General features: G+C 40.6%; 4 protein-coding genes and 2 long non-coding RNA genes across 16 annotated transcripts; 1 reads left to right on the forward strand and 5 right to left on the reverse strand.

The window, feature by feature from the left end:
* Positions 1-470: 470 nt before the first annotated feature.
* On the reverse strand, positions 471-47,284 carry LOC110145616 (GATA zinc finger domain-containing protein 14-like). 7 transcript variants are annotated; one of them, XM_070465699.1, is made up of 10 exons: positions 47,199-47,284; positions 44,908-44,948; positions 43,376-43,502; positions 39,786-39,822; positions 24,407-24,653; positions 15,286-15,340; positions 10,606-10,938; positions 6,074-8,126; positions 4,938-5,033; positions 471-526 (listed from the first exon to the last, which is right to left on the reverse strand). In XM_070465699.1, the coding sequence occupies exons 1-9, from the start codon at positions 47,206-47,208 to the stop codon at positions 4,979-4,981; spliced, it is 2,958 nt and encodes a 985-aa protein (XP_070321800.1). In that variant the 5' UTR covers positions 47,209-47,284; the 3' UTR covers positions 471-526; positions 4,938-4,978. The 7 variants fall into 7 exon arrangements, with proteins under 7 accessions (XP_070321800.1, XP_070321805.1, XP_070321802.1 ...); XM_070465704.1 differs by lacking the exons at positions 24,407-24,653; positions 44,908-44,948; positions 47,199-47,284 and having other exon boundaries at positions 43,376-43,427; XM_070465701.1 differs by lacking the exons at positions 24,407-24,653; positions 39,786-39,822; positions 43,376-43,502; positions 44,908-44,948; positions 47,199-47,284 and adding exons at positions 18,173-18,290; positions 19,977-24,400.
* MED7 (mediator complex subunit 7) lies at positions 45,081-101,344 on the reverse strand. Of its 5 annotated transcripts, XM_070465709.1 has the most exons (5): positions 83,214-83,308; positions 52,633-52,692; positions 51,336-51,674; positions 50,402-50,485; positions 45,081-48,360 (listed from the first exon to the last, which is right to left on the reverse strand). In XM_070465709.1, the coding sequence occupies exons 2-5, from the start codon at positions 52,685-52,687 to the stop codon at positions 48,299-48,301; spliced, it is 540 nt and encodes a 179-aa protein (XP_070321810.1). In that variant the 5' UTR covers positions 52,688-52,692; positions 83,214-83,308; the 3' UTR covers positions 45,081-48,298. The 5 variants fall into 5 exon arrangements, with proteins under 5 accessions (XP_070321810.1, XP_070321811.1, XP_070321809.1 ...); XM_070465710.1 differs by lacking the exon at positions 45,081-48,360 and having other exon boundaries at positions 50,336-50,520; positions 83,214-83,312; XM_070465708.1 differs by lacking the exons at positions 45,081-48,360; positions 50,402-50,485; positions 51,336-51,674; positions 52,633-52,692; positions 83,214-83,308 and adding exons at positions 70,577-71,662; positions 101,126-101,344.
* A 123-nt stretch (positions 101,345-101,467) lies between these two features.
* GARIN3 (golgi associated RAB2 interactor family member 3) lies at positions 101,468-104,228 on the reverse strand. The gene is made up of 2 exons (XM_020893443.2): positions 103,515-104,228; positions 101,468-102,711 (listed from the first exon to the last, which is right to left on the reverse strand). Exons 1-2 carry the CDS (start codon positions 104,121-104,123, stop codon positions 101,578-101,580), a joined length of 1,743 nt encoding a protein of 580 aa, XP_020749102.2. The 5' UTR covers positions 104,124-104,228; the 3' UTR covers positions 101,468-101,577.
* A 12,052-nt stretch (positions 104,229-116,280) lies between these two features.
* Positions 116,281-118,249, reverse strand: LOC139032448 (uncharacterized). Its single transcript, XR_011484991.1, has 2 exons — positions 118,100-118,249; positions 116,281-117,273 (listed from the first exon to the last, which is right to left on the reverse strand). It is a non-coding gene; the product is annotated as an uncharacterized lncRNA (long non-coding RNA).
* Positions 118,250-123,597: 5,348 nt separating this feature from the next.
* ITK (IL2 inducible T cell kinase) lies at positions 123,598-187,362 on the forward strand. Its single transcript, XM_070465711.1, has 17 exons — positions 123,598-123,880; positions 143,310-143,414; positions 145,045-145,126; positions 147,536-147,664; positions 152,281-152,321; positions 156,839-156,990; positions 160,921-160,986; positions 164,793-164,847; positions 173,540-173,622; positions 175,602-175,735; positions 176,120-176,194; positions 177,805-177,976; positions 178,347-178,563; positions 179,809-179,873; positions 179,964-180,082; positions 183,030-183,187; positions 184,797-187,362. The coding sequence occupies exons 1-17, from the start codon at positions 123,743-123,745 to the stop codon at positions 184,866-184,868; spliced, it is 1,863 nt and encodes a 620-aa protein (XP_070321812.1). The 5' UTR covers positions 123,598-123,742; the 3' UTR covers positions 184,869-187,362.
* Positions 187,363-199,489: 12,127 nt separating this feature from the next.
* LOC139034444 (uncharacterized) lies at positions 199,490-203,346 on the reverse strand. The gene is made up of 2 exons (XR_011486951.1): positions 203,261-203,346; positions 199,490-201,869 (listed from the first exon to the last, which is right to left on the reverse strand). It is a non-coding gene; the product is annotated as an uncharacterized lncRNA (long non-coding RNA).
* Positions 203,347-214,701: the final 11,355 nt, after the last annotated feature.

The following is a 214,701-nucleotide window of genomic DNA, read 5'->3' on the forward strand; positions in this document are numbered from 1 at the left end:
GGATTGGAAAAGGATATTAGGGGGCCTATGTTTAAGGAATTGCACTTTCATTGACATAATATTTTTGGTGGGGATGGCCCCCATTCCACTACATCAATTCAAGGCATGTTATTTCTCTAACAATGATCTAAGTCTTTCTTGGTATGTAATGTTAATTCACTATGCCTGAAATAATTCACACTTTTTTTCTTATTTTCTGGCAGGAGAAATTCTGTCCTAGGTGTGTATAAATGTGTCTAGAGTAAAATATCACTTTTCAGGTATTTCTAACAAACTAGTGCATCTGTATAGACTTTAAAAATTAATGAAAGTATCCCTATTGAAGAGTCAGATTCTTTTCTTCCTTTATTTTCTAAATTAGAAAATCAATCTGTGGACTAGTCTGACAATAATAATCTCTAAATGTAACTTGATTCCAGAAGAGACATATAAGTGAATCAGGCTAATAAAATAGGAAGGAATATGCTTACAGTTTGATTGTTATGCCAGTGGGGATCTGGAGACTGTGTCACAGTGCCATTTCCATCTGCTCAACATGAAAGAAAATTAATAAGAATTACAAAAAGATACTGAACTTTCCTGCAAACACCAAATATATTCACACTGCCTTTGGTAATGAAGGGAAAGTTGAGTAATCATATGGCCTAATTCTGTAGACATCCCAAGAGTAATACCAAGTTACTAACATTTATTAATTTAAGTAGTAAGGTTGTGCTTCTTAACCATTTTGTCATGGAACCTTTGAAAATGAACCCTTTTTTTCCCCTCCCTATTGGAAAAAAAAACAAAAAAAAAGGATTACTGACAATTTTAGACAAGTCAGAGTGACCCATTCTCAGAACTAGGTTAAAAATTACCAATTACAGATAAATAATCAATATTTTCATGGCAGCTCAGAAACTTCCAATGAGTGCTCAGAGGTCATTACACATCCAAAGAGCAGAACCACTCTGTTCAAAATGAACATTACATTGGTTTTACACTCAAAATGTGAGTGAAATGCACTAAGATACCTCAAACAGGTGGCATCCAACTCCTACATTATATGCCTGTGTGCCCAGACACTGATCCAAATGTGCTTTAGAAACCACAGCAGGATCCTATATGACCCATCCCCTAGAATATTGGAAATAAAAGCAAAATAAACAAATGGGACCTAATTAAAATTGAAAGCTTCTGCACAATAAAGGAAACTATAAGCAAGGTGAAAAGACAGCCTTCAGAATGGGAGAAATAATAGCAAACGAAGCAAGGCACAAAGAATTCATCTCTAAAATATACAAGCAACTCCTGCACCTCAATTCTAGAAAAATAAAAGACCCAATCAAAAAGTCTTGGTCCAAAAAGTTGGGCCAAATAACTAAACAGAGTTTCTCCAAAAAAGACATATAGATGGCTAACAAACACATGAAAAGCTGCTCAACATCACTTATTATCAGAGAAATGCAAATCAAAACCACAATGAGGTACCATCTGACGCCAGTCAGAATGGCTGCTATCAAAAAGTCTACAAACAATAAATGCTAGAGAGGGTGCGGAGAAAAGGGAACCCTCTTACACTGTTGGTGGGAATGCAAACTAGTACAGCCGCTATGGAAAACAGTGTGGAGATTCCTTAAAAAACTGGAAATAGAACTGCCATATGACCCAGCAATCTCACTCCTGGGCATACACACCGAGGAAACCAGAACTGAAAGAGACACGTGCACCCCAATGTTCATCGCAGCACTGTTTATAACAGCCAGGACATGGAAGCAACCTAGATGCCCATCAGCAGACGAATGGATGAGAAACCTGTGGTACACATACACAATGGAATATTATTCAGCCACTAAAATGAATACATTTGAATCAGTTCTAATGAGGTGGCTGAAACTGGAGCCTATTATACAAAGTGAAGTAATCCAGAAAGACACCAATATAGTATACTAATGCATATATATGGAATATAGAAAGATGGTCATGATAACCCTGTATGTGAGACAGCAGAAGAGACACAGATGTATAGAACAGTCTTTTGGACTCTGTGGGAGAGGGCGAGGGTGGGATGATTTGGGAGAATGTCATTGAAATATGTAAATTATCATCTGTGAAATGGATCACCAGTCCAGGTTCAATGCATGAGACAGGGTGCTCGGAACTGGTGCACTGGGGTGACCCAGAGGGATGGGATGGGAAGGAAGTTGGGAGGGGGATTCAGGATGGGGAACACATGTACACAGGTGGCAGATTCATGTAAATGTATGGCGAAACCAATACAATGTTGTAAAGTAAAAAAATCAATCAATCAATCAATCAAATCCTTAAAAAAATAGTAAAGAAAAATAAATAAATAAAATAAAATCACTGAGAAATGTCAAAATAAAATAAAATAAATAATTTTTAAAAAAGAAAGAAAATATGTTACATCACTCCCAAGGCCAGTATACTTTATACTACCTAAAATCCCAATATAAAAGGATATTATGCCTTAAAATTTTGAATATCCAAATTTTAATAGTGTTTTGAAATATCTCTTTTGTCACACAGAACATATACTGTTTGTCCTTCTAAGCAACTAAAGGTCAAATACAGGCTTCTCTCTTTACTGAGTATCTATTATATACAAGCATTTTATATCCTTATACCAATTTTCTTAATCTGAAATTTTAGATGAGGTGCTGAAATGGTTAAAGTTTCCAACTCTACTAAAGGCCAAGAGCCTCAGCTCATAACCAACGCACACATTATGTTCCCATTCAATGAAAATACTGCAGGTCTCATAGGTTCGCATACTACTGATAGAGCTATAAGACCATCATTTTCTAATGGTAGTAAAAATGAACTAACCATGTCACCTTAAATTTTCATACTTTACATTTCCGTATCTGCAACTGAAACATTCCGACACTACTTGGTCAAGAGATAAAGACATTATCTACAGTTTAGTCTTTGTGTATGACTTATGTTATAACATTAAATCCTTTGCTATAGAATGAGGTTGTAAAAAAAAATAGCAAGGACTTGAGTCAGATAAAACTTGACTTCAGTGCTGACAAGTCACTTACCAATGTGACCTTGATCAATGTCCTTTACATACACATTATATATATATGCATGTAAATGTATGTATTTATATTTCTAGCTGGAGTAACCTTGAACTACAAGCTGTTGCTAGCACCCGTCTCATAAAGTTGTCACATTAGATGATGCATGTAAGGTGCTTAACACCATATTAAACAAATATCAGGTATCACAATTATGTTGCTATATAACATTAGAAGCAATGGGGAAGGGACACCATGCAATGGATTTTCCAAATATCATGTCCTTCATTCCTTACAAACAGGTAGTGAGGAATGAAACCACTTGCCCATGGGCATGCAGCATGAAACTGCCATGGGCAGGCAGTTGAATTGGAAGCTGTTTGTCTCCGAAGTAGAACTAAATGTCCTCCTCAGTCTGGCAATGGCAAGAAATAAACCTGCTCTGAAAGAATTAAATGAGATAATATACAACAATTTGCTGGCACATGCATCTGAAAAGGTAGGTGCAGGCCATATGAAACCAAAATTCTTTCTGGACTAACATTCTTTGCTTTGTGAGGCTTTAACCCACTGAAGTGTGACTCGGGCACTGTGAGGATTTGGCTGAAGGGCCTCAGAGATGCTGCCAAGACAGCAGCAGTCACAGAAGTCATGGGGACACAGCTGCTCCAATGTCTGTTTCGTGCTGGCAAGTCTACCTTGACCAGGTTTTAGTGACATATTTTAGAGAACAATTTTCCATTTCCTACTTTGTTCTTCCTCGTAGCCTAAAAGTGTGGGGTACTGTTGCTCCAACTGCTCTAACATGTATTTTTATCTGCTTTCTCTTTGTTTTTGGGCCCAGAAACAGTTCACACCAAGGATTCCACTTTCAAAATCAAATGTCACTATTAGCTAATTCCAATTAAATTGGTCCTTCTCTGAGTCCCGCTGCATGTCCATTTTCAATTAAGAGCTTCCTTAACTGATTGGCAAAGTAGCCCACCCTGGGTGTCTGCTACAGATTAGCACCTCCTGAGCATGATGAATCATACACACAAGTCTTACAAAATCTGACCATGTTTGGATGCTTCACAGGCACATGGACAAATAAGCCAGTTATGCATTACAAATGGGTTCACATGTGGTGCTCTCCAAATTTACCACCATGGGTAACAGAGTTAGCTCAGAAGGATGACAATTCAATATCATCTTTCTCCATTATAGGAAAAACAGACTAATCTTACATCTCAAAAGAATATGGACTTTCCAAAACAAGGGAGAACTGGGAGACTTTTGGAGTGGAATAGCACAATCTTAGTGGGACCTGCCTCTTTGGTTCTGGTGTCCATGTCCTCAACCCAACTCAAAGTGTCCATGTGAAATGAACACTCGACAAGGCAGCAGGGGAGCCTCCTGGCTCGGTGTAGTTTCTGGGGCTTAGAGGAAGCATAAACAGGTGACCAGTATGGTCTGGACCAGTTTGGATTTAATTGTTTTAAAGCTCTGTCCAGGGAAGTACACCTAGAAATAAGTTTAAAGACAAGGCTGATTCATTTTATTAGAAAAATGTGGATATGCATGTAGATGGTCTCAAATCACATAAGCTCATGTAACTCAAATGTACATTTCTGGACTTTCTAAGTAACAGTCATAGTTGTCATTCTAACACTTACCTTATAACTGTGTCCCAAAATCTTTATCTCAAATAATGCTTGGAAGAATAAGCAATATTTCACCCATTTTCCAAAGGATAAAAACAGATTCAAAGAGGGTAATAAGACATTTGTTCAAGTTGCATAGCTGAGTGGAATAGCCATTAGGGCATTGAACTCACACTTGTCTTATTTCTGAATATGTGCTCTTAACAATGTGCTAACATTTATCAAAATTTGAAAGCTCCCAGGTGTTCAGGAAAGAAACTGAAGTTACCTGTTGAACAAGAGTGCCATGGTGAGCTGGTTATGTTTGTTTCATACACGGTAGTAGGCTGGGTTTCTGCTCTCTGAGTTGGAGAAGATAAAGAAGCTATAGGAATGACAAGAATGGAAAAATAGTGTTCAATTGGTGGAGGAAAATTTACACCCCCAGCAGAAATGACAAACAAAACTAAATCAGAAATTACCCTTTGACTCTTTCTTAGAAATATATTAATAGATGCCCTTGACGTATTACCCTGCTATGTAGGCATTTCATTATCATGAATAAATCTGATCTAGATAATGATCTGAGAGCTTAACAACAGAATTATTTCACTTTTTATATTTCTTTTGTTGTTCAGTTGCTAAGTCGTGTCCGACTCTTTGCAACCCCATGACTGTAGCATGCCATGCTTCCCTGTCCTTCTCTGTCTCCTGGAGTTTGCTCAAACTCATGTCCATTGAGTCAGCGATACTGTCTAACCATCTCATTCTCTGCCACCCTCTTCTCCTTTTGCCTTCAATCTTTCCCAGCATCAGGGTCTTTTCCAATGAGTCAACTGTTCGCATAAGGTGGCCAAAGTATTGGAGCTTCAGCTTTAGCATCAGTCCTGGGGTTGTCATAAGAATTAAGGGGCTTAATACTTATAAAGCAGTTAGCATGTTACCTGACACAGGAAACAGAGTAAGCATTAACTTCACTGAAATCTTATCCTCAAGTGTTGGGTTAGGCTTCAAAATGGATTAAATGGTCTCTATTCAGAGCTCCTTATAAGACAGAATCTCATTCACTTGGCCCTGTTCTGGCACCCTTATTTTTTCCTCATAATTCTATGTTAAACTGGGCTGAATGCACCATCCTTTGTAGATGTCCACGACCAGTGGTCTGGCTTTTTTTTTTTTTTTTTTGCTATTAATGATTCCTTTGAGAATCTAATAAAAACCACAGATCCCTCTCACTCTGAAAATGCTTAAAGATACAAAAGATGAATATAAGAGGGTACAAGTGGTTCACAGATTCTGTGAAGCCAGGTTTGGAACCTGTTAAGAATCCCTACCCTAGATTGTACATCTGCCTTAACACAGTGCCCTGGATGGTGTATATCCTCTACTTTAAAAACTTCTGCACTTAGAAGTACTTTTGCTTACCTGGCTGGAGGTCCCTTGTGGGTGCTGGCATTGGAAGAGCAGAAGTAGAGGACCTCGCTGTCACTGGAGCAGTGGTGACCATCATGGTTGGAGTTGTGGTGGTGATTGTTGTTGGCACAGCAGTGGTGGTGGTGTTTGGAGCAGTGGTGAACATTGTGGTTGGAGTAGTGGTGGTGGTTGTTGGAGTTGTGGTGGTTCTTGTTTTGGGGGTAGTAGCGGTGGTTGTTGGAATAGTGGTTGTCATTGTTGGAGTAGTAGTAATGGTTGTCTTTCTTGTAGTGGTGGTTGTTCTTGGAGTAGTGGTGGATCTGGTAGTGGTTGTTGGAATCCTGGTGGTTGTTTTGGGGGTAGTAACGGTGGTTGTTGAAATAGTGGTACTCGTTATTGGAGTAGTAGTAATGGTTGTTTTTCTTATAGTGGTATTTGTTCTTGGAGTAGTGGTGGTGGTGTTTGTGGTAGTTGGAGTAGTTTTGGTTGTTTTTGGAGTAGTAGTGGTGGTTGTTGGAATATTCATAATCGTTGGAGTAGCAATAAAGGTTGTCTTTCTTGTAGTGGTGGTGGTTCTTAGAGTACTGGTGTATGTGGTTGATTGAGTCATAGTGATTGTTCTTTTGGGGGTAGTAGTGGTGGTTGTTGAAATAGTGGTAGTCGTTGTTGGAGTAGTAGTAATGGTTGTCTTTCTTGTAGTGGTGGTTTGCCTTGGAGTAGTGGTGGTGGAGATGGTGGTTGTTGGATTCCTGGTGATTGATGTTTTGGGGGTAGTAGTTTTGTTTGCTGGAATAGTTGTAGTCGTTCTTGGAATAGTAGTAAACGTTGTCTTTCTTGTAGTGGAGGTTGTTCTTGGAGTAGATGTCATGGTGGTGGTGGTGGTTGGAGTAGTGGTAGTCATTTTTGGAGTAGTGGTAATGGCTGTCCTTCTTGTAGTTGTGGTTATTCTTGGAGTAGTGGTGGTGGTGGTTGATGGAATCATGGTGGTTGTTTTTTTGGAGATAGTAGTGGTGGTTGTTGGAGTAGTGGTAGTCGTTCTCGGAGTAGTAGTAACGGTTGTCTTTCTTGTAGTGGTGGTTTTTCTTGGAGTAGTGGTGGTGGTGGTGGTTGGAGTCATAGTGTTTGTAGTTTTTCGGGTAGTAGTGGTGGTTGATGGAGTAGTAGTAGTCATTCTCGGAGTAGTAGTAACGGTTGTCTTTCTTGTAGTGGTGGTTGTTCTTGGAGTGGTGGTGGTGGTGGTGGTTGGAGTCATAGTGTTTGTAGTTTTTCGGGTAGTAGTGGTGGTTTTTGGAGTAGTGGTAGTCGTTCTCAGAGCAGTAGTAATGGTTGTCTTTTTTGTAGTGGTGGTTGTTCTTGGAGTAGTGGTGGTGGTGGTTGTTGGAGTCATAGTGGTTATAGTTTTTCGGGTAGTAGTGATGGTTTTTGGAGTAGTGATAGTCGTTCTCGGAGTAGTAGTAATGGTTGCCTTTTTTGTAGTGGTGGTTGTTCTTGGCATAGTAGTGGTGGTGGTTGTTGGAGTCATAGTGGTTGTAGTTTTTCGGGTAGTAGTGGTGGTTTTTGGAGTAGTGGTAGTCGTTCTTGGAGTAGTAGTAATGGTTGTCTTTCTTGTAGTGGTGGTTGTTCTTGGTGTAGTACTCATGATGGTTCTTCGTGTCGTAGTGGTTGTTGTTGTTGGGGGTAGTAGTGGTGGTTTTTGGAATAGTGGTAGTCGTTCTTGTAGTAGTAGTAATGGTTGTCTTTCTTGTAGTGGTGGTTGGTCTTGGAGTAGTGGTGGTGGTGGTTGTTGAAGTCCTTCTAGTTGTTGTCTTTGGGGTAGTAGTGGTCATTCTAATAGTTTGTCGATTAGTTGTTCTTCTTGGGGTAGTAGATATAGGTCTTCGAATAGTGGTAGTCGTTCTTGGAGTAGTAGTAACGGTTGTCTTTCTTGGAGTGGTGGTTGTTCTTGGAGTAGTGGTGGTGGTTGTGGTGGTTCTTGGAGTAGTGGTGGTGGTGGTAGTGGTTCTTGGGGTAGTGGTGGTGGTTGTTCTTGTAGTAGTAGTGGTGGTGGTCGTTGTTGTAGGTGGAGCTAGAAATCAACATGAAAGCAGGGATTCATCAAGCAGCATGAAACAAGAGACTCGTGCTGGGCCTGTGCACCAACACAACCAAGGAGGCTGTCCCCAGGCAGAACTCAGCACTTATCTCCCATGAACTCCAAGTTCTTGTCATTGGTCAACCAGAACCTGTCACTGAGGAGGGAGTGAAGACATGGTCACAACAAGGCAACAGCTGCATTTAAAGGATGATATTTCGGGAGGTGTTGAAATAAAAAAATGACACATGGGATTTGTGTTGAAGCACTTTGTAAGACTAGTCATACGTATCAGATTTACATATCTTCATAAACATCTGTGAGGAAGGGAAAAGTCTCTAGAGCCTGAGCTGTCTTTGTCCCCTCAGCAGTACATGACTGGAACACAGATAGTAGTTCCCAAGAACCAGAATATTGACCAAATAAATAGCATTCACTTCTGTCAGTTCTAAGGGTACCCTCCCAAAATATCTGCATCCTAAATGTGGATTAATTCACATCATTAACATACAATGGATAACACAGATGCCATATGCCACCTGGGAAGCCCTGAAAACAGTCATAGATAGTATATACATGAATGGATGGGGCTGTGTTCTAATAAAACTTTATTATTAAAAAAAAAAACTGTTGGTGACCTTATTTTATAATCTGATCTGGCCCTAAGGCTACTGTTTGCTGACCTGGGTCTAATAGTGTAGTTAAAGATTTTGAAGAACAGTGCAGTCTCAATCCCCTCCCTCCAGTTTGAAATGAAATCTAATAAATAGAGGAAGCAAGAAAAAAACCTGATCAAAGGAGTATAACAAGGAGGAAATTTAATCAGCTTGTTTCACTAATGTGCCTTGCTCAGGAGTAAATATTTCCTAAGGAAGAAGCTAGGAAACTAAGGCTAGGAAAAGCTGCTGTGGAAGAGCCCTAAGAGAGGTTGAAAGTAAGCGCATTCCGTGAAAAGAGCAAGAAAAGTTAAGTAGGCTGGAGGCAGTCATTTTGGCTCAGTTATGAACCTGTTTCCCACTTATCACAGCTGTGATTTTGTAAATATTCATCTATCAAAGAATTTATAAGCACTGTAATTGTCCCCTCTTAATTTCTTTCTTCATCACTTGAAAAAAGTATTCCTCCAGACCAATCATATAATTTCACAACTCCCAAAATAATCTCTTCTCCACACACAGCCTCTTGCCACATATGTATAGCACCAGCATCTTTTGGCTTTCTTAAATTGCCTCCAAGATGTTTCCCCAGAGTCAGCTATTTTCTGCATCAGAATTGACCTTCTTTTACTTGCCTTCATCAAATAACCTAAGTGTCCTTGATGAAGATAGGAAAAATTATGAAACTGAAATATCAAGTTCATTTAAATTAAAAAAGAGACCTAGCTTATAAAGGCTCTGAGTATTGGGTTCTGTTTTCATTAGAAACTTTAGTAGGAGAATACTTACTATGAAAGAGCACCAGAAACCAGGAAATCCTTTAGAACCTGCTCCTTTCACCAGGTGGTAAAAAAAATTAAAAAGTCTACATCAAGATAGAAAACATAAACTTCCCAGACTTTTGGATTTCACAAATTCTTAAAAGCCAAAAGTGAACAGTTATTGAGATGAAAATGTTCTCATATGGCAACAGGGTGATTTTATTTTTTAAACAAGCAATTTAGTGATACAATGTGAGTGAAAGCAAAAGTCACTCAGTTGCATGCAAATCTTTGCAACTCTATGGACTATACAGTTCATGGGATTCTCCAGGCCATAATACTGCAGTGGGTAGCCATTCCCTTCTCTAGGGGATCTTCCCAACTCAGGGATCGAACCCATTGCTTCCGCATTGCAGGCTGATTCTTTACCAGCTTAGCCATGATATAGTGTGAATTGTGCTTCAAAAAAATCCAAGGGCAGAGGAAGGGGATGAAACTATATAGGCTCTTTCAATGTATATGCAACAAAATCGCATTGACAATTGTCAAAACCAAATGATACATCTATTTGACAGGACCTTATATTACCTGTATTGTATGTGTGAAACTCTCTATGAGTCTTAACATGTTAAGAAAGAACATTTGAAAATTCTCTGAAGAAATGACCTCAGAGAAAAGGTCAGATTTTCAAGAAGAAGAAATTCAGCTCCATAAAAATACTCACTATATCTCAGTGTGGAACAGTGAATGCTTTTTCATGAACCAACTACTATTCCTGAAACACTGCTTCAAGAACAGTTTTCTGACTGGGAAGATCCTCTAGCCTATGGTCTTGAATCAAGGTTACTCTTAACACTTCACTCTATACAAATACAAGATAGTCTTAACACTTCACTCTACACAAATACAAGATATTCAGTTGAAGAGTTATTAGAAAACAACATCACAGGGAAATTTTCTATCCCTACTAAAGGAAAAGAAAGTTAATATCAGACAGAAAATCTTATCTCTGGGAACCCACAGGAAGTGATCAAAGAAGTAGGAAGATAAGCTCACCTGGATTTACCCTCAACTCTAGGGTGGTTTTTATGTCATTGAACCACCCTCTCTTCTCAATTCGGCAACAATACAAGCCACTGTCAGACAGGGCGGCATTGTTTATGGTCAAAGACACATCCCTTCCACCAATATGTCCATTTAGCTGGTAACGTCCATCCCTCCGATAGGTGACTCTGTAGCCATCAGTCCAGATGATGTTAGTTCCGCAATTAAGCCAAGGACATGCCCCTCGGCCCCAGCACATGCTTGTGACTTCACCATTATAGTGGCAGGGCAGCCTGACAGACTGACCCGCCACTCCAGTCACTCGGTGGTAAGAGGTTACAGCATCTGTAAATAAAGAGACACCAGAGCATGCATCTCAAAATTTTAACTTTAGTTTTATTTTCAGTTTGTTCTTTATACAGCTTATGTGGTTTGAAATTATCTAACCATATTTTGAGTTTTTGAATTTAATATATGCATTTTTCTTGTAAACATTTTCTTTAGCAGTATTATTATTAACCAGATATATTTGAGGATGAAACATCTTATAAACATTTTTCTGTGTTCAGGATTACTTACTAATAGGACAGACTTATGAGAGAAAGTATCAGGATAAAGGGCAGAAATATGTACAATCTTTTGGTGAATATGATTCCAATTCCTCTCCAAAAGGTGTGAAACAAATGACACTCCAGTAATGCATCAGTGTGTGTGCATTCCATCCTGTGTTTGACAGGTTACTAAATGTTAATACATACAGGTGGCTTTTCCTCTCCTCTAGATTCAATCACTGTCTCAGTTGAAATCTGATTTAAAAACTGTATTGCATTTAAATTTTGACTTTCAATTTTATTGCAATTATTTAAATGGCTATGCAAAAAATTTCACCTCACAAATCTTCTCTAAGTTAAAGAAAAAACAGTGAATATTCTACTTACAGCATCATTGGCTAGAAGGCAGAAGCCGAGTAAATTCTTTAGAAATCAGTTTTTAGAAAAAGGGTTTATAATACTCTCAGAAGGAATGGAGGCTTATAATGGGCTTTGTTGGTTTTGTTTAGTTGCTAAGTTGTATTGGACTCTTTGCCACCCCATGGACTGTAGCCTGCCAGCCTGCTCTGTTCATGGAATTTCCCAGGCAAGAATACTGGAGTGGGATGCCATTTCCTTCTCCAGGGGATCTTCCCAACTCTGGGATCAAGCCCATGTCTCCTGCATTGGTAGGTGGATTCTTTACCACTGAGCCACCTGGGAAGCCCAGCATGGGATTTAGGATCAATTAAAAAACATTCAAGCAGGGATCCTTTCTCATGAGTTGATGACTGTCCTGCAATGGAGCACTGTCCAGTTAGCCAGGGGAAACCAAACAATTGGACAATATTCATTCAAACAGTAAACTTTACCTCTTAAACACAAACAGGCAGGAAAACTCTCTCCTGCAGCAGTGGTTTAAAAAACTGTATTGCCAAATGAAGTCTGAGTGGTCCTTAAAAGAAATCTGAGATTCAACAACCAGTCATAGTTAGAACTGGGCTGTAAGTCTGGGAAATGCTCTGGGAATAAAACACTCATTTTTATGGCTATACTACCCAAAGCAATCTATAGATTCAATGCAATCCCTATCAAGCTACCAACGGTATTTTTCACAAAACTAGAACAAATAATTTCACAATTTGTATGGAAATACAAAAAACCTTGAATAGCCAAAGTAATCTTGAGAAAGAAAAATGGAACTGGAGGAATCAACCTGCCTGACTTCAGACTATACTACAAAGCCACAGTGATCAAGACAGTATGGTATTGGCACAAAGACAGAAATATAGATCAATGGAACAGAATAGAAAGCCCAGAGATAAATCCACGAACCTATGGTCACCTTATCTTCGACAAAGGAGGCAAGGATATACAATGGAAAAAAGACAACCTCTTTAACAAGTGGTGCTAGGAAAACTGGTCAACCACTTGTAAAAGAATGAAACTAGAACACTTTCTAACACCATACACAAAAATAAACCCAAAATGGATTAAAGATCTAAATGTAAGACTAGAAACTATAAAACTCCTAGAGGAGAACATAGGCAAAACACTCTCCGACATAAATCACAGCAGGATCCTCTATGACCCACATCCCAGAATATTAGAAACAAAAGCAAAAATAAACAAATGGGACCTAATGAAACTTAAAAGCTTTTGCACAACAAAGGCAACTATAAGCAAGGTGAAAAGACAGCCCTCAGATTGGGAGAAAATAATAGCAAACAAAGCAACAGACAAAGGATTAATCTCAAAAATATACAAGCAACCCCTTCAGCTCAACTCCAGAAAAAGAAATGACCCAATCAAAAAATGGGCCAAAGGACTAAACAGACATTTCTCCAAGGAAGACATACAGATGGCTAAAAAACACATGAAAAGATGCTCAACATCACTCATTATCAGAGAAATGCAAATCAAAACCACAATGAGGTACCATTACACGCCAGTCAGGATGGCTGCTATCCAAAAGTCTACAAGCAATAAATGCTGGAGAGGGTGTGCAGAAAAGGGAACCCTCTTACACTGTTGGTGGGAATGCAAACTAGTACAGCCGCTATGGAAAACAGTGTGGAGATTTCCTAAAAAATGGGAAATAGAACTGCCATATGACCCAGCAATCCCACTTCTGGGCATACACACCGAGGAAACCAGATCTGAAAGAGACACGTGCACCCCTGATGTTCATCACAGCACTGTTTATAATAGCCAGGACATGGAAGCAACCTAGATGCCCATCAGCAGATGAATGGATAAGGAAGCTGTGGTACATATACACCATGGAATATTACTCAGCCATTAAAAAGAATTCATTTGAATCAGTTCTAATGAGATGGATGAAAGCCCATTACACAGAGTGAAGTAAGCCAGAAAGATAAAGACCATTACAGTATACTAACACATATATATGGAATTTAGAAAGATGGTAACGATAACCCTATATGCAAAACAGAAAAAGAGACTCAGATGTATAGAACAGACTTGTGGACTCTGTGGGAGAAGGCGAGGGTGGGATGTTTCAAGAGAACAGCATTGAAACATGTATATTATCTAGGGTGAAACAGATCACCAGCCCAGGCTGGATGCATGAGACAAGTGCTCAGACCTCGTGCACTGGGAAGACCTAGAGAGATCGGGCGGAGAGGGGGGTGGGAGGGGGGATCAGGATGAGGAACACATGTAAATCCATGGCTGATTCATGTCAATGTATGACAAAACTCACTACAATATTGTAAAGCAATTAGCCTCCAACTAAAAAAAACACTCATTTTTATATAAAATAAGTCAATTTTTTAACTGGAATTTTGATTATATTTAATTTTGCTTAATATCATTTTTGAATTATAAAGGTAATTTATGCTGATTACAGAAATTTGTTGCAGAATATAATTTAAAAATGTACTTTTCCTCATATTCTTACCTCTAGAGATTTTTTTTTTCATTTAGGATTATGTCTATTCCTAAAAATTTCCCCTATATCATAGAATGTTAAAATATGAGATAAATAATTTTATTAAAAATTAATTTTTTCCTAGATGCCCATCAGCAGATGAATGGATAAGGAAGCTGTGGTACATATACACCATGGAATATTACTCAGCAGTTAAAAAGCATTCATTTGAATCAGTTCTAATGAGATGGATGAAACTGGAGCCCATTATTCAGAGTGAAGTAAGCCAGAAAGATAAAGACCATTACAGCATACTAACACATATATATGGAATTTAGAAAGATGGTAATGATAACCCTATATGCAAAACAGAAAAAGAGACACAAATGTGCAGAACAGACTTTTGGACTGTGGGGGAAGGTGAGGGTGGGACGTTTCGAAAGAACAACATTTATATTATCTATAGTGAAACAGATCACCAGCCCAGGTGGGATGCATGAGACAAGTGCTCGGGCCTGGTGCACTGGGAAGACCCAGAGGAATCGGGTGGAGAGGGAGGTGGGAGGGGGGATCGGGATGGGGAATACATGTAACTCCATGGCTGATTCATGTCAATGTATGACAAAACCCACTGAAATGTTGTGAAGTAATTAGCCTCCAACTAATAAAAATAAATGAAAAGAAAAAAAATTAATTTTTTGTTTATTGATTAAAAACAAAATTTTTGGCCACACGGCACCACATGTGGGATCTTAGTTCCCCACCAGGGATAGAACTCGTGCTTCCTGCATTGGAAACACAAAGTTTTAACCACTGGAAATCCAGGGAAGTTCAAATATTTTCTTTTTAAAAGAAACAGTTACACATGGTTAAAAAAATCAAAAGGTACAAAACGGTACAATAGAAGACTTGTCTCCTTCCCACCCATCCCCATTTCTAAGCTGCACTTTCATACATACACTTGAGTACTTCATGCATACACAACCATCTACCTACTCTTTTTTTTTTAATTTAAACACAAATGGCAACATAAGCTATACGGTAATGCAGCATGCCTTATTCACCTACCCATAGATTTTTAAATTCTTAGCATTTAAGCAATTTCTTTGGCTTAAGTTTTCAGCTTGGTTCTTTGCTCACTAGTGGATCCCATTACCTTTGACAAAGCCCTAGGTGTTAATGTCTACCTTCCTCCACCACACCCACACACCCCCTACGCCTCCCCCTACATCCTTGGGGTTCCAGAGCACAATCCACTTATTCACTTACCTGGCAGGAGTAGGAGGCCCAGGATGGCTACCCAAGGACGCATGATGCTATTGGCCTGAAGGAAAGAGAAAGCAGACTGCTTGGTGTGGCCCTCAATCAGATGGGATCAGAACAAGTCTTCATTCTCAGATGGCAGCTTCTCCTTTCACCCTTACAGGGTGAATCCCATAAGCCTGCCTGCTGGAAGCAAGACCACACTTGCAAATGCTTCCGCTCTCTGTCTGCTCCAGGTGACTGAGAGCTCTGCCCCTTCCAACAGACAGGCACAGCTGTCCTCGGAAACATCCCGACTTACACAGCTCCTTTCCTGCACTTGGAGCCCACGCTGACTCTAGGTGCTGACAGAGGAGACAAGGGAGCAAACGCAAAGGAAAGGAGAGGAAGGCTCAGCAGGGACACCAGAGCAAGCCCAGATTTCCCATGGCAAAGCTGCACTTATCCTTAGCCTTGAAGATGAGTCACCTGGCTTTCTGGCGAGAGGAGGGTACTTCTTCCTTTGTGGTCACAATGGCTAGTCCCCAGCCTTAGTCAAATGACCAAACGTCCACTGAGCTAAGAACTCAGAGTTGTGAGTTTCACTTATGGCTCAGGAGACTGCCTCTCAGATCGCTCTGAGGAGCCACGCCCAAGAGGGGTGGAGAGATCAGCTTATATGTGATTTTGGAGGAGAACAATCAAACATCTCAGTAGAAGGTTGCCACTAGGTACAAGAAACAAATATCTCAATTAATGCCTTTAGCATTTTTCTAAGTAACAGGAAGATGAAACTTGGATTCATAAAAGTTTCTCCTGCAAACATCTAACTATCTGAAGGCCTGTTTTACCAGTTTTCCCAGAGCACAGAGGACTTCATTTTGGATCATTGCACTGAATTCCTTTCAGGGTATATGGAGTATCAGTGACTACAGGGGCTAGTGACTTAATTCTTACAGAACCAGATGGCTAGGGACACTCCTTAGCTGCCAGTGCCCCCTCATGGTCATAAATTCAACCATGATTTAGGAGGCAGTTCATAGCCACTCTATCCCATAGTGCAGAGAATACCTTTTCTCAGTCAGGCCAGTATTCTGATGATCTTCAGTGTGGTATTACTGGACTAGGCACTACTAAGAGTAGACAAAAGACTTTGGACCACATGTCTTTCAAATCTGTTTCAGTCCAAGCAGATTCCCGTGTTGCTTCTTCCCATATGTAGAGCTACACTATTACAATCTTGAGTTCATAAATAAATATACACATGTATAGCTCTTAAATAAATATATATATCCAAGTTGCCTAGTCATCATTTTATCAGAGGCTTAGTCACACATTTAGTAATGCAAGAAATCACAATCTTGTAAAATAGGCCAAATGCAAGTAACATAGCTAGTAGCATTAATAGGGTCATAGGTAAATATTTAGGCCAAGAGTTTCAATTAGGTGTGATCCAGTATATTACCAGCTCATCTGACTCAATCTGTCCTGTACAAATCACTATCTTAAAGGTAATGAAATACTTGTATTGTTCACAAGGCATCCAGCCTAATTCCCTAGTGTTATTAGGCTGATTATCCTTAGTTTAACTGTTCCCAATGTAAGGGAGCTTTTAAACTTAAATGATTTAAATAATCTGGTGGGAGTCATATAAATCCACCCTGTAACTGAAGGAGGGTCCCTCCTAATAATCAGGAAGTTATATTTGCTGACTGAAATTTAGTTTGTTATTATTCAGCTTGAGTAACTTTAAAAGAAAATTCATATTATAGCCATGGTCAGAGAAAGCACCATTGATTGGCCAAGTGAGGGAGTCCTATCTAGGAATATCAATAGTTGCCCAAACAGAACTATAGCTTTCTTCTGGAATAAACTTCCTAAGGGGCATCCAATTAGACCTGTGGAGAGGAGAAATCCACCAAGGTAACCCAGAAGTACTAGATTAGGTAACTGATCATAAGCCTAACAATTGGATTAATTTTTAAACTCTGTGTAAGACTTACACCATGATAAAAAAAAAAAAAACATGCATTTATGAAAAAGTACAAGAAATTATCAAAAATAATTATAATATATAATTATATCCATATTTCTATAATTATATAATATGACATTATTATCTAATGTAACTATTATGCTGAAAACACTGTAACTAATCATACAGGTCAGATTGGGAATCTAGGGATAGCTGTCCACTTCTGATGTTGTCTTCTCTTTGTCTTGGTGTGAGTGTAGTTTCTCCTCTGTTTCAACTTTGTTTTAAGGTGAGTCTAAGGCCTCCAGGGCAAGAACTCTTTAAGTGGAAAATACTTTTGGATTTGTATTTCGCTTGCTCTGTGCACGAGTTCAATTTCTTTCATTTGTTCTGTGCACGAGTTAGTCAAGAATATCTGACAAGTGTCCTTTGATTGAGGTTGGAAACAGTCCTTTAAATGATGCCTTTCCAAAATGCATAATTTTCTGGTTACAGCTCATGGGGCATCTGATATTCATCCAAAGATAGATTCCAGTGATAAGTTTCAGAAACAAATGACGAGTGTCCTTTTAATAATTCAATTAAACTTTATAATAATGTAACCTAGCAACAGGGGTCTATCTTGGAAGTGAGTCTTGAGCAGTAAATACAGACCTAAATTAACAATACTAGAATTTAATATCCATATATGTAATTTTTCTCTCTAAAATTATGCTGACATCTATCAAATATAGTCAAATTTAAGAGTAATTTGTTTGCAAAAATAAGTCTGCTTTCAGTAAACTTGGCCTGATTACTTATATAAGTGTAATTGATCATACAATCCTTTTAAAATTGGTTTAGGTGGAACTTTTTATTAAGAATCTCAGATTGAATTTTTAAAAGGCTTCTTTCTCAAGGCAAGAAAAGTCATCCCAAGGGCATGCCATCAGATCCCACCTGTGATACCTATAAATCTGGATTAATTTCTCTCTTCTCAGTGTTCCAGAGTGTCTTCAGATTCCTACAACTCTCAGGAGGTGGGCTTTCTTACTTACTTGATAAGTCTGCTAGCAACCTAAGGGTTTACAATTTTGGAGGGATCAGGTAGAAAGAAAAGATAAATGTTTCAATTTTGCTTACAAAGGTATCACTAACCAAACTGCTGTAAGTCATAATTAGTTTAAGGGGAAAGGTTTCCTTATATCTGGAAAACAAAGTAACAAGCAGTAATATCTCAGACCAGAAAAACCATAACATCTATAACCATGTTCTTCAGTTCACTCAGTCCTACATAACTAATTCTTGATTTTTGTTAACAGTTTTATAAAGCTTTTAAAAGCTTGCTCTTGTCAAAAATCCCTTCTGTGAATTTTCTTGAAAATGAAGCAAAATGAAATGAAACAAAAATCAATGAAAATGATGCAAAGGCATGAGAATCAAACAATAACTGTCTGTGAACAACAAAGATTTTTAAAGACATGGTTAAAGATCCGATTGTGATGCAATTGACAAACTTTTATACTCCTGTGACAGAACATTTTAAGATAATAATCAGAATTAAGACTGATAACATTTTACTATGACATACCAGATTCTTAGGAATTCCAATAATTTCTAGAGTATCTAAAACATGTCCCCATACAATATAGCCTAAGGATGTTTATCACCATCCATTTGAAATGCTTCGCATGCAATTTAACATACCATATAAGCCTAGTTAGTTTAATATTTTAATCTTTGATAAAGAGAGAAAACAATTCCCTTAGGTGTTTCAGGACCTTCTGGAAAATCTCAAAGTAAGCTAAAGGTCAAATGAACTTCAAGTAGAATTTGATCTCTGGCAAGTTTGCCAAAAATATCAAAAGGCTTTAAAAAAACACTTGGTCAGGTGGCATCAGAGATCACTGTGAAACAATACTTATTCACTTAACCAAGAAACAATAAAATATTTCAAAGGCAAATACAGAAAGTTATAAAAAAAATTACTTAAAATACAAAGAAAATTAACAATCTGTTACAAAAAGCAGATCAATATTCTTAAGAAAACTCTCCCCTCTTAATAGAGAGAAACCAAATTCAGGTTTTGTACCACTTTACCTTTAATACTGAAATTCATTTGCCCAATTAAATTAATTCTAACCTTAGTTCTGCCCAAACATAAAATCCTTTCTAAAGTTTCTTTTTTCCTCAAACCGACACTTTTCTATACTTATAATAATCTGTCTCACCTTGCTTATTTAGAAATAACTAGCATTTGAACAAAATTATTTTCTTTTTTCTTAATAAAATGCATTTTTATTTCATATATCTTCTTACTTGCATACAAAGATGCTTTCCATATTAACTTTATAGTCTAATTAGTTAGAATTATCAAACTTTTTAAAATATTTATTTATTTGACTGTATTGGGTCTTCATTGGGGCATGCAGGATCTTTAGTTGCAGCATGCACGCTCTTAGTTGGGGCACATGGGGTCTAGTTCCCTGACCAGGGATCAAACCCAGGCCCCTGCATTGAAAGCACAGAGTCTTAATCACTGAACTGCCAGAGAAGTCCTGAATTTATCCACTTTCAAAAACCTTAATTTCTAGTGAAAACTGAGAAGCAAGAAATTACATACTGTCTTTTACTTTAGCATCCCATAGATTGGCAAACTTGAAATACTATATATAAAAACTCAACATGAAAAAACTAAGATTGTTCAAAATTGGGAAAGGAGTACATCAAGGGTGTATATTGTCACCCTGCTTATTTAACTTACATGAAGAGTACATCATGTGAAATGATGGGCTTGATGAAGCACAAGCTGGAATCAAGATTGCCAGGAGAAATATCAATAACCTCAGATATGCAGATGACATCACTCTCATGGCAGAAAGCAAAGAGAAACTGAAGAGCCTCTTGATCAAAGTGAAAGAGAGTGAAAAAGCCAGCTTAAAACTCAGTGTTCGAAAAATGAAGATCATGGCGTCTGATCCAATCACTTCATGGCAAATAGTTGGTGAAACAATGGAAACAGTGACAGACTTTATTTTCTTAGGCTCCAAAATCACTGCAGATGGTGACTACAGCCATGAAATTATAAGACACTTGTTCCTTGGAAGAAAAGCTATAATCAACCTAGACAGCATATTAAAGAACAGAGACATTACTTTACCAAAATAGGTCCATCTAGTCAAAACTATGGTTTTTCCAGTAGTCATGTATAGATGTGAGAGTTGGACCATAAAGAAAGTTGACCACCAAAGAATTGATGCTTTTGAACTGTAGTGTTGGAGAAGACTCTCGAGAGTCCTTTGAACTCCAAGGAGATCCAACCAGTCAATCCTAAAGGAAATCAGTCCTGAATATTCAATCGAAGGACTCATGCTGAAGCTGAAGCTCCAATACTGTGGCCACCTGATGTGAAGAACTGACTCATTAGAAAAGGCTCTGATGCTGGGAAAGACTGAGGTCTGGAGGAGAAGGGGACAACAAGGGATGAGATGGTTGGATGGCATCACAGACTTGATGGACATGCGTTTGAGCAAGCTTTGGGAGTTGGTGATGGACAGGGAAGTCTGGTATGCTGCAGAACATGGGGTTGCAAAGAGTCAGGCAGAACTGAGAGACTGAACTGAAGATCCTGGCATCCAGTCCCTCACTTTATGGCAAATAGAAGGGGGCAAAGTAGAAGCAGTGACAGATTTTCTTTTCTTACTACCAAAATCATTGTGGATGGTGACTGCAGCCATGAAATTAAAAGACACTTGCTCTTTGGAAGAAAAGCTATGACCAGTCTAGACAGTGTACTAAAAAGCAGAGACATCCCTTTGCTGTCAAAGGTCCATATAGTGAAAGCTGTGGTTTTTCCAGTAGTCATGTGAGAGTTGGACCATAAAGAAGGCTGAACACTGAAGAACTGATGCTTTCAAATGTGGTGCTGGAAAAGACTCTGGAGAGTCCCCTGGACTGCAGGAAGATCATACCAGTCAAACCTAAAGGAAATCAACCCTGAATATTCATTGAAGGACTGACGCTGAAGCTGAAACTCCAATACTTTGGCCACCTGATGCAAAGAGCTGACTCATTGGAAAGATCCTGATGCTGGGAAAGATTGAAGACAAAAGGAGAAGAAGGCAGCAGAGGATGAGATGGTTAGATAGCATCACCAACTCAATGGACATGAATTTTAGCAAACTCCGGGAGATAGTGAAGGACAGGGAAGCATGGTGTCCTGATGTCATGGGGTCACAAAGAGTTGGACTAGATTTAGTGACTAAATAACATAATTTCTAAAATATGTGTGCTTTCTTAGAGAGAATGTCGCAACATGGCACCAAATGTATTTATTAATAGTCCTGAATCTTTAGTTTCTCTGCAAAATGATGTCTACATTCACTAATTAATGTGGACAAGGCTCTGTCATGTGCAGTAAGTGTACAATTCCATAGGCCTGAGTTTTCTGACAAGCTGTCTACCACAGGAGCCCCCACTATGTCCTCAAGGCTCCCAAACAGCACAATGGAGTTTTTCAAGTTGAGCTATTCAACAGTTGCTACTCTAGAATCAACTTTGTGACCCCTTGAAGATACATGACCAGTTGAGGGATAAGGCTCAGGCAGCAAACATGAATTTCCAGCTGCTTACTCCACAGGAAATGAAGCCCCAGTGCAGGCACAGAGAATGAGAGGATCAGACTCACCTTTGAGAAGGAATGCAGCGGCCACTATGGTGAGAAGCATGAGGACCTGTCTGGAAGCTACTGCAATATTTCTGTCTTGGGGTGCTTCAGTCTGAAGAAGGCCTTGGTTGGAGGAGGCCCAAGTCTTAGAGCTTCCTTGACCTACTTGAACACAATCTCCCTCCTGTTGCTGGGCCTTCACACATGCTGTGCCCTGAACTACTTGCTAAAAATCAACCCTTCCACAAAACCAAGATGTATGATCATATGTCTTTAACAGAAGACAGGAGGGAGAGCAACTCAGACCCTGGTTGTTTCAACACAGGACCAGCAGGGCTTCCTGCAGAGTGTGGAGTAACAGCCTAAAGATGACTCCAAGCGATGTGGCCTGAGCAACAGGAAAGACTGGAGGTACCACCAACTGAGATGGGGTAGCTGTGTGTTACCTTTTGGGAGGGAATATTGTGGACTTCAGACATGCTGTGTTTGAGATTTCTCAGACCAAGTGAAAACTGTTCAGGAGAGACGATTTGGGCTGAAAATACTTATTTGAGAGACATCAGCATAGAAATGGGATTTTAAAGCCATGAACCAGAGTTGATGCTCAGGGAATGTCCTCGGCTTAGAGACTAGGCCCTGGGGCCTTGTGCAAAAGGTGGAGGTGGAAGAGGCACCATCACACACATAGAATAGCTGAATGACTGTTCACTTTCACAATCTATGTTACATCTCAAGAAAAGTGTTTACGAGGAAAGGGAAAATCAAAAGAGAATTAAAAATTGAAGCCAGGGAACTCTTTCAAGGAATTTTGTGACAAAAAATAAAAGGAAGGGGGAGTTTGGAAGTAGGGTTAAGAGAAAGATGATAAAAATAACAGCATGTTTGTATGATCTGGAGATGAATGAGTGGAAGAATTGATTTGGGCAAGGAAAAAATGCATGGAGCAATAGAGGGACAGAATTCACTGTCCAACTAGGGGATTCTACTTAGACATGACTGGGGATAGCACATCTTCAAGAGCAAATGGACGAGGGACTCAAACATGACCATTTGGAAGTGCTGAGGTGCCACTAGAAACCAAGGGGTCATGAAAGCAAGACCAGCCCAGGAGGCCAATGCTCTCCAGCTATCTGCAATTGCCAACTATGAGGAAGAACCCACATCAGAGGATAGCTATTTTTTCAATCTTCTCCAGTATTTAAATAATCCCATCATTTATCTTCCCCATCTTAAAGCATTCAGGGGTTTCCTAACCAAAGTTGAAACTCTAAAAGCTGCCCAAAAAAAGACCTCCCAAGCTAGCCACATCCTTCCTTCTATCCCAATCCTAACAAAACTCCAAGCCAAAACTTGTCCTTGCTAATCTTTGTAAGATCAAGTTTCTAACCCATACAAAAATACTGTCAAACCTGCAAAAGTCAGAGCAAATATTAGACTCCTTTACATTTTACAAATATTTTAACTTTAAAAACCACAGACATTGATGAACAAAATTATTCACAGAGATACACATACCCCTATTCCCATTTCCTTGATATTATGTAACACCCATCTAACAGATAAGGCAATCCCAAAGAATACTTAAACTACCGCACAATTGAACTCATCTCACAGGCTAGAAAAGTAATGCTCAAAATTCTCCAAGCCAGGCTTTAGCAATATATGAACTGTGAACTTTCAGATGTTCAACCTGGTTTTAGAAAAGGCAGAGAAAGCAGAGATCAAATTGCCAACATCCACTGGATCATTGAAAAAGTAAGAGAATTCCAGAAAAACATCTATTTCTGCCTTATTGACTATGCCAGGGTCTTTGATTTTGTGGATCACAATAAACTGTGGAAAATTCTGAAAGAGATGGGAATACCAGACCACCTGACCTGCCTCTTGAGAAACCTGTATGCAGGTCAGGAAGCAACAGTAGAACTGGACATGGAACAACAGACTGGTTCCAATAAGAAAAGGAGTATGTCAAGGCTGCATATTGTCACCCTGCTTATTTAACTTATATGCAGAGTACATCATGAGAAACACTGGGCTGGATGAAGCACAGCCTGGAATCAAGATTGCTGGGAGAAATATCAATAACCTCAGATATGCAGATGACACCACCCTTATGGCAGAAAGTGAAGAGGAACAAAAAAGCCTCTTTATGAAAGCAAAAGAGGAGAGTGAAAAAGTTGGCTTAAAGCTCAATATTCAGAAAACGAAGATCATGACATCTGGTCCCATCACTTCATGGAAAATAGATGCAGAAACAGTGGAAACAGTGGCTGACTTTATTTTTGGGGGGCTCCAAAATCACTTCAGATGATGACTGCGGCCATGAGATTAAAAGATGCTTATTCCTTGGAAGGAAAGTTATGACCAACCTAGATAGCATATTAAAAAGCAGGGTACTCTTTCTACCCTCTTCTAATGTCTATGTCAGAAGCTTTCTCTATCTCCTTTATACTTTAATAAAACTTTATTGCACACACACACACACACACAAATTTAAAAAATAAATAAATAAGAAGCAGAGACATTACCTTGTCAACAAAGGTCCATCTAGTCAAGGGTATGGTTTTTCCAGTGGTAATGTATGGATGTGAGCATTGGATGGTGAAGAAAGCTGAGCACGGAAGAATTGATGCTTTTAAACTGTGGTGTTGGAGAAGACTCTTGAGAGTCCCTTGGACTGCAAGGATATCCAACCAGTCCATCCTAAAGGAGATCCGTCCTGGGTGTTCATTGGAAGGACTGATGTTGAAGCTGAAACTCCAATACTTTGACCACCTGATAAGAGTTAACTCATTAGAAAAGACCCTGATGCTAGGAGGGACAGGGGGCAGAAGGAGAAGGGGACGTCAGAGGATGAGATGGCTGGATGGCATCACTGACTGATGGACATGAGTTTGAATAAACTCCAGGAGTTGGTGATAGACTTGGAGGCCTGGCCTGCTGCGATTCATCAGGTCACAAAAAGTCAGACAGGACTGAGTGACCGAACTGAACAGATAAGGAGAGACTCAGCATAGAGATGTATTGACTCTAAGTCACACAGCTTCTGTTGGTTTGTTTATTTGTTTGTTCCCCTTGCCTGCCTCCTGGGATTTTAGTTTCCCAATCACAGATTGAATCCACACCCCCTGCAGTGGAAGCTCTGAGTCCTGCCACTGAACACTCATGGAATTTCCCACACAGCTTTCAAGTGAGCCTCAATGAGTATTCCTTCCTCCAAAGGTACCACACATTTCTGCTCAGGTTTCTTTTCCTCTCTCTTTCCCTCACTGATGTTGCCCAGGAAAAGCTTAAACAATTCCAATGTGTAAGTCCATGATTCTATTTAAATGAGGATTCCTCTCTCAAGAGATACAAATCCATTTTATTTGAACTACCCAATTTCTATTGGTTCATTCATCATTGTATTAAGATTCCATATTTTACTGAGAAAGTTCAAGCAACAAAGTTTCAGTTTTCTCTTCAGCATAAGACAGGATTGTACTTACAGGTGGATGTAAGTACATCCATCGATGAACTTGGATTCGATCTGTGATTGGGAAATCCCACAAGCCATGCAGGGGGACCAAAAAAACAAACAAAAGCTGTGTGACTCAGTCAATACACCCCTTTGCTGAGTGAAGAGAAGTACAGTACTTTCCAGAGGATTGTGCTTACAGGTGAGTTAGGAGGTAGCTTTCCAGCTTCTCTGGTGGTCTGTCAATGATTCTGTCTCTCTTCTCTTTATGGATAAAGACGGAATTCTAGTTAGTCCTTATCTCCTTGCCACACCTTTCCAGAGAATGTTGGGAAGTATCTTTAGAAGTTGAACTTCTCTAGTCTGCCAGTCTTTTGGCTGGATTTGATCCAGTCACTAAATAGATTAATAGGAGATGTTAGTGATCTGGAATAGAATTTACTCTCTGCTAGGCTGCTTTTCTTTTTTAATTGAAGTAGAGTGGATGTACAATATTATATAAGTTACAGGTGTATAACGTAGTGATTCACAATTTTTAAAGGTTATGCTCCATTTACAGCTATTATAAAGCATTGGCTGTTGTACAATATGTGTTGTACAATATGTCCTTGGAGCTTATTTCATACCTAGTGGTTAATATCTTTTAACCCCCTACCGTTGTTTCCTCTCCCCCATTCCCTCTCCCACTGGTAATCACTAGTTTGTTCTCTATATTTGTGAGTCTGTTTCCTCTTCAGTTATATTGACTAGTCTGTTTATCTTTTAGATTCCACATGTAAGTTATTTCAGTAATACAGTATTTGTCTTTCTCTGACTTGTTTCACTAAGCATACCCTCCAAATCCACCCAAGCTGTTGCAAATGGCAACATTGTGTGGGTAGATATACACACTGTAACTTCTTTATCCATTCATGTTTATGGACAATTACGTTGCTTTCATATCTTGGCAACTGTAAATAAGGTTTCTATGAATATTGGGGTGCATATATTTTTTTGAATTATTGCTTTTTGGTGGGGGGATATATAACCAGGAGTGGAATTGCTGGATCATACCATAGTCCCTTTTTTAGTTTTCTTATAAACCTCAATACTGTTTTCCACTAAGGATGTACTAATTTACATTCCCACCAACAGTATACAAGGGTTCTTTTTTCTCCATATCCTTGCCAACATTTGTTTTTGTGTTCTTTTTTATGAAAGCCATTCTGACAGGTGTGCGGTGATACCTCATTGTGGTTTTGACATTTTGATTTACATTTCCCTGAAGAATAATAATGTCAAACATGTGCCTCTTGGCCATCTGCATGACCCCTTTGGAAAAATGCCTACTCAGGTCTTCTGTCCATCTTTTAACATGGCTGTTTTTTTGACGTTGACTTGTATGAACTGATTATATATGTTGGATATTAGCCCTTTATTTGTCATATCATTTGCAAGTATTTTCTACCTTTCATTATGTAGCCTTTTGGTTTTGTGATGGTTTCCTTTGCTGTGCAAAACCTCTTAAGTTTAATTAGTCCCTGTTTATTTTTATTTTTGTTTCTCTTGCTTTAAAAGAAGATGAAAGAAAACATAGATTTTTTTTTTTTTAATGCACAGGTTTTCTAATTCAACATGTATTCTCTTGCTTGCTGAATGCAACATGGGAAGACCCAAACTCCAGACACTCTGGTCACAGCATCCTGCTGCCAACCAGGCCACTGGGTGTGACCTGAGACCTCAACACTCCCAGCTGCCTGAGCAACATTAGCAGGAGTCCACTGTTCCCCTAAAACATGAGCAATGGCGCCCAGATGGCCCCTTGCTCCAAGGGGTCAGCATGCTGTTGGGAGCCAGACTGAAGCCTCTGAAAGGTTGGTGGCGGGTCAGGGAGTGGGGAAGAGGGTGGCCATGACTGCTCCTGGGACCTCTACAGCTAAGAGCTCAGCCTGAGGCAGGGTGTGGGGGATGCAGGGCATGGTGAGGGGGAATAAATGAGAAAAACTTACACTCATGACCAGGAGCGCCAGGCCCCAATAGCTCCCAGAGGCACAGCCCTGAGGACAGAACAGGAAGTCACTTGGGTCCTGGGTGGAGCCATCCTGCAACCCCTCCATAGGATGGACCCAGGGCCTCACTCTGGGTGAGGTCGATGTGTCACTCCAACCTCAGCTATGGACAGCATGTGGTGAATCAAGAATTTGGGGGTTCTGGGTGTGTAGCGGTGAGCATAGGGGTGCTGAGACATAGCAGGTGGGTGGTTATAGCCTAGACAGACTGTAGCTCATCATGACTGAGCCCTGGACATTCAGTTTCCCCACCTGGGCCACCAGTCAGGCCCGTCCTTAGACTCTGCCCAGGAATCCAGGCTCAGCTGAACCCTCCCAGCCCCTGGGCATAGTCCTGGCCTTGGCAACCTGGTCTCTCCCTCCCAAAGGGTCCAGCCTCACCTCCAGGGCCTTAGCAGTCAGCTTATTGGCCCAAGAAGGCCCCTGGTTGCACCTGGGTTTCCCAACCCCATGGCAAGCAGTTCTGACCATGGAGGGTGCTTCAGGCATCGTCTCATCCACACCAATTAGGAACTGGGACCCTGGCAGGCTCCAAGGGGGGGCTAGTGCCAAGAGGACCAGGACTGGACTCATGGCCCCCAGCACAGGGCACCTGGCACAGTTGGGACCAGGCCTCTTCTACACATCTCCCAGCTCTGGCTGCTTGATAGGGGCCAGCCCCAAATTCACTCAAGTCCCCCTGGTCAGATGGTCAAAGGCCCCTGACTCAGCTACTGAGGGTACAGTGTCTACTACTTGCTCCAGCTTGCTCCAAAGCAGCTGCCACCAGGTCTGCTTATCTTTCTCCAGGGCTGTGTCAGGGTCTCATCCTCGCACTTGGTGATGTAAGAGTAGATCTCATGCAGGACACTCATGCTATTGAATTGACTCTGGTCCAACGTGAGATATGCACCGTTATCCAGGTAGCTGATGGCAGGCCATCCTGGTGATCTTGGCATAGTGAATCTCCACCTAGCTCTTGTAGCTAAGGATGTCCTTGGTGTAGAGCAGCTTCTGGGAGGGCTAGTCCTTGCCCAGCTTGTGTTCAGATGTGGAGCAGGAGTCCATGAAGGCCTAGGCCACCACTGACAGGCAGGCGTCAGTGCTGCTGCTCTTGTAGATGTTGAATAGCACCTGTCGGTTCTTGATCATGTTCAACCAGAAGCACAGGTGCAGGCAGTTTTTCTTCCAGGTGTGATGCATATCTGCATCAGGTATCTGGTGCCGATCGGCTCTGCTCGTCCAGTAAATCAAGCATATACTTGATGGCCAGCAGCAGGTCTGAGCCCCAGTGCATGATAAAGATGGTTGGGAAGAGGGCATCCATGCACTTCTGTAGCATGCCCTTGACGGCCAGAAGCTGCATCAGGAAGACCTCGAAGACCGTCTTGCTACCTCAGTTGCCACTGAACTATTCCAGGTGATCATGGTTCTTGACAAGGAACGCTGCTACTTTTTATACCAAAGAGTGCTCTGCCCATGTTTTACTCTGGGAGTTCAATGGTTTCTGGTCTGTTTATGTCTTTAACCCATTTTAATTTTTATGTGCTATTAAAGATGTTCTAATTTCATTCTCCTACCTGTACCTGTCCAGTTTTCCCAGCACCACTTTTTGAAGGCTGTCTTTTCTCCATTGTCTATTCTTGCCTCTTTTCTCATTGACTAATTGACCAAAAGTATATGATTCTGAATTCTCCATCCTCTTCCACTGATCTGTGTGTCTATTGAGCCAATAGCATGTTTTGATCACCATAGCTTTGTAATATAGTATGAAGTTGGGGAGTGTGATTCCTCCAACTCTGTTCTCTTTCTGAATAGTGTTTTGGCTTTGTGGGTTCTTTTGTATTTCCACATAAATTTTTAAATTGTTCCTAGTACTTTGAAAGACACCACTGGTATTTTGGTAGGGATTGTATTGAACCTATAAATTGCCTTGGGTAATTTTAAAATATTAATTATTGTTAAATATTAAAACTATTATTATTATTGATAATTTATTAAACTAAATTTTATGATATATTTATATAATAAATAACATATTATATAATGTGTAAATATTTATATATTTATGTGAATTTTATATATGTATTAAATATTATAATTACTATGTAACAGTATTAATTATTTTAACAATCATTTTAACAATATTAAATTAATTAAGTTAAATTAATCCAAGAACAGGTTATAACTTTCCATCTGTATTATCTTCAGTAGTTTTTCAAGTACAGGTCTTTCACCTCCTTAGGCAGTTTTATTCTAGGAATTTTATTCTTTTTGAGGTAAGCTGTTTTTAAAAGATTCAGTACAGGTCTTGATTTAGGGTCAGACTTTAGGCCTGAGAAGTCATATGAACTTTGAGACTGTTTATACAAGAAAGGACTTTAACTACGTGGGGCCAAACCTCTGATTCGTATATGAATAAACTGAGGACAAGAGAGAAATAGAGGAGAGCACCCACAGAAGTCACTCGGGACCAATGCAGAAGTGAAAGCCAGGTTCACCCACGCCTACTCCACTGCTCCTCTTCCTCAACAAACATTATTTCACCTGTGTTTTTGTTGTTGTTTGTACCACTCAGCTTGTGGGATCTTAGTTCCCCAACCAGGGATATAAAGCCACAGCCTCTGCAATCAAAGTTCAGAGTCCTAACCAGTGAACTGCCAGGGAATTCCCATTTATTTCACCAAATATTCATCAAGCATCCCATACTAACCAATGGAACATTTTAAGTAGATAAAGCAAACCCACAATCTCCACCCTTCAAAGTTTAGGAAAACAAGCCACCACTTTCAGTATGAATGAAGTCATCATAGGAAACAAGCTTATGGTTCAAGGGCAAGGTGGAGTTACAGTAGGAGTATACAGTTAACAGATACACACTACTATACATAAAATAAACAAGCAACAAAGATTTACAGTATAGCATAGGAAACTGGTGACTCAGATGGTAAAGAATTCGCCTGCAAGCAAGAGAATGAGGTTAGATCCCTGGGTTGGGAAGATTCCCTGGAGAAGGGAATGGCTACCCACTCCCAGTATTCTTCCCATGGACAGAAGAGCCTGGCAGGCCACAGTCCATGGAGCTGCAAAGAGTCAGACATGACTGAGTGACTTACATTTCACACTATAGGGAAATATATTCATTGTCTTTCAATAAACTATAATGGAAAATAATCTGAAATACATCCACAAACACACACGTGAATCTCGTTGCTATAAACCTGAAACTAACATAATACTGTAAATCAACTGTACTTCAATTTAAAATAAAGGAATTGAGTTACACTGTGCCCCAGTACAATTTATATACCTCTCTCACATATTAATACCATGTCCATTGATGTTCCAGGTTTTGAAGTTGTGAGTGAGAGGATGTCAGAAAATGGAATGTGAGCTAAGTGAGCTCCTGCTCACATAGCTAGAGGGCGCTGCCTAGTGTCAAACAGAACATCTCCCCAAATTATGAGATGATGGGTCCTTTTTCTTCCTCCCCAAAACCCAAACAACCTTTTCTACTTAAAAACACTGACATCAGTGATTTGTTTGGGGATGAAAACTTTCACTTTTAGCTATGTGCCTTCCTGCATTATCACATGATTGTAAGTCATTTCCTCTGCATCCATTAGGGAAGATGGGTGGGTAAAAAAAAAACAAAAAACATATGATAGCACTGGGCTGTCATCAGATAAGGTTAAGGGAATTTTCTGAAGGACTCAGTACTCTTCCAAACCAAGCCCAGTGCAAGACTTGGAAACCAGTTGAACTCCTGTGCTAGTAGAAGTTATTCAAAATGTATGCTGAGCTTTGTCAAGTTTTGTCAAGACACTGCATTTGTAGTGAACATTGGGACTTACCACACTGACAACAGAACCCTCTGTTAACTAACTATGTTCAAAAGAATGTCAACATTTTAAAATTTCAAAACTTCAAAAGTCAAAAATCAAAAATGAATTACTTCGAGTGAAAGGAACTACTGAAATAAATTGCTTTCAAAAATGACTGCCTTCAGAAAAAACATACATTTAGTCATATACTGAATGGTATATTTCTTTAAAAATATGCTATTGTTCTACTGTCATGATTCTTCAAATACAATCACATCCTTCGACACAACAATTCCATGTCCAGAATCATAAATATTGGAAGTGTACAAATGCACATAGGTTTTCATATATTTGAAATGGGGGGGAAAAAACTAAACATCTATGTGTGGGGAAGTGATTTAATAGATTAAGCACATTTGTCCTACTTAATACCACATAGCTGTCTAAGTAAACACTGTTGTCCCATTCTCACAGGGAATGATGAGCTTCTGTAAGTAGTGGAAAAAATTAGTTTACCGTGTGTGTGTATGAATGAAAGAGAGAGAGAGAAAATAAGAGAATAGCCCAGAACTTTCCTAAATCTAGAGCCACTAGCCACATGTGCCTATCGAGCACTTAAAAAGTGACTAGTCAGAATGGAGATGTCCTCTAAATGGAAAATACTCACTGAACTGTGAAGACTTAAAATGAAGAAAAAAAACAACAATAATAAGAAAGAAAACAAAAACACTGCATTTCAACTGGACAGTGCTGACCTAGGACTGTTCCTGGGAGTGGGACTGGGGAAAAACTTTGATGGAGAGGACAGGAAATAGGGATTTCCACCTTTAATTATTTTTCAGAAAGCACTTAATTTAAAATTGTAAAAATCAGAGTAGGAATCCAAGCAAAATTTATACTTTAGTTAATATTTTGTGTCAGTCTTAATTTCTTAGTTTTGACAAATGGTACCACGGTTATCTAAGCTGTTAACTAAAAAAAAAAAAAAAACCTGCTGAAAACAGGAACTCTATATTATCATTGCAATTTTTCTGCAAATCTCAAATTATTTCAAAATAAAAATAAAAAAACAACGAGGGATATAAGCACTCTAACAAGATGAATCTTCTCCTTAGAGATTCTTACTTGGAGTCTCAAAGTACTTACTGTAAAGTAACTCACCTACCCACAGTTTCTTGTAAACACATTTCCTTGAAACAAGGCAGCTAGGATTACAAAATATCATATTTCTCAGCTCCCACCTGGAATTCCATCAATTCAGAAAACTCCTTTCTCCCTTGGTGATTAGAAGCTGTCTGGCTGCTGCTTAGGTACCAGGAATTGTTGCTGCAGTAGGAGGCTTGCTCAGAGAACAGGAACGGTGCCACCTCTCCAAGGACTTCACCGAGGCCTGGGCAGCTAGAAGTTTTCAAAGCCCCTTCACTTGCTCCTTGCTGCCTCATCAGCTCCTTGCTTCAGCCCTCGGACTAAACCTACACTAAGGTCAAGAGACTTTTGCGAAGATCTCATCGTGAACTTTGAGATAAAAAGAAATGAATCAAAAATCAATATTATTAGCATAACAACCATCACCTATATTTACACAGGTCTTACCTTTTACTTAAAAGGTTTCCAGAACAAGAACTAAACTCAGCATTCAAATGAGTAGGAATGGCAGGTAAAACTGGATAACAAAATTTAAAACAGATTTGATATAGTTTTCATTCCAATCCCAAAGAAAGGCAATGCCAAAGAATGCTCAAACTACCACACAATTGCACTTATCTCACATGCTAGTAAAGTCATAACTCAAAATTCTTCAAGCCAGGCTTCAGCAATATGTGAACTGTGAAGTTCCAGACATTCAAGCTGGTTTTAGAAAAGGCAGAGGAACCAGAGATCAAATTGCCAACATCTGCTGGATCATCGAAAAAGCAAGAGAGTTCCAGAAAAACATCTATTTCTGCCTTATTGACTATGCCAAAGCCTTTGACTCTGTGGATGACAATAAACTGTGGAAAATTCTGAAAGAGATGGGAATACCAGACCACCTGACCTACCTCTTGAGAAACCTATAAGCAGGTCAGGAAGCAACAGTTAGAACTGGACATGGAACAACAGACTGGTTCCAATAAGAAAAGGAGTATGTCAAGGCTGTATATTGTCACCCTGCTTACTTAACTTATATGCAGAGTACATCATGAAAAACGCTGGGTTGGAAGAAGCACAAGCTGGAATCAAGATTGCTGGGAAAAATATCAATAACCTCAGATATGCAGATGACACCACCCTTATGGAAGAAAGTGAAGAGGAACTAAAAAGCCTCTTGATGAAAGTGAAAGAGGAGAGTGAAAAAGTTGGCTTAAAGCTCAACATTCAGAAAACGAAGATCATGGCATCTGGTCCCACCACTTCATGGGAAATAGATGCAGAAACAGTGGAAACAGTGGCTGACTTTTACTTTTTGGAGCTCCAAAATCACTGCAGATGGTGATTGCAGCCATGAAATTAAAAGATGCTTACTCCTTGGAAGGAAAGTTATGACCAAACTAGAGAGCATATTAAAAAGCAGAGACATTACTTTGCCAACAAAGGTCCATCTAGTCAAGGCTATGGTTTCTCCAGTGGTCATGTACAGATGTGAGAGCTGGACTGTGAAGAAAGCTGAGCACCGAAGAATTGGTGCTTTTGAACTGTCTTGTTGGAGAAGACTCTTGAGAGTCCCTTGGACTGCAAGGATATCCAACCAGTCCATCCTAAAGATCAGTCCTGGGTGTTCATTGGAAGGACTTATGCTGAAGCTGAAACTCCAATACTTTGGCCATCTCATGCAAAGACTTGACTCATTGGAAAAGACCCTGATGCTAGGACCGATTGGGGGCAGGAGGAGCGGGGACGACAGAAGATGAGATGGTTGGATGGCATCACCAACTCGACGGACATGGGTTTGAGTAAACTCTGGGAGTGGATGATGGACAGGGAGGCCTGGTGTGCTGTGATTCATGGGGTCGCAAAGAGTCGGACACGACTGAGCGACTGAACTGAACTGATAGATATATGGTTATTTCAGAACAGGCCAAATGAAGATAAATTTAAACACTGCATTGCAGTGTAAAATACTTTTATTTTACATGAAGTAGGTTTAAAAGTCATGAAATGTAGAAATTACAAAGGACAACATGTCAGATTATCATGAGGCATGTTGTTAAGTATAGACTATAAAGCTCTAACAAAATATTTTCCAAAGGTGACCCACCCACAAAACAATTATATTAAAAATAATGTGGGTATTTAAACAGACATTCTACCACCACAACCACACCTGCATAGCTTAAATAATTTTTTTAAACATCACTACTTTCTCTGGAAAAAAGTCACACCATAAGCAGAAGGAGCTTGACTAAGAATTTACGAAAGAAAACTGCTACTATGTAAATGAGTGACCTTTATAATTACAGGCAATACAACTGAAAAAAAGATGTAGAGGATCTAGAATCTTGAAAGTCACATTTCTGACTCATTCTCTACTGCACAGCTTTTCCACTGAAAACTGGTTAAAATCTGAGCTCCCCTTAAGCTTGAGAACACTCCAAAAAAGTGTCCCAGCTCCCTCTCCCCTTTTCCCCTATTTCCAGCTGAGTTCCAGAAAAGAATGACAAAAATCTTTAAATTACAGATCTAGGGCATTTCTACTTACCTCTGGAAAGACTTTCTCAGTAGAAATCTGGAGACAAAATTAATTTGTATTCAGTTAAAAAAAATTCAAACTTAAGTGAAAATTAAATTTAAATGGAAATAAGCATAAGGGGATGTTCCCAAATAAATGAATGACAAGTCAAACCACTTGGAATTTCTGCCTTGGGAATTCTAACACTAAAAGTGATAGGCAGATAAAGCATGGCAATATCTTAATTTTCAGTCTGAAAAGATCAGGGAACCTCTTTATGCCCTGTGGGTGTCTATGGCAGAGATCTGGGAGAAAAATTTCTAAGGCACTTCTAAGAGAAAAACCACACATTCAATCTTTTTATGTTGTTTTTAATTAAGTTACCACTTGTCATCACCCAGACCCTTTGGGGGTTCCATGATAGCTTGTTATCTTTCTGCCATCTTCCTCATTACAAATGACTGATACAGAGTTGATCCTACCCTGAAAACCAGGGTCCCAATCCCTGCTGGAACCACTCTTGACACATCTAGAGTGATGCTACACACTACTGCTGGCTGTGACCCTGAACTTATCCAAAGTCTTCATTTCTTTCTATGAGGAGGAGGGTGGACAGGAAAACACTGTGATCATACTTAAATCAAATTTTTTATTACAAAAAAATGGAGAAAATTATTCAAACAGTTATAGAAGCACATAAAAGGAAAAAGTGAAACTCTTGACTATTTGCCCCTGTGGGATAACCATATTAACTTTGGAATATGCTTCTGGAATATTTTACAGTAAAGGAAAAAAATAGAATTAACTATTCTAGAACCTTTTTCTTTTTATTAGCAACATATATTTCTCCTTTGACAAGTAACACAAGCTCTGTGAAACTAGGGATTTTGTCTATTTCCTTCACTGCTATATTTCTAGGAACTAAAACACTGTCTGGCACAAAGTAGGTGCCAAAACATGTTCACTAAATGAATGAATAAGATCCTCCTTCCTATCAGATCAGTCAGAAGTTCCATGGGGTCAGGGATGTGTTTATTTGGTCTCTGTGATCCCAGCACCAGAGAACCTGGCACAAGGTAAGCACTTAGTATCTGTTGAACTAGCAAGACAACTCAATGATGAAACCACCTAATTTTTTTTTAACTGTTCCAGTGTGTTTACAATACCACAATAATCAGCTATTCCCCAATTCATGGAAAAAGTCTCTCACAAACACTGTTGCAATAGTTGTTCTTATATATATATCCTTGTTTAAAGACTTTTTTAGGATAAGAATTACTTTTGAAAAAAAAAAAACCTTTTGTGGGGCAATCACTGACCTGATTTAAATGTGTTCTGAAACCTCTTGCCTCTAGAATTTCATGAATTAAAAACACTTAAGATTAATTTTCCAGCTTGTTTAAAAGCCACTGCCTGGAATTCTGCAAAATGATCTCCCTTTCAAATCTCCAGTAGAAAAGGAATGCTTCCCAATCCTGTCTAGATGCAGCCTGAACACTGTAACAAACAGGCTGCCTGCATCCTTGGTGACCAACATCTCTCGGATGCAACACAGTAGCAGTTTAGTCATCACCTGGAGAAGGCCATTTTCAGGCAGGTCTCTATTGTTGATTCATCCAGCAGAAAGGAGAAAGGAGACAGGAGAGTAACAGACTTCCAGGGCCTGAGCTGGAAGATGCTAAGAAACTAAGAGCTGGACAAGACTAGGAACAGGAGCTTAAGAGTATTTTTGAATTCCCCAACAAGTGAAGGTACAGAGCTCTATCTGAACTCTCCAATGGAAAAGTTTTTCCAGAAATTTACCTTTCTGCTTATTTAATTTTTTCACTCCAAAGATATTAAGTAAATCTCTATTATGTGTCAAAGTTGTGCCGTAACCGGGAAGGAAAAAAACAGGCAAGATGGGCCTACTCTCCCCCATCCTGGCACTGAAGCTTAAGGACCATTGTCAAAGCACGAAGAGATCTAACTGACAAATAAAGACGGCTAGAGACCTTTACCTACTTTCCACCAGGGAACAGAATTTCTGTCCCAGTCACTGCTTCTTCTTTTATGAAAAACACTGCTCCATTTCTCTCCATGAATGGAGAAGTCGGTCAGAGATCTTTCCCTTTGAGTACACCCCAAACAAAACTGGCCAACACACACTGAGTGTACTTCCCTTTTCTCCCGGAGCATCTGCCACACCGCAGGCCTTGCTGGGCCATCTTCTAACTGAGGCCAAGGAGGACTGTGCATTGGCACTTACTGTTGCAGACTCAACATTCAAGAAGTATAAAACGTGAGGCTTTTAGGGAATCAAGACGATCTAGTCCTACTCCAGTAGTTTCCTAACCCGTTCTGTGGATCACAGAGCTCTTTGAGAATCAGTGACCCCTTTAGACTTCCTGTACGGAAAAAGACACACATATATCTCAGCACGTAATTTCCCCTGTATTTTCAGGAGTTTCATGGTCACACAATGTAATCGAATATCTAGAATTCCAGAGATCCCATATTAAGAATTCTTACTCTCTGTAAAAGCCCACTTGAGCGCTAATGTCCCAGTTAGCAGTCTCTGACTTGGGGGATGGAACACAGAGGCAATGTAGTGCCTGTGCATTACCACACAGATCCCAGCTCAATCCTCCAGTGAGCTAGTTATCTTTAAAATATGAAAAAACTCTGCTTGGTGGCCAAGGACAGAATTTCTAAAACCAGTCAGCTGAGCCATCTCATGTTTTCAAAGAAGACAACACCAAGCCCCAAAATGAAGTGGCTGAATCTGGTGGCATTGAAAGGTGACAGCAGCCCAGAGGCCGTTAGGATTGCTGCCCACTGTTGACGGAGCAGTAATACTCGTATGGATCCTCCACTTCATATACATTTTCCTCAATGATATAGATGTTTTCCTCTGGGTGCCTCCTCTCTGCTGCTGCATTTGCCAACCCTGAAGGAGAAAGGTTGGCCAAAGTGATGAGGCTGTGGAAATAAAGTACTGTAGTTGAGTTAAGCGTTTTCTGGACAACATGTAATAGAATTGAGAGAATGGGCTTTGCTGAAGAGTTAGCAACCAAGGCAGTATACGATCCTTGATCAAGTCCTGACTAGGAAGGGAAAACATAAAATAGCAATGAAATAGTCTGGGGAATATTCTGTACAAATTCAAATTAATCTGAAATTTCTTAGGTATAAAAGTGGAATTGTGTTACCTTAGAGAATATACTTATTCTGAGGAGTACAGACTAAAGTGTTGCTATGAAGTGTCAAGATGTCTGAAACACCTGGCTCAGAAAAAAACATAATTGTATAAGTAAAGACAGAAACAAAGTTAATGTGACAAAATGTCAAATAACATGCTCAAATTGCTTTGTTATTTCAATTATTATGTGGGTTTAAACAATTCCAAAAAGTAAAAGGAACGTGTTATGGATCCAGTGAGAATTGAGTTTGAATTCTACCTCTGTTGCTTACCATCCATATGATCTAGGCTAAGTCGGATTTGCCTTTGCCATTTATTCATTCAAAAACTATTTAGTCTGTTACACACTGAGCCCATGCATCAAGAGACACAACAGTGAACAAAACACAAAAAGCTCCTGGAGGCTGTATATTAGTAAACTGAGGTGTTAGGGTCCTCATCTATACAATGGGAAGAAGTAATTTTCTCTCACAGGGCTGCTGTAAGGAACATTTATCCATTCAATCCTCAAATATTTATGAAGTGTGTACTAAGAACCAGGTGTGCACTAGGGGATACAGTTGTTAATGTGGCTGATAAGTTCCTAATTTTCTATGGAGTTTACATTTATAGGTAGAAATAAAACACTAACCCAATAATTTCATAAAGAATGAACTAGTAGTACAAGTAAATGTAAATATTACCTATGATATACCATTTCAGGTTTCAGCTCTAATAAATACTGGTTAGAGATCATATAAAGACATGATGATTAAATGTTCTCTTTGGTCTTATTTGACTTTTTTACTGCAGTCTATTTTGTCCTCCTAACTATACCATCTAGTGTGTGTGAATGCTAAGTCACTTCAGTTGTGTCCAACTCTTTATGATCCTAGGGACTGTAGCCTTCCAGGCTCCTCTGTCCATGGGATTCTCCAGGCAAGAGTGGGTTGCCATGCCCTCTTCCAGGGGATCATCCTGAAGTGATGATCTGGAGTGAACCTGGAGTGAACCTGCATCTCTTATTTCTCCTGCACTAGCAGGCAGGTTCTTCACCACTAGCACCACTAGACTTAGTCTAAAATTACTAGTGGTTCAGATAGTATTCAGTGGACAGAATCTTTTTTTTCTTAAAATATATTTCATTCTGCCCATGTACCAAATGTCACAGAAACCCAGTAAAAGTTATATAAGCTTTGTGTGTGTGTAGTGTACTATAATTAGGAATGGAGACTAATTCTGCAATATGATAGACAAGCAGTTTCCAACTCTGTTTGTACATTACAATTACCTAGAAAGTTTTTAGAACACTAAGTGTTCCCTGGTGGCTCAGATAGTAAAGAATCTGCCTGCAATGCAAGAGACCCGAGTTTGATCCCTGAGTCAGGAAGATCCCTGGAGAAGGGAATGGCCACCCACTCCAGTATTCATTCCTGGAGAATTCCATGGACAGAGGAGCCTGGTGGGCTACAGTTCATGGGGTCACAAAGAGTCGGACACAACAGAGCAACTAACTCTTTCACTTTTTCACTATGATGAGACCTCATCCCCAAAGATTCTGATTCATTTGCTCTGGGGTAGACAAATATGTTTAAGTGCGCTAGGTGATTCTAATAGGCAATCAGAGTTAAGAAGAACCTGGCTGGGTTATAAAAAGCTCTGAGAGTAGATTCTGAGCTTCTTGTTCACTTCTGGAAACAATGGCCACCTAGAACCTGGGTGTAGTAGGTGCTCAATCAGCTGAAGGGTCATCCAAGATTCCCACCTTCTCCTCCCCTACACATTATTCTTACCTTGAATTTTGTATCTTCTCTTTTCTATCAGAACACCCTAAGCAGAAAGGCAAAGAAAAGTTAACTTAAAATGCTTTAATAAAATAAATGAGATAAAAAACAAAATGGGCTAACTGGAGGCAGATTGTTTAGGGAAATCTGGTCTACCGGTTAAGATTGAATTACATCAAACCACTGATATGTGTCTTGGTTTATTACATAAACTGTGGTAGAAAGTAATAAAGATGTGTTTTCATATTTAACAAATATAGGGAGTGCCTACTACATATCTGGTAGTATGCTAAGCACCAGGGACACAAAAAATGAATTATGAGCCCTGACATCATTAAGCTTGTCTTCCAGTGGGGGTGGGGAGGCATTTCAGAAAAAAAAGTAAATAGAAAAAATAATTTCAAACTGTGATGTGACAGAAAGAAAAGTCCTGCAGCAAAATGTATTAACCTAGAGATTATCATACTGAGTGAAATAAGACAGAGAAAGGCAAATATTGTGTCATTTATATGTGAAAACTAAAAACATTGCAAATAGGTTTATTTACAAAACAGAAACAGACTCACAGACACAGAAGACAAACTTATGGTTGCCAAAGGGAAAAGGGGAGGAGAGATAAATTAGGAGTATGGAATGAACAGATACATACCACTAAGATGACCTTTAAGCTCACTTCTGAAAGAAGAGAATGAGTCAGCCAAATGAAGAACCAGGGTGAGCATCTGGATTGAGTAAAGCCCTGGTAAAGATGGTGATAAGTGGCTGAAACTGAAAGCATGACTGGAATAAAAGAGTGGCACAAGATGAGGTCTGAAATGGAGGCTGGGCTAGATACTACAGGGCCCTAGAAGTCATAATCAGGAGCTTGGGTTTTATCCTAAGACATAAGAAATAACTGAAGGCCAGAAATGTGATATAACTGGGTTTCAAGAAAATCACTTTGGTTGCTATGTGGAGAATGAACTAAAAGGAGGTGTGATAAAAAGAGCAGTCAGTCATAGTCATGAACTGCCTCAGAGTAAGGCAGTGATAGAGAGGCACAGAATCATGAATGGATTTCAGATATGTTTTGGGAAAAGTGCAGGATGTGAATGTGGATTGTGTGTAGTTGGGACTGTGTGTTAGGAGTGAAGAAGGAGAGAATTCAAGGATGGTTTCTATCTAGCTCAGGCAACCAGTTGGATGCTAGTGAAACACTATGATGAAGACCCAGCGAGGGGGGGTAGGGTTTTAAAAAGGTGGAATATAGACTCCAGAGCTCCTTTTTGGACACATTAAGGTGGGAGACAAATAAGTGGAGATGACACCTGAACAGCTGGACAATCAGTACCAACACCCTTGAGTGCTGAAGACAGAAACTAAGCATGACATTTAAGTCTATGGAAATATAGGTTATCATCATCCAGAGGGTATGGAGAGAGGAAAAACACCAGCTCTGGGGAATCTCAACACCTAAAGATCATGTTGAATAAGAGAAAATAATAAAAATGACTGAAAAGGAGTGGCCAAAATGAGAGTGGTGCTTCAGCAAGTCAAGAGAAGGAAGACTTCTTTGGAATGAGTGAGGGTCAACTGAGTTGAATATTACTGAAAGCTGGATGTACTGCATTGAAGACAGAGGTATCTACTGGGTTTATCAAAATGAAGATCACTGAGCTTGAAATAAAACTACTTCCATGGCAATTCAGGTGTAGAAGCTAAATGGCGGTGGGGATGTTTGAAGAGTACAGAGGAATGAAATGTAGGAATAACTCATCTGAGAAATATGCCTGTGAAGGAGAGGAGGGAAACGGGAGTAGCTGGAGAGAAATGTGTGAACTAGATCTTATTTTTACACTAATAAAAAAAGCATAAATAGGAATGGAGAGAGAGATGATTCCAGAGAAAGTGATCAAAGGGAGAAGGAAGTGATGGCTATGGCAAAGTAGTTGAAACAGGCTTTTAACACTTCATCAGCGCAGTGAGAAGGCAGGGAGGTTTGAGCAGCAGTGAATATGTGATGCTCATCTCAGACACTGCACTAAGAAGATACAAGATTGCTGCACATTTCTTAGTGCCAATTTATGGCTTTAATGTCATGATTAAAAACATGTCACCCCGGTTGTGTGATTTTCTCTAGCAGCTTCTAGGGAAAAGACTGCAAATTGTACACAACTTTCCCATCTATTCTTCTAAGTAGTCATGTTTTGAGTTTTGGCAGTAATCACATGTGTGTACAAAACATGACTTCTCCTACTCCTCATCAGCCTCTTTCTACACCCTTTTACACAAACCATAACAGTCCCAACATCCAGGCCTTAGCAGAACTGAAAAAGTGGGTGTTATCAATGCTCCTTATCAACCTGTAGACTCCATATTCATGTGGTCAATGCCCAAACTCCACTGCTACCTCTCCATAAACTCAGGTAAGTGGGAGTGAGTAGCTTCTTCCTCTGACCAATTCATTTACCATTAACGGCAGAATAACAAAAAGGTAAGCAGGATAGCCCTGGTTTCAAATCCTTTATCAATTAACAGTGTCACGTTGGACTAAATGTTACTTAACCTTTCAACACAATGGCTCTCCAACTGGTAAATGAGAATATTAGTACCTTTTTCAACAGGGTAATTATGAGGATTTCATGCACATAAAGCATTTGGAAGCTTTAAGCCACACAGGATGAGGAGCTCATCCCTGTTTTCCCTGGACTGTCCCAGTTTTAGCACTGAAAACCCACATATTCGGACCCCCTCTTCAGTCCTGGGAAGTTTCGGAATCATTTGTAATCCTACACACAGTTGATGTTTACGGATGAGTAAGAAAGGCTACTAAAATAATAGAGGTATAAGGCCTTGGCCTCTGCCCCAAAGAGAAGAGAATATATCACAATTATTAAAGTCCGTGAGGCTTTCGGATTGATGGAAGTGTTTGCTCATTGATTGTGATGATGGTATCCTGAGTGAAATCATCTACAAAAGTTCATTAAGTTGGACACATTTTAAATATACAGTTTATCTCATATAAATTATAATTATTTTTTTAAAATAAACATAAGTAACTGAGAAGTAAAATGTTTGCTGAGTGCCACAATGGAGGAAAATAACAAATGCTGCAACCTTGACCATGACCCAGTGTTAAAGGAACCTGCTGCCCCTCTTTAAAGAACCACAATTAAGAAATAAATAAGATAGAAAGTGCATAGAAGGAAGTGATTGCTGATTCATGAATTTAAAAGATTTATGTTCTTTACAAAATAAGAAAACAGGTGCTAGAATCAACCTGCCTGAATCTGAATTCCAGCTTTGCCACTTACTGATTCTGAAACCTTGAGAAAACCTTGAAAGTTTACCGTCTCTAAGTGTTACTCTCCTCTGCTGTAACAAATGGGGATAACAGTACCACCTACCTTATAAGATGGTGACCATGATAAATAAAAACATGCTTGTGACATGGTAAGCACCGATTAAAAACGAGCTATTATTAATCCTGTGGTTTGAAAGGACTAAAGAGTATTCATTCTAATCAATACAATCTAATAATTATAATATCTAGTTTGAGGTTGGTTCCCATATTAACAGTTCCTCATCATAGGGAGAGAGACACACCATCAAATACTTACATTTGAGAATTAAACCACCAGAGATAAGAATCAGAGCCAGCCCAGCAGAGACTCCTGCTCCTATGTAGAGGCCTGTTGTGGTGGTGGCACTCATATCTTGTAACTCAGTAGCCAGTGTGGATATTTCCTATGGAAACGCAAACAGAATTACAGCAAATGGCCAGAAACCCATTGTCTGCCCAGGTAATCTCACAATTTATGCATCAGACCAGCCCTTTCACAGAGTCCCAAGAATGCAGGGACCTTGAAATGACTCACGATCTGTCCCCTTTTAGACAAGCTTCAAACCACCCAAAGAGATTAGCTGATGTTTTAGAATTAGCAAGAGAATAAGATATGCTTGTCTGTGCTATGGGTGGAGAAGTAGCCTTAGTAAATAGACTCCCAATATCCCCAACAAAAATGAACATTAAAGTGGAACACTATTTATGTAAGATTCCCTCATGTTTCCAGGGAGTTTCAGAGAGGTCTAAATTTGATGTTGTGCCATGAAGCCCCAATTTCCACAGAAAGATAGTGATTTAAAAAGCTAGGAATTTGCAGCCTGACAGTCTTGGGTTCAAATCCCAGTTCCGTCACCAAAGAGCAGAGCCATCTTGTAAAGTTATCAGGAAAATTAAGTGACAAGAAACAGAAAACGCTTGGCGCAGAGCCTGGTACAGGATAAATGTTCAGTCAATGGTAGCTTTTATTGCTATTGCTCTACATCCTGCTTCTAAAAGCTCAGTTCATGTTCCCCCTTTAAAAAGAGTAACAGCAAACACTTTTAAAACAACATCAAGCAATTAAGTCCTCCATTTATTCAACACACATATACTGCAAGTGCACTGTGCAAATGTGCCCTAAGCAGTGAGGCACAAAGAGGTATTTAAAAGGCAGTCCTGGATTGCAAAGACTGCAGGACAAACACAAAATACTTGAGAGTGAGTCAGATTGAGACAAATGAATGCAGACTCCCGGGTGTATCCTCAAACAATTTCCCAGTCACTGCTATCAGATTGTTTTCTAGTGGTTTTCCCTTTCACTCTGAGAAGGTGGGAGACATTAAAATGGTGGTTGACTGAAATACTGCTTTGTTTTTAGTTAGATATGTAAGTTCTTACCGTAGAATATTCCTGACTGGTGCCTTGTCATAAATAACTAAATTTAAACAAACAAACAATCTTTCTCATTAGGGTAGAAATGTTAACAAGGAAAAACACTACTCTCAGGAGATGCAGGGTGTCTGAACCCTCCACAGTAATATACAGTTGTGAAATTTCAGGATAAGAACAAAATGCTAGTGCTTCTTCCTTTTGGTTTTCCAGCATCTACTATGTGCCAGGCACTTTTATATGCATCATTTCATTCCATCCTTACAACAGGCCTCTGCAGTTACAATTGTCATCAGCAACATGTTATAGTCAAGGAACCCAAAGCCAAGGGAGATTAGGCATTTTTCCCCAAGAAAAGAGTGGACAGGAAGGAAGTCTAAAGTCATACTTTTTTTTCTTTGAGTTGAGCATGAGCTCAGCTCACACACAGTTACTTACTGTCTGATTTTTATTATGGAGGGTCTCCAGTGTCTGTGTCTCTACCACAAAGAAGAAAAATAGCCAAAACAGTTAGAAACACTCTTTTATATGCAGTTTGTTGGTTTTTTTTTTAAGCTGCCTATAATTCTATTTGAAATTAATTCTACTTCATACTCTTCACAATAATTAACTGAGAAACCAACAGAATTTATTGAACACTTACAAATCAACTCTAGGATGACCACATTTTTTCACCCAGATAACAAACCAAACTACCTATGTTCTATGAAATGGAGACTTCTTCTGGGAAGACATATTTTGAATATGTGGTTTGTTGTGTCCATAGGACCTAAAAGGGTCTGCAAAATTCTAACAACATTGACAATACACAAGCAGGCATTATAATTAGACTTCTTTTTTAGATCAAATGACTGCTCTTTAATATTTATTTTGTTCATTTTTTAATTGACGTACTGTTGATTTACAATGTCGTGTTAGTTTCAGGTATACAGTAAAGTGGTTCAGAATATACATATTCTTTTTCAGATTCTTTTCCCTTACGGCTATTACAACTTACTGAGTATAGTTCCCTGTGCTATACAGCAGATCTTTGGTGGTTATCTATTTCATATATCTGTGTGCTCATTCACTCAGTCATGTTCAACTCTTCGAGACCTCATGGACTGTAGCCTTCCAGGCTTCTCTGTTCATGGAACTTTTCCAGGCAAGAATACCAGAGTGGGTTGTCATTTCTTACTCCAGGGGATCTTCCAGATCCAGGGATTGAACCCCATCTCTTGCACCTCATGCATTAGCAGGTGGATTCTTTACCACTAGGGCCAACTGATATGCCTCTTATACGTTAATCCTGAATTGCTAATTTATCCCTCCTTCACCCTTTTCCCTTTTGGTAGCTATCAGTTCGTTTCCTATGTCTATGAGTCTATTTCTGTTTTGTAAGTAAGTTCAGATGTAGAATCTTTTTTAGATTCCATATATAAGCAATATGATATGACATCTGCCTTTCTCTGGCTTACTTCACTTAGTATGAATATCTCAAAGTCCACCGATGTTGCTGCAAATGGCATTATTTCGTTTTTATAACTAAGTAATATTCCATTGTATAGATGTCCATCAACAAATGAATGGATAAAGCTGTGGTATGATTAGACTCTGAAAGGTAAGGAAAGTTAATTTTCTCAAAACCATTTAACATCTACTCATTAGGAGAGAGGGTATTTTGTTCTCTAAAAAATGAAAATAATAATAACTGTAACTATAATTTACTATGAATAGGCATTGTGTTAAATTCTTCAAGTGAAGTATCTCATTTAGCACTCAAAACAACTATCTTAAAGTAGGGACTATCTGTCCCATTATCCAGAGGAAGAAGCTGAGAATTAGGAAGCTAAATGACTTACCCAAGGTCATACACCTTAGCGAATAACAGAAATGGCCTTCCAATTTAGGTCTGCATGGTCTTCAGTACACACTCTTAACTACGCTGCCTCCAACAATGCTCACCTCGGCACTGTGATTACTAAGCTCATCATGTTGCCCAGATCCCAGCTCACTTTCTTTCCTTTTTAGGCATTTATTTATTTATCTGCCTATCCATTCAATGACCATATATTACATCCCCACTGTATGCCAGGCACAGAGGACAGAACAGTGAACAAGATGGGCACAGGCCCTTATCTCATAAACAATGCATTTTAAAAACCAATAAATCATCAGCCTTGGGAAGATTAAGCATGCAAACTCATTTTTCTGGTTGAGCCAGAGGCTCTGAAACTGCCTAAATGTCATGGTCACTTGCTGGAGGCTTCAAAGTCTAAGCCTTTTAATGCAAAACTCCTGGAATACAGGCTCTGATTTTAATATTATAAAAGCATATTCTCAGCCTAAAGTTTTGTTTGTTTATTTTTTAAGAAAAGGAAAGATGTTATCTGCCATTTACTTTTGCTCCTATTACAAAAAGGAATTTAAGAACCACACTTGTAGAACTACTAAGTAAACTACACATACAATATTTTCTAGTGTAAATCTAGTTTCTGCTTCCCTACAATTACTTTTCTTGGCTTAAATGGTAAGACTGTCTGGCTTCTAGCTTTTTTTTTAACTTCATTTTACAGTGAAAATGATCTATAAACTAGAGCACTATTGGGTTATCACAGCTTATTTTCACATAGATTGTTATCAACCAAGATGGGTGGGACAGATGAAGGAAGTTACAGTGTGTTTCCTAGAGGACCCAAGACTGGGGGAGCAGGTTGATGATCTTAAAAGTACACAAGCTTAATATTTACCATCTAGCATGTTTTAGGTGCCTGACACAGTGCTTAGTACTTGACATGCACAATATCTTTTCATCTTCACCACAACGTTGTTCTTGTTCAATCACAATCACTAAGTCATGTCCGACTCTGCAACCCCATGAACTGCAGCACATCAGGCTTCCCTGTCCTTTACTATCTCCATGAGATTGCTCAGATTCATGTCCATTGAGTAAGTGATGCCATCCAACCATCTCATCCTCTGTAACCCCTCCTCTTGTCCTCAGTATTTTCCAAAATCAGGGTCTTTCCAATGAGTCAGCTCTTCACTTCAGGTGACCAAAGTATTGGAGCTTCAGCACCAGTCTTTCCAATGAATATGCAGGGTTGATTTCCTTTAGGACTGACTGGTTTGATTTCCTTGCTGCCCAAGGGACTCTCAAGAGTCTTCTCCAACACTACATTTCAAAAGCATCAGTTCTTTGGCGCTCAGCCTTCTGCATGGCCCAACTCTCACATCCATACATGACTACTGGAAAAACCATTTTGACTATACAGTCCTTTGTCAGCAAAGTCATGTCTCTGCTTTTTAAAACACTGTCTAGAGCTGTCATTGCTTTTCTTCAAAGAAGCAAGCATCTTTTAATTCCATGGCTGCAGTCACTGTGAGCAAAGTACTATTACTTTCCCATTTTTCAAACGAAGAAGTCTCAGAGAGGTATTTTGTCCAAGATCGCATAGCTATTAACTGAAGAACCCGAGATTCAAATCAAGTCTACTTCCAGAGCTAAGGATTCATCTGTGATCCAGTCCTGCCTTCTTCAGGTGGAAGAGAGATTTCATTTGTCCAATGTTCAAAGTTGGTTTAGGAACTTCAAAGACCCTTGGAACCCTTACTTTGTAAAGGATCCTCTCCACTTTATAGCAAGTATATTATATGTACCCACATTCCATATTAAAGAAACGGTGTGTACAACTACACACAAGTTGACTTGCAGGTAATTAACTGGTATAATGTTACATATTATAGTCATACCATTAGATACTAATTAATTTCAACTTTTCATTTTATTTCCGAAGTTTGGAGCCATTGCCTTTTTGTGTTTAAGTATTTTCTCAGGCCTTTAAAAAGCTCAGAGATTGTAGGAACTCTGCCTATATTCCCAGGTGCAAAAGATGGACCCATTCTGTTGCCCTAAAGGGAAGGAACAAACAAGTAAAACCTGAAGTGAAGGCCACTTCTGGTTATGGTACAGACACCTCAAAAAATGTGCACTGCCTTGTGAGAAAGCTACTTCTCTATCTGGGAAGGTGTGTGGTCACACAACAAATGTCCACTTGGGCGTGACGTTCTAAAGAGCACTGAAACCCATGATGGGTAAGTGGGATTCCCACCATCCCCTTCAAGGTCTACAGTCGTGGAATTCTTTAAAATATAACAATGACATATGATAAACACTTGGTATGATTCGATTAGCTCACTATTTGGGTGATCATCTGTTTCTACCATATTTAATTTCCTTACTAATTGCATGAGAGATGTTGGTATCCAGTGACTAAAGAACCAACAAAAAGATTCAACCTCTAGAGAACTGACATTAATATTTAAAATAACTAATATTTGAGTGCTTTCTCTGGGCAGGGCATTATGCATTATGCTTAGTGCTTTTCATATGTCATCACATCAATCTTTACAATAGTCTTATGACTTAGGCACTGGAAATTAACCTTATTATAGAGGTAAGGAAATTGAGCCTCACAGAGTTTGAGCAACAAAACTGAGTTTATAAAACTTACACAAAAAGCTGAGATTAGAACCCATTCTCCCTATCACTGAAGTGCCGTGCTGTGCTGTGTTGTTTCAGTCGTGTCCAACTCTGTGCAGCCATATGGACCTTAGACTGCCAGGCTCCTATGTCCATGGGATTCTCCAGGCAAAAATACTGAAGTGGGTTGCCATGTCCTTCTCCAGGGAATCTTCCTGACCCAGGGATTGAACCTTTCTCTTGTGTCTCCTGCATTTCAGGCACGTTCTTTACCCACTGAGTCACCTGGGAAGCCCATCACTGAAGTAGTACTTAACTGCAATCTCATTCTGCCTCTAGATCTTACTGAAAATGACAATAACTAATATGTACTGAGTATGTACCATGATCAGACTCTGAGCTAAGCACTTTAGACACACTTCCTTATTTAAATCCTAGAGATTTAACAGATTAGGATTTGGAATTTACCTATTATTAAATTTTAGGGCTTTCCTGGTTGCTCAGCATAAAGAATCCACCTGCCAATTCAGAATACATGAGTTCAATTCCTGGGTCTGGAAGATCCCCTGGAGAAGGAAACAGCAACCCACTCTAGTATTCTTGCTTGGGAAATTTCATGGACAGGAGCTTGATGGGCTACAGTCCATGTCGTCACAGAAGAGTTAAATGTGACTTAGCAACTAAACAACAACAACAACCACCTCATTTTACAGAATCAAAGACTATGCTTCGGAGAGTTTAGAGAGACCAGGACTCCTCCCTGATCAATGTGACTTGAGGTCTGCTCTGTCAACCCTATCTTCTTTCTAGGGCACTGTGGAAAATACTTGTTGAAATACTTGAAGGATTTAGCTGCTCCTTCTGAGGTCAGAATCTGAGGAAGATGATAGACTTTATTCCAGTTAGAAGTAACTCTTGGAACAGCCTAATCCAAATTATCCCAAACATGAACTGGGGCTAATACATGACAAAATATCATCCGTACAGGAGTAAATCAGAAAACAATAAGGAAACATAATGAGTTTTTCATTAAACTTATATAAGAGTATCCTCTTTTTTTTTTTAAACAGGGGGATGTCAATAGTAGAAAGTAGAAATCTTTTCTTCCCTTGTTTGGCAAAATACGAAGCTCATCAAAAATCTTTTTCAGGAGTCAGGTGAATTACTAGGTGGTGAAATCCAAGTCTCTGAACTCATTCCTCAGACAGAAGAGGAAGCTGCTATCCAGAGAAGTGAAAGGCTTTGGCTCAGGTAGAGGGCTGTTCATGACTAATTCAGAATTCCAGCCTGGGGCTCTTTCTTCCCAGCATAAATTTACCTTCACCCCTTCCTTACCTATGTCACTATCTTGGATGCACAGAAATATTCGTGCCTCCACTCAAACTATTTTCTCATATTTTCCCCGTATTCTAAATCCTCTGAACTCAGAAACCAACTAAAGGTTTCCTCCTAAACACCATGTGTAATTACCTGAGACAGGTCCCTTTGTGGTGAGCATCCTTGGAAAGGCTGTAGTGATGTCCCTCCATGGAGTCCAAGCTGGAGTGACCTTGGCTAAAGTCAGAAATCAACGTAAGGATGAGGCTTCTCTGAGAGCAGAAAAGCGGCAACAGAAAAAAATTGTAAACACAACAATAGAAGAGATACACATGCTAAACTTCCAAACCTACCTGAATACCTTCGTTGAGAGTATATGACACTCAGAGTGTCTGACAGAGATGTGTTACATCATTATTATCACAGTCTAATTGTTAATAATAAAACTTACAGCCATAGTAAATGCTTTCCACAAAACATGTCATAAAATCCTCCCAGTGGTCTCTAGGGTGATAGTATTATATTTTAGAGAGGAAGAGGTCACAGAGTTTAAATAACTTGACCAAGATTACACAGCTGGAAGGAAGCAGTATTAAATTTGAACTTAGCTCCATCAACCACTAAGTACATGTTCTATAAGCATTAAAACATGAAAGCATACGTGCCCCCTCTCCCCCACACATGCAGAGTCCAGTGGTTCTCAATCCTGGCTGCACATGAGAGAGAATCACTGGGGGTAGACTTCGTAAAACTCCCATGTTCAGGCTCCATCCACCTCCAGAAATGCTGATTTCCCTGGTTTAGGGGTGGCGCCCAAGCATCTGTGGGAGTCAAAAGGCTCCCCAGGTGATTCCAATGACCAGTCAGGTACTCAGACCACTAATCTAGCACTTTCCTTCATTCTATGGCCATGAGGTTCAAAACAGATGGAGGGAATTAAACACGGTTGGATCCGTTAAAGTTTAGGTCTTAGGGACCCAACTGGAGGGCTGTAATTGGGAAGACCAAAGGTGAGATCAGTCAGCATATTTAATATGATCCATAGGCAAATCTCACTCAGAAAGAAGGTATGCAAAAGTCTACTCACCTGGTTTGATGATCAACTCCAGGTTTGATTTTCGATCATTCATTAGCCCTGGGAATTGGATCCGGCAGCAATAGGTCCCACTGTCAGCTAAAGTCACATTCTTTATGGTTAAGGTCACGTCTCCTTTGTGCAAATCCCTCTTTAGTAGGTATCTGCTGGACGTCTGAAAGGTCACATTCCTTCCATCAGTCCTGAGCACCAAACTGTAACATTCAAACACAGGGCAGGGTCCCCTGCCCCAGCACACAGGCACGAGATTCTCAGTGGTAGCTGGAGAGTAGGTGCAGGGCAGATCAGCATTCTGACCCACCTGAGACACATATGCCCCTTTCAAAGAACCTGCATAAAGAGGGAAAGAGAGCAGTGAGAGAGGTTGGTCCATTTCAAGAAAACTGCAAGCAATGCTTTGCAGAATAAAGAGGAAACCACTGCTGCTATCCTGCTTGGAGAAGACTTCACTATAGCAATATTCTCAGACTCAAGGGGCAGCAGAATCACCAGAGAGCCTTGTTCAAACAGATAGCTGGGCTCAACTGCTAGAGTTCCCCATTCAATAGCTCTCAGGTGGGGCCCAAGAATTGTATTTCTAACAAGTTCCCAGGACACGCTCAGGATATGGTTCATCTTAGAACCTCACTTTGAGAACCAGTGCCCCAGGAGAGAATCATGGCCTGGTCCTGTGAACATCGAAGGGCACTGCTGATGGAAACAGATAATCAGCAGTGGGTCACTGTCAGACAGGAAAAGAGCTCACCCATTTAGGTCAGTCGTCTATTCACAAACTCGGCAGTTATCGTAACACAAAACTCTCTCTTCTTTTTTTTTTTTTTAATCAAGCACCAGTCACATAACGAATAAAAACCCTTGGCTAAATAAGAAGTTAATGTATGGCTGTTCTGAGGTTTAAAATTTATATAAACTACACATTAATATACACACATATTCAAGCAGTATAAAAAGTATATGAAAACTCTCCCATACCCTGCTGTTTTCCAGTTCCCAGCTCCCTTTCCCAGAGAAGCATTCATGTATTCCCACTCCCCTGTGACATACACAAAAACAAGTCCAATATATCCATTTTTCTGTTCCTTGCTTTCTTCAATTAACATTATGATTTAAAGACATCTCATATCATTACGTTTCATCAGCTTTGCTATTTGTATCATGGATATATCACAATTTCTTTACCCACTACTCTGCTGGTGGACATTTAGGTTGCTTCCAAACTTTTGCTTATCACAATGACCATCCTTGCATCTTTATCTTGCACTATCCAACTGCAAAAATCCAGACTTACTTGTAAGCAGTAGCAGCATGAGGAGGACACAGTCAAAAAACAGATGTAAAAACATGGGTTCTGAAGAAGAAAGTCAAACAAAGGCTCTGTTTAGGTGCCGTTTTAATTCTCCTATCGAACTGAGTATTTCCTGAAACTGTCTCTCCTCCCAAGTCACAGGAACAGTGGCCACTCTCCAGACTGCTGGCCCAGCACAGCAGGCATTTGACCACCAATCACTTCTCTCTTAACACCGTCATCTACAATGACAGCAAAGGAAATGCTAGTTCTCCCTCATGCTAGACCACACACATCCTGTGAAGACTGACATTTACCCTGTCCTCATCAACGAAGAGGAAGCAATACTCAGAGGAAGAAAAGTGTTACTCTGTCAAGTGTCTCTTGGCAAGTGGAGTGAGCCCTCTACTATCTCCAGCGAAATAACAGTCCTCTGTCTGAAATGGACAGTGTTCACTGGGAACACAGGTAGAAATATATCACTCATACATTCATCAATCAAGTCAGTCAGCTGGTGAGTCCTGTGACCAATGTTTATGAAGCATCTACTATTTGTCAGGAACTGGACTAGGAGCTGGGAAATACCACCATGAATGAATGGCCAGATTCTTTCTTTATTTTTTTTGGCCATGCCATGTGACTTGTAGGATCTTAGTTCCCCAACCAGGGATCGAACCCATGCCCCCTGCATTGGAAGTGTGCATTCTTAACCACTGAACTGCCAGGGAAATCCCTGGCCTGTTCCTTATCCTCACACTTAGGTGCCCTTTCTACTCCAATCATGAAACTAATTCTTAGCCTTGCTCTAATACAAACTGAGCTATGTCATATAAGCTTACTAGGTTGGCCTCCCCATTTATAAAATTTATAACATGAGGAAATTGTGTTAGGTGATATATGCATAGCTGCTCTAATATTCTGACTTTGACCTGAACTTTCAAAACTCTTCGACCAAGGAAAAATGCATTCTTTCCTGCAATGATTCTTTCCCCCTCCTGTTGGGGGAACTGAGGGCACCTCAATATTCTATTTCCTCTCATATACACTAGATGTCCCCTCTCCTTCCATCCCAGGGGCTTTGGGCATCGTCAGAAAGTGTTGAACCACACTCTCCATTACTGAGGTTAACATCACAGACTCAAACAGTCTCAACTCTGGGAGAGTGATTTTTGTCTGGAAATCTTAAAAGCAAACATCTACTTATAAAAGGGAAGTGAGCTCTCAGATGGAATAGTTTCTGAAAACCCTGTGGTCTTCCTCTGTCTTCTGTGCCTGAATTTCCTTGTCACTCACTTTAAACGTTACTAACTGCATTTACTATAAATATCCAGCTTATTCTGTGTGTGTACCTTTATAGTGCCACAAAGTTAGTGGTGACTCAAGAGATCATGTTCAATTTTTTCATGGTATAGACAAGGAAACTGAGACCTGAAAAGACCAATTTGCCCAAAGGTGTATGACTGTTCATTTCAAGCAAGAACACGAGTTTCCCTAAGAACCAGATTGTTTTCCCGCTGTAAACTATGTTTCACAAATTTCATATTTGCCCTTACTATGTCTGCCCACATACTTACTTACTTAATACTTACTCACATACTTAATAACAACAAGCAAATGTATATATTCAAGTGTAAGGTAGATTTGATTAAACATGGGGTCAGAGGTTAGATTTACTAACAGCATGCATGAGTCCAAGCAAAACTCTTAAAAGGCCTCACATTTTGTGTTCTGATTTTGGTTTGTTTTGTTTATTATTATTATTACTGTGTCCTCTATCCATCTCTAGAATTACTACTGGATCCAACTTAATAAAAGTTTAACAACTGAAACTTTCCTGGGAACCCACCTGCCAATGAAGGAAACACAGGTTCAATCCCCATAGTCTAGGAAGATCTCACATGCTGTGGAACAACTAAGCCCACATATAGCAGCAAAGACCCAGGACTGGCTAAATAAATAAATAAAATTATTTTTAAAATGAAATTACTTACTAGTCAGGCTTTAGAAAAAAATTAACAATGTATTAATTCATTGAAGTCTAGACATGAAGGCGCCTAGAAATCTACTCTAACCCCTTTCTTTTTCTCTGTGTATGCAGGACTTTTTCTGACTATTGTCATTTTCACTTAACTTTTATTTCTTGATTTTTTTTAACTGTTTAGGCAACATGTTCAAATGGCTAAAGTTTAAAGCAATATGAAAAACTTATATTGAGAAGCTTCATTCTCACCCTTTCAAGTTCACCAGTTTCCCCCACCCACCCTATAGGTTTCTATTTTCATAAATCTTTTGTGTATCCTCCCAATGCAAACAAAAGCAAATAGAGTGTATATTCTTATTTCTCCCTTTTTCAGACAAAAAAAGCATATCATAACACATTTTACAATTTGCATTTTCCATTTACTATTTTATATAAATTTTCTGACATATCAAAAGCAGAGAGAATAGTACACACTCTCAACACACAAAGTCAAAATTATCAAACTTTTCTTTTAAAACAAATCCCATATGTCATGTTATTTCACCCTTACAGACGTCAATGTGCATCTTGTTTTTTAAAAATTGACACTCTGCTAATTACTATTATCACATAATACAAAATTAATAATGACGTCTTCAGTTCAGTTCAGTTGAGTCGCTCAGTCATGTCCGACTTTTTGTGACCCCATGAATCACAGCACGCCAGGCCTCCCTGTCCATCACCAACTCCCGAAGCTCACTCAAACTCATGTCCATCAAGTCGGTGATGCCATCCAGCCATCTCATCCTCTGTCAGCCCCTTCTCCTCCTGCCCCCAATCCCTCCCAGCATCAGGGTTTTTTCCAGTGAGTCAACTCTTCGCATGAGGTGGCCAAAGTACTGGAGTTTCAGCTTCAGCATCAAGTCCTTCCAATGAACACCCAGGACTGATCTCCTTTAGGATGGACTGATCAGATATTCTTGCAGTCCAAGGGACTCTCAAGAGTCTTCTCCAACACCATAGTTCAAAAGCATCAATTTTTTGGCACTCAGCTTTCTTCACCGTCCAACTCTCACATCCATACCTGACCACTGGAAAAACCATAGCCTTGACCAGATGGACCTTTGTTGACAAAGTAATGTCTCTGCTTTTTAATATGCTATCTAGGTTGGTCATAACTTTCCTTCCAAGGAGTAAGCGTCTTTTAATTTCATGGCTGCAGTCACCATCTGCAGTGATTTTGGAGCCCCCAAAAATAAAGTCTGTCACTGTTTCCCCACCTATTTGCCATGAAACCATGGGACCAGATCGCCATGATCTTAGTTTTCTGAATGTTGAGCTTTAAGCCAACTTTTTCACTCTCCTCTTTCACTTTCATCAAGAGGCTCTTTAGTTCTTCTTCACTTTCTGCCATAAGGGTGGTGTCATCTGCATATCTGAGGTAATTGATATTTCTCCTGGCAATCTTGATTCCAGTTTGTGCTTCCTCCAGCCCAGCATTTCTCATGATGTACTCTGCATATAAGTTAAATAAGCAGGGTGACAATATATAGCCTTGACGTACTCCTTTCTCTATTTGGAACCAGTCTGTTGTTCCATGTCCAGTTCTAACTGTTGCTTCCTGACCTGCATACAGATTTCTCAAGAGGCAGGTCAGGTGGTCTGGTAATTCCACCTCTTCAAGAATTTTCCAGAGGTTGTTGCAGTCCACACAGTTGTGAAGATGAATAAAATTGCTTCCAAGCTCTATGTGAGATGTAGAACAAGCAAGACCAGATGGGACCAGAGGGGTAAGTGAAAGGGAGGACTAGATAATGACATTCAAGTTTTGGGCTTCAGTAACAATGTGAATGAGGGTGTCATTCACCAAGATAAAAATAACTCAGCAATGGTACATACTAGCCCCAAAATATGCTTAAATAAATCCTGAGAACCTTCAAAAAAAAAAAAAAAAAATACCGGAGTAGGTTGCCATTTCCTCCTCCACAGGTTATAACCCTTAAGTGTCTTTTAATCAAGGCCAGTCTTCCCTCCTTTCACCCTGTCATTGACAAGTTGTACAAAACAATGTGCTATTCCACATTCTGGGTTTGTTTCCTTGTGTCTTTTCATATAAAGTATTCCTCTTTTCTTTGTATTTCCTATAAATGTAACTTAGCTCTAGAGATTTGGTTAGATTCAGGCTTAATTCTTTGGCAAGAACACTCAGCTGGTGCTAACTCCATCACAATTGTCTGGTTGTGCCACATCTAGAGATGCTAAGACCTATCAGCTTGCATTTTTCTTTTTCAACTTCATATTCTATTCTGAGCATTTCTCCATTTCAGTTCATATAGAATGTTCTTGTTCTTTATTATGGCTACATAGATCTTACTGGGTGAAAACAGTGGGTGGAAATAATGATTATTCTTTTGAAAGGAATATATCACATCTCAATTTATTTATAAAGATGACCATAAAAGACCCATGAAGGCCTGTGATTCTTTAATAATGTACAAGAAAAGCTTGCTTTTTAAAAGGAGTCATTGAATGTATTTTTGGTAAAGAAGTTTTCTGTATTGTAATATTTTCTATATTGTTTATTAACAGAAACTCATAACATGAATTTTTTTAAGGGCTTGTTGAAAGTTGTCTATAATTACATGGAGGGATAACTACAAAATAAAACTACTACATATGATACTACTGTATAAGTTAAATGTTCTGTTTTCTCCCTCTGTCAGCAGGAAAAGTGGCAGAAAACCTCAGACTCCTTAAAGATAGCCTCCAAACACTAAATGGAAACACTAGAATTATGTGTAATTAGACTTCACATTTGTAGATAACTAAGGGGCCACTTGATGGGCTTCCCAGATGGCTCGGTGGTAAAGAATCCACCTGTCAAAGCAGAAGACATGGATTTGATCCCTGAATCAGGAAGATCCCTTAGAGAAGGAAATGGCAACCCACTCCAGTATTCTTGCCTGGGAGATCCCATGAACAGAGAAGCCTGGTGGGCTACAATTCATGGAGTTGCAAGAGAGTCAGACATATGACAAGAGACAAGGGGCCACTTGACAAAATTTATAAAACAGAAGTGAGAGAATTTTACTCAGATCAGAAGATAGGAAAACATGGGTGAGACAGATAAGATCACCTGGAAAACTCAGTTCACTTAGAATCTACCCTATACAAAGGGAGAACTGCAATTGACTAGATAATGGGGAGATAGTAATGCCCTCTAGAGCTGGAATCCTATACATACTTAATTTGAATCAAAAATCCTCTCATTTAAATCACAGCATTTCAGTTAGGTTCCATGTACCATTAGCACCAAAATTTTGCAAAGGCAGACACTGAGATTGGATATAAAGGGTAAGAAGTTAAGCAACTCTGAGCCTGATCTTGACCTAAGATTACAGCTAGCCATGTGACTTCCCTTTAAAGGGACTGTAACGTTATGTATCTGTACAATACTTAAAAAACTTTTATTATGTAAGTCATAGTCACTGTAAAAAACTGTGAAAAATAAGAATAAATAAATAAAATAAATGCCAGACCCCGGTACCTTGAAATACCCACTATCACCAAAACAGTAATATTTTTCTCCTTTCAGATATTTTTTATGAATTTCTTTCTATATGTGTTAACGCCATACCTCTGGTAGGTCTATCACCACTCAGAAAGTCTTACTCATGGACAATTGTGAATATCCTGAATTCACTGGGACCCAAGAAAAGGTACAAAACATTTCTTTACACTCCCCATTAAATCACCTATCAGTTTGTAGACTGCATCTCAGAGGATGCAGTCTACAAACTGCATCGATGCAAGCCTTTTTATTTTACTTTTATTTGTGTGGTCTTAGTGCTTTCATTGGAGAAGGCAATGGCAGCCCACTCCAGTACACTTGCCTGGAAAATCCCATGGACGGAGGAGCCTGGTAGGCTGCAGTCTACGGGGTCGCAAAGAGTTGGACACGACTGAGCGACTTCACTTTCACTTTTCACTTGCCTTCATTGGAGAAGGAAATGGCAACCCACTCCAGTGTTCTTGCCTGGAGAATTCCAGGGACAGCAGAGCCTGGTGGGCTGCCATCTATGGGGTCACAAAGAGTCAGAAGCAACTTAGCAGCGGCAGCGGCAGCAGTGCTTTCATTTGCATCAAAGTGCTTTCAATATTGCCTTCTGCACCTGATCCCAGCACTGACAGAGCTGCTTCATCTCTCTCATCCAGGTCTCTTAGGGTTAGCTACAAGACAAATAAATTTCTTCCTTGCTACTGCCCACTTCTCAAAGCATGACTTGGTGTTCTTTTGCCAACAAAGACTTCTTTCACCAAAGACCCTATACTTTACTTACGTTGCAGATGCCTGAAAATGCAACTCAAATTAGCTTAAACTATGGATTTATTGACTGATGTTATTTAAAAGTGTAGCTTCAAGCAAAGCTTGGCTCAATGGCCCCAGTGAAAACATCAGGGACCTGATTTCTAGCTGTCCTGGCATTGGTGCCTTCAGCAGATCCTACAGTGTCCCTCTCCCATCCCTTCAGAGCACATATCTGCATACCAAGAACATCTCTTGGCCACTCTCCCACAAGCCCATGGATGCACATTCCCTGAAACACCTAAACTGGGTTACAGACTCATTCTTGAACAATCTGTGTCCATAGTGTCAAAAAGAACTAATTAGGTAAGGCCTGGGTCACCAAATCTCATGCTCTGAAAGTGAGAGAAGGGGGTTACCCTAAAGAAAAAAGTGTGGTGCATTTTAACAGGAGAAATGGATGCTGGGCAGCAGAAGCAAATATCCACTACAGAAGAAGCAAATGCCTCCCAGAAAAGGATGGGGTAGTGGGGAGATGGGGAAAGAAATCTTGATCCTCCAAATGTGGATGGCTCTTTTTCTTACAAAAAGGGTATTTTACTAACATAGTGCTTTTTTAAGGATTTCCCTGGTGGCTCAGGCGGTAAAGCATCTGCCTACAATGCAGGAGACCTGGGTTTGATCCTTGGGTTGGGAAGATCCCCTGGAGAAGGAAATGGCAACCCACTCCAGTACTCTTGCCTGGAAAATCCCATGGACTGAGGAGCGTGGTAGGCTACAGTCCACGGGGTTGCAAAGAGTTGGACATGACTGAGCGACTTCACTTTCTAGTGCTTTTTAACTTAAAAAGGACACATTCTTCACAACCCCAGGGAGATGCTAAAGAGCTCTCTTGTCTCTAGAGTTTTTATATTTAGTAACTATGGATGAGTGTCAGAGAGATTTTGTGGTCACACTCAAACCAACGTCAGAGTCAGCTCAGCGCTGCTCCTGCTCAGGTAATCAAACCTCTTCAGAGGGGAGGAAATGGGAGGGGTGTGAAATAATTAACCCTTGATAACTCATCGAGGCTCCCAGTAACGAACTGAAAAGCATGAAAACCATCAAGAAAATTCTATTGCACTATGTGTGAGTCACTGTGGGAACTCCTATCTGAGGTTTCAACTTGAAATGCCAGTCCCAGTCTCCTCCAGCGTGATGCTGGTGCGGGAGTGGTGAGTGGTTACTCACCACAAGCATGTTCTCCAATACAGCAATTCTTTGTGTTCATTATTTTTTTGCTCCAGGTTCAGATAGTAAAGCTAATCATCCTTCTCAGTTTAACAGACATACTCTTCATCAGTCCCAGTGAGGATTCTCTCTTATTTTATTTCATTTTACTATTTTCCCACTTTGTCTCTGACTCACAGTCTCATTTCTTTCATCTCATGGGCATCCACTTCACACAAGAATGTTGAACAGTTTTCTAAAGTGTTTATTCCAGCTTACACTCTTACTGGCAGTGAGAACTCTTAATGCCCTACATCTTTGACAGTATCAGGACTGTCACACTTTTTAATTTTTTTCCTATGAGTGTATGATGATGTCACAGTATGGCTTTAAGGTTAAACTACTCTGTTTAACGGGAAATGGTAAAGATGTACAGAACACTGCATAAACTTAAATTTATAGTTTACCAATACTTAGAAAGCAAACAAACAAGTAACCAGACCCAAAACAAAAAATAAAACATAGCCGATCTCCTAAAGTCCCTCTGACCTCTACTCCTTTCCCAAACACAAAACCTTCCTCCTGTCCTATAGGCAATTGCTACTCGAAATTTTTCAGTAATTGCTTGTTTTTAATAGCTTTACCATTTAGGTAATGCATCCTAAAGTTATATGCATAATTTTGCTTGTTTTTGAACATCATATAGTGAAATCAAATTGTCTATAGGCTTTTGCATCTTGCTTCTTTAACAGTGTACTTGTGAGATCCATTCATGGTGCTTTGTATCTCTGTGGGGTGTTTTTATTACTGAATAGTTTTCCTGGGACTGGATATGTCTCAAATTGTTTATTACTTTCAAAATGAATATTTCATCTTGTTTCAGTTTTCAGAAACAATGTCACCCTTGGTATTCTCATTTATGAATTCATGGTAGACACATAGGAGCTTCTCTGGAGCATACTTCTGACAGTGGAATTAGTAGGTCAGAGGGTATATATGTTTTGAGCCTTATTAGATAAGGCCTGTTTCCAAGACATCTACCAGTAGGGTATGAGTTTCTTTTATTCCACATCCTTCTCAACAGTTGGTATTGCGAGATTTTTTTTTTAGCCAGACTGGTAAAGGATATGATGAGGGCTTCTCACTATAGCTTTACTCTGCATTATACTCATTACTAACAAGGTTGTGAGTAAAAAGTGAAGTCGCTTAGTTGGGTCCATCTCTTTGCGACCCCATGGACTATAATCTATCAGGCTCCTCCAACCACGGGATTTTCCAGGCAAGAACACTGCAGTGGGTTGCCATTTCCTTCTCCAGGGGATCTTCCAGACCCAGGGATCAAACCTGGGTATCCTGCATTGCAGGCAGACGCTTTACCATCTGAGCCACCAGGGAAATAGTCACTAACAAGGTTAATGAGCATCTTTTCTTTGGTTTATGAACCACATGGATCTAGAGAGTGGAGGGGCACAAATGCTTATATGAGTCTTTTGCCTATTTTTTCTGTTGGGTTTCTCAGCTTTTTATTGATGCATATGAGTAATTTATATACTCAGGATACCAGTCCTCTGCTGGTTTAATGTTATTAATATGTTCTCCCACTTTGTGGCTTTTCACTTATTAATTGTATGCTTTTTTAATACAATTTCTTAATTCAAATGTAGTAAAATTTACTACCTTTTTCTTTGGTGGGTTATATTTCCTGTATTTTATTTAAGAAGACTTCTCTTATCCAGAGATGATGAAAATGTTCACCTAACATTACTTTATAATTTTGTTTTTTACTGTCAGGCCTTTAATTTTGCCAGTATTGATTTATATATATTTTTGTCCCAGCCCCATTTATTGAAAATTCCAGCATTTTCCCACTACTTTGCATGCCATCTCTGTTATATTTGAAAAATCATACAGGGATGAATCTGGTTTTTGGTTTTCAAGTCTGCTCCAACAGTATATCTGTCTTTCCTTCTGTCAGTATAAAACATTATTTTAACTATTGCAGCCTTATGGGACATGTTGATGTCCCAGAAGGCAAATCCTCCATTTAGTTCTTTTATCAAGAGTATCTTGGCTATCTGGGTCTCTTGTACTTCCCTCCTACACATTTTAGAACCATCGCATCAAATTAAAACAAAACCAAAAAAAAAAAGATAGTAAATATTTGACTAGCTTGCATTGAATCTGCAGATCAATGTGGAGGAAATTTGATCTCTTTACATTGAGTGTTCCATTCCATAAACACGCTTTATCTCTGCTTACATTTAGATTTTCTTTAATGCCTCAATAAAAATTTAAAATATTCTCCCTAGTGGTCTTCAGCTTATTTCTTAATGTTTTTTCCTGGGCATTTCTTATCAATAGATGCTATTTTTCATAGTATCTTCTTTTTTTCTATGTTAATTTTTTAATTTTATTGACACATAGTGAACTTACAATGTTGTGTTAATTTAAAACTTTTGTTGTTGCTGGTATTCTGAAATGCACTTTATTTTTGAACGATGATTTTTTTCCTCCAACCAATGAACTTTTTTTATTAATAACTAGTTCAGTTCAGTCACCCAGTCGTGTCCAACTCTTTGTGACCCCATGGACTGCAGCATGCTAGGCTTTCCTGTCCACCAACTCTCAAGTTTGAGCTTACTCAAACTCATGTCCATTGAGTCGGTGATGCCATCCAACCATCTCATCTCTGTCATCCCATTCTCCGCATGCCTTCAATCTTTCCCAGCATCAGGGTCTTTTCCAATGAGTCAGTTCTTTGCATCAGGTGGCCAAAATATCAGAGTTTGAGCTTCAACATCAGTCCTTCCAATGAATATTCAGGATTGATTTTCTTTAGGATTGACTGGTTTGATCTCCTTGCAGGCCAAGGAACTCTCAAGAGTCTTCTCCACACCACAGTTCAAAAGCATCAATTCTTCAGCACTCAGCTTTCTTTATAGTCCAACTCTCACATCCATACATGACTACTGGAAAAACCATAGCTTTGACTAGACGGACCTTTGTTGGCAATTAATAATTTACATGTAGATAATTTATTAATAAAACCATAGTCAAAGTTATGTGAGATGGACCACACAGAAGGCTGAGTGCCAAAGAACTGATGCTTTCGATCTGTGGTTCTGGAGAATACTCTTGAGAATCCCTTGGACTACAAGGAGATCAAACCAGTCAATCCTAAAGGAAATCAGTCCTGAATATTCATTGGAGGACTGATGCTGAAGCTGAAGCTCCAATACTTTGGCCACCTGATGCAAAGAACTGACTCACTGGAAAAGACGCTGATGATGGGAAAGACTCAAGGCAGGAGGAGAAGGGAACAACAGAGGATGAGATGGTTGGATAGCATCACCGACTCAATGGACATGAGTTTGAGCAAGCTCCAGAAGATGGTGAAGGACAGAGAAGCCTGGTGTGCTGTAGTCCATGGGGTCACAAAAAGTCAGACACGACTGAGTGACTGAACAACTATCTGTAGATTACACTGAATTCTCTATGTAGTCAACCATATTTTCTGCAAATAATGACAGTTCAGTTTTTTCTTCTTCTTCAACCCTACATTTTTCTTACCAAATGTTAGGCCATGTGTACATATTTAATGGAAGTTTTGATAGCAAACATCCTTGTTTCATTACAGCTCTTATAGAAAAGGTTTCACCTTTCACCTTGGGTATGATACACGCTGTAGATTTTATACAGCTACTATTTATTACATTAAAAAAGTTCTCTTCTATTCCTAAACATTCTAAATTTTTTCTTTTTCATGAATGGATACTAAATTTTATATATGTTTTCCTACAGACTACATCTTCTATTCTACATTTTTAAAATAAACACAGATTGACCATAAAGATCACATTTTATCTTTACTTGTTTATTATGGTCTCATAAAAACAACTGGGGAATCTTCCGTTTCCCCTTTTTCTATTCCGAGTCTGTACTTTTTTTTTCTAAGCGTTTGATAGGACTTGTCAGCAAAACTATTTGAACTTAAAAGTTTTCTAAGATTTTGAAAACTTTCTTCATAATCATTAGAAAGCTATCAAAGTTTCCTACTCTTAAGCCTGTATAGTTTTATAAAAATTTATCCATTTTACCCAAATTATCAAATTTGTTGGTATAAAGTTATCCATATTTTATTACCTTATTGTCTATCAAATCTATAGTGATGTCCCTTTTTCATTTCTGCTGATTATTTATGGCTTCCTCTTTTTTTTTTTAACCACTCTTCCCTTTAGGTAGTAATGAGTCAGAGCCCCAGGCTCATGCACCACTGAAGCCTTTCAGATACCTACTCAGCCCTTCCAGATCAGATGCTTCTTCACAGATGATTAGCAAGCCTAAAACCTGAGTATGTTGCTTGGGGACAAATAAGTTTCAGAAAGAATTAGCATGGGCCTTCATTTTTGACATTAGATGGTAAATACCCTGTGTGCTGTATTGTGCTGTCATGTTCAACTCTTTACAACCCTACAGACTGTAGCCCATCAGGCTCCTCTGTCCATGGAATTTTCCAGGCAGGAATACTGGAGTGGGTTGCCATCTTCTACTCCAAGGCATCTTCCCAACCCAAGGGTCGAACCCACGTCTCTTGTGTCTCCTGCGTTGGCAGGCAGATTCTTTACCACTGTACCACCTGGGCTTCCCAACTACTCTATGAGATGGGTCTATAATTATCATAGCTAAGGAAACTGAATGTCATGGTGGTTAGTATTTCAAACCAAGGTTACAGTGCTAGTACATACAAGAGCTCAAATTCTACCATGTCTTATTCTTTTTCTCTTCTCTTTTAAACCTTATTTTTAACTCAGCCATTTACTAGCAAAGTGTCTTCAATGTGTAGCAAGTTACATCTTCACCCATAAAATTGTTTTTAACATTTTTCCAATCTGAGTATGGAGAGACAGACAGACAAACACATATACCAACTCAGACTATACTCAGCAACTTGCTGTTACTATTTATGGAATATACTTTCACAACAGTACTCCCATTCTTAACAGCTCTTAACGAGTGCATGGTATTCATAGTATACCTTCATGCTTGTTGAATGACTGAAAAATTGTGAAAATAAAGACCCAAAGGCACCTTTCCTTGTAGTTATGATACAGTGTATTCCAAACCAGCCATGTCTCCCCCTCCCAATCCCCAACTCCCGTCCTTTCAATGTCCTCCCTTATTCCCAACCTACAGAACGGCAGGGAACCAGCAGCTTCACAGATGGTGCTTCACAGCTTGATGCTAAGCAGATGTGAGAAGCATCTTTCTGTCATCATCTACTCAGAACTAACCAACAGTGTCTGAGGTCTTCCTCAGGTCTTGTACAGGCAGCCCTGAGAGAAAAGCTCTAATCAAAAAAAAAAAAAAAACTCTTATTCACAACATAGTACTGATTATTTTGAAACACCTATACCCTTTTCTCTCCATGAGAAAAAAATTTGTAGGCCACAGCAGATACAGCATCTCACTCATTAAATACAAAGTTCAGTATTACAATCAGCATCTATGAGTTTCTCCATCTGAGTCCCCTCTTCTGCCACCTAGCTGCAGCTCCTTAACAAGAGGTAACAGTGCCACTTACTGTTGGACTCATCACATTACAGTTTGAAACCAGTTCCTCAATTTTGGATTCTAAATGCTAAATGCAATTAGCAGGAAAAGTAACAGTTGACCTTTGAGAGCTTACTAAGTACCAGAAATTATGCTGAGTGCTCTGTAGCCATAATCTCACTTCAGCCCTAGAACAAACCTATAATTTTTATTTTGCAGTTATTAAATGGTTTTATGAAAACATCCCAGGGTTAAGAATCCAATCACCTAGATCAGACCCTCTGGCCAAATTCATTCGGCTGCCTGTTTTGTACATTCCACAAGATAGGAATTATTTTTAACATGTTTAAATGGTTTGGAAAAAAATCAAAAGAATATTTCATAACATGTAAAAATTATTTAAACTCAAGTTTCAATCTCCATATCTAAAGTTGGAACACAGCATTCTCATTTGTCTACATATTTTCTATGGCTGCATTTGTACCGCAAATTAGAGGAGTAGTTACAATGGCTAAAAACTGTTAACTCCGGACCTAGATTCTAATCTGGACACACCACCTGAGCAAACCACAAAACTGATCCCCACTTTCATAAAGTGGGGGTTATACCTACTTAGAGGGAGTTTTAGGAAGGTTAGTGCTTAAGCGCACAGTATCTCAAGACAGCAGCAGAATTTGACATAAATGCTTTAAAATGTTCAAAAGGAGCTCATAATTTCCATCTGCAAACTTCCTTCCTCAATCTAATACCATGTGATGTATAAAATAAGAATTTTGGGGTTAAAATATCAGATTCCACTCTTGACTCTGTTACTTACTGCCTAGGATTTATTAAATACATGATGCCACAGCAGCAGCAGCAGAGAGGTAATAAAGTATGAAGGCAGGCTTTGAAAGTAGAACATTTCAATCCTGGCTTTGCCACTCACTAGCTTGGTGACCTTGGATAAATGACACCCCTCCACTCCTTCATCTGAAATATGGTGTAAAAATCATGATTTTAATGGGTTGTCTTAAGGATAAACAGCTTTTTGTATATTAAGTGATTAGAATAGTGCCAACTAAGTGCTTTATATGCATGTTATTGATATATGTTACAACTTAGGGCAGGGTGCCCCAAAATATTTCCAGTGGCATACTGAACTAAGAAATGGCCAATACAAGAGCAACACTCTGACCCTCTCCCAACCCCAATTTCCCCCACCCCACCCCACCCCCCAACCCCGCACCGTTTCCCCTGAAGCAAAAAACAAACCTCTCCCATGAAAGGTGCACTCACCACAGTGAAGGGAAAAGGACACCCTTATCACCAGAGATAAGGAATTTGAGCTGAAAAGCCTCTATAAATAAACCTTGTTACCTCTTTATTACTCCAAGCCCAAATTGTTTAGATTCTTCATTGAGCACATGCCAATTCCTCACAAATTCCGTGTTTGTCTAAAGAATATAAATGCTCCGGCTACTTCTTAGGTCCCATTGCTGAGACCTCTGTGTACAGGAATTAAAATTTTCTCCTATTAATTTGTCTTGTGTCAGTTTTATTATTAGTCCAATCACAAGAACTCAAGAGGGGTAAAGGGGGAAATTCCCCTCTCTCCCCAACACTTCCCGTCAGATTTAGGATAGAACAAACTCCTTTCCTTGGCCTTCTAAGTCCTGTAACCTGCCACCATCTTCTTCTCTAGCTCCAACCTCCTCCCTCCCTATGGTGTGGCCCTAACAGCCTTTTCCCTCAAAATTATGCCAACTTTTGTCTCAAGAGACACTTGTACTTCCTGTTTCCTGTGACTTCAGGACAGGTCTTTTCTCTCAAATACAACACAGCACAGTTGAAATAGTCTTCCACAACCCTTAACAATTTCAAACACAGAAACAACTTGAGAAAATAATGTGGACAAGGCATTTTGAGTAGGAAATAGAAATATATTGGAAGCAAGATTCTTGTTATAATGGCTGAATGGTTAATGCAAGAATTTATGCCTTCAAAAATTAACCTATTTGTGTTCCTGTTTCTTTCATTTTCCTTCCCACTCTTCTTATCCCCAGGAACTAAACCAATGTCAGGAATAAAGAGGACCACAATATCCACTAAATGAATAGAGCAAATAAATGGCTTAAACAGAGGGGTGGACCACCTTCTTCCATACATTAACATGTTGGGATCTATCATATTCTTACAGAATTTTCTCCCCGCCCCCCACCTGCTGAATGGCCCAGATGAAATCAAGAATGCCACCCTAACTTCTCCCTCCCAGCTGGTCAATTACCTATTTGTTTTTTTTTTGGAGACAACTCCCAGACACTAGTATAGAAAGACTTAACACTCAGTAAACTGTTAGCACACATGTTCTCCATTCATACCATCAAAGAAGCTGGTTCATATAGAATGACATTAACAGAAAAGTCAAAGGAGGGACAAAGGGTTCTGGACCAGGTTTGAGTCCCAGTTGCTCTAAAGAACCTCCAAGTCCTCTTCATGGTTTGGATGTTTAACTTACCCCTCAATCATGTAACACATGATTTCAATAATCATGTGTTAGGGATCTCATAAATCCTTAAATTTCATAAATTTAAAAGGATTTCATAATCCTTTCAATAAATTCATCTTTTGCTTAAACTGCTAGTAGAGAGTACTGAGTAATGCAATCCTTTATCCTATGGCACAGCAATCACCTACAAACTTCTTAAAACCAATTTCAGGGCCCCACTCTAGAACAAGGAAACCAGAATCCTTATAGTCTGGGTCCCAGCACTGGTAATACCCTGGTTATACCTTCAGATATTCCACTGCAAGGTATCAATCTAAGGACTATTCATTATGATCAGGTGTGCAAAGATGTATTTTAATCTTCACAGAGTCTTTACATACACTTTGAAATTTGTAACAACTATCAGACCACTGGTGTTCTTTCATCCCATTATAACAGCAGGAGTTCACATCAGAATTCTTTAGTTTATGTCAAGTTCCACCCTGACAGATCTACAAGATCATATCCCCTCAAAGTCAGAATTTAAGATTTCACATGAAATTTTAATCTCTTACTCTTTCTCAACAAACATACATTACACACAAATAATGTTGTGACTCTCTTAAGGATGTGATAGTGATAATGTGATTCAGTTAGTTTTTTCCATGCAAGGACTTGCAAAATTGGTTTTGTACCTCAGTGTTATAAGACAGTTGTGGTCAAAGGAGATTCCTTTGGAGAGTTGCTGAAGTGTTATGTTATGTCTACCTTATTCTGCCACAGGGAGATGAGGGCGTTTCCTTCCCCCTTCAATTTAAACTTAATAGAGCCCAGACTGTGTCTCCTGGAGTCTATGGAGCCCAAAAATCAATACCAAACACATATCAGGAAAAAACAAATGAGACTTGCCAACTATCTGCCTAACAGAAAGGTTGTCTACTTGAAAGTTACACAGTCATGTCTGACTCTTTGTGATCCCATGGACTGTAGCCTGCCTGACTCCTCTGTCCATGGAATTCTCCAGGCAAGAGTACTAGAGTGGGTTGCCTTTTCCTTTTCCAGAGGATCCTCCTGACCCAAGGATCAAATCCAGCACTACAGGCAGATTCTTTAGCAACTGAGCCACTAGGGAAGCCAAATATTTTTTAAGACAGGCAAGAGGCCCATGGACAGAAAGAGAAGAGTTGCCCCACTTGCCACGAACGTCTGTCCCTCGTCTGGCACAGCTTAGGCCCAGTCCAGGAGAGTGTGCAGAACAGGCTATCTACTTGGGAACAGCCTAAACACCCCAAAATTTTAAAGAAAAGGATAAATGAGTGTCTCACACACAGAACTGACCCATGGCCACTTTAAACCGGACTTTGCCAGTTTATTTGGGAAAAGGCCTTACCATTATTAGGGATTCTTAAGCTTGAGCCTGCATGGGAATCACCTGAGAGCTCTTTAACACAGTTTGTTGAGCCCCACTTCTAGAATTCACTTTAGCATGGCTGGGGTGGACCTGAGAATTTGCATAAGCAGTCCCCAAGTGATGCCAATGCTGCCGGTCTAGCACTATGCTTTGAGAATCACTCAAAGCATATTTCTAAATATGCTTTATTAAGAGGAAGGCTGGTAGAAACCCTGAGATACAAGGCAGACTCTCCATCAAGATTTCAGTGGAAGAGGGGTTGGAGAACAGAAAAGAGAAGTGCAGAAATGAAATCTCAGTGCTCAAAACAACAATACAACAAAATAACAACAGTAAGTTGACTTCTTATTCACATGGTGAAGTTAAATCAGCAGGGGTGAGGAGAGGGGTGGGACGGGGGGCGGGGGGGAGGGTGGAGTTAAAATGAAAGGAGGTCCTAGTCTTCAGGCATTCAAGGACCCAAAATGACCAAACTTCTGCCATCTTCAAGGGGTTTCCAAAGTTTTCCTGGGTGTGACCATCAAACCAGCAGATAAGAAGAGAACGGTGGGTGATATAAGAAACTTTTATGGGGCAGGCCTGGATTTTTATATCATATTCCACTGCTAAGAACTCAGTTGCGTGGCCTCACAGAGATGCACAGGGAATGGAGAACCGTAGTTTCTGGCAAGGCATGTCTCAGGGGAGTAAGAATCTCTGGTGGAGATCCAGCGATCTCTACCACCAAACCCCCTTTCCATTGCAGGCTTCCAGCCTAAAGCAAGTCTGAAATCTAGGAAATGTAGTACAGATAATTTATATGGACATTTTAATGATTAAAATGAATGTTTACAACTAAAAGTAATCAAAGGACTTCTTAGGGACTGGATAAAAGTTCCAGGATCCATCCAGGATAGGGGTAAGAGGCTTAGACAGTGTTTGCAAGAACAGCCAACAGAAAAAAATGAAACTGTTATATAACTCTGGGGTTCCTCTCTTTAAACATGTTACACTATTCTTTTTTAGAGATTAAGCAAGTTTTTAAGTGAAACAAAGATTTCATAATTTCACATTTATAAAGTCTGATATCCTTTATTATCTACCACTCTTAAAGCAAATGACAAATCTACTTTCCAGGGTTGAAAACCTGCTATCACTGAAGATATCTTCAAAATTTCACTCTGGAAACAAGGGTATTCCACAAATACCTGCACTCTGCTTTTTAAGGTGATCACTCTTAATTAATGTAGGCACACTCATTTACTTATGCTTGCCATAAGGTGAAATTACTGCTGTGATTTCTCACAATTGAGAAAGTTGGAGAATCAAGCTGCTTGCAAGACTTCTAGTTATATCTCTTTTGAGACTCTCTAAAAGTGAATTAACTAATGTGTATACCATTCACTAAAGGGGAAAGGAAAAGAAACATCCTTCATGGCCTTTCATTCATTTCATCAATCAGGACACACAAGGCAGCATCTTTCTCTATAATCTGATCTCTCCTATGACCTGAATTTTCTCTTTGTTGTTCATTCTGTCCAGTACAATTGTTGCTGTCATCAGCGTCCATTGGTTCAGTTTTTACTCTCATCCCTGCTTCCGAATGAGGCAAATCATCAGGCAGAGAAGCCAAGCAATTCTGAATCATCTCAATGACTCGTTCGAGATGCTTTTGAAACCTCTCGGCTGTCTCAAGACGTTGACGTTTCTGCACCTCCATCATGACTCTCAAGGTCTCTCTTGCTTGGTGGGGTCGGTATTCATTTATGAGATGATGTACATGTACAAAAAGCAGCTTAAGATCCTCTAGCTTCTCTTCTCGTTTTATACTCCCAGGGCTCCTTATCAAGATATCTAAGAGGTCTAAGAAATTAATAAGGATAGACATATTGAGTTTTCTCAGTTCTTTCTTGTGATCAAACTGCATAGGATGAAGTCGTTCAATACCCTGACTTTCTAAAGGGCGGATGATAAGATCATCACACTGGAACTGGTTGCCAAACATCATGTAACTGTCCTTTATTGGAGGTGGAGGCTTGGGAGCGAGGCCTTCCTGAATATTTTCATCTGTATACTCCTTGATGTACTGCATCGGAGGGGGTGGGAGGGCACTCACTTGCTGTGGCTCACCCATTGTGGAAGATCAAGAACCTACAGAAATAAACCATCAAACAAAAAATAAGAGGAAAACAAAACATAACAAACACACACACACTAAGAGACCAAAGATTGAGAGTGGAGCTACAAAACAAACCTGTCACATTCAGGGATTAATGACAGAATATTTTCCTTTTTCTCCGTTTGGTGGCCAGGACAAAATGATCTCCCTTGTCTCTAAAACTAACATTTACAACAGGGAAAAGCTGCTATCCTTTTCTAATTTGCATTATATACTCAATCATTCAAGTATTTTTCCAGCTCTACTTAACATTTTCATCAGCACAAAAAACTACTGTAGTATACAGCTGACCTTCAAAGCTATGGCTTTTCCAGTAGTCATGTATGGATGTGAGAGTTGGACTATAAAGAAAGCTTAGCACCGAAGAATTGATGCTTTTGAACTGTGGTGCTGGAGAAGACTCTTGAGAGTCCCTTGGACTGCAAGGAGATCCAACCAGATCCAATCCTAAAGGAAATTAGTCCTGAATATTCATTGGAAGGACTGGTGCTGAAGCTGAAAGTCCAATACTTTGGCCACCTGATGTGAAGAACTGACTCACTGGAAAAGACCCTGATGCTGGGAAAGATTGAAGGTGGGAGGAGAAGGGGACGACAGAGGATGAAATGGTTGGATGGCATCACCAACTTGATGGACATGAGTTTGAGTAAACTTCGGGAGTTGGTGATGGACCGGGAAGCCTGGCGTGCTGCAGTCCATGGGGTCGCAAAGAGCCAGACACAACTGAGAGACTGAACTGAACTGATAAAGTGGATCACTGGACAACACAGGTTTGAACTTGCAAAGGTCCACTTATATGTGGATTTTTTTCAATAGTAAATACTAGAGTACTACAAGATTTATGGGGCTTCCCTGGTGACTCAGTGATAAAGAATCCACCTGCCAATGCAGGAAATGTGGATTTGATCCCTGGGTCAGGAAAATCTCCTGGGGAGGGAAATGGCAACCCACTCCAGTATTCTTGCCTGGGAAATCCCAGAGGAGCATGGCGGGCTAGTCCATGGAGTTGCAAGAGTCAGACATGACTTAGTAAATAACTAAAAACAAGATCCACGTGTGGTTAAATCCTCAGATGCAGAACCACAAATATGAAGGAACGGCAGATACAAATGATCAATTCTAAGTTATACTCAGATTTTCAACTGTGAAGAGGCTGGGCATCCCTAACCTCCCAGTTGTTCATGGGTCAACTATATTTTCATCTATAAGTGAAATAGTCTGGATTCCACACCCCTCACCAGTTATGCCTCATTTCTCTATCCCCTCTGCAGCCAAACTATACATGTTGTCTCCCCATCTCATGTTATAATCACTTTTGTTTTATATTACAGATTGATTTCCAAAAGTAAACACCTGTAACTCTAGGGAACACGGACAAAATTAACACTGCTCTAGTCTAAACAAACTCACATCATCTGAGCTTCTGCAATCCAATTCCACTTCCTTTTTTTCTACAATACACTTTACAATTGTTTATAGATTCACTAACTTTTCTACATCCACTACAGAAGTTTCAAACTCAAATACATCTTCAATAGCCACGAATACCTCTATCTATTCCATTTTAAGCTTAGGTATATCATAAAATGAGAAGACCCTGAGTGCTCATTTAGACTGATCTTACCAGATTTTCAAGATATAATTATGCAATCCAACATCAGAGATAGCCAAGTAATATACTGGAGGCAGATTCATACTTGGAATTTCTGAGGTACTAAGGGCAGCTGAGGGGCAGTTCTGAGTTTCCACCTACCTACAGTGGTGAACTGGATACTACTGAGAGTCAATAAGGCAGTGGCCATGGGCATGATGAGTTACTCTAACTATATCAAACTACACTTCATTGCTCTACTAGCTTTCTGCTTATCCATTTTTATCACTATCCAATCTGGAATCAACCTCCTTCCTCCACAAATACTCATCAAAGTAATCAACAATCACCACATGACCAAATTCAATGGACATTTTTCCAAAGTGATCTTAATCTCTCAGCAGCATTTTCTTCCTTTTCAACCCAGTCCCCTTCTCCCTCAGCTCCTGTGATCTTACATTAATGTTTTCCTCCTACCTTACTGGAGGCTCCCTCTCAGTCTCCTTTACTGCCCCTCCTTCTCTATCCAAATTTTACTGTTGGCATGCATCAGAGGAGTGCCCTATAGAGTCACAAACTCAAAGGTCAAAGGGAAAAGGCAGGGAACATAAAGAATTACATGTGCAGGGGCAGGGATTAGAGAGAACAGAGCATCTCCTAGCCAGACCTCAAAGCCTCCAGCCTCTAGCATTCACTCATGAATGAAGATTCACTGCACCTTAGTCTTGATTTTTCAAGAAAGGAAGGGAAAATTCAGATTTTTATGGGGAATTTCTCAGTTTTTAAAAATACTAGCAATTAATTCTGGAAACTGTCAAGAACTGTGAGCCAAAAAGAATTTATCTCTAACAACCTCTGTGGTCTGTGTGCCACTAGTTTTAGGCCTCTGTTTTATGCCCTCCCTGGGATGACCTCAGTCAACTGCATAGCTTTTATTAGCATTTCTATCAGTGGTTCTCAACAAGATGTGATTTTTGCCAGTTCAGTTCAGTCACTCATCCGTGTCCGACTCTTTGAGACCCCATGAACCACAGCATGCCAGGCCTCCCTGTCCATCACCAGCTCCAGGAGTCCACCCAAACCAGTGTCCATTGAGTCAGTGATGCCATCCAACCATCTCATCCTCTGCATCCCCTTTCTGCTCCTGCCCTCAATCTTTCCCAGCATCAGGGTCTTTTCCAATGAGTCAGCTTTTCGCACCAGGTGGCTAAAGTACTGTAGTTTCAGCTTCAACATCAGTCCTTCCCAAGAACACCCAGGACTGATCTCCTTTAGGATGGACTGGTTGGATCTCCTTGCTGTCCAAGGGGCTCTCAAGAGTCTTCTCCAACACTACAGTTCAAAAGCATCAATTCTTTGGCGCTCAGATTTCTTTATAGTCCAACTCTCACATCCATACCTGACCAGTGGAAAAACCATAGCCTTGACTAGATGGACCTTTGTTGGCAAAGTAATGTCTCTGCTTTTTAATATGCTGTCTAGGTTGGTCATAACTTTCCTTCCAAGGAGTAAGCGTCTTTTAATTTCATGGCTGCAATAACCATCTGCAGTGATTTTGAAGCCCAGAAAAATAAAGTCAGCCACTCTTTCCAATGTTTCTCCATCTATTTCCCATGAAGTGATGGGACCAGATGCCATGATGTTAGCTTTCTGAATGTTAAGCTTTAAGCCAACTTTTTCACTCTCCTCTTTCACTTTCATCAGAGGCTCTTTAGTTCTTCTTCACTTTCTGCCATAAGGGTGGTGTCATCTGCATATCTGAGCTTATTGATAGTTCTCCCAGCAATCTTGATTCCAGCTTGTGCTTCTTCCAGCCCAGCGTTTCTCATGATATACTCTGCATATAAGTTAATAAGCAGGGTGACAATATACAGCCTTGATGTACTCCTTTTCCTATTTGGAACCAGTCTGTTGTTCCATGTCCAGTTCTAACTGCTGCTTCCTGACCTGCACACAGGTTTCTCAAGAGGCAGGTCAGGTGGTCTGGTATTCCCATCTCTTTAAGAATTTTCCACAGTTTTTGTGATCCACAGAGTCAAAGGCTTTGGCATAGCCAATAAAGCAGAAATAGATGTTTTTCTGGAACTCTCTTGCTTTTGCAATGATCCAGCGGATGTTGGCAATTTGATCTCTGGTCCCTCTGCCTTTTCTAAAGCCAGCTTGAACATCTGGAAGTTCACGGTTCACGTATTGCTGAAGCCTGGCTTAGAGAGTTTTGAGCATTACTTTACTAGTGTGTGAGATGAGCATAATTGTGTGGTATTTTGAGCATGCTTTTTGGCATTGCCTTTCTTTGGGAATGGAATGAAAACTGACGTTTTCCAGTCTTGTGGCCACTGCTGAGTTTTCCAAATTTGCTGGCATGTTGAGTGCAGCACTTTCACAGCATCATCTTCCAGGATTTGAAAGCGCTCAACTGGAATTCCATCACCTCCACCAGCTTTGTTCATAGTGATGCTTCCTAAGGCCCATTTGGCTTCACATTCCAGGATGTCTGGCTCTAGGTGAGGGATCACACCATCGTGATTACCTGGGTCATGAAGATCTTTTTGTACAGTTCTTCTGTGTATTCTTGCCACCTCTTCTTAATATCTTCTGCTTCTGTTAGGTCCATACCATTTCTGTCCTTTATGGAGCCCATCTCTACATGAAATGTTCCCTTGGTATCTCTAATTTTCTTGAAGAGATCTCTAGTCTTCCCCATTCTATTGTTTTCCTCTATTTCTTTGCCTTGATGACTGAGGAAGGCTTTCTTATCTCTCCTTGCTATTCTTTGGAACTCTGCATTCAAATGGGAACATCTTTCCTTTTCTCCTTTGCTTTTCACTTCTCTTCTTTTCACAGCTATTTGTAAGGCCTCCTCAGACAGCCATTTTGCTTTTTTGCATTTCTTTTTCTTGGGGATGGTCTTGATTCCTGTCTCTTGTATAATGTCACGAACCTCCGTCCATGGTTTATCAGGCATTCTGGCTATCAGATCTAGTCCCTTAAAACTATTTCTCACTTCTACTTATAATCATAAGGGATTGATTTAGGTCATACCTGAATGGTCTAGTGGTTTTCCCCACTTTCTTCAATTTCAACCTAAATTTAACAATAAGGAGTTCATGATCTGAGCCACAGTCAGCTCCAACCAGAAGGCGTACAGCAAGGTCTGGAGACACTTAGTTGTCACAACTTGGAAAAGTGGTGTTACTGGCTTCTAATGGGTAGAGGCTGGGAATGCTGTAAACACATGATGCACCAGCCAGTCCCCCACCACAAACAATTATCCTGTCCAAAGTATCAATATATTTTGCCAAAGTGGAGAAATCTTGTTCTGTATTTGAGTCTTGGGTTTATTTTTTTTTTAAACTGAAGTATAGTTGAGTTATAATATTGTGTTAGTTTCCCGTATACAGCAAAGTTATTCCTTTTTTTTTTTCAGATTATATCCCATTATATGTTATTACAAGATGATGAATATAATTTGCTGTGCTTTACACCAAATCCTTGCCGCTTATTTATTGTATGTATAAGACTTTGTTAATCTCATACTCCTAATTTACCCCTCTTTCTCCCTCTCCCCTTTGGCAACCAAAAGTTTGTTTTCTATGTCTGTGAGTCTATTTCTTTTTTTTATATATATTCATTTGTATTATTTTTAATTTCACATATAAGTCATATCATATAATATTTGTCTTTCTCTTGATTCATGAGTTTCTATCTCCAGTCCAGACTGCCTCTGGGCTCTCTTTGGATACTTCATAGGGCATTCAAACCAAAAAAAAAAAATATTTTGATTTCATCTACAACACATACCCTCTAAATCTGCTCCTCTCATAGCTTCTAAAGCTTCTAATCTTTCCTATCTCAGTAAAATGTCCCCATTTTCCACCTAGTATTCCAAGCCAGAAACCTAAAGTTTATCTTAATGCTCCTTTTTTAACAACCTCCTCTCCTCACCATCACTGCCAAGTCCTGAGATCCCCCGGAGAAGGAAATGGCAACCTACTCCACTATTCTTGCCTGGAAAATTCATGGACAGAGGAACCTGGCAGGCTGCAGTTCATGGGGTTTCAAAAGAGCTGGACTCAACCGAGCATGCACACAGGCACCCTGATTCCAAACCCTTGCTATCTCAAATTCATCAGTTCTGACCAAGACACCACTGCCTCTTATCTGGAACACAATGGCTTTGCAGGGATCTTTTTGTTTCCACTACAGTTCATCTATATAATAGCCAGCCTAATTCTCACACCACATTCCCTTTTACTTATATCCTAGCAATACTGTCTTCAAGTATTCTCATACAATTCTTTATACCAACCTCTTCTGCCTCTGGGTCTTTTCATGTGATTTTCTTCCTGCTTCAGGCACTAGCTTAAAAATGTCACTTCTGAAGATACAACTTATCTGATTATTCATCAAAAGCAGACCCTGTCTTCCCCCTTTTATTCTCTTCATCAGTATCTGATTTGTGTCCCCAACCAGACTATAAACTCTATGAAGGGAAGGACTATGACTATCACAGTTCTGACTGGGTTCAAAACCATGCACATAAGCTTCATAAGTATTTGTTGGTAGCTCCATTCATTTCACAAGAGCTTCAAATCAAAGGGAATTTGAAAGCAGGTACCAACATCTTTAATGTGTATTTACTCCTTCAAGTATTTAGTGTTTGTCTAAAATATGACAATAATGATTATGATGACAGGTAATACTTGAGTGCATACTACGTGCCAGGGGCTGTTCTAAACTCTCACGGTTGTGAGAAATCTGAGAAAAGAAAGGTGAGCTTTCCATTTCAGGGATGAGATCACTGTGGCTCAGAAAGGTTGATCCACTTGTGTAAAGGAAGTAGCCAGAGGCAAAAAATCTTAAAACACTACACCATACTATCTTTCCAAGATAAATAAAAAACACTGCCTCCATCCTAGTGTTCCTTACAATCTATCAAGGAAAACAAACAAAAAATAACTAACTGTACATTTTAAAGGTACTACAAAAGACCAACAGATCTGACTACCAAAAATAAATCTAAAAATTCCATATGGGAAAATACATCAGAAGCAAAATTAAAAGATAATCCTATTTTTCTAGAAAAAGAATGCTTGCAAGCTAACAGAGGTAAATACTAGAAATTTAATTATGATTTTTTAAAAACATATTTTCTGATTCCATCCCTATAAGAAGGAAAGCACTATGACTTCATATTGCCTTTTATTCACAACTCTACCTCTAGAACCTTAAGCAATGGCTAGAAGGTGCTAAATCCTCAATAAGCATCCACTGAGGTGTTTTTTTCAAACCTGTATCTTAAAAAAAAATAATAGAAAAATAGGCAAAAGATGAAGAAAATGCAAATGCTGAATAAAACCAGGAAAATAATCAGAATAATACACTGCTGAAAGCAAATTTTTAAAAGAATCCTTTTTGAAACAATCCCATTCACCATTGCAACAAAAAGAGGAAAATACCTAGGAATAAACTTACCTAAGGAGACTAAAAGACCTGTATACAGAAAACTATAAGACAATGATGAAAGAAATTAAAGATGACATAAATAGATCAAGAGATATATCATGTTCTTTGATTGAAACAATCAATATTGTGAACATGACTATATTACCCAAAGCAATCTACAGAGTCAACACAATCCCTATCAAATTACCAACATTTTTCACAGAACCAGAACAAAAAATTTTACAGTTTGTGTATAGAAACACAGAAGACCCTGACTAGTCAGAGCAATCTTGAGGGGAAAAAAAATGGAGGAATCAACCCTCCTGAATTCAGACTATACCACAAAGCTATAGTATTCAACAGTATGGTACTGGCACAAAAACAGAAATACAGATCAAAGAAACAAGAAAAAAAGCTCAGAGATAAACCCTCGCACCTTATTTGGTGCCTTATCTTTGATAAAGGAGACAAGAATACGTAAGAGAAAAGACAGCCTCTTCCATAGGTGGTGCTGGGGAAACCGGACAGTTAGCTACATGTAAAAGAATGAAGTTAGAACACTTCCTAACATCAGACACAAAAATAAACTCAAAATGAATTAAAGACCTACACATAAAGTCCGAAACTGTAAAACTATTAGAGTAAAACATAGGCAAAACACTCACTGACTTGAATTACAGCAAGATCCTCTTTGACCCACCTCCCAGAGTAATGAAAATTTAAAAAAAAAAAAAAAGTAAACAAATGGGATCTAATTAAACTTAAAAGCTTTTGCATAGCAAAGGAAACTATATACAAGGTGAAAAGACAACCCTCAGAATGGGAGAAAATAATTCAAATGAAACTGACAAAGGATTAATTTCCAAAATATACAGGCAGCTCATGCAGCTCAACACCAGAAAAACAAACAACCCAAAGAGTGGGCAGAAGACCTAAACAGACATTTCTCCAAAGAAGACATACAGATGGCCAACACATAAAAAGATGCTCAACATCACTCATTATTAGAAATGCAAATCAAAACTATAATGAGGTATCACCTCATACCAATTAGAATGGCCATCATTTAAAAATCAACTAACAATAAATGCTGGAAAGCCTGGGAAGAAAAGGGAACCCTCCTGCACTGCTGGTGGGAATACAAACTGATACAGACACTACACAGAACAGTATGATTCCTTAAAAAAATTCCTTAAAAAAACTAGGAACAGAACTGCCATATAACCCAACAATCCCACTACTGGGCAAATATCCTGAGAAAACCATAACTGAAAGAGACACAAGTACCCCAATGTTCATTGCAGCACTTTTTACAATAGCTAGGACATTGAAACAACCTAGATGTCCACTGGACAGATGACTGGATAAGGAAGGTGTGGTACATATACATAATGAAATATTACTCAGCTATAAAAAGGAACACATATGAGCCAGTTCTAATGAGATGGATAAACCTAAAGCCTATTATTGGAGAAGGAAATGGCAACCCATTCCAGTACTCTTGCCTGGAAAATCCCATGGACAGAAAAGCCTGGTAGGGTACAGTCCATGGGGTTGCAGAGTCGGACACGACTATATTTATAGCAGCAGGAAAGCCTATTATACAGTGAAGTCATAAAGTCAAATATTGTATATTAATGCATGTGTATAGACTATAGAAAGATGGTACTGATGAACCTATTTGCAGGGCAGCAATGGAGACAAAGGCATAGAGATCAGATTTGTGGACACAGTGGGGGAAGGAAAGGGAGGGACAAACTGAGATAACAGCATGGAAACATGTACATTACAGTATGTAAATGCACCATATAGATAGCAAGTGGGAATCTGCTGTGTGACACAGGGAGCTCAACCTAGTGACAACCTACAGGGGCGGGATGGGGTGGAAGATGGGAGGGGACTTCCGGAGGGAAGGGACTTATGTATACCTGTGGCTGATTCATGTTGATATATGGCAGAGGTCAACACAATATTGTAAAGCAATTATCTTCCAATTAAAAAAAGAAAAAAAAAGGCAAAAAATCCCCACATATATGTAAAATAGCTAATGAGAAGTTGCTGTATAACACAGGGAGCTCAAATCTGGTACTCTGTGACAACCTAGAAGTGTGAGATGGGGTGGGGGTGGGGTGGGGGGTTCAAGGGAAAGGGGACATATGTATACTTACGGCTGATTCACAGTTGCCAATAAAGCAATTATCCTTCAATTAAAAATAAATTTTAAAAGAGGATCCTATCCATCTAAGACTATCAAGATTTCAAATACTCCATCACTTAACAAATAGAACACTTTCTATGTAGCAGGTGCTGGATTCCAGCACAGGTCACACTCTATCTTTCAGCTTCTTCAGAGTGGTTATGCCAATTTTACAAGCAAGCTCTTAGCTACTCTGGCCCTGCAGGGAAGTCTTCTGTGGTGGAAAACATCCATTCCCCTGAGGTCCCACAAAACACCATCACAGCCACCATAATAACACTCTAAGGTGGCAAGCCAGTATCACCAAGAGAATATAGAGAATTCTCATACACAACTGATAGGAAACAAATATGCTTACTTGGAATTTAATGTGACAGTATCAAACACTGCAATGCTGATATTCTTTGACCCAACAATCCTTTCATTATTTTATTTTATATTGGAGTATAGCTGATTAACAACACTGTTGCTGTTGTTCAGTCGCTAAGCTGTGTGCAGCTCTTTCGACCCCATGAACTGCAGCACCTCAGGCCTCCCTGTCCTTCACTATCTCCCGGAGTTGGCTCAAATTCATTTCCATTGAATCAGTGATGCTATTTAATCATCTCATCTTCTGCCACCCTCTTTCTCCTCTTGCCCTCAATCTTTCCCAGCATCAGGGTCTTTTCCAATAAGTCAGCTCTTTGCATCAGGTAGCCAAAGTATTGGAGCTTCAGCGTCAGTCCTTCCAATGAATATTTAGTGTTGATTTCCTTCAGGACTGACTGGTGACCCAACAATTCTATTTCTACAAATTTATCCTACAAAAATATTGGTACAAGTACACAAATCTGTGTTTCAGGATATTTAATGCAGCACTGTTTGAAAAGAGCACGAAAAGCTGGAAATAGTCCATACCTTCATCCATACCTTCACTCATATGAGGGCTGGGATAAAATATCTATATATACACAATATGGCCACTAAGAAAAAAGGGGTGAAAGTACATGGAATGGAGGGTTATAAATACTGTGTACTGTTTCATTTATTTACAACACACTTATGATAGTTGCAAATAGTTATAACCAATGTTTTAAAATTTTCAAAAGTTCACACTTTTCAGCTTATGAATAATATTCCATATTCAGATTCTCCAAATGTTAATATTTTCCCTCATTTGCCTTATTGGTCTCTCATCTCTATCTAAAATACTTCAGTGGGTATCTCCCAAAAAAGGATGTGTCCTCTTATAACCACATGATTACCAAAATCGGAGAATTAGCAATCATCTGGTACTTCAAAATAAATTTCATACAGCCTAGGTTTCACCTCTTCAAGCCTTTTCAGATGGGAATTCCTGTTTTGTGCTTCCCAGCACCTTGTGTAATCCTCTACTTAAACTGCTAATCCCCAAAGGGCAACTAAATGACAGGTATCATTGTTTTATACCCTCTTTTACTTAGGCTTCAAACTAATTCTATGAGTTAAATACTACTATCAATTTCATTTTAGAGATTCCCAAGTCTGTCTCACCAAGAAGTGTCTGCAACCAGATCAAAGAGCCAGGAAATGGCACAGCAGGAATTCTCAACCTTGGTTGCTATGGTTGCACAGCAAAAGCTCCTTTAAATCAGTAAACAATGAAGCATCTGACAGAACAAAAGGAAACGGATATACAACAGAAATCATGTTTATTTATACCACTTCTCCAGACTAAACTTGTCAAAGGCAACGGAGGTTTTTCACAAGACACGCGCCAGGCATCATAGCTGATTATCAGACTCAAGATCCACCTTCTAATGTTTGTTCCGTTCTGACGGATTTAACCAAAAAAAGAAAGGTATTCTAGGGTTTTATCTCCAGACGTTCGACTCGTTTGTCAACTGTGAATGGAGCTGCTGGAATGTTGTTTTTAAAACCTCCCCAGAAGATCTAATGAATGACGCGTGGGACAAGGCCGGAGAGAGGCCAGAAGAGGTGGCGAGGCCACACAGCTCCGCAAACCAGCGGTGCGGGCCTAGAACTCAGGTGTGCCAACCTCCGGACGGGCGCGGCCTCCCCACCGAAGGAAGCCTAGAGCCCGCCGCGCAAAGGTACCTTCCCACGGGAGGCCAACCACCCCACCCACCCCTGACCCCGGCTCCGCGAGCTGCGGGGAAGGTCGCGCTCTCTGAGGGACTCCGGAGAGGAAGGCAGGCGAACGTACTCGGCACCAGGCCTCCCCGGGCTCCTAGCCCTCCCAACGGAAGCCGTGGGTCCGGAAAAAGAAATGTACGAGAAACTGAGGCCCAAGCCGTCGCCGCCCACTTACTTCAGCTCTGGGTTTACACCAGCAGACGCCTTCTCCACCTCAAGCCGAAATCCAACTTCCGGCCTCCACTTCCAGGAAGAAGCCACTGATGCTGTCCTTTGATTGGCTGGAAAGAGCTGTCCTTTAACTGAGGCTCTAGTCCCGCCTCTGTGACGGTTGGCTCACCATTTCGCCGGCGCATACTCCCTTTCCACAGCCACCCGTCTACCTCTACCTTCCCTCTGCCACCTCCCACCCTTCCGTGATTCGGCAGCAGCCACAGGGTTTGGGGTCGCGGAAGATGTGTGTTATCAATAAAAGCAGCTACTCTTTGATTTCTTTTTCTGTTTTCCTGAATATTCACTGGAAGGACCAGTGCTGAAGCTGGAGCTCCAATACTTTGGCCACCTGATGTGAAGAACTGACTCATTGGAAAAGAGCCTGATGCTGGGAAAGATTGAATGCAGGAGGAGAAGGGGGTAACAGAGGAGGAGATGGTTGGATGACATCACCGACTCAAAGGACATGAGTTTAAGCAAGCTCCTGGAGTTGGTGAAGGACAGGAAGGCCTGGCTTGTTGCAACCTATGGGGTCGCAAAGAGACACAACTGAGCGACTAAACAACAACTATTTAATGTCAAAATCGTCAGTATTTGGATACCAATTATCTGAGGATCCAGTAAAGTCCACCCCTTTGTGACTGGCTGTATCAGTCAGTCTGATATTGGATGTTTCTATTAATCATCTTTTAATCTATAGTTTCCTTCCTCTACCTCAATCTCCCCCACCCACAATAAATTTATTTATTGAAGAAGTCTGTTCACTTTTGAGCATACCCCAGTCGGGCTTTTCTCCTTTCATTGAGACCAATGTGACATAAACTGTGACCTCCAGTGGGCATTCTTAGTCCTCATCTTAGACTACTCTCAGCAGCATTTGGCACACTTGATCATTTGAATTGCCCCAGGACTGAGCTCTCTGTTCTTAGTGGGGTGTCATCCAGGTAATAATACTCAAGTGGTATCTAGATCCTGGCAACACCCTGTCCCTTGCACTCAGACCCTCTTATCCAACAGTATTATACATCTTTATTCGACTGCAAAGTCTCAAACATAAAAGTTCATCTTTACTCCTCTTTCTCCCATACTCTATTCAAAACTAGGGTATCAGTCTTTTGTATCAGTTCTATCCATGGCCTATAGAAAGTGCCACAAAAATCTACTCCTTGGCTACTTGCCCAATAATATTTCCTACCATTTTTTTCCATGCTCAATCTTCTCCACATAACAGGATTTCTTTCTTTCCCTTGAAATTTTCAAGTCTACTTCTGCCTAAAGGCCCTTGCATTTGCCTAGGACTCTCTTTCCACAGATATTCACATGCCTTACCTCCTCACTTCATACAGGTTTCTGGTCAAATGTGACCTTGTTGGATTGGTCTTCCCTGGATACTCTAAAAGTGGCATGCCCCAATCATTTTCTTGGGGAATGTCCCTAATTCCCTTACTATGCATTATCTGTCCTTCATAGAATGTGTTATCATCTGATATCATATTATGTAGTATATGATTTGTTAATATTTATTGTCTTTTTTCCCCCATCAAAATAAAAGATTCATCATCATAGGGTCTTTGTTTCATTCACTGCTGCATCATCAATACCTGGAAGAGTACCTGGAATTGGCCAGTACTCAATGAACGTCCACTGAATAAGTAACAAAATGAATATAATCATTTTCAAATGAATTCACAGTGTGACATCAATGGATAAACCAGGGTCTATATAGCCAAAGCCTGTTACGTGAAATTCTTTTCCTTCCAACCTTTGCTATTGTGAATATACCAGATGAGTATCCTAGTTCCTGGTGCACATGTATATGTTAGTGCACCTGTTCAATGTTTTCCTTAAGATAAATTTCTAGAAATGAAATTTTGGACCCAAAGGTTCAGTGTCTTACAGTTAGGGGGAGAATCAAGGCTAGAATCTGGGACTCTTGACTGTTAGTCTAATGTTCTTTACAATAAACTACGAATGAATAATGGTGTGAAATTCACATCATGAGAGGAACTAGTGAAAATATGGTGTATAATACACATTCGCTTATATGGCTACACTTCTGGAATCTGAATGGAAAGTTTCTCTCTTAAAGGTACCTTTTCTAGCTTAACAAGGGCTGTGAAAGTGGCTCAGTTGTATACGACTCTTAGCGACTCCATGGACTATACAATCCATGGAATTCTCAAGGCCAGAATACTGGAGTTGGGTAGCCAACCCAAGGATCAAACCTAGGTCATCCACATTGCAGGCAAATTTTTTACCAGCTGAGCCACCAGGGAAGCCCAAGAATACTGTGGTGGGTAGCCTGTCCCTTCTCCAGCAGATCTTCCTGACCTAGGAATTGAACCAGGGTCTCCTGCATTGCAGGCAGATTCTTTTCCAACTGAGCTACCAGGGAAGCCCAATAAGGGCTACACCCGTTCAGCAAATCTTTATTGCATCTATCGTGCCAAGCACTGTTCTGTATGGTAAAAATGGCAAACAAAAGCTTTGCCTTCTCATGGAGAGATACAGACAACAGCATACAAGAAAAAAAAAAAAAAAACAACTCTAATAGTGATAAGCACTATGGAGAGAAAAATAATACAAAATAAAGTGATAGCTATGTGGGTTGATGGGTAGCTACTTTCTAGAAGGTGATTGGGGTAGCCTCTGCTAAGAGGTGCTTTGGAGCTAAGACGAGTGATGAGAAGGAGTCAACTGTGCAAATATCTTGTAGACAGCAAGTGCAAAGAGCCCAAGGCTGCCGTGATCCTCAAGTTAGAGGGGAAGGGAGCCCATGTGTTTCACAACTAACAGCAAAAGAATGGGAGGAGATGAAGGGGCAGTAACAGGCAGGAGTCCATGGTAACTAGCATCTTGGCTGTTTTTAGGAGTGTGGCACATTATAAAGAATATCATTTTTATCATTTGATCCTAAGTGGCAACCAGAAATAGTCACGCTCTTTCTACACCCTGTCAACTTTTTTAAGGTGGTTTGTTCTTCAGTCACTCAGTCATGTCTGACTCTTTGTGACTCCATGGACTGCAGCACCCCAAGCTTCCCTGTCCTCACTATCTCCCAGAGTTTGCTCAAACTCATGTCCATTGAATTGATAGGTTTATTGACTCATAATTCAGATACAGTAAAATTAACTTCAGGTGGACAGTTTAATGAGTTTTGATTAATATATTCTGCCTTCTAAACACTGTCACCAGAATCAAGATATAGAATATTTGCATCATCCTAAGCAATTCCTTTTGCACCCCTTCAGTATTCATTCTCCTCCCTCATCCCTGCTGCTACTGCTGCTGCTAAGTCGCTTCAGTCGTGTCCAACTCTGTGTGACCCCATAGACGGCAGCCCATCAGGCTCCCCCATCCCTGGGATTCTCCAGGCAAGAATACTGGAGTGGGTTGCCATTTTCTTCTCCAATGCATGAAAGTGAAAGTGAAGTCGCTCAGTCATGTCTGACTCTTAGCAACCCCATGGACTGCAGCCCACCAGGCTCCTCCATCCATGGGATTTTCCAGGAAACAGTACTGGAGTGGGGTGCCATTGCCTTCTCTGCTCTCATCCCTAGCCCCTGGTAATTGCTGATTTGATTTCTGTTCACATAGGTTTGTCTTTTCCAGAATATCATATAAATGGAATCCTGTAGTATATAGACTTTTGCGTCTGACTTCTTTCACTTAGCTTAAAACTTCTGAAGTCCATCAGCATTGTTGTATGTATTAATAGTTTGTTCCATTTTACAGAGGAGTATTCTATTGTATAGATGTACCATAATTCATTCATCAGTTGATGGGTATTTGGGTTATTTCCAGTCCTTTGTATCACATACACATCTTTGTATGGACACAAAGTTTTCTTTTTTGTTTTCTTTGAATAACTACTAAGGGATGGCAAGGCCTTATAATATAGGTATATATTTAACTATATAAGAAAGTGCCAAGAAATTTTCTATAAAAGATATATCATTTTTCATTTCTACCAGCAAACTATAAGAATTTCAGTTGCTCTGTACCCTGCTCTGCTATTTTCCTTTTTGCAATGCTACTGGCTGAGTAGTGGTTTTAATTTGCATTTCTCTAGTGTTGAGTTATCTTTCTGGTACTTATTTGCCATACATATCTTTTCTTTGGTGAATGCTCTGTTAAAAGTTTTGGCCCATTTTTTAAAATTCAGTTCAGTTCATTAGCTCAGTCATATTCATCTCTGTGACCCCATGGACTGCAGGACACCAGGCTTCCCTGTACATCACCAACTCCCAGAGCTTACTCAAACTCAGGTCCACTGAGTCGGTGATGCCATCCAACTCTTAGCCTCTGTCATCGCCTTCTCCGGCCTTCAGTCTTTCCCAGCATCAGGGTCTTTTCCATTGAGTCAGTTCTTCACATCAGGTGACCAAAGTATTGGAGTTTCAGCTTCAGCATCAGTCCTTCAAGTGAATATTCAGGACTGATTTCCTTTAGGATTGACTGGCTGGATCTTCTTGCAGCCCAAGGGACCCTCAAGAGTCTTCTCCAACACTACAATTCAAAAGCATCAATTCTTCAGTGCTCAGCTTTGTTTATAGTTCAACTCTCACATCCATACATGGAAAAACAATAGCTTTGACTAGACAGACCTTAGTTGGCAAGGTAATGTCTCTGCTTTTTAAAATGTGGTCTAGGTTGGTCATAGCTTTTCTTTCAAGGAGCAAGTGTCTTTTCATTTCATGGCTGCAGTCACCATCTGCAGTGATTTTGGAGCCCAGAAAAATAGTCAGCCACTGTTTCCTTTGTTTCCCCATCTATTGCCATGAAATGATGGAACCAGATGCCATGATCTTAGTTTTCTGAATGTTGAGTTTTAAGCCAACTTTTTCACTCTCCTCTTTCACTTCCATCAAGAAGCTCTTTAGTTCTTCACTTTCTGCCATAAGGGTGGTGTCATCTGCGTACCTGAGGTTATTGATATTTCTCCCAGCAATCTTGATTCCAGCTTGTGCTTCATCCAGCCTGGCATTTCTCATGATGTACTCTGCATATCAAGTTAAACAAGCAGGGTGACAATATCCAGCCTTAGCATACTCCTTTCCCAGTTTGTAACCGGTCTGTTGTTCCATATCCAGTTCTAACTGTTGCTTCTTAACCTGCTGTGCGGCACAGGAGAGGAGGCTGCGTGGCACAAGAGTGGTGAGAGGAGATACCCCACATCCAAGGTCAGGAGCCGTGGCCATGGGGAAATAACCCACATCAAAGGTAAGGAGCAGCAGCTGTGCTTTACTGAAGCAGCCGTGAAGAGATACCCCATGTCCAAGGTAAGAGAAACCCAAGTAAGACGGTAGGCCCTGAGAGAGGGCATCAGAGGGCAGACAGACTGAAACCACAATCACAGACAACCAATCTGATCACATGAACCATGGCCTTGTCTAACTCAATGAAACGAAGCCATGCCGTGTAGGGCCACCCAAGATGGTCGGGTCATGGTGGAGAAGTCTGACAGAATGTGGTGTACTGGAGAAGGGAATGGCAAACCATTCTTGCCTTGAGAACCCCATGAACAGTATGAAAAGGCAAAAAGATAGGACACTGAAAGATGAACTCCCCAGGTTGGTAGGTGCCCAATGTGATACTGGAGATCAGTGGAGAAATAACTCCAAAAAGAATGAAGGAATGGAGTCAAAGCAAAAACAACACCCAGTTGTGGATTGGTCCAGTGATAGAAGCAAGGTCCAATGCTGTAAAGAGCAATATTGCATAGGAACCTGGAATGTTAGGTCCATGAACCAAGGTAAATTGGAAGTGCTCAATCAGGAGATGGCAAGAGTGAACAGTGACATTTTAGGTATCAGTGAACTTACATGGACTGGAATGGGTGAATTTAACTCAGATGACCATTGTATCTACTACTATGGGCAGGAATTCCTTAGAAGAAATGGAGTAGCCATCATAGTCAACTAAAGAGTCCAAAACGCAGTACTTGGATGCAATCTGAAAAATGACAGAATGATCTCTGTTCGTTTCCAAGGCAAACCATTCAATATCATGTAATCCAAGTCTATGCCCTGACGAGTAACGCTGAAGAAACTGAAGTTGAATGGTTCTATGAAGACCTACAAGACCTTTTAGAACTAACACCGAAAAAAGATGTCCTTTTCATTATAGGGGACTGGAATGCAAAAGTAGGAAGTCAAGAAACAGCTGGAATAACAGGCAAATTTGGCCTTGGAGTACAGAATAAAGCAGGGCAAAGGCTAATAGAGTTTTGCCAAGAGAACACACTGATCATAGCAAACACCCTCTTCCAACAACACAAGAGAAGACTCTACACATGGACATTACCAGATAGTCAACACCAAAATTAGGTTGATTATATTCTTTGTAGCCAAAGATGAATAAGCTCTATATAGTCAGCAAAAACAAGACCAGGAGCTGACTGTGGCTCAGATCATGAACTCCTTATTGCCAAATTCAGGCTGAAATTGAAGAAAACCAAGAGATCACTCAGTTATGACCTAAATCAAATCCCTTATTATACAGTGGAAGTGAGAAATAGATTTAAGGGACTAGATCTGATAGACAGAGTGCCTGATGAACTATGGACAGAGGTTCGTGACATTGTATAGGAGACAGGAATCAAGACCATCCCCAAGAAAAAGAAATGCAAAAAAGCAAAATGGCTGTCTGAGGAGGCCTTACTAAGAGCTGTGAAGAGAGCGAAAAGCAAAGGAGAAAAAGAAAGATATTCCCATTTGAAGTCAGAGCTCCAAAGAATAGCAAGGAGAGATAAGAAAGCCTTCCTCAGTGAGAAATGCAAAGAAATAGAGGAAAACAATAGAATGGGAAAGACTAGAGATCTCTTCAAGAAAATTAGACATACCAAGGGAACATTTCATGCAAAGATGAGCTCCATAAAGGACAGAAATTGTATGGACCTAACAGAAGCAGAAGATATGAAGAAGAGGTGGCAAGAATACACAGAAGAACTGTACAAAAAAATCATGACCCAGGTATTCACGATGGTGTGATCCCTCACCTAGAGCCAGACATCCTGGAATGTGAAGTCAAATGGGCCTTAGGAAGCATCACTATGAACAAAGCTGGTGGAGGTGATGGAATTCCAGTTGAGCTGCTTTCAAATCCTGGAAATTGATGCTGTGAAAGTGCTGCACTCAATGTGCCAGCAAATTTGGAAAACTCAGCAGTGGCCACAAGACTGGAAAACGTCAGTTTTCATTCCAATCCCAAGGAAAGGCAATGCCAAAAAGCATGCTCAAACTACCACACAATTGCACTCATCTCACACACTATTAAAGTAATGCTCAAAATTCTCTAAGCCAGGCTTCAGCAATACATGAACTGCGAACTTCCAGATGTTCAAGCTGGCTTTAGAAATGGCAGAGGAACCAGAGATCAAATTGCCAACATCCACTGGATCATTGCAAAAGCAAGAGAGTTCCAGAAAAACATCTATTTCTGCTTTATTGGCTATGCCAAAGCCTTTGACTCTGTGGATCACAAAAACTGTGGAAAATTCTTAAAGAGATGGGAATACCAGACCACCTGACCTGCCTCTTGAGAAACCTGTGTGCAGGTCAGAAAGCAACAGTTAGAACTGGACATGGAACAACAGACTGGTTCCAAATAGGAAAAGGAGTACATCAAGGCTGTATATTGTCACCCTGCTTATTAACTTATATGCAGAGTACATCATGAGAAACGCTGGGCTGGAAGAAGCACAAGCTGGAATCAAGATTGCTGGGAGAACTATCAATAAGCTCAGATATGCAGATAACACCACCCTTATGGCAGAAAGTGAAGAAGAACTAAAGAGCCTCTTGATGAAAGTGAAAGAGGACAGTGAAAAAGTTGGCTTAAAGCTTAACATTCAGAAAGCTAAGATCATGGCATCTGGTCCCATCACTTCATGGGAAATAGATGCGGAAACATTGGAAAGAGTGGCTGACTTTATTTTTCTGGGCTCCAAAATCACTGCAGATGGTTATTGCAGCCATGAAATTAAAAGACGCTTACTCCTTGGAAGGAACGTTATGACCAACCTAGACAGCATATTAAAAAGCAGAGACATTACTTTGCCAACAAAGGTCCATCTAGTCTAAGGCTATGGTTTTTCCAGTGGTCAAGTATGGATGTAAGAGTTAGACTATAAAGAAAGCTGAGTGCAGAAGAATTGATGCTTTTGAACTGTGGTGTTGGACAAGACTCTTGAGAGTCCCTTGGATTGCAAGGAGATCCAACCAGTCCCTTGGACTAAAGGAGATCAGTCTTGGGTGTTCACTGGAAGGACTGATGTTGAAGCTGAAACCCCAATACTCTGACCACCTGATATGAAGAGCTGACTCATTGGAAAAGACCCTGATTTGGGGAAAGATTGAAGGCAGAAGGAGAAGCAGATGACAGAGGATGAGATGGTTGGATGGCATCACCAACTCAATGGGCATGAGTTTGGGTAAACTCTGGAATTGGTGATGGACAGGGAGGCCTGGCGACCCCCATGGGGTCACAAAGAGTCAGGAACGACTGAGCGACTGAACTGAATTGAACTGAACCTGCATACAGATTTCTCAGGAGACAGGTCAGGTGGTCTGGTATTCCCATCTCTTGAAGAATTTTCCACAGTTTTTTGTGATCCACATAGTCAAAGACTTTGGCATAGTCAATAAAGCAGATTTTTTTCTGTAACTGTTTTGCTTTTTCTATGATTCAACAGATGTTGGCAATTTGATCTCTGGTTCCTCTGGCTTTTCCAAATATAGCTTGAACATCTCCAAGTTCACAGTTCACATACTTTTGAAGCCTGGCTTGGAGAATTTTGAGCATTACTTTGCTAGCGTGTGAGATGAGTGCCATCGTGCAGTAGCTTGAACACTCTTTGGCATTGCCTTTCTTCAGGATTAGAATGGAAACTTTTTTCAGTCCTGTGGCCACTGCTGAGTTTTCCAAATTTGCTGGCATATGGAGTCAGCACTTTCACAGCATCATCTTTTAGGATTTGAAATTTTTAATTAACCTAATTTTACTATTGAGTTGTAAGAGCACACACATATGCATGTGTATGCACACACACACACACAGCATAAAAGACCTGTGGCAGAAATGTATTTTGTTATTTTTATTTATTTTCTCCTGTAGCTAATCTTTTCACCTTCTTAACAGTGCCTTTCAAAGAGCAGAGGCTTTTAGTTTTGATGATATCCTAGTTACCAATTGTTTTCTTTTATGGGTCATGAATTTTATGCATGAATTATGTATTTTGCCTAATTCAAAGTCACAAGGATTTTTTTCCCCCTGTGTTTTCTTTTAGAAGCTTTTTTTAGTATGTGGAAGTCCAAATATTCCAGAAAATTTACCCTATTGATTATGTTGGTCTTGCTATGTTTGTCATTGGAAGACAGGTTCATAAACAGTAATCTCTGAACTCTAATTAATTACATTGTGTTTCTACTTGTTAATAAGCCCATATAGAAAAAATGGAAGCTAGCAAGTTAAATTCCTCATCTCCAGCCCCTGCTTATTCCTGTCAAAAGATTTTTATCAGCTTGTCTATACTGTTTAAACAATGCACTTTGAGTGAGAATCATCGCTAATGCATTGTTCTCTGCAGTCTGCTGTGTAGTTTTAATTCCTAATCACTGTTTTCACTCTTGCTGTTGTCTCATGGGTACTAATAAACTGATCACTAGTAATAGTCTCAACAACCCAGACCTGTGTGCCCAGATGGGCGAGAAGGTCTGTAGTTCGCTATGCCTGCTACACCTCTCTGTTGCACCAGAGGGCAGCATTAACCCTGGCGTTGGGGAACTAACCTCAGTTTACGCTTGTTTTGTAACAGAAAGATTAATGTGCCACATATGACATCCCACTGAGAAACAATGTCAGTTATCACTTGCAGGCTAAAGAGCTTTAAAAGGATGTAGAATCCTGTACAAAAAGGCAGGTACACTCTTTTAATTTATTTGTTGTACTTACTGATGAAATATTAATAAAATTTATATTTTAAGGCAGGACAAAAACTTAAACATAGCATTTCCTTTGTGTGTTTCTTTGGGCCTTCCTAATGAGCAGTGTGCATTCCCAATGCACAATAACCAGAGCTCCTCAAAGACCAGAATGCCTTATCAGAGTGCCTGCTCAACAGTAAACATCTTTTTTTCTTTCTTCTGATGCTAGCAATATAACTTCTTAAAAGAATAGTATTCTTTCCAAGCTCCATAGGGGGTCGTGGTGATTTGATGTTTGCATTTTATGTGTTTACCTGGACCGTGTATCCTTGATGAATTTTACGTAAAATATCAGTACATGATTTTGATGTGTGAGCCTTTGTCTCAAAAATGTATATGACAATGCCTTTGACTTCTAACAGAACAGTTCTCAGAGCTTTCTGAGAATATGCTTCCCTGGGTTATAATCTTCAGTTTGGCTCAAATAAAATTTCTTTATTTTCTTCTTAACTTTACAGTTAACTAATTTTTTTTTTTTTTACACTATTACTGTCCTTACAATGTAAAAATCTACATTTACATTGCTATGTGAAATTTCACCAAGGAAAAGGTAGCTATGCCATTAGTGTGGGCTTCCCAGGTGATGCTAGTGGTAAAGGACCAGCCTGCCAACACAGGAGACATAAGAGATGAGGGTTCCATCCCTGGGTCGGAAGATCCCCTGGAGGAGGGCATGGCAACCTACTCCAGTATTCTTGCCTGGAGAATCCCACAGACAGAGGAGCCTGGTGGGCTATAGTCCACAGGGTTGCAAAGAGTCAGACACGACTAAAGTGACTTAGTATGTGCAAATGCCATTATCATATCTGTTTTGGAATCATCACAGAATCTATCCATTTTATAGGCTATTTGATTTATTTTCTAAACACTCCCCAGAAGATCTGGCCTGTATCCAACCCTTTTAAAGTCCACTCAAAAGAAATAATAATAATAATAAAGTTCACTCAAACATGATTTTCTTCAAAAGTTTTCTCTGAGTTCACCAAAATAAAAATTACCCCTATACACACTCACAGCCTCTTTTCTATACTTACAGCACTTCTCTGCCTTAAGTTGCATTTTTTTTATTTTTGGGGGTGGGGGTAAGGAAGGATTTATTACTTGTAGCAAGTAAGGAGAACATGGGTATCTTCCCCAAAGCAGTGTCTCTTGAGTTGTCTTTATGCACCTGCTTTCTTTCTGTGGCTATAGCTAAGTCCCCAACTTATCTGTGCATTAGCTCTGACAACTTCTAGTATTGCCCCACATATAACCAGTGCTGAATATATTTTTTGTTGAAAGATGAAGAGTTCCTTGATTGCCCAGTGATTAGGATTCTGGACTTTCACTGATGTGGCCCGGGTTCAATCCCTGGTCAGGGAACTAAGATCTCCACAAACTTTGCCATGTGGCCAAAAAGGAAAAAAAAAAAAAGTGGAAAGATGAGTATTGAACAAAATTAAAAGAAATGAGAAAAATTCCATGTTTCATAAATGACAGTTGTGTACATATATGAGCTTCCAGCTTTCAGAATCACTTTAGGGCTAGAACCAAGGTAAGCCTCAGTTTCAAAATTAAGAAAGAGGAGAAAAACTCAGTAAACAAGATAAAAAACTACAGTATTTTAAAAACAACTATTAAAGGAAAATATCCATCATGGATAAAACACTCCAATTTTAAATAGTCAGGATCAGCAGCTTATATTCCACCATTTTTTTTGTTTTAATTTGTTTTTTTTTTTAAGCTTTTGACTGTGTGTATCGCAATAAACTGTGGAAAATTCTGAAGGAGATGGGAATACCAGACCACCTGACCTGCCTCTTGAGAGACCTATATGCAGGTCAGGAAGCAACAGTTAGAACTAGATGTGGAACAACAGACTGGTTCCAAATAGGAAAAGGAGTACATCAAGGCTGTATATTGTCACCCTGCTTATTTAACTTATATGCAGAGTACATCATGAGAAATGCTGGGCTGGAGGAAGCACAAGCTAGAATCAAGATTGCTGGGAGAAATATCAATAACCTCAGATGTGCAGATGACACCACCCTTATGGCAGAAAGTGAAGAAAAACTAAAGAGCCTCTTGATGAAAGTGAAAGAGGAGAGTGAAAAAGTTGGCTTAAAGCTCAACATTCAGAAAACAAAGATCATGGCATCTGGTCCCATCACTTCATGGCAAATAGATGGGGAAACAGTGGAAAGAGTGGCTGGCTTTATTTTTCCGGGCTCCAAAATCACTGCAGATGGTGATTTCAGCCATGAAATTAAAAGACACTTACTCCTTGGAAGGAAAGTTATGACCAACCTAGATAGCATATTAAAAAGCAGAGACATCACTTGCCAACAAAGGTCCATCTAGTCTAAGGCCATGGTTTTTCCAGTGGTCAGGTATGAATATGAGAGCTGGACTGTGAAGAAAGCTGAGTGCCAAAGAACTGATGCTTTTGAACTGTGGTGTTGGAGAAGACTCTTGAGAGTCTCTTGGACAGCAAGAGATCCAACCAGTCCATCCTAAAGGAGATTAGTCCTGGGTGTTCATTGGAAGGACTGATGCTGAAGCTGAAACTCCAATACTTTGGCCTCCTGATGTGAAGAGCTGACTCATTGGAAAAGACCCTGATGCTGGGAAAGATTGAGGAGGGCAGGAGGAGAAGGGGACCACAGAGGATGAAATGATTGGATGGCATCACTGACTCAAGGGACGTGGGTTTGGGTGAACTCCGGGAGCTGGTGAAGGACAGGGAGGCCTGGCGTGCTGAGATTCATGGGGTCGCCAAGAGTCGGACACGACTGAGCGACTGAACTGAACTGAACTGAATTTGTTTTTATTAATTTTTGGCCTTATGGCAACACATGGGATCCTAGTTTCCTGACCAGAGATCAAACCTGTGCCCCTTGCAGTGGAAGCACAGAGTCTTTTTATATATATATAAATTTATTCATTTTAATTGGAGGTTAATTACTTTACAATATTGTAGTAGTTTTCCATACATTGACATGAATCAGCCATGGGTGTATATGTGTTCCCCATCCTGAACCACATTCTGAAGCACAGAGTCTTAACCACTGGACTGCTAGGGAAGTCCCCACATTTAAACAGGAGAGGTCCTTTCATGAAACTATGTTATTCAAAGACTGGAATTATTTTCCTGAAGGCATCCAGGACAATACACTCTCAAGCAGGTTTTTAGAGCTTAATGATGAATTCCTTTTCTAATTATTTAATTTGTTTACTCATCCATTTTTTATTGTTCATCTACTAAATGTCAATTACTTCTCTCGAAGCTGCAAATTATCTCGAAGCTGCAGTTATCTGAGAAAGTCTTTACCCACTTGGTTCCTGCCTCAGGTCCAAAATAAACTTCTCTTAGAACCTTGGGCCTCCGAAGGACAGAGGCAACTTGTATGTGTTTAAATCACTATGGCCTCCTTTACCCCATGCAGACTCCAGTCTCTGTGACTTGCCCAGGACTTCAGTATCTTTCTGCTGAGTCTACTTTCCTTTGTCTCCTTACTATCTTCTCTAGAGGAGGTGGCCACAGCACATTACACTAACATAGTGTCACAGATTGTATTCTCCAATGAGCAGATTTTGAGATAGAGTTTTGAGCAATAAGGAGAACTCCTAGGGCAACACCTCAGGAAGAAGCAGGAATCCACAGAAGGAGAAACTGAGCTGTGATACAGGTCCCGCCAGCAGCTCCTGAACCAGAGTGACCTTGGGCTATGACACCCAGACATTTACCTCCTTCAGTTCTTCCTATGCACCTTGGTTAAGGAACCTAGGCAACTTCCAAACTCACTGCTAGCTGAAGGCTTTCTGTGGGCCACACCCCCACCAGGTGGGGCCATGGGTCCTTCACTGAAGGAATGTCCACCTCATGTGGATATTTCAAATGAAAACCCATCTTTCAAAACATACCCTCCAGTCTCATTTTATAGATTGTGGCCAACATAGAAAGTTACATAGAGTCACATGTTAATGATCTCCTCACCAAATATTTCTTTTCACAGAAACCACAGTGCCCTCCACAAAGTGCACACCTGATTAAGCTCAGTTGAGTTCAGTTCAGTCACTCAGTTGTGTCTGACTCTTTGTGACCCCATGAATCACAGCACGCCAGGCCTCCCTGTCCATCACAAACTCCCTGAGTTTACTCAAACTCATGCCCATCAAGTCAGTGATGCCATCCAGCCATCTCATCCTCTGTCGTCCCCTTCTCCTCCTGCCCCCAGTCCCTCCCAGCATCAGGGTCTTTTCCAATGAGTCAACTCTTTGCATGAGGTGGCCAAAGTACTGGAGTTTCGGCTTCAGTATCAGTCCTTCCAATGAACACCCAGGACTGATCTCCTTTAGGATGGACTGGTTGGATCTCCTTGCAGTCCAAGGGACTCTCTAGAGTCTTCTCCAACACCACAGTTCAAAAGCATCAATTCTTCGGGGCTCAGCTTTCTTCACCATCCAACTCTCACATCCATACCTGACCACTGGAAAAACCACAGCCTTGACTAGACAGACCTTTGTTGACAAAGTAATGTCCCTGCTTTTTAATATGCTATCTAGGTTAGTCATAACTTTCCTTCCAAGGAATAAGCATCTTTTAATTTCATGGCTGCAATCACCATCTGCAGTGATTTTGGAGCCCCAAAAATAAAGTCTGACACTGTTTCCACTGTTTCCCCATCTATTTCCCATGCAGTGATGGGACCAGATGCCATGATCTTAGTTTTCTGAATGTTAAGCTTTAAGCCAACTTTATCAGTCTCCTCTTTCACTTTCATCAAGAGGCTTTTTAGTTCATCTTCACTTTCTGCAATAAGGGTGGTGTCATCTGCATATCTGCTACTCCCCTATTTAAAACATTTCACGGCTTTCCATCACTCCAAGGTCAGAAATCAAAATCCTTTAAATGGACCACAAAACTTTGTATGGCCTGGCCCGTGCTGTGTTCCCCATCATCTTATCACACTCACTCTGCCAGCCATGACACTTCTTTCAATATTTTGAGGCATCTTGTTTCTTCCCACCATCACACATCTTTCTTCTGTCTGAAAGACTCCACTCGATTACAACAATCCTGCGAATGACCTTATTTTGCTGTAGGCAAAGAAACTCTAGTATGTATGTGTGTTGCTAGACTTGAAGTTTGGGAAGCCAGTTAATTAGTAACCAACCATCCATTGCCTAATTGAACCTGCAGCAGCCAAATTGTTACTATGGAGATGAATATTGCTGTCAAAAATATTGACCTTTATCTGATAGGGTTTATTGACTTGATGCCCCAATTGATAGCTCCTTCCAGAGGAAGATGCCTGCTGCATTGAAATACATATGTATCTGAACATGCATCTCTTGATGAACTGTCAAAATAGAAAAGGAAACTCAGAGAAAGTGCCAGGCAGGGCATATTGTGGTGGCAAGTCCGCACCTGCACTTTCTTAGATGGCATTTGTGTACATTCTGTGTCTGCTCAACTAACGTCCTGCATAATGGACAAACTAGGTTGACATTAGAGAAGCCGTTTGGAGTGAGAGAGTGAGAATGCATAAAACAGGATAAGAAGGACAAAAGGTAAAGGCAGGGGATACAGAATCACGAGACTGAATTTTAACTAGGCTGATTTGGCCTCTGGCATAGTGAAAATTTGGGGCTCTGAGTCAAAGGCTTTGGAAAGAGTTCTCCTTTATCACTCTTCTCTATCACATTACCCTTCACATTTCCAGAAGGCCTCCCCCAAATCCCTCTCAATTCTTAGAGAACAGTCCTCTTGGTTTCTCCCTCCCAAGACCCACTGTTTCAAGAGTTAACTCCAAGGACACATTGATCCCCAGAACTGATTGATCTTGCTTATCGGAAATCACAAGGTGGGATTTTCCAGCCGCCCACCAGAGCAACTGAGAAGGGCTTCCCCTCATCCTCCCAAGCCACCACTCCTCCCTATCTTATTTCTCACCTCCTCCACCTCTACCACATACATGTGCTTTGCAGAGAAAGTCCCTAAGTTTTACTGGAAACCCAGCTTCCGTCCTAGTAGACTGTTGTCACACAGGAGCATGAACAGAGAACTGCAAGTCTAGCAGATGACTCCCAGGCCCTTACAAACACACATGGTTCTCAGAATCATTTTTCTCAAATGCCACTTTATCATCTGTTGTTAACAATTCAATGATTTTCATAGACACATGAAATTTACTTACAACTTCTTAAAATTAAAATGATTCATTTTTATAATGGACATCTGAAAATTGCACAATCTCACTTCTCATATATGATTTTTTATTTTTAGAATCATTTTCCACATGCATACATCACTTACATAGTTCATTAGTATAGAGCATTTTGAATTATTCTATTATTTCCTACCAAAATATCAAACCTTTCCTGTGTTCCTGGATAGTGAGTATGTCACTTAGATTTTTTAAATTTTATGCTTATTGAAAGATATTTTCCAGACTTAAATATTTTGTTATCTCTTGCACATATATTAAAAAGGAAACATACGTGAAATACATTGGTTAAGATATTTTTAAGGTAGTGACTGCCACCTGGCTGACAGCAATATAAAAACCATCCTGATATCAGAGACACTAAAATAGAATATACACAGGGGTTCCCTGGTGTCTCAGTGGTGAAGGATTCACCTGCCAATGCAAGAGACATGGGTTTGACCCCTGATCTGGGAAGATCCCACATGCCACGGAGTTGCTAAGTCTGTGTACCACAACTACTGAGCCTGTGCTCTAGGACCTTGGAGCCGCAAATACTGAGCCCTCCTACCGCAACTGCTGAAGCCTGCTGAAGTCGGCACCCACCCGAGAGCCCATGCTCCTCAGCTAGGGAAGCCACTGCAATGAGAAGCCCGCACACTGCAGCTAGAGAGCAGCCCCTGCCCACAGCAACTAGAGAAAAGCCTGTGCAACAACAAAGACCCAGCACAGCCAGAAATAATGAATGGAATTATTTTTAAAATAAAATATACACAATAATACATCTCCATGGACACCCCTTCTTTGCATAATAGAACAATCCCCACTCTGTTGAAGCTTTCATATGCACCTCCCAGGCCATCCCTCCATTCTTTTCACCTTATAGAAATCCACTGTTGTGAATTTGTTATTTATCATGTCCTTGTTTTTCCTTTACACATTTATTGAACATGTGTTCCCACACTTATTATTTGCTCTTTTCTACAAATGGAGCTATATCGCATGTATTTTTATGATGCTTTGTTAATCAACGTTACAGGAGACTCACCCATGCTAACCTCTCCAACTGCTTTTCATCTTCACTGCTGTATAATGTGTACTGTAGGCATACACCACATTTGATCAGTTCTCCTGTTTGATGATATGTAGACAGTTTCCAGGGTTTTGCTATTACAGATTGTTTTACTGTAAACATTTTCCTAGTAGTCTCCTGGAAAGCGTTTGTAAGAGTTTCTCCAGAGTATATACCCAGGAGGAAGAAGAATTTTAAGATTACATCCAGGTGAGCAAACTTTTCTGCCAAACTCCAGAGAATAAACATTTTAGACTTTGTAGGTCACGTGGTTTCTGACAGAGCTACTCAGATCTGTCTTTTTAATATGGAAGCAGCCTTGTGTTGCGTTAGTCACTCAGTCATGTCTGACTCTTTGCGACCCCATGAACTGTACAGCCCAGCAGGTTCCTCTGTCCATGGAATTCTCCAGGCAAGAATATTGGAGTGGGTTGCCATTTCCTCCTCCAGGGGAAGCAGCCATAGACAATATATAAGTGAATGGATGTAGCTACATTCCAATAAAACTGTACTTATAAAACCAGGTAGTTGGCAAGATTTGACCCTCAGGCTGCCAGTTCCTGATCAAGATAATAAACTTCATTATTCTGATTGCCCACAAGTGCTGAAGCACCCTTTCTTTTCTCACCTGATTACCCCCAGAGGAGACATGCGTCCTGTCTTATTCTATGGACTGGACTGAATGACCTTACTCGGGAATCTTCAGGGAGAAGACAAAGGGCGCAGGGACGTGGTGGTGGTGGTGGTGCTTCCCAGGCCATAGTATGGGACTTACAGCCATAGTCTTGGGGAAACCAAAGGCAGAAAGGGGTTGAGGCAAGGCAGGGCACTAATGCTGGCTCTGCTGGACATGGGTGGGAGGTGGGGTTCTGCTTGACTGGAGACGGGTCTCAACAAAGTTCACATCACAGAAACCACTGTGAAGTCACTACCAGGCAAGGGGACATAGAAATTCAAACAGAACAGAGCATTTCTTTTGGAGTTGTATGGTTTCCTTTATTAAAGAAAGCTGGAATTGACTCTCTAGGGATCCTTTCCTGAAGTTGGGTCTCCATGGAAGCTTCCTGCCCTGGCTCCTATTTAACTGGATTTTGTTTCAATAATGATGGTCTCCATCGTCTCTGATGTCACGGTTCCGTGGATCTCCACGTCCTCACCAACCGGGGCTTTCTCCACCTTGGCCTCTATATTGCGTTTCTCTACCGTCTTAGCCACAAAGTCTACCTCTCTGTCATGTCCAACCGTTGGTTTTGAACCAGGAATGACTCTGAAGCTTCTGAAGAAAGTGCTGATCTTACTGGATCTCTTATTTAAAGTCCCTGAACTGGTGCTGGACCTGCTCTTCCCTGGCTTGCGAGCTGTCCTCCCCTCCTTGGCAGATGAGCTATGACTGCCACTCTTGTGAGGGCTGTGTCCTTTGCCCCTGGTGCTGCTCTGCCCTTTTTCTTTTTTGTCATCTCTCTTGTTTCCATGGCCAGATACGGACCGGTGGGAGGATGACTTCCGGGTCTTGTCCCCTCCTGTTCTGCGGTGACGGGAACTTTTCCTAGATGAAGACTTGTCCTTCTTTTCCCTTCTTTCCTTTTTTTCCTTCCGAGTTTCATCCCTGGGGCGGGAGGCCTTCTGGCTTCCATCTCGTTCAGACATGTAGCCTTCACTCTGCAAGGTAGAGACCAGGGGGGCTACGGCCTGGCCTTTGGCAATTGCAGCAGCAGCCTTGCCAGTCGTCGCTGCACCTGCAAACACCATGCTCATGCTGCTGTCTGCACTGTCCACCCCTGTCGAGGATGTGCTGGCAGCACCTGCCAAGACCAGGTTTGTGCCCTCTGAGGATATGCTGGCAGCACCTACAATGGCCTTGCCGGATCCGCTTTCTCCTGGACTCTTGGCGGCAGCGCCTGCCAAGGTGGCGCTCATCTGGCTGCTGCTGGTGCTCCTGGTTGCGGCCAAGCTCACAGCACCTCCTACAGAGCCCGCTCCCACCCCTGCAACTGCCACGCCTCCTCCAGGGCTTGCTGTTGTCCCCGCTACGGCCAGGCCCGAGGTTGTCCCTGCCGCTCCTCCTTCAGTACTTTTCAAGGATGTAGCTGAGCCATGGGGGGCATGATAGACTCCCTCTCCACCAACATAAGCACAAGACGAGGCTCCCGACACATCACCAAGCTTGTGAAGCCCCACAGGGTCATGATCCCTCTCTCTATGGAGCTCTGTGGTCTGTGCCAAGGGAGGAGAAACAGGTAAGATAGAGATCACAGAAAGTGAGATCAGAGCTGTCCACTCCTATCCCATCCTGAAGCTGAGCAGTTCAAGGGTTTATCTTTAGAATAACCTTTGAAATCATTGAGTCTAAGCTCCCACTGGATGAAAGATTCTGTCTACAGCATCTCTGTCAAACAGCCACTCCGTTTGCTTGGACAATCCCAGGGCCAGGGAAAGCATTGATATTAATACAGTTCTCCATGGTTTAATTTTATACCCTTGTGTTTCTACCTCTGCAGGACAGATTCCTAGAAGTGGGGTTGCTTGGTCAAGGGATGCATGCATTCTATGTTTTGGAGACTATTAGAATGAATTGTGCATGAGTAGATGCACAATTGAGTTGGACTGATTTTAATCAGCATATGAGAGTCACGGGGAGACAATGAAGAACTTCCTCATTATGAATAATATTCCACCACTGATGAGATTACCTGGCCTTGGGTAAGTGTTCAAGAAAAGATTAGACAATCAGGATTGCTGTAGAAGGGATTACAACCCTAGAATGAGACCACTGCTGCTGATACAATACCTAAGGGCTCTCTGAAACTTGGCCTGGTGGGACAATGTAGAGAAGTGCTTGGAACCTCTCCAGTGTGTGAGTCCCATAGTGATGGCTCATTTGGTTCCGAGACTTTTTGACACGGGAAGGCATTTCCCAGGTGAGTCTCAGAGAGCATCAAACCCCTTTGAAGGACCAGCTTTGCACTGCTCTCCCAAAACACTCTGCCCCATGTTCTCGACTCTCTGTAGGTACTTACCAATAGGCTTTTGTCACCCTCCAGAATTGTTGCGTCTCCAGCTTGGAGCATCGGGGTACTGCAGCTACTCTCCATCGGTGGTCTCAGGAGATAGACAAGCTTTTCCCAATAGCAAAAGAGGTCTTCTCGTGCATCAGAAGAGGGGCACAGCTGCAGATAAAAAGTACGGCCAGTGGCAAGCTTCAGGCGCAACTGTTGTTTCTCACGGTCGTGGATGGAGATCTTGACAAACTTCAAGGGAAGCAACCTGGTGAGCTCTAGGGTCTTCGTGGGCTTGCGACCTCTCCCCTTGGTTGCCCGGGCATGTCTGACATGCTCTTCACAGACTTTAGTTGGTCGGGCCAGGAGCATGACATCAGGTAGTGGGAGGATGGGGCTGGTGGATGCAATGCCCACAGTCACCATTCGGACGCGGTTGTGGACGTCAATCACCTCTCCTTTCTTGCTGATCTGGATAAAGTCGCTTTCAAACATGGGTGCGTACTTAAAAATGTCATACTCTCCTCCCTTGTACAGTTGTCGTTGCAGGTCCCCCATGGAGGTATTGAACACGCCCATTGAACGGTAGCTGTTGGCCGTGTAATAAGGTAACAAACACTCACTGCTCATGGTTCTCTTCTTTCCAGACAGCGCCACCAGCCACAAATCGAGCCCCTGAGAGAGAGAGGGAGTGAAGGCAACTGCCCATCTCCCTGCAGGGCTCTGCCTAAGTCTCTTGGCATCACCACATTTATCCTGCACAGTCCTTTGTGACCTGTCACCATCACACACCCCTTTATTCAGCCTCCAAGCAGACACCCCCTCAGGGCAGGCTCACTAGCCCTCCCCAACACCATCACCAACAACAAACCATCTTCTCCAATAGGAATAGGCTGACCCTGATAGGATATAAGCGTGGGTAGGCTGGATATTCTTCCTGATCAAAATGTTAAGATGCATAATTAATAAAAACCATTCAGCCTCTATAAATATTTAGGTGACTTCCAGTTTTGTTGTTGTCACAAATCTCCCTGCAATGATCATTTTCCTGCTTCTGCTGAATAATGTGCTGGGATAAAATCCTGGAAGTGGGAGTGTGCTTGCTAAGGGCAGGCATCCTGTGGGGATGGTTATTCTTTGACAGGAACTTAACAAAGAGTGCTATCTGTCAGAACCAGAGTCCCACTTATACAGTGGTTTCCAGGGTATGGAGAATTTTCTCACCCATGTAATCATTTCAAGGAGGCTGGTTTTTATTTTTATTTATTTACTTTATAGTTTTAGAAACAGTTTTCATTGTGAAATATAACACACACTCATAAAAGTGGACAAAGCATAAATATATAGCTTAAGGAGTAATAAGAAAGTGAGCATCCTTGTAGCTGCTGCCCAGAGCAAGAAATAGAAGACTATCAGTCCTTCTTCAGAATATTGCCTCCCAAGCACAGCTCTCTCCCTCCCCACAAAGGTGCCTCAAATTTGGCTTTCCTTTTACCTTCTTTCTTTTAAAATTGAAGTATAGCTGATTTACAGTGTTGTGTTAATTTCTGCTGTACACAAAGTGATTCATTTTCCATTATGGTTTATCACAGGATATTGAATACAGTTCCCTGTGCTATACAGTAGGACCTTGTTGTTTATCCATTCTATACATGATAGTTTGCATCTGCTAAGCCCAGACTCCCAACTCGTCCCTCCCCCATCCCACTCCCTTGGCAACTGTAAGTCTGCTGTCTTTATCTGCGAATCTTTTCTGCTTCATAGATAAGTTCATTTGTGTCATACTTTAGATTCCACATATAAGTGATATCATATGATATTTATCTTCCTCTTTCTGACTTACTTTACTTAGTGTGATAATCTCTAAATCCATCCCCATTGCTGCAAATGACATTAGTTCATTTTTTATGGCTGAGTAGTATTCCATTGTATATATGTACTGCAACTTCTTTGCCCATTTATCTGTTGATGGACATTAAGGTTATCTCCATGTCTTAGTTGAAAAGTGAATAGTGCAACAACCAATGTAGGAGTGCATGTACCTTTTTGAGTTACAGTTTTGTTCAGATATAAGCCTAGGAGTGGGATTCTTGGATCACATGGCAACTCTATTTTTAGTTTGTTTTTTTTTTTTTTTTTCTGAGGAACCTCCATACTGTTTTCCATAGTGGCTGCACAAATTTACATTTCCACCAACAGTGTAGGAGGGTTTCCCTTTCTCCATACCCTCTCAAGCATTTGTTATTACAAACTTTTAAAATGTGTTTTATGTATGTACTCATTTAGTTGTCTTGGATCTTAATTGCAGCACATAGGATCTTTAGTTGCTGGAGTGTGAATTCCCTAGTTGTGGTGTGCAAGCTCAGTAGCTGCAGAATGTAGGATTAGTTGCTCCATTGCATGTGGGATCTTAGTTCCCAGAACAGGGATCAAATCTGTATCCCCTGACATTGCAAGGTGTATTCTTAACCACTGGACCACCAGGAAAGTCCCCAAACTTTTTAATAATGGCCACTCTGACAGGTGTAGTCCTCATTGCCGTTTTGATTTGTATTTCTTTAATAACTAATGATGTTGAGCATCTTTTCATGTGCCTCTTGGTCATCTGTATGTCTTCTTTGGAGGAATGTCTATTTAGTTCTTCCACCCATTTTTTGACTGAGTTATTTTTAACTGTTGCTGAGTTGTATGAGCTATTTGTATATTTTGGAAATTTAGCTCTGTCGGTCACATCATTTGCAAACATTCTCCCCCATTCCATAGGTTGTCTGTTTGCTCTGTTTATGGCTTACTTTGCTGTGCTGTGCATAAGCTTATAAGTTCGATTAGGTCCCATTGGTTTATTTTTGCTTTTATTTCTGTTTCCTTGGGAAATGATATAAGAAAACATTGGTAGGATATATGTCAAAGAATGTTTTGCCTATGTTCTCTTCTAGGAGTTTTACAGTATCATGTCTTATACTTAAGTGCTGAAGCTATTTTGAGTTTATTTTTCTGCATGGTGAGAGGGTGTGTTCTAAGTTCACTGATTTACATGAAGCTGTCCAACTTTCTCAACACCACTTGCTGAAGAAACTATCTTTTTTCCATTGTATATTCTTATAAAGGAGGCAAATTTTTAAAACCATAATTTTCTGGTGAAGAACTGAGGTTCAGGGTTATCTTACTCAGGGTCAGAACATGGAGCAGGATGGAAATCTGCCCCTATCTTGCAACTCGGGTCAGGCATTATCTCTGTCTCAAGCTGCATGGTTCACGATCATACTCTCATTCTATATCAAATATGGAATCATTCATGGTTAGCAATATGTGTGGGGACCCCAGGAATTCACTGAGGTCTTGAATTACCATAGGATTTCCCATATGGGTCCACCTGCTTCCTCGCTCTTGATGTCTACCTGATAAACCATTGATGTTTCGTTTCTTTGAAAAGCTCTTCAGAGAAATTATGGCAAAGACATCTCTCTGGAGTTTTTGTACTTTGCACAGGGTGATGAATCCAAATTCCCCCTCCCTCAGTTAGAAAACTACTTTTGAAATAAAAATACATCCCCCAAGCTCAGTGATCACTATGTAAAGGTCTTGAAATAAACTTCATCCCCTAAATGTTCTTTTTTATATCCCTACTGCCTGCTTCAATACCTGGAAAATTGCAGCTTATTAATAACTATGAACTTGCTTATGCCCACTGAGATTTATTCTTCCATTTGTTTAGTCAACAAAATTTATTGAGAAGGCTCTATTTCCAGGACCAGCTAGAAAACCAAAATGCAGAGATAAAGGTCCTTACCTCTGAAGAGATTAAAAAAAATTTTTTCTGAAGATGTTAAATGACTTCTCCAAAAAAAACCAAAGTGGCTTATACTCTACTGTAAGGAGATAATCACTAAAAGGTAACACTATTAGATTTTAAAATAAGTTTCTATATTCTCAGCCACCTATTCATTTCATAAATCCATTTTCGATGAATGATTAAAAGAGAAATCATAACTACATTATTAACAACTTACTATAAACCAGGCATGGTAGTAAACACTTTATGTTCTTTTCAAAACGTAATCCCCAAACAGCCCTATAAAACGTAAGCACAGCTACTATTCCTATTTTATAGAAAGGGAAATCAAGACTCAGAAAAGTTTAGCAACTTTATCGGGGTCACAAGGCACTAAAAGCATAAGTCCTCAAATACGGCAATGGTTAAACTACACTACATTGTGTCACACAAATAGAACACAAATATACACGTACTATTCTGCATAAATTCATCCGTTCTTCTAATTAATATTATTAGGTGCCTACTTTTTGCCAGGCCCTGTTTGCGTTGCTAGGCATGCAGCAGTGGACGAAACAGAAAAATATCCTCAATTTCACAGAGCTTGTATTGTAGACAATAAATGACAGTAAAATATATGATATGTCCAATGCTATGGAAGAAGATAAAGTAGGCAAGTGGAATGGGAGTCTGCATGGCAGAGGGAGCTGGAGGTGGTGGTCAAGGAAGGATCAACGAGAAGCAACCTCTGAGCAAAGACCCCAAGGAGGAAGTGAGGGAGGAAGGCACACAGATGTTTGGGGAGTAACCTCTTGTCAGAGGGAATAGCAAGGACCATGATCCTGATGAGGGAGTGTGCTTGGGGTGTTAGAGGAACACCATGGGGGCCACAGTGATGAGAGTGGAGTGAGGGAAAGTGGTTGGAGATGAGACCACAAAACAACTGTGCTCGTAGTAGGAAAGCAGACCATACGTGAAGGACCTTGTAGGACATCGAGAGGTCTGTAGATCTGCTCTGGATGGGAGATGATCTGTCCTACATATATGAGGATCATTTCTGGCTGCCATGTTGCAAAGAGATTTTAGAGGTGTAAGGAGGCAGAAATGGAGATTAGGCAGATCCTGCAAAAGATGGTGATGGGTAAGATGTATGTGGGAGCCGTAGAAATAGTGATCAGCTACTAGCATGTCTAGTAGGTACCCATAGGTACTGAGGTACCCATATGTACACTGGTGTTGAACAATTTTCAAGAAATATTAATAAGTAAAAAAAAAGCAAGTTGCAAAAGAGCATATATAATATGCCACATACTGTTTAATTAAAAAGTTTTAAAGGGTGTGTGTGTGTGTGTGTGTGTGTGAACAGATGCACAGGAAACTGGTACCAGGAATAATCTTGGAGTAGTTTGTTGATTGAGGAAAATGGTGGGACAGAGACTTATCTTTCCAGAACATTCTCTTTTATACCTTTCAGATTTTATTCTATTGCATATACTACTTGCACAAAAATAAATAATACTTTATATGTTTATAAAAATATTATGCTAGTAAAATTATATTCTTAGACTATTTGTCAATTCAAACCTTAATATAGAAAAGAAGTAGATAAACAGTTTCATTCAAATTTAACTCTCTCTGGCACAAAATTTTAGAATTTGAGAACCAAAATACAAAATATCATTCAAAATTCATTTTCTGATTTTTCTAAAAGTTCTGCAAAGTTATCCCTTTCCAAAGTTTGGAAGTCTGCTGTATCCCCATCAAAAAAAAAAGTGGAGATCAATAAGTCAAGATGTATTTATTGATTGCCAGATATGTGCCTACCATTAAACTAAGAGCATTCAGGTTGTCAAACTGTAAGTTTCAAAAATCTGAAAACATAATTCTCACACAAATATACAATGAAAACATGTCAGAGGTTTAATTAACTCATCAGTGAGGAAATCAGCAGGATGATAAAGCTGATTCAGAGAATGAGAAGACTAGGCATGGGCATTAGAGAAAGGATGTTGGACTAACATTGCCAGGTTAGACACAAAACTGGTTAAAAGTCTACAGGGCAATAAAATCATAAACTTTGGGGCTATCTTTTTTGCTGAATGAGATCACTTTCATCTCTTCTGGATGAAAATCTGTACCTTATTACAGAACTTCCCAGAGTCTGAGGCTTTAATCAATAATAGATAGTCCTCTTGACGTGCTGAAAATGTTCTAAAGTTACATTATAATCATTTCATAACTGTGAATATATGAAAAAAAAACATTGAACTATACACTTTCAATGGGTGAATGTTTTGGTATGTGAAATGTATCTCAATAAACCTATTAAAAATAATAGATAGCAATACTTCAGTCTTATTAATCCAATCTCATTGTCTGTCTTACTTCTCTTGGATAATCACATAATCCTCAGGAAGATGTGTAAACCATGCTCTAATATGACATTGAAAGTACACATTTTTCCCAGCACCACTTGTTAAAGAGGTTATCTTTTTTCCATTGTATATCCTTGCCTCCTTTGTCGAAGATAAGGTGACCATAGGTTCGTGGATTTATCTCTGGGCTTTCTATTCTGTTCTATTGATCTATATTTCTGTCTTTGTGCCAGTACCATACTGTCTTGATGACTGTGGCTTTGTAGTAGAGTCTGAAGTCAGGCAGATTGATTCCTCCAGTTCCATTCTTCTTTCTCAGGATTACTTTGGCTATTCGAGGTTTTTTGTATTTCCATACAAATTGTGAAATTATTTGTTCTAGTTCTGTGAAAAATACCATTGGTAGTTTGATAGGGATTGCATTGTATCTATAGATTGCTTTGGGTAGTATAGCCATTTTGACAATATTGATTCTTCCAATCCATGAACACGGTATATTTCTCCATCTGTTTGTGTCCTCTTTGATTTCTTTCATCAGTGTTTTATAGTTTTCTATGTATAGGTCTTTTGTTTCTTTAGGTAGATATACTCCTAAGTATTTTATTCTTTTTGCTGCAATGGTCACTTTCTAACACCATACACAAAAATAAACTCAAAATGGATTAAAGATCTAAATGTAAGACCAGAAACTATCAAACTCCTAGAGGAGAACATAGGCAAAACACTCTCCGACATAAATCACAGCAGGATCCTCTATGACCCACATCCCAGAATTTTAGAAATAAAAGCAAAAATAAACAAATGGGACCTCATGAAACTTAAAAACTTTTGCACAACAAAGGAAACTATAAGCAAGGTGAAAAGACAGCCCTCAGATTGGGAGAAAATAATAGCAAACGAAGCAACAGACAAAGGATTAATCTCAAAAATATACAAGCAACTCCTCCAGCTCAACTCCAGAAAAATAAATGACCCAATCAAAAAATGGGCCAAAGAACTCAACAGACATTTCTCCAAGGGAGACATACAGATGGCTAACAAACACATGAAAAGATGCTCAACATCACTCATTATCAGAGAAATGCAAATCAAAACCACAATGAGGTACCATTATACGCCAGTCAGGATGGCTGCTATCCAAAAGTCTACAAGCAATAAATGCTGGAGAGGGTGTGGAGAAAAGGGAACCCTCTTACACTGTTGGTGGGAATGCAAATTAGTACAGCCACTATGGAAAACAGTGTGGAGATTTCTTAAAAAACTGGAAATAGAACTGCCATATGACCCAGCAATCCCACTTCCGGGCATACACACCGAGCAAACCAGATCTGAAAGAGACACGTGCACCCCAATGTTCATCGCAGCACTGTTTATAATAGCCAGGACATGGAAGCAACCCAGAAGCCCATCAGCAGACGAATGGATGAGGAAGCTGTGGTACATATACACCATGGAATATTACTCAGCCATTAAAAAGAATTCATTTGAATCAGTTCTAATGAGATGGATGAAACTGGAGCCCATTATACAGAGTGAAGTAAGCCAGAAAGATAAAGACCATTACAGTATACTAACACATATATATGGACTTTAGAAAGATGGTAACGATAACCCTATATGCAAAACAGAAAAAGAGACTCAGATGTATAGAACAGACTTGTGAACTCTGGGAGAAGGTGAGGGTGGGATGTTTCAAGAGAACAGCATTGAAACATGTATATTATCTAGGGTGAAACAGATCACCAGCCCAGGTTGGATACATGAGACAAGTGCTCGGGCCTGGTGCACTGGGAAGACCCAGAGGGATCGGGTGGAGAGGGAGGTGGGAGGGGGGACTGGGATGGGGAATACATGTAAATCCATGGCTAATTCATTTCAATGTATGACAAAAACTACTGTAATGATGTAAAGTAATTAGCCTCCAACTAATAAAAATAAATGGAAAAAAAAAAGAAAGTACACATTACCTATCTTATAATTTTTTCTATTTATACATTTTTGGTAATTCTTCTTAATAAGGAACATAATGAAGCATATATAAGCCACCACCCCAACTTTAGAAAGCTTATAAATCAGGAGAACCCTGAAGAGGCAGAGAACAGTATAGCAGGGCAGTTAAATACATGATAGAGTAACAGTGAATGAGTTGAATGAATGGACTCAACAACACTTGCGTGCTTGCTCAGTCACTAAGTTGTGTCCAACTCTGCAACCACATGGAGTGGAGTCCGCCAGGCTCCTCTTTTCATGGGATTTCCCAGGCAAGAATACTGGAGTGGGTTGTCCTTTCTTTCTCCGGATATCTTCCCAACTCAGGGATCGAACCCATATCTCCTGGATTACAGGCAGATTCTTTACCACTGAGCCACCTGGGAAGCCATGATAACACTTATCTCAATATTTAAAACCAACAATGTTTTGTAGGAAGAGAAACTGTCAGAACCACAATTCTAAGGACAGTTTTGGGTACATTTTTAATTGCCCTAAGATTGAAGAGGTGTGAAGTATGGAAACACAAAATATTGTGTATGGTGTACTGAGTAAGGTAGACACGCAAGCTTATAGATGGCTGAGGTCTACCTGTTTATCATGGGGAAAAGGTTTCAAGTCAATAACTTTTGTTCCCCAACTATCACTTTGAAAAGCAAAGCAAACAGACAGCTATATATAGCCTTTACAAAGAGTATGCCACCTGAGAGGGCCTTGTGGGCTAGGCAGGATGTGAGGGTGGGGAGATTTCCATACTGTACAGAGTATGTATCTACTGGGTAAATCCCCTGGCCTAAAATACAATCCACAGTCCTTTGGTGTTGGCACAGCTAAACCGATGTGGCGTGGGATGAGCTTCGGTTAGCCTTGGGCACCTAGGACTTCAGGAAGTCAACCTGACTTCTGCCTTACCTTCTGATTGTCAAAAAAAGACCACAGTCACCTAGACTCTTTCCCTGAGGGCCATTATGCAAATTCATTTGCTTCTGCCTTAGGTTTCAAAAGAAAATGAGCTGGTATAGATGAAAGAAGCCAGACAGGTGATCTAAAGAATTTTATTTCTCAACATGATCCAACAAGTGTCACCTCTCTTCTCCACCTACTTACTTTCTGTTCCCTTCTTGTTTCTGTCCTCAGACATATTTGGCCCCACTCAGAGCCAAAATTCTGCCCTGCTTTTCACCATCTTATGACAATTTCTCTCTCTTGGTTTTCAATTTTGCTACATTTATAAGCCATGAGAAGTCCCATCTCAGTCTATATATTTATTTATTTGATGTTATGCTGAATAAGCTTGCAATTAAATACACATACAAATAGCAAAACAATTAACATTTAAGACAAAAATAAAGATTAGAAACTGTATAGAGGTGAGAGGTGGTAAATGATCCAGGAATTGGGATGAAATGATTATTGCAATTAAATATTAAATTTAACTCCTGGAAAAATACTGGGAGAAAGTAAAATAAATCTTAAGATTAATTATTTCTGAGGGTTGAGGCTAGACATCATTATTATTTTTGCCTATTTGATGGTTGGCTTCTTCCAGCAAAAATACATTTTAGGTTTGTAACCAGAAACTATGAATTATGGATGGAGAACTGTAGACTGAAGAACTGCGAATGGAGGTTCATAACATTGTACAGGTGGTGGTGATCAAAACCATCCCAAAGAAAAAGAAATGCAAAAAGGCAAAATGGTTGTCTGAGGAGGCCTTACAAACAGCTGAGAAAAGAGAAGTGAAAGACAAAGGAGAAAAAGAAGTATATACCCATTTGAATCACAGTTCCAAAGAATAGCAAGGAGAGATAAGAGAGCCTTCCTACGTGATCAATGCAAAGAAATAGAGGAAAACAATAGAATGGGAAAGACTAGAGATCTCTTCAAGAAAATTAGAGATACCAAGGAAACATTTCATGCAAAGATGGGCACAGTAAAGGACAAAAATGGTGTGGACCTAGCAGAAACAGAAGATATTAAGAAGAGGTGGCGAGAATACACAGAAGAACTACACAAAAAAGATATTAATGTCTCAGACAACCACAATGGTGTGGTCTACTCACCTAGAGTTAGATATCCTGGAATGTAAGTCAAGTGGGCCTTAGGAGGTATCACCACGAGCACAGCTAGTGGAGGTGATGGAATTTCAGCTGAGCTGTTTCAAATCCTAAAAAGATAATAGTGTTACAGTGCTGCACTCAATATGCCAGCAAATTTGGAAACTCAGCAATGGCCATAGGGCTAGAGAAGGTCAGTTTTTATTCTAATCCTAAAGAAGTTCAGTTCAGTTTAGTTGCTCAGTCACATGCCAGGCTTCCCTGTCCATCACCAACTCCTGAAGCTTGCTCAAACTCATCTCCATTGAGTCGGTGATGCCATCCAGTCATCTCATCCTCTGTCATCCCTGTCCCTCCTGCCTTCAATCTTCCCCAGCATGAGAGTCTTTTCTAATCAGTCAGTTCTTCGTATCAGGTGGTCAAATTAATAGAGCTTCAGCAGCAGCATCAGTTCTTCCAAAGGATATTCAGGGTTGATTCCCATTAGGATTGACTGATTTGAACTCCTTGCAGTCCAAGGGATTTTAAAGAGTCTTCTCCAACACCACAGTTCAAAAGCATCAATTCTGCTGCTCACCAGTTTGGTGCTCAGCTTTCTTTATGATCCAACTCTCAGATCCATAACTACTAGAAAAAAACGTAGCTTTGACTAGACGGAACTTTGTTGGTAATGTCTCTTATATTTAATATGCAGTCTAAGTTGGTCATAGCTTTTCTTCCAAGGAACAAGCGTCTTTTAATTTCATGGCCATAGTCACAATCTGCAGTGATTTTGAAGCCCAAGAAAATAAAGCCTGTCAGTTTCCAATGTTTCCCCATCTATTTGCCATGAAGTGATGCGACCAGATGCCATGATCTTCATTTTTTGAATGTTGAGTTTTAAGCTAGCTTTTTCACTCTCCTATTTCACTTTTATCCAGAGACACTTTAGTTCCTCTTCACATTCAGCCGTAAGGGTGGTGTCAACTGCATATCTGAGGTTATAGATATTTCTCCCAGCAATCTTGATTCCAGCTTGAGGTTCATAAAGCCTGGCATTTCTCATGATGTACTCTGCATATAACTTAAATAAGCAGGTGACAATATACAGCCTTGATGTACCCCTTTCCTGATTTGGAACCAGTCTGTTGTTCCATGTTCAATTCCCAAAGAAGGGCAATGCCAAAGAATGTTCAAACTGCTGCACAACTGTACCCATTTCACATACTAGGAAAGTAATGCTCAAAATCCTGCAACCTAGGCTTCAACAGCATGTAAACTGAGAATTTCTAGAGGTACAAGACGGATTTAGAAAAGGCAGAGGAGCAAGAGATCAAATTGCAAACATCCATTGGATCATAGAAAATGCAACAGAATTCCAGAAAAACATCTACTTCTGCTTCATTGACTACACTAAAGCCTTTGATTGTGTGGATCACAACAAACTGTGAAAAATTCTTCAAAAGATGGGAATACCAGACCACTTCCCCTGCCTCCTGAGAAACCTGCATGCAGGCCAAGAAGCAACAATAAGAACTGGACATGGAACAGCAGACTGGTTCCAAATCGGGAAGGAGTACATCAAGGCTGTATATTGTCACCCTGCTTATTTAACTTATATGCAGAGCACATCATGAGAAATGCCAGGCTGGAAGAAGCACAAGCTGGAATCAAGATTGATGGGAGAAATATCAATAACTTCAGATATGCAGATGACACCATCCTAATGGCAGAAAACAAAGAGAAATTAAAGAGCCTCTTGATGAAGGTGAAAGAGGAGAGTGAAAAAGCTGGCTTAGAACTCAGCATTCAAAAAATGAAGATCATGGCATCCAGGCCCATCACTTCATGGCAAATAGATGGGGAAACAGTGGAAGCAGAGACAGGCTTTATTTTCTTGGGCTCCAAAATCACTGCAGATTGTAACTAAAGCCATAAAATTAAGACACTTGCTTCTTGGAAGAAAAGCTATGACCAACCTAGATAGCATATTAAAAAGCAGGAACATTCCTTTGCCAACAAAGGTCCGTCTAATCAAAGCTATGGTTTTTCCAGTAGTCATGTATAGACGTGAGATTTGGACCATGAAGAAGGCTGAGCACCAAAGAATTAATGCCTTCAAACTGTGGTGTTGGAGAAGACTCTTCAGAGTCCCTTGGACAGCAAGAGATCCAACCAGTCAATCCTAAAGGAAATCAACCCTGAATATCCATTGGAAGGACTGATGCTGATGCTGAAGTTCCAATACTTTGGCCTGATGTGAAGAGTCGACTCATTTGAAAAGACCCTGATGCTGGGAAAGATTGAAGGCAGGAAGACAAGGGGACAACAGAGGATGAGATGGTTGGATGGCATCACCGACTCAATGGACATGAATCTGAGCAAACTCCGGGAGACTGTGGGGGACAAAGAAGCCTGATGTGCTGCAGTCCATGAGGTCATAAACAGTCAGACACAACTGAGTGATTGAACAGCAACTACCACCAGAAATATAAATATTTAAATATAATTAAATATATGTTTGTGTATATATATATATATATACACATATATATTTCAAAAGTTGTCTAAGCTCCACAGTTTAACTGTACCCTATCTTCTATGAATCAAGCCAATTATTTCTGATACAGGACATATTTTTATTTTAAATTGGAAAGTAAAGGCAGAGTGAACAAAAGATGAATAAATGAAATTATAGTAAAAGAAATAAATAAGAAAGTAAGAAATTCTCCCACAATATTTTCTCTTTTAATTATAAATGAAAAGCAAAATTCCAATTCCTTGCTGGAAATTTGATATGGAAGCTTTCTGACACTGCCCTAAATATAGACATACATATTAATAGAGACACAAAATATTTTTATGTAAAAATGGGATCATGCCATACATATTAGTCTGTACCTTTTCTATCTTAACAATGTATCATGTGCTTTTTTTCAGAGTGATACCTTATATAAATTCTTCATTCATTTTCATGATCTCGTAGTGTTGCTTTGAATGGATGCACCATAGATTAATCAGTTTCTCACTGATGCATATATAGATTGTTTCCATTATAGACACCAATACAGTGAACATTTAGTACAAATGTTCTAAATGTGCTAATGTCATTTGTTTTCTCTAGGATTAATAGTTCTAGAAGGAATTTTTTTTTTTTTTTTTTCAGAAGAAAGAGGTTATACAATTACTGAAATATTCTGGTAGTGCTCTTAAACAGATACAAATAAACCTGATCAAGTTTGGATGAGAATCACAGGGAAAATAAAGACCATAGAAGCCACCCCCTAAAAGCACAGTTGAAGGATCTCTTTGTCTTGGACACGGGAGGGCTCTAGAGTTATCCAAGAAGCATCTTCACATATCTAAAAGGCCATTCCCGGGACCAGAGAAGAGAATTGGAATTACAGGGCCTCAAGTGATAGAACCATGAAGATGGGCTTTAGGTCAGGGTAAAGGTGAGGTCACTAGTGGTGAACTGACATCCATGCCACTTTCTCTGGTGCCAACACTCTGGTGTTTCTTTGGAGGAAAACTGCTCTCTAGTCTCAGCCCATGTGGTGGATAAGGCAGACTCTATCCCATCCTCAAATCCAGGAGAGAGTGCAGACCTGAAATAGACAACAGAATATTCTCTTGCCTGGTTGTAATGACTGAGCTACATATTAGCACATCATCCAAACCAGGGCAATGATTCACAGTTCTGAGGCTTTTGCTGGAACTATTAGGAAAAAAGAGTCTAGTTCCAGGGGTAAAATGTCAGTCTTTTCTTCCACAGAAGAAAGCCTGCCAAAGTGTGAAGCTGACATAAAACTAAGAAATGAAAATCAAAATTTCTGATGTCATTGGCTAAGTAGCTAGATCCATAGTGCCAGACTGAATTGTTTTTTCTTTGTTAGAGAATGATAAACTTTTCCAATTGAGTTTCAGTTGAGGCCTCAAAGGCCTAAATTAATACCATTAAAGGAATCAAGTTCCTTTCTCTCCTAAAATAGAGTACTTTATCATCCATGCCTGATATACTAGGAGGCAACATAAGTTCTGCCAGTAATAGTTTTGGCCACCTCCAGTCTTTAGAAAACAAAAGCTCGAAAGACAGTTTTTGGTGCACTGTGCATTTCCTCTCACAACCCACCCGGGGGTGTGGGTGGGGAGAGGAGGCAGCTGTTTGCATCCACCAGAAACCAAGTGACAGGACCTTTGAAGGGCTACTCACTAGCTTGACAGAAGTCTTGTAGGGTTTGTGAAGACTGTTGTCTAAATCCCATTTGGAGAAAGGTAATGGTGAAAGCCTGTGGAAGAACTGCTTGTTGGGTGTCACTGGGAGAAGAGACTACATCTGGGGCAAATGGTGCATCCATTGGTGGATGCCTGAGTCTTTCACTAGAGCAATGGAGGGAATAGGTGGCATGTAGTTCATTTGCAAAGAACACTTACCCAACAGGACAACCAAATGAGCAAGGGGATCCCAACAGAGTTGGGAACAGTAGGAGGCATGCTGAAGGTGGACCAGCAGAAGTTTGCAAGCTGAAGGTTGGGTTCACTGGGAGTCAGACAAGCATCTCCAACACCAAGAGAACTGCTGTCAGAGCCCTCTGAAAATAATAACAACAAACATGACAAACCTTTGCACGAAAGAAAAGAAAGTGAAGTCACTCAGTTGTGTCTGACTCTTTGTAACCCCATGGACTGTAGCCCACCAGGCTCCTCTGTCCATGGGATTCTCCAGGCAAGAATACTGGAGTGGGTTGCCATTTCCTTCTCCAAGGAATCTTCCCAACCCAGGGATTGAACCCAGGTCTCCCAAATTGCAGGCAGGTGCTTTAACCTCTGCACCACCAGGGAAGCCCAAAGAAAAAGCAACAACTGTGTATCCACCACATTCAGAGGGCATCAAATCCCAGATCACATGGGTGACCTTGTTGAATTCAGTGCCTGTTTCCCCTCTTGCCCCTGAGCCTGAGCCTGAAGGGGAGAGTCAGAAGCAAGGCTATTGTACAAGGAAGGAGGAAGAGTTACGATGTAGCAGAAAAGGCAACATGCTTCAAACCCTGTACCAGACTTCTGCTTCAGTTGAAGAAAAGCATTAAATGGAATATATATTTGGAGTTTGGGTTATTAGACTGAACTGAAAAGGCCTTTTTTTAACTTTTTATTATGAAAAAATTCAATGTATATAGCAATGTTAGGAGAATAAAACACTACCAACCTACCCATCACCCAGTTTCAATCATCAGCTCAGCCAAACATTTGTCATCTCTTGCCCTACCTATTTCTCCCCCTCCACTGGATTATAACAAGGCAAATCTTATCAATAATTATTTCAGTATGCTTCTGTACTAAATAAAGCTTTTATCATCACAATCATGCCATTATCACATGTTAAAATTAAAAATAATTAGTTATCAAATATGCAATCAATATCCTGATTTCCCAGTTGTCTCATAATGTCTTTATACAATTGATTTGTTTGAATTTAAAGCCAAACAAAATCAGCACATGCTTGATATGGTTCTTAAAGTCTCTTTTAATCTATGGGTTCTTCCTCTAACTTACTTGTTACATACTGTGGTCCCAAGGTGTCCATGATGGATAAGTTCCAGGACCCCTCAAATACAAAAAACCCAAGGGTGCTCAAGTCCTTAAATAAAATGGCATAGTATTTGCATATAATCTACACATATTCTCTTGTATACTTTAAATCATCTCTAGATTTCTTATGATACCTAATATAATATAAATGCTATATCAACTGAACTGAACTGAACTGAGTTGTAAATATATTGTAAATGCTATGTAAATAGTTGCTGGTACACAGTAAATTCAAATTTGCTTCTTGGAACTTTCTGGAATTTTTCTGGCCCACGGTTGGTTGAATCCACAAATGCAAAACCCACAGATACAGAGGGTCTATATTCTGAACTGGTCCAACTGCATCTCTATGCTTTTTTCACACTGCTTTATCTCTGTATTTCCTGCAAACTTGAATTTAGATCTAGAGGTTTGATGAGATTAATGTTTGATTTTCTTTTTTAGCAAGACTTCTGTGTAGGTGGTTTTGTGTACTTCCTATTGCATCACATAAGGAAATACATAATGTCTAGTTGACTCTTCCTGCTGTTAAGATTGATCAGTGTGTTACAATGTTATCAGTCTATAGACTTTTCATGTGATTTCCGCAGCCATTGATGATCAATACACAGGTCCATTTTGTCATTAGGATTGCAAAATCATGATATTCTATCACTCCTTAATTTATTCATTGTAATTCTTCTGTAAAGAAGGACTTTTCCTTATTAAATATTTGATTACTAAACTGAGATACAGTTCTTCAAGAGAAACAGGAAATAAATTTATTTTTTCCCTTTGTTTTCCAGTTTACAGGGTAATAAATTTGCTCTCCAGAACCCTCCAAAAGTTATTGATAGGTTGGAAGTTTTTTCAAGTATTTTATGAACTCATGATTTGGACATTTTGACTGTTCTTCAGTTCATCATAAAGGATGAATATGATCCCCAAATTGTTCTGTCTTTAGCAAGTAGGAGTTTCTTGAATTCAGGTCCTGCAAATTGGACTTTTCAAACCAAACAAAGGGATTATTTTTAGGTATGTTTTCCTGAGAGTGATGGGGGAAATACTGAGCTTCTTAAGGTTATGTTTAGGTGAAGACAAAGAAAAATCCCAGCAAGTGCCATTGAAGGTGCTAAGGGAGAGAGGATAAAATTACTTATCATTACACTCCATGGAGCCTAGGCAAAGGAAAAACTACTATTACAACAGCTATTGATGACATTTTGCTTTCCCACATGGCAATACTTTGTGAAGTCTGTAAATCTTTCAACCCGAACAAACTAGGTATAAATCTACCCTTCTCAAAGGACTTTTCAGTCTAGTTCAGAATTTGCACTGTATTAGTTAAAATTAGGTTTGCTGTTTGTGACAGAATCTCAAACTGATGAAGGCTTAGAAAAGAACATTTTTTTTCTTTTTATGTTAAAGAAAAATTGCTCCCATGCTGCAAGGAGGACCCAAGATCATCAGGAACCCAGAATCTATTTTACATTCCATTGACCTCCTGGTGGCTCAGCAATTAAGAATTAACCTGCCAATGCAAGAGACTTGGGTTTGATCTCTGGGTCGGGAAAATCACCTGGAGAAGGGAATGGTGACCCACTCCAGTATTCTTGCCTGGAAAACCCCATAGACAAAGGAGCCTGGTGGACTACAGTCCATGGGGTTGCAAAGAGTCAGACACCGCTTAGCTACTAAACAATAACAACAACAGAACAACTTCAACATGCAATTTCTACTTCATGGTCTAAGATGGTCCAAGATAGCTGCTACAGCTCCAACCGTCACATTCACATTCTAGTTAGGGGGAAGGAAGAAAAAGAGAATGAAAAGGGTATGATGCTTGCCATTAAGGACGTTTCCTTGAAGTTGTGCTCATAACTTTTGCTCTATTTTAACTGTTTTAGCTATAAAACAGTTAACATGACTAAAAAATGTAATCTTTATTGTGGTTGACTAGATGCCCAGATAATCTTCAGGGAGTCAGTTAGCTGGAAAGGAGGGGAGAATAGATATTTGGAGAAAATAGCAATCCTTGTGTGAAGCCCATATTCAGGAGAGAAAAGAAATGCTACCTCTTTTGGGCAATGTATTTCCACATATATGTCTTAAAACCTCAGAACAAAGGAGTAGAAACCATTTAAAGTATCCCCTTTCCCAAAATCTAATCTTGATTATGCTGGGGCAGTTCACTCTTTGGGGTTCTCAAAGAGTTAGACACAACCAAGCAACTAAACAACAACAAATCCAGTATATGAGACAAAATTAAGCTGTAGTGTGGTAATCTACATGGAAAATAATTCTTAGATCACTGCACTCCTCTATAGCAATAATGGTTGTTCTGTTTCTTTATTTATTATTATTTGTCTGGTATATGCCATCTCTGTTTGCTATGAGATTTCTTTGTTATTTATGACTTGCTAGAAGTAGGACTCACTCGTGACACCTTATATCCTAATTCTAAGGCCAGATGCATGACTGGCACCCACCACTTACAGAGTTTATGGGATTCAGTTCTCAAAGGGACCGTCACAAAGAGACTAAAGATCAGTGAGGATAAGCCGATTTCTCAAAGAGAAACAGTTTAGTAAGTGACAGAGCTGGAATTTCAGCATAATTCTGTCTGTCTCCAGAGCCTGTGTATGCTTTGTTTAGTATGCCATTCTGAAGGATTTACTTATTTTCAGCATTTCCACTAAATTTTGCAATGGAAAAGCAATCATTTCACTGTAGCATAGATAAACCACTACAAGCATTCATTTAAATTTAACAAATTAATAAACTTTAATATTTCTGTTATGGGTTTTATGCCCATTGTCTCTCATAATTGTCCAACCCAGTTTTCTGATTACTCATTCAACATTTTTCTAAACATCCTTTTAATGTGCCAGGCACCATGATATTTGCTAAATATATAATGGTGAGCAAAACCACACACCGTCCTTGCCATTAGGGAACTTCTAGACTGATATTGAAGCTAGAACTCCAATACTTTGGCCATCTGATGTGAACTCACTGGAAAAGACCCTGATACTGGGAAAGATTTAGGGCAGGAGGAGAAGGGGATGACAGAGGATGAGATGGTTGGATGGCATCACCAACTCAATGGACATGAGTTTGGGTGAACTCCGGGAGTTGGTGATGGACAGGGAGGCCTGGCGTGCTGTAGTCCATGGGGTCACAAAGAGTCTGACATAACTGAGCGACTGAACTGAACTGACCTGAGACTAGTGGGGAAGACAAACACTAATCCAAAAATCACCCTCCAAAAAGTACAATGACGACTGTCATGAAGGATATGTCATAAGGTGTCTTCCACATATAATTGGTGGAAATGACTTAGTGAAGCCAGGAAGGCTTCCCTGAGGAAGTGACATGTAGGCTGACACTAGTAATATAACTTAGAGCAGGTGAAACAGGGGAGAGGAGATGTTTTCAGGCAACGGGAGCAGATATTCAAAGCAGCCTGAGAAGCATGCATGAGGGCTGAAGTGAAAACATGTGAGCAAGGTATGAGATGAGACTGGCAAGGAAGCCAGAAAGCAGCCCCACATGTAGGAGCACCATTACTCCCCTTCACAGGTAAAAACACTGAGGCTCCAAACCCTCAAGTAATTTGCCTGTAGTCTCACAGTTAGTAAGCTGGTGGAGCCAGAAGTCAGCCTCTGATAGGTAAAGACATCCCTAGAACCCGTGCCCATGTTAGCTTACATGACAAAGGGGGAATTAAGGTGCAATGTGGGATTAAGGTTACTAATAAACAGATCCTAAAATTGGGAGATTATTTTAGGTTATCCACACAAACCCAGGAAGGCAGAAGAGGTTACAGTTGTATGAGATTGGAGCAATTGACTGCGGCTATAGGCTTTGAAGATGGAGGAAGAAGGCTGAGAGTAAAGGCATGTGGGTGGCTCTAAAGCTGGGAAGGGTAAGGAAACAGATTCTACCTGAGATCTTCCAGACAGGATCGCACTCTGCTGACATCTTGATTTTAGCCCAATGAGACCCAATTGGCATTTCTGAACCACAGAACAATAAATTCACGAAGCACTAAACTTGTTGTAATTTAAAAAGCCAACAGAAAACTAATATACAACCCATGTCCCTCAACTCCAAAGCACATGTTCCTACCCCTTGTGCTATGGGGCTTAACTGTTAGATGGGCTAAACCAGGAACTATAAAGATTGAACTCTAATCAGTCATATCATTTTGAGTCTAAGGTTTTTCAAATATTTCTAAACCATACAGCAAAGGGTATGCATAATTTTTACATATGCCTCATAGTTTTGTGAATTTCGAAAGGATGTGGTTATGGGCTTTGACATCAGAAGAGAAGCTCCGCGATGTTGACTGAACGTTGATAGAGAGATAATATTGGAGGCAAGTTGCCTTTGAACAGCTCTCTGAAGATCAACTGCCTCCCCATCGCATTCCTTGCCCTGAAGCTGTTTCCTCTGGTTGTGCTGAGGGGTGATGCGCAAGGTGCATCACTTTTCAAGAATTGGATCATGAACAACTTTATCCTCCTGGAAGAGCAGCTCATCAAGAAATCCCAACAAAAGAGAAGAACTTCTCCTTCAAACTTTAAAGTCCGATTCTTTGTTTTAACCAAAACCAGCCTGGCATACTTTGAGGACCGTCATGGGGTATGTGATCACTCTGTTTTGTCTACTTTTAAAAGATCATTTTATAGTTAGATTGGGCTGAATCATGAAGATATACATAGAATAAAATAAGAACAGATGTACTTATTATAACAACCTAAAAAGTATAGTAAGAGTAATTGGGAGAGAATGCGGAGAGTATTCAAGAAAGGGTAATTGTATTAGGTGATTTCAGTAAAAGAGTAAGTTTACTGCACATTAGCTTGTCTTTCCTCTATAAGGTTAAGTTTAACTTTTAAATTTTGTTTTATTTGGCAAAAGAAATGGTTAAGTGAGGGGTCCCGTTCAACATTTTTATGTCAATTTTATTTGTCTCAAAGTCATCACTCACCTGACATGTGGAATAATAGTCTCTGGGCATTTAATTGTCTAAAATTTACAAAGCCCAGTGGTAAACCTCTTCATCCCTTAGAGAACTTCCCAGGAGACTAGGGTTATCACACACAAAATATAATGCAGTACAGACCAGCAGTTCTTACCAGAAGATTACAGCTGCTTAGCTAAGTCAGTCTTTATATTTCTAAAGATATTCTTATATACCATAACATCATTAGTAATAAGAGTAACACAAATAATCATAACAATGCAGTTTGGTACAAAAAGCACTGGAAGAGGGGTCAGGGGACCAAACTCCACTTTTCTCTAGGTGAGTTAGCCTCAGCAAATGTCTCTGCGTCAAGTTCTTTCTTGATAAAATGAAAGGAGTGGAAACACCACCTACAACATTCCTTTCTTCTTTAAAATCCTTTGTTTCTATGAAGTGGCACTTGTACAGCCCACCTCAGCAATTTTTCGAAGCATGTTTGCCTTCTTGCTATATCACCGTATTATTTTTCTGTCATCAGGGAGGTAGCAAAAACAACATTAGGTGCTTGATGGTCACTTAGAGACAAAGGCACTTCCATTCTTGGCAGGACCGAACTTAGTAGGTGTAGGCATGAGTTTGGGTCTTTTGAGAGCCGGGATTTGAAGTGTCCAATGATACGGGGTCTTGAAAGAGGCCAGGCCAGGTATGGAGCCTACAAATGCCTGAACTTCTAAGCTGCTGGTGAAATAATACCACCTGTTTTTTAGAGGTGAAAAGACACGCTTGTCTTAAGTAGATTCTTACTGATAATAATCCACCAATCAGTCAGGAAGAATATGGAATTACTTACGTGCCAGGCCCCTTTAGTAGGTATTCAATATGTATTCTTTGACTAAATTAACAGAGGGCCAACAGCCAAGTTTTCAACTTGGAGGATTCATCATTTAGAGCTGATTAATCATATGACCTCGGTCATTTTTTTTCCAATTGTGAATGGGACATTAGAAGCTCTTGTTTCATGTTTAAAGAGTTTTCATTTACATTTAGATATTTTTTCAAAATCCATTTTGTAGTTTTCACCAATTGTTTTTCCTGACTCACCATTCAACATAGTATCATCTCATGTAGTTAGTACTGATTGTTTCTGAGAATAATTATTGCTTGTGAACTGTTTGGTTGTGAGTTCTGTACAATGGTATTTGCATATAGTCATACAAAAAATAATCTTGATTCAGAATTTTGTTGGTTATAATTTGTATGTAGACAAAGTTGTAAAAATAACTCAGTTTCTTCATTTGAGCATTATGAAAATTCTAGGACAATTAATTCATCCTGGGGAGCCCTGTGCTATAGTTTCTAACATTTTCATGTGGGATACAGCAAATATCTGTTTCACAAACATCAAATTTCATATTTTCTAATGCCTTTGCTTTATATTCATAAATAACATTTTAAAAAGCATTTCTTTAAATATTATAGGAATTTACTGATTATAAAAATTTTCAAAGTTACTGAAAAAGACAAGATATATTAGTTATTATTATTTATTCTGTATGTGACATTCCATTGCTTAGAGCCATCAATTTGCACAAAAGAGTGCATTGTTCATTGCCCATAAACGAGAATAGTATTACACCTGTGGGAAGAAAAGGTTTTAAGCATTTTTTTAAATTTATTTTTTAAAGTGAAAACTCAGGTTTGCCATTTGTAAAATGGGTATGATAATAGTATTCACTTCATGGGGGGAAAAATGGTGAAAATTAAGAGAGGATGTATTTAAATAGACCTATCTGAAAATTACCATTTTGGTAGATCCCAAAAAAAGGTCATATATTGGCAATTTCATATAGTTCAACTTAATATATAAAGAACTGAGCATAAGTCCTATCACCTAGTAAACACCTAATAAAATTTAACTACTATTTGTATCATCATTATATCTGTAAAGGAGAATGCAGGGTGGTATAACATAATCATTTCAAATGAAGGGAAGTATTAAGGATTCTTCAAAGTCAGGCTAACATCAGAGTCTTGAGTTCCCCCTCTTCCATGGCTAAATACATGTGTGTGGGGCAAGATATACGTGCATTATGAGATGTATGATGTTGGGTCAACATTTCCCCTCTCTGGGTCTCAGCTTCTTTTTCTTTTTTCTTATTTATAAAATTCTGTTCATTGCAGCTCTAAAATTCTGTGGATTTGTGACATATGAAAACAATTCTTCCACATATTCAGGAACAAATACTGTAGTTCTGCAAAATAAGTATATTTTTTCCTAACTTCGAATTGCCTTGCCCATTGTCATTATACTACATCCTGATTGAGCATTTTGTTTTAATATGGATTTAGATCTTTTATCATATGCCTGTTTGCCACACTGAGAAGTGCAAGTGTTTTCAGTGGGGCCAGGAAGCCCCTTCAATGCTGGAGTAGTGGGCCAAAAAGAAGCAGAGTTGGCAGGTGGTGGTTTGCTGGCAGCCATGATTTCAGACACTCCCCTGTGCCTGCCAATATCTTAGCAAAGTGGTCCCTGTTGTTGGACACTCTTTAACAGCGGACAAGGGAAAATGAGAGTCCATCTGCTAAATGCCAAACATGCCATTGTAATGGCAGTGGCAGTATAGAATATGGGAGAGATTTTGTTTGTAGTGTTTGCCAATTTCTGTAATGTAAATACCCCCATCAAGATCAATTTCAAACTACTAATGTAAAGTCTACTAGCTGACAGAATTCCTGAAAATTTAGCAATCGGCTCTCATGGGCCAACACAAGCAGGCTCCAGCACATCACAGGCAGGCTAAAATAAAAATAAACTTCTGGAAGGTAGCTACCTGAACAATGTACTTAGTTGCACAGAACTGAAATCAGATCCTTTTTAGGGGTAAAAGAGAGAAATGGTGGGCTTCAGGCACTCTGAGTTAGCACAGGATGGGAGGCGTAACACAGATAGGAGACGAGAATGGTGAGGCTAGAATAGTCAGCTAGTGGTGGGTTCAAATGGTGCTTCTTTCACTTTCTAGATGTGGGATCTCAGGCAACACATTTAACCTCTTTAAGTCTCTGTTTCCTATTTGTAAAGTAATGACCCCTGCACTACCTACTTCAACCAGTGTTGAGTATTTCATGAGAAAAGTATGCTGTAAGCTTGGTACTAATAGGACCATCTTGATATTCTGAAAGGCCCTTGGGAGAAAAGGAAAGGTTTCCCTATTTTAATGACTCACTGCACCTTAGGAATCAAGTTTGTCATGGTCAGCGTGGCACAGGAGCCATTACCATTTACATAAGACAGGACAAATAGTCAAAATCACTATTCTAATCAGTGGGTGGATAGGCTGACTACTCCTCAAGGATACTTCCCTGCCTACTGATCTAGTGGCAGAAACATCTCTGTAACATGTGTCCGTCCTAACTAAAGATGGCAGGTGGGGAGAGTGTCCACTTTCCTTGCTTCTGGCAGCAGTATTGCACAGTGGTCAAAAACACAGCTTCTGGTGTCAGATTTGGGTCAAAGAGCAGCTTTTCCACTTAAGAGCTGTGTGGCTTTGCAAAGGTTGCTTAATGCTCTGTGAGCCTCTTTAAGGCTGTTTACCTGTTATAAAATGATCACTCCTCAATTTTTTTAAATGAGATGAATGTCATCATTATTTTAATAATAACAGCAAATAATATTTACTATTTACTATTATTGGTCACTATGCTAAATGAATTATTTCACCTAATTCTTATACCTACCTTGCAAGTTAGGAACTACCATTACCCCAATTAACGGAGCATATAACTGAGGCAAAGAGAATTTAAATAACTCCCTTATGTCTCCAGAGGCAACACAGCCTCCTTGATGAACAGTTCTTATCACTATGAACAGTTGTTGCTCTTAGGTAATTGGGGTCTCCACTGGGTTATTACAAAGTATGTAATGCCTTCTTGCTCTAGAGTCCTCCAGGTAAAGGCTGTCTTGAAAATCAGCAACCACACCACATAGGTCTTCTGCAATGAAATATGTGATGAGCTCTATCATTTCCACATACAGTCCAGGACAAATCTTTGTCTTCTTCCACTTCTGGGAGCTTCTACCATGTGTCCAAACTTTGGTGCTGAAAGTTCCTCTAGGATCTGTCCATTTCTCTCCATTTCCTAGGTCACCTTCTTTATGGAAGCTGCCATCATCTCTCACCTGGGGTTGTTGCCACCTCCTAATGGTCTCCATGCACCCACTATACTTTCTCCCTGCACCCCTGTTCCCTATCGCTGCACCCATTATACCCTTCCCACCACCACTCCATTCCCCACAAGGAAGCCAGGGTAAGCTTTTCACCTGGTGACTGTGGACTGTGATCATGTCCTGATGACCCTCATCAGAGGCTGGCATGTCCCCTCACTGGTTCTTCCTTTACCCTGAGAATGGACACAAGAATCTACCACACTGTCTCCTCCATCCCAGTTCATGCTCCTTTGATCCCCTCTCACTGAGTGCCAACCACGTGAAATTTTCTTCAACTTTAAGACCTCCATTTTCAGTGTCGCTTGCTTGGAGAAACCTTCCTTCATTTCCCCAGCCTAGGTCATCTCTTCTTATGCTCTGCCACAACAGCAAACACCTTTCTTTCAGCATGCATGCCAAAGTTATAATTATCTATTTATTAATGTGATCATTGTGCTAATGTCATTCCCCGACCCTACCCTCCATTAGACTATAAGCTTTACAAGGGCTGGTGCCCAATTTGCTAAAAATGGCATCACCAGTGTCTATCACAGTGCCTGGTACATATTATTCACTCATTCAAAATTTGTGAAAGAAAGAAAGGAAGGTGGGAACCAAGGAGAAAGAAAGGGTACGAGGTATAGAAACAGTTGCAGAGATTAAAGTTATACACATGGTCCCTTAACAGAACAAAGCTCAGCACCAAAAGAGTTGAGAACAAAATTAGCAATACAAGACTTCAAACAGGCAATTCCTGGGTGCAGGGGTAAATAACAGAACTCCCTGGAGATAGCAGTTCATGGCCTAGTCTTGAAAGATGAAGAGGAGGATTCAGGAGGTTGGAGTTTTAAGATTTGGGTCAGAGACATAAGTAAAAACCAATAGGTGGGCCAGTCATCCCTCCCACCTCCTTTTAGGAGAATCAAGCAATTCTGCTCTCTTTCACCCTCCACCTTGTTTTACCCTTCCATCCTTCCCTTTTACAAATAAACCTTTTGTAGATAATATTCTCAGAGGTACCCCAGGATTTTTGCTTGAGACATTCACCACTCATGGACTCTCTTCACTTCATTCCTATGTGACTGAGTTGCCTTCTGGCTCAGCTCCCACTGACACTCAAGACTCCATACAATCTACTATCCACACACCTAGAATAGACTTTTAAAATGAGAAATCAGATACCGTGCCCTGCTTTAAATCCCGCTGTGACTGTTTAGACTATTTAAATTAATTCTCAACCATGGCCTACAAGATTCTTCATCCATGGCCCCTACCAGCCTCTCAGATTCATTTCTTCTGGTCCCTCCATCCATCATGCTTCTATCATATCTGCCATCTTTCTACACCTTGAGCACCCCAAGCCGTGCCTCCTGATAGGCCTTTGTACTGAAGCAGGATTAGGGTGAGATACACTCAAGGGGGTGCTCACTTTTAGGTCCTTCAAGGGCAGGGTCATTGCACTAGCTACTCTCACTTTCTGGAACACTCAAGATTTTTGTAGGATTGGTTCTTTATTATTTTTCATCTCTTCAAATATTTTCCCAGAATCTTGTTGCTTTTTTTCTTTTCTTTTACAATCCATGAATACTTCAATACCTCAGTATCTGTACTTTTGATTGGGTTTATTGATGTGCTGCCCTGTTTATTTTCTGTCTCTGCATCCACTGGAAAGTCACTTTCATGACCGACTGCCTCACTCATCCCTGTATCACCAGCATCTAGTAAAGTGCTGAGCACATAGTAGGTGGTCAATAAATATCCAGGGAATGAATGAAGGTCACATAACTCACACTGATTTCAGAAGAGCATCTGGGAGCTAGAAATGTGGGCCTGGCCAAGTCAGGCAAAGAAAAGTTAAGAATCCAAAACAAAGTACTTTGCAATTCAGGCCACTTAAAGAAAAGGATATGTGATTTTGATCTCTGCATTAACACAGTTTCTTTGGGAATTGATTTTTGTGTGTGATGGGATGTTGATGTCTTATGGAGACAGCCATTGGATAGGGAATTCTTGTTTTAGAGGCAGATACTCACAGGTTAAAATAAGATTCGATTCTGACTGCTCAGAGACTGGTGCATCTATTAATCAGTTTTTGCAGTAAAAATAGGGCACAGGGCAAGACTATACACCATAAGGGCTTTGTTCCTGACTCAGTCTGGAAGAAAGATTTAGCTGGAAAGCCCAAGAGTTCAGTTTCTTGAACCATGAGATCTGTGTAATGATGTGATGTCTTTATCTCAAACTCAGAAATGGACCCTACAGAAAAACCATTTTAAAGTTTTTCTCAAATTTTAAGGGTCAAATAAAATAGTAATTTTCAGCTGGCAATAAATTCTTCCACTCATCAATGAATTTTAGGCCTACTGAAAAAAGTAGATCTTCCAGAACCTAATTTTCATCCAGAGATTAGTTTGAATTTGCCTTCAAATATTTGTGGGTCTCACTTCAACTGACCCAGAGGAAGAAACAGAAACTCTGACATGGTGTCCCATACATATAAAATTCAGCTCTTTGAAATTCAATAAAGTTGTTGGTATTTGATAAAATAAGAATCTGATCCAAACTCTTATTTTGCCACATAATTCCCACTAACCTGAAGTCATTTGTAAGTAGACTTCTCAATACAGTTTCCTTTTTTTACATTTAAAAGTCACAGAAATTATACCTGCCTATTACAAAATATTCAAATATGAGACCTTCCTCTCTAAAATGACATATATTTTTGCCAAAGGTTTATTATTATTATTAACTTAACCCTGGATCAAGGAAACATTTCTATTTTGATATACGTAGATTTATTCATTTGTTCAGCAAACATTTTCGGTGTACCTGCTATGTGCTGGATGCCTTGCTAGAGACTAGGAATACAGTGGTCAGTAAAAGAGACAAGGGGCTTGACCTCATGCTTAAACCCTCGTGGAGGAAACAGACAACAAGCAAGTATACACACATGGAGAGCATATATAAACTGTTTTAGATTCTATGGAAAGATTAAGTGGTTGCTGGGACCAAGTGGCAAGAGTGGTCAAAGAAAAAACTTCTGTCTAGACTGAAGCTTGAAGAATGAGAAAGAGTCAGCCAAGGGAAGAAATGGAGAACAGCATTCCAGGCAGGGTGAAGTCTCATGGTAGGAAAAGACCTGGCCCGTTGAACACATAGAGTTCAAGAGCCCCTTTCTTATATCTTACAGCATCCTTCTTCCAGGGATACTTAGTCTAGAATCACCCTACTCCATACTTTGGTGGAAAAGTGCCTGATGTACCAACACTGAGAACCTCAGACTGACACTCAGCTTGGGTGATGTTTAACAGCAAAGACTGAAAACAAGTTAGAATCAGGTTAAACCCACTTCAGTTAATCTCCTGAGACAGAGCAGCAAACCTTCACATCTCCATACTGTCAAAAAAAAAGTGGTGAAAGAATTATACCCCATCATTCTCCAAAACTCTTTTGTCTAAAGACATGAATTTACTGTCTCTGTGAGGATGATTTTTATCCTCATGCAGATGTAAATTTCATGTAGTTATAGTGCATGAAAATATTTATTCTTCCATTTTTCTTTTTCTACTATCCTTTTTAGATACATCTCCATTTGTGGACTCCAAAGTAATCATTTTTCTCAAATATATGTTTTTTTAAAATAATCAAGTTGTTCATGTCAGAGATATACTTATCTATTTTCTGTACTGAACACATTGACAAACTTATCTATCATCTGCTATGTGACTTTCAGGTTGTTTTCAGATGCAGTGAAAATGCTTAAAAATAATCGTATACCTAATATAGAACAGTCTGCTTTTTAAAATGCCTCCATTTGATAGAGTTATGAGGAATGCATCACAGGATAGCATTTTCTGATCTCTACCACTCACTGTCACATAATCTTCCAAAGAGACTGAGCAATGCTTGGGGCTACCAATAGTTACCAGTACTACTGCAGAAGATTATGTTTCTATGAAGAAACTAATAAAAACAAAAGAATCCCACTGTTGTGGTGATCTTCAAATACATTATTTTTATAGGTTTTGAATCCTATAGTGAGAGAGAGGGGAAAATATAATATTCTATGCATGGGTAAGTTTATTTGATTTAAAGTAAGTCTATGTATATGTAGATGAACCCATTCCCTACATATTAGGAATGAAGGAGTAGCCAAAACCTCCTACTCTGCAAGATATTAGTCTCCCTAGATGATGATCTTAGGGCATCTGAAAGGTTTACATGAATGAGCTCTTTGGGTTAGATCATCAAGTGTCTTTATCAAGAAGCAAATGAAATACAGGGGCGTATCACATAAGCCATTTCTCACTGCTCTGTAGAAGTCAACTCTAATTTTAGATAGGGCCTCAGGAACTGAAGCTCGCAGGCAGACCATAATTCTGGAATTCTAGAAAAGTGGAATGAAGTGAGAAAGCAACAACATAGCAGCTTAATGGGGATCTGATTCTGATTAACCTGGGTTACTTTATTCAATCGCTTCTTCTACCTGGGATTTGGTTATCTTGCCCATAGTGCCAAGGGATTGGCCTAGATCAAAGTTTTAAAACTTTTCTAAGCATGGAGCCCCCTTTTCGTACAGAATGATATGTGCTATTCCCATTCATGTACATGAAGCAGAAGAGGAAGTGTGCTAGTTGGAGCAAGAACAAGGTAGGCTGTCCGTACCCTCTTGGCCTTACCCTTGACCAGCAAATATCACCTAGGTGCTTCCAATTCTATGATTTCAGTCTCCCGAGGCTGTAAATTGAATAGTAGAAATGAGAAGATAAAAGCTAGTTGAGAAAGTCCTTTCACCTTGAAGCCTCATCTCTAACATAAAAAGTTGGACTGAATGATCTCTAAAGAACCTTCCAACTCAAAAGAAGTGGAAACTATGTGATAGTATCTCACTGCCAGTGATATTAGGAATTCACAAATAGACATGGAGATTTGTTAAATATGGAAATCTTTCCAGGAAGTAATACATCTAAGAGATGATTAATAACTGTATGACTGATAAAAAGGCATATTATCAAAATCCAAGCATGAACCCAAGAAGGCATCCTAAAAAGGAAAGCCATCATTTCAAATGTAACCAATGTAAAATTCAGAACAATATGAGCCAATATCTAATGAGTCCTTGCTGAGTGCCAGGGCACCAAATTAAGTGCTTTAAAATGTATCATATCAGAAATATTCACAATAACCTTATGCAGTAGGTCCAATTTTTATCCCCATTGTATTGAAGAGGAAACAAAGACTTGAAGAAGCTAAGTATCTTTTCTTAGGTCAGACATCTGGGACAAATATTAAAATTGGATAAAGAGTTCTACAATAGGTATTCTCAGATGTAGACTTATTTGGGTCTGAGAAGTTGTGTAATAGAAGCTATGGTGGCAGAGAAGGGAGAGCTGGGACAAGGACCCCTGAGTTTCCAGCACTGTTTAATGGAGTTCCTGAGCAGGGACCAGTAGGACCGCTCCTGTTAGCCTAGCAGACCTGCATGAATAACACAACGGCACATCAACAGCAGCAGCCTGCAACGATAACCACAAGGAGAGGACTGAACTTGCTCCTCTGGATTTTTCTCCTTTATCTTCACAATTTTTTGAAGGAGATAAAAGCCAAGTTCTGTTTTAGAGAGGAAGCGATCAACACACAGGGAAGTTAAGTCATTTGCCCAAGGTCACAATAGTGGCCATGAGAACAACAACAGCTTCCCTTGGGATCAGTGATTCCTAGTAGTTTGATCCCACACTGCTTTCTTGCCTGAAAACAACTATCAGAATCAACTTATCAGTTCTTTCAATGATACTTTACTTTTAATTTAATTTACTTATTTTTGGCTGCACTGGGTCTTTGTTGCTTTGTATGGGCTTTCTCTAGTTGAGGTGAGCAGGAGTTACTCTCTAGATGCAGTGCACAGATTTCTCATTGAGGTGGCTTTTTGTGGGGGAGTCCAGGCTCTGGAGCGCGCGCAGGCTCCAATAGGGTGGCGTGTGGTCTCCAGTAGTGTGGTGCGTGGGATTAGGTGCTCCATGACATGTGGAATCTTCCTGGACCAAGGATCGAACCTGTGTCCCCTATGCTGGAAGGAGGATTCTCATCCACTGTGCCACCAGGGAAGTCCTACAATGATACTTTATGTATACATATGTAAATACAAATAAACTTTCTTTCCCGCCCCCCCCCCACCACTTCTCATACAATATGGTAGCATATTCTAGCTGGGCTTCCTTGGTGGCTCAGATGGTAAAGAATCTGCCTGCAATGCAGGAGACCCAGGTTCAATCCCTGGGTTGGGAAGATTCTCTGGAGAAGGGAATGGCTACCCAATTCAGTATTCTCCCCTGGAGAATTCCATGGACAGAGGAGCCTGGTGGGCTCTACATATGCCTCCTAGCTTTTCTTTTGGTTGATTAGCAATACTTCTTAAAGATCAATCTATACTGTATGCAAGGGGCTTCTTTGTTCTTTTTTTCCCTTTGATTGCATAATGTTTTTTTGTACAGATAAAAAAATCATCTTGATGGACTTTTAGTCCATTTCCATTTTTTTTGTCATTACAAACAGTGAGGAATGAATAACCTCATAGGTATCTCACTTTCTACATGTATGTCTACATAGGGGTTCTTAACCAGGGGCGATTTTGCCCATCATTGGCAATGTCTGGAGAAAGTTCTGGTTGTCATACCTGGGGAAGGAAGTGCCACTGGCTTTGGTGACTGGAGCTAGGGATGCTAAGTATCCTACAAGACAAATAACAAACTCACAGCAAAGAATAATTCAGCCCAAAATGTTATTAAATGATAATGCCAAGATTGAGTAACCCCGGTCTATAGAAAACATTTCTAAAAATGGGATTGCTGTGTCAAAAGATATTTGCATCTCTTGTTTTGCTGAACATAACCAAATTAATCTCCAAGGAAGTTGTACTAGTCAACATTCTTCAGGGTCATGTGTGAAATGCTTGTTTTCTCAAAAACCTCACCAACAGTATTATCATATGTTTTGATCTTAGAAAGTCTGATAGTCTTAAAAATGGTATCTCAGTAAAATTTACTTGCACTTCCATTACTATAGTGAATGAGTGGCTTTTCATATATTTAAGAGTAGTTATATTCCTTTTACCCATCTTTCTATTATTTGTTAGTGTCTTCCATAATAATTTGGAGGAGTTCTTTATTAGCTAAAACCTTTGGGCAGACTAGTTTTCACTTTACTTTTCATTGTCAAGAAATTGTTATCCACTTGCCAATCATTCTAGATAACTTATTCAAATCATTTCTGTTAAGAGTTTGTCATACGGTCCACAAATATTACTTTCTGCTGCACATTTAGTCTTACCTGCTGTTCCCACCATCAACCAAGTAACAAATGTTAATTGAACATACCTTTTTAGATTTCCTAAAATCTAATGACATTGTTATCCATATGTATACTTTTGCTACTAACTCTCCAGTGCTTGAAAAAGATACAGAAATATATTCTTTAAAGCTCTTAAAAAAGCTGACATACCCTATTCTGGAAAGAAAGAAGGCTTTGAAAGAGCATTCGAAGACCAGAGGTGCTGAGACAAAATGTTCATGACATCTTCAGGATCTACTCTGTACCACTTAGTTCTTGGTCTTAATTGCTACATTAAGTCCTTTTCTCTCTACCCACTTGTTTCAAGAAATTTAAACAAACCTGCTTTTTTAAGACTAAGATCACTGCTATCATTGCTAAGAAGAATGAGGTTCAGAATCATTCTTGAATTATTCTAGAATTCTAGAATTATTAAAGACAGATATACCATATAAAAGCACACAGAGCTGCTTTATTAATTTATGAAGAAAGTGGCTATCACTCAAGAAGAACATGAGAGGCAATGTCATGAACTTGAAACTGTATGGATACAAATGATCCATGTGGCCATCCATCTGGATGCCGCTGACTGTTAATGGGGACATGAAGTTACAAGCATGAAGAGCTTCATCATTTTGCATACCCAGCATATGATGTGTACCTCTTGGCCTTCTCCCATAGTCATCTGCCAAAATTGCATTACAGTGTAGTGTTTGTAAAATCTGTGACTGCTTTAAAATAGTACTTTTATTTTCCTGCTTAATAAACTTATATGCTCACTGCAAAAACTTGAAATATAGTCATATATAACTTACACTGCAAAAATCTGCCATGATGTCATCCACAAAGGAGAACCGGGATAGCAGCATTCCTACCTGTAATACTTCTTTGATTATTGGATATATTATTATATATTTTATTATCTCTTTTCCTAAAAATGAGATACTGCTCCATCTATTGCTCTAAACCTGATTTTTACATTTTAATATATATATTTTCCCTTCTGTATAAACTAACTTTACTCTTTGTTGATAGCTACAGAATGGTCACAAGATAGATGAACCATGACTAATGTGACCATTTGTCTATTGGTAGATATTTAGGTTTCTCTAGACTTGTTAGTGTAATAAATAATGCCATGAGGAACATCCTTTTTCCTGTGTCTTTATGTATCTTGAATAAATGTTTCCTTAGCATAGATCCTATAAGGCAAATGTATTCATTTATTTTAGATAACTGCTTTTAAATACAATAAAAGAAATACATGTTTATGGTAAACCAGTGAAACTGTATAGAAGGACTAGAGGTGAAAAGAAAGGCTCTTGTTCTACTTTCTACTCTCAAACCCCAGAACCCCTCCCAGGAGTATCTGCTTTTAATAGTTTCTTGTGAGAAAATGCATTCATAATTTTTTTTAATAGAGTAGGTTTATATATTTTTTCATTTATTTTTATTAGTTGGAGGCTAATTACTTTAATAGAGGATTTCAAAAGCATCTGGAAACTGTACGAGAGTGTAATCCTGTTTCTTTTTTCTTCTTTTCTTTTTTTGACGGTGGCGGGTGGGGGGGGGGAGAGGAGGGGAGGGGGTAGGTAAAATCCTTTTATTTTCAGGTAGTCAGGGTGCTACTGCTAACAAGATGGCAGACTTTAAGGGAAGCTTGAGAATTTTCCCCACAGCACAACCAGCCTCATCATAAACCACAGTGTGAAAAGCCGAGTTGAGGAAAGCCATGACTAAAAGGTCTTGTGGAAAAAAGGAAAGACAAGAGGGCATGTGTGGGATGGATCATAGTTTCCTGGCTTTAAGTCAGTCCAGAAGCCTCACAATCTGCTATGTTAGCTCCAGACCCTCCCAGAACTTTGAAGGTTAGTGAAAGTAGGGAGGTAGGTCCAAGGGAAGATAGGCTGGGAGAGGAGAAGAACCAGCAGCAGTTAGTTATAAATTACACTGGTATTCTAGAAGGTGCTGCTGTTTCCAGTGAGATGATAAAGATCCCAGCTTTATCAGGTACCAAGTAGCTCAGGTTGTTATATACCTGAGTTGCAACTGTCAGCATCTCCGTGGCTCCCCAAGAACTAAATGATTAAGAAGACCTCAGAGAACTAAGCCTAGAGAACTCAGACAGCTTGCCCAATATTACTTGTTCTTACAGGGATTCAAACCATGACTTTTCCAAGTTCCGAATCTCTTCTTTTCTTTCCTGCAATTTGAGGGTTCCCTTTGTTGTAAAAGACCAAAAGCTGCATTGGGAGACTGGGAGTGAACGCATGGGTTACCTCCAGCATGCTTTGCAGAGATGAAACTAGAATCCAGGAAAGCCCCTAAAACCAATCTCAGAACTGATAGCCTGCATTCTGGTTGAGGTAGGGGAGAGCAACCCCCAAGTTTCACCTCACATGACATCAGTTTCCATTTCAATTGCATCACTGTGCCATTTCAGATAGGGGCAATGGCTGTACCACACCCCAGAAGCAGCAATGAGTGAAATATTCAAAATGCCTGGTTAACATCATCATCAGAAAGACTTCCTCATTTCAAACTGTGTTAGTCGCTCAGTTGTGTCCGACTTTTTGTGACCCCATGGACTCTAGCCCGCCAGGCTCCTCTGTCCATAGAATTCTCCAGGCAAGAATATTGGAGTGGATTGCTATTTCCTCCTCTGAGGTCATTTCAAGGAAACTCTGATAAAGGTACCATGTGGCTTCTTTTACAGTGTGATCCAAGAAAGTCTTAAAACCATCCCTCCCCTTTGAAAAATAGTGGTTCCTTTTGAACACTTTTTCAGATGCCTGAAATTTTACTGTCAAATCTCCCTCTGGGCTTAAGTCTCTAATATCTGTCCTAATCCAAACTTCTGTGATTCAAGCCATGCCTTAAACTATCAGGAAGTTGAACATTAGGTGAATGACTATTTGGGGAAGGTTTTGACAGCCCAGGGAAAGGGGAAGAAGAGAACTAAAGTCATCACATTTGCTAACATGTGAGCAAATGTGACAGAGCGGGGAGGATCAAGCAACAGGCCCCTTTTAAAGTTTTGTCTTGATTTTACAAATAATTGGCAAACAAATAACTCCAGAATGTCAAAATCACCAGGATCATCAGTTAAATATTAATGTCATTCTCCCAAATGGTGGTTCCCATTACATATTTGCCTGAAAGAAAATCCCCAAATAAAAGGTGAACACATAATGACAAGAGGGTGAAATCTTGTTCTATGGGCTCCATTTGGAGAAGGAAAGAAGAAGAAGTAACACTTCAGTGGTTGATTTATCTTTGGAATGATTTTTTTTTTTTTTTTTTTTTTGGCTGGTAGGTTTACATGGTTCTTTCAAATCCTCTAGTTTAACCCAATGATTCAAGGACTGTTATTATTTCCACTTAAAAAAAAAAAAAAAACAGGAAGGCAACCAAAAAATTGAAACGCTTGCCTGAGGTTGCACAGATAATCTGGCAGAAAGGGTCTGCCTGATGTGAAAGTTCTGTTTCTGTCCCACTCAGCCTCATCAGAGGAGAAAGTTGAAGTTCTGCTGTTTTCAGAAGGGTGGAGATGTCCTTTCATGGATGATAGATACACAGCTTCTTACTGATGTATCTGCTGGACTAGTTGAGCATCTAAGGAGCCAATATTACACCAGCAAAGAGGGAGTTCTGTGCTCCCACTTTGAAATCCAACATAAGCACTGCACTACGAAACGGCAGAAACAAATCTCTGCTGGGTCACGGCTTGGAGGAATCAACCACACAACTGATTGTTCAGCATTAGGTTCAGGGAATAAAAGTCTCCTACATTAAATCAGGGCAGGTACAAAGCCAGGAAGCAGTCGTTAAGCACTCAGGTTCTGCAGTCACAGAATTGCACTTGTATGCTCACTTATAAAAAGACTTGGCCCCTCTGAACCTCAATGTCCTCACCTAAAAAATGGGGGAATAATATACTTCATAAGATCATGACCAAATAAGATGCCCTTTGAGTGCCTCAAGTACAGGAAATGCTCCCAAAATCTTTTGCTTTTTCCTGCCTCTCTTTGAAAGAAAGTCACAATCCAAAATTCCATTTCATATAGTAATATAAAAAGAAAGGAGATATTAAAGACATTTGCACCAGCTGGACTTTGTACAACTAGGTGGGCATCAAGCATCTTCTTGGATAGTGTTTGATACACGTCAGACGTCTGGGGTGAAACTCTGGAATAGGAGGACGGCTTTGAACGTGGCCAAGAAAAGAGACAAGGTCAAGAAAAGTTCTGCGATCTCTCACCCAGAGGGGTGCCTGCTTTCCTTGGTGTCTCTTTCTCCGGTGGCTTTTGTGTGGTTTCCTTGGAAGGTTTGAGGCTGGCCTTTTTTAGAAATAGCGCAGTTGTTTGAGATGATTACAGGCCATCACCATTTCCCAGAGATGAAGTTGTGTTTAGTTTGCTGGCTGGTTGTCCCCTGTGCCTGGCTCAGGGAAGGCACAGATTACCCTGCTGTTTACCACTTAGCAGATCTGAGGAGACTTCAGGAATTGGAGAGACTGACCAAACAGGAGAGACTGTGAGGGGGGAGCCTGATCATTCCTCTGGGAAAGAGACTGAGCTTTGATGATGGAACATGACATCCATTTCAACAGAAGGCTCACCTGACAGTCTCTAAATATCTATGTTGGAATTCGACAAACATTAAGAAGTCAAGGGAGATCATCTGAGTTTGGAGAAACCTTCCTTGGAAATCTTGAAGCCACACTGCCCAATAAAGGTAGCTTCCAGGCTTGTGTGGCAACTGATCACTTGTTGTGTGGAGAATCCACATTGAGATGTGTTGTGAAATACATGATTTCAAAGACTTAGTCCTTAAATGTAATGAGCCTCAATTTTTCATGTCAATGATGTGTAGAAATGATAATACTTAGAAACACGGGGTTAAATAAAATACTGTGTTCTTAAAATTAATTATACTTTTTCTTTTTGCAATTTTTAGTGTGGCTAATAGGAAATTTTAAATTCCCTATGTAGTTCTCAATATGTTTCTGTGGCTTAACACTTCTTTAGAACTTCACATAGAATTTGGATCCCAATTTATCACTCCAGTTACTACTTATATCTACTTGATGCCTTGACTATGATGATCCCAGGTTATTAACAACTCAAACTTATCCAGAAGGCTTCTACCCCAGGGCTTTTTGCTCTTGCTGTTTATTCTACTTTGTGCTCAGTCTCCTATATCTTCTCACATCTGGCTCCTCTTTCAATTTTTCTGGTCTCTTTTCAAATGCCTTCTCTCCAGTAAGGCCTGTGTGACTACCAACTGATCATATCAACCTATCCTATTCTCCATAGAGCACTTTATATTGTCTACCTTCCTGACTAGACTAGAACTCCATGAGAAAATCTACTCTTTTCATCTGCTTCCTGCACTCAGAATAGCCCTGGTTCAGCGCTGGCAAGAAATATTCCTGAATAGCTAAATGCACGAGCCTTAAGTCTGATTGAGACTATTTAAGCTGTGTTCCAACATGGCGCCCTTTGTTCATATCATCCTAATGGTGCACCTGTTGTGGACTAGCCACTGTGACAGACTTGAGGGATATCATAACGGATGTCTTGGTCTCTGCCCTCAGGAATGCAGGACTCGGTAGGTTCCAGGGAGCAGCTCTGTAAACAGAGTTGTCATGTTACTGCCATGAGCCTTCTGCTGCATTTTGCTATGTACACTACTAAGGAAATAACCCAACAGAGGTTAAAAACCAAGATAACCTCAAAGCTCAGACTCCTTGTTTACCACCTGTAGCTGCAGATGGTTGTTGAAAAAGCAGCTCTCTTGTGCTCTTCTGCTTTTGAAAACAGATTAACCATTCTGAAGACTATAATTATGGGCAGGATCAGGACATGTATTTAGCTGTGGAAGACTCTAAAGTTTGGGAAGTTTGAGAAGATAGCTTGGCTCCAAAGGGCATATGTTTTCAGAGGTTTTTAAGGGAAGACTGATCTCTTAATACATCCTGAGATTACTAAAGCACGTTGAAGACCATTATGTGGAGAAGATGTCATTTTTGTTTATTTATATTCCATAAATATGTGTGGGAAAGACATATACATTCCAAATGGTTAACCTTGGCTACCTCAGAGTTGTGGAGAAGGGTAGAATGCTAAGATACTAGAAATAATTTTATCACATGCCTCCATATTGCTTTATTTGTTACAGTTAACATGGTTAGATTTTGTACTTTCAAAAATAAAGTTTCCAGAGAGAAAACTTTTTAGAAATAAATTCCATAAAACTTCCCTGTATTTGATAGGGGGTACTTCTCACACCTTGACTTTTTTCATCTTAGTTCTGTGCCTCAGCTACTAAAGCAAAGGCCAGTCACCAAGCTTCGTATCAAAAAGTGGTAAGTAAAGTCTGAGCTCATTTCTGGAGAATCTGAGGGTGTCCTAGCTCCCCAAATACCCAGCAAGTGCCCTCATATATCACCGCTCTTTTGCCATATTTAGGACTTCTTTAGCCTCTTTCACTGGGAGGGTATCCTTTACTGAGAGCATCCATCATAAGCCAGGTAATTAGTTTAGCTGTTCCTATTTTAGTCTGCAATCATTACTTCAAGGGTAGGCATAATTATCTTCACATCTTAGAACAGATGTGGAAACTGAAGTTCAGGAAAATTTGGTGCGTGTTCCAAGGTCACAGAGATGGAGGCAGAGCCTAACTTTGTCCCTAGCCCTTTCCAATCTCGTTCCCAATTCACTACCATTTGTGCTACCTCTTTCTTAAGGATAAGCTAGAATGAAGTGTTTTGCAACTTGTTCCATAACTGAACTAAACTCTATTCTCAACAGAAGCCTAATTCCAGGCACCTGTGGAGGGCTCCTGCTCTCCAGGAGTTTTCCCCTAACTAGCCTTCCATGGAGCCTGCTGGTCTACCAATCTAACATCTCCTGGGATCCAAGGACAAGGACCTTTAGAAATCGGTAACATATAACATCATTACAAGTCACAAAGACCATTATGTGAATTAATTATCAAGGAATACATCCAGTGAACTTCCAAGGAGATGAAACCTGGGGCCAGTATAACTGGATGGGATAGTAACAGAACACAGTCAGGAATGTCCTATAGGAGTGCCATTGTGGGACCATGGACAACCAAGGGACACAGAGGAGGCAGATGTAGAAAAGAAAGGTGCCACTAAAAGTATTTGTCACCAAGCAGGTCAGGCCTGAGCTCACTTGCTATGCTGATAAGGCCATGGATAGGCACAAAACAGAAAAAACTGGCACATGTGGGGTCTGCACTACCCATTCTAGGCAACAGTTCTGCAAATGCTGCTATTTGTCACAAATTCAGAGATATAAGCTCCAGCAGTTCAATAAACAGAGGTCCGTCACTTCATCAAGAAGATGATTCAAATAACATGTTCTCCCAGGAGTCTGCTTCAGAGTGTCCTTCGAAGGCACCAAGGGCCAAGAAGGAGCATCTGGATATTTGCAGGGTTGGTTTACAATGGATCTTATCTAGTAATGGATTTCTAGAAGCCACCTGGACAAAAATATTGTCTTCCTTCTTCCTCAAATGGAATGTGTTTTTCCTCCCCACAGAAAAAGCGCACTTTGAAGGGTTCCATCGAACTCTCCCGAATCAAATGTGTTGAGATTGTGAAAAGTGACATTATCATCCCATGTCACTACAAATATCCATTTCAGGTAAGTCCATCAGGCCAGGGGTCTAGTTCTCCATTCCTTGGATGATGGCTGAAATGCTCAATCACTGAATGAGAAGGTGGCACAGAGATGACTTAGAACATACCCAGAAGAAATCTGCTGTGTTCTTTCAATGACACATTCATTCAACAAAGATTAATTACAAAATACTGAAAAAGTTGTCATCCCTCATTTCCCTTTCCCTCATGTCTTCCCTACCTCAAGGAAAGTCCTAATTACTCTATTCCTGGGGGAGAAAAAAAAATAATCAAGAGCCCCAAGCCTAACATTCTGTAACTGCATTTTACTTATAATTTCAGACAATAGATTACACTCCTTGGTTATAAATTGATTGGAACTTCTGGAATAAAAAGAGTCAGATTTTAAAATCTGAGAATTATCTGACAGAATTGTGCTGTCCAAAACAGTAGCCACTAACCACATGTGAATGCTTACATTTAAATGTAAATTAATCCAAATTGCACAAGATTAATCAGCTCTGAGTCACACTAAGCCACAGTGAATGAATAAACATTTCACATCTTCAATAGCCACAGGCTAGTGGCTAATTTATTGGACAGCCAAGATTTTAAATTTCCATCACCGCAGAAGGTTCTATTGAGCAGAGCTGATGGAGAGTATCTTTAGTCTTTAGGTCATGACATTGTCTAAATCTTGTTACCACTCTTGATATTTATGGTTCTGAAAGAGTGGATATCTTCTTGCACATCCTGGGGTACCATTCATGTTTGTCAATCTGAGGAGTTAATATTTTATTTTTAATGTGGCATAGAATGAACTTTTTTCCTACTAGAAAAGTGACCTCCACAAGTTGGAATTTTTAGTACTGAAAGTAAAAGGAGTAACACGTATTTTTCTCATCATTGAAATTCCAATTACTAATGCATGCATGAAAAACAACCTGGTGAAATCCAAAGATCTGTTGTATAGTTAATAGTACTGGACCAATGTCAATTTCCTGGTTTTAAAGACATATTTTGTTACGTTAAGATATATCATTGAATCTTCCCAGTGCACCAGGCCCAAGCACTTGGGTGGAGAGGGAGGTGGGAGGCGGGATCAGGATGGGGAATACATGTAAATCCATGGCTGATTCATGTCAATGTATGTCAAAAACCACTACAATATTGTAATTAGCCTCCAACTAATAAAAATAAATGAAAAAAATAAATAAAAAATAAAGGACAATGAAATGAAAAAAAAAGATGTATCATTGAAGAAATGTGGGTGAAAAGTATATAGGAACTCTGTACGAAATTCCTAAATCACTTATTTCAAAATAAGTTTAAAGAAATCTCAGTTATATATTTATCATCTAATATCTTACTCTTTCATATACCAGAATTTTTTAAGCACTGAAAAATTAATGCGAGAAATATCTGCCTAGTTATGTGGGGAACTCTTTTCTCCAGCTATTTTAATGTAGTGATGGCTTATCTGCACAGCATTCAAACATCTAGCTAAAAGGGGCACCAGTCCCCAGATCACCCAGATGTTTGCCTTTTTGACAACAGCCTGAGACCCCACTCTCAGCCCAGTAACCCAGAGGGGCCGCTGTCAGTCATCCACCTCCGACTTCACAGCTCACCCTGAACTCTCTGTGTGTCTCCAGGTTGTTCATGACAACTACCTCCTGTATGTGTTTGCTCCAGACCGCGAGAGCCGGCAGCGTTGGGTGCTGGCCCTCAAAGAAGGTAATTAACCTCCTGTGCGACTGAATCTCTGAGACCTCTAGATCCTCGAGAAGGCTTGAGTTCCATGATCAAATAAAGGGCAGCTGATGGTCAAATATTTTTTCCTTTTGGTGTTGGTGGGGACTCCCAAAGTTTCAACTTGGGCAACAACCAGTACAGTACAGTATCAGGCAAATCCTGCTAGCCACCTATTTTTGTAAGGCTCTTAGATAAGGTTGTTTTTAATATTTTTTAATGGTTCTATTTTAAAGGGTTATGAAAGTACCTCCACAATGTATCAGTTGTGTCTCCTGGTAAGCAAAATCCAAACTATTTACTACTGGGCCCTTTAAGAAAATGTCTACTGACTCCTTGTATTGAATGAAGAACAAGAGCATGGGCCCTCGAGTTAGAGGATCTGGGCTTGAATCCTGGCTCTGCCACTCACTAGCCATGTGTGTTCAGGCAACTCAACTGCTCTGTGCTTCAGTTTCCCCATCTATTTTTAACAAGGAGAGGAGGAGGGAATAATAATAATAGTATCTCCTTCCCTGTATTAGGCAAAGTAAAATCAGTCAGGCAGAGAAAGAAAAATGCTGTATGTTCTCATTTACATGAGTAATCTAGAACATAAAACAAATGAATATCACAAAACAGAAACAGACTCACAGACACAGAGAGCAAACTAGCAGTTTCCAAAGGAGAGAGGGGTGGGAGGAGGGGAAAAATAAATGAAGGGGATGAAAAGGTACAAAAGACCAGTCATAAAATAAGTAAGTCACAGAAATGTAATGTACAGCACAAGGAATATAGTCACTATTTTATAATAAGCTTGTATGTACATCATCTATAAAAATATTGAATCACTATGTTGTGTATCTGAAACTAATACTGTAAGTCAGCTATATTTTAATAAATAATTTTTTTTAAAAAAGCACATGCCTCCAGAGCTGCTAAGAGTAAGTCTCTTGGAACTGGCCAGGTCCATAGTCAGCACCCAAGAAATGTCAACTAGTTTTAAAGGTTTTCAGATCACTGTAAGGGTACTTCTTAGGGCTCACCTTCTCGACAGCATAATCAGAACCAGCACAGTATTTACGTACATGAGATGTGGAACCAGGCTGCTAAGGAAAAGGCTCTAGCTCTGCCAATAATTAGTGTGTGACCTTGGGCAAATTCCTTGACTTTTCAGTATCTCCATTTCCTTACCTGACTAGTAACAGATAGTCATAGGGTTATTGTGAGAATTAAAAGAGTTTGTTGTTGTTGTCCAGTTGCTAAGCTGTCTCTGACTCTTTGCAACTCCATGGACACCTCACCTCCCCAGTTCCCTCTGTCCTCCACTATCTCCTGGAGTTTGCTCAAATTCATGTCCATTGAGTCAGTAATGCTAGGACGTGGCAGACACTTGGAATTATACCCAAAGAAAGCATTCAGTCTGTATTACTATCATTGTCATTTAGCCTGAAGGCCCGGATTTGCAGGAAAAATAGGTTCAAATATTAATCTAAGTAGCTACAGAGACTGATGGTAGGCAAGCCATCTGAAATCATGGGACCCAAGATGCCCTTATCTGAAAAATGAGAATAAATATACAAATCTTATCTTCTTCCAAGATTGTTGTGAGTCTCAAATGGAAAGTGCTAGATAAACTGAGAAGTGCTCTCAAGTTTAACATTCACGGGCACAGAACAAACACTAACATACAAGTAATCAAAAGGTCTCCAATTACTCTCACTGGCCGCTCTCCCTCAGTGAAGGAATTTTACTCACAGGATGTTAGAGCTGAAAGAGCCATTTGAGGTAACCTGTCAGTTTTTTATACTTTTTTTTTCCATCAGAAAGCCTCTTTTCTCCTGTACCAAAATTTGACTTTAAAGCCACAAATCTAGAAAGGATAAAAGCAAAGTTGCTATGGGTAGAGATGAGAGAGATGGAGTGGTGAGAATCATACCCACTGTCTTCCCTGAGTTCCCTAAGGCATTTTTGTGGGGCCCAGACATCCCACCTAACAATCTCATGGCACAGTGGGAACTGGGAATCAAATGAGGATTTTGCTCAACCCAAAGACACACAACTAACCAAAGGCACAGCTGGATAAGAATCCAGATCTGCTGATGCCTAAATTCAATATTGGAGAAAGAAATGGCAACCCACTCCAGTATTCTTGCCTGGAAAATCCCATGGACAGAGGAGCCTGGTGGGCTACAGTCCCTGGGGTTGCAAAGAGTCGGACACGACTGAGCGACTTCACTTTCAACTTCAATATACATGCTTCTATGTGCCCAGAAAAAAAGGCCATTTTTTCTGACTACTCTAGGTAATACTCATGCAAGTTCACACAGCAGGGTCCAATCTCAAGGAATTGTAAAGTTGCTTTTGAGTGACTGACCTGGAAATAACTCTTCTGCTGGTGCTAACTCCTTCCAGAAACCAGGAATAACAACAGTTTGGTGCCCAAGTATCACCCTAATTTCTGGATGGATGGGAGATGGCGGTGCTGTGCTCAGATGGAGAAGCTTGCGGTGGGCTGTGCCCAGTACGATCCCACCAAAAATGGTAAGCGGTTATGAACTCCCTTTCTTCTTTGTATAATGACTGACCGCTCTGCTAGTAGGAAGTAAAGGTTCTTTGCTTCCCATCACCAGGGCTGTCCAGGATTGAATGCAAAATTTCACATTTTCAAAATTTTCAGAAGACAGTCATCTGCATCTAACACCAGTCTGTTGGTGTTTTTTCATCTCGAGTGTGTGTGTATGTGTGTGTGTGTGCACTCAGACATGTCCAACTCTTTGCAAACCCAAGGACTATAGCCTAGTAGGCTCCTCCGTCCATGGGATATTCCAGGCAAAAATACTGGAGGGGGTTTCCATTTCATTCTCCAGGGGATCTTCCTGACCCAGGGAGCAAACCTGTGTCTCCTACTAACCTGCACTGGCAGGCAGATATTTTATTACTGAGCCACTGGGGAAGCCTACATCTTGAGGCTGATGTCTTTATAACTCCTTGCTACTCAAAGTGTGGTTCTTAGACCAGCGGCATCATCAGCACCTGGAAGCTGGTTAGAATGCAAATTCTAGGTCTGTTGGATCAGAATTTGTATTTTAACAATATCTGGGTGCACAGTTGAGTTTGAGAAGCATTGCTATACCTTCAAGTTAGGAAATTTGAAAGGCACAGTCTCCTTAAATCTGAAGTTGTAGAGACAGCCTTATAGATATATAGAGATACACAATATTATCTATTAGAGTGGCATCATATCACACATGTGTTTATAACGCAAGTTGAATTCTACACACTTGGAGGGGAAAGAAAGTAAAACAAAAAACCTGCTTATTTTACAATGTGGCTTCTCTCCGGCTCTACTTACTTGCCCTTGAACTCCACAGTCTCAGAGAGACGGAGGCCACAGCCTAAATGCAAAGCTGAAGCAAAAGATGTTGTCCTTTGGCCTTTAAAGTCAAAGACCTAGGTCCCAGGGATTGGCATTTGAATCATTTTTAATTTATGTAATGAATTTGGAGGGGGCGCGTCCCAGATAGCTCAGTGGTAAAGAATCTGCTTGCCAATGCAGGAGACACAGGTACAGTCCCTGGGTTGGAAAGATCCCAAGAAGACGGGAATAGCAACCCACTCCAGTATTCCTGCCTGGAAGATCCCATGGATAGAGGAGCCTGGCGGGCTCCAGTCCATGGGTCACAAAGAGTTGGACATGACTGAGTGAGTGAGCATGCACGCACGATGACTTTGGGCTCTGAACCCCCAGTGAAGGGCAACTCCACTCTGATGCACATTTACGTACATTACACTCCCACTTCTCACAACCATCTAGGGTAGATGGTATGATGCTGAAGAAAGAGGAGGCTTGAGCACTTCAGAACCCTCGAGGTCACGCAGTGAGGAAGCGCACTGCGGAGACATGGCTGACTAGGAATGACGGATCATACGGGTTGTTTTCTTCCAATGCCCTTTCCTCTCAGCCTCTCTTACCCGACTTAACTCTTCTCATCTGTCAGTTTCTTTTTTGCACTAAAACCCAGTACCTCAGATTGACAGCCCAAGGCGGATGTGCTAAATGTAACACGTGGCTGGCTTTTCTGCCGCTTCCTGAGTTGCAGCTCCTCTTAGTGCCACTTTAAAAACCACTACTTCTCACCCTCCACCTTGGGAGAGAAAGTTCAGAGTTACCAGTCCCTTGGCCCAGAAAAGCATTTGCCTAGTTTTAGAGGTCAATGATTCCCTACATTAGCTCTTTGGACCATACAAAAGCCTGTATCTAATGAAAAAGAAATAGGTTTTATGTGGGTGGAATCAACCACAAGGACAGGATGGCATGGGCTTGCCAGTAACTGAAAGCTCTTTCCAAAGTCAAAGTTGTCTCCAAATTCTTGCTGGAACCTTGCTGTAGGTCCTTGGATGGGTCACTTGGCTAACAAGGACCATGGTGTCCTCATCACTAAAATGGAAGGAGAAATTTTAGGGGTCTTAAGATGAAATATTCTCTAAACTCCTTTCCAATTCTGAAATCCTTTGAATCTGTCTCCATTTTGCAGTTTTCTCCATGCGTGTAGTGGCTATTCCTAGGGACACAGTATTCCCCTCCACTGGGTGGTACACACATGTTAGAGGTGTGCAGAACATCTGAATGACTCACCGGGTCAGGGTTGCTAAGCTCCTCCTCAAATGAAGCCAGGGTCTAACCACTGCACAGTCACTCTGCTGATGGACCTACTGCCATCTCCCTCATCTTATTCTCCCTTCTTCTGGTTTGGTTTAAGTAACCTCATGCACCATAGTTTTGACAGACTCGAGAGCAGTTTTCAAGAAGCAAGGCTTGTAGAATTCCCAGTGTTGGGCACAAATACAATGAGGGTCTAAGAGGATAGGACTTTGGGATTAAAAAAAAAAAAAACCACACCTGGTGTGAGCTCCAGCCCCTCGGTATCCTCGCTCTGTGATTTCATATTTGTCACTTAACTTTCTGAGTCTCTTGGCCAGCTTTCTCATCTGTAAAATGGGAACCATGATAATAAGTGGTTACTTTCTGGGGCTGCTGGGAGAGTCAGTGGGGTTGGGGAAGCTCCTAGCACCGTTGTTAGCACTTAGCCGTCTCTGTAAATGGCAACTGTGTCTGCTAGTCATTCCCTTTGTGGACAGAAGAATCTGAAGCTGAGAGAGTACGTGTGTGTCTGCCTGGTAAGTAACAGAGGTCGCTGAAAATAAAATGAGCTCTGTTAAATCAACCCACAGGCTTCCTGGGTGGCTCAGTGGGTAAAGAATCTGCCTGCAATGAAAGAGATGCAGGAGATGCAGGTTTGATTGCTGGGTCAGGAAAAGCCCCTGGAGGAGGGAATGGCTACTCAGTCCAGTATTCTTGCCTGGAGAATCCCATGGACAGAGGAGCCTTGCAGGCTATAGTCCTTGGGGTCTCAACAGAGTAGGACATGACTGAAGCAACTTAGCAAATATTCAACCAACAGCAGCACCCACTTATGCAGCCAGAACTAACCCCACATACAAGTTTCACTGCACACAAACTTCACACAGAGGGAGAGGAAGAAAGGTAAGAGCAAGGCCAGAGGAAGAAGAGATCAGGCACAGAATACTCAGGGCTAGAAAGGGCTCAAGACCACCCAGCTTGTATGTGGTGGAGTTAGGGTTAAGGTAACTGGCTCTTGGCACCAAGTTGAGTGCTGTAATGGAACCATGTTTCCCATTATGTATGTATGTTTCCTTTTTCTAAGTGAATTGCACACCTAATATCCCAGCTTGCCCTTGATTGTGGAGAAGGCAGTGGCAACCCACTCCAGTACTCTTGCCTGGTGAATCCCATGGACGGAGGAGCCTGGTAGGCTGCAGTCCACGGGGTCGCTAAGGGTTGGATGTGACTGAGAGACTTCACTTTCACTTTTCACTTTCATGCATTGGAGAAGGAAATGGCAACCCACTCGTGTTCTTGCTTGGAGAATCCCAGGGACAGGGAGCCTGGTGGGCTGCCGTCTATGGGGTCGCACAGAGTCGGACACGATTGAATCAACTTAGCAGCAGCAGCAGCCCTTGATTAAGGTGTCAGCACAGGGTCTGGGCTTCAGTGTCAATGTGTGATCTCTTCTTACCACATCCCAGATATGGCTGCCCAGTTCCAAGTCACCCCCTGCAGAGATACGGTGCTCACCACCTGTTGATGCCACCCACCCTCTACTTATCTCTAACTGTTCAAGAAGTCTTTGAACTGAGCAGAAGCCTAGACACTGCCTCCCCATACCACACAGACACACAGCTTCAGTCCACTGATTCCACGCTGGGCCTTTTTATTGCCTTAAACCAGGGGTTCCTAACCTCTGAGATCTAATGCCTGATGATCTGAGGTGGAGCTGATGCAATAATAATAGAAATACAATGCACAATAAATATAATGCACTTGAATCATCCAGAAGCCACCCCTTCCTCCACCCTACTCCCTGGGTTTGTGCAAAAACTGTCTCCCACGAAACGAATCTCTGGTGCCAAAAATACTGGGGACTTCTGCCTTAAGGGAGAAATCCTGAGAAACACAGATGAAGAGATGAAAGGAAAGAGAGAGGGAAAGAGAGAGCAAGAAGAAAGGAGAAAGGAGGAAAGAAGGAAGAGACTGCAAAGAAAGACAGCGAGACATGGAGACACAAAGACATAAACAGAGAGAGGTGTTGAGGTGTTGTCTGGAGGAGTCGGTGAGAGCAAATACTCGGAGCCTTAAGATAGCAGCCCTCTCACAAAGCAGCACGACAGCCTCTCGCCTCATCCACCCTCTCTCCAAGCCCACAGGGGCATCAGGAAGCCAGTGAGTCACGGTCCCCCTGAGTCACCAATTCCAAGTCCTGGTTCAGCAGGTGGGGGTGCCTTTGTCGAGGCTCTGTGCCTCTGAGAAAGGACATACACTGAGACCGGGGAACCCCTCTGCACTAGGCTTTTCCTGGGGTACCGGAAGAGGGGCTTCTGGAAGTCTCTGGTGTCTCCTGGAAAATGATATCAGGAACATGCAGGCTGAAAGAGAGAAAACCCAGGCCCTGTGTCTCATCCTTTCTCCTGCTGTTCTCTTTGGGGCCCCTTTTCTCTGAAAAGCCCCCAGCCGTTCATCTCCAGCTGGGCACATTCGGTTTCACGCTCATTTTCTTTTTCTGTTTTTCTTGTTTCAGCTTCAAAGAAGCCTCTTCCTCCTACTCCTGAAGACAACAGGGTGAGTGAAAGCACAAGGTCTGGGCTCGGGGAGGCGGGGGCCCAGGGCACCTCAAGCTGCTGCTCTGGTATCATCCTGCTTGGGTTTCCCATCTGCTCAGGTTTCTCAGCCCTGACCTCATTGCGATGCAGCTGAACTCAACACTGTGGGTTTCTTGGGCCCAACTTGTCTCCTGGGTGGATCCAGGTAAAATGAGCACTCAGCTGCCAAAATCTTCACTCCACCACCTTCACTCAACAAACATTTCTCAGTATCATACTGTGCATCCAAGTACCTTGCTTGACTAGGTTGGGGCCTAATAACAGCTCACAGCCACATAAAATGGTGTATTTACTCCACCCTTTGACAGACAAGCATTTTGGAAGCATACACCTGAGAACACTTCAAATTCTTCAAAGCAGGTCCATGCTTTTACTAGTCATTTCAAAACTCACTATCTGTTCTGGCCACTTCAGAGGGTTATAGTTTTATTCTCATGTGAAAGCTTGGGAAAGCAAGTCCCACGAGAGGTTATCCCAAGGCCATTTGGTAACTTGGTAGTCAAGATAGTAGGCTAGAGGGTTCCTGGTGTGGTGGTCTTTAACTCGAGTGGTCGTTCCCAAAAGTGTGGTCCCTGGACCAGCAGCATCAGCATCACCGGGGAGCTGGTTAGAAATGCAAATTCTCAGAACCCCTTCCCTCGCTGCCCAACGTCACCACCCCCTAAGACCTCTGACACGCAAAGCTTTAGGGAAAGGGACCAATAATCTGCACTTTAAGAAACCTCACCCCATGTTTATCGCAGCACTGTTTATAATTGCCAGGACATGGAAGCAACCTAGATGCCCATCAGCAGATGAATGGATGAGGAAGCTGTGGTACATATACACCATGGAATATTACTCAGCCGTTAAAAAGAATTCATTTGAATCAGTTCTAATGAGATGGGTGAATCTGGAGCCCATTATACAGAGCGAAGTAAGCCAGAAAGATAAAGACCATTACAGTATACTAACACATATATATGGAATTTAGAAAGATGGTAACGATAATCCTATATGCAAAAAAAGAAAAAGAGACTCAGATGTATAGAACAGACTTGTGGACTCTATGGGAGAACCCGGGGGTGGGATGTTTCAAGAGAACAGCATCGAAACATGTATATCTAGGGTGAAACAGATCACCAGCCCAGGTTGGATGCATGAGACAAGTGCTCAGGCCTGGTGCACTGGGAGGACCCAGAGGGATGGGGTGGAGAGGGAGGTGGGAGGGGGGACCGGGATGGGGAATACATGTAAATCCATGGCTGGTTCGTTTCAATGTATGACAAAAGCTACTGTAATGATGTGGAGTGATTGGCCTCCAACTAATAAAAATAAATGGGAAAAAGAAAAAAAAAAAAAAAGAAACCTCAAGATGATTCTAAGGCATGCTGAAGTTTGAGAAACACTGGTCTAATATACTGACTTGCAAGACTTAAGTGATATCAAGTCAATTCTTAGGAAGCTATTTAGTCAAAAAGACAAAACAAAACAAACCAAAAAACAGGAGAAAAAGCAATCTTAGCCCTCACTTTATGGTAATACCAATGCCAATATCCACATTTGAGTAACTGGTCTTTATTCCAGAACATATTGATTCTGCTCCCTCATGCTTCTTCCTGAAGGATGAACCCTGCTTTTTTTTCCAGCCAATATGGTGACATTTCAAACACTGGCAGCTTCCCCATAAGAGAAGCTCTACATCGCTCAAAACTGGGCTGACTTTTAGATTTGTTGTCAGCCCTCTCTCACTCAACAAGAAAGAAGTGCATTTAAACTGCAGCAGAAAATGGGCTCTTTTCCATTTTACTTCATTCATTCATCTTCTAAAGACCATTTCACCATCACCCTTGAAAATATGGTTTGGAATCCCACTGCCCTGGCTTGCGGGTGGTTCCAATAGTCCCACCTAAACCCACACTTCTGCACCTTAGGCTGGCTTGCTCCTATCTGGTTTTTCACTATTAGTGAAGGTAAAAGTCAGAAAAAAGGGCATATCCACCTCCCTTTGGACACCACCACTTGGCTTCTCAGACTTCTTGGAGGAAAAGCTTTAGGACGCCAAGCACAGGGCTGCTGGGATCATGGTTGCAGTTTCAATCATACATCTAAATCTACAGCAATCTTGAATTACTTGAAATCACTTCTCCCATCACCTTCATGTTCTGTTCTAGACTAAGTGATAGCATCTTGAGTTGGCATCTATAGAGGCTATACTTTTAATCTGATCTGAGCAACAGGCCTGATGCTTAGTGTGAGAGAGTCTATGGACTGGGAACAGTTCTCCAGAGGGTGGAGGGTGGCTATTATTGGTCAGGATAGAAACCATTCATGATCAGAGTAATTGAGAACTCCAGGCCTCTCTAGCCTGTGGATGCAGATGAGGTTATGTTTCACTCTTGGTCCCCCCATGTACACAAGAACTCAGCCCTTCTTCGCAGCCTGTCCCCGTCAACCCAGAAGGACTTCCTGAGGGGCCACCCAGACACACACCTGTGGCTTCCTTGTTAAGGCACACTACCCCTGCCACTCCCACCTGGGAGGGCCCAATCTCAGCTGGGTGGAGCTCTCCCCTACTGGGGTCAGGAGCTCTCAAAAATCAGGGCCATTCTGAGACCAGCAGTAGAGTGGCCAGGAGACAGGACTATTCCCCCATTCCATGACTCATCTCATCTCCTGGGCTCCCAAATAGCCCTTCTGGAGCCCAGAGTCTCAGTTTCTCCAAATGCCATCCCTTCATTTTCTCAGTGGAATCTCATGGTTCTCAATCCTATCAGACCCAGTACTCCCTTTTTCTGACAAATATTTTATAAAGCCCCCTTTATTATAACAAAAATAAATTAAATAGATAATAACACTTATGTAAACACATACTTTCTAAAAGAACCAATAAATGTTCTAACCATAATGTTTAAAAAGGAAAATAAAATAACATACAAATCCATACATGTTTCTATATATAAATATTGAGCATGACTATACTGGACAGAATAATAAAACACACCTGTATTTGAATCCTGTTAAATTTGGCAGCTCATATGCAACTGTTCCAGGAATGTAGTATCAGTGACTCAAAGACAGTATTACCATCTGCGATACATTTTCCAAAAGGACAAACAACTCTTGGTCAAGTTCTGAACTAAACAAAGTGTAATCGGCCCTCCACATAAAGGGTGGCTACCTCCTAGGAAACCAAGCACTTCATATAAGGTGGAGGCCTTCTCTGGAATATCTAACAGGACATTCAAAAGTCATATAGGATGTGGGATGCTGCAGAGTGTTTTGCATTCTTGACCCTCTCCCATTCAATGCTAGTAGCCCACCTCAATCTTTGTGACATTCAAAACACCCCCATAGATGTCCAAAATACTCCCTATGGAAAGGTTTCACATGGTTTGAGAAACCCACTCTGATCTTTGTCTTAATAATAATTAATCAATCAGTTGGATCTATAATGAGATGAATACCTTACTATATTTTTCCTTTATCCTCCTGCCCTTAACACAATTCCTTCCTCCATTAGCTCTTAGGGTGACAGCCTCAAGCCCAACAACTCTTGTCTGTAGTACTCAATATACCATCTCACAAGCTCCACAAATAATCTAGGCTTCAAATCCAAACTGTATCAGTGTGACAATATTTTATTTTTTAATCTCCAATATTTGTATGCCACCAAATACTTAAGTGCACTCAGAGAGCTTCTGATTTCCCATCACTGAATCTCTCTCTAGCCACTGATCCAATCTCTTCCCACATTTGCTATCTCACAAAGCCTGCTAACCTATAGCAGGTGTGCCCACCCTGAACACTTGTGACTCCTTACATGAGGACCTCTTCAGTCTTCAATATCTCATCCTAAGATACTGAAAAAACAGTGATACAAGCAAGAGAGCCCATCAGAGGAAGAAGAGAGCCTATGGGATGTAGTAGAGAAAGCATAAGAATAATTGCTAAACTTGCCCCATCTGGGCCTCAGTTTCCTTATTCTAAACAAAAGAGTGGACTAAATGATCTCTCAGAGGCATTCCAGCTCCAACAGTCCATGATTCTATAGATCTGGACAAACCCAAAAATAAAAGTAGGAAAGCATGAACTAAATGATGTAGTGTTGACTTCATCACCTTTGCCAAGAATGTGATGCTTCTAGCAGAGAAGCTGTGAATTATGACATTGCTTAAGTAGAGATATCTGTGACAAGCATAACTGCCTGGAATTCACTGAGAGTCAGAGTTTACCACTTGGACTGGGAGAGGCAGTGAATTCCAGGTAATGCGTGTCTTTGTGTCCTATTCCATGTCACGAGCCTGACAGTAAGAAAGCCAACCAGAGGAAGGCAAATGGCCTCAGCGAGTACCCCCAGTGGATGTGAGGAACTGGTGTCGGACCTGGCATAGGTCCAAGAGCAAGTTACAGCTCAGGGACTTGCTGACCTTGCTTTCCACAGGCTACCTCCTTTCTCACACCTTTGCTTGATTTCACTGTCTCCCCCTCCTCCAGCGGTCACTTCGGGAACTTGAAGAAACCGTGGTCATCGCCCTGTATGACTACCAAACGAATGACTCACAGGAACTCACGCTACAGCGCAATGAGGAGTACTACCTGCTGGACAGCTCGGAGATTCACTGGTGGAGGGTTCAGGACAGGAACGGGTAAGGCGCCCGGGCGGCTGCTGTCCCAGCTTTCGAGGGGAGGCGGGAACAAAGGCTGCCCTGCCTCTCTCAGACAGACCATGGCACTGACTTAGGAGAGGAGGGCAGAGGCAGAAGGAGGAGGAAGGAAGAAGGTGCTGAAAAGGGTCTTCCCCTTCTCAGAAGGTCACCAGACTTACTCCCTGGACCTCATCAAGCCAGGTCCCAACCTCCAAACTCATCTAAAAATCTTCTGGGTTTTACCACTGATATCCACAGTTTGGGAGAACGGCGACTTGTTCCACAAAGCACCATTGTTTTTGAGTGCTTAAATGAGGCTGAAGGTGTATATCCCATTGTGAGGGTCTCATTGTTGGCGGAAACAAAGGGAATGCACAGATGGTGCAGATTGGTGGTTACATTAGGAAGCATCAGGGAGAAAATACTAGAGATTTAGTGAAGCCAAGAGCCTGTGAACTAGCCATCCATGTGATTCATGGAGAAAATAAAATCATACAAATACAATTTACCCTCAATTGGACTTTTGAATGAAAAAAAATCTTATGACCCTTTATCTGAACTGAGCTACAAGAAAATTACTGTTACTGACCTTTAGAATACTCTGGGATATATATGAGTTTCATACTAGTGGTTAGTTTATCAGATTTACACTGCTTTATAAGGCTGCATTTTTTCCTTTAAAGATCAGAGATATTTACCTATGTCCCAGGATATTCTCCAGAATCATCTCCAGAAGATGATTGCATAAATCCAACATAAAAATGTACAATAATTTAGTAAATTTCCTTCTTGGGTGCTTAGGCTGTTTCTAATATTCTGAAAATATTAACAATGCTACAATTACCATCTTTATATATTAAGGGTTTAAACATTTTCAAAGTATGAGATTATTATTAATTTTAACATATTTTTTAAAAGAAAATGAAAACACTCCATTACTGCAATATCTGGATAGCCAATGTCAATGTTTTATATTACAAAAACTAACAACAGTTTAAATAAGTTAACTGTTTAACTGTTTAAATAACAGTTAAAAATAAGCCACCCTCCATTTGTCTGCACATCAGTTCTAAAAGTATTCATTGTTAAGTTACTTGTGCATCCTAGGCAAAAGAGTTATACATATAGAAATGCATCCTATTTTTCATTTGCATTAAGGTGATTCATTCTGATCTTCACCTTGCTTTTAACTTTTAATGATATATCTTAAAGATATTTTCATATCAGTGCATACAAATCTACCTTATTTTTTAAGTAAATGTATAGTTTTAGAATGTATGCTTGTATTATAAATATTTAAACAATATTTTTTAGTGGGATATTTAGTTTCCAGGTTGCTTTCTTTGTTGTTTCAAACAAGGCTGCCATGAATATCTTGCATTGCCCATGCTCATGTAACTTAGAAATCTTTTGAAATACATATACTTTTGAAAACATATTTTTTCTTTGGGAAAAAATACATAACTCACATTTCTAACTATGGAACTCGTGAGTCAGACTATGTGACATCTTAATTTTAAAAGGTAAGTCCCTCAAAAAGCTTGCCAAATTTTACATTCCCCACCAACAGGGTATTGGAGTGCCAACACTGCAGTGAAAGTGTTAGTCGCTCAATCGTGTCCAACTCTTTGTGACGCCATGGACTGTAGCCCACCAGGCTCCTCTGTCCATAGAATTCACCAGGCAAGAATACAGGAGTGGGTAACCATTGCCTTCTCCAGGGGATCTTCTGGACCCAGGGATCAAACCTGGGTCTCCCGAACTACAGGCAGATTCTTTTCCATCTAAACCACCAACGAAGCCCAACACTGGGTATCATTAAACTTTAAAAGGTGGGGGGGGGGGGGGGGCGCAATCTGATGAGCAGAAAAAGAGGTACACAAACATTTTTAGGGTACAGACTTTACTTTTTACATATATCATAACTTACATTTTCAAGGCACCTTCTCTTTAAGTAGTCTTATCAATCCCATTGCAAGGGAAGTAAAGGGGGGTTAGATCAAAAACTGTGGTCTCAGAAGCAGTATCACTTGCTTGCTGAGAACAGACCCAAAAGCCCCCTCACCTGGAACCTCCCTCTCTAGTTAACGCGGGGAAACAAACAAGATCAGTCACATCACCTTCTCTTTGCCTATTATGGGGAGGCTCATTTCAGAAACAGATTCAAGACTGCCTGGCTCCACAAACACCAGAGGAACTTACTAAGAAATTCATCCCTTCAACCAACTGACATTTCTTTAGTACAACTTATGTGCCAGGAAATTTCTTCTCCTAGGTTTCACTTCCCCAAATGACAGTTTACCCTTTGTTCAATGGCCCGTGGAAAGGCTCAGCTCGGTACTTCAAAAGGCATCACTGAAGACACCCCACAGGCCAATCAGGGTGTATGGGAATTTCCCTCATGTGCTTTGTAATCGTGTGGTACAGTGGAAAGTACACAAGATGTGGAGACAGAAGACTCGGACTTGACTATCAGCTGCTTTTGTTATACAGGGCCTTTGGAAAAGTCACTTAACTTCTGTGAATCTATTTTCTTACCTGTAAAATGCAGATGGTAATATCAGCTTTTCATCTCAGAGTGTTGAGAAAATCATTGAGATAAAGAAAGTGAAAGGGCTTTGTAAATTCTATATCCACACACGAAAATTATCATCATTTTGTAGATAATCCAGTTTTGGTTGGGATATTAAAACTGTCATTTTATATGAAAGCAAAATAGTATTTGACCTAGTAACATAATTGTAAACATATGGTGTGGCAAAAACAGACATAATTAAAAGGAAATCCAAAAGAAAGACATAAAAGACAGCATATTTGAGAACAAGTTGACTCCTATTAGTTGGAATTGGCTACCTTGAGTGCTGACTTAAGAAGGATTCTGAGGCTGGATGTCCAGTTCTCCAAAGAAAGCATAATACCATGACTGACTAGCCATGGGTATAAGATATAAGATATCCTGTATTTGGCATCACCATTCTTCATTTCTTCACTCCTCAAAACAATTCTGTGAAATAGATTACACATTTCCCATTAAACATAAATCACTAGATTGAAAAAAACTCAAACACTTGATGGAGTAAAGAGCAAGAAGTTATGAGACATCTTTTCACAGAAGGCACAGTCTGGAGGGATTTTATGTGTGATCCAGTTTAGGTCCTTCATTTTACAGGTACAGAATCAGAGGCCTAGAAAGTGGAGGAGACACTGCTTTCACCTTGTAGTATTAAATGTGACAGTGAATGTGATAGTGTTTTGAAAAGTACTAACACAAGTGTAAAGTATTTTGATGTTCTTACCAGTCTCTTGATCCCTATGTGTTTGTTTATACACAATTTATTCCTGCTCAAAAGAAACTCCTAACCCCAAATCCAGCATAGTTTTATTTCGTTTTTCTCATGTTTTATCATTTATGTTTGAAGGAGCACAAATAACAAAAAACAGTAGGCAGGCCTTGAATTAAAAGTTTACATGGTTGACTTGCAGTATGTTTTGGGACCTGTGGTTGGAAAGTAATTCTTTATATTTTAATTAATTTGGTTTCTTAACTATAAAATGCTAGCACTAAAGTGGAAAAATACTGATTATAACACACACACAGATGTTTCCTATTAGAAAATAAAGACAGAACATTGATATTTTTTCCAATAGAGGAAATTTTCACAATGAAGAGACTAGCAAGCAAAGCTAATAAAGTAAAGTAACTATTTCTTATTTACTATGGCTCAAATTTTAGTAATAAGATCTATATAGCCTTTAGCAGATAGCAGGTTGTTATTTTTAGTAATTTTTTATTTGAAAATTTTAAAAAGTCTTATCCCGAATGCTAAACAAGACTTCATCTTTAAATGACATCTAGTTGATTAAATCCATGAAGTGGAGATGTAAAAATTAGCTTTATATTAATATAAACACTAATTTCCCTTTAAACAGGCATGAAGGATACGTTCCAAGCAGTTATCTGGTGGAAAAGTCTCCAAATAACCTGGAAACCTATGAGTAAGATTTTTTTTTTTTTTTTTTTTTTTTTTTTTTCAAAAAATTGGTGCTAATTGGTCTTCTTAGATTAGGAGTGAATCATTGGTTAATTATTAAGATACCAGGCATTTTCTCTTTTTGACTTGCTTTCATGCTCAGAACCTTAAATAAACAACTGGGGACCACTTTAAAATAGAAGGGGAAGGATATGTGTTCTCATCTCCCCTTTTACCAAAGTAATGTTTTCAGATGCCTGCACACATTGTAGTCAAAGGAAAAGTTTCTCCTGGGAATTCCAGGAATATTGATCTTATACTATGAACATTAGATCTAATACAGACTGATTTAAAATATGGTTTAATGCAATACTTCCAATACCAAGATAGCAGACAAACAGATAGGCATTAAACATCTGCTTAGTTTGTGTTGTTTATTTCAGACTGTTATTTAAAAGGAGAGTTCACAAACAGTTTTAGTGGAATTATTCAATGTTTAATAAAATCCAAGTGTAGAGAACAACCTACTTACCATGAGCATATATTTCCCAGCTCAGTTGCTAGAAGGCCCAGAAGCAATAATACTAGAGTAGCAATGTGCATGCTCAGATTCTGGTTTTTAAATAACACTTCCTACTAAAAACAACTAGGACATCCTGGAGAAATGGCTTGGAGACTCGGAGTTAGGGCAAGGAAAGAACAAAGATGAAATTGGAACATTTTGATGCACCAAAAAATTAAAGAAGTACCCCCTAATTTTTTGTTGTTAAGTAAGGTGAACACATTGAGTGAGCACAGAAGTCAGATTTAAAATGCCTCTTCTGACAAAATTTGGATAATCTGAGTATCAAAATAAATAATGACAGTAATGAACTACAATCACTGAATAAAACAAGAATCCATCATAAATACTTTGATAACTAAATAAATAAAGGGACAAGAAGAAAAAAACTCCTTCTCACCATGAAATACCAAGTAATGAATGCAGAAGGAATTTTAAAGTGAAAAACCATCTTTTTATAGTTTGAAGTACCAACTGATTTGGGCAAGAATCATCAATGAAAGTTACAAGTAGGTGGTAAAAGTTTGATATTTACATAGTTTCAAAGTATCTTCTTACAAATCACTTAGTAAAAAGAGGAAATACCTGGCAGACCCCATCTTAACCAAACAATCCAAGTTCACATCAATAAGGGGGCAAGCAGACATCGTGCATCTCCTGACATGATACACAGAGGACACAGCATCACTTCTGTGATAGTCCCACCCAAACATGCGTAACCTGAATTAGTCATGAGGAAATAACAGACAAATCCAAACTGAGGCATAGTCTACAAATAACTGCCCTGGGCTCTTCAAAAATGTTAATATCATGAAAGACATGAAAGACTAAGAAATTGGTTCACATTAAAGGAAACGGAAGAGATGTAGTAACTAAATGCACCAGCAATCCTGGGTCAATCTTGAACCATAAAAAAGCAAACCAAAAAAAATAGTAATACGAAGCATATTATTGAGACAACCGATGAATCTGAATAAAGTCTAAAATTAGATAACAGCATTGTGTCAGTGTTAAATTTCATGATTTTGGTAATTGTACTATGGTTATATAGGTGTATATTTTATTTCTTAGAAATACATACTGAAGTACCTATTAGAATAATGTTCTAGTTTGGACACACTGCAGTTTGAAGAACTCTATTTTAGAAGATACAAGGGGTGAGAGCAGTTAAAGAATATTAATTATTTTGGTCCATTTCATTTCTCCTTCAAACTTATACATATTTCATTTGTATGTTGAAACATAGATAAGGAAAGAAGGAGCCATGTGAGAACATGCGCATGACAAAATGACATGATTATGTTTTTAGGAGTTAACAGATTGTAAGAACTGTATCTGGCAGGTGTAACTCCTGAAAGATGTGAATTTGGGGGGATACAGCATAGCAAACTAGGCTTTTCTGGGGGAAGACAGAAAATGCTCTAATGATTTTCCTTAAGTCCCTGGTACGTGATAGTTACAGGCTCTGTATGGTGGTGATAAGAGCATGGGTTCTGGAGCCCCAGTGCCTGGGTTCAAATGCTGGCTACTCCAGACCAGCTCACTGACCTTGGGCAAGTCTCAAAACCTGCTGATAACACTTCCTGACAACAATAGATGAGCTCTACATTAGCTAATTATTCTTTGCAGTCCTGAAATTCTCACCAGGATATGGCTGGAGCTTCCCCCCAGCAAACTTTGATGGAGTCCACTCTGACTCAGTTGGACATGAGTTTGAGCAAGCTCCGAGAGTTGGTGATGGACAGGGGGGCCTGGCGTGCTGCAGTCCACGGGGTCGCAAAGAGACGTGACTGAGCAGCTGAACTGAACTGAACTGAACTAGTCAGAGATGTGATTTCAGCCTAGTTAAGGGCCAATGCAAAAGAGAGTAATCAGGGCATACCCAGGAAGCCAACATTTATACTGAGGCTGTTTTAATGGAAACTTATAAAAAGTCAGTTAGTGCCCTTTTATAAACCTGTATAATACTAGCTTAGAGTCATCAGTCATGAAACTTCCAAAGATGATACCACATTGCATTTATCTGTTACACGTTATCTGTTGTTGCTTGCTTGAGTAGTGTTTCACACACCCAAATTACTGGCCAGCCAGGCCAGAGCTGGGCTACTAGTTTCAAATGCTCTGAGATGTTTGAAGAAGAGCTTTTAGTGCTATGTATGTTGATGAACCCAAACTATAAAAGTGACATTGAATCCATAGTGTACTTAGATTTGCTTTTCCCCACTGTCCAAATCATTCCATCACAGTGCATTGGTTCATAAAACTGTCTGACATGAATTATTTCATGGTAAGATCTATTCTTTGGTAGCAATAAATCTAGAAGTTATCTTTTTTTTCTATTTATATATTTAATCTATTATTCAAATTGATCATAGAAAATTTGATTTTAAAACTTCTTCAGAGAAGAGATGAGCCACTTATCCTGAGAAAATTAGCCTGAAATCTTAAGAAATTAAAACAGTTGTATGATAAAATCAGAAACACAAAATTAAGCAATATTGTGTTATTACATGAACCCCATGACACATTTTCCTTTTAAACTAACTTTGAAGTTCAATCTCAGGTCAGTAAACTTTGTAAAAGTAGAAAATATGTGAATGTTTACCTTATTTTTAGCAGAATACATCCATTAAAAATTTTTAGTTTATTCAACAAATAAATTTGGCACTCATTTCACAAGGAATGTAGCAATACCTAAGGTTTTTCTATATTTGCATTTTTAACAAAGATAAACTAGCCTTATGGGACACTGTCAATGTTATTTATACAGGAGCTTTTCTGCAGCTGGGAAAAACATAATTATTTTGCAGAAGATCTTGGAAACCAGTCTTATAGAAGAAAATGCTACGATCATTTTTAAAAGATATTTGCTACACTTTCAAATTTATGTTCAACTTTTATAGCTGTACTAGCATCATTCTACTTATAACCATCCACTGACCTACAAAATAGAGCAGAAGATAAATGTTTTCTAAAATTTTAATAAGGAAAATTTCCAACATGCACAAAAGTGGAGAGAAAAATATAATGAACCTCCATGTACTCAAAACCCCACAGCTTCAACAATTATCAACATTTTACCACTTCTGATTCATTTGTTCCCTTCCAATTAAACATTGTATTACCTGGAAATGGTTCATACTTTTGCTTTTGAGTTTGAAAGTATTGGTAGAAGCAAAAAGAACAAAAAATTCTCAGTTATTGTCTTTCATAAGTAAATAATTAAATTTTTTAAATATCATTTTTCTATGACTTGTTCCTGCTTTCAGGTGGTACAATAAGAATATCAGCCGAGACAAAGCTGAAAAACTTCTTTTGGACACAGTAAGTCTCTTTAACCTATCTTGTGGCTTTAAATAAAATGAATTGTGCTACTTTTTGTCAGCCAGGTTGTGGTTTGTGCTAATGCAGTGAGCTGATGTGTTGGATTAAAGTGATGTCTGGTACAAGTATAAAAGTATTTTGGGGGTTTACAGGCTTAGCATACATCAGTATAAGAAACCTGGAGAGGATCAAAGGTCTTGGTATTAACATGTGAATACGGCCACCACGTCAGTGGGTGGTCTTTGCCGCCACGATGGCTGGCCCTGGAGAGCTTGGGGTTGGTCTTCCCTGCCTGCCTCTCCGGTTAGGTCAGGGGTGGCTGTGATTCAGATTCCTCCTGGCTGAGCTGTGTGTGGAACTAGAGGAAATACATCACTTGTTTTTAACTTATTTTTCAAACAACTGTTCTTCTCCAGAGCCATATAGTGTGAGGACCAGGACTGATCTCACCTAGGGGTGTCAGGATTGAGGGAGAGAGGGAAGTGAAGAAAGAAGGCACGGTGTGGTGGGGAAAGTCTTGGCCCCCGCTCTGGCTCCAACTCAGTGTGTGACCTTGGGACATCTCTTCTTCCTTCTGGGCCACAGTTTCTCAATGAGTTCAAGGGAGGCACTGGACTAAGTCAGAGATGACAACGACCTAGGCTCATACTGCCACTCTCTAGTCTTGGTCCTGTGGCCGACCCTGTTGATCAGAGTTCATGGCTTTGGGATCCTGCTCAAAACAGCACTCAAGGAAGCTGCCATCAACTGACTGGCATGCAAGGGAACCCCTCTCTTCCTGGATCAGAAGATCATTTATTACTCTAAAGCTGTGCCTCTCAAAGTATCTGTGGTAATGGATTACTTTCTGTGGTTGGTTCTTAATTTCCACTTGTCACAGACTTATGCAAATTCAATGAAAAATGAATTCATAGGGGGAAAAAGCAAAAATAAGAAGCAAAGACATAAAAAATAATGCAAGTCCCATTTTTTATTAGTATTAGGTCGCTACAAAAAGATTCTAAATGATTCCTCTCAATTTCTTTTTTTGTCTGGTGGTAGAGCAGTAACAGTTCGCCAGCTGGCACCCATCCACACACCACATTTAGAGTAACCCTGAAAGTTGCACATTGGGGGCTCTTGCAGAGAAACCAAATGCATGGAGGTACTGAGAGAAAGCTTTCTACAGAGAAGTCAATTTATCAGCTTATTTGCTTAGAGCAGTGGTTCACAAGCCTGTCTGCACATTAAAATCACCTGGGAAACATTTCAGAAGTACCAATGACAAGGCCCCACCTCAGACTCATGAAATCATAATCTCTAGTGGATAGGGTACAGGCATTAGTAGTTCAGAGAAAAATATCTCTGAGTGAGTCTAAATTCAGATAATGTTAATAACCCAGGCTCAACACAGCCTCACCAGTGAGATCAGTAAACAGTAGGCAGGGGTTGATGGAGGGACTAGTCTCCCTATGCTGAAATGTCAACCGTGATTCTGCCATTTCACCACATACTATTTTCCGGTTATAGTTTGAAGGTATTTCATATCTTTAAGAATCTTAAACTGCAAACCTCTCTTGGATGGAATGAAGCTGGAGTGACCAATGTATCCTGGTTTGCCTGGAACAGTTCCAGTTTTAAAACTGAGAGTTCGATGGTCCCAGAACCACCCCAACCACCAACTCAGTCCCAGACAAACCAGGACAGTTGATCACCCCAACAGGCAACCATTACTGGTTTGGAGAGTGACTAGGGCTGAGCTTAGAGAAAGGGACCTGGGAAGATTTCGAGTAGAGAACGAAGGGCTGTGATGAGAAGGTGGAAAGATGATGAATACCATCAAAGAATAATCTAAAGGTATAGAGTTGATTATTAATGTACTATTTACTTTTGCACAAGGGAAACTTGAAAATGATAATAAATTCATTCTATCAAAGGCAAAAATAAAATTTCTATATGAGGAAATTGGGGAGGGAGAAGGCGAGCCCACAGTCATATTTTGAAGCAGTGAACTTCTCCCTTGATTAAGTTGCCGGTAAGCATGCAAAGAGGACAAGGTGCCCGTGGGCAGCTTGTTCACATCAAAGAGGGCAAGTTCAGTTGTTTGTGTGTTTACCAGTGACGGGTGTATAACAGGCAGTCTGTATGATGTTGGCTGTCTCAATTATCACCTATCATGATTATGACATGTCTGCGCCATTTCCTTTATTAGGATTTCTCAGTATAAACTCACATACCTTACCATTTTGCTGAGCACAGAACTAAGCACATAAAAGACACTTGAGATAGGATCTTTGACCTCAATAGACACTATCATAGACACTATCGGGAAACAAGAAAAACTCTGAAGAGAGAGAGAAGAATCTAAGATACACTGAGCATATGCAGGAGGCTTTCAGGACTCTCAGAATTTTGAGCAGATTCTAGAAGGAATTAGAAAGATTTCATGGAGTAAGAGGAATTAAGGTGAGTCATTACTAGACTCTGGTTTCCCCTTGGTTCCACCCCAACTCAGCACTTAATTATTCCCTGTGCTTCCCAATAGAGTACCCATTAGAACCACTAGGGAATTTTTAAAAATAAAGATTCCCAGGCCCCAGCCCAGACCTACAGAATCAGACTCTTCAGGGTTAACTTCTGGGAACCTGTATTTTTTCAAGTCACCTTGTGATATATATGTGGCCTACTCAGCACCTATGTTGTTGGATGATATAATAAATTGTTAAATTAACCAATAAGAATCCGTAATAAGAGTTACACTGAATTTAAACAAGTACAGTTTTTTTATTTTTAATCACACAATGGTTAATGAAGTATGCCCATGGGACACCTAAAAAAGCTCACATTAATGGTTAGCAAAAGATGATTTCTATTTTACAGCAGTTCTTTGGAGGCATTTAAATACACTCTGCTTGCTAGAGCAGTTGAGACATTCTTCTTTATTAATATTCTAAACTACTTAGCCAAATCCTCTCTGCTTCCTTAGGTCAGATACAGGCAAACTTCAGTGGGTCCCTGTATTGTATGATGTTTAAAATGTCAACAGAACTTTTTCAGGGGTGTATTTAGTGTCTCCTTTTCTAACAATTATAGGACCCTTAAAAGATGGATTGGTTCACTTTTATTGACCAAAAATGGATTTATTTCATTTTTATTAACTAAGTCTCTCAAGGTACTGTCCCAAACATATTTCACCATTAGAATATAAACCCTTTATCTTGTTCCTACTGTACATAGGACCTCAGAACTGTACCTATGACATAGTAGTTGCTCATTGAATATTTGTTGAGTGAATGAATACAGCAAATGCTTAAGAAATGTTTTTGAAATTAATAACTATGTTTTGGGAGAAGCTGGCCAGTCATGAGCATTGTTTGGAGCTTTTAAAAAATACAAATTCTAGGATATCAGCCCTCACCAGTCAGAACTTGGAAATTGGTACTCAGGTGATTCTGGGACTTAGCCAAATTTCAGAACCACAGAAAACAACTCTTAGTGTATATTATCAGTTCTTCAGATAGCACCTCCTCTAAGAACTTCCTCATGTTTTCCCTCTCACAAACGGTGGAATGTGGTTTTTCCCATCTTTGAACTCTTATGCTGCAGTGTCCTGACATCTCCAGTAGCTCTCTTTTCACTCAGCTGTGGACCTCAGCAGTCTCTCTTCTGTGTAACCCATTTAGGTAGAGGGTGAATTCCTGGCAAGCAGGTACTTGATACCTTACAGCATTGCACATGTTGAGTGACCTGAATTTTGGGCAGGAGCCTTTTCTAAGACATTATTTATGATATTTCCATGATTCTAAGGTGTTATTAGTTAAAGATGCAATATTGAGTCCACAGAAGAATTGTTTTAAGGGAAGAAATGAACCACCTCCAGAATGAAGAGTAGTAATATGTCAGAGACATTCAGATTGTAATGCAGCATAACAAAGATATAAGTTACCAGCCTGTATTTTTCACAATAAGCTACCCCGTGTGTCAAGATTATCTTCTGTAAGGTTCCCTTCAAACCATATGGACAGAAAGAAAGAAGGACATTCCTAACATAGTCAACATATCTCAAAAGAAAGCAGGCAATGGCATTAATACTTCTAACGGATGGCATACCATGACATGTGATAATAATGGCTGATGATAGTCCTAATAGTCCTTGTTCTGGTATTATACTCCAGGAACTGTTCTATGCACTTTAATTCTCCCAACCATCTTGCAAAAGTTGTTTTATGACTGAGAAAACTGAAGCTCATACATTGAATCTGGAAACATCTGTAATTCACAGAACTATAAATTGTTAGAGCTATAATTGCTTTTAAAGAGTATCTGACCCATCCCCTTTGTGCCACAGGGGAGTAAACAGGGCCAAATCTAGACAGTAAATTAGTGTCAGTCTGGACTAAAGCAGGGACACTTCTTCATACACACACACACACATACACACACACACACACACACACATATACACACACTCATGTACACACATGCACACACGTAGTTAATAAGGGAATATGTGAGTTAAAGTCTATTTTCCTATCTGTATATTTCCCATCCTTGGCACATTTTTTCCTATTGTTTCATCTTTATTTTTCTAGATAAAATAGTAAAAGATGACCTGAGACCTTGACTATATCCCATAGGAACAAGCCCACTCCCCAACCCACTCTGGCTACACTGCACAGATCAGTGCCCCATGCATGGCAGTGATAGGAGCAAAGACCCTTGTTCTTGGTGGTTGTAACTTCCTCTGAGCCCCTTACAGGAAGTAGGTGATAAGGTACATGCCGGATGCCTCCTTTTCCCCACACCCTGGACTGCCTCAGCCCCAAACCAGAGTTTCCTGTTACTAGTGCTTAATGCCACCTAGAGCAACTACGGTGGAGGAAGAGCTCTGCCAGCCTCCTGTCCTTGGCAGAGCTGACTGCAAACCTTACTTCTCTTTTGTCTGATGTCTATGGATCAGTTTACTCTTAACAGTTAAACCCCTCTCTCATCACAAATTTATAAAAAATAATAATGGTTTCTTTTAAAGAATAAAAATAACAAAAAAACATTCTTAATTAAATAGAAGAGATATTCCCACTCCTTTCTTCACAGATAGCTGATAAAATTCAGGCCTTTTTGGTCTTTGTTTCGTCCCTTTAGAATACGTTACAAATGCAGATAATGTCTGCTTTGGCTAAAGCTTGATTTCTTCCTGCCCTGAATTTAATCCATCACATTTCAATGAGGCAAGAGCAAAAACTTCAATATTTAGTGAAAGGGGAAAACTTTTGAAGACAAGTGATGCTATGTAATTTATGGATGAATATCATAAACATGATGTTGAGTTGAAGAAAAAAATGGCAACCCACTCCAGTATTCTTGCCTGGAGAATCCCATGGACAGAGGAGCCTGGTGGGCTGCTGTCCCTGGGGTTGCACAGAGTCGGACACGACTGAAGCGACTTAGCATGCATGCATGCATTGGAGAAGGAAATGGCAACCCACTCCAGTGTTCTTGGCCTGGAGAATCCCAGGGATGGAGGAGTCTGGTGGGCTGCCATCTATGGGGTTGCACAGAGTTGGACACGACTGAAGCGACTTAGCAGCAGCAGCAGCAGCAGCAGAAGCCAGACACAGATTCACTGTTCACAATATCAAAGGTTAAAACAGCCCAAATGCTCAGCAACTTATGCACAGATAAACAAAATGTGGTGTGATCCATACAAAAGAAAATTATGCAGCCATAAAAAGGAATGAAGTATTGATATATGTTACAAGTTGATGAACCTTATAAACAATATGCTAAGAGTAAGAATCCAGTCAAAAGAGACCACATGTTATACAATTTCATTTATATGGAATTTCTAAATTAGGCAAATCTATAAAGAAGGCAAATTAATGTGGCAGGGGTGCAAATGATTACGAGGTGTTTTTTGGGAGAGATTAAAATATTCTAAAGTTAGATCATGGTGATGGTCGCATAACTCATTGATTTTGATAAAAAGCATTAAATTGTACACTTAAACAAGGATCATTTCATGGTATCTAAATTAGGCTTCAAAAGCTATTTTAAATTCTAATGAACTAATCTGGGATTTTTTTTTTTTTTTTTTTTTTTGGTGTCATATAGCTCAGCTTTACTTCAGAAATTGAATTCACTACTGATCCCAACATGGGGGAAGTCAAGTTTTTTAAAAGAATTATTTGCAAGCAAGTTAGAAGGGTCTTTCCTATTGCACTGGATAAACAGTTTACATTCATATCTGAGAAATAGAAACTAAGAATCTGGTTAGTTCTCCTCTGGCCTAACCATGTCCAAGGTCATGCACACAATACATTGTGGACAATGTGGAAGGCTATATATAAGAGGTGTATAAGGTACTCTATTGGTCCAGAAAGATTTACAACTCATTTTCTTACATTTTAAAAAAATTCATGAAGTACAGAATCATTAAAGTAAATTCTGTGTGTACAAAGACAGAATACTAGGACTGTCCTCGAATACTATGACATCTCATAAAAAGAAATGTAGTAGCTTTCTATATTTTCATCAATTCTTCCCCTGCTTTTAGGCAATAGCTAGGGCAGCCCTACCTCACAACCTTGAGAAAGGAAGGTCAAGAGTAAAACAGAGACCTGAAGATTCAGGTGTCAGCTTCAAATTTCTTTCTTTTCCTAGTTTTAGTGAGATATAATTGACCAATGACATAAGTTGAAGGTATACAACTTAATGATTTGATTTATGTATATATTGCAAAATGTACAATAAATGTAGTTAACATTAATCTACACACATAGCTACATTTTTTTCTTGTGATGAGAACTTTTAAGGTCTTAAACAACTTTCAAATATACAATACAGTATTGTTAACTACAGTCACCATATTGTACATGATGTTCCCCAAATTTATATTATAACTAGAAGTTTGTACCTTTTGACCACTTTCATCAAACTCCCCTACCCTCCACCACCCTCAAATTTCAAAATAGACTCTTGAAACTCCCAGCAGAGAGATGAAGAGTTTGGGGAAACTCAGAGAGCTTATGGAGTAAAAGGTTTGGCAAGAACGCACAATGATGTAAGGGCCAACTGTCCCCTACACATGCTGCTCTGCAGGTTTAGGGCCAAGTCAAAGGAAGCAGGTTACATTTCTGTGTGAGGATGAGCTTTCCAACCATGAGTGCTCTTTCAAAAGACAGAGACTACCCATCAGGAAGGTTATAAGTAAGAAATGTATATTTGGTTGAGTCAGTAGAGACAAAATCTGAATGTCCATAAGCCTTTTAAAAGTTCAGGCCCCGGGGTCCCAGTCCTGGAGATTCTAAGTGTGTAGGTATCAAGGGGAGTGTGGCCAACTGCTTGTGGTCATTGTTTTGCCTTGTCTTGTTTTGTGCTTTAGATTCTTCACATGATTTTATGATCATCAATAAAGTTTGGGGCACAGGGGCTTAGGCCAGATCAGTGATTTTCAACCAAGGGTGACTTTGTCCCCAAGGGAACATGTGACAATGTCTAGCATCCAGTTGATAGAGGCCAGAGATGCTGCTAAACATTCTATAATGCACAGGACAGTCCCCTCAACCAAAAAATACTAGGCCCCAAATGTCCATAGTACTGAGGTTGGGATAATTCTGGGGTAGAAAATCTTTCTGTGATCTTCTCTAACCCTGAGATTCTAGGATTCAAACAATTAGTATAACCATCTATGTGTATTATGTTTATGGGCAGATGACCCACCTTTGGGATTAGGGCCTTATGTTGTTCTAAATTGTACATACTTTGCTCCATGTATCTCAAGTGTATGCCTGCCTCACAAGGCTTCTGTCCCTCTCTGGCCTTCACTTATGGCCCTCACTATGTCTAAGTTAAGTGAACCACAGAAATAAGTTTTGCAAATGTCACCAGCACAGATTGACAGCTAGACAGGAACAGAGCATTGGACACAAAGTACTCAAAATCAGAGTTAAGATTTTTAAAGGTCCTACCAGGAATGAATAAACTGGTGTCTCCATTTGTTTGTACTTATTTCATCAGCACGGGCAAAATTGTCAGTGGGGTAGAGGGTATATTTTGGAGAATTCCCCCTTCTCTGCACTTCCCTCTTACAACCAGCAGCTTCATGTTCTTTCTCCTTTTGCCCTGCAGCAAAAACAGCACTTGAAAAAGGGTCTACAATATATATTCCCATTAAGGAACTGATGAATCTTCCTTGACAGAAATTTTGTGCCCTTATGGGGAATGGACAAGTGGCTTCTAACATTTGTTGAATGGAGGCACCATGGATAAGTAGAATGATCAAGGATTTTGCTCACCCACCATATTCAAGGTTCAAACTCCCGGTCTGCCCCCTACATTTGGAGGTCATGAGAAAATCACTTCAGCTCTGCAGCACTCAGCATCTTCATCAGGAAATCGAGGATGACAACATCTAATTTGCAATGTTGTGGTCAGGGTTAGATAATATCTGTAATGAGCCCCAGGAAGGCAGAATTTGCGTCTGTTTGCCTCTGTTTACTGTTTATGTCATCACTACAATAGTCTTGGACCCACAGTAGGAGCTCAGAAAATGTCTCTTGAATGAATATGTGAAATGGTAGGCATTACTGCTGAGAGGCCGCTTTGTGCCAAGCTGGCCTATGGTATTTCCTCCTTTCAAGGGCAAGAAAGTGGAGCTAGATACACAAGCCTGATTTCCTGATCACTGATTTTTCATTCTTATTAACCATTCCAGGGCAAAGAAGGAGCCTTTATGGTACGAGATTCCAGGACTCCAGGGACATACACCGTGTCTGTTTTCACCAAGGCCATCGTAAGGTATGGTGCTAACTCAGCAAAGTGGGGAGGCATGGTACTGAGGTGGGGGATCAACAAGCCACACACAGCAATGTCAGACAGTGGATGAGGCATAGGGTCTTAGAAACAATGCCTTGTCCCTGATCCCTCTGAGAAAACCAAGGCCAGGGAGATTAACAACATAACTGAACTCACTTAACTGGAAAATGACAGAGCTGGGCCTGTATGCCAGGTTCTTGCCCCAGTTAGCATCCCTGAGTCCAGAGCTCTAATGAAATAAAATATCTAGCCCTGTATTTAATACAAGTTTATAACTTAATCCAAAGAATAACAAAAAGATACTTTGCAAGCAAGAAAAAAGAATTCTAGTTCTGGCTCTGCTGATAAAACTACCCCCCATTTATTGAGTCCTTACTATGTGCAAGAACCTTATAGGTCATTTCCAACCATAATAAGCCCCAAAGGCAGGTACTACTATGATCCTTTCACACACAGAGCTGATGGCCCCTTCTGAGGCAATAGAACATCAGAGGTCAAGCTGCCCTCATGTTCCAGTTGGCTGACTGCAAAACCCTCACCGCTGGTCTATGCTCCTCAGACCGCAGTCTTCTCTGTAAACTGTCTAGAAGCCTAGCCAGGTCACAATTTTTTTTCTATCTAGAAAGTCAGTAAGAACTAAGCAGTGTGGCAATGACCAAAGTCCAGTAAGAGAAAAGTAACTTTTCAGGTGTCCTCAGGGAACAAACACTTTGTAGAAGGAAATGGCAACCCACTCCAATATTCTTGCCTGGGAAATCCAATGGACAGAGGAGCCTGCTGGCTATAGACCATGGGGTTGCAAAGAGTCGGACGTGATTGAGCATCACACACAATGCAGGGAATACTTGCTGGAGGATGAAGGACCTCAGTAAGACTTGAAGCAAGAGCAGGGTGTAGCCAGGTGGTGAAGAGGAAGGGTCTGTCCAAGGTTGAGAAAAAAGGTAATGCCCATCACCAAGGGGCCGTGCCTCTGCCATAGCTGGGGGGCCGGGGGCTCCAAAAGGATGATGGAAAAACAATGAGAAATAGTCTGTGTTGGGAGTCCCTAAGACCACCCCAGATTCAGCGATTCATTAGGAAGGCTCAAGGACTCAGGATATGGTGCAAGGCTAAGACTTTTTACAGTGAAAGCATACAAAGCAAAAGCAGCACGAGGGAAAGGCACGTGGGGCAGAACCCAAAGAAAGCCAAATGCACGCTTTCAGGAGTCCTCTCCTAGTGGACCACACAGGACGTGCTCAATTCCTCCAGCAACAAGGCCGCAACAGGGTGAAATGTGTCACCAGGGAAGCTCACCAGAGACTCAGCACCCAGAGTTTTCACTGGCGGCTGGTCATGTAGGTACCCTCGGCCTGGCACCTAGCAAAATTCGAGACTCCCAGAAAAAAAGTAAATGTTGAGCATAAACCTCATTGTTTATGTAAACAATTTAGGCACATCCGTACCAGTTAGAGAATGGTGGAAGCCCTTTTGAAATCCCACTTCTCAGAAGCCAACCAAGTACCAACCTGGCAAGCAGATCTTTTATGAATGGCAGTCAAGGCAGCTATTTTAACTCTGCTATGCAAAGTTAAATAAGTACAATGGGGCTGAGATGCTTTCTGAACATGTACTGATGATTAGTTAAATCCACACAGCAGAGAAGGCAAACATGCCATCCCCTGGGGCATGGATATAAGATCATGGGGGATGGATACAAGACCTTCCCCCATTTCATGGTTTGGGGAGAAACATCACCAGTCCATCATGGGACCAATCACAACTGGGTCCAGACACACCCTCAGAATCTTCCTTCATACACCACTCAGGGCCAACCTGTCAAGACTGACATAAAAGTTAAAACATATCTGCCATGCTTGTGAGAGGGTAAAGAGCAAAGCTACTAGGATACTGCTACCAGTAGATATTTCTGTGTCCAAACATTGCTTCTTAGTAATGACTGCGTGTCTCATTTGTTTAAGTGAGAACAACCCCTGTATAAAGCATTATCACATCAAAGAAACAAATGACAACCCCAAGCGATATTACGTGGCTGAAAAGTATGTGTTTGATTCCATCCCTCTCCTCATCAATTATCACCAGCACAACGGAGGAGGTGAGTTCTCAGGACAAGGGCAGAGGGGGGGCCCTTGCAGGGGAACATGGAGAAAAGTGACAAACACCCATCATTCCAGACAAACCAACTATAAATAGTAACGATTTATACCGATACCAAAGGATGCCAAATATTTGATTACATATTTTCCATTAGCAGATTTTGCTGCTAGAATCATGAGATTTCACCAACCACCTACCCACCTGCAATATTACAGGTCCTCTCAGGGAAAGTGTAATATCAGTGATTGTGGCTTTGGAATTTGTTTTCCAGAGTAAAAATAGCTCTTGCATTGGATTACACTTTTTTCTTCCTGGTGATTTGACTCAGATGGCTGCTTCAGTAAAGCTCTAATGACTGTCTTTCACTTTTTAATCAACCCAGGCCTGGTCACTAGACTCCGGTATCCAGTTTGCTCCTGGAGGCAGAAAGCCCCAGTCACCGCAGGGCTGAGATATGGTAAGAGTGCATTTGGGAATGGTATTCATTTGCACTAATTCATATCCCTAAAGGTCTGGGGCAAATTGTGAATGGACTTCCCCAGACTTAAAATGATCATTAAACAAGTACACTATATATCCGGAGATGGTATATACAAATGAACATTTACAATGTGTGTAAGATAGATAGACAGATGCACATTTATCTAGGTCATATCAATCAAGTGTTTGCTGAGCACCTACTCTGTACAGAGCATTCCACTCAGTGCTATGAGAAACCAATGCTATACCACTGTGTTCCTACCTATCTTCTAGAACGTCTGTATCATCTAGTTTATTGGCTATCAGTCCACTGCAGGTGCTATAAGCTAGCAGCATTCAGAAGTGTGTGTCCGCATAGCACTGTGTTAAAATTTTTTGAATGCTTTTAGGCAGGGCATACATCTCCAGGGCCTTGGGCCTTACTTTTCCTTCCTCCCCTATGAAACTATTTCACCCCCTTGTACTTTCTGCCTGGAACCTGAAGGCATTTGGGGATGCAGACATACCCTGATCCAAACTGTGCTGGCTGAGGAGAAGGCTGATGTAACTTTCAAGTTGTATCTTTTAGATTGGTGGTCCTCAAACTTCGGTGGGCATTCAAGTTATCTAGGATGCTTATGAAAAGTATTGACTCCTGACCCCAACCCAGCACTTACCAAAATGCAATCCCTGACGGTTGGGTCCTGGAATTGCATTTTCAGCAAAGGCCTTGGGTGATTCTGACACCAGGGATTAGAGGGTGATACTTTGAGAAATGTCGCCATGGGCTCCTCATCTGTAACCAGCACCATGTCTGCACACTGTGGGTGCTTGGTACTGTTGCCTGTTGAGTCTCTGCCTCAGAGAGGTAGAAACTGAACTGTTTATGGTACTAGACCAAGCGTCAGGAGAGGATAGTGTCCCTTAGCCTCCTGACAAAAATAAAGTAGCTCTAATACCTGTGGAATCCTAATGTGTTCATGCTGGGTGGAAGCCCAGGGAGTATTTTATGAACCCATTCATTTTTGTCAGCATGGAGGTTGAGATTCAGATTCTTTTTATTCATTTATTGAGCATTTGTTGAGCACATACCTTGTTCTAGACTGTGCTGGCCTGCATCTCTGTACCCCTCCTCTTGGAATCCACTACCTTACCCTTACCTCTGCTAAGGCCTAACAAGTGCTGTCTACAAAATGGATGCTCTTGATGGATAAATGAATGAATGAATGACCAATTCAAATAAAACTTTCTCTACATGAAAAATGACAATAACAATTTTCAATCATGTATAGGAAATGATTGGTTCCTTAGAACCCTTTGATTGGCTTTAATATCTCAACTGATGCCATCCTCCTTCCTCTTTCCATGTAATCATCCCCACACACATTTTTTCTTGGTTTTCAGTGCATAGTCTATGTTATTATTTGGAAAAGAAGATAATTTTACCTATCTATAGTTCTAAGTATGAGGGCTTATACCATTTGCCACCTTTGAGCTACATTAACGATAGTCTAACACTCTATATATAGAGCAGTATAGTTTCCTGGTAGTCCTATACCTCGTATCTACTGCTTGCCAACTCTGGAAACCCCTCTCTTTCTCTTCCAGGGAAATGGGTAATTGACCCCTCAGAGCTCACTTTTGTGCAGGAGATTGGCAGTGGGCAGTTTGGGTTGGTACATCTTGGCTACTGGCTCAACAAGGACAAGGTGGCCATCAAAACCATTCAAGAAGGGGCTATGTCAGAAGAGGATTTCATTGAGGAGGCTGAAATCATGATGTGAGTGGCCTAAACAACAGTACACAGAGAGCACTTTGATCTTTAAATACCATTCTAACATCATCTTATGCCACCTCCCTGCCCAAGTCCAGCGATGGCTTCCTATGGCATGGAGAATAACACCAAGCTCCTCACTGTGGTCTAGAAGGCCTTCCATGGTCTGGCCCTGCCCACTCCTTAATTACATTCCTACCCATCTCTCCTCTGGTTCCACGCATGCCAGTCACACTGACCTTCGTTGTCCTCACACACACCAGCTGAGTCCATGCCATTCTTCAGCTCAATGAGACATTTTTGTTTGAGGGAGGGAGTGTACTGGGAAACTGAATTTTGAGTTGAGACCATCTCAACTCTTGCCATTTTTCTCCAGGAAACTCTCTCACCCCAAACTAGTCCAGCTCTATGGAGTATGCCTGGAGCAGGCCCCCATCTGCCTGGTGTTTGAGTTCATGGAACACGGCTGCCTGTCAGATTACCTGCGTAGCCAGAGGGGGCTCTTTGCCGCGGAGACCCTGCTGGGCATGTGTCTGGACGTGTGTGAGGGCATGGCCTACCTGGAAGAGGCATGTGTCATCCACAGAGACTTGGTAAGAGGATGTAGGGCAAAACCCTGCAAGTCCAGGGTGAAGGGGCATGTCCCACTGAAATGCAGAACTACCAAGACTGGGAATGCAAGAATCAATAAAAAGGCACAAGCTTTCTTCCTTCCCATTGCAACTTCTTCCTTCCTCCACCCCCTGTGGGAGGTCCTCATGGGACTCAGTTCTGGGCTTTATTCCCAGCCCCACCTCTAACTTTCACTCTCTGAGTTGGAGTTTACATTCTTCCAAAATGAAGCTAACAGCCGCTCCTCTTAACCTCTCTATGCCTCCACATCCTCTTGGTAAAATGAGAGAAGTTGACAAGTACATGCTTTCTTAAAATGCTATCCAAAGATCTATCAGGATCACATTGGGGTGATCCTAGAACCAACCTCAGAATTTCTGGTGGTTGAGGTTCAGGAATATTCATTTTAACATGTCCACCCCATGCAATTTGCAGGCACATTAGAACTTAAGACTCACTGGATCTTTTATCAGTAGTTCAGTTCAGTTCAGTCCAGTCACTCAGTTGTATCCGACTCTTTGCTTCCCCATGAATCACAGCACGCCAGGCCTCCCTGTCCATTACCAACTCCCGGAGTTTACTCAAACTCATGTCCATCGAGTCGGTGATGCCATCCAGCCACCACATCCTCTGTCGTCCCCTTCTCCTCCTGCCCCCAATCCCTCCCAGCATCTCTTCACATGAAGTGGCCAAAGTACTCGAGTTTCAGTTTCAGCATCAATCCTTCCAATGAACACCTAGGACTGATCTCCTTTAGGATGGACTGGTTGGATCTCCTTGCAGTCCAAGGGATTCGGGAAGGGATCTTCAAATCCGACATTCTGTGATGTGAATTAGGGACCATGTCATCTCCCTATTGAGGAATAATTTTAAGAGAATTAGCAACTTCAATACATTCTTACTTTAGTCAGATGGATGACAGCTTCTTCATACCATCCCTAAGGTTAACATCAGGTTTCACTGGAGCTTATAATTGGTTACACAACACCATGGATTTCTCTTCTGATTAGGATCCCAGGAATGAAGATGAAACATGAGATTTACTCACCCTGATAAAAAGACCTTACGCATTCAGTTTCCATCGCGCACTAGTGATGCTTAATTAACATTTGTGAAGCTCCTTATTGCTCCCATATAAGCAAAGCACTGTGATTATAGGAGACTCCTTAATTACTGATTACTCACCAAGTTTTCTTTATCCTTTTGTTTGCCTGTCTCTGCTCCAGGCTGCCCGGAATTGTTTAGTTGGGGAAAACCAAGTTATCAAGGTGTCCGACTTTGGGATGACAAGGTAACATGGGGATATGGTACCAGCAAAGTCTCAGGAATGGGATACAGGGCCCCAGGACACTCGGACCATCTCTCTCCTCTCTCTTCCCAGGTTCGTCCTTGATGACCAATACACCAGTTCCACAGGCACCAAATTCCCAGTGAAGTGGGCATCTCCAGAAGTCTTCTCTTTCAGTCGCTACAGCAGCAAGTCAGATGTGTGGTCATTTGGTAAGTATCATTCTGGCCCCACACCCACACAACCTGGGACTGTGCACCAGCTGTTTTATTTGTCCAATTGCTGGGATGGTGAAGGCATCCCAGTGAGAGTCTACAGACTCATTATTGTATTTATTCTTGGTTATTTTTGAAATGGGGGTAAAAATAAAAATGAAAAAAGGATACTTAGGACAGCTGCTGTGAGATCAAGAGATGGAGGAGTCAGAAGATTAGAATATGAGTCCCTGGAAGGCAGGGACCATGTTTTTTTCCAACATTATGCTTATTCCCACTTTTAACCCTCAGTAAGTATATTATCCATTCATTCAACAATGATTTTTTGAGCATCTACTACATGCCAGGGGCTAATTTGGGTGTTCACAAAGCATTGTTACATAGGATAGAAAAGACTCCTGTTCTCTTGGAGCCAAATTTTAAGGAGAGGTAACAGTCATGTAAACAAGCTAACAAATATGTGTGTAAAGTCAAGTCAGGGAGTAGTAAGCAAGTGCTATGAATAAAACAAAGCAGTAATAGGGCAAAGAGTGACTATAATGGAGCGAGGGTCTGTATTAAATAGCAGAATCCATCCAGGAAGGCCTCTCTGAGACTCTCTGTGACTGTTGAGCAGAGAGCTGAATGATAAGAGGAAGATGTCTCCATTTGAAGATCCAGGAAACAGTGTCTCTAACAAAGGCAGCAGCAAGTGCCAACGTTTGGTGTGTCGAAAGAAAAGGCAGTACTGACTTAGCAGGAGAAATGTAGGCAATGAAATTGGCTGGCCATGGTAAGGAATTCGATTCTCATAAGTGCAAATGGGCATGAATGAAAGAATGAATGATGCCCATGGGACAAGAAGCACTAAATGTTCCTGCTAGAAGTGTCATGTCTTTGTAAATCATAGCCTGTGCATATTAAAGTGTGCACAAATCTATACTGGACAACCTCTTTGATCTGGAGTGTAAGAAGGATTCTACTTTGGACAGAAATGGTTTGGAGTTTGATGTTGTCATTCTATATGAAGGGAAGATTTGCCAAGTATATTGACTAGTAGGAGAAACCAGGGAGAAGACTAATTAAATCCCTTAGGAAAAGAACTAACTAGTCTTCTTCAGTACTTTAGAATATCCATTTCCAACAGCCAAGTGGTATGTTTATTTTGAGTCCTTCTACATTGTTCCTTGACTTCTCAGGTGGCTCAGTGGTAAAGAATACTCCTGTCAATGCAGAGGACCGAGGTTTGAGCCCTGGGTCATAAGATCTCCTGAAGAAGGGAATGGCAATCCACTCCAGTATTCTTGCCTGGGAAATCCCATGGACAGAGGAGCCTGGCAGGCTACAGTCCACGGGGTCACAAAAGAGATAGATATGACTTAGCTGCTAAACCACAACAACAACAAAAATTGTTCCTTAAAGTAGTTCCTCTGTTCAACAGGCCTAGTTATGACTTTGATAATCAAACTGAAGGTATAGAATGAACTCAGATGAAATAAAACTGCACTAGAGCAACCTCAGATCCTCTTTTCCCCAGTGCATACAACTAGGAAGGGTGTGGCCACTCTCCATGTTTACGGCTGGTCATGTTGCACCAAGCCAGTTGTTCCATAAAGAAATGTTGACAGCCATGGCCACTTTGTCACATTCACCCATGACTCAGGATGGTGTTTATTCTGCCACAGGTTGTCAGCCTAGGACTTTGCTGCTGCATCTTATAATTAGAGGATTGAGCTTAAAGTCTGTCCCTTCCTAGGACGTGTCATCTGAAGTGTCCAAAGATGAGACTGACTGATGGAAGCAGAGTAGGAGGGGTGAGAAAACGGGAGACAACCCTGAGAAACAGAAATGTGGATGGAGGAGAGCTCGCTACCTGCCTCAAGGCCATTGGGCTTTGTCGTGCATTTTAAGGTTTTTGCCTTAATGAACTACACTATCTTAAACAAGCCAGCTAACCTCTTTGGGGCCTTACTCAGTTCCTCAATGTATCACAAGGTTTGCATAAAAGCAACTGTTTTCCAGCCAGCTTTGAGCAGCAAACCCCCATTTTCCAAAGAAATCTCACTAGAAATCCTGGCACCTTGGGGTGTTAAATAAGCTTATTTACTGAATTTCCCCAAACTCCTGAGGCACCTCTGAGGCTCCCTCAGAAATTCTCATCCAGTTGTCTGGACTGGGCCCCAGGATCTGCCACTGGAACAAATTTCTGAGATGATTTTTCAAGACTTCAGACGCTTGAGGGATCATATTTTGCAAAATTCTTCCGTTGAGTTCTCTGGACTCTGTTTTGAAAACTACTAGATTAGGTGACCTGCAAGTTCTGTTCCCACTCGACATCTGATGAATAGATATGAGTACATAGTAAAGCTGGGTATAACATTTCTACTGAAGGCAGAAGAGGAAAAGTGATTAAATCAGAGATCAAAAAGACAACCTGAAGAGTTTTGCTTGGTTAACACAGTATTTTTTTTAATCAAATTGAGTTTATATTTTAAAACTACCAATTTATGATTTACCTTTTAAAATAAATCAGAAAAATGTGACAATCCTGAGCCCTCATTCCCAACTGCCCTATTCTTGTTGGAGCTAAATCACAGCTCTCCCTTTGGGGACAGAAGTTTTGACTTCTGGTTTTCCACAGTCCTCACTAGTCCCTGTTATACAGACTTCATTTTCTCTATTCATCTACATCATGTGTAGACATTTGAGTTTATATCCCCTGCAAGCTTTAGTTGTAGCATTTGAGATAGATATAACAAAGGGCTGAGCTTGAACATTCTTCAGTTGGGAAATCTCTGTTCTTCAGAAATAGTACGGGCCTAATAAGCCTTAGGTGGTTTGACATTACAATTTTGGTGGTAGAGACTTGAATTTTAACGTCAAAGAGTCTGTGATTTCTAGATGTGAGTTTGTTTGTTATCTATGAACTTTATCACTACCTGTTTTGATTCACTATTTCTCATAGGTGTGCTGATGTGGGAAGTATTCAGTGAAGGCAAAATCCCATATGAAAACCGAAGCAACTCAGAGGTGGTAGAAGATATCACCACTGGATTTCGGTTATACAAGCCCCGACTGGCCTCCCAGCCTATCTACCAGATCATGAATCATTGTTGGAAAGAGGTCAGTAAAGGAAGTGGTTTCCCCTTCTCCCTCCCCCACATTATAATCTGTAACTTCAGGGTCTGCCCCCATCCTCAAAGAAAGGAACCCTCTCAGAGAATGAGGCAGTAGGGATGACAAAACAGATTAGCAAGAAAATGACATTGAACACCTATTAACTGAAGGAGTTCCCTATCTCTAGAAGAGCTGGCAGAGATCTTAAATATTATTTTATTTGCAATATAATGGTACAAGCCATCAACATACTATCAGAAAGGAAAAGGGAGTAGATCTGATTACATTTGTGTGGGCCTATTTCTGGGATCCTAAAGGGGGTAGATCTGATTACATTTGTGCGGGCCTATTTCTGGGATCCTAACTCTACTCCATTTATCTGTCTATTCTTTCACCAACATCACAGCCTCTTGATTACTAAAGCTTTATAGTAAATCTTTTTTTTTTTTTAACAGCGTTTACACATCTTTTTTCATTTTATTCTTAGGAACACTAGATATTCTGTGATTCTTAAATTACTTTTTAAAAAACTTTAAGTGTATTTCTAGAATTTGAAAAAAATCCAGTTTAGAAATAGGATTTAGATAATACTAACCATAGGAATTTAGTAGATTTATCAAATTATGTTAAATAGCTTTACTAAACCATATAATAATATTATTATAGAATTAATTAGTGTCAGTCCTTTAACCGTGTTCATCTTGCTCAGTATTGCGTTGGCTATTTTGAGTCTTTTACCTTTCCATGTAAACCTTAGGGGGGGAAAAAAAACCTTAGGGGTTTCCCTGGTGGCTCAGACAGTAAAGAATCCACCTACAATGCAGGAGACCTGGGTTCGATCCCTGGGTTGGGAAGATCCCCTGGAGGAGGGCATGGCAACCCACTCCAGTATTCTTACCTGGAGAATCCCCATGGACAGAGGAGCCTGGTGGGCTATAGTCCATGGGGTCCCAAAGAGTCAGACAGGACTGAGTGACTAACACAGCACAGCACATAAACCTTAGAGTCATTTTGTCAGTTATCTACAAAATAAGTTGCTCGATTCTTACTGTGATTGTGTTGAATCTATAGATCAAGTTGAAAACAAATGTAACCTTAACAATATAAAGTTTTCCTATACACAAACATGGAATATTTCTCCATTTACTTAGATCTTCTTTGATATCTTATTTTAGAATTTTATATTTTTCCTAGCATAGATCCTATACACATTTTATGAGATTTATACCCAAATATTTACTTTTTTGATGTTATTTAGCATTTATTTATGTTACATTTTATATATGACTTTATTTCATTCTCTCAACAATCTTATGAGATAGATAATATTATTATCCTCATTTTACAGATAAAAAACTGAGGTTCAAAGATGTTAAGTAACCTGTTCAAGGTCACACAGCTAAATGGAAAAGCTGAAATTCAAAAGCAGGCCATATTTTGATTCCAAAATGCCTGCTGTTAACAACTAAGACAAAATGCCCTCAAATACAACATATACAGAACCATATTTAAAAATCAGTAAAAAGTATTGCTGTTTAATTCTGGTTTGCTTTGGAATTAGCTATGACACACAAGTACAAGGAAATCACAGAGTAACCTTTCTTTCTCTTCCTAGAAACCAGAAGACCGGCCACCTTTCTCCAGACTCTTGAGTCAACTGGCTGAAATTGCAGAATTGGGGCTTTAAAAGAGACTCAGTGCTAGGCCACGGGCTACAGATCCTGAGTCGGGGAAGGAGGTCTTCCCTCCACAGAGCATTAAGAGCTGCCACCAGCCCAGGACTCCCCAGAGGCAACTGGCCTGTTGCGCCAGTCCCTAAGCTGCCAGGAGGCAGCGGCCTGCTACAGGCTGGCGCCAGGCCACAGGCAAAAGGCTCAGCCACTGCGCTGGGAGTGGGGCCAGAGCAGCAGTGATGTCCCTCCGGCCTCTTCTCCTGCGTCATGCACAAACCTCAACCAACAGCTTTAAGGCAACACTTCTTGCACTTCTTAGAGAAAGGGAGAAATGGTGTAGGACCCAGGATTATTACCTTCATTATTATTTTAAACATGGACCTAAAGTTCATGATCAAGGGAATCTTTATTTGACCCGGCAATACAGAATCCCAGAATATGGGGCGAGATGATCAAGAAGCATGACAATTTCTCAAGGAGAACTAGTGAGTTAATTAAAGTCACAAAGAGTAAGCTCTGCCTCTGTGATGCTGTCAGCCACAGCTTCCTGCCTCAGAGGATGATGGAACAACTGCTTACCTCAGAGACCGGATATGCTGAGAAGTAGCTTTGTGAGGTTTTACTCATAGAGCACACTGCCACCTCTCTCTTTGAAGAGAGCATGATGGACTGGGGTGAACAATTCTGATCCCACTGCTGGAGCATTGGGTATCTGGCGTCTGGGCAGAAAGAGGGCATCAGATGATTGAATCACCTGATACAGGGAAATGCCTTAGGCTGTTACCACTTGGATGCCCATCTTTAGTACCAAGTCAAGCACGTGACTCTGCCTCCCCTTTCATGCCGAATGCTTCGGCAGGCATCCTGGGGGTGAGGGGAACCATGGCTTCTGTAAACAATCAGACCCCTCTCTGCATTCTTCCATCCTCATCAACAGAGTGCAGACTTGTGCCAGGCATTGTGGCCTGCCAGAGAAACTGAAGCTTGTTTCGGCCCTAGAGATTTGCAACTTCGAGGTTGAGACTTCAAGTCTCCCTAAATTCTAAGGGAGGAACAAGAGGTCTGTTCTTGCTCAAACCATCTGGATGGAAACTGAGTCAGGTACTGAGTCGGGGACTTCCAAGATGCACAAGGATGCCTCTTGTTATTGAGCACCTGAATATGCAAAGTGCAAATGTACGGAGCTACAGGCCTTATCTGCAGAATCTCAGTTCACCCTGAGTTCACACCAACACTGTGAGGTATTATCATCATTCCCATTTTATAGACAATGGAACTTTGGCTTTGAAAAGCTTGGACACCTGCCTGAAGCAACAGAGCTAGGAAGTATTAATATAGAGCCCACCTCTGTCTGACTCCAATGCAGTTTCTCTATTTTTATTCAATACCGCCTCCTACTGAGGGTCAAAGAGATTGCAGAAGAGATAAGTACAGCAGAGGGGAAGAACTAATGAAGAAGCCCACACAGCACCATCAGCAAGTAAAGTTGATCCTGTATGGAGCAGTGTGGTTGTCGATGTAGCCCTCCAACTTGGAACAGGATCTTTATTTCCTCATCTATATCCTCACCTTCCTTACACTTAATGACTTTGGAGTTATTAAAGGAGTAATTAGCCCTTTGATTCACCCAACCCACCAGAGTAATATACTGCAAGAAGCTGTTTATAGATGGGCTTCAAAGTGGCTTTAAAAGATCCTCCTGCAGAAGTATAAATACTTCCTTTAATTATCACTTCCACTTTGAACTGGCCGAGGTCTTCTTGGACACTTTCTGAGGAGGGGTATTCCCTGAAGTGAGAGAGATTTAATTTTCCTACGGTGTTCAGATAAAACTCTCAGAGCAATTACTGGATGGTACTGAAGTCAACTCTTTCTAAATCATGTGATATTTTGACTGCCTGGTGATGCAGACACACAACTTTTAACTATAACTATTGTGACACTGGTAGCTTCAAAATAAAACTATCATTCAGAAGATGACATTCTTCAACTTATCCAAAATCATCACTGTTTACTTTTTTGGCATTTTTGTGCATTCTTTTTTGGAACCTTTAATTATAGATGATTTCTGGAACATCAAGCCTAGAAGGAAAACATCAGAATTGACTGATTTTCTGTGGTATGGTTTAGAATGATTCTCCCCTGCATGGTATTATCTTGTTCAAGCTCGGATTCATTGAGGCTTTAACTCAACACGTGCCAAGAGTTTAGCTATCAGTGTCCTGGAAAATGGACTTCCTGCCTGTTTGGCTTTTTTCCCCCTCTCACATTTTGAAAATGGTGCCATGTGTTTACAGGGAATTCCCCTATGCAAAGTTTTGGTTCTAGATGCATTTGATAGATTCTGCATTGTGTCCTTTTGAGACTATATATTTATGTTTTACTAGAGTGAATATTTATTACTGTACAGTCATTCACAATTAAAATGTTACAAATATCTCTTACGCTTTGTAAAGCACACCAAGTCAAAGGCTGGGTCTAGCAAATAAAGTTGTGCATTTTAGTGAATATTGTATCCATTGCCTGGGTCCATATTTAGCCAAATGTCAGACAACCAAAAGTTTTCCTTAAATAATAATGGTTACATAGTTTCACATTACACAGACAAGTAGAGACTATATATCACTTAACATTTTTTTCATCAAGTAAATATCAAATGCTTCCTATGTTCCTTTGTTTGTTCCTTCCTATGTTTTGTCCTTGCAGAAACAAAAATGAAAAAGACACAGTCTTTACTTTAAAAAGACATTCCAGGTATGGTTGAGAAGGCGAACATATACACAAGCAAAATTATAATACAGGAATTAGAGCAATAACAGAAATAAGGTCGAAGTAGAAAAGAGCTCAGAAAAAGTGATGGAATCTCTCAGACAAAGGGCAATGTCAGTAGAAACTTTCTAGAATCTTGCTACTCAAATTGTGGTCCCTGGACCAGCAAACAGCAGCATTACTAGCCTGTGAGAAACCCAAATTCTCTGCCTCCACCCTGAGATCCACTGGATGAGAATCTACATTTTAACATGATCTACACGTGATCATATGTACATTAAAATTTTGGAAGCACTACCACAGAAGACATCACATCTGACTCAGTTTTGAAGATGAATTATGGGATTTTTAGGCAAGCCAATGGGCAGAAATAAGAGAAGTATTTTCCAGGTAGAAAGATAGAGGAAACAAAACATATTGAGAAGCTATTATCTGTTTATCATTGCTGGAACCTAAGGAGTATGTGTGTGTGTGCGTGTGTGTGTGTGTGGTCTCAGTAAGGGTGAGGATAATAAAAGGAGTAGACAAATTGAAATTAAGGCTATAAATCTATAGACAAGGACCTAGATTTTAAAACACACACACACACAAATACTGAAACTCTACTTGTAGAGAGAAAAAATGTCTTTGAACAAGGAGAGAAGGTCAAATTTGCATTTAAAAATATATTCTGGCACCACTGTGGTGAGTGGATTTGAGAGAGGCAAAGCTGGTGGAAGAGAAACCAATCTGGAAAAGATTTCTGCCTTGTTCCTAGTACCAGATTATTGTTCATACTCATTCACTGTCATCTCCTGTGTGGGTGACATGTGGCAATGTAATTCTGAGTCTTTAAGCCACAGTTGGACAGCAAGGCACATCTATTCTCTTTCCTAAAATCCCAGTGGAATAAAAGCTGGGTTATTATAATTCTCCCTGTACCTTTCATTTCACCAAATGTCCACGTCTACCACAGGAACCAGCTCGTACACACGAGGACCATTAAGGACCAGTAAGAAAGCCTGTGGCTTCCACACTGTCCTTTGTGGAACTCACCTCTGGGCTTGACACCCACTGGCAAATGACCCAGAAAGGAAATATATAGCAGGTTGGATGAGCAGATCTGCTTCTCAGAGAACATTTATCCTGCAGACTCTACTCTGCCTGGGATCTCCCAACACATAAGACCACCACACTCAGGAAAAAGGCAGAATATACGCCATTCAGCAAGAGGGGCAGGGTGTGTGTGTGTGTGTGTGTGTGTGTGTGCAGAAGGGGCCGTAGATTTTTTTGAGGGGCTCAGAAAGGTGCTCTGATCAGGAAGAGGAGGATAGAGTTGAAGCTTCATTCAAACAGAGAGCACATATTTTCACTTAGAGTAAATATTTATTTGCAGTGACTTTGAGGAAAGTGCTAGAAATTTGGTGCACCAAACTCACTCCCCAGAACCACCCCTTGGTGGCAAAACTGTGTGTTGGGGGTGGGGGGTTATCTTCTATGACTGTGATTCTTCTCAGGTCACCATGAGCAACTGGCTTCTGGGATAACAGAATCATACAGATACTGTTAGAAGGAGTTTTAGAGATAATTTGTTACCATTCACCTGCTATTTCTTGGCACTGTGTCAGGCATATATGATGAATAAGATACCTTATCAGTAGGACCAAACACACCACAGTCAAATTAAGATAATTCAAGGATGGCCTATAAAAGAACTACTTAACACAAGGTGGGTTTAAATGAACCACAGGAAGTAGCAAGGAGGAAAAGAGCTGCCAAGGGGCAGTCACTATCCCCAGGCCTCCAAAAGATGAGGAATTGGAGCAGTCATTTGACTCTGGAAGCAGAGAGTCACCTGGGGAAAGTTGCCTTGAGAGCACAGGACCTTTAGTGAGGGACAGCGGAAGCCCAGGACAACATCACAAGGAGGAAACTGCAGAATAAATATGCTGGCCCCATTCTCTTCCTTCCCCCATCAACTGCTGGGGCTGCTAGCCAATCTCTCTGTCCGCTGGAAGCCAGAGAACAAGGAAATTCTAGAGCAATTGTCTACAGGCCAGTCTCCAGGCAAGAAGGCAGGGTGAGAACAGTGAGAAATAGGACTGGAGGAGCAAGAGAAGATATCCAGTACAGAGGCCAACCTTCCTGTAAGAAGCCTCAGCTAGTAAAAGAAAAAAAAATCCAACGCATAAATAAATGCAATTGATCCTCCTTATTTGCAGAGTCTATACTTACAAACTGCCTACTCACTAAGATTTATTTGTAATCCCAAATCAATTCTTGCAGCCTTTCCACACATGTCATTCAGGACATGCCCATGCTCAGAACCATGAAAATTTTGAGTCACTCTACAAGCACATTCCCAGGTGAGGTTGAACAAGGCAAGGCTCTGCCTTCTCGTTTCAGCTCATACCATAAACTAGTGTCTTTTTTGAGGTCTGTTTAGTGTCACACTTTTTGCACTTGTGTACACTTTATTAGTCATTTTGCTGTTTAAAGTGACCCTGAAGCACAGAACTGAGGTATCACCTCACGTAAGTGAAAGAACACTGTGATGTATATTATATGGTAAATGTGGGTTAGGTGAATTTCACTCAGCATGACTTATGATGCTGTTGACTGTGAATTCAATGTTAATACATCCACAATACATACTAAACAAGGTGTTTTTGAACAGAAATATGCATAAAACAAGATTATGTGTAAATCAGGTGACTTTATAAAACATAAACATAAAATAATGAAAATCAACTGTGATCGCAAAGGGCTGCTGGAGGTCATATGATGGAACAGAGGTCACGGTACAGTGAGTAGAGAGAAAGAGTGAAAACATGCAAGGGATCAGGGAGGGTTTCACAGAGGAAGTGATATTTGAGCTGTGTCCTAAAGGGTCAATGGGAGTTCCTAAGAGAGGGAGGACCTAGAAGAACATGTCAGACCAGAGAAACCAACATGCATAAAAACACACCTTATTCCACCTTCTTCCCCAGCATTATTTCTATGTTAGCACTGGGAACCTTGGGCCCAAAGCCAGCAGGTGCTGGAGAATCCGTTAAAGGAACTTAGAGGATTCTGGTTCCTCACCATCCAGATTCACATCTACTCATTCCCCTCTCCACCCATCTAGAGCTACCAAGGAGTTCCTGGTCCCTTTTCCTTTTCTCAGGTTCATTTTGAGTACAAATGTCTATAAACTGAGACAAGCTACACATTTATTTGCTTTTCTGGTGTGTATATCTCAAAGCACTTTCCCATCTAAGATGATGCTTGATCTCTCCAGCAGCGTTGAGATGAAAGAGTGGGTGAAGAGAGGGTCTCACTTGATAGAAAAGGGAAGTGACACACAGCATGTGTGATGTTGTAGAGCTACTCAACACAAGTGAGATTAGAACTCAGATCTTATTCCAAATCCTGCATTCTTCCTAGAGATCATGTCAAAATTTGAACCATGGTGATATTAAAAAAAAAAACACACAACAACAAAAGCTCCCATTTTTGAGTACATATGATGGCTCTGCTGAGTGTGACACTGATTGTTTCATTTAACCTTCCAAGAATCTAAGGGAAAGAAACAATTACGATCATCTTAATTTTATAGATGCGGAGTACAGGGCTGGCTCAGACAGTAAAGACTCCGCCTGCAATGTGGGAGACCTGGGTTCCATCCCTGGCTTGGGAAGATGCCCTGGACGAAGCATGGCAACCCTCTCCAGTATTCTTGCCTGGAGAGTCCCCATGGGCAGAGGAGCCTGGAGGGCTTCAGACACAACCGAGCGACTAGGCACAGAACACGGGGCTCAGTAAACTGGGAAAACCATTCATGGTTCCATAATTAGTAAGAGGCAGAATGCAGGCCTGAAGCCAGACCTATCTGTTCCCGAATTCCACGCTCCCAACCATTTGGTGGGGTTGATTATAGGGCCACGATGCTAGCCCCCGAGAATACAGCAGCACCAAACTCACTGTACCTCAGCTACACTGCTGCATTCCAAATCTGGAATACGCTCGAGGTCTCCTTATCAGTTCTTATCCAAAATTATTGTAAACAGTATTTGTTTAAATAATGATGAAAGTTTCTTTGCTGTCAAGTTATACAGAAAATACATGACCTTCAGGGGAGACCAGTTCTCTAGAAGTTGTGAGATGTGAGCAGTGAGAAAAAGACAGCAAAGAAGAGAGGGGATGCCCCCAATATTTCACCTATAAAACAACAGGATTCTGAAGATTTTGTGAGGATAAAATTTGCCCATCCATACACAGTACTTGGCATAGAGACTGATACCAAATAAACCTCCAATAACTGTTTAAAAAATCTGCTTTAACAAATTATTTCAGATTCAAAAAAGGAAATAGGCAACCCAGTTTCCTATGAAAAGCCCTGGGTCTGGGTCCAGCTGGCCTTGGGCAACCCTTCCCCTCTCTGGGCCCCCATTCTTTCATGTGTAAAATGAGGCAATTTTAACCAAGTGGTCAGGCTTTATCTAATGGACAATGTAAATTGAGAAACTGACCATCACGTTTCTCTTTTCCTGCTAACTACATGAATGTTTAACTACATGAATTAAATCTGTAGCAAGCTCATTGCACATGGAGATTTTTTTTTTATTTATTCACATTTTTTTTCTCCATCTCACATTCCTTTTCCTTTGTTAAAAACATTATTATGGATTTAGAAGCATTTTAATACCATATGTCACTAAAACTTGTATTAAATATGTTTTTTGAATAAGATGACACAGTAATGACACAGAATACAAGGATTCTGTTTGGGAGGAGGGAAATAAGACTATATGTAATTTGGTTAAAAGTTAAAAGCATGAGCTTTGGTCTCACTATCTTGAGCAAGGTATCTAGCCTGCCTTAGTTACCTCAATTATAATATAGGACTATTGGTTACAGTTTCCTCACAGGATAATTTTAAACATTAAATGAGATAATGCATTTGATAAATGTTAGCCATTATTAACATTTATGTTTCCTCTCTCCAGAACCAATTCTTCCGTTGTTGTTGTTGCTGGAATGTGTCTTTTTTATTTTAACTTTTTATTTTATACTAGAGAAATATCAGCAATGTTCTGATAATTTCAGGTGTACAAAAGAGTAACTCAGCCATGTGTATATGTGTATCCATTCTGTCCCAAACTCCCCTCCCACCCAGGCTGCCACATGACATCAGGCACAGTTTCCTGTGCTATATAGTAGGTCCTTGTTGGTTTATCCACTGTAAGTATCACAATGTGTACATGTCTATCCCAAACTCCCTAACTATCCTTTCCTGCCATTCTTTCCCCACCAGTAACCACAAGTTCATTCTCTAGGTCTATGGCTCTGTCCTGTTTTCATAACTAATTCTTACGCCCACTCCAGATGCTCCACTATTGGTTTTCATGAAGCAAGGTCTGCCAATGGATTTTATATGGAGACCTAGGTGTCCTAATTGACTTAGGGCTTTTCTAAAAACAAGGCAACGTTGGCACACACAGAACCACAATATGTGGCCCACAGCTCTGCAAGCAGCAAAGCAATTCTCACCTCATAACTGTGGTCCTCTCACTGCTGATGGTGCAGCCTGGGTTGAATGGGAAGGACATCTATCTGAAGGCAGTAGACAGAGAGCTACAAGTTTCAAGCAACATGTAAGCTAAGATTTCACTTTCAATTATTTATTTGATCCACTTTTACTATTATTTCTATTATTTTACGTAAAAGAACACCTGTTATGTACTAGGCCCTGAGGATTCAATAGAGAGTAAGATGCCATCTCTGCTCCCTTAGATTTTATGTTCAAATGGTGGTATATAGGCAAGTATATCAATAATTACAACACAGCATAATAAGTAGTAAGGTAGAGGAAACCCAGGGAGTATGAACGCTGACCCTAACCCAATTCAAACAGGGAGGGGTCATGGAGGAAGTGACAGCTGAGCAGATATCAGAAGGATGACTGGAAGTTAGCCAGCATTATGGAGGAGTGTAGAAAGTGCAGGAAATAGAGAGATCATGCGAAGCAAAAACGTCCAGCCTGCGCAAAGCCTAAATGCAAGAGAGAATACAGCAAGTTTGGGAAATGTAAAGATTCCTCTTAGCTGAAGCACAGCAAGCTGTTTCACAGCACAAGAGACTGGAGAGGTATGGAGACAGATCATGCAGACACTTGTGGGCCCTGGGAAGGAGTTCTGGCTCCATCCTGAGAGCAGTGAGAGCTAGTGTACTTTAAGCCTGGCCTGGGCATGTCCTTTGTTTTAACTTATGCAGTATCCCACATGCAGCAGGACCTTGGAGCACATCTAACCTACTTCATTGTACAGATGAGGAAATAGGTGAAGTGACTTATCTCAGATAACTTAGTTGCAAAATCAGGACCAAAAAGCAAGCCTCTGTATTTCCAAAGCAGTGGTTTCAATAAGACCATGTTGCAAAAAAAAAAAAAAAAAAAAGAAAGAAAGACCATGTTGCTTCCCCTTATAAGCAAACAGAATTCAGGGATCAGGGAATTATTTTTGCCCAAGATCTAACCAACTATAGACATAATCATCTTTTTTTGTTTGTTTCAAGCAACGTGTTCCTGCAAGGTGAAAAGACAGGGAAGGGACCACAGGGAGAAATATGTTTGCCAGAAATTTACAGCATCTAAAATAATATTCCATTTAGAATGAAAATCCTGTCTCTCACTGTTACATATTTGTAATCACTGACACCCAAAATCCCAAGGATCACAGTAGAAAATTAAAAATTTTAAAAAAAGAAGGAAACTTCACTTCTGGTTTTCAAAGCCATCCTCCACAAACACCCCCACAGCTTTCTCACATGGCACCAGTGAGAATATATATATATTAATATATATGACATACATATATATACATGTATGTCATCCTTTCTGAAATAGCAATCTAAATTAGAATGAGTGATGTAACATTAAACCACAAAGGATTATGAATGCTGTGTGCTAGGGAAATGATGTGAGATCAGTGAGGGCAAAGACTTTCACAAGTTCTTTGCTGAGTGTTGAGTAATGGGGCTTCTCTATAAATAGCCCATAGGAATAGCTGAGTGATTAACTAGAAATTTGTGAGCTCTTCAGAAATATTTCAGAAAGATTCCCCTGTAGCAAAACTTTACCCCTTAACTTTAAAATGTCTCAAATGTTTTCAAATTATTTACCTTGTGAAATAGGAAAAGCAATTCATCTCCCCACATTGTAGATAGGGTGGCATCTCAGGCATAGAGTGAAGTGACTTGTTCAGGGATCCCAAGGTTGAAATTCAGTGCTGCCTGACTTCCCCTAGCTTGAGGGCCCCCCAGGCAGCTTACAGAGACCCATTTCTGTGGAGAGCACTAAATGAGGTAAGTCTTGAAGAGAAAGGTGCCTGTCCTCTCAGTTCTTTCCCAGGTTTTGCCAGAAAATACTTCCTGTTACCATGTATTCGCCTTCCTGTCCATTAGGCAATTAAGTCTTCTTGAATGAACTAAAGAGCCTCTTGAAGAAAGTGAAAGAGGAGAGTGAAAAAGTTGGCTTAAAACTCAGCATTCAGAAAACTAAGATCATGGCATCCGGTCCCATCACTTCTTGGCAAATAGATGGGGAAATAATGGAAACAGTGACAGACTTTATTTTCTGGGGCTCCAAAATCACTGCAGATGGTGACTTCAGCCATGAAATTAAAAGACGCTTGCTTCTCGGAAGAAAAGCTATCACCAACCTAGACAGAATGTTAAAAAGCAGAGACATTACTTTGCCACCAAAGGTCTGTCTAGTCAAAGCTATGGTTTTTCCAGTAATCATGTATGGATGTGAGTTGGGCTATAAAGAAAGCTGAGTGCCAAAGAATTGGTGCTGTTAAACTGTGGTGTTGGAGAAGACTCTTGAGAGTTCCTTGGACTGCAAGGAGATCCAACCAGTCCATCTTAAAGGAGATCAGTCCTGAATATTCACTGGAAGGATTGATGCTGAAGCTGAAACTCCAATACTTTGGCCACCTGATGCAAAGAACTGACTCATTGGAAAAGACCCTGATGCTGGGAAAGATTGAAGGCAGGAGAAAAAGGGGATGACAGAGGATGAGATGATTGGATGGCATCACTGACTTGATGGACTTGAGTTTGCATAAGCTCCAGGAGCCGATGATGGACAGGGAAACCTCACGTGCTGCAGTCCATGGGACCACAAAGAGTCGGTCATGATTGAGGGACTGAACTGAACTGAATGAAGTCGAGGGAGTTCCCTGCTTAAGAGACGGCAGCTTCAGGGCTTTGCCCCCAAGGGAAGTGAAAGGGAGAGTGAGAATGTATTTCTGAACAAGAGGAGCAGCATTTGGGATCAGATTCTGTTGGTGGAAGCCCCTTCTCCCCAACCCTCAGGTTTTTCTGTCCCTTCACCCTGTTCTTTTTCTTCACAGAATGTCTCCCAGTTGAAACTGGGCATTTGCTAGGTAAATTTATCTGGTCTCTCCTAAACAGATGATAAGCTCCAAAAGGACAGGGAGCCCGTCTTTTGTACACCAGTGCCTACTCTGCTCCTGGCACGGTACTTGGAACAAAACAGGTGCTCGATAAATATTAGGGAGATAAATGAGCACTTAGAAATAATGCGAGGTCTATGAGATACCAAAGGAGCCCAAAGCTTCAGTCCTCCCACAGCTGCAGGTGTGGCTCCCAAGCCTGGGAGCTCCTGGGGAACAAGTCCACCCTAAGCGGCGCTGCTGGCTCTCCTTGCCGGGGGAAGTCCGAGGTGCAGGCCAGGATGCGCGGGCCGCCATAAGGGGTGCACCGGGAGCCCCTGGTCGCAGCCATTTCCGGCTCTTTGTGTGACAGCCGCGGCGGCGAAGGGGCGGGATCTCAGGAACAGAGGCGGAGCCGCGGAGGGTGGAGGGGCGGGGCCGAGGGCGGGGCCCAGCGCGGCGGCCGCCAAGCGGAGCCCGGCAGAGCATCCTGCGCCCCGGCGCGGGGCCCCGCGGTAGCCTCCGGCCGCTCGCTTAGACCTGCCGCAAGACCCAGGTAAGACCCAGACTCGCAGGCCTCGGGGACTGCGTGGGGACCGGGATCCTGCTGGGCATGGCGACGCGGCCATAAGGATGCGCGAGGGGTCTGCACCCTTCTCCGAGCCCCGCGGGGGTGCTCGGCTCGGAGGCTGGGCTAGCGCGGCCTGGGAACCCCGAAACCCTCCGAGGCTGGGCCTCAGGTCCGGAACAGCCCCCTACCCGCTCCGGCCCACCCTGGGCCCCGCGGTGCGTACCCGCTGCAGGGAGGCGCCGACGCACGGCGGAGCTGGGGCGCGGTGGCGGTGGCAGCAGCAGCAGGTGCGCGGCCTGGGCCGGAGCCACCGGCCCGGGAGGACGCGGCGCTCATCCCAAGCTCCGGAGACACCTGCAGCGGCCGCGAGCCCGGCGGCGGCGGTGGTCTCCCCGCACCCAGGTACTGCAGAGCGCCGGCCGCCGCCTCTGCGGCCGCGGCCACCATCACCTCCTCCAGGGCTAGCGAGGGCCGCCTGGGCCCGCCTGGCAGCCTCCTTGGGCTCACAGCGCCCTGCAGTGAACGTGAGATGGGTGGGGCGAGGGGCGAAGAGGCGATGTTTAGGGGTGCGGGCATTAATGAGAGAGGAGACACGCCTGACCCGCTTTGAAGCCTTCCGGCCTAGCATCGCTCTCCCTCCAGGCTGTCTGGAGGCGGGAGAGGAGGTGGGGGAAGCGGGGGAGTGGGCTGTACTCCTGAGGTAAATGTTGGGTTTTCCTGAGCTCTGAAGACTCGGGAAGATGCCTACCTGTCTGTAGTGGCATCTGCTTTTCAGGACAGCCCTCCCCCTCCAAGGGTACACCGTGTGAAAAGGAAGAGAAGGGCGTGCTCTTCGTGTGCAGTGGGGGCGGGGGTGGGAAGCATGGTCCGACAAGAGTATGGTTCTCTGTATGGAGAACCTGGCAGAGCAGAACCCTCGGACTGCCCAGGTGCCCTCCCCAGCCCAGGGAATTTGACTTTGACCTCTACAGCAGAAAGGCTCGCCAAGGGTTGACAGGCCCTTACAGCCAGGCCAGGAAGAGGACAAGGATCTTTTCCTGCCCGCTTGCTGGTGCCTTCAAGGCTTGACCGGGAGCCTGGGGCAGTCCTGCCTGCTTGCGGAGAAAATCAGGAGAGTGCTGGTTCCCACACTCCCCCTTTCCACCTTCTGACTGTGTCCCCAGCGCAGGGGGTGTCTTACGTTACTCCTGGGCACAGGCCCTGTTTCAAGCCCTGCTAGCAGTGGTGGAGATCACAATGCTGGAGAGCGATACATCTAGGTTTATTTTGCTGGCAGGATGGTGAAGGACTTAAAAGTTGTTTCCTCCACCATCAGACCCTCCCTAAGACCACCCACCTCCAGTTCCAGATACTGCCCTGCCGATCCACCATCCCCACTGGCTATTTGCCTGTGTCAAAAATTGTTTTCAAAAAAGGAGCCAGTAAACACATTAATCCTCAAGAGCTAAATACACAAGAATCTCCCATAGACATAGAGCAGGTGCTTCAGAAGTCATTTGACCAGAAAGGAAACAGAGACTTGGAGGTATTTTAATGGAAAATAAAGCTTTAAGTAAATAATATTTGATATCTCTAGTGGTGGAATTTCAGGCAGTGGGCTGGAGGTGGGGGTGGGGAACTGGGTAGCAGTTTGGGGGAACAGCTTGCTGAAATGACAACAGCTAGCAGCTGTCACCTCTGTTTTGTTGTTGCAAGGGCGACTTTGGCCCTGAGGACAAAAATACCATAAGAGTTGTGTGTGTGTGTATATGTGTGTGTAACCGGTCAGGGTTACTGTCACTCGAGGGTATTATTGAGCACCCAGTGACCACTTGGAGGAGGTGAGACTTTCCCATAGAGAGTTACTTGTTGGCACTGGCTGCCATCTGCCAGGGCAGCTCCGAGGCCACAAGGAGAGTGTGTTATTGCTCACAAAGCCAGTTCCTCTGGCTAGTCCTGCAGGCTGAGATTCTGGCTGGAGGCATTAGAGCTCTGCTCACTAAGCTGCTTTATTATATTTTCTGGCCAGTTCTGACTGGTTCCGTAAGCACCCAAGCCTACTTTGTTCAGTCCCTGCTGGAAGTGGAAAGGGAAAAAGTCATTTTACACATTAGACCAGGAGGAGGGTGTAAAATCCACCAGGATCAGAGAGTTTTACTCCAATCAAATCAGAGGCTGACCCACAGAAGACGGTAGACAAGAAAATTTAAAAAGTGGAAAAAAGTCTTGAGGGGATAGTGCATGTCCCCTCTGATATATTACGTCCTCTTGAGCATTCAGTGGGCCTCGGCTGCTGTCATTGACCAGCAAGCTGAATTAGGTGATGAATAAGCAACCAGCTAATTAACATTGGGAACAGCATTCCTGGAAAACAGTGCTGAGCTCCTCCAGCCTCCATGTTTGAGGATCAGCCTACCCTCTCAAAGAGGTTTCTTTTGGCTGCTGTTGGCCCCAGGGTTCCACCACGGGCTGCACAAAATGGCCTTTTATAGCCTCCATGTGGCTACCATAACAATGAGTCTATTTCTTTACTGGCAAGTATTAATTATTCACTTGTAGCTGATGAAACCAGACATCAGTCATCTCATTGGAGCTTTTGTAAAAGGCCTTTGGTCTTATTGTTCTGAGGAGCAAAGCTGAGTCTCGGGTCTAGAGGATGGACCCTGCATTAGTAGTGAAGGTGGGGCAAGAGGGTGGAGGATGCTGCTGCCCCTGGCAGTGACACAGTATGCCAGGTACCAGGCAAAGAGCTGGTACTTCATTGGATGCTCTTATTAAACAAGGGCTGCATGAAAATGCTATGTAAACGGTCTAACACATAGTAAGGACTATTTTATGTGTATGTCTATTGTTGTAATGTATTAATGACATCATCATTAAGAATGTGACTCATGCTACATTATATATTGTGTCAATTTAAGATGACAAATTTTTTTATTGTTGTCATGGTTGATTCTGCTAAAGAATTCCATGGCTTTAGAGGGCCTCCCATCAGGAAGGTTCCACCCTGGTTACCCAGCAGACACTTCATTGCTGGAGGCCATGTCCAAGAACAGCCTTTCTGTGAGTTGGCCAGTTAAGTCTTCACTGCTGGGGGATGAGGAGCGACAGGAGTTCCTTGATGTGCTAAGAGGAGTCCCAGTTTGGGAGGAGGAGGTGTTGTCCACACAGAGTTCTTTTCAACCCTTGTACCTCCAGAACCTTCCTGGATTTTGCTTTTCCCAGGGGAGTTGGTCTCTGTGACCATGAAACCCAGTCCCAGGTTGAGTTGCAAAAGCTAGCCAAAGGAAAGCCTGATAAGTAGTGGTGTCAGTAAGGGCTTCAGCTGGGACACGCTCCTGAGTAGGGGACTGAAGTAGGCAGAGATGTAGCTGGAGTAGGCAGAGAGAAGGGGGAAGGAATTTACCAAGCAGACGCCCAGAGGTAGTTCTCACATTTCAACACATAGATCAGGAAGGACCTCTTCCTCTGTGGACATTCAGCATTTTGCAACCCCACCAAAAATGTTAAGGGCATGCAGGCAGAGAGAGAGCAGTATGCCATGGTCTTCAGACACAGGGTTTATCCCTGCCTTGCTGTGTGCCTTTCAATTAGCCACTACCTCTCTGACTTTGAAAACTGGGGAACTGAAAGCAGCCTGCCCAGCCCGTTATCTACCTGTTGCCACAGGAGCCCACGGATGAGATCATGTCTGTAAACTCCAGTCTGAGAAGAAGAAAAGACCCTGGAAACAGAGGCGAGAAGGAGGTTCCTGAGTGTGTGGCCCCTTTAGACGGCTGCCTTCCATTCCTAAAGGGACAGTTTATTAAGTATACCTTGTGTGTCAATTGAAGAAGACAAATCTGTGGTCTCTCTGTACCCCCGAGCCAATTGAAAGGGAAACTGAAAGGCACTTTGTGATTTACAGATTCTATCAAGGCCCCTGGAAGGCCTTGTCTGTACAAAGACACTTCAGAATGTGGTCAGTGGGTGTGGGATGTCTCCCAGAATGCAAAGAGGTTGGGTACCGGCTACCACACCCTGGCCACTGTGCTGAGGACTGTGTGCGATGTGCCTCAGAAGACCACCAATCAGGTCATACCTCTTGCACCCTAGCAGCAGAGGTGAAAACAATGTGGGTGCCAATTCTGGGAAGAAACTGTTTTGAAAAGGCAGAGCTTGGGTTCAGGCAGAATTTCTTGCAGGGATCATTCTGGCTAAGTGGCATTTTGATAGACTTGCGGCAACTCAGAAACAGTATAAGGAGAGGAGAAAGTAAACATGACCTGGAGAGCTGCCCAAGAAAGACTCAATGATGACTTCATTGATAGGTCTTTTGATTTCATGTTTGCATCATCCTTAGGCCGTTGTAGACCTGTGGTTATCAGGCATTTATCTTTTTATGGAATAGGGAGATATTTAGTGGGTCCATGGTGTGTGGTCTCTATCTTCTAAATAAGGCAGGAGATGAGGTCCTCTGCAGAAAGTAAAGGTGGTGGACTGGTAAGGAGAGTGCAGGAGGTGTCCGGAGGTTTGGAACAGCTGCCTTTGTAGGCGGAATAAGAAATCAGATGGGAATGAATGAGAGCTTTGTCTAACTTTACCAAAAGCCCAGTTGAGATCAAAGAGACTCTGCAGGGCTGAGCCTTATAGAATACACTCAGTAGCTCAGTGTTAAGTGAAGGGATACCTGAGAATGATATTCTGTTTGTGTTTTTCAGTTGTGATGCTTCAAGACAAATTCAGGGAAGATATGAATGATGAGATAAGAATCCAAAACTCAGAGTCAGCCATCAACCTCCAAGTGTGCTATACGTTCATAGGGGAAAGATAAATGAAGTTCTGCTTTTTATTTTTTTGGTGGAAACAATGACAGAAGAAACTTCTAAATATATCCCCTTACATTCTTATTACAATAAGACTGACTTAGATATGGTGCCTTAGGGGACCATGATGTTTTAAATTTTGTGGGTGTTTTTTTAAAGAAGACTTGATTGTTGACCATTGGCTCTTGCATTCAGGAAATTGTTCATGAAGTGTTAATTAAGCAAGTAATGCCTAGGATGTGCCCAGCTCTGTGCTAGTTGCTATGGGTCAGCCCCCCCAGAAGATGACAGTTAATCCTTGCCTTGTCATTTTTGGTGATCCAAAGAATCAGTAAAATATAAAGCAGTTTATAATGCAGTAGGAAATTATGGACTCCAGACTGTGAGTGCTATGAGAATCCAAGAAGTGAAGTTTGTGGTGGTTCAGTTGGTCAGATCTTCATGGAGGAGCCTGTCTTGAGTTGGGTCTTGACCCTGATCAAGGGTAGGATATGAGGAGAGAAGACAGTTCATTACGGAGTGGAGAGAGCTTGACAAACGCCTAAGGCAAGAATGTCCATGGGCCGGTTTATGGCACCCTGCATACTCAGGCCACAGAGGATAGGCCATGTTGGGAAGCGTGGTGTTGAGGGAGTCCCTTTGGATAGAGTGTCCTGTTTATAGTCACGGTCATTTGCTTGTGAGTTGGAATGACCCTGAGAGAGGTTCAAGTTCAGTGATTCCTATCTAATTGTTTTGGGGTTTGCTTTCATTTTCTCCTAAGTGCATTCGATGAACAGTGTCAACATACAGTACGTCACACCCAGCAGCCAGTCCCCCTCCCAGACCTAGCACTATTTTCTTCCTCTCAAGAAAAAAGGTGAAGATTTAAGCAATGATTCCATGGGAGGACTCTGAGCCCTCCCTTACACATCATAAAAAGCACCTTGTTTACCAACCTCATTTCTTAAACTGTTATTAGGACAAGTTGCCACAATAACCTTCACAACAGAGGTTTTGCCATCGTGGTTGAGAACCACTACAAGGCCAACCTCCGTATTTTACAGGCAGGGAAATTGCCCTTTTAGAATGAGGCAAAGGTTCGGGGGCCGATGTCAGTCTTCAGGCTGAGTCACATTCAAGTTGCAACTTCACATCCACGAAACTGAGGTTTCCGTGCTCCAAGCCGGTGACCAAACAGAAGTCTCACTCTTTGTTTCCACAGCAGATGTGGTGGCTTCCCTTTCTGAGTTTTAGCAGGTGCCTCTGAGAGGCAACTCCCTTCTCCTCAGATACAAGTCACACTGGTACCCCCCGTCCCACCCCCGCCGTGGTGACCTGTCCCAGCAGGAGCAAATCAGCAAGCTGCCTTTGGTGGCATGACCACCCCTCCCAAGAGGGTGAGATCTGCCTGGGTGGGTTGTCAACAGAAAGGCCTCCTCACCCCTGGCAACACAGGAAGAAGCTGAGTGAAACGGCAAATACAGCGACAAGCCCTGTGGCCCCACCAGCATGTTTTCCTTCGCTGTAAACAGAGAAGGGGGCAGGCCTTCTCCAGAGACCCAAGTCGAGGCTGACCTGGACTTCTCTGCTCCGAGCTCAGGTGCCCTGTGTGAGAGAAGCTGCAAGGATGGGGCTTCTGAGCCCCGACGTCCACAGGGAGAGACTTGCTTAGCAGAGGCTGCCTGAGACAGCGCTGTGGACTGGGCCAGCTGTCTAACTGCCAGCAAGGAAGCCTGGGGTTGTTGTCTTTTAAATAAATTTTTAAATTTTGATCAAAGCCATGCATAGACATGCTTGAAAGAATCAAATAGTATTGAAAGACTCACAGTGAAAAACAAGCATCCAGCGCCCACCTCCCCTAGAGGCTGCTGCCTTTAAGTCACCGTTTCTTCCAGTACTTGCCTCCAGATCTCTAAACAATATGCTTCTGCTGCCGTTTCTTGATTTATCTGTGCTACGCACCGTCTCTTCACTTCCTGCTGTGATGGATGAAGAGTTCACTTTCTGACACCACTCTCCTCCCTCTCCTGCCCACATCTTACAATATAGCAAGAGCTCTGTTTTAACCTAAATTATGTTTAAAGCATCTGCATTATTAAGACTTGTCAATGATGACCCCTAGAGAGCCAAGGTATGTCCTTTGATTGTATTTCCTTTCTTCCACAGAGCTTTCTGTTATTGCAGAATTAGAATTCTTCCTCCCAGGTTCTCTCCCTCCCTTCCTTCCTTCCGTCTAATATCCCTCTTTTTCATTTATAGCACTGTCATTTCAGGTTCCCCTCAGTCTCCCAGGAAGTTGCAACGTTAGCCCAGCTCAACCCCTAACTACACCAGGGACCCTGCCCAAGTCCTCTCATCTCTTGACCTCGGTGTCCTCATGGTAGAAAGAGAGGGCTCAGGTAGGAGACTGGAGACCCATCTTGTCCTCATTCTAAGTCTCAAAGCCTGTCACCCCGCCTAGAGACTTTTGTGTCTGAGGAGTCTCTCCTTCTGGGCAGGACAGTCCCAGGCCCTGGCAGAGGCGGGCCTGGTTTGGGCCCTGCCTCCTGGGAGCCCACTCGCCCTGCAGTCCAGGAGCTCCCTCTGGGTCGCTGTGGCTGTGTCTCTCGCTGTCCTTTTCTCTCATGTTCATTTTCATTCATGCATGTAAGGTCAGCGTACTCCGCAGACTCCCCAAGCTCCTGCTCCAGCTCTCTTTGTCCCATTCCTGCTTATATTCTATATACCCTAAGGTCTCCAAAAGTCGTCATACAAATAGTAACATTTTTTTGGTAACAGCTTTATTGAGTTATGGTTCACATACTGTTCAATTCACTTATTTACAGTGTACAGTTCAGTGGTTTTAGTTAATTCATGAAGTTGTGCAACCATCATCAGGATGAATTTTTATAACATTTTCATCACCCCAGAAAGAAACATCATACCCTTTAGCAATGCCACCTATTTTCCCCAGTGTCTACGCCAAATCTAGGCAATTACTAATCTACCTTATTTCTCTGTAGATTAACCTATTCTGGATATTTCCTTTAAAAAGCATATTACACTTCTTTCACTTACTATAATATTTTCGAAGTTCATCTATGATGTAGCATGTATCCGTAATTCATACTTTTTGTGGCTGAATAATATTCCATAGTATGAATGTCCCATATTTTATTTATTCATTCATCATTTGATGGACATTTGAGCTGTTTCCACCTTTAGACTATTATGAATAATGCTACTATGAACATTCATGTACAGGTTTTCTTGTGAATATATATTTCCACTTCTCTTAGGAATATACCTAAAAGTGCAATTGCTAAGTTTAATGGTAACTCTGCATTTTAAACTGTGAGGAACTGCCAAACTGTTTTCCAAAGGGGCTGCATTCTTTTACATTCCTACCAGCAATGATTAGGGGCTCCAATTTCATACCTTCACCAACACTTTTTCAACAGTCTTTTTTATTATAGCTATTTTAATGGATATGAAGTGATATCTCATTCTGATTTTGATTTGTGTATCCCTGATGACTAAGAATAATAAGTATCTTTTTATGTGATTATTGCCCATTTGTATATCTTCTTTGGAGAAAAGTCTGTTCAGATCTTTTGCCCATTTAAAAATTGGATTGTCTTTTTATTTATTGAATTTTAAGAGTTCTTTATATATTCTACATGCCTAGCAGATATATGATTTCCAAATATTTTCTCCCATTCTGTGGATTGTCTTTTCACTTTCTTGATAATGTATAATGTCCTCTGAAGTACAGTTTTAAGTTTAATTTTGATGATACATAGTTTTGCCTATTTTCTATTTCATTGCTTATGCTTTTTGTGTCATTGCATATTTCATGGTTCCAAAAGTTTACTTCTTTTTTCTGTAAGAGTTTTAGCTGTCACGTTCATGTCTTTGATCCATTTTGAGTTAATCTGTCATATGGTGTGAGAAAGAGGTTAAACTTCATTCTTTTGAATGTGGATGTCCAGCCATCCCAGAACCATTTGCTGAACAGAGAACTTTTTCCCCATTGCATTGCCTTGGAACCCTTATCAAAAATCAATTGAATATAAACGTGATACTTTATCTTTAGATTCTCAGTTCTTTCCATTGATCTATATGTCTGTTCTTATTCTACATTGTTTGATTACTGTAGCTTTGTAGTAAGTTTTTAAAGCAAGAAGTGTATATCCTCCAATTCTGTTTTCTTTTGAGATTGTTTTGGGTATTCTAAACAGTCCCTTGAATTTCCATGTGAATTTTAGGAACAACTTATCAATTTCTGCACAGCAGCCGGCTGGAATTTGGATAGAAATCATGTTAGATCAGTATCAGTTTGGGAAGTATTGCCATACTACAAGAAGTCTTCCAACCTATGAAAATGCACCTCATTTATGTGTGCATGTGCCTTGTGCTCAGTCGTGTCTGACTCTTCATGACCCCATGGCCTGTAGCCCACCAGGCTCCTCTGTCCATGGAATTCTCCAGGCAAGAATGCTGGAGTGGGTTGCCATTTTCCTACTCCAGGGATCTTCCCACACCGGGCATTGAATCCATGTCTCTTGCATCTTCTGCACTGGCAGGCAGATTCTTTACCACTGTGCCACCTGGGAAGCCCCTCATTTATGTGACTTTTCTTTAGTTTTTCCTACAGTGTTTTATAGTTTTCAGAGTATAGATTTTACAATTCTTTTTACTAAATTTATTCCTAAATGTCTTATTACTTTTGATACTATTGTAAATAGAGTTGTTTTCCTAATTTCATTTTTACATTGAGCATTGCTAATGTATAGAGATACAACTGATTTCCATATGTTAATCTCATATCCTACAATCTTGCTGGACATGTTTATTCATTCTAATAATTTTCTAGTGGGCATTTAAAGGATTTTCTGCTTACACAGTCATGTCATAGAGATAATTTTATGTCTTCCTTGTTAATGTAGATATCACTTATTTCATTGTCTTTCTTAATGGCTCTAGTACCCAGGCTAGAACCTCCAGCACAATGTTGAATAGAAATGGAGAAAGCAAATCTCTTTGCCTTCTTCCTAATCCTAGGGAGAAAGCATTTAGTCTTTCATCATCAAGTCTAATGTTGGCTGTGGGTGTTTCTGTAGCTGCCCTTTATTAGGTTGACAAAATTCTCTTCTGTTTGTAGTTGGTTGAGTGTTTTTATCATGAAGCAGTGTGAATTTTGTGAAATGCTTTTCTGCATGTGTTGAGATGATCCTGTGGGATTTATCCTTTATTCCATTGAGATGGCTTATCACATTCATTGATCTTTGCATGTTAATGGCAAACCAATCTTAGATTCTGCAGTAAATTTCATTTGGTCTTGGTGTATAATCCTTTTTATATGTTGCTAGATTTGGTTTTGTTAGGGGACTAACTTTTATGGTATACTTCCTACCTACCGAGCTGTTGGCATGGATTAACTTTTTTAGTTTTCAAAGTATATGAAATAGGAACTACTCATATTATTCCTCATATCAAAAATAAGGCAAGTGAGCCTCAGAAACCACTATGCCATTTTCCTAAGGACACACAATCAGGGAGTGGTAGAGTCAGGATTCTGGTTCAACACCACACTAAACCACCTCTAGTGATCATATCAATGGGGGTTCAGTTCAGTTCGTCACTCAGTCTTGTCTGACTCTTTGCGACCCCGTGGACTGCAACACGCCAGGCCTCCCTGTCCATCACCAACTCAAACTCAAACTCATGTCCATCGAGTCAGTGATGCCATCCAACCACCTCATCCTCTGTCATCCCCTTCTCCTCCCACCTTCAATCTTTCCCAGCATCAGGGTCTTTTCCAATGAGTCAGTTCTTCACATCAGGTGGCCAAAGTACTGAAGTTTCAGCTTCAGCATCAGTCCTTCCAATTAATATTCAGAACTGATATCCTTTAGGATGGACTGTTTGGATTTCCTTGCAGTCCAAGGGACTCTCAAGAGTCTTCTCCAACACCACAGTTCAAAAGCATCAATTCTTTGGCACTCAGCTTTCTTTATAGCCCGGCTCTCACATCCATACATGACTACTGGAAAAACCATAGCTTTGACTACATGGACATTTGTCGGCAATGTCTCTGCTTTTTAATATGCTGTCTAGGTTGGTCATAACTTTTCTTCCAAGAAGCAAGTGTCTTTTAATTTCATGGCTGAAGTCACCATTTGCAGTGATTTTGTAGCCCAAGAAAGTAAAGTCTGTCACTGTTTCCATTGTTTCCCCATCTATTTGCCATGAAGTGATGGGACCAGATACCATGACCTTAGTTTTCTGAATGTTGAGTTTTAAGCCAAGTTTTTCACTCTCCTCTTTCACTTTCATCAAGAGGCTCTTTAGTTCTTCACTTTCTGCCATAAGGGTGGTGCTATCTACATATCTGAGGTTATTGATATTTCTCCCGGCAATCTTGATTCCAGTTTGTGCTTCATCCAGCCCAGCATTTCACATTGATGTACTCTGCATATAAGTTAAATAAGCAGGGTGACAATATATAGCCTTGACATACTCCTTTCCCAATTTGGAACCAGTCTGTTGTTCCATGTCCAGTTCTAACTGTTGCTTCTTGACCTGCATACAGAGTTCTCAGGATGCAGGTCAGGTGGTCTGGTATTCTCATCTCGTTATGAATTTTGCAGAGTTTGTTATGATCCACACAGTCAAAGGCTTTGGCATAGTCAATAAAGCAGAAGTAGATGTTTTTCTGGAACTCTCTTGCTTTTTTTGATGATCCAGCGGATGTTGGCAATTTGATCTCTGGTTCCTTTGCCTTTTCTAAATCCAGCTTGAACATCTGGAAGTTCACAGTTCACATACTGTTGAAGCCTGGCTTGGAGAATTTTGAGCATTGCTTTACTAGCATGTGAGATGCGTGCAATTGAGCGGTAGTTTGAGCATTCTTTGGCATTGCCTTTCTTTGGGATTGGAATTAAAACTGACCTTTTCCCATCCTGTGGCCGCTGCTGAGTTTTCCAAATTTGCTGGCATATTGAGTGCAGCACTTTCACAGCATCCTCTTTTAGGATTTGAAATAGCTCAACTGGAATTCCATCATCTCCACTAGCTTTGTTCATAATGATGCTTCCTAAGGCCCACTTGACTTCACATTCCAGGATGTCTGGCTCTTAAGTGAGTGATCACACCATTATGATTATCTGGGTCCTGAAGATCTTTTTTGTACAGTTCTTCTGTGTATTCTTGCCACCTCTTCTTAATATCTTCTGCTCTGTTAAGTCCATACCATTTCTGTCCTTTATTGTGCCCATCTTTGCATGAAATGTCCCCTTGGTATCTCTAATTTTCTTGAAGAGATCTCTAGTCTTTCGTATTGTGTTGTTTTCCTCTACTTCTTTGCACTGATCACTGAGGAAGGCTTTCTTATCTCTCCTTGCTATATTTTGGAACTCTGCATTCAAATGGGTATATCAATGGTGGGTGTGAGATGATTTTCATGTGATACTCAGACCTGTGTTTGTTTTCAGTGATCTTTATTTTCTATTTTATTTTTTGCTTGTTTTAAAATTTGTTTATTTTTAATTGGAAGATAATTGCTTTACAATATTGTATTGTTTTCTGCAATACGTCAACATGAATCAGCCATAGGTATACATATGTCCCCTCCCTCTGTTTATGGCAGGTGATACTAGTTCTCTATTAGTGATCATGATATAAGTTTCCTTCTAAAATATATTTATAAAATGGAAACAAAAAGTCTATTTAGAAAAAAACTACTAAGTAAATAGGATATGACTGCATATTCCATGTTGATGTAAATTATGTTATTAATAGTGAAGGAGAAGGGATGGGAAAGCTAGAAATAAAGACAGGCTAAGTCATCACATTCGTCCTGTGTTGTTGGGGAATTCAGGCGTATTCATGCCTTCTTTCATCCAGTATGTCCTCAGCGCCTCCTATTCCCTTGCCATCCTGCTAAGGTCTCTTGAGATTTTCAGTGACATGTGAGAAGTGGTCTGTGGCCTCAGGGAGCTTGAACATGCAAGCGTCATTCTGCTCTGGGGTGGCGGGCACACATGTTTTGTTTCACAGACAAACTCAGATTGAGTGCTAGTTGTCACTTGGAGGTTTGTCTTTCATGAGAAGTACGTGGAGACGTCCTGTGAACTCATTGAGAAATAGAGATGTAGTCTATGAGCAACATTTGCCCTGGAGTGGGAAGAGGAAGGACTAGTACTCAGAAACCTTCTGAGGCAGAAAGTGTGGGGGGAGAGGTAGGTGCTACTGGTATACTTAGGACTGGGTCATATGGTCAGCCGGTATTTTAAAATTCCAGGAACTGCCAAACTGTATTCCAAGGTGGTTGCACTATTTTATACTCCTACCAGCTATGTATGAAGGTTCTTTCCGGTTTCATTTCCTCCCCAACTTTGTGCTGATAAGCTTTGGGAGTTCCAGGGAAAAAGCAATCACGTCATAGAGGCGAGAGATCTTGAAGGATAAGTAAAATCAGAACCTGCGGTAACAGAAGAAGGGGGTTTCATTTCATAGATAACTGTTCACAGAATATTGCAAGTTATCACTTTACTTGCTCAGGTATTAAATATGTGAATAATTTCAATGAAGTTCTTTTTGAAATATAAAGGGCTTTCTTACTGCTTATATTCCTTGTCACCTGCCCCACTTTTAAAAACCTGGTATCTTGGACATCAAAATGCCTCTGTTGATGTTTTGGGACACCCATTCATTGAAAAAATCTTGATTTCTAGCTGCTGTTGTGTGCATGGCACTGTGCTAGTTTGTGGGTGTGAGACACAGCTCCTGTCCTCAAGGAGTGTATCATTTAGGGCAGGAGAGAACACATGGTAAGTTGTGAAATAGAACTTTAAAGAAGGAGCACATGGGGACTTCCCTGGTGGTCCAGTGGCTAAGACTGTGTGCTCCCAATACAGGGTGCCCACGTTCGATCCCTGGTCAGGGAACTAGATCCCACATGTCACAACTAAAGAACCTGCATGCCGCAGCAAAGACTGAAGATCCTGCATGACACAACTAAGACCCAGTGCAGGCAAATAAATAAATAGATTTTTTAAATATCTTTTTTAATTTTAAAAAATATAGAAGGAACACACTGGGTTCTGTAAGGACCACGAGAGAAGGTAGATTGAGGTAGGGTGGTGGGGGAGTCAGAAATTCTTCTTAAGGAAGTAACCATTTCCTTAGGTCTCTTCTAGCTATAGGCTCATTCTGGCAGCGTGTAAGGTATTTGTTGGGTACCCTTGGGTACCATGATATTGGTGGTACTTTTGCAGGCTGCTGAAATGTGTGGAGTTTTTCCCCTTACCCTCCATGGCCCAGACCCCTGTGCCTGTGTGGTTCCTCTGTCTCCCCTGTATAGCTCTGTCTCTCCTCTCTACCCTCCACTGTGTGGCTGGCTCCTTACCTGTGGCTGCGTATTGTGGATTGGTCCAAGTCATGCTCTAAAGGTAGCACCGAGTCACTTCTGTGGGGTTTGGAGCCACAAGATCTGACCAATAAGTGGAGTGTTCCTGTAAAACTCTTCATTTCTAGTCTGCTCAGAATCAGCCACCTGGTCCATTTGGGCACACCCTATGGAAGTCCTGTAAGATGTGCCCAAGTTACATGTCCCTGCATGGTATCCACACCTGAAAAGAAGCTGCCTTTAATGTGTGAGAGGGTGTCAGCTGCTGGGAGAACCCTGTGACCTGTGGAGCCTGTCATGGCAAACGTGCATCCCTCCCAATCTCCAGACAAACTAGCACATGGACATGGTGGAAAAGCAAGTCACCTTCTGAATTACTTCTTTTGATTTTTTTTCCTTGATCAATCAATTGCTACTCAGTCTCAGCCTGCCTTTTATTTATTTTTATATGTTTATGTGTGTATTTTTTGCATTGATCGCTGAGGATGACTTTCTTATCTCTCCTTGCTATTCTTTGGAACTCTGCATTCAAATGGGAATATCTTTCCTTTTCTCCTTTGCTTTTCGCTTCTCTTCTTTTCACAGCTATTTGTAAGGCCTCCTCAGACAGCCATTTTGCTTTTTTGCATTTCTTTTCCGTGGGGATGGTCTTTATCCCTGTCTCCTGTACAATGTCACGAACCTCCATCCATAGTCCATAGAGTCCACAGGCACTCTGTCTATCAGATCTAGTCCCTTAAATCTGTTTCTCACTTCCACTGTATAGTCATAGGGGATTTGATTTAGGTCATACCTGAGTGGCCTAGTGGTTTCCCCTATTTTCTTCAATTTAAGTCTGAATTTGGCAATAAGGAGTTCATGATCTAACGCACAGTCATCTCCCGGTCTTGTTCTTGCTGACTGTATAGAGCTTCTCCACCTTTGGCTGCAAAGAATATAATCAATCTGATTTCGGTGTTGACCATCTGGTGATGTCCATGTGTAGAGTCTTGTGTTGTTGGAAGAGAGTGTTTGCTATGACCAGTGTGTTCTCCTGGCAGAACTCTATCAGCCTTTGCCCGGCTTCATTCCGTACTCCAAGGCCAAATTTGCGTGTTACTCCAGGTGTTTCTTGACTTCCTACTTTTGCATTCCAGTCCCCTTTAATGAAAAGGACATCTTTTTTGGGTGTTAGATCTTCATAGAACCGTTCAACTTCATGGGGTTGCAAAGAGTTGAACACGACTAAGTGACTGAACTGAACTGATGTATTTTTTATTTGCAGAAAAAATAATACATATGGATTTATTTTTTATCTTTTTTTTTTTTTAATTTTAGTTGCTTTCTAGCTGGGGAGATTTACAGATAGAGAAAATATTTCTTGGCCTGTGATGAAACCCAAAAGTGACAGTTACCTAATCTTTTTAGTTTGGCAGAGTCTAGTTCTTCTTAAAGAAGGAAAAGGCAGTCAGATTAAAAAATTAATAATAAAGTGCTTAGTACCTTTCAAAAAAAAATGCAAAAGTAGGAGTGGTCTAGAAGAAAGGGCATAGAACTGGGAGTCAAGATATCCTGTTTCTGCCCTAACTTGCCACTAGTGACCATGTGACCATGAATGAATGTTTTTACTTCTCAGCAACATTGTGTCCTCCCTAGAAAAACAGCAGAAATAACACCTGTCCCCTGGAACCTGCAGAGGAGTTGTGCCTGAGGAAATCAATATGGAAGATCTAAAGAGCTGAGAATTAATGATAATTATAATGCCTTCTTTTTTGGTAGGAGTGTTTTTGCAATGCTTAATTCATCCATTTGCTCTCTTAAAAAGAGGCCATTCAACTCACTAACATCTCTCCAGTGCTTGCTGTGTGCCTGCTGTTGGGCTGAGCATTCCACGTGCTGTGATGTTATATAATGCTCACAATAAGTCACTGAGGACCAGGACTATTATTAACCATCACCTTTTTTCAGATAAGGAAAGGGAGGTTCGGAAAAGTTATGTAACTTACTTAATGGTTATGCAGCTAGGAAATGACAGATGACAGATTTTGAATCCAGAGCTTGAGCTTACCCACCATACTTAGCCTAGTTTTCCAGGTCATTAAAAATTATGACTTTTTTCCTTTTCCTTCTAGAAAGTCAGACAGAAAATGACAATGCAGATCTTTTCTTAAAACTGTACCAACCTGCAGTCCCAAAGCTAGGCTTTCCTAGTGCCCATCCTGCATCTGTGGGGTGCGCCCCTTTTTGCTCAGAATCTATCAGTCGTCTTGGCAACATGGGGATGGGGGGCTGTAAACCCTTCTCAGAACCAGATTGCCTGGGACTCCAATGTTATTACTTCTCGGTGAAACCAAGCCACTGAGTTTAAGTTTATTATGAAGACACTGAATTTTAATCTGCCATGAATTCCCCACATTGCAGGTTGCAGCTGTGTCTGATAAATGTTACTCCCAGAATAGTGTTAATTTTTCAATATTTTATTAATTTCTTTTCTGAAGTGACAAAATGGCCACGTGGTCATAGACTGAATATTAAGAATTCTTCTCCTTTGGAAGATTGTGTAAAAGTCAGGACACTTGGGCTGGAAAAGAAGTACTTATATGTATACCCCAGTTAAAATTTCCACAGTGTTTTTTCTTTCTGATTGATGTAGAGTTGGCAGTGACCTCCAGCACTTGGGTTAGAAATATCTGATTTCCTTCTCTCTTAGGTGGTGAATGATCTACAAACAGAGAAATCCATTAGAGAAGCTGAATTTATGACAGAAATAAACAATCCTAATTTACTGGCTCTGTAGGCCGTTCACTTATTGATTCTCTTCAAGGGAAGGATGGGCGTTTTACTATATTTAAGGGGAAAATCTTAAGGGTTATTCTGGTAAATGAGTGTTCTGGAATCTCAAAGCCTAGAAGAAACCCGGTTTATAGGAGGAAGGAGAAAGCAAAGATCATGGCAAGTAAGAGTCAGGGAAGATGCAGTAAGGGTAGATCAGAACTGGGAGTGTATACACTGAGTTGGGAGTTTTTATGGAAATTTTCTACTGCATTTAAAATTGAATAGAAAAATTATCATAAATCCCTTTATGTTAGCATCACACAGCATTGACAGTTAACTCTTAGCTATGTTTGTTTTATCTATTTCACTCTTTCCCCATCTAGTATTATTTGGAAGCAAACCCCTGTATCCTTTTATCTATATTTTAGTAGGTATTTGTCAAAGACAAGGACTCTTTTAAAACATAACTTCAACATTACTGTCATATCAAAAAATTAATAGCACTATTTCCATATTATTGTCAAATAATCAAGTCAATGACTACCACAGAAATTTTCCCATTTTTGAATTTATGTTACAGTTTCATCTTTATGAAGGTTTGTTTGAAATAAGAACAAAATAAGGTAAACACATGTGATAGTCTAAGTCTTTTATCATCTGTAACTTCCACTTCCATCTTTTTGTTCCCTTGCACTTTTATTTGTTAAAGGTACTGAGTTATTTGTCCAGCAGACTTTCTCATAGATTATATTTTACTAATTGCATCACTGTGGTGTTTTAACGTGTTTTGTCCTCTGTATTTCCTGTCCAATGATATCCAAAGCTTGATTAGATTCAAGTGTTTTGGATTCAGCACTCTTCATGAGATGATAGTGTGTTTCTCTGTCAAGTGGCACAGAATGCCTTGTTGTCCCTCATGTAGTGATGTTAGCAGTGGTTGATGATCAGAGCCTATGCCATTTGTTCATTAGGTGTTGAAAACTAGGGATATTTTAATTCTGTGAATCTTTCTGGAGAAAAAAGAAATACCTTTATAAAGAGAAGCAGCCATCTCTTCTACAATTTAGTGATTCAGAGATGCAGTTGATACAGGAAAGAATGGTTCAGTGTTTGCAAACTGTTTCCTTTTATGTATTGATTTTTAACATGAAAGTTGATTCACAGGCATCGTCCAATAGT

This window comes from Odocoileus virginianus, chromosome 3, assembly GCF_023699985.2.
Source record: "Odocoileus virginianus isolate 20LAN1187 ecotype Illinois chromosome 3, Ovbor_1.2, whole genome shotgun sequence".
Taxonomy (NCBI): Eukaryota; Metazoa; Chordata; class Mammalia; order Artiodactyla; family Cervidae; genus Odocoileus; species Odocoileus virginianus.

Bases quoted from the DNA above. Each gene is read 5' to 3' on its own strand.
- LOC110145616 (XM_070465699.1), bottom strand. The intron at 15,341-24,406 runs GTAATGTCTCTG...TCTTTCCTTCAG, and splicing joins GATGGACCTTTGTTGACAAG to GCCAATAGCATCATGCGTCC. The intron at 5,034-6,073 runs GTAAGCAAAAGT...TCATTCCTATAG, and splicing joins CACAAGGGACCTCCAGCCAG to CTTCTTTATCTTCTCCAACT.
- MED7 (XM_070465708.1), bottom strand. From the start codon at position 71,645: ATGGGTGAGCCACAGCAAGTGAGTGCCCTCCCACCCCCTCCGATGCAG.
- GARIN3 (XM_020893443.2), bottom strand. From the start codon at position 104,123: ATGAGCAGTGAGTGTTTGTTACCTTATTACACGGCCAACAGCTACCGT. The intron at 102,712-103,514 runs GTAAGTACCTAC...CCCTTGGCACAG, and splicing joins AGGGTGACAAAAGCCTATTG to ACCACAGAGCTCCATAGAGA.
- ITK (XM_070465711.1), top strand. From the start codon at position 123,743: ATGAACAACTTTATCCTCCTGGAAGAGCAGCTCATCAAGAAATCCCAA. The intron at 156,991-160,920 runs GTAAGGCGCCCG...CCCTTTAAACAG, and splicing joins AGGGTTCAGGACAGGAACGG to GCATGAAGGATACGTTCCAA. The intron at 178,564-179,808 runs GTAAGAGGATGT...TCTCTGCTCCAG, and splicing joins GTGTCATCCACAGAGACTTG to GCTGCCCGGAATTGTTTAGT.